The 288358-nt window shown below is 41.3% G+C and overlaps 12 protein-coding genes across 19 annotated transcripts; 7 read left to right on the top strand and 5 right to left on the bottom strand.

Annotated features, from left to right (window-relative positions):
- Positions 1-442: 442 nt before the first annotated feature.
- LOC311498039 (uncharacterized protein) lies at positions 443-2999 on the top strand. The gene is made up of 5 exons (XM_084558473.1): positions 443-481; positions 958-1010; positions 1140-1237; positions 1726-1942; positions 2234-2999. Exons 3-5 carry the CDS (start codon positions 1169-1171, stop codon positions 2356-2358), a joined length of 411 nt encoding a protein of 136 aa, XP_084414599.1. The 5' UTR covers positions 443-481; positions 958-1010; positions 1140-1168; the 3' UTR covers positions 2359-2999.
- Positions 3000-19962: 16963 nt separating this feature from the next.
- Positions 19963-41277, top strand: LOC311498676 (uncharacterized protein). 4 transcript variants are annotated; one of them, XM_084559368.1, is made up of 11 exons: positions 19963-30188; positions 30328-30475; positions 31438-31490; positions 32215-32312; positions 32801-33017; positions 33258-33344; positions 34719-34834; positions 35489-35600; positions 36343-36544; positions 37486-37812; positions 39797-41277. In XM_084559368.1, the coding sequence occupies exons 2-11, from the start codon at positions 30372-30374 to the stop codon at positions 39930-39932; spliced, it is 1452 nt and encodes a 483-aa protein (XP_084415494.1). In that variant the 5' UTR covers positions 19963-30188; positions 30328-30371; the 3' UTR covers positions 39933-41277. The 4 variants fall into 4 exon arrangements, with proteins under 4 accessions (XP_084415494.1, XP_084415495.1, XP_084415496.1 ...); XM_084559369.1 differs by having other exon boundaries at positions 19963-24317; positions 24491-30475; XM_084559370.1 differs by having other exon boundaries at positions 19963-21218; positions 21651-30475.
- Positions 41278-41950: 673 nt separating this feature from the next.
- On the top strand, positions 41951-46844 carry rps3 (ribosomal protein S3). The gene is made up of 7 exons (XM_084558320.1): positions 41951-42027; positions 42946-43076; positions 43860-43953; positions 44558-44652; positions 45444-45631; positions 45723-45926; positions 46767-46844. Exons 1-6 carry the CDS (start codon positions 41998-42000, stop codon positions 45920-45922), a joined length of 738 nt encoding a protein of 245 aa, XP_084414446.1. The 5' UTR covers positions 41951-41997; the 3' UTR covers positions 45923-45926; positions 46767-46844.
- Positions 46845-47625: 781 nt separating this feature from the next.
- kctd14 (potassium channel tetramerization domain containing 14) lies at positions 47626-52306 on the top strand. Its single transcript, XM_084559550.1, has 4 exons — positions 47626-47829; positions 49582-49806; positions 49900-50034; positions 51321-52306. The coding sequence occupies exons 1-4, from the start codon at positions 47776-47778 to the stop codon at positions 51630-51632; spliced, it is 726 nt and encodes a 241-aa protein (XP_084415676.1). The 5' UTR covers positions 47626-47775; the 3' UTR covers positions 51633-52306.
- A 2557-nt stretch (positions 52307-54863) lies between these two features.
- On the top strand, positions 54864-57979 carry LOC311498008 (uncharacterized protein). Its single transcript, XM_084558440.1, has 3 exons — positions 54864-55081; positions 56718-57186; positions 57347-57979. The coding sequence occupies exons 1-3, from the start codon at positions 55036-55038 to the stop codon at positions 57687-57689; spliced, it is 858 nt and encodes a 285-aa protein (XP_084414566.1). The 5' UTR covers positions 54864-55035; the 3' UTR covers positions 57690-57979.
- A 1098-nt stretch (positions 57980-59077) lies between these two features.
- ints4 (integrator complex subunit 4) lies at positions 59078-68262 on the top strand. 2 transcript variants are annotated; one of them, XM_084558321.1, is made up of 24 exons: positions 59078-59206; positions 60425-60619; positions 60812-60929; positions 61097-61203; positions 61305-61419; positions 61519-61604; positions 61706-61756; positions 61940-62028; positions 62376-62496; positions 62650-62721; positions 62823-62997; positions 63211-63416; positions 63502-63644; positions 64038-64153; positions 64356-64489; positions 64578-64744; positions 64846-64939; positions 65753-65833; positions 65939-66069; positions 66173-66232; positions 66456-66615; positions 66711-66854; positions 67690-67810; positions 67931-68262. In XM_084558321.1, exons 1-24 carry the CDS (start codon positions 59153-59155, stop codon positions 68122-68124), a joined length of 2934 nt encoding a protein of 977 aa, XP_084414447.1. In that variant the 5' UTR covers positions 59078-59152; the 3' UTR covers positions 68125-68262. The 2 variants fall into 2 exon arrangements, with proteins under 2 accessions (XP_084414447.1, XP_084414448.1); XM_084558322.1 differs by having other exon boundaries at positions 60815-60929.
- Positions 68263-68336: 74 nt separating this feature from the next.
- aamdc (adipogenesis associated, Mth938 domain containing) lies at positions 68337-70481 on the bottom strand. 2 transcript variants are annotated; one of them, XM_084558323.1, is made up of 4 exons: positions 70446-70481; positions 69803-69953; positions 69594-69689; positions 68337-69273 (listed from the first exon to the last, which is right to left on the bottom strand). In XM_084558323.1, the coding sequence occupies exons 2-4, from the start codon at positions 69932-69934 to the stop codon at positions 69133-69135; spliced, it is 369 nt and encodes a 122-aa protein (XP_084414449.1). In that variant the 5' UTR covers positions 69935-69953; positions 70446-70481; the 3' UTR covers positions 68337-69132. The 2 variants fall into 2 exon arrangements, with proteins under 2 accessions (XP_084414449.1, XP_084414450.1); XM_084558324.1 differs by having other exon boundaries at positions 69803-69950; positions 70446-70477.
- A 13203-nt stretch (positions 70482-83684) lies between these two features.
- On the bottom strand, positions 83685-99532 carry LOC311497775 (uncharacterized protein). Of its 2 annotated transcripts, none has more exons than XM_084558144.1 (10): positions 98812-99532; positions 94161-94331; positions 92847-92917; positions 92513-92607; positions 91739-91955; positions 91362-91477; positions 91003-91114; positions 89011-89212; positions 85921-86238; positions 83685-84795 (listed from the first exon to the last, which is right to left on the bottom strand). In XM_084558144.1, exons 2-10 carry the CDS (start codon positions 94265-94267, stop codon positions 84525-84527), a joined length of 1509 nt encoding a protein of 502 aa, XP_084414270.1. In that variant the 5' UTR covers positions 94268-94331; positions 98812-99532; the 3' UTR covers positions 83685-84524. The 2 variants fall into 2 exon arrangements, with proteins under 2 accessions (XP_084414270.1, XP_084414271.1); XM_084558145.1 differs by lacking the exon at positions 98812-99532 and adding an exon at positions 93324-93369 and having other exon boundaries at positions 94161-94567.
- Positions 99533-100509: 977 nt separating this feature from the next.
- On the bottom strand, positions 100510-113448 carry LOC311498840 (uncharacterized protein). 2 transcript variants are annotated; one of them, XM_084559606.1, is made up of 10 exons: positions 112652-113448; positions 108258-108422; positions 106819-106886; positions 106517-106611; positions 105876-106092; positions 105283-105398; positions 104917-105028; positions 103682-103871; positions 102909-103226; positions 100510-101851 (listed from the first exon to the last, which is right to left on the bottom strand). In XM_084559606.1, the coding sequence occupies exons 2-10, from the start codon at positions 108359-108361 to the stop codon at positions 101719-101721; spliced, it is 1353 nt and encodes a 450-aa protein (XP_084415732.1). In that variant the 5' UTR covers positions 108362-108422; positions 112652-113448; the 3' UTR covers positions 100510-101718. The 2 variants fall into 2 exon arrangements, with proteins under 2 accessions (XP_084415732.1, XP_084415731.1); XM_084559605.1 differs by having other exon boundaries at positions 103670-103871.
- Positions 113449-116289: 2841 nt separating this feature from the next.
- Positions 116290-118205, bottom strand: LOC311498130 (uncharacterized protein). Its single transcript, XM_084558571.1, has 2 exons — positions 117924-118205; positions 116290-117048 (listed from the first exon to the last, which is right to left on the bottom strand). Exons 1-2 carry the CDS (start codon positions 118157-118159, stop codon positions 116916-116918), a joined length of 369 nt encoding a protein of 122 aa, XP_084414697.1. The 5' UTR covers positions 118160-118205; the 3' UTR covers positions 116290-116915.
- A 103941-nt stretch (positions 118206-222146) lies between these two features.
- On the bottom strand, positions 222147-226259 carry LOC311498856 (mRNA decay activator protein ZFP36L1). The gene is made up of 2 exons (XM_084559621.1): positions 226188-226259; positions 222147-225604 (listed from the first exon to the last, which is right to left on the bottom strand). The coding sequence occupies exons 1-2, from the start codon at positions 226239-226241 to the stop codon at positions 224354-224356; spliced, it is 1305 nt and encodes a 434-aa protein (XP_084415747.1). The 5' UTR covers positions 226242-226259; the 3' UTR covers positions 222147-224353.
- A 20721-nt stretch (positions 226260-246980) lies between these two features.
- LOC311498358 (ras-related protein ORAB-1-like) lies at positions 246981-252091 on the top strand (the record flags this gene model as incomplete). Its single annotated transcript, XM_084558903.1, has 6 exons — positions 246981-246994; positions 249525-249597; positions 250279-250374; positions 250475-250570; positions 250652-250783; positions 251858-252091. The coding sequence occupies 6 exons, from the start codon at positions 246981-246983 to the stop codon at positions 252089-252091; spliced, it is 645 nt and encodes a 214-aa protein (XP_084415029.1).
- Positions 252092-288358: the final 36267 nt, after the last annotated feature.

Below are 288358 nucleotides of genomic sequence, written 5' to 3' on the forward strand. Positions count from 1 at the left end.
AGACGGAGTTTTCAATCAGATGAAGAAGTTGTGGTGCAAGGACGAAATTTTGATTTCAGAAGTGGGGGGGGGACACAAGTATTTTTAATAAAACTCTAATCTTTCAGTTCACTGTGTTTTCTAGTAGTTCTTCTAGGTTTCTATTGCTACTTTTAGCTAGATAGATAGATAGATAGATAGATAGAAAGATAGATAGTTTTTTTTATTAATCCCAAACTAGGAAATTTCTCTGTTGCAGCAGCAATGTACAGGAATTCAGCACCATACATAAATATAACAAAAAGCTAAAAGTCAACAATACAAAATAGAGAACTAAAAAAAAAGCTTGTGGGCGGGTCTAAACTAAAGGAAACAGGCTTCAGCTCGAGCGGCCGTTTTCCACTTGGTCCTAGTGCTTGACGCGTCTCTGTTTACTATAGTAACATTGTTTTTGGACGAAAAAAGGACGGAAAAAGTTCTGGAAAAAGTTCTCCTCTGAATGGTAACTGCATATCTCAGTGGATCAGTGCACCTTTTATTTTCAAGATTATTCATTTGGTTTCTGTTTCTTCAGGCTTTTTGTGACATGAGACATGAAAGTTCTTACGAAACGTTTTGCGGAATATTCCATGTGGTTTTCTTGTCTCTTCAGTTGGTGCTAGCTAACAGCCTCAGGTTTTACTGAACTAAACTGACCTCCTCCTTATTTAGTGAAGCCAGTCCAAGTGAGTTCAAGGTCCATGAAGACCTGACTCTGAACACCAGACTCCGGCAGAGAGACGCTTTTACAAAGGGTCCTCACATCCCCCCTGTGATTCCCACACCTGGGACACAGGAATCAACTTTGTCATTTTAATGAGTTGAGATTTAGTTGTAATTTCTCATTTTACCTTATCATTTTCATAACCAGAACAGTTCTGTGCATTTCAGTTTAAAATAACTTCATAATGAACTCATTCATTTGTTGTGGATTTATAGGTCTGAGACAGTACTACCAACCCCACAGCACCTGACCTTGTCCCAGAGAGAGAGTAAGTTAATACTTAATGAAAGCTGGTCCTTAATGAAGGTCTATCTAACTTCCTGTTTCAATATTTGACTTTGGAAATAAAAATGTTTTCTTAAATACTATGCTTCTATTTAAAATGTTTTCACTCTAGAAGTTCAATGGGGACAAGAGCCGCCTTTCATGCTGGTCAACAAGACAAAGACAAGGCTGATATCAGCTTATCTGGAGCATCGCACAGGAAAAAAGGAGGTCAGTGAAGAGAGCAAGGCACCAATATACAATAGCCAGGATTTACTCCTTGTTCTGTTATTTGAATGCAGCATGGCCTTCTGACTTTCCTTTTGTAGCGTGTCCCAGTAGCTATTAAATCCATCTCCATAAAATCCGGTGCAAACATTTCTGCTTCCTTCATGATGATGATGGAAAGTGCAGGTCAAAATTTGAGTTATCCTTTGTCGTGGTAAACAGCATGTTACCTCCGTTCAGTGACATGAAACTCCAGTAACCAACATTTTTCAGTTTAACATTTTACAGAAGCTCTTATCAGATTCTTTATAAGCCAGTTTTATAAGCCCTCATCTAGGAAGGCACAGGAGTCCATGTGTCTGAGGTTCACCAACACAACAGTCTTTTATTGAGGCATTGTAGTATATTTGTATAAATGGATAAATCCATAAATCGTTCCAATAAAACAACGTTAAACTACACTTACTTTTTCTTCCTTCTTATTGTTGCAGGTTCGTGTTATTGCAGTGGTGTTACGCAGGGAGGCAGTAGCCTATCGCTGCCTCTTCTGTTGTCAGGAGAAGCTGCACATCTCAGAAGGTGTTTGCAACATCAACGGCCATCACTTTTACTTTGACTACGGTCATGCAGACATCATGTGTCCCATACCGTCAGGCTGTGAGACACCGTCTCATATTGCTGTGGCATCTGCTGCACCTAAAACTAAAGGTATTGATGGGCATGTTTTAGGCTTTGCTAGGCTGTGGCAGTCTGTTGGTCAGCTGGGCTACCGCTTTACTCCAGGCTGAAATGTTTGGATTGATAGCAAACTATGAGGTTCAATCCAAATTATGTTTTTGAAGAAATTGTCTTAAAAACATTTGTTGACCTACTGTGAAGTATTAAGCTACATACATTACGTCCTTGTCTCCACTCATGAGGGTTTGTTCTAACCTTGATCTATTATCACCTCATCACCCTCATGTCATTTGACTGTCTGTATAAATTTGTGTTGTCCAGAGACCACTAACAGCAGTGCCAGATCAGGTAATGGTGGTCATGATGAACTACTGCAGCCAACTAAACCAGGATCTAGTGGAGAAAATGGTATGTATGTCTGCATGTGTGTTTTTTTGTCACCCTGAAAACAATAACCTCCTAAAGCCTAGCGGCAGTTGTTTACAGCTAGGTAGCTAAGCTAATTGTTAACCAAATAGTTTTGTGCTATTTTTGTGTCCTAAATAACACAAAGCCATCTGAGTTCTTGCTAAACTTCTTTTATTTTACAGCAGCTAATTAGTGATAAAGGACCAATTAGTGATAAACTATCACTCCCCCTGAGTTGCTCATACACAAAGCCAGCATGTTCAGATACAAATATGGAAAAGACACACAGATACGCATATTCACCAAAATTTACAAATATACAGACAACCTCACTGTCCTATTGAGTTAATGTGCTTGTTTAGGCTATAGTCAACATTCATTCACGGCAGAGAAGACGTTTTAATATCCGGCCTCACATGGGGCACCAATTCAGTACGTATTTGGGTTGTTCAGATTTGAGGGCACAATCTCAGTTTGCCTGGGATGGCTTAAAGGACTGTGTAAGACCAAAGTGCGGTTTATGCCTATGTGGGACACAGACGCTGTAACCTACATACGTAGCCAGTTGGACTAATTTTTGTTTCTACTTCCTGCTTCACTTTCAACGATTGCGACTGAAACTTTTGCAGAAATTTCGCCAAAGAAGTGTCATACAAATGTTTGTATCTCCAGACCTCCTCAGTTAACCTTTCCTCAATGTGTTCCGTCTTTATTGATCCAAAACAATTAATTAGAAAATTACAGAAGATGGAGAAGCAGCCAGAAATACTAAAGCGGAAATACACAGCTACCAAGCGGACCAATCACAACTCTTGCAGTCTGCAATGCCGAGACGCATAGTTCATTTCTGGGGAGGTGCACGTCAGCTACAGCTCTAGGGTCTGCGTAGGGTCTGGGCTGTAGCTACAATGTCAAATTGACACAGAAGCATAAACCGCACATTAATAATAGGTTATTAACAAGAGAATGAATGAGAGATTGTTCACTTGATTTGGTGATGGTCAAGAGTATATGACCATCGCTACGTCTATGTATGTGCTGGGTTTCTACATGTTGGATCCAAAGCTGTAGTTTAGTTCTAGCTTTCTTTACACAACCCTCCAACAAGGCGAGCTGGATCCATTGATCATCACTGTCACCTCAGGGTAGAGTAGTGCAGTAAATGCTGTAAATGATGGTGTGCTTTATGGGAGTGCCTGGTGTAAAGTTGGTAATCATTTCATCTTGTCAAAACCAAGCCCATTTTAAATGATTGTGAGGGGGGTAGTTCAGTGTTGTGCCGACATGTGAAAGACTTCCTTATCTCAGTGTACAGCTCAGTCAGATAGCCACTACATCATTACTACAAGTTCAAACTGGAACGAATGGTTCAAAGTTTGATAGTGTTGACATTACTCAAGCTGCTTTATGAACAGGTTGTCTTTAGTGAGTACATTCAACAAAACGTAATCACATTGTGCCTTTCTGTGACCTCTTAGATAAATGTAACAAACCGTTATTGGAGGTGAAGAACCAGAAGGCAGACAACAACTCATTTCCTTACAACTTCACCGTCTGCTTTTCCACTATGTTTGAATTCTCCAACATCCTGCAGGTAACAACTCATAGCCTTTAAAGGCCTTGCTCCATCATATCTTACAGCCATAATTGTACCATATCATCCTAAAAGATCACTTCAATCTCAAAGTGCAGGCTTACCTGGAATTTAAAAGAGTAGAATGGGAGGTAGAGCTTTCAGCTTCAGGCTACTCTCCTGTGGAACCAGGTCCCAATTTGGGTTTGGGAGGCAGACACCCTCTCTTTTAAGGTCAGGCTTAAGACTTTCCTTTTTGTTCAGGCTTATAGTTAGGGCTCGACTGAACCATCCCTTAGTTATGCTGCAATAGGCCTACACTCTAAGAAAAAACTCCGTAAAAAAACGGAAAAACTACTGGTAATTTTCTGCCAGTACATTGTCTGTCATTCTACGGACACCTTCCGTCAACCTGATAACGGACAATTCCGTGCCTTTTACGGACACTTCCGTCAACCTGATAACGGACAATTCCGTAGCTTTTACGGACACTTCCGTCAACCTGATAACGGACAATTCCGTACCTTTTACGGACACCTTCCGTCAACCTGATAGCGGACACTTCCGTCAATCCTTAAACGGATAATTCCGTAGCTTTACAGGTTATTTGCTGTACCCTTTACGGACGCTTCCGTCAACCTGATAACGGATAATTCCGTAGCCTTACAGGTTATTCGCTGTACCTTTTACAGACACTTCCGTCAACCTGATAACGGATAATTCCGTAGCTTTACAGGTTATTCGTTGTACCTTTTACAGACGCTTCTGTCAATGCTTAGACTGATAATTCCGTAGATTTACTGGTTATTCGCTGTACCTTTTATGGACGCTTCTGTCAATGCTTAGACTGATTATTCCGTAGATTTACTGGCTATTCGCTGTACCTTTTATGGATGCTTCCGTCAATGAATCTGATGCCACCACAATATGTACAAATTGAGCAATTTTTATTTTATTTTTCAAGTTATTCAAGTGCATTTGAGGTAACAAGTAATTCTAAAAACAACAAACAAGAGAGAAATGTCAAATTTTGTAAAGTGTTATGGTCACACAGGAACTTCAGCAATCTTGGTGGTATGTGTTGTTGCTTTGCTGCTTTTTTCTTCTCCGCCTTGGACCCTTGGCCAGGAACTATTCCCTGGAAAATTCTAAGGAAATGTAAAAGTATTTTAGTTACACATGCATTTAAATAAATTAAACTGTAATACAGAGTAACATGCAGACAAGGTTGAGATGGATAAATACTCTTATACTCCAGAACTTTGAACATTACGTGAACAAACTCAAATGTATCAAATAGAAATACATTGAAGAATTTTTAAAATTCCCCTCAAATGTACACAGAAGGCCTGATTAACAGATGAAGAAGCGAACAAAATTATAAGACTTCAATCTGTGGCTCCATCATACATGGCCTCTGTCAACATCAGAATCAAACCCACAACCCTAGAGTCAAGTGTCAATCACTATACAAGCAGAACTACTCAGAGTCGTTAGAGAGACAGTGTTTTCTGAGACGAGTGGACCAAGCAGGCCGACTGAGCCTCAGCTCTTCCTCCGCCGTCAGGAGGTGATGGGCCCTGAGCAGCTAACACTCCATGGGTTAAAGTGAAGGGGCTGAATCACAACACCGTGTTTCGGTCATGTCTTATCAGTAATACACTACAACATGACAGGAATAAGAACTGCTTTAACCGACAATGCTGTGAATATTGTATCATATATGATTATATTTTTATTCATCTCTGGTGATAAACAATAGAACAAATCCATGTAAAAAAAAAAAAAAAAAAAAAAAAAAAAAGAAAAAAGTTGGCTTCCAGCAGGAATTGAATATAGGCTACCGCTGGGAGAAATGCTGCAAGTGGTCATCTTGTCGTCCAGTAGTCATTTAATGGAATTTGGTCAGCTCAGGGCCACAATGGGGGACATTATGTGGTCACTGACAACTTCCTGATGGACAGCAATCTTGAAATGCCACCTTAAAATGTATATGAAAAATAAAATTAATTCAAGAAAACACAATATCGCATACTATTTGACAAGACGCTAAAAGTCTACCACAGTCTGACCATAGACAAGTTTTGGTAAGAACAAGTATAAAATACCTTGAAAAAGATGTTAAGTACATTTTTTCAGAATCAAAATTGTACATACATTAAGATATTTGAGCTTGCAAGGAATGCGCAAATTACACAAATTACAAACCTGTGATTTGGATGCACGGGGTACTTGGGAGTAGGGGTGGGAATCTCTTGGCACCTCACGATTCGATTCGATTCCGATTCAGAGGTCAACGATTCGATTCTAAAACGATTATCGATTAATCGATTATCGATTAATCGATTATTATTTTTTTAATGTACATTTCCATGCGTGACTTTAAATTTTGTGATATATATACACACACACACACACACACACACACACACACACATATTTTAGTTTGGTCAGATTCTTAAATATGAGTTTGCTACTCAGAATTTGCAAATCATTTCCTACTATTGTGTTGATCATTAGAGAAAGAAAAACAGATGAATTACCTTCTCTAATTTTTTTTAGAATTTACCTTACAAACGGTGAAAGTCTTGTCGATCTTTCCTCCATCCTCAAAAAATCCAAAATGCTGCCATACGTCAGCTTTTAAAGAAGCCGGTGCAAGTCTTATGGGTCTACCGCTCGCTGTTGCAGCCATTTTATCGCCGCATGTAAACAACTCGCACGTGTGTGCGCATGCGCGTATAGCAGGCCAGAGAGGAGAGTTTTCTTTTGAGCTCCGCAGCAGGCGCACAGAATATTGCAGCGGGCGAACTAATTAAAAATTTTAATTTTAAAATTCCGATTATGAACTTATTTGAATCGAGACAGAATCGTTCAGGATAGAATCGAAATAAATCGGAGAATCGATTTTTTTTCCCACCCCTACTTGGGAGGCTCGTCAACATCAGTCCTTCACTCTGACAGCATGAAATCAGTGCTGGCTCCATTCATTTCCCTCAAACTTTTCCTGCCAATATGGTGGCGTCAACAAAAAAAGTCACATGACGCCCAGAGCTCTATAGAGTGGGTTTCAAACCAGAGCCCCATCTGCGTGTCTCTGTACATGTGGATGTGATGAATAACAATACCAAGTTTAGCAGTAGAAGTAGTAGTAATAGTAATAATGGTACGCTGATTTTTAACTTAGAACAATTTACCAGCTAGAAAAAACATACAGTAGCCCATGTACTGTAAAGGGACATCAAAAGTGAATGGAAATTAATCTTTTTTTATATATATTCTGTGTGTGTGATTCCTCCACCACCTACAGTAAGATTCCTAAGTCTGTGAGAAACATTGTATCCAGATATTATCTTATCATTTTCTGGGGTTTAATTTACCTCATTTTGGTAGAAAAAGTAATCAGTGTTTTCCTTGAAGTATCTCACAATGCCAGAGGTCAGCTTTACTGTATTGTCACCGATCTTCATCCCTTTTGAGGCAAGGAAGTTTTGGATGTTTGTTCCTTTTCTGGAAACTTCCTCTGTCAGTTTTGTTTGGACCGAAAAGCCTAGGAGGGTAGATGTGTGCTCAAACAGGTGAACAGCTTCAAAAAGGAATGTCCACTCTTCCATTATGGTGTTTACACTGCTTCCTTTGTTGAGAATTTTAATGCTGGATGGCATATGTATTGGCCATCAGTTTTTGAATAGTTGATTCCTGAAAATAGTGAGACAACAGTTATCATCAAATGAATCAATTCATAATTTCCAAATAATATATATTTTTTTAAATATTTGATGTTAATAATTATCAATTTTGTGCTTCTCGATTCGTGGAAAAGTTAGCCATAGAATAATTGCCAAGATAATAACAGATGATTGCAGCCCAACCTGAAGATGATGGGTTTTGAAGGCACTTTTCAGTTCATCTTGTTTAGAGTGTTGTCCTGGTCCACCCTCAACAGGAGGCTGCTACTGCACACATTCATAACGATCAGAATTTCTGGACTTTTTACTCCAACTTTGTCTTGTCTTTGAGTCTAGGTGCATCCGTGGCACGTGGACTGCAAAACTATTAAATGAGGAAAACCTCCTCCCAGTCTTGGTGACCATGTGAAAAAATAAAAACATTGTTTACATGTCTGTGACACCTGCAGTGTTTCAGGACGTCGACAGAAGAGACACAGTTAACACCACAAATGTTACACACCAACATAACATTAACTCTTTTTATGCGGGGGAAGTATTGACACAGCGCTAGCTAGCGCTGCTAACGCTACTAATGCTAACGCTAGCGTCGCTAGCAGAGCGTTAGTAGCGCTGCTAACGCTTACGCTAGAGGTGCAATAACTCACGGACACTGCCGTCCCACCTGAGCTAAGGCAAATTTGATCATCAATTGATGTGTAACCCATAGACATGTCTATGGTGTAACCCTCCCTGAAGAGGAGCGCGGTGGCTACCAGTGTCCGTGTCCCACCTTCTCCTTACCCACAATGCAATGCGCAAACCCGAAAAACGGAAAAACACCTGTGATAATCAAATACGGAAAATTCATTGCTATTAATACAGTAGATTGGACCGTGTTTTTACGGACATTTCTTACAGTGTAGGCTGCTGGGTGACGATGCACTGAGCACATGTCCTCTACTCTCTTCTCTCTTGCACCGAGTTCCTGTCCTCTAATTTCTTGTCCCTGGCACTGAGCTCTTGTCCTCTACTCGCTTCTCTCTCGTACCAAGCTCCTGTCCTTTAGTTTCTTATCTAAGTTCTTCTCTGTTCCTACTCATGCAATTGTGTGCTACTACTGTACAGCATGTTAACTGCTGTGTGTCCCTCTCTCCATCTTCCCGTTAAAAGGGAGTTCTTCCTTGCCAACGTCGTCTTCGTGCTTGCTCTGGGGGTTTCCGGCCAGGTTTTGTAAAGCATCTTTACAATTTGCATTGTTATTGATGCTATATAAATAAAATAAAACTGAATTAAATTGAGCTGATGCTTCCATTTTGGTTTTATCTAAATGTTTGTATTTTTTACTGTAGCTGGTCCAGAGTTTGGAGATGCTGCAGTTACTGGGGGTGAACAGGGTTGTCATCTATAAGACCAACTGCAGCCCTGAAACGCAGCGCATACTGGACTACTACACACTCAAAGGTGGAGTTTTGTGATTTTTACATCCATGTGTCTATCTTCAGAGCCCAAGCAGTTGCAGTAGAGATATATAATCTATTCATCCATTTCAAAATGATCCCCCTCCACTCAGTGTTGTTTTTGGCAGCCATTTTAGATCTTAGTCTTTTGGACGAAAATGCTTATTAGTTTTAGTCACATTTTTGTCATTTCTATATGTGATGGTTTTAGTCTAGTTTTAGTCGACGAAAACGCAAAAAGCTTTTAGTCTAGTTTTAGTCAATTTTAGTTAAAAGAAAAAAAAGAAAGTATTTTCACCAGTAATTACAATAACAAAGGAATGGTTTTCGACGGACAAGTTTTCCACCCAACAGCAAATACTTTCTGATCTACTATAAGGATTATGCATTACACACAGATAAAATGGTAACAGTGGAATCGATGTTCATTGCTCCAAAAAAGCCAAGAACAAAAACATTCTTAGTTAGCTAGTTTTAGCCTGAAGTTAGCGCATTTTGCGCCAGGAGTTATTTATTTATTTATTTTTGTGATACTGTATTGAAATTAATGCAGAGAGACAATTATATATATATATATATATATGAGGGCATGTTGCAAATATAAAGTAAAAATAAATAAGATGAATGTTTGTCTTGCTGTTTGTTTTGGAGTTGCAAATGTTTTCGAGAAAAAAAATAAAGTGGCACGCGATCTACCCGCACTACCTTCGCGATCGCGATCGATGTAATGAGCACCCCTGCCATAGATCATCTCGTCGTTTCTGACCACCAAGGCCCTTGCCGCTAGCCTGGCTCCGCCTGCCTACGTACTTCCGCTCATTTGCATTCCCTACAGAAGTCAGAGAGTCTGGTATCCAGGCTACCTTGCCGCTGCCACTAAGGTCCATCATTTAGTGTGACTGTGACGGCAGGCGTGATGCCATGTGGTGGGCGTGACCAAACAAGGATAGGATGCAGCACCATTGCTGATACTTTTTAGCTTTTGACAGACAATAGGCAGAAATGTCATGCATTTTGAACGTCTGACAGACCACCCACTAACATTTTCGTCCAGTCTCGTCTCGTCAACGACAGCTTACACACGTCTAATCATGTTTTCGTCATCAAAGAGCCATGTTTAGCTCGTCACAGTCTCGTTATCGTCATGACAAAAAGGGGCGTCAACGAAATAATTACGTAATCGTCATCGTTGACGAGAACAACACTGCCTCCACTTGAGCGAGTGCGATCTGTCAAACGACCTTTTCCTTGCACTTACTTTGTTCCTCCCTCCAGATAGTTCAAGGGACCTGATTTCAGTATCACAAACATTGTCCAGAGATAAACTGTAGACAAATTGTGTAAATTAGGGAGTGTGGCTGCTCCCATCTTTTTACTATGATCTATAAAAATGTCAATGACTCCAGCAACACTTGTAGTACATGTGATAGCTTTATTATACTAAGTTATAAAGTTGTTTGGTGTACTACAAGTGTTCCTGGAGTATTGACCTTCTTATATTTCTGATCCTCCTCCACGCGCCTTGGTGGTAGAGGAAGTTGAGCCTGAAATACAAATTTTATAGTGATCTAACAGATCCACTAAAAAAAAAAAAAAAAACGTGTCACATTCTGTTGACACACTTTGACAAGTGATCGTTGCAAAACAAGTTAGAGAGGTGATTTTAATGTGAAGCAACTGTTTGAGGTCCTTACTGAGTGGATCAAATATAGCAACAGAAGGGGCTTTAAAAAGATCCTTTGATTTCCTCAAAATTATAGGATTGTTATTTGTAGAATATGGAATATATGTCCAACAACACAACAAAACCTGGCTGTGCTTCTAATGTCTCCCTCTCAGGACTAGTGGAGGTGATCCCTTGGCCTGTGACCAGATACTTCAATGTATCTCACAGCTGGCTTCCTCAACTCAGTCCAGGTGACATCCACTACTTTGGTCAGATTCCTGCTCTCAATGATTGCATCTACAGGTACATGTACCGGTCCAGATACGTGGCCCTGCACGACGTGGACGAGCTCATACTGCCCCAGTCGGTCAACAGGTAGCACCTTTCTTTATGATGCTAATGAACCATGAAAACACAAAATGTGTTTTAGAATTAGTACCTGTACCCGAGTGCAGGATGAGTTGTCAACATTTTAAATCATTTTTCCAGGAAATGACAAATAAAATACAATCAGAACAACATTTTTTGTCAATGTTGGGCAAGTTACTGGTGTGTAGGAGGCATACACAGATCAGCCACAACATTGTGACCACTGACAGGAGAAGTAAATAACATTTAAACCATCTTGTGACCGTTCAATGTTCTGCTGGGAAACTTCTGGACCTGGCATTCATTGGTGTGGATGTTACTTAGACATGTAGCACCCACCTAGACCAGACCAGGCACCCCCACCCCATAGCAATGACACTCCTTGATGGCAGCAGCCATCCCCAGCAGGATGCAGCCTGACACAGACACACACACAAAAACACTTTAGGAACAACTAAAAAAAAAACATGAAGAACAGCACAAGGTGTTGACCTGGCCTCCAAATTCACTAGATCCCAAACTGATCAAGTATCTGTGGGATGATCCACAGAGGCCCCTCCCCTCAAAGGCCCCCCCACTAACAACTGCCTTCTTCCACCTCAAGAACATTGCCCGACTCCGTCCATCACTCTCCTTCTCTGCTGCTGAAACCCTCATTCACGCCTTCATCACTTCCAGAATTGACTACTGCAACAGTATCCTCTATGGCACACCATCCAAAACTTTAAATAAACTTCAGTACATCCAAAATTCTGCTGCACGTCTGCTCACCCACACCCGCTCCCGTGATCACATCACTCCTGTCCTCCAGAAACTCCACTGGCTCCCAGTTCCACAGCGTATTCAGTTCAAAATCCTCCTCCTCACACACAAAGCCCTCCATAACCAGGCCCCCTCCTATCGAACTGACCTGCTCCATCGCCACAATCCATCCCGCAGCCTCCGTTCATGCGACGCAAACCTCCTTACTCCATCACTCAAGACCAAGCATCGAACCTGGGGCAACAGAGCCTTCTCTGCAGCTGCCCCCTCCCTCTGGAACTCTCTCCCCAAACACATCCGCGACTGTACCGACCTTCCTACCTTCAAATCTCTGACAAAAACACACCTTTTTAAAATTGCTTTTAATGTTTAGCTCAGTTTATTGTGTTTTTAATGTTATATTTCACATTGTTTTGCTGATTTGATGTAAAGTGTCTTTGAGTATCTTGAAAAGCGCTTTTAAATAAAATGTATTATTAACATTCTGTTACCAGACACCACAGGACACCCTCAGAAGGCCCATGTCCATCCTCTCATGAGTCACAACTGTTTTGGAGGCTTACACAATATTAGGAAGGTGGTCATAATGTTATGCCTGATCAGTGTTTAGTGTAAGATATATCTTAATTTGTAATAATGGATTAATTTAGGTTTACCTGTAAAGCCACAATAGTCGAGACCTTAATGAGACTTTAAAAACACATTATGTACTTTCAACTCATTTATACAGTATTAAAGTGTGTGGTAAAAGTTTTACTGGCAGTTTATTTCCAGCAGCTAAATGTAAGTGGTTGCAAAAACAATTAAAAGTGTTTCATGTTCATAATCCTTCTCTTAGCTGGTTGGAGCTGTTGCCACTGCTGGAGAAGACATACGGCGCAGACAAATGTTATCGCTTTGAGAATAACGTGTTCCCCAACACCGTCATGCGGGCTCCTCCACTGCCCCAAACTCTGCCCCAGCAGAGGCGATGGCAGAACGTGACAGGGGTGAACATCTTCTCTCACCTGTACCAACAGCCCGTCAAGAAAGGAATGAAGTACGGAAACGGCAAGATCATCGTCAACCCCCGAGTTGTGTTCTCAACAAGCGTCCACGAGATATTGAGCTTGCAGAACGGCTGCGCTTGGGTCGACAGGGACATAGCAAGAATGTACCACACCAGGTAAACTGACGTTTCTTATTCATATCATACAGCAGGTTTAAAAAGTCTGATTGTTGTGATGTAAGTAAATCCTAAGTGCATAAGTGTGCACTCTCCTGAACATGCAACTCAATATCCATACACATAATACCAGCTCCGTCAAACTGGGGCGTCTTCTGTGCACAGCCCTCTTCTCTTGGGATTCCTCCACAAATGTTTTAATAGGAGTCCTGTCCAAAATATTCATCTTCTTCTTGCTGAAGCCTTACTTTGCTTGATGTAAAGCGTTCTTCTGGAGTTGTTCTAGTGCAGAAAGGTCTGCAGAAGGTTCGGTTCCAAAACGTTCTGCTTCGTGGAGTTATTCAGGGATTCCCTAGACCTTCAGTAAAGCCCCGGTTCCACCTGAAGAAAGTCAGGCCCCACATCTGGAACCACAGTCCTTTGTTGTGGGCACAACGTGTGGTTTTGCAGTTGTGCTGTGTTGCTTTTGCATACCTTCAGTGTTCAGACCACATGCTTCTGGCAGAGCAGATACACCGATCAGGCATAACATTATGACCACCTTCCTAATATTGTGAAGGTCTCCCTTGTGGTGACTCATCAGAGAATGGACATGGGCCTTCTGAGGGTGTCCTGTGGTGTCTGGTAACAGAAAGTTGTTAGTGGGGGGGGGGCTTTGAGGGGAGGGGCCTCTGTGTTAGATTAGATTAGATTAGATTAAACTTTATTGTCATTACACATGTACAAGTACAGAGCAACGAAATGCAGTTTAGCATCTAACCAGAAGTACAGTAGGCAGTAAGAGCACATGGCATAAATATTATGGTATATAAGTGGTATGGTACAGGTTGTTTTTACAGCATATGGACAATATTTACAGATCAAACCTATGTACAGGTGAGACCATATATACAGGTGAATGAGCAAGATATACATAATGATTGAATGAGGTACTATGAACTTATTATACAGATGGATTTGTTCGTTAAATGTGAGTACACTATAAACAGGAATTATAGCATAACATAATTTACAAGATCCCACAGAATCTTGATCAGTTTGGGATCTAGTGAATTTGGAGGCCAGGTCAACACCTTGTGCTGTTCTTCATGTTTTTGGCTGCTGGGGATGGCTGCTGCCATCAAGGAGTGTCATTGCTATGGGGTGGGGGTGCCTGGTCTGGTCTAGGTGGGTGCTACATGTCTAAGTAACATCCACACCAATGAATGCCAGGTCCAGAAGTTTCCCAGCAGAACACTGAATTGTCACAAGATGGTCAATGTTATTTACTTCTCCTGTCAGTGGTCATAATGTTGTGGCTGATCTGTGTATGTGTTTTCACATATTTTAGTCTGGCTTGGTTTTATATTTAAACAGAAAGAGCCTGTGTTCTTCCCACTCTGTCACGATAGCCCAGACAGATATGTGTTAGTAACCAGTGTTTTCTCTTCATCATTCCAGAAGGACTCCTGTTCTTGATAATGTCACTATGGTGCAATATTTTCTCCACTCGTTCATGACCATCTTCACCGTCCTCCATAGTATATTTGATCTCTTGGAAATGTTTTTGTAGCCCTTACCTGACCGATACCTTCCAACAATGAACACAGCCACAAGCCAAAGAAAAAAGCTCTGCCAGATGCAGGAGAAGGGCTGCAAGCATCATGAAAGACCAAAGACTGTAGGAAAAAAAAAAGAAAATGGACAACATGTCTCCATTTCCTCCCATTAGTTAATGTGAGACTAGAATTCTGGGGATACAGGCGGCAGCATCCTGTGAGTTTGGAGTCGTACACTGCACAGTTTTCTTATGGTCATGTCGTCAAATTAAAATATTTTTATTAGAGATAGATAGACAGATAGATGTGTCCAGTAGCTTCATTACACAGAAACAGGAGGAATTAAAGTCTAAGATATGTAACTGTTCTCTGTTTCCCGTCTTTGCAGAACTCCTGAAACCAAGGTGACACCCGAGGAGCTCATTTATGACGGCAGACTGCTCAGCTACAGAGATCAACTGGTGCCGGCGGTCGATACCGTGCTGAGAGTCACTGAACTTCTACCAAAAGACAGCATGCATTGATCTATGTGTGTGAGGTTTTTATTGCCTCGTTCAGAATTCTTTATGTTCGTCCTCTTTTGTTGTTTGTTTCAAAATGTGAAAGCTTTGCTGGACTGAGAGTGACTCGTTTGAAGGAAACTGGTTTGTGAACTTTTGCCTTGCAGTGATGCATTTGTTCAAACACACACACCAGCGCCTGGAGGACTGGAGCAGTGTTGAGACTTAGTGGTGAAAGAACTCAAACTTCTTGACTCAGGGAGAGAAATCATTAAACTGGCTATTTATATCTAATCATTCAACATTATGCTACATTCATATTTCATCTGGAGATCACACTGAAAGAATCTCACTAACCTTTCCAAGTCTTTAGAGATACTTTTTAGCCTTTATTCATTAATTTTGCAGAGACGTGCTCGTTTATTTAAATCCAGTTAAACTGAATTAAACAGTGAAGTTTACAGTCCTGTAAAAGTACAGCCTTCTACACAACCTTCATCAGGTGCAAATCTTCTAACATTTTGATTCTTTTTAAGTTTAAAAAAACACCTTGATTAGTATGTTTGTTTGTTTGTTTGTGAGGAGAAACACAAGGTGGCGGTAAAGCACTTTAATACCAACGGGTCTGAGGAAAACTTTGCTGAAAATGATCAGATTTACATGAATTAAAGGTAAATGACAATCTACTGCACTCCATTGTTATGTATGTCAGGGATAAGGTTCTTAGAGGTGTCCATTAATTCACAATGAGCATGCACTGCAGACACCTTAAAGGACACACTCCCAGACTTCATTTCTCTTTATTAAGCTGGGTTTCATTTATTGTCTCAGGTTAATTATTTTTTAATGGTGTTCTATTTGCTTTAAAGAACTTCCTCTGTGACATTAAAATCAGCAGATGAGTTACTTCCTGCAGCTGAACTCAGACAAAACTAGTTTTACTCTTAGCTGGTTACCCCGGCAACAACATCAGTCCTATTGTGAGAAACCTGGGAGTCTGGTTTGACTCTAACTTAAGTTTTGAGTCCCACAACCATGGGCGTGGTAGTGGGGGGAAAGGGGACCTGACTACCCAGGGCCCGAGTAGGGAGAGGGCCCATGAAAATCCTGAATTTATTTTTGAATGAATTGGGCCCTCCAATTAATTGGTGTCATAATGTATTTCAAATATATTGATAACATCAGCTGAGAGAATGAACTTTGCCCTCTCAACATATTGGACATTCTGGGGGCTCCCTCTTGGAGACGCAAAATGGTTTAATCCGCCCATAGACAGCGGCCGGCGACAAGTAGGTCAGTGAGCCCAGATTGAATGACCTGGAGGCTAGCTGTCATCATGCCGCCCAAAAAACACAAATCGGGGTACCAGAAAAAGAAAGAGCGGAAAGACAAAGAAATAGGGCAGAATGAGGGGAAGCAACTGTTAACTGCTTTCTTTCCAAAAGCTGAATCGAGTTTACGTGTTATGTAACTGCATCCAATTAACGTTAACGTTGTCATAGTCCAGAGTCCGTGGGCATTTACTGGGCTGTAAATTACATCCTTACATCTCGTGTAAGGCTTTAGCAAGGCTTTATTTCTTTTTCTGCAAGCTGAAGAACATTTTTAGAGAAAAATTAAATAGTTTATTTGATTTGATTCTCTGTGTACAGTTGTTGGCTCCTGTTCAACAATAAATGTTTTTAAATCAAAATGTGTCATGGATCAAAACGTTAGTACACAAACCAGATGTAGCCTAATGTTTATAGATGTAGGCCAAATGCATCAACTCAGGTGGTGAATGAAAGAAGCAGTCATCAATATAATCTGATCTGATTTTAGCTTAAAACCCTATTTATGCTTGTTCATTTATAAATAAATGCCCCAAATTATTATTATTATTATTATTTTTGCTCATGCGCTTCGTGCACTGGCATGGATAGGGGCCCACTGACATTAAGAGTGTACAGGGCCCAGAATTTGGTGCTACGCCCCAGCCTACAACACTAACCTCGTTGAATCCTGTTTGAGGAATGTTTCCAAATCCTGGTTGATTTTATGTTTTAGAGACACAGAATCTATTCTGCATGCTTTTATTACGTCAAGCCTGTATTGACTGTCTGAACAATAAATTAGTTTTACAACTTTAGATGGTAAAACATTCATCTGCCAGGCTGGCTGTTTCCCATGGAATGATCCACCTGTGGAACTCAGGTCAGGTGACTCTGTCATCTCCTTTAATTAAAACATACTTTTACACTTGCAGTATCATGAAAAAAGACTTTATGTAGATATACAGACACAAAAAACAACAACTCGTGTGTGCAAGATGTATAATTAATTATTTAATCATTGGGGTACAATGAAAGAAAATGACAGGGATGTAATCATTAACATGTCTACCACTCTTTTCGTCAATGTTCATTAATTACTATGGTTAAAATGTCAACTGATTTCTTCTGACATGAATTACTGTTGCCCAAGAATAGCTGTAGCGTTAGCTTCACAGTCTAATAAATGTAGGAACAAACAAGCTTGAGTCAGTTTGTCAGAATTTCTTCTTATGTCCAAAAACAACTGAAATCCAATGCAAATGATGTTTTTATTACCTTCTATTGTCCCTTTGAGCCTAACTATGCACCAATCAGTGACTTACCTAATAGAATCTGATGCCTGTGCCTCCATCTAGTGGGGCAATGGTGGTACTACAGATAACAAACACGAGAGCTTTGCAAAAAGGATTTAAGGATTCAAGGATTCTTTATTGTCATTACAACACATTGGAAAGAAATTGGTTTCTCTGGTCCCGATTCAAGCCATAAGTAAAAAAAGTATAAATATAGAATATAGAAGTATCTTATCTAATTTGTACAAAAATTAAGTATAGCAGGTGTGTATAAATATTGGCAGTAAAAGTATCAACACTAAAAGTTAACTGCAATGAATGACCAGTGATATTCAGTCCTGTACTATTGAGGTAGTGTGCAAATGGAGTTAAAGTGAAATGGTGTTAAAATGGTGTCTTGGGGAGTTACATGTGTGAACGACAACCACATGGAGGAAATGTCAATATTCTTATGGATTGTATAATGTGCACAATGGTAGAATTTGATTGTTTACAGGTTAAATAAAATGCCCAAAGGTTGAATTGTGTGTACATGGCCTCCTGTAGCCAGATTCCCTTTCAAGAGGTAAAATCCCTATGAGGCACGTTCTGGGTTCTTTGGCTCTCCAAATGTCCAAATGGAGAGTGGGACTGGTTCTATTTTTACTAGAACCTTTGCAGAATATGTGTGCTTTGTGGTGTTTCTATAAACTCTTGGTCCAATTCTAGTCAAGGGGTTGCTGAATGAGTTCAGTGGCATCTCTGTGCATGATGTCATCTAATCTTAAAGATATAAAAACAGCATTAAATAGAATAGAAATATAAGGATGTAAAATGGTTTCTAATAAAACCTTGGTTTAGGAGGTTAAATGTTGTGTTTCCTCTTTCCAGTCAGGTCATCTTGGTCCTGTTCGTTGCAATGATTCCCTTCGTGATCTATGCCGCCCTTCAAAATGACAAGTCGACTAATACCTACGCTGACTGTTCAGGTGTTTTGTTCTCCTGTGTTCTCTTGTCATGTATTATCAGTGTATCAGTGTTTTTACATGCAATGAAACACAAGCAATGCCTCGCCTTCTTTTCTGTTCGGTGGCTTTAGGCCTGGAAATAAACTTGTCATGCTTGCTTGGGGATCTCAGGGATTAAACACATCTTTCTTTATGGCAGGTTTTTGTCAGCGTTTAGTAAAGATTGTGTATTTTCAATCATTTTAACTGATGTGGTAAAGATGTGTGTATTTTTTATGACCTTCTCTTTGTTATGAAGTGTTGGTGGGATCTCATGTCTGTGCAATGTGCACAAGGGAAACTGATGCATGTAAACTTTTCTAGTGTTGACGTTTGATGGTTGTGAATTATAACTCTTGGGTCGTACAGTCGTAAAAATAAATATAGCTGACGTTAGAGCTGAATCATGTCTTTATTATAAGTGGGCCAACGGTTTATGTATTTTACCGTCCAGTTGGACTCTTTGCGGGAGCAAGACGAAGCAGATATAAGAGTAAAATGGATGAATTTCATAAAGTAGAATGGGAGCTGTAGACAGAGATGAGAGGACTCTCCCTAACTGAGACCAGAAGATACCGGGGATATAATTTGAGAGGGAGGTAGGAGGAGGAAAAGTAAACCGGATGGGTGTGGTAGGGAAAGTCAGACAAAGACTAGGATATCGGGGACTTTACAGTTGACAATAGAAAGAAAGGTTTTTTTTTATTTATTTTTTTTATTTTTTTATTTAGAAAAACAAGCAAGGTGCTTACAAGACAAGGACAAAAACAGTGTAGAACATTGAACAAAATAAACTGTGCTAGTTGTACGTGTTGTGTTATGTGGGTGGGTGGGTGAAGAGAAAAAATAAATAAATAAAAAAAAACTAAAGAGAGAATAAATAAATAAATAAATAAATAAATAAGTAAATAAATAAATAAATTGCAATACTAGTAAACAAAGAGTGGAGAGGGTGACAAGAATTCAATGCTATCTGTTACATTATGTTTTGCTTAATTATAATAAGATGAATAATATCTTCCATGATAAGAATTATACAGAACCTTTATCTATTAAATAGAAAAAAATAAATAAATAAATAAAAAAAGGGGGAATAAATTAATTAATTAAATAGAAAGAAAGGTTTTAATCATCAAAGCACTGATTTCACTTTTGCTTTTACTTTTACTCTAGGTCTATTTTTATCCCACCTGGAAAAGTGCTTTTAAACCTAGACCAGACAATCTTTTATTTCTTCTGGGGGCAAAGCCGTGGCCTACTGGTTAGTGTCACGGGGTGACTGTGTGTGGGTGTGTGTGGGTCTGCCGACCTGTGGAGGTGATTACCTGATCACCTGCACGTGTGTAATTAGGCAGCACTAGGGGGAGGGTCGTGGGTGCTTTTTCTTCTTTTCATTCAGGAAGCAGAGACAGAGCGGGACGGAGCGGCTGAGCTGACGCGGGCAGGTGACACGGGGAGAATACGAGTACAGCCGTTGGTCGCCACGACGGGTGAGGAGCGAGTCTGCCGAGGAACACGGGAAACGGCCATAAGACGACGGGAGCCGCTGCGGTACAAGAGAGAGGACGCCGTCGATGCGCCGGACCGACCCAGTAGACGCACGGTGCGAGAGGGGGAAGCCGTGGGAGACAGTGGAAGGGTGGGGACGCGTTCCACCCTTCCTCCAGCTAAGTACCCTTCTCATTTCGCTATTTAAACATAAGGAACATCTCCAGCATCATTATCAGTCATTATAGGACAGACGTCAGTCGTTGGATGGGATTTTAGTTTGATTTGCCGTGCTATTAATTTCTTCCAAATTGTGTGGATTGTTTGTTTATTTTTTACTCGCCCTGTGTTGGCCTTTGTTTGATTACTTTTGATACTAATTGATTTTATCCCATCAACACTAACTTCTGCTTCCTAAAAGAAAAAGAACAGAATAACTGCCCACTAAACATTAGACGTCTGATTGACGTGCAGATCAGGTCTATATTGCGTCCGTCGGTCCATGACCAATTCTGAACGTCTACACGACGTGCAAACTAGGTCCGCTATTTCGACGTCTAACCATGACCCCATTTAGACCTCAATATGCCGTTCAACATTTGATCGTCAGACTAGATAACTTTTCTGGAGGTCATATGGACGTCTAAGACAGGTGCAGGAAATTGACGAATGTATTTTTTTTTTATTTAAGATAAATATCAAACTTCTTGTTATCAACATGATTAATCAATATGAATGATTAATCATTTATATTCATATTCATTGTTGATTGTTGATTTGCGATTAAAAAATATTTATTATTTATTTATTGTACATAATATTTTGTTATTTTACATTTTCTTATTTTTCCTACTGGTTTATTTAAGGGTCTGGACCGTAGTTTGTGCAACCAATCCGGTCTGGCTAAATTTAACTGAGTTCTGCGCCACAGTCATATCGGGTGAAATGTGTGCGAATTCGCGACTCTAACTGGCTGAGGCATTGTGTCATCACATACACCGTAAGAGTCACTCCGATTGGCCCAGGTGTTCCTCTTCTGTGGAAGCAATGGCCGAGTCTGCACCGTAGGCTACGACCTCTACTACAGCTGTTCTAAATCATCGTTCACTAAATTGCAGGTAAGTTCGGTCAACCCATACTGCCTAGTTAACTTTATGTTCATTTATAGTGTTTGCAGTTTTAGCTTTGTCGTATTAATCTAAACAGTTGTTGCTACAGTTAGCATTGCATCTTTTCCCATCAGCTCGTTAGCTTTTGAACACAACCACCGTGCTAACGTGCTACAGACGCTTTAACGTGAACAATTGTACACATTAAAGCGTTTATTAGACGTCGAAATGTTTGCAGGGAACACTGCAAACAACAGTTGCTCGGTCGCTATCATTATGAGAGTGATAGTAGTTATTCCTGTGTGAGACTTTGGCTGGCCGCCATTGTTGGGATAACTGTTCTTGTTGTTTTTTTCCGGCAATACAGACGCATTCTAAAAAAGCTGGCGGTGTTAACTGGCGTTTCGATCGCTAATCATTTGTCTTTTTCTACTTGTGCAGATGGAGTCATCCTGTTTGATAATCGGGCAACTGAGGACTTCATAAGGGCACTTTTTTTTTACTTTTATTATTATGTTATTGTTCTATTTGTATTATATTTGTAGGCTATTGTTACATTTTTATTCACAGACCGAAGGTAATTTTATTTATTGTATTTTACCACTTTTTCACAAATTGTACTGCATTTTATGCTGCCTAAGACTGACGTTTGCAATAAAGATTGGGGAAAAAACTGTCGGGATTGGATTGTAATTTATTGTAGACATGACTGTAGTCTAAAATGAGTTTAAGTTTAACGTAGAAACGACGTCTAGAAGACCACATTCGGACTACAACTGGCTCCTATACAGAGGTCCTGTGGACGTCGGTAACGGACGTTCACTCGACGTCGGGAAAAGACGTCGTCTGTTGTAACAGTCTGCACCTTCAGAGGACCAAACTTCGACGTGCAAAAACGACGTTGAAAAGACGTTATTTGAACGTGTCTTTGCGCAGTGGGTGAAGACTGATTAGGCTGAACATTCTGACGGTCACCTGGTGTTTTCTTCTGTCTCTCCTACAAAGTGATCTTCAGCCAATCGTGGATAGTGAGGCCTGCTGCCCAGGAGCTCGCCATGGCCGGAGTAAATCTACATTGTGGACTCTTTTTAAAAAAGGACTTTTATGAGTATATTCTTATTTTAAATTTGTAATAAAAGTGTATTTTTTTATAAAAAATCCCCCGTGGACTTTGTTGTTGTGGTAGTCGCTCCCCCGACAGAATATGGTTTTGCACCCTGCCCCGGTCGCGTCCACTCGGCGACATTAGCGCTTTGGGCTTGTGACCGGAGGGTTGCCAGTTCGAACCCCCGACCGGTAGAAAGCGGCTGAAGTGCCCTTGAGCAAGGCACCTAACCCCTCACTGCTCCGAGTGCCGCTGTAGCATGGCAGCTCACTGCTCCGGGTTAGTGTGTGCCTCACCTCACTGTGTGCTTTGTGTGTTCACTAATTCACGGATGGGATAAATGCAGAGACCAAATTCCTTGTATACACAAGTATACTTGGCCGAGAGACCTTAATCTTAATCTTAAATGGGAAGACCTGAGGAGAGACAAAAATGAAGAAACCAAAAGGAGGAGGGAAGGGAGTACCGGACCTACACCTGGTTTTAGGAAGCAGGTTTACAGCACTGCACATCAGCCACATCACGGACCCATCCAGAAATCCAAAGATGGCAGCCATGACAAAATTCTGGATGGGGTGCTACCTCAGAAAACCCAGACGTTTTTAAAGCAGATTTTAACCAACCATTGTGATATGATCTCTTTTGTGCAGGAACGGGAGCCAGTGGGTCCAGTGCGCAGGCTTGACCTCGGCAAGCCCTCCATGGTTTGGCACAATGTGAAGCATCCCGCTCTCCCAAATAGACTCCAGGACCTGTCATGTCATGGATAGTGGCACATGAGATCCTCACAGTTAGGTCCTTCAACACTGATGTTGAACGAGAAGGCCTGGCTCACAGTCTTCACTCTAATTCATCCCAAAAGTGTTCTGTCAGGACTCTGTGCAGGCCAGTCAAGTTCTTCGACACCAAACTCACTCATCCATGTCTTTATGGACCTTGCTTTGTCCACTGCTGCTCAGTCATACTGGAACAGGACGGGGCCATTCCCAAACTGTTCCCACAAAGTTGGGAGCGTGGAGTTGTCCATACTCTCTTGGTATGCTGAAGCATTCAGAGTTCCTTTCACTGGATCTAAGGGGCTAAGGGGCCAAGCCCAGCTCCTGAAAAACAACCCCACACCATAACCCCCCTCCACCAAACTTCACACTTGGCTCAATGCAGTCAGACAAGCACCGTTCTCCTGGCAACCACCAAACCCAGATTCATCCATCAGATTGTCAGATGGAGAAGCGTGATTCATCACTCCAGAGAACACGTCTCCACTGCTCTAGAGTCCAGTGGTGGCGTGCTTTACACCACTGCATCCGACGCTTTGCACTGCACTTGGTGATGTATGGCTTGGATGCAGCTGCTCGGCCATGGAAACCCATTCCATGAAGCTCTCTACACTGTTCTTGAGCTAATCTGAAGGCAACATGAAGTTTGGAGGTCTGTAGCCATTGACTCTGCAGAAAATTGGCGACCTTTGTGCACTGTGTCTCAGCATCCACTGACCCCACTCTGTAATTTTACGTGGACTGTCGTTCAATCACTTCCACTTTGTTGTAATACCACAGTTGTCAATGATTGTGTGTCTGCTCTTTTGTATCTTGTTTTTGCGTTTATTGTGCAGCAGTGAAGTGATCTGTTCGAACTATAAAGTTCAGTATTTAATAACTAGTTCAGATTCACATTTATCTTATATTATTAAACTCTCTACCTCCTTTAATGATATGCAATTAACACTTTCTTTATTTAATTCAGTTGACTGTTTCTGTGAAATAGTTTTACTGACCAGTATATAAAATCATCATTTTGACATGAATCCAACAAAATAGAAAGAGGCTTTAGAGAAATTATTTATAAAATGGTAACTCCAGATTGGAAATCCTTTAACATTTCTACTAATGTTCTCGTTTGTTGTTCTCTTTTATTCTTTTCTTCAGGAGTCCTGTTGCAGTTTTGTGTGCATCCTGTCAAATCACACAGAAAACAAGAGGACAACAGTCCAGCTTTTATGAAAGGTGTTGGTCTTGATATTTACTTAACACCAATAATATGCCTCTTATTCTGCGTTTGGTTCCACGCACAGCAAAAAAGTATCCAGACAGCAGTCAGTGTTCAGTTTAACAGACATCTCCTGCAGACTTGTAGATGTAGTTTGGGCTCTAACTTCATCAGACTTCCTCCTCTACAGTTTCACACACGACGCTCAGAAACACACATCTGCTGCTCAACCCACCCCTTGGCCAATGATCAGCGTCAGTTACGAGCAGACGCTCCCTGAGGTAAACTGTTAACCACAGGTACCTGAAGCCAAATTGGAATATTTCTGCTGGAGGAAGGTAAGTTACTGCGTTTGTTAAATCTGTAGCTGGTGTTGGTGCAGACAGGAGGCTGGAATGCTGAGGTAAATGAAGAAGTTTTTAAAAACTGAGGATAACACATTAGGATTCTTACAAAATATCTGTCTCCTAAGAAAACCATTTAATTTAATCTTCTAAATTTTGTTTTTACATTTATGAACCTGCTTACGGTTTTAAGGCAATCTGGAAACATTTTTAATGTGTTTTAAAACCATTTTGATCTGTCACTTCTTCACAGTCCAAAGAGGTAGCCTACTACTATAAGATGATCCTTCGATTATCCAACAGATTTGCACTTGCAGAATCTGGATTGTGGTGTGATAAAGGAGCTGCCATTTAAAATTTCTTTTGGCGACAGTCTTGTGAACCGCGTCAAGATTTCTCCTGTAATCAGGTTTCATTTCTGGACTCGTTGGGTTTCTTGAAGGCGTTTATTTCATCCAGGTCTTTGGTTCTAATAGACTGTCAGAGAGTTGGGGTTTAAATGTGAGCATCTGTTGGTGCTGATCACCTGAAACTCATGAGTCTAGAGTCTGATAAAAACCTGATCACCTGTAGCTGATCCTGTTTTCATCTGTTTTATTTGAACCTTCACACACAGTTAATTTATCTGAGTTTTTTTTACACAGTGCTCCGGGAAGTTACTTCACTTTAACTCAGTTTAAATTAATTCACTAATTTAACCAGTGTTGGGAGTAACGCGTTACAAAAGTAATATAATTACTGTATTGCTTTTTGCTGTAACGCGGTAATGTAAGGCATTCCAAAAAAAAATTGGGTAATATTTTACTCGGTACAAAGGTCAGTAACGCGCGTTACAATGCATTTTAACCCGAAATTAAGTGGTGTTTTGTTTTTATGCTGTCACCAATAACACCGCGAGGTCAGCAGAGGAGAAAAAATCAGCGCAAATTGTAAAACGTTTCTTCCTGTGTTTCGTTACTGGTAAAGACTACGGCTGAAGCAGGCTCGGCATTGGACGGTACATTTTCGAGATGGACATACTCTCATTATTTTCAGTTTGTTAGAGACAAAGATATGAGGAGCATAGTACCCACTAAACATTAGACGTCTGATTGACGTGCATCATGTCTATATTGCGTCCGTCGGTCCATGACCAATTCTGAACGTCTACACGACGTGCAAACTATGTCCGCTATTTCGACGTCTAACCATGACCCCATTTAGACGTCAATATACCGTTCAACATTTGATCGTCAGACTAGATAACTTTTCTGGAGGTCATATGGACGTCTAAGACAGGTGCAGGAAATTGACAAATGTATATATTTTTTTTTATTTAAGATAAATATCAAACTTGTTGTTATCAACATGATTAATCAATATGAATGATTAATAATTTATATTCATATTCATTGTTGATTGTTGATTTGAGATCAAATAAAATATTTATTATTTATTGTAGCCTACATGATATTTTGTTATTTTACATTTTCGTATTTTTCCTACTGGTTTATTTAAGGGTCTGTGGACCGTAGTTTGTGCAACCAATCCGGTCTGGATAAATTGAACGTAGAAACGACGTCTAAAAGACCACATTCGGACTACAACTGGCTCCTATACAGGTAGCTACTGTGGACGTCAGTAACGGACGTTCACTCGACGTCGGGAAAAGACGTCGCCTGGCGTCACAGTCTGCACCTTCAGAGGACCAAACTTCGACGTGCAAAAACGACGTTGAAAAGACGTTATTTGAACGTGTCTTTGCGCAGTGGGTAGTTAAGTGCGCTTTATGTGCTAAACCAAAAGATTTATCTACGTCGCGAAACAGCACAAATAATCCAACGAAACATTTAGAGCGGTGCCACGCTAACATTAAGTTAGTGAAAAGAAAGCAAACTGAGGACACAAAGCAGTTATAAGTCTGTTTTTAATTAAATTCTGGCTATGATTGTTCCTTGTATTCACTGTGTAGTCCAGGGTATACGCAGGTATACGGCGTATTCCTATTTTTTTTTCAGTCAGCATTGCGTATACCCACTTCTAAATCCCCCCTGATGCGGCTGGTACTGGCTGCCAGGGCCTTCACTGATTACACAGTTGATTGACAGGTCACTGCACGTCCTGCTGTAAAACATGCCCGCGATTGGAATGAATGGCATGTGAATGAGAAACGCAGCGTCTTCCAAGTATTTTGAGGTAAGGTGATTTCCAAACGAGTCATTGTTTTAAACTACTCACAATATGACTAAACATTTAGAGAAGAGATTTTGTTGCACTGTGCGAGTAGGCAAAAGTTATGAAAGGCTACGTTATGTTAAAGCTATGTAGCACTATATGGACATAATGTGGGGGGAAACCATGCCATTGTGGGTTAGTAAGTGTATAATCAACCCAGGTCATAAGGATTTAGACTGTAACGTTAGATGAAACTGTAATACATGCCCAGAGATTAAATCAATGTCCATGAAGCTTGTTTGTTATTGTAAAGGTCTAAAAGTATAACGTTAGCCAAGTTACTTCACCTGACTGACTAACCTACATAATCTAGTTTAATTTTATAGTGGCTGAGCTGGTAGTTGATTTTAAAGTAAGTTAAAGCACAAGAATGGAGATATTTTAAGATTCGACTTAACATAATACTGAGGTCTAACCAGGCTGTCTTATTTTGTGTAGGGACAGATAACAATGAAAAGGAAAGGGAAATATTCCAGACTTGTTTATAAAGAAGCACAAGTCAGACCGAGATCAGGCCCAGATCAGGTCCAGACTGACCCAGATCAGGCCCAGACAGACCCCAGCCATGAAACCAGCAGCCGGCAGCTCCCAACCAGGAGAAACCCAGTACTGGGTGGAGACAGTATGTCACTGTTGATGTGTTGTAAATGCATATATTTTTGTTAATTGTTAACATATTGTTTTGTTGAATGATTTAAAATAACATGTTCAAAACAAAGCATTCATCCAAAATATGATATTCAGTATAGTGATATTTATATATATCAACAAAGTATGCTAGAATAACGTTCAGCTATTGGAAACCAAATAGTTTGCTTCAATTTTATGACGGTACACTTTTGAGTTTATCTGATTGGTTTTGATGTGTGGAAGGGAATGATTTTTGTATATTATTTAAGGTGAAATATGAACAAGGATTCATTGTCAACTTCAGATTTTAAGTATTTTATTTACATAAATGTTGAAAAATCCCTGAAACATCATGTTTACCCTAATGTTGAACACGTTTTACGGTCATGCAGGCTCCTTGTGTTCCTACAAACTGCTCCTGATCAAGTCATGATAATTTTGTAATAGTGAGAAAATATTACTGACAGATTTTGGGTAAACTAAATAGAGTAGTCTTACATGTTTCTAAAACAGTGCATTTTTCTGCACTTCTTTAAAAAGGGTGTGACGGCCGACTGTTGCTGTAGGGCCTGTTCTGTGTTTTTCCTTCTTGTGTTGTTGCTTGTCTGTTTTCCGCAGGTACCTTAGTGGGCGAGTCTCAATTTGGGTAATGAGGATCACCTGGCCAGTCTCCCTGATCCTTTAAGATCTGGCAGTCACAGCCCTCACTTGCTCTTCCGCTCTGCCTCTCGACCTCGATCCCCCCAGCATCCCGTTTCTGTTCTGTTGGCTTCGGCCTAGTTACTGTGTTTTACAGACATACTGATACTCCCACTCAAACCACATTTCTTTCTTATGGTTTGGTTGTTGATTTAAATAAAGTGGTTAAATTTTACGCTTAATCTGTGTCTCTCCTTTTTTTGCCGTGGCTTACGAGCCAGGTCATGACAAAGGGCAAAATTGAGAGTATACCCACTTCTCCAGGGACCACTACACCACTGCTTGTATTGCATTACGAGCCATCACTGAGCCTATGGGCATGTCGAGCCCGTTTTTAGGGGTGCTCACCCCCCAAACTTTGTCCCAGCAGCCCTTGTTTTATTTTAAAAGGGTCTGTCTATGATAAGATGACAAAAAATAGCACAATCGAAGAAAGTATGTGGTTTAAAAATAATATTTTTAACCCCCCCAGTGGTATGATCCTCCTCTCTCGTTTACCCCTCCCTCCCCCACGCACGCAGCGTGCACACACCTTAGGTTTGGCTGACCACCTGAGGCGTGTGGCTCCTATAAGTTACCAAACGATCTATTTACTTTATCACTCAGCACCAACACATTACAGTCATTAGCAACAGCCCTAACTTTTACTGTTGTTATTGTTGAGTAGGAGTTTGCTAGTTGACGTTTTCTTCTCTCTCTGGTAGCTAATGCAGGGTGTCAATCAACCACTGTCCACAGTTTATATTAGCTTTTGGTTTGTGCATATGAGTTGATGTTAAAGCCAAGGTGTAAGACTAATACTGCCTATCTACAGAGGACATTTACAGCTTTTGCAATGATAACAAATGTAAAGGGGTGGGTTTGGTACCTTTCTCTTTCTCATTAAGGAAAATGTTGTCCATCAGTTATATGAAATCTTAAAAATAAAAACTTATTTAAAAAAAAAAAAAAAAAAAAATGTTTTCAGCGTTCTAATTACTTTACAAAGATTGGGGAATTAAAAAAAATGTGAATGGATAATATTTTTTTCCTGGTAGTCAGGAGGTTAGGCGAGGTTGCTTTTTTGACCTTAAGTTTGTTTTGCACTTATTGTTCCTACCTCATCTTATTTAAATGAGATTTCTTTTCTTTATTTTTTAAATCAAATGATAGCTTTGTGACACAGTAGTTTGACATTAAAGGACGATGTGTTCTCTCATTTATTGTTGTCTTTCCAGTCTTTGGTGGGGGGTGCTCAGCACCCCTAAAGCTCTGACCCTAGAATCTCCCCTGACTGCGCCTATTACATTCTTCTGTTGTTAGCCTTAAGCCTAGGAGCATAGTAAGATACATTTAGAATAAGTATAAGAATACTTTACAAACTGAGATATTAAAGGGTAGTTTCCGTTATATACAACATGAACCTTATTTGTGGCATAAAATACGATTGTTTACTCACCCATATAACTTTGGTGTCATTTGGAGCCGTTTGGACGAAATTTAGATCAGCGTATTTCCATATAGCGGGAGTGACTGTGGCACCGAAATGCAGCCTCTAAATAACGCATTATCTGCCACGAAATTCATTTCACCATTATTTTGTTATGATACGCTAGTGCTATTCCCCGTTGAGTCCAGCGTTACCTGTTATCATCATGGCTCCAAAAGAGTTGAAATCCTGATTATTATTATTATTTTTAATATTTTGCAGTTTTGATCAGTACTGCGGTTGATTAACAGATTTATGCAAAAAAAGTTGAAAAAAATATTTATCTGATTTTTTTTTTTACAGCAGTTAAAAGTTAGTGGCTGTTTTCAGGAACAAACGGTATAAAGGGGTAGTGTTTTTGAACAGTACACAAGGGTTAAATTGAGTTCAGTATCAAAAACTTGTCATGACTATTGGAGTTAATGAGAAGAAAAACACTGACATAACTTAATGTGGCTGGAATGTTTTACAGCACATGGCCTGGATGACTGAGACCTTCACAGTTGGTTGATCAGTTTTAGTGCTTCTGAAAGGTTGGGATGATGTTTCTCTGCATTTATTTCAGGCTACCTGTATTAGCAATACGTGGAGTACAGAGGACCAGCATCAGCTGGACTGAGTCTGGGGCAGCTTCCTGTAACAGTTCCTCCACCATGTCTGTGTGTTGTGTAGCTTAGAGAACCTGGATCAAGGAGCTCCGACGCCGTATATCAGTGATGGGCCACAACTCTACGAAGCCACCAACACTAGCAAAGCTCAAACGGTGGATGTGCATCAGTTTTGTTATCACCATCTCTCTCTTCCTGCTCTGGATCTTCTGGTGGGTGAATGTACTTGTCTGCACATAGGACAGTTGTTGCAGTATTCCACTAGTAGACTTCCCATTTGGATTTAATTACTGGGCATGTTTCAACCGATGCAGAGAAAGAAATTCCAGACTATCAGAGCCTTGTAAACAATCCCACAAGCCCACCCAAACATCTGACTGGCTTAACACATCTTCACTGTGGTAATTCAGTCCAATTCAATCCAAAATTCAGGCTAGCTTCCAGGCTCATTTTCCACTAAAAAACAGAATAAAAAGCGTCATGTTACCACCTCATTCAGAACAGAATTGCCCAATAAGACAAGAGATTTCAATCAGATGAAGAGGTTGTGGTGTAAACCTTTGATAATCTGATCTCCTGATAAACATGTAAACTCGTGATGTGCTGGTTTCTCTCTGGTTGGAATAAATCAGTGTTGTCTGGGGAAGGACTTGTTCTTCTTCCCACTTTGAGCATCTAAAAAAGTTCTCCTCTGAATGGTAACTGCATATCTCAGTGGATCAGTGCACCTTTTATTTTCAAGATTATTCATTTGGTTTCTGTTTCTTCAGGCTTTTTGTGACATGAGACATGAAAGTTCTTACGAAACGTTTTGCGGAATATTCCATGTGGTTTTCTTGTCTCTTCAGTTGGTGCTAGCTAACAGCCTCAGGTTTTACTGAACTAAACTGACCTCCTCCTTATTTAGTGAAGCCAGTCCAAGTGAGTTCAAGGTCCATGAAGACCTGACTCTGAACACCAGACTCCGGCAGAGAGACGCTTTCACAAAGGGTCCTCACATCCCCCCTGTGATTCCCATACCTGGGACACAGGAATCAACTTTGTCATTTTAATGAGTTGAGATTTAGTTGTAATTTCTCATTTTACCTTATCATTTTCATAACCAGAACAGTTCTGTGCATTTCAGTTTAAAATAACTTCAGAATGAACTCATTCATTTGTTGTGGATTTATAGGTCTGAGACAGTACTACCAACCCCAGAGCACCTGACCTTGTCCCAGAGAGAGAGTAAGTTAACAGTTAATGAAAGCTGGTCCTTAGAGAAGGTCTATCTAATTTCCTGTTTCAATTTTTGACTTTGGAAATAAAAATGTTTTCTTAAATACTATGCTCTTAAACTGCAGATTTATTATCTTCTTTTTATTACAGTACTAGTGCAGTACAATGTCCACAGGCATCACCTGATACTATATTTCATGGCTATGATTCAGCACTCAGAGCTCTTGTTTTAGGGTAATAATAGTTGGAGTGAAACAAAAGACAGAAAATGTTTACTGTCAACATGCAAAACCAAAGTCAGTCTGACATGTGTGCAGTAAAATAACACATTACTCTAAAATAGAGCCAGACAGGAATTATTCTCCCTCAAGACTTATCTTGCAAGGCAACTGGGGGAAAAAAAGAATCTGGACCCTTTTTGATTCTGTTATAGAATAAATGTCCTGATAATTTGTCAATTTGAAGCCAGATTCACAATGGAAATGGTTTTTGGGAGTTTGAAGTGGATTTTAGTAATTGGCTTAGACTTTTTATTCTTATCATTCAAACCTATAACCCAACAAACTGTGCATAGAAATATGCATAAATTGCACTTAGGGTTATAGATATTCTGCACATTATACTACACATTTTATGTTTGGTCCATTATTGTATTATATTTTCAACAGAAACTTTTCATTTCTGCACAGTAACGAGCAGTTATAAGCTTCTATTTAAAATTTTTTCACTCTAGAAGTTCAATGGGGACAAGAGCCGCCTTTCATGCTGGTCAACAAGACAAAGACAAGGCTGATATCAGCTTATCTGGAGCATCGCACAGGAAAAAAGGAGGTCAGTGAAGAGAGCAAGGCACCAATATACAATAGCCAGGATTTACTCCTTGTTCTGTTATTTGAATGCAGCATGGCCTTCTGACTTTCCTTTTGTAGCGTGTCCCAGTAGCTATTAAATCCATCTCCATAAAATCCGGTGCAAACATTTCTGCTTCCTTCATGATGATGATGGAAAGTGCAGGTCAAAATTTGAGTTATCCTTTGTCGTGGTAAACAGCATGTTACCTCCGTTCAGTGACATGAAACTCCAGTAACCAACATTTTTCAGTTTAACATTTTACAGAAGCTCTTATCAGATTCTTTATAAGCCAGTTTTATAAGCCCTCATCTAGGAAGGCACAGGAGTCCATGTGTCTGAGGTTCACCAACACAACAGTCTTTTATTGAGGCATTGTAGTATATTTGTATAAATGGATAAATCCATAAATCGTTCCAATAAAACAACGTTAAACTACACTTACTTTTTCTTCCTTCTTATTGTTGCAGGTTCGTGTTATTGCAGTGGTGTTACGCAGGGAGACAGTAGCCTATCGCTGCCTCTTCTGTTGTCAGGAGAAGCTGCACATCTCAGAAGGTGTTTGCAACATCAACGGCCATCACTTTTACTTTGACTACGGTCATGCAGACATCATGTGTCCCATACCGTCAGGCTGTGAGACACCGTCTCATATTGCTGTGGCATCTGCTGCACCTAAAACTAAAGGTATTGATGGGCATGTTTTAGGCTTTGCTAGGCTGCGGCAGCCTGTTGGTCAGCTAAGCTACCGCTTTACTCCAGGCTGAAATGTTTGGATTGATAGCAAACTATGAGGTTCAATCCAAATTATGTTTTTGAAGAAATTGTCTTAAAAACATTTGTTGAACAACTGTGAAGTATTAAACTACACACACTACGTCCGTGTCTCCACTCATCTGACTATCCACATAAATTTGTGTTGTCCAGAGACCACTAACAGCAGTGCCAGATCAGGTAATGGTGGTCATGATGAACTGCTGCAGCCAACTAAACCAGGATCTAGTGGAGAAAATGGTATGTATGTCTGTATGTGTGTTTTTGTCACCCTGAAAACAATAACCACCTAAAGCCTAGTGGCAGTTGTTTACAGCTAGGTAGCTAAGCTAGTGGTTAACACAAATTAACCAAATAGTTTTGTGCTATTTTTGTGTCCTAAATAACACAAAGTCATCTGAGTTCTTGCTAAACTTCTTTTATTTTACAGCAGCTAAGGACCAATTAGTGATAAACTATCACTCCCCCTGAGTTGCTCATACACAGAGCCAGCATGTTCATATTCACCAAGATTTGCAAACATAACGACAACCTCACTGTCCCATTGAGTTAATGTGCTTATAGTCAACATTCATTCACGGCAGAGAAGACGTTTTAATATCCGTCCTCACATGGGGCACCAATTCACCAATTCAATTCATGTCTTAAAGGACTGTGTAAGACCAAAGTGCGGTTTATGCCTCTGTGGGACACAGACGCCGTAACCTATGCACGTAGCCAGTTGGAATTTTTGTTTCTACTTCCTGCTTCACTTTCAACGATTGCGACTGAAACTTTTGCAGAAATTTCACCAAAGACGAGTCATACAAATGTTTGTATCTCCAAACCTCCTCAGTTAACCTTTCCTCAATGTGTTCCATCTTTATTGATCCAAAACAATTAATTAGAAAATTTCAGAAGACGGAGAAGCAGCCGGAAATACTAAAACGGAAATACACAGCTACCAAGCAGACCAATCACAACGCCACAGCGCGTAGTTACATTTCTGGGGAGGTGCACATCAGCTACAGCGCTTGGGTCTGCGTAGGGTCTGGGCTGTAGCTACGATGTCAGATTGACGCAGAAGCATAAACAACGCATTAATAATAGGTTATTTACAAGAGAATGAATGAGAGATTGTTCCCTTGATTTGGTGATGGTCAGGAGTATATGACCATCGCTACGTCTATGTTTGCACTGGGTTTCTACATGTTGGATCCAAAGCTGCAGTTTAGTTCTAGCTTTCTTTACACAACGCTCCAACAAGGCGAGCTGGATCTGTTGATCATCACTGTCACCTCAGGGTAGAGTAGTGCAGTAAATGCTGTAAATGATCGGAGTGCCTGGTGTAAAGTTGGTAATCATTTCATCTTGTCAAAACCAAGCCCATTTTAAATGATTGTGAGGGGGGTAGTTCTGATTTGATCAGTGTTGTGCCGACATGTGAAAAACTTCCTTATCTCAGTGTACAGCTCAGTCAGATAGCCACTACATCATTACTACAAGTTCAAACGGGAACGAATGGTTCAAAGTTTGATAGTGTTGACGTCACTCAAGCTGCTTTATGAACAGGTTGTCTTTAGTGAGTACATTCAACAAAACGTAATCACATTGTGCCTTTCTGTGACCTCTTAGATAAATGTAACAAACCGTTATTGGAGGTGAAGAACCAGAAGGCAGACAGCAACTCATTTCCTTACAACTTCACTGTCTGCTTTTCCACCATGTTTGAATTCTCCAACATCCTGCAGGTAACATCTCACAGCCTTTAAAGGCCTTGCTCCATCATATCTTACAGCCATAATTGTACCATATCATCCTAAAAGATCACTTCAATCTCAAAGTGCAGGCTTACCTAGAATTAAAAAAAGTAGAATGGGAGGTAGAGCTTTCAGCTTCAGGCTACTCTCCTGTGGAACCAGGTCCCAATTTGGGTTCGGGAGGCAGACACCCTCTCTTTTAAGGTCAGGCTTAAGACTTTCCTTTTTGTTCAGGCTTATAGTTAGGGCTGGACTGAACCATCCCTTAGTTATGCTGCAATAGGCCTAGGCAGCTGGGTGACGATGCACTGAGCACATGTCCTCTACTCTCTTCTCTCTTGCACCAAGCTCCTGTTCTTTAATTTCTTATCTAAGTTCTTCTCTATTTCTACTCATTCGATTGTGTGCTACTACTGTACAGCATGTTAACTGCTGTGTGTCCCTCTCTCCATCTTCCCGTTAAAAGGGAGTTCTTCCTTGCCAATGTCGTCTTTGTGCTTGCTCTGGGGGTTTCCGACCAGGTTTTGTAAAGCATCTTTACAATTTGCATTGTTATTGATGCTATATAAATAAAATAAAACTGAATTAAATTGAGCTAATGCTTCCATTTTGGTTCTATCTAAATGTTTGTATTTTTTACTGTAGCTGGTCCAGAGTTTGGAGATGCTGCAGTTGCTGGGGGTGAACAGAGTTGTCATCTATAAGACCAGCTGCAGCCCTGAAACGCAGCGCATACTGGACTACTACACACTCAAAGGTGGAGTTTTGTGATTTTTACATCCATGTGTCTATCTTCAGAGCCCAAGCAGTTGCGGTAGAGATATATAATCTATTCATCCATTTCAAAATGATCCCCCTCCACTTGAGCGAGTGCGATCTGCCAAACGACCTTTTCCTTGCACTTACTTTGTTCCTCCCTCCAGATAGTTCAAGGGACCTGATTTCAGTATCACAAACACTGTCCAGAGATAAACTGTAGACAAATTGTGTAAATTAGGGAGTGTGGCTGCTCCCATCTTTTTACTATGATCTATAAAAATGTCAGTGAGTCCAACAATACTTGTAGTACATGTGATAACTTTACTATACCAACTTTCTTCTAAAGTTATAAAGTTGTTTGGTATACTACAAGTGTTCCTGGAGTATTGACCTTCTTATATTTCTGATCCTCCTCCACGCACCTTGGTGGTAGAGGAAGTTGAGCCTGAAATAAAATTTTTAGATCCACTAAAAAAAAAAAAATAAAAAATTAAAATAACCATGTCACATTCTGTTGACACACTTTGACAAGCGATCATTGCAAAATAAGTTAAAGAGGTGATTTTAATGTGAAGCCACTGTTTGAGGTCCTGACTGAGTGGATCAAATATAGCACCAGAAGGGGCTTTAAAAAGATCCTTTGATTTCCTCAAAATTATAGGATTGTTATTTGTAGAATATGGAATACATGTCCCACAACACAACAAAACCTGGCTGTGCTTCTAATGTCTCTCTCTCAGGACTAGTGGAGGTGATCCCTTGGCCTGTGACCAGATACTTCAATGTATCTCACAGCTGGCTTCCTCAACTCAGTCCAGGTGACATCCACTACTTTGGTCAGATTCCTGCTCTCAATGACTGCATCTACAGGTACATGTACCGGTCCAGATACGTGGCCCTGCACGACGTGGACGAGCTCATACTGCCCCAGTCAGTCAACAGGTAGCACCTTTCTTTATGATGCTAATGAACCATGAAAACACAAAATGTGTTTTAGAATTAGTACCTGTACCCGAGTGCAGGATGAGTTGTCAACATTTTAAATCATTTTCCAGGAAATGACAAATAAAATACAATCAGAACAACATTTTTTGTCAATGTTGGGCTAGTTACTGGTGTGTAGGAGGCATACACAGATCAACCACAACATAATGACCACTGACATGAGAAGTAAATAACATCAACCATCTTGTGACAGTTCAGTGTTCTGCTGGGAAACTTCTGGACCTGGCATTCATTGGTGTGGATGTTACTTAGACATGTAGCACCCACCTAGACCAGACCAGGCACCCCCACCCCATAGCAATGACACTCCTTGATGGCAGCAGCCATCCCCAGCAGGATGCAGCCTGACACAGACACACACACGAAAACACTTTAGGAACAACTAAAAAAAAAAAAAAAAACACAAAACAGCACAAGGTGTTGACTTGGCCTCCAAATTCACTAGATCCCAAACTGATCAAGTGTCTGTGGGATGATCCACAGAGGCCCCTCCCCTCAAAGGCCCCCCCACTAACAACATCCTGTTACCAGACACCACAGGACACCCTCAGAAGGCCCATGTCCATTCTCTGATGAGTCACCACTGTTTTGGAGGCTTACACAATATTAGGAAGGTGGTCATAATGTTATGCCTGATCGGTGTTTAGTGTAAGATATATCTTAATTTGTAATAATGGATTAATTTAGGTTTACCTGTAAAGCCACAATAGTCGAGACCTTAATGAGACTTTAAAAACACATTATGTACTTTCAACTCATTTATACAGTATTAAAGTGTGTGATAAAAGTTTTACTGGCTGTTTATTTCCAGCAGCTAAATGTAAGTGGTTGCAAAAACAATTAAAAGTGTTTCATGTTCATAATCCTTCTCTTACAAGCTGGTTGGAGCTGTTGCCACTGCTGGAGAAGACATACCGCGCAGACAAGTGTTATCGCTTTGAGAATAACGTGTTCCCCAACACCGTCATGCGGGCTCCTCCACTGCCCCAAATCCTGCCCCAGCAGAGGCGATGGCAGAACGTGACGGGGGTGAACATCTTCTCTCACCTGTACCAACAGCCCGTCAAGAAAGGAATGAAGTACGGAAACGGCAAGATCATCGTCAACCCCCGAGTTGTGTTCTTAACAAGCGTCCACGAGATATTGAGCTTGCAGAACGGCTGCGCTTGGGTCGACAGGGACATAGCGAGAATGTACCACACCAGGTAGACTGACGCTGGAGTGTTTCTTATTCATATCATACAGCAGGTTTAAAAAGTCTGATTGTTGTGATGTAAGTAAATCCTAAGTGCATAAGTGTGCACTCTCCTGAACATGCAACTCAATATCCATACACATAATACCAGCTCCGTCAAACTGGGGCGTCTTCTGTGCACAGCCCTCTTCTCTTGGGATTCCTCCACAAATGTTTTAATAGGAGTCCTGTCCAAAATATTCATCTTCTTCTTGCTGAAGCCTTACTTTGCTTGATGTAAAGTGTTCTTCTGGAGTTGTTCTAGTGCAGAAAGGTCTGCAGAAGGTTCGGTTCCAAAACGTTCTGCTTCGTGGAGTTATTCAGGGATTCCCTAGACCTTCAGTAAAGCCCCGGTTCCAGCTGAAGAAAGTCAGGCCCCACATCCAGAACCACAGTCCTTTGTTGTGGGCACAACGTGTGGTTTTGCAGTTGTGCTGTGTTGCTTTTGCATACCTTCAGTGTTCAGACCACATGCTTCTGGCAGAGCAGATACACCGATCAGGCATAACATTATGACCACCTTCCTAATATTGTGAAGGTCTCCCTTGTGGTGACTCATCAGAGAATGGACATGGGCCTTCTGAGGGTGTCCTGTGGTGTCTGGTAACAGAAAGTTGTTAGTGGGGGGGGGCCTTTGAGGGGAGGGGCCTCTGTGTTAGATTAGATTAGATTAGATTAAACTTTATTGTCATTACACATGTACAAGTACAGAGCAACGAAATGCAGTTTAGCATCTAACCAGAAGTACAGTAGGCAGTAAGAGCACATGGCATAAATATTATGGTATATAAGTGGTATGGTACAGGTTGTTTTTACAGCATATGGACAATATTTACAGATCAAACCTATGTACAGGTGAGACCATATATACAGGTGAATGAGCAAGATATACATAATGATTGAATGAGGTACTATGAACTTATTATACAGATGGATTTGTTCGTTAAATGTGAGTACACTATAAACAGGAATTATAGCATAACATAATTTACAAGATCCCACAGAATCTTGATCAGTTTGGGATCTAGTGAATTTAGAGGCCAGGTCAACACCTTGTGCTGTTCTTCATGTTTTTTTTTAGTTGTTCCTAAAGTGTTTTTGTGTGTGTGTCTGTGTCAGGCTGCATCCTGCTGGGGATGGCTGCTGCCATCAAGGAGTGTCGTTGCTATGGGGTGGGGGTGCCTGGTCTGGTCTAGGTGGGTGCTACATGTCTAAGTAACATCCACACCAATGAATGCCAGGTCCAGAAGTTTCCCAGCAGAACACTGAACTGTCACAAGATGGTCAATGTTATTTACTTCTCCTGTCAGTGGTCATAATGTTGTGGCTGATCTGTGTATGTGTTTTCACATATTTTAGTCTGGCTTGGTTTTATATTTAAACAGAAAGAGCCTGTGTTCTTCCCACTCTGTCACGATAGCCCAGACAGATATGTGTTAGTAACCAGTGTTTTCTCTTCATCATTCCAGAAGGACTCCTGTTCTTGATAATGTCACTATGGTGCAATATTTTCTCCACTCGTTCATGACCATCTTCACCATCCTCAATAGTATATTTGATGTCTTGGAAATGTTTTTGTAGCCCTTACCTGACCGATACCTTCCAACAACGAACACAGCCACAAGCCAAAGAAAAAAGCTCTGCCAGATGCAGGAGAAGGGCTGCAAGCATCATGAAAGACCAAAGACTGTAGGGAAAAAAAAAGAAAATGGACAACATGTCTCCATTTCCTCCCATTAGTTAAAGTGAGACTAGAATTCTGGGGATACAGGCGGCAGCATCCTGTGAGTTTGGAGTCGTACACTGCACAGTTTTCTTATGGTCATGTCGTCAAATTAAAATATTTTTATTAGAGATAGATAGATAGATAGATGTGTCCAGTAGCTTCATCACACAGAAACAGGAGGAATTAAAGTCTAAGATATGGAACTGTTCTCTGTTTCCCGTCTTTGCAGAACTCCTGAAACCAAGGTGACACCCGAGGAGCTCATTTATGACGGCAGACTGCTCAGCTACAGAGATCAACTGGTGCCGGCGGTCGATACCGTGCTGAGAGTCACTGAACTTCTACCAAAAGACAGCATGCATTGATCTATGTGTGTGAGGTTTTTATTGCCTCGTTCAGAATTCTTTATGTTCGTCCTCTTTTGTTGTTTGTTTCAAAATGTGAAAGCTTTGCTGGACTGAGAGTGACTCGTTTGAAGGAAACTGGTTTGTGAACTTTTGCCTTGCAGTGATGCATTTGTTCAAACACACACACCAGCGCCTGGAGGACTGGAGCAGTGTTGAGACTTAGTGGTGAAAGAACTCAAACTTCTTGACTCAGGGAGAGAAATCATTAAACTGGCTATTTATATCTAATCATTCAACATTATGCTACATTCATATTTCATCTGGAGATCACACTGAAAGAATCTCACTAACCTTTCCAAGTCTTTAGAGATACTTTTTAGCCTTTATTCATTAATTTTGCAGAGACGTGCTCGTTTATTTAAATCCAGTTAAACTGAATTAAACAGTGAAGTTTACAGTCCTGTAAAAGTACAGCCTTCTACACAACCTTCATCAGGTGCAAATCTTCTAACATTTTGATTCTTTTTAAGTTTAAAAAAACACCTTGATTAGTATGTTTGTTTGTTTGTTTGTGAGGAGAAACACAAGGTGGCGGTAAAGCACTTTAATACCAACGGGTCTGAGGAAAACTTTGCTGAAAATGATCAGATTTACATGAATTAAAGGTAAATGACAATCTACTGCACTCCATTGTTATGTATGTCAGGGATAAGGTTCTTAGAGGTGTCCATTAATTCACAATGAGGAGGCCAGAAGTGTCCCCATGCACTGCAGACACCTCAAAGGACACTCAAACTTCATTTCTCTTTATTAAGCTGGGTTTCATTTATTCTCTCAGGTAAATTTTTTTATTTTTTAATGGTGTTCTATTTGCTTTAAAGAACTTCCTCCGTGACATTAAAATGAGCAGATGAGTTACTTCCTGCAGCTACAACAACATCAATCCTATTGTGAGAAACCTTGGAGTCTCGTTTGACTGGTTTTGAGTCCCACAACACTAACCTCATTGTTTGAGGAATGTTTCCAAATCTTGGCTCATGATATGTTTTAGAGACACAGAATCTATTCTATTATGTCGAGCCTGTTTTAACTGTCTGAACAATAAATCAGTTTTACAACTTTAGATGGAACAAAATTCATCTGCCAAGCTGGCCGTTTCCCGTGAGAGCCCCACAGCTGTGGAATGATCCACCTGTGGAACTCAGGTCAGCTGACTCTGTCATCTCCTTTAATTAAAACATACTTTTATTGGAGAGCCTTTCTTGGTCTTAACTGGGCTTTAATTGAGATTTGCACTAAATTTGTAATTATATATTTGTAAATGTCTATGTGTCTGGTAAACACTTTGTCATGTTGATTTGAAAGTTGTTGCTGAAATAAAGATTACTATTATTATTACTATAATTGTAACATTAGTGATTCTTACATTAAAGCTTTGCTCTAGAACCCAGTTGAATTTTACTTTTTTAAAATTAATTTTATTGAACTATTTAATGTGTGTTTCCACAAGCAGGATGTTTAAGCAAATATATTTAAAAAAGACTTTATGTCGATATACAGACACAAAATACAACAACTCGTGTACGCAATATGTATAATTAATTATTTAATCATTGGGGTACAATGAAAGAAAATGACAGGGATGTAATTATTAACATGTCTACCACTCTACCTAGGTTTTTTTCGTCAGTATTTATTAATTATTTTAGATCCTGGACAGGCAGTGGATAGTTTTGCCACGGGAGGGCAGTAAACACCCGTCAGTCAAGACGTGAAAGCGTGTTAATACTACTAATACACGATTAAAAATAAAATAAAATAAGTAATAATAATAATTTAACAATTAGCTTCCGATTATAATGAGTAATGTTGGCCGTTATAATCTGATATTTTTGTTTATCTAGTTGTTTTCTGTAAGTTCTACTGTAAAGAAACCATAGAAACCGAGCGTGTGACATTTAGTACAAAAAAACTACAAACCCCGGCGCGAACCCGAGCGTCACGTCACCGGAAGTCACCATTTTGCAATAAAAGCATTTCCGCGTCTTCTGCGGGTCCTTTCCTGTCTACGGCCTATTGGAAGATGGCGGTGCAAATCTCCAAGAAGAGGAAGGTTAGCGCAGTTTTATCGCCGTTTTGCTCACATAGACAGCGGGTTTCTGTAAAAATGGGGTCATATTAGTTGGGATATAAGCGTTTCGAGTTGGTCCCGGTGTCATTTCAGCCTATCCGCCTCAAGACCGGAGAGGATTAATCCAGATGCTGCCGGCGCCGCGTCCTCCTCATTTGGCTAGCTAACATGCCTCTTAGCACCGGGGCCGGAGAAGAGCCACACACCGGCACTAACCCTGTTCTCATTTTAAACTCTCCGGATCCACACACGGCAGTTTTTACCACACCGTAGCTAAAATGTCAACTAATTTCTTCTGACATTAGTTAATGTTGCCTAATGTAGAATAGCTGTGCCGTTAGCTTCACAGTCTAATAAACGCAGGAACAAGCTAACTCAGACAAGCTAACTCCATCTCCACTTCAGGCGACAAATGTGTTGAATTTTGGCTCAAACTAAAAAGTTAATTATAAAAAACAACCTACGAAGTCTGCAAATGTCTGTATTTGTGTATTTCAAGTGGTGTATTTGTATAATGGGAGTCTAAATTCACCCAGAAACGTGACATTATAGTTAACGTGTATAATCTACTACATGTTTAACTGATCTGAGTAAGCAGGTGCACGCATTTGATTTTAGGGTGTTGTAAATGCAGACTTAACTTAATATTAGGATCCACCTCAGTGCATCTGAATGTAGATGCATGTAAAATGTACATTAGTTCTGTCATTGCATTCAGTGGAGCATCCTTGACTTTCTAGCCTCAGTTCAAAATCCAAAATATTCTACAAAGACTTGTAGAGCGTTGTAGACTGCGTGATCAAATACGTACTGAAGTCCTTCACCTTCTAACGCATTCCTCCTGCGACTTTGTACATGTCCCGCTAAATTTGACCCTGTCCACTCTCTGTCTCTCTACAGTTCGTCTCAGACGGTATCTTCAAGGCCGAGCTGAACGAGTTCTTGACCCGTGAGCTCGCCGAGGATGGCTACTCCGGCGTGGAGGTGCGCGTGACTCCAACCAGGACTGAGATCATCATCCTGGCCACAAGGTGAATGCGCGCTCCGGGTCGTTCGTTCATTTGTTCAGCAAACCAAACTGAGATGGTTTAAATTTGTTTTGGAAGATGACGAGAGGTGTCAGGGTTTCAGCATCATTACCTAATTGCAGCTAGCTGTCAGTGGCCCCGTTGGGTCTTAGTTCTTGTCCCTTCAGTGAAGAAACGATGACGAGTCGGAACAGGTCTCAGTCTGGTTCTGACGGTTTCTGGTTCAGGTCCACGTTCTGTGGTTCTGCTCCAGTTCCTCAGAGCAGCGAGTACTTTTCGTTTGAAGACATCGAGGCATTTGTCTGAGAAGGGTTTAAAGGTTGCACACACACTAGCTTTTCCATTTTCACCCAAAACCCATTCATTCAACAAACTAAAGTGAGATGCATTTGTTTTGGAAGATGATGAGAGGCGTCGCTGTTTCAGTATCTTTACTTTGAACTTTTAAGTTTTAAGCGCAACCAGGTGTCATTGGACGAAACACTGTCCACACAGGAACAGATCAGGATGATGCAGTGTAGAGGACCAATGGGAGCGAGTTCATTTAACGTTTACCTGAATGAAAACATTGGTTCCTACCATCAAATGATAGAAAGCTTGGAGCGTCAGGTGAACAGAGATATGCAGTATATTCTTTTAAAAAATCTTAAGATCTAGCTCTGTCCATACTCGCGACGGGACGTCCACTGAATGTTTGAGCACAGCTGAAGCAGGATTAAGTTTTTGCCGTCTGAGGTTTTTGTCCAGGGCCGCGGTCTAACTTTAAACGTCTCTCTCTGTCCTTAGAACCCAGAATGTTCTGGGAGAGAAGGGCCGTCGCATCAGAGAGCTGACCGCTGTGGTCCAGAAGAGGTTTGGTTTCCCCGAGGGCAGCGTGGAGGTAAGGAAACCACAGAAGAAGAAATGGCGTTGTGCACATTTCAGAACACTGAACGAATGTTCCATCTTTACTTTAAATATCTGAAACTTTTGTACTTTTCCTTTTAAATCACTGGAACAGTCTGAACAATATAGTTGAAAGACTTGTCAATAAAATCGTGAATCTTTGTTTTTTAGTAAACCCCTTAAGATGCATTTTATTTTAATTTGCTCTGCCTCCCAACGACGCCAGACTAAACACGAGTCTGAATATTGTGACTGTGCAGAGGCCTCTTTAATAGAATAGATTATAACCCCTTCAGTGATGATTCGATGACGAGACGGAACAGGTCTCAGTCTGGTTCTGCTGGTAACTGGTTCAGGTCCACGTTCTGTGGTTCTGCTCCAGTTCCTCAGACCAGGGAGTCCTTTTCATGTGAAGACACAGAGGCATTTGTCTGAGAAGGGTTGAAGTATCGGGAGCTGTAGCAGAAAGCAGAGATCAATGTGCAGTCTAGGAACACACACACACACACACACACACACACACACACACACACACACACACCGATTTAACGTGTACGACATGAACCGTGTTTAACTGAACTGTCTCCTCTGTCCTTTAGCTCTATGCTGAGAAAGTTGCCACCCGTGGTCTGTGTGCCATCGCTCAGGCTGAGTCTCTGCGCTACAAGCTGCTGGGAGGTCTGGCTGTGCGTAGGTAAGTCATTTTATCCTGTTAACTGCTGCAGTAGTTTACCCCAAAGACCTTCCTGTTTCTTCTACTCCTCTCTTTCTTCCCTTCATTTTTTCCCCCTCATCTTTTAGACAACTACAACTCCAGATGATTCCTTCTTTTTTAGTCTTAATTATTAATGCTAGTTCCGTGTCCTCTCGGTAGAATATGCTAGAGTACTCAGTGAGATTGTGAGGGAGATCTTGAACTCTTGAGAGCATCATCAGGCCTGAGAGCTGATTAGATTTAAAAAAGTATGACGACAAAGGAGCTGCACAGAAACAAAGACGCATGAAAGGTGTGAAACTAGAAGGAAAAGATGGCGGAAATGCCACAGACCTGTGAAACCAGTGGCAACGTTGGTGTTAAGATCTTTCATAACATCCTTCAAGTAAAATTGTCGAGTCGGGAGATCAGTAGCTTTACCCAGCCGTAGTTCTTGTCCCTTCAGTGAAGAAACGATGACGAGTCGGAACAGGTCTCAGTCTGGTTCTGCTGGTTTCTGGTTCAGATCCACGTTCTGTGGTTCTGCTCCAGTTCCTCAGAGCAGCGAGTACTTTTCGTTTGAAGACATCGAGGCATTTGTCTGAGAAGGGTTGAAACACTGCAAACACCAGCTCCCTGATTAAAGTCATTTCAGTGGCTTGTTTATAACGTCACTACATTAAAAAGGAAATTTAAAGTTTAAGTGCTTTTTTAGGATTTTTAAGCTTCCATTTATTCCCTTGCATCTCATTTAAACTTTTCAATTTTCATGACACCGCTTTCTTTTCCAGGGCCTGTTACGGTGTTCTGAGGTTCATCATGGAGAGCGGCGCCAAGGGCTGCGAGGTGGTGGTGTCCGGTAAGCTGAGGGGTCAGAGGGCCAAGTCCATGAAGTTTGTGGACGGCCTGATGATCCACAGCGGAGACCCCGTCAACTACTACGTCGACACAGCAGTCCGCCACGTCCTGCTGAGGCAGGGTGAGTACGCACACACACACCGCTCTGCCTATTGGCGTGTTTAAATACGGTTTTATTTGGTGCTAATATTGATGGTGGCGTTTGTTCTCAGGTGTGCTGGGCATCAAGGTGAAGATCATGCTGCCCTGGGACCCCAGCGGTAAGATCGGCCCCAAGAAGCCCCTGCCCGACCACGTCAGCATCGTGGAGCCCAAGGAGGAGACGCTGCCCACCACACCCATGTCTGAGCAGAAGGGGGCCAAGCCAGAGGTGCCCGTCATGCCCCAGGGAGCACCTGTACCCACCGCATAAGAGGGTAAAGAAGACGTCTGTCATTGGATTTGACTGAACTCCCACCTATTTGTTTTTATGGTCTCATGCTTAGTTGATCTTGTGTTGATATAACATGAAATCTGTAGTTTTAGAGGAATGTTTAGATTTCCTGAAAACTAAATGTTCCTCTACAGCAGGACTGGGTTTTAAAAGTAAGAATCTTGATTGGCAAGCTCCGATACCTCGTTAGAAATCTCGCCGTGTTCTTGTACGACTGGTTTCACACGACAAATGAGATCACGATAAGATTAGTCTGCGAGATCCTGGATGTGACCGAAGCTCCAACTCTGAGAGCGTCGTCTGGACTGAAAGCTCGTAGGATTTAATATCTGGACAAAAGAAAGACGAGCAACTAGGGGAAAAAGATAGAAGAGATGCCACAAACATCTGGAACCAGTAACCACATTAGTTTTATGAAAATCATTTGTTTCTAAACTAATATCTCTAAATGAAGCAGGGGTCAGTAAAGATAATTATAGTCTCAGTTGTTGTCCCTTCAGTGAAGAAACGATGACGAGTCGGAACAGGTCTCAGTCTGGTTCTGACGGCTTCTGGTTCAGATCCACGTTCTGTGGTTCTGCTCCAGTTCCTCAGAGCGGCGAGTCCCTTTCGTTTGAAGACATCGAGGCATTTGTCTGAGAAGGGTTGAAGCTTTTTAGGCAGAATACTGAGATGGTGCTGTTTGCAAAAGAACCCAAACATGTTTGTCTCTCACCAGAAGCTTGAATATAAAGTTATTTAAATTCTGTTAAAACCAGTTTTGCTGATCAGAATTAAATTCATCTGAAGCTGGATTTTAACTCTTTTTGTTTGTCTTCTACAGGTTTTCAGCCGTTCCACCAGATGGATGCAAGACCCTTTTGATTTTTGTGTACAAAAACAATAAAATCTGGAAAATACACTTTGCATGTTGTGGTCACTTTGTTGTAAATACATCGACTTATCACACTTCAGCGCCACCTGCTGTCTCTTTTATACGAATGGAGAATTATCAGCCACATTTATGATAAGAATTGGTGAAATTTAATTTAATCCAGTTGTTTAAGTATCTTCTATCTTCTGTTTAATGTTCTCTACGTCTACACATGAGACCTGCACCTGAAATGTGCCGTTAGAATTTGGAGATATCTTCAGATTTAAATTTATTCAAATAAGAATATGTTTGAAACCACATAAATAAGAGATAATCCCCTCTGAAAGGCGGAAGTGTAAAGTCACGTGATATCTACTTTAGAGAAATAAAGTAAGATGTCTCACTCTGCTCTGTTTTTGACAACAGACGTGTAGAAAGTTTATTTTAGGAGTAAACCTGTTATAAACTATTTAATTTGTGATCAGTTCATTTACATTTTTATTTAAATCTAAAGTCAGTGTCATCTTATTTCCATAATCATAAGTATAAATGTAATAACATTTACAGGGTTCAGATCTAACAAACGAGAACAAGAAGAAAAAAGGTTTAATGTTAAATTCTTAACTTTATTGTATAAATGTAATGATCAATCATTTAATTAGTATTTAATTGGCATTTTGCTTGCAATTGATGGAGATAATCATATGCAATAAAATATAGAAGTACTAAATATTTCTTAACATATTTACTTTTTTTTTTAACATATTACATTTTTTGTATCTAAGGCTGTAATTTTTATTTAATTAATAGTTTCAGAACCATTTCCTGTAATCATAATCTATCATTATTTATTATTTAGAATTGTCGCCTCTGAGTGACTCATCTTCTCAGCACTAAATTAAAGCAGCATGTCCGGGTTAGGCCACGCCCCCTCGGCTCCTACCTGTCGACTCTCACCTGGATCAGCACTGAAGACGAGATGAGTCTGCCGGACTACAAAACGTCCCAAAAACATCTGTCATGCGCTCCCCCGGTAAGAAAAAAAAAACCACGTTTAGTTCAGTTTGATAGTTTGCAGATAAAACGAACACTTTTCCCAGAATGCTCCGCGGCAGACCGAGCAGGTGGATGGAAAAGACTAAACTTTTTGCACTGACTTGAATGAAGAGTCCATTTTCTCTGCAGGTATTTTCCGCGTCTGCAAGAGTTTGTGAGGTGGTTTTAAAAAGTGTCTGAAGGTAAAACTGACGCTAAGAGGCTTTTATGAACATTTACAGATGAAGGTGAACAGATTAAATCATTCTGGAGTTAAATATTCTTATTTATGTTTTCTTTTAGCTGCGTGTGTTTGAACAGTTGTTTCTTTGGCTCATGAAGGTTTTTACATCTGGTCAGTTTAAAAGATGAATTAAAAAAGCTCCTTACATGTCAATAACCAGAAAACAACACAGACCAAACTGTAGCATTAATATATTTACTTTTATATTGTTTATTTATTTAAATATAACTTGTATTTTTGCCCTAAATTTCCTCTTGGGGGTGATTTAAGTCTCAATATGAGAGATGATGAAGTAAAAGCAGCATCAAGGCAGAAAAAGACTTTACAGAAGTACTAAATATGTTTAAACATTTAAGGCATACTCTTTTTATGTGTATATTTTATTTATCTCAGACTGGACATTTTATTCAGTTGATTTAATTTTTTAAAAACAAAATGTTGTCAGGATCATCAATGCACATAAAAGTAGAATAAAATAAAATATTATAATTACAGGAAGTTGCTCTAATACAAAAACAGAACACAATAAAATGTTGGAGTTAAACTTAAGTAAAAAATAGAGTAAAATACTTTATAGAAATACTCAATATGTTTTATTTATTTTATTTAGTTGAATTACATTTTTCTATAATGTCATCAGGATCATCTTCTTATAAACTGAATAAAATATTATTAGATTTTAAGACAGGATCTTATTCTGACAGAAACATGAAAACAAAATAACCACAACATGTTTCTTATGTTTGTCTTTAATCTGTAAATATAATGATTAATTCCTTGATTTATATTAATTGGCTAAACTAATAGCCATGCATGAAGAGCTACTTTCAATATATTTATAGACAGTTGGTAGTTGAGGTTCAACCTATGGTTTGGGGCCCTCTGATGGTCCACAAGATAATTCTAAGGGGTCAGAGCAGACAGGAAAAGAAGTGCAACAAACTAAATCAATCTGATATATATATATGCAAAAAAAACACACAATAAATATTTACTTATAAACATGTGTTTTATATAAAGGAATAAAAAGTCAGAACCGTTAACCGTGTCCGTCTTTTAACCTTTAATCTCATTATTCATAATTTCCCACATGAACATGGTTCAGTCCTGATTAAAATGCTCAGCCAGCTGTTTCAGAGGTTTGACGCTGACTTTGTGACGGACACCAGAGCTATGAGGTCTTATCAACCTGAACAAATGGGCGTGAGGTGACTCATGCTACACAACGCCCTGCAGGTCACCTACCTGCTGTTTTATTTTCTCTCTTATTTAATCTACAGTCGTGACGAAATTAATTTAAATCTACTGTCATCATGCAGGTTGGCTGTCATTGTCACGCTAATTGGTTAAATCTAAAACTAGGAATTCTTTTTAAATACAACAGTAAATGTCAGTTATTCTTGTCCTCAGTAAATAAAATGTGGACGTTCTCATTCTTGTTGCTAAAAGAACCCTGAGCAGCTTTGTGTGAAACCCTGGAGCTGAGCGTTGCATCTCTTCCTGCAGCACTCCCCCATCGTGCAGCTGAATGTCGGGGGTCACCTGTTCAGCACCACTCTGAGCACGCTCAGGAAACACCCCGACTCCAAGCTGGCGGAGATGTTCAGCGGACAACCCAAGCTGCTCACGGACGCACAGGGACGCTGCTTCATCGACCGGGACGGCTCGCACTTTGGAGCCGTCCTGGACTTCCTGAGATCGGAGCAGATGCCCTCAAAGAACATCCAGGAGGTCTGAGTTAGCGTAAAGCAGCTTTAAAGGAGCCGTGCAGATGTTTCAGTGTAACCTGTGTGTGTGTGTGTGTGTGTGTGTGTGTGTGTGCAGGTTTATAAGGAAGCGGTTCACTACAGCATCAAACCTCTGGTCAAAAGTTTGGAGGACACCCCTCAGCTGTTTGGAGAGCTGGTGGGACGGCAGCCGTTCCTCTCCAGAGTCCCTCACTACAAGGAAAACATCGAGGTCAGCTGCACTCCCTCCACAAACCATGACCGTTTGAGTTTCTCTCTTTTCTGTTTGAGTAAAGTTTGATCAGCTTCAAACTCTCAGATTAGAACCCTGGTTCCACGGTTCTGGATTCTCAGTAGATATCTGTGCAGGTCTCCACAGGCTCCCAGTAGGTTTTAGAGCCTCCTGATTACTTTCAAAGCTCTTCCTGACCGAGCCCTGGCCTTTATTACGACCTGAAAACATACTTTTATTGGAGAGCATTGATTTTTCAGATTTTTGATTTGAGTTTTTTGGATATTGGAGTTTTAATTGATTTCTTTTTACTGTATTTTGTGGTTAGCACTGATGCCGAGTGGTTCCTTTCTGTGTGTAGTTTGCATGTTCTCCCTGTGTCTGCGTGGGTTCTCTCCAGGTACTCCAGCTTCCTCCCACCGTCCAAAGACATGCTGGTTAGGTTCACTGGTGATTCTAAATTGGCCGTAGGTGTGAGTGTGAATGGTTGTCTCTCCCCCTCCAAAACCCCGCGACCCTTCACAGGACAAGCGATTACAGATGAATGAATGAATGCATTTCGTGCATCGCAGATGGAAGATATGTTTTATGGTTTTATGGTCTCTGAGTGTGTTTATTAAGACACTGGACGGTGGTTTCTATGGAACTGTATCGCCTCCCAGAGAGCAGGAGGTCAAACAGTTGGCTGCTGTATTGTTTTTTGGCTCTTGAGAGGTTGCCGCGCTGTGTGGACGACTTGTTCCGGTGCTTTTAGAGCCCGTGTATCTCGCTGTGAGGCCGCGTGTTCACATTTTATCTACCAGCAGCTTACTACACAAGCTGTTTGTCTCCAGGACTCACAGGAAGTGCATGCGACAGCGGCTGAGGTGTTAATCGACCAGGGGTGCAGAGGGACGTGACATGTTCTGCTTGAACATGTCACGTCCCTCTGCACCTAGCCTACGGCCAGTTTAAGACCTAAGGGCGAACAGGTAGAGACAGAAGACAGAGAGACTGTTTGAAAAGATGAACGAAGCCTGAACACATGTGGACAGCAAGCGTAGGAGACGTGGAGACATGTTGGTCATCTCTGGAAATAAAACTTCTTCTTCTTCTTCTTCTGTTCTATTTCCAGCAGATTTGTTGCTCCACTTTAATTTTCTACAGTGATTGATTAGAAGTATCTGATCAGATAGTGTCCATGGAAACATAGACGGTGTTTCTACAGTGTAGTTCAGAGACAGACGGTATAATTTGACCCCTGTCCCATCGACTCCAGCTCAGACTCATGTCTTCTGTAACTCCAGGTGCTGATTCGCATCGCCAGAGCCGAGGCCATCGCCGCTCGCCACTCCAACATCCTGATCTGTGTTCTGCGGACGGAGGAGGACCTGGGTTTCTACGACAACGCCATCGACAGCCTGGAGGCGGACAAGGAGTCTGTGGTGACGTTCGGGCCCTGGAGCGCCGTGCCGTCGGTGAAAGACCTGCTGGACTGCGTGAAGATGGACATTGAGAGTCAGGGCTACAGGGTCAGCATCCATCCTCACCACACCGGGAAGAACTTCCTGTCCAGGAGCTACGACTACTTCTACAAACTCACCTTCACCTGGTGGTGACGGGCGCGGCTGCTTTGGTTCAGAACAAAACTAGGAACTGTTACGTTTCAGAAATAATGCTGGATTAAATGTTGGTTTTGCATCTTTAACCTCACCATTTAAAAAAAAAAAAAGAAAAGAAAGGATTTTAGGTTTGGGGGTCAGTAAAGCATCTGTATATAATAAATGTTAAAGATTAATGTTTTATTTCTTTAAACTTCCTGAAAGCAATGCTTCTTCTGATTCTTTTTAACTTTAATAAGAAACCAAATATCAGTTACAAAATCCTTTTTTTCTCTAAGAAATCTGAGTTTATTATATTATATAAATATATATTTTTTTTCACTGTCTTTTTCTTTTTCTTTTAGTTTTTACTTTTTAACGTCTCTACTGATTTGTTTGATCTATGGTTCAGTTCATTTTAAACTCAGAAATAGATAGATTAATTAAGTTTTTTAATCCCAAACTTGCAGCAGTGATGTACAGGCACTCAGCAAACCACACATAATCTATAAAGACAGAGAAATCTGGGTACACGATGAAATGAAATGAATTACATGTGTGTAAAATGTGCCGGTAACAATCAGTCCAGTGTTGTGGGTGAAGACTTCGAGTACGTTAATGTGTTACAGGAACAAAATGAGAATAAAACCAGAAGATGATGAAATAAATTTGAAATTTAATTTAAAACTAGAATAAATGTAATTAAATTAACAACTGCATAAGTAAATGAATAAATAAATCTTGGGGGAGTGATCAGAGATCTCACAATTTCTGCTCATTTGGTGCCCTTATTTTAACAAGTTTATTTAATTTTATGTAATCTGGCTGTTAATTTGTTTAAACATTTATGCCGGAGGCCAAAACACCAGGATCATTTTCCTTGCTATTAAACAACAAATACCTTCACTCTAACTTAAAATCAAAGTCATCATCCTTTTAATTCCCTTTTCCAATAATCCAGACTTTTAAGAAGACGTCTTTAGTCTCAGCCTCAGCTACAGAATATAAAACAGGCTGCTGAGAAACACAAGGTTGTGTGTTATATGTTGTACCACGGCGTGTGTGTGTGTGTGTGGGGGGGGGGGGGGGATTCAGTCTCAGAGGCAAATATTGTGTAAAACACTGAGCTATCTGTCGCCCATCTTCAGAGAAATAAAAAGGTCATGAAACGCCAGCGCTGAACAAGCATCCGGACAGAAAGCAGGGCCACGGCCCCAGAGTTCACCACAGAGCTGGGCAGAGCATCGAGCCGCTGCTTCATGTCAGGCCACATCCTGTGTCGACCTGCGAGTGTCATAAACAGCAATAACACTGTTGCTCTGTTATGTACAGTGAGTTGACACGCTGCAGCACAGACGTCACCGATTACACAAATCTGTGATGTGTTTGTTCAGATCTGTGAAGAGTTCACATCACTTTCATTTCTAGTGCGTCAGAAACAATAAAAAGTTACTTCACTGAAACCCGTCCTGAAACCCCCGGACCAAGCACGCAGGCGACGGTGGCAGGAAAAACTCCCTTTTAACAAGATGAAACCTTGAGAGGAACCTTAAGCTCGTGTGGAGGATCCATCAGCCTACGGCCAGTTTAAGACCTAAGGGCGAACAGGTAGAGACAGAAGACAGAGAGAAGAGATAAACATACATCTGACGTATGGATACAAGATGTAGCTGATGCCTGTCCAACAAAGGTTAAAAAAAGGCAATTGGACTTGTAGAGTTTTTTGAGAAGACGTTTCACCACTCATCCGAGTAGCTTCTTCAGTTCTAGGGGACTGATGGGAAGTCTGAGGTTTAAATAGGAACTCCTCCTGGAAAAACTTGCTTGTTACGCTAATAACCAGAAACTGGTGCAGCTAATTTCCATTAATGCCTGGGTACTTACCTGTTGTTGAGGGGGGACTGTGTCACCTTGACACCGGAGCCTCTGACGGACAAGAGTCGTTAGAGCTGCATTTTAACCTTTGTTGGATATACCATGACCTGGATGACTGAGAACCTTCACAGACGGGGGAGGGAAAGGGAGAAACACACATCTGTTAACATACTATACAGTAGTAGCACACAATCGCATGGATAGATAGATAGATAGATAGATAGATAGATAGATAGATAGATAGATAGACACTTTATTTAGAGAGGATGCTATGTATAAAATATATTTATAAAATGTACAAAGACGCATGCATTTCTACAGTATCTGGTAAATGTTTATTTGCTATTTTTAAGATTTTCCTGCAAAAATATTTTAAAATCTGCCGTGAGCGAGAGGTGAAGCGTGAGTGGAGCTGAGGCTAAAGACAACTAGCAACCCGCGAGGACAGGAGGACGCCCACCAAGCCTTGATGGAGTTTAAACAGAAGAATTCTCCCTGCGTGTTTGTCATGAACGAATAAATTAGCTGCAGAGGCTGTGAACTGCGCTTGTTTCTGCTGTAACGTTGGACATTTGAACACAGATTGTTTGTCTGTTGGGATTGACTCAGTTTAGGATTTATTCAGCAGGTGGGAGATGGAAACCTTTGTGTCAGGACACTGGCTGATATCTGTGCTTCCACGCAGCCTCACAAAACAGACGTTTTTTTGGAGGATGCTCTCTCTTGAATGTTTTAAAACTTCAGCAGAGCTGCCAGTTTGAGGATGAAAGTCATCTAGGCCAAATCAAGCACCTTTCACTTGTTCTGGGAAATGAAACGGGTAATATCTGCAGTACACTGTGACACAATCTCACTTCCTCGTGAAACCCCCCTGAAAGAGAAAAACTGCACACGGTTGCATTTCACACCTTGGACTGCATCACAATAAAAACCAAGATTGGTGAGTTGCAAAAAAATGATTTTGTTCAACCAAAAGCAGTGGGAAAGACTTAAAGCATTAGAAAATCATTTTATTAAAGACCAAAGTGCAGTTAGGAAATCCTTTTATTACATATGTCAGCATATCCTGCAGAATGAAATCAAAACTTTTCCACATAAATAAATCAAGTTAAATAAAGTTTATTGTTGAGCAGACATTGAATCAGATGATTTGATAACAGACAGTGATGGCTTCACTTAGAGCTTCCATGTGGCTGAAAGCTCTGCAGAAACCTATTGTTTTTTCTGTGGACAAGAATGAGCTTTAATGTGTAAAAAGTAAAACTTGTGCGCTGATGACAAAAGTATTTGCAGATGAATTCAGTGCTGTTGCATTAATCACCGTGTGCATCATCTAATAATGTAAACCCACTGTGCCACAGTCACTAGTTGGTGAATCCTTAATGAGTTTTGTTGAATATCTCCATCCCTGACGGCGCTAAAGCTGAAGGCTGACATGAACGTCCTGTGCTCTTCGATATAACACAGGAAATGAAAAAGGGTAGTTGGGTAGCGAGAGCAGCGGCAGAGACGCAAACAGAGCTGCGTCGGTGGTGCAATCACAAACATGAAGAGCACAAAAATCCTGCTGCTCAGCGGTCTGCTTCTGACGGGTACGGTCCATTCACTTCAGTTCGTTTTGGTTCTTTTTATTTGACCACAGTCTTGTAGGCATGTTCTCAGCTGTTCTGTTGTCAGATGTTATTCTACTGTGTCACTTCTGCAAATGTTATTTTCCTCATACCTTGATCTAGAGGCTTGAAAGAAGAATTCCAGAAAAGGAAAATACTCAATTGAACAGATTATTAAGATTAAAATGACTTGTTCTGCCTCAATATATATGTATATATATATATATACATATATATACAGCGTTTTTCTGTTGAAGCTTGTTAATTCATCATCTTATCTTTACACATCACAAATCAGTTCTAGTTTTCTCTAAACATTCTCTATATAAATATACAAATATAAATATATCAAATCATTCTGTGGAGGTCCTAACGTCTGAAACATGTGATGAGAGGCTCCAAGGAGGTTTAGCTTCAAGACTCAGAATCTAAATCTGAAATTTTTTTTATTTAGTTTGTTTTTCTACGGAAAAGTTCAACTGTACCTGAGACAAAAGAGGAAAACATGAAATATTTTAAAGTGAAGCAGCATTAAACAGCATTACTAGCTTACATATTTTTAGTTTTTCTCCATCTTCTTTTGTCGTGTTTAAGGTGAATCTTACTTAAATCTGTCGCCGCAAATGCATCAAACTACACGGCTGATTGTTGTCAAGAGCTTCAGGATGATTTTCTATTTGAAAAAGAAAAAGAGAGAAGTATCCTCTACTAACATGAACATGATCCAGTGTTTTTTATTTAAAAAAAACTGAAGCGACTCTTAAAGTGAGCCACTAAATTAGAGTTTCATCACACCGTACTGAAATAAACTAAAACCTAAACTCTCCACCTGTCAGCTCCTGTGGCTTGGACAAAGACGTGACTCAATCTTAATAATCTTTGACATCAAACCAGGAATACTTTTGATTATTTCCTCTTTAGGTTTCTAAAAAAGACACGAAACGTTTGAGTAAAGTTATGATATTTGATTGAACGACTCAAGCCACAAATGCTGCTTTGAATTAAAGTTATAAGTTAGTTTCTATTTGGACCAGTCACTTCTACATAATGACAACTCCAAATTTTTAGTTTGAGGTTTTAGAGCAAAGAAGAACAAGAGCATTATGATTTTTTTTTCATTTGAACAATTGAAATTTCTTAAGAAAAACAAATGAACGGGTCTGTGCGATGACTGAAACAGAATCCTATGAATGTATGCTCAGTAGATTAAATGATGACGGGGGGACAGGTATGCATGTGTGGATGCACGGGTTCATGTTCACACGACAAAAATACGTTGATCTGTCGTCAGAATGACTTAACTGTACGCTGCCTGTTCTGTGTGGAGAAACAGATGTTAAGTTTGTCACGTACCAAGCCTTTGAAAAGTTCAATAAAAACTTGAATTTGTCTGCTGTTTAGTTCCAGGTGTTGTGTTCTGTGTCGAACTTTTGCTAAAACAGTGGGCAAATTAGAAATGTCATTTACTTTTATTGAAAAACTGCACTTTAAATCTTATTTACGTCACTTTTTCACTTTGCAAATTCATGACGTGGGTCAGATTAAACCCTTGTGGCCCGTTTGTAGGCCCAACAGTTTCTGTGTTATTTATTTAAATTTGTTGAAATCTGTTTTCCAGGGGTGACGTGTGGAAAGGATTCAGCGTTTGTGTACAGCAGCCTTGGAGGTGAGGCGATCCTGCCGTGCACCAAACAGAATTCCTCAGGCTGCTCCTCCATCTCCTGGACCTTCTACAGAGGAGGCCGCTACATCCAGGCGGTCAACGGGGGGCAGGTGAACGTAGAGTCGGACAAATCCAGTCGTCTGTCCGTCACCTCCAACTGCTCCCTCAGCATCATGGAGCTCAAGGTCAGCGACGCTGGCTCCTACGTCTGCCTGGACAAAGAGGACCCCATCACTGATGTTTACCTCTCCCTCCTCGCCATCACTTCACATTCCACCATCACTGACCTGCAGCCCGGGGGAAACCTCATCCTGAGCTGCGTCCTGTTCACGTACTTTGATGCTGGGAGCTGCAGGTCGTACTCTAGTGGCTTCACCTTGCACTGGCTGACCGAGGATGGCGCCAAGCTGTTGAACAGCAGCAGGTACTCATAGGAACGAATAAAAACATTCTGCTTGCTCTGTGCTTTTTTCTGTTTTTTCTTTTGTGATTATATCTCTGACTATTTAAAACCAGCTAAACACAAAAACTAGAAAACACTAAAGCTGAATGATGAATGACAGCCGGTTGATGTTTCTCTGCAGAATCACGATGCTAGACACTCGCTGCAACATCACTGTGGTCATGACACTTCAGGAGGAAGACGACAACAGGAAGTGGACATGTCAGGTGGACTCAAACGAAAACAGCAGGGCCGCGTTTCTGGACATCAGATCTAAGTTTCTGTTCCAAAACACTCAAACTGCCCCGAGTCCAGAGCCTTCAGTCGCCACCATGACGTGTCCCGCCCAGCTGCCCATCAGCCGCATCGTGCTCTGTGCGGCTCTGCCGGTCATGGTGATCATTGTGGGACTCTTCACGTGGAGATTAGACCGCAGGAGGGCCAAGAAGTCTGCAGCTTCTATCGAGCTGGAGATAATGAAGTGACTGTTTGTCCCTGTCCCTGTTCCCGTGTTGGTTTGGGCTTTTAGTTCCGTGGTCCTGCTTTCAAACCCTCAACATCCTCATGGATTTACAGATGCTGTCGAAATATTACAGATGTCAGAGCCTCACATTTTGCTCATGAAGCTAACTAAGATGTGATTGGATGTGTGTGGACTGAATTGTGCACTGATGCTTTTCTTAAAAAATAAAAATCTTTCACAAATCTCCAAACAAACTTGAGAGACGAGTGAAATGAACCACAAAGTATTTTCTTTGTGGTTGCAAGAGTTTGGTCACAGGGTTTACCAGACAAAAAATGTTTTCAAGTGGTTTTGATTGAACATGGAAGTAGTTGTTACTGAGAAAGCTCAACGCAAAGACACACAAGAGGAAAGGAAAAAATAAAACGTGGATGGTAACATTGAACAACTTCTTCTCTTTTGTGCCTTATTTATATATAAAAAAAGATTATTAAGATGCCATCAGCATATTGTGCCAACTCAATTTTTCTTCTGTACTAACAATTACATATGCAGCAAACAGCAGCTGTTCCTCTAAGACGTAGCTACAAACATGAAATGGAAGTAAAATGAGTTGTAGAATTGCTCATGTTATCAGAGTGAACTAACTAAAACTGTAAATGATGACTCAAGGAAAATAAATCTCACTTTTCACTTTGACTCTGTAAAAATAACGGGTTAAAAGAAAAAGATTACCCGGAAATGTTGTGGGTTATGAATTGTCTGTTTTCTCTAAAGTGGTGTTTTTAATATTACCTGCAAAATCTATCTTTAAAGATAGCACGTTATTTAGTTCCTAATCATTCTCAAATTAACAAAGAATTTAATATGGACAGCTGAGAAAAATGGTCACTTAATAAGTAGACTCGTAGTTTTAAATGCTTAAAGCATTAATATATCGCCATGGACTTTGGGAACCTGTGGTAGAAATTTTTTAGACAAACGGAACTGTGGAAATATTAACGTTTTTTATGTACTTATTTTACTTTACTTGTACTTATTATTATTTTTTTAATTAATTAATTTAAATGTTTGTATTTAATATATATATATATATATATATATATATATAAAATAAAAAATTACTATAAAATATATGAACTTAAATATATTTTCTATGAATTTCTTTTTCTTTCTTTTTTCTTTCTCTTTCTTATGTATTTTTTAAGTATTTATGTATGTAAATATATAAACATATATATCATATTTTATTACATAAATTATCAAGATAAAGTACTTTTCTATTTGTAACATTTATAAAAAAAAAAAATGTAGTTTATGTCCATATAGTTTATAGTAATTTTACGTTTTCTTTAGTCGTAGTTTATAAAAGTTGTTTTACAAAACGCGTTTTCTTTTGCTACCCGTAGCTACGGAAAGCGTGTAGGGACAATTGTATGTAGGTGTTGCAGCTGAACTCTAAGCTAGCTGTCTCGTTCCCTGAACATGGCAGCACATTTGAAAAAGCGAGTTTATGAGGAGTTCTCCAGAGTTGTACAGGTGAGCACATGAAACTGTCTTTTCTCTGTCAGACAACTCATCATGAGCCAAGACGAAACTCTAGTTAGCTTGTTAGCTAATGCTAAGTGGCTAGCTAACGTAACAACAACGGCAGCAGCAGCAGCTAGCCGCTAGCAACTAGCTGCTCACTGTCACAACACAACGCAGATCTTTTCTGACCTCACGGTATACAGAATAAAAGTTAATATTTAATGGCAGTTAAAAATGTAGTTGTGTCCACATGTGACTAAAATGACCTGAACGTCTGAGAGATGACTAACTGACAGTGTTTATGTTAGCCGTTGTCATCGTTAGCTAACTCCGAGGTGGAAGAAAGTAACTGTTTGTGTTGACAAACTCACTTGCCAGTTTATTAGGTACACTAGTGAATGTATTCTGATATAACAGCCCTGCACTAAATCACCGTGAAAGTTCTGGTATTCAGCATTAGTTTCAAATAACTATAAATAAATAATAATAACAGAGAGAGCTGTAGATTAAAATGTGTTTTCATTGTGGAGCTTGTGGTTTGTGGCTGGTTCATTAATATTTATCATCTCCTCAGATCAGTCCAGTTTAACAGCAACACAAACTACATCAGAACTGAACATTAGAACAGTCATGAAGGAGGATTTAGTGCCCGACTGTCACATTAGAATGAATTCACTAGTGTACCTAATGTTTTGGCAAGTGAGTGTGCATCAAATCTAATTATGACTCTTTCCCAAGCTGCTACTGTCAGTGTGCCTCATTAATTTACCTTATTTGCATTTAACATTTGTTCTGACCTTTTCAGATTCTAGTAAAGACATCGCACAACAAAATATTTAAGATCCAAACATTTACGGAGAAGATTACGAGCTTGGGGTGCACTTTAGCAAGATGTTTATAGTTATATGCACAGTAAAAACAGTTTAGATGACTATTGAAATTCTTACTCTGCAAGTCTCCCTTCACTAAAATAATAAATAGAAATGAATAGACTAAAATAAAGAACACATGATCGTAGAGCGGTGATTATTTCCAGCAAACTTGTATGGATGTATAAATATGTTGCCTTTTATTCTCCCACAAAGTAATCCTGTGGCTGACGTCAAATAATGATTAGGATGGTGACTTTTAGTAAATAAGGAACCCCACGTCTATAATAGCTTCACATTTGCAGTGAGAGGACTGGGCCTGAACAGATTTCAGTCGACGCTGTTTGTGTCCCCACAGATTCCCCATGAGGAAGCTCCGGCCAGGAAGCTGCGTCTGTCCAAACCCAGCAAGTCTGCAGCTCTGCACATTGACCTCTGCAAGGCCACCAACTCCACGGATGCACTGCAGTACCTGCTGCAGTTTGCACGCAAGCCGGTGGAGGTGGAGAGTGTGGAGGGTGTGGTCAGGATCCTGCTGGAGCACTATTACAAGGTAAAGCAAGATGGGAATAAACCAGTACTTGGTTGAGAGGTTTTTAAATATAGGATCTCTGCAGAGAGTAAAGGAACACAGGCTTTATTTTATTTTCAGACCTCGTGTTCTGTGCACATTTGTTTCTATAAATTATATTAATTTGATCCTGATGTTATTGGTGATGATGATGATGATGTTGTCCTCTGACAGGAGACAGATAACTCAGTAAGGCTGAAGATTGCCTCTCTGCTGGGTCTGCTGTCCAAAACGCAGGGTTTCAGCCCCGACTGCATCGTTGACGACGCCATAAACACACTCAACAATGAGAGTAAGACACTCGCACACTGTCTGATTTATTTCACCACTTATTTATGCATATTAAATCTTTGGTTCTTAAATTATTTGTTTGCAATTGAGAAAATATTCTCTTTAAAATACTCTACTTTTATATCAAAGGCTCCGTGTTCATTTAATTCTGTTTTTCTGTGTCGACAGAGTCCCATCAGGTTCTGGCTCAGCTTCTGGACACGCTGCTGGTCATTGGTACCCAACTACCTGAGAGTCCCACAGCCCGGCTGAGGCTCGTAGAGGTGGCCTGCAAGGTGAGACATTAGTGATTATTCGATGAATACAAACTTAACAGGGCGTTCTGCACAAAACATCAAAACCCTTCACTGTTTCTTCTTCTCTTTCTGTGCTGTAGCACCTGTCTGATACGTCTTTCGGCGTGAGGAACAAATGTCTGCAGCTCCTGGGGTGTCTCGGCATGGTGGACGCTCCTCTGACAAAAGATAACGAGGGACTGGGCACATCATTAGGTCTGCAAAATAAATCTGTCCCGTAAAAACCATTCGAGGTTAATGATTGTTTCTTGAGTTGGTTTCATGTTGTTGTGTCATTTTTACATTTTGCTCCAGGAGGAGTGAGGGACGTCCAGAGTATCATCAGTGACTACTTTGGAGATCAGGACCCCAGAGTTCGCACTGCAGCCATCAAAGCCATGGTACGATACGGCAAAACGCCCCAGCAGAGAGAAATCCCTCCCTCCTCAGTCATACTTCAGTGATTTCACCTCATTCTATTCTACTGCTGTTTGTTTTCCAGCTGCAGCTGCATGAGAGAGGAATGAAGATCCACCAGATCATTTATGAGCAGGTACAAGTTTACTGTTAAAATAATAGACATCCTTGAATAAACTAAACTTCTTCAGAGGGGTCAACTTTCCTGCAAGACAGAAATCTGTGTGAAAGACTAATAATAACGACAATAACAGCAAAGCCTCTGCCTTGAGGAAAGTGCTGTTATGTTGTCATGATCGTGCATGTGTGTGTTTTTCAGGCCTGCAGGTTGCTGTCAGATGATTATGAGCAGGTCCGGTCTGCAGCGGTGCAGATGGTCTGGGTGCTCAGCCAGCTTTACCCAGAAAGGTGAGAAGACCGAGCCTGGAAGCCAGACCAGCTGTGATGGCTTTGATTGGCTGGAGGACTATTCATCTGTGTGCAGAGCTATATTTTTTTCTCTGAATTGGTTGAAACATACCACATAATGAAATCCACATGGGGTGTTACCAGACTCATACTTCAGTTTATCATGTATTGTTGTACTTCAGTATATTTTGATGAGAAGTATTTTTTTATCTGGTGAAATACACAACGTTAGTGATGGTGGTACTAATTATAACGTTAGTGTTCTAGCGCTAATTAGGTCACGTCGTTCAGTTTCATTCTAGCTGTTTACTAGCAGTTTGTAGACCTGACTCTCTCTGTCCTTTCAGCATCGTGCCCATCCCGTCATCCAACGAGGAGATCCGACTGGTCGACGATGCGTTTGGGAAGATCAGTCACATGGTCAGCGATGGCTCCTGGATGGTCCGGGTGCAAGCCGCAAAAACCCTGGTGAGGAAACTGGATCAGACAGATATAACTACACCGTGTTTAATCAAGAGTCCAGAAGCTTTCCTCCTCACCCAGTCTGAATAAAGCCACGGTGAACGTTGTCTGTCACTGTAACAGAATCATGAAAACCAGCTGAAAACTCTTTCCTCTCAGGGTTCGATGCTGCAGGTCAGTCCTCACTTCCTGGAGCAAACGTTGGATAAGAAGCTGATGTCTGATCTCAGAGTGAGTGAATTCAGTTTGTTCACAGGATATTAAAATAAGAACTTATTTTAATGTCGATGAGCGTAACTGCACTCACCTTATCTGCATGTTGTTTCTCTCAGAGGAAGCGGACAGCCCACGAACGGGCCAAGGAGCTCTTTGCTTCTGGAGAGTTCTCGTCTGGCAGGAAGTGGGCTGACGATGCCCCGAAGGAGAAACTGGACACCAACACTGTCAACCTCATCGCCTCAGGGGCCTGCGGTGCCTTTGTTCACGGCCTGGAGGATGAAATGTTTGGTATGGAGCCTACACAGCCTCAGGATACACCTTTGTTGTAATCAGTTAGGACGGCATCTATCATGAGACCACAGGACTTAGTTTTGATGCAAAATTTACTCTTTGAATTCTGTGTTTTAGTTTACAGCTTTAGAAACTCCTCCTTCCCCTCGCTTCTATTCGGGATGAACTTCTTCTCTGACCTTTGTCTTCTCCGTCTCAAATGTTTCTCAGAGGTCCGTATTGCGGCGGTGGAGGCTCTCTGCCAGCTGGCCCGCTCGTCTGCGAGCTTCGCCGAGAAGTGTCTGGACTTCCTGGTGGACATGTTCAACGACGAGATCGAGGAAGTGAGGCTGCAGTCCATCCACGTGCTGAGAGAAATCTCCACCCACATAACGCTCCGAGAGGACCAGCTGGACACCGTGCTGGCCGTGTTAGAGGTACACACAGCGGGCGAATAATCCGTCTGTAATCCCAAACGATCCCTGAAATGTGCACTGGTGAAGTCACCGTCTCTGTGTCCAGGACTCGTCTCGTGACATCAGAGAAGCTCTCCACGAGTTACTCTGCTACACCAACGTCTCCACTAAAGAGTGCATCCAGTTGGCTCTGCTGGACCTGCTGAAGAACCTCAACAAGTATCCCACCGACCGCAACTCTGTCTGGAAGTAAGACTCGGCTAAGATTGTCTGCTTGTCCCAATACTTTTTAATCAATGAGACCATCACATAATTAGTTTGAATCTGTCTAGAATCACAACATTTACTGGTGGACACTCTAGGAAGACTTGAAATAAAGGAAACTGGACTTGTAGAGCTTCTTGAAGATGTTTCATCCAAGTCTTCAGTTCTAAAGGCCTGGTGGAGAGTTGGAGTCCACCTGAAACTCACATGACTAATGTTTGTTAACGACCAGATGGTCACCTGTAGTTGGAGGAATCCGTTTTGGTCCTGTTTTCTCTCCCCAATAAACAAATAGTCATACAAACACTCAATTAATTGCTTTTAACTTTCTGTTAAAAGGCTTAAAGCCATAAATGAACTACTTTTATTTTCCTCCAGATGTCTGAAGTTTCTGGGCTCCCGCCACCCGACGCTGGTGTTGCCGCTGGTTCCTGAACTGCTCAGCACACATCCGTATTTTGACACGCCGGAGCCAGACATGGACGACCCAGCCTGTATCCTTCACATGTCATGTATTTTGATTTACAGTTGTAGATGTACACAAGGAAACTAGCATTTCCTTCTGCCATGTGTCACTATCTGGCTTTGTGGAACAAACATAATATAAATTAACAGCAGAGTGACCTCAAACACTGACGTGATTTTATTTATGTGCACAAAGCTTTTTTCTTTCTTGACTCCGGTTGCTGATCTCAGACATCGCCGTTCTGGTGCTGGTGTTCAACGCTGCCACGTCGTGTCCCACCATGCCGGCGCTGTTCTCCGACCACACCTTCAGACACTACGCCTACCTGAGGGACAGTCTGTCACACCTCGTACCGCCACTGAGAGTAAGAACTGAAATTAAAAAAACAAAGCCACAACAAGCTAAAATCCTCGTTCCACATTTCAGACCTAACTCTGTCCCTTCTGTTTTAGTTGCCGGGCAGAAAGCAGATTTACGGCCTGGACTCGGCGGACTCGGGCTGTGGTACGGGTTCTGTGGAATCGGCCCAGCTCTTCCTCCAGCAGAGTCTCAACAGAGTCAGCACCATCCAGAACCTGGAGGCGCCTGGAGCCCAGGACCTGCTGGACTTCACCATACGGTAAACGCTCATGATCAGAAGAAGCGGTGTTCTATGTTTCCATCACGTGTGATTTGAGACTTCCTGACTAGATGGTGAATTAACTTCTGTCTGTTTGTCAGAGACCTCCAGCGGCTTGGGGAGCTGCAGACGGAGCTCGCTGGAGCTGCTGATTTCTGTGCGACATACCTGCGCTGCCAGCTGCTGCTCATGAAGGTACGAGTGTGTGTGTGTGTGTGTGTGTGTGTGTGTGTGTGTGTTTTTAATTGTTGTTGCATCCATTTCTAAAATTAGTTGACTTTTTTATGTTTTTCTTTGCAAATTTTAAAAACGTTATAGTACAAATATTATTGATATTGTTCCTGATATTTCAATATGAATATTTACTTTATTAAAGCAACTTGTAATTACTTAATTTATACATTATCCGATTGTAAAATCATGTTAAAAAGTTGTGAATCTGCATGATGTCTTCCACAATTGCCATTTTATTTTTCCTTCTAATTAAGCAGATTATTTAAGATGTCTTCTAACTATAAATATGCCTTATTTCATTCCATATTAACAGAATTTGTAGATATTTGTGTGATTTTTGTAGAGATTCACTTGGTAATTATTGTCTTTTGCGATCCTCAGTTTTCACAGACACAATTAAATGACTATCATAACCTATATAATGTATATTTACCAAGTCAGAGAAGAAATACAGAGACACAAACATTTGTTTTTGAGTCAATCTTTGCCTCGGCAATGGCAAAAACAGTTTATTCCTACCACGGGACAAAATAAAAAGGTCATATAAAGGATCCTGTTTAGGAAAACATACAAGCAAACTAAAAGAAATGTTTGAAATGTTCCAAATAAATTGCCGTAATTGCAGTAAATTGTATAAATGGCCCATGTGTCAAATATAAAATAAGACAAGAGTCATTATTATAGTTAATATATTGTTTCTCAGGGTTGGGGAAGCAGAATAGTGGTGTCAGGTTTGAGGAGTTAAAGAGTTTTTTCTCCGTCTTGTTTCTTCAGGCTCTGCAGGAGAAGCTGTGGAGCATGGCGGTTCCTCTCTGCCTCAAACAAAACGTCACGGCCACAGCAGCCGCCCAGCAGGTCAGCGCACTCACTCACACACTCACACACACACTCACACACATTTTAAAGCCTTAAAACACCGGTGAGATTGTGTCAGGTGATGTTTGCATGTTGTGTCTATAGATCTTAGAGGAAACCTACAAGCTGGAGTTTCTGTACAGCGGTCTGGAGAGCAGACAGGTGGCCTCCATACATCACGTCCGCCTCCAGGCCAAAGCTCTGCAGCTCATCCTGACGGCTCGCACCAGACAAGGGTCAGTACGCTCACACACACACACACACACACACACGAGCACATCTGTATCCACCCAGCAACCACTCTGTACAGATGTTTCTGAGACCGTCATCTCTCCACAGGTTGGAGCCACTCATCAGCAGCTGTGAGAAGTTTTTGCAGGACATTGAGTCCTTTCAGAGGTAACATCTTTATTTCTTCTTAAACTATTCAGAATTGGTTTCTGTGTCTTCTCATGCCTTGCAAGGGACATTTATTTGTACTCGTAATGTTAAAAAAGGCTCAGCTTGTTCTGTCCTGTTCTTTTCTTTGTATGTGATTTAAAGACTAGTTTGCAGAGTGGACCTGTTTCAGAGTAAACTTAGACCAGGCTAACTGTCAACGTCTCTTTCTTGCTTCCCTCAGGTCGTTTCTGACCGAGCTGCCCCACCTCCAGGACGGTTTTGTGGATAAACTCTTGGAGCTGATGCCCCGCCTGTCGTCTTGTAAGCCAGTGGAGCTGGTGAAGATCCTCCAGACGACCCTCAGACAGAGCGGCCTGTTGCAGCTCAGACTGCCTGAACAGGTTCAGTGACAAAGTCCCTGCACAGATGCATCCTAGTGTGGATTCACACGGTTTGATGAAGCTTATTTTGTGTCCGTTTACCTTTCGGTTAACAGATCCATCGAGCCACCGCCACCATCATAGAGCCGACGGGGGAGTCCGACAACCCGCTGAGGTTCACGTCTGGCCTGGTGGTGGCGCTAGACATCGACGCCACACTGGAGCACGTTCAGGATCCTCAAAACACTGTTAAAGTCCAGGTCAGTTCCTCGTCTGACATTTAGTGCTGTGGGCTGCGGTCCAGTATAGACCATTAATGTTTTTTATTACTATTTTAAAGATAAGACTTTATTGATCCGTGTGGTGAAATTAAGGTGTTTTATTGCAATACAAACAATATAAATATAAATTTCAACCCCCCTGCGCTACAAACGTACGATTAAAAGAAATAATAAATAAAAAAGTGCAAACAAATTATGTTGTTTATTTAAATTACGTAAATAAATACATTTAAAATAATACAATAAAATAAAAATACTACCCTCCACATATAATTATTCAGCAGGCAGCGTTGAAAAGGAACTGAAATCATTTATAAAAGACAATGTTCAGGTAGGTCTGAACATCCCGGAGCCACAGAGATAGAAAGAGCTTTTTATGATTTCCAAAAAAATAGGATATGAGGTTGAGCAGCCAGAAGAGAAGTGAAGGATGATATGTCTGTGACTTATTAACGTGTGAAGGGTCCATTATTAGTTAAAAACCTAAGACCACAGACAAAATTACAGAAAAATCTTTCCAGATTCTCAACTGTTAGGATATAGAATCACTAGATATGTTTTTTAAAAATGAACTCTTTGTGTGTAATACTCTAAATTGTATGAGCTCCAGCCCAGAACATGGCGCGTTAGACTGTCAGAAACTTCCATTCCTAGCTCTTGTGTCCATTATATACACAGTCATATGTAACAGAAGAAGGAGAACCAGCTGATCTGATGAGGAACAGTTTGGAATTAGACCTGAAAACCCTGAGCTGTAGCACCAGCAGGTTGATGATGAAGTCCTCTAGCTCTAAAGTTAAACTGTTCTCTGCAGGTTCTGTATCCAGACGGCCAGAGTCACGTGATCCATCCTAAACCTGGAGACTTCAGGAAGCCTGGACCTCACAGACACCGACTCATCACACAAGTTTACCTGTCACACTGGGCATGGACAGGTCAGTGTAATAACCAACACTTTTACCCGTCCCAAAGCTAAAAAGATCAAATAGTGGACGCTGTATTTAGATCCTGAACGTCCCCTCATCCTCTCTGACCGTGTCTCCCCTTCCTCTCAGAGCCGTCTCAGATCGAGGTGCGCCTCCTGCTGGCCTACAGCTCCTCCTCCTCATCCTCCCCCTCCTCGGCTTCCAGGCTGGGATGGAGCGACAGCATGGACACCCTCCTGCCGCCAGAGGCCGCTGTCGAGGGAACGATTCAGTTCAGCAAACCTGTCAAAGTCTACATCATGCCCAAACCCGCCCGCCGCTGAAGAGGCTGGAACACAAGGACAGAGACTGGAACTCTTTTCAGCTTTCACATTCACAATAATAACTGTACAGAAAAAAGTGAAACCACGTATCTTCACATTAAAATGACAAACATAATTTATGTTGTAGGAAGCAGGAGAGATTTTTGTTACTTGTGGTACTTGTTTGGCTTTTTGTATTTTACAGTGGTTTGTTATAAAGACAACCACATGGAGATGATTCAATAAATTTATTTTGTGTAGCATCAAGCAGAAATACATTTTCACCTCATGAGAAGTAACTTACACTTGTTAGTTTTTATTAACGCCACCATAAGATCACAATACATTCCACAAAGTTGGCCTCTGAGGTCAACTGTATGTTTTTGCATCTTCAGTTTAAAATAACCTCATTAACTGTTAGAGCAGAGTTTGTGGATTTCATCTTTATCTGGAGTCAAATACACAAAGAGCTGCTCTCAGAATCAGAATAACAATGAACGGTGTTTAAAAGTTTTGCAGAAAATGAAAGCATGCTTCACCAGTGGGAGGAAACACCACCCTGAATATTTCTGATCCGCCTCTGACCAATACCACAATAAAAAACGTTGCTTAATGTTGGGGAACAGAGAGGGTCGTATTTTAGTCCTCCTATTTGGGGGTAAAACTATTTTTGAAGTTGCATGGGGAGCTGTGGACCTTGCATTGCTGCACACAGACAAAAATATTCCTCACATGTTTGCACATATAAACATGAGAAACAAAGCTGACTTATCCTCACAAGTATCCTCTTTTTTCCAGAAGAGTTGCTGCAGTGAACGTCCACCTAACACCTAAACGACTTCAGTGATTTGTAAACTTCCCAGAGCTCTAGAGCAGAATCTAGGCTGTAATAAATCTGTAAAGTGGATCAACATGCAGTTCAAACTGGACAACTGCCCACAAACCAAAGCTCTGCCCCCTCTCTATGTACGCTTGACAAAAGAAAACTGCCCCGACCACATTTGGCACAGCGAGGTACCGTCGACACCATCAACAGGTGGAGTGGAAGACTCCGCCCACCTTGGCGCCCTGGCCGGCCAGCTTGTTGTATTCAGCGACCGCCTTCTCCGTCTGGAGGACTCTGACGTCGACACCTTTCTGCTTCACAAAGTCCAGAGTGGAGGAGGGAACCTGAGAGAGAGGAATGACCAGAATTACCCCTACGTGATGGAAATCTCCTTCCAGCTGCTGCACACACCACTCAGGTCAAGTCAGATAACCGTGGAAGTGAACAACAAACCTCAGACTGCACTGCCATTAATAGAAGCAGTGGCTCTCACACAATGAGATAAGCTTACAGAGGTACAAAGGTCTGCCCCTGAGGCACAAACTACTGCTGGGACAGATGGGATACGTCATCAGAAATCCAACGTGTCCTACTATTTAACTTTTAAACTGATAAACTGATGACTTCCTTTTTCAATGAATATAGTGAACTTATCTTTTTATACCTGCAGAGCCTCACTCATGCCTCTGCCAATGACCAGCAGGTCTACTCCCTTCTGCAGCACCTCCTCCAGATCAGCGGGCTGTACTCCGGGGTAATGCTGGGGTGGGAAAAGCAAAAGAAGTCAGTCTAAACACTCAGCAGATCACCTGTTGTTCGATGCTCTCGGTTCCTGTTTCATGATTAATATATTCAGATTCTGGCTGCACTCACGTCGGTGCCGGTCTCTCTCCAGTCCCAGGCCCGGCTGCCTCCAGGCCAGACCTTACAGTCCTTGTAGCTGGAGCCACATCCCTTCACCTTCATGTGGCCCCAGGAGAGAGAGGCTATCTCTGGGGAGGACATGGCGACGTGAGGCTACCTGCTGTATGACAGGGAGGAGATGAGATGAGGAGTTTAAAGCTTGAAATTAAAAAAAAAAAAGTCTGCATTTCACTTTTGAGAATCTTTGAGATGTGTTGGAGAAGCAGAAGTCTGTGCAAGAGTATTTCTAAGGTAATGGAGAGGTCCTCTGGAAGTGTTTTGCATAGCACAAAATGTGCATTTAATTTCCACATGCACCGGAAACACATTTTATTAAATACGTTGTTCTGCAGCCAGTTCTGCAGTTATTTAATATCAGGGAGCTATTTTTGTTCTGGCAACACACGCACTGCCAACTAATAAACTGCGTATCAAACTTTGGACTCATGCATCGAGTTAGAAAGAATTAGAAAAAAAAAAGAGGCTACTTTAGGACTAAAATAATAAATAAACATCTCAGAGGTTTAGACGAAGCGTTAACTGTCAGAGCAGGTCCCGTTAAGACGTAATATTTCCACAGATTAACATAAAAACACGGACCATGTCTACTCACCGTCTAAACAAGCCCCCTGAAGTTCTTCTTCGTTTCTCTTTTAAAGGATGTCACCATCGGCGTCACTGCGCATGACCGCCACCTACTGGTTGAACCAAAGTACAACCTACTGGCAGTGTTGCCAACTCCTCAGTAAGGAAAGTAGCTATTGGCTGTCCTGAAAGTCGCTAGAAGTCGCTAAATTACGTCATCGGCTAATTTGCATAATTTGCCATTTGGCAATTCATTTATCATTCATCTTTGTTATTCATTTAACGTGAATAACAAAGAGTAAAAAAAATAAAAATAAATATGTTTAAAACTACAAATGAACATTCTTCTGTTGATTCTTGGTTGTTTTCTTTTTTTTATTTTTTATTTTGCCATTGAAATAGGCTACTGTGAGACTGACCGCCTGTGAGTGCTTTGGGACGGGGGAGGGGCTCACGGCAGCACCCGCTGCTTGTTGAGGACAGTAACTGAAAACCGATATGTGCTTTCACATCAGAGTCTCCAAGACACCAGAAAAGTCTCCAATAAAACCAGAAAAAGTCGCAAGATTTGTCGCTAGTCGCTTTTGACAAAAAAAAGTTGCCATGAGGATTCGAAAGTCGCTGGTTTAGCGAGAAAGTCGCCAAGTTGGCAACACTGCCTACAGGGCGGTTTATTCCCAGGTGTTTTATATATTCTTATTATGCATCAAATGTTGAATTTAAAATAATAATAATGATAAAAATAAATAAAAATTGGATTTTTTTTTTTTTCATTAAAGTCTTGAGCTTTAAATGACTGCTGGAGCAGATGTTTTTTTTTATTCGTGGGACAGAAGGATGCTGGGAAACCATGGCATCAGGGTAAGAAGAGAGGCAGATGAAGTGATGCACCCATCATGCCTAGTACCTACTGTACAAGCCTGTGGGGGCAGTGCTATGATCTAGGGTTGCTGCAGTTGCTCAGGTCTAGGTTTAGCAACATTATGTGTCCAAAAAATGAGGTCAGCTGACTACCTGAATATACTGAATGACCGGGTTATTCCATCAATGGATTTTTTCTTCCCTGATGTTCACGGGCATGTTCCAAGATGACAATGACAGGATTCATGGGGCTCAGATTGTGAAAGAGTGGTTCAGGGAGCATGAGACATCATTTTAACACATGGATTGGCCACCACAGAGTCCAGACCTTAACCCCATTGAGAATCTTTGGGATGTGCTGGAGAAGGCTTTGTGCAGTGGTCAGACTCTCCCATCATCAATACAAGATTTTGGTGAAAAATTTCCAACACTGGATGGAAATAAATCTGGAGACATTGGAGAAGATTATGGAAACAATGATACAGAGAATGTGTGCTGTAATCAAAGATAAAGCAGGTCCAACCAAATATTAGAGTGTGGGACCTTTTTTATTGGCCAGGCAGTGTATATTGACCATAAGTATGATGATGCCCTTTGAGGTGTCCTGTCCTCTCTGAGCATCATCCCTTACATCTGTGACAATGGAGTGCATTAGATTGTCATTTACATTTTAAAAAAAGCCTGATAATCTTAAAGCTAGTTATGTACCTGAGTTTCCCACAAGGTATTTCTGATATTTCTTCATGCGTTTCCCTGTTTGAAACATTAGAAGACCTGCTCCTTCAAAAGGTTGTGTACACATTCACAGAACTGTAAACCATGGACAAACATGTAGCTGAGACGAATAAATAAACACTTATCGATAATGTTATAACAGTTACAGAGTTTGAAGAAGAATTCCTTTCAGTTTGTTTTATAGAGACTTGCATGTTGTCCTTTGATAGAAGTTCAATGTCTCTCAGCACAGTATCAACAGCCGGCACAAGTTTGTCGATGAAGCTCAGCAGTCTGCCGTCATAAATCAGCTTGTCATGTGTCAGCTCACTTTGAACTCTGCAAAGACAGGAAGCAGAGAACAGTTATTCTACGTCTGCAGCCAGATGCCTGACCGCTAAGTTTAGGGCATAAAGTGCATAACCCTTATATTGTGTTAGAAAGCTGCCCACGTCTTTTGTGTTAGCGGATCAAAATTGAACCGTAGCTTAATCCAGCCCAAAATCATCAAAGAACACTGTTTGTCAACCATTTTTGTTTTTCACCTCATATCTAACTTGTTTTGCCTTCATATCCATGTAAGCATTGTATTAAATGTTATTTTTTGGCCAAATAGACCTTTTATCTTAGAATACACCACTCGTTTTTATTTGAAAAAAATATTTAAATTCACTTTTTATTTTTGTTATAGTGAAGACAATAGACAATTATTCCATCTGACTATCATAGATTAATATTAAAAACATACCACCAAAAATAAATTACATGTGGAGTTTTTTTACTTAATATTATTAACCACAGTGACATCTGCTGTGTTACGGGTCAAAACTGACCCGTACATATTTATGTTAGGATAGAGGTAAAAAAAAAAAAGTCTGTTTCACTAAACCAAACTTTATTTTGCTCATACTTGCAAATGCAAATATAGGCCCTGGTTTGTATATGTATGGCAAGTTTGTCATTTACACTGGGACCAGCTGGGACCAGTTTGTTGTTTCCAATCCAGCTGTTGCACAACACCCTTCTACCTTCAATGTTTGTCATCTCAAGAAAGATGTTCTCAACTTATGGTGGTATAAACAGCTCAAATGTTGTCTTGATGTCTTGAACATGTGACACAGCATATCTTGTAGGCCCTTCTTCATGATCATACTCAACGTCATCCTCATTCTCAGACACATCTTCCTCAATGTCACTTTGGTTTCGGTCTTCATCAGTTTGTGGAGTGGGGGATGAAATGTCATAATTTTTGTATTTGAAGACCTCTCTTTGAGCATTTTTGTCCCCAAAGATGCTCAAATCACATGTGAGAAAAGTTGTGTTGCCATGGGATTAGGTGCCCCAAGGGGAGACAGGTGTAGTGGAATGAGGAGGGGATGGGATGAGATGGGGGGATATGGTGGGGGGTATGGTAGGGTGGTGTGTGGTGGGGAGAGTGTAAATTGAGCCAAATTTGATCCACACAGCAACCCAAAACTTTTTACATGATGCATGGATGCGTGCAACTACCAATATTCTTGGCGGGTCATTTTTGACACGTAACAACACACGTAGAGACTTTTAGAATTTACTAAAATAGTGAAAAACTATTTTGTTGTGTTAAGATAGATGTTCCTGAGGATATCATGAAGTCTTGTTCCAATAAAAACAGGGAAACTGTACTTTTTACATATTTTAAATGTTAAACGGGTCAAATTTGACCCTAACACAATATAAGGGATAAAGTGCATACAAAAACAAGCTGAGCAGCTCTTTACAAACTAATGGTAGGCATCCAAACCCAAAAATTAAAAGGCATGCTTCAAAATAGCTCCTTTGTTAAAGCGAGAACTGGAATATTAGCGGTAAGAAAAATTTGAAACTAAAAGCCAAGTTTCTATCTTGGTCTAAACACCATATTATTATATTTTTTGTTGTTGCTGTCTTAACCTGTAACGTAAAGGACCTGACTCACAGTCTAAACACAAAACAGTGCAGCCACACATATGATCTGAATAAGAAACGTCAGTCTACCTGGTGTGATACATTCTCGCTATGTCCCTGTCGACCCATTCGCAGCCCTTCTGTGAGCTCAGTAGTCCGTGGACGGATGCTGAGAACACGGCTCGGGGGTTGACGATGATTTTGAAGTTGCTGTACTGAGTCTTTGCTTTGGGTTGTTGGTACAGGTGAGAGAAGATGTTCACCCCCCTCACATTCTTCCAGCGCTCCTGCAGGGACAGGGTTTGGTTCGATGGAGGTGCCCGCATGATCGGGAATTCGTTATTCTCAAACTTGTAACACTTGTCTGCACCGTATTTCTTCTCCAGCAGTGGCAACAGCTCCAACCAGCTTGTAAGAGAAGGATTTAAAAAAACACATTTTCATATTTAAAGCAGTGTATAAGCAAATGATAAAGCCTTCATTATGCACCATGACTCACTCTAAGTACGTTGAGTGTGTAATGGTGTGTTAGAGTTTGTAACTATTAAATGCTGTCTCATCTTGCACTCAGGGGCGTGTACTCATTTTGCGGCCAATCAAACTCATTCTGATATTTTTATGTCCCTCCCACTTCCTGCTCTCCCTGGGAGGTGCCTCTTCAGGGAACTGTAACTGACCACTCAGTGCACACTGGGCTTTTTGAGAGGCAGCTAAATAAACTGACACAAACCACACTATAACTTTGACTGCCAGATCTGAAGCATCACTCTGAGTCTGTACATCATACAATCACTTCACTGTAAAAACTCAAAAACTCATTGACATCATAAAGAAAGGTGCTACCTGTTGACTGACTGGGGCAGTATGAGCTCGTCCATGTCGTGCAGGGCCACGTATCTGGACCGGTACATGTACCTGTACACGCAGTCATTGAGAGCAGGAATCTGACCAAAGTAGTGGATGTCACCTGGACTGAGTTGAGGATTATGGCTGCGAGATACATTCAAATATCTGGACATAGACCAAGGGATCACCTCCATTAGTCCTGAGAGGGAGACATTAGAAGCACAGCAAAGTAGTGTTAGTCCTTGTTGCACTGTTAGTTTTGACTTTTGTGTTCTACAAATATAAATCTTAAAATTCAGATCAAATCCAACGTGTTAGGGTTAGGGTTATCATTGGGTGAGAGGCGGGGTACACCCTGGACTGGTCACCAGTCTATCCCATGGCTGTAGTTGCCAGTCCATCTCACTGATTACTGGTTTTCTTAAGGCTACACAGCTGTTCAGTCCCAATCCCTTGAGTTCCCTTCACATTGTACATGTGGAAATGTTCCTACTTTCACTATTAAACATAGCCCTGAGTTCTACTGGTGTTTTTCTTCCATTTGATTTCACCAAACGTTTAAGTGATCACTGATCACCATCAATCAGGATTTTTTTCTGACCACATTTCTTCCTGGAAGACAATGGTTCCCCACTATCCTTCCAGTTTTTAATAATGCGTTGGACAGTTCTTAACCCACTTTTAGTAGTTTCTACAATCTCCTTAGATGTTTTCTCTGCTTGATGCATGCCAATGATTTGACCCTTCTCAAACAGACTAACATCTTTTCCACGACCACAGGATGTGTCTTTAGACACGGTTGTTTCAAGAAATGAGAAGCTACTCATTGCATCAGTTGGGGTTAAATAACTTGTTGTCAGCTAAAAGATAATCACCCATGCAGTAATTATCCAATAAGAGGCTCCTACCTATTTGATTAGTTAAATCCAGGTGGAGACTTTTTTTTTGGCCAGACAGTGTATCTCCACTGCAACTTCTGAAGATAGACACATATATGTAAAAAACACCAAACTCCACCTTTGTGTGTGTAGTAGTCCAGTATGCGCTGCGTTTCAGAGCTGCAGTTGGTCTTATAGATGACAACTCTGTTCACCCCCAGTAACTGCAGCATCTCCAAACTCTGGACCAGCTACAGTAAAAAACACATTTAAACCGAAATGGAAGCGTCAGCATGCACGACAATTCTTGGTTTCTCCATTTTTAGAGTTACAAGAAACACTGGACGAAATATTGTCTGCTGGATATTAAAGCCAGAGAACATAAGGAGGCAGATGATTTTCTTTTAGTCCACCCAGTTATATCCTCTTGCATGTTTTTTTTCATTCTGTACATTATTTTGTTTGTTTGTCTTTTAGTGAAATAATGAAATGTGACGAGGCGTTTACCTGCAGCACATTGGTGAAATCAAACATGGTGGAGAAGCAGACAGTGAAGTTGTAAGGAAAAGAGTGGCCATCAACCTCCTGGTGCTTCACCTCCAAAAACACTCTGTGATGTTCATCTAAGAGGAAACAGGAAGTCACAAGTCTTTAAGTGTGCTTCACCTGAACCTGAGGGTTTGCTATCATCCAAATATAATATAATATAATATAATATAATATAATATAATATAATATAATATAATAATATAATATACAGGTCTTGGTATATCCAAAAACAAGCTGAGACAACTGAATTCATGCGTTTATTTGAAATAGCTTCTTGGATGAGCTTGTTTCAGCTCGTTTTTTTTTTTTTAGGAACTATAACATAGCATGGAATAAAACCTGCCACATGGAGCTCCTTCCATACCTTCATTATAGTCTGCCGCAGAAGTCACAGCAATCTGAAACGGTGTATCACAGAATAACGGGACAGGACACATGATGGATGCTGTCCCATAGGGGAAGCCAAAGTGATTGCTGTATACGTTGCGAACACCTTTATAGACGTGGAGCATCCCTTGACAACAGAAGAGGCAGCGATAGTCTACCTCCTCGCTCCGCTTCACCACCGCAATAACATTAACCTGCAACAAGAAGAAGGAGGAAGGTAGGTGTAGGCACCAGCTAGAATTGGTTTAGGGTTTGTTGCTATGGTCACATATAGGGATGTGGGTCACGTGGTGGTGCATTAGCCAGGTAGTACAATCAGCTGTTCACCTCGGGAAAGAATGACTGAACTGAAAGGGTTAGGGGGGAAGTCATACTTTTGCTGACTGCATGATCTCAGAAAACTGACGATGTTTTTTATGGATTATTGGAAAATTCACCACTTGTGTTTTCAACAGCAGTAAATATGCACAAACCAGTACTCGAGCAATCTTTTATTGAACAGCCAGCGCGTCCGGTGGGTAATGTTTTTCCCCTGCTTAGCCTCTCAGCGACTATAATGTTAGTTTGATAAGTCCCCTAACAGTAGGTCTGTAGTTGACTGTGTGAAAGATGCCAAACAAGATACATTTCCAGGAAGTTAATATACTTAGTTGGAGATGCTTATTAACAATAAGAGATAAAGCTAGCGGAAACTGACCACGGTCACATGGGCCTGAAGAATGTTGACTGCTTCTAGGGAATTGTCTGCGGGAATAATTACAGAGTTGATGCCTAATCTGGACATTAGTTTTAAAGTTTGTTTGTTCATAAACCAAAATATGAATGTGAATATGAATAACTAATAAACATAATACATATGAATAACATGAATGTGTATTAGATGCAGGTACTGAGAAGGAATTAACCTTTGGGAACCATGAATGTCTCCACCAAATTTGGTGCAAGTTCATCTGAAAGTGTAGGTCATAGGGGTTTGCCTTTGGTCTACATTATGATGCTGTAACAAAAAAGTAACAAAAAAGTCCCTTATATTAATTAGGGATGGCCCGATCCGATACTTAGGATCGGTATCGGCCCGATATTGGTCAAAATTTCAGGATCGGATATCGGAAAACATAACTATAGCCCGTCCGATCCGATACCTAAGCCCAAATGCTCAACTTAACTTTGCGCGACATGCCGTAAACAGAGAGCAGCTGCTGCAAGCGTGTGTAAACAGAACCTCGTGACAGTGAATTAGCCTAGCGCTCTGATCATGTCAGCTGTGTGGAGTGACTTTGCACGCAAGGAAAAGTAAAAAACAGCCGAATGCAACTTGTGCAACGCGAGTGTCTCAAGGGGTGGCAGCAGCACTGGACGCAAGTGTTTGTGACAGTTATTTAAAGTTAGCAGTCACTTAAAGCAGCTATATGTCCTATAGCAGGGTGCGCATTACGTTGATCGCGATCGACCGGTGCGGGTAGATCGCGTGCCATTGGAAAAAATTTAATGTTTTAGATGTTAGTCTGGCTTAACAATTAACTGTTGCACCTCCAAAACAAACAGCAAGACAAACGTTCATCTTTATTTATTTCTACTTTATATTTGCAACATACCCTCAGTTCAGCGGCACACATCCACAGCCACACACAACTTCAACCACAACTCAAGACTACCGTCTTTCTTAAAGAGACAGCGCTATTTTTCTAAATGTGCAGTGCACCAATTTTTCTTGATAAAAATAAAAACAAAGATGGATAGAGCTTTTAACACTGTAGCAACAATTAATATGACTTAGGATACACAGGTAGATCACTTTGACTTGGTCAATGTAAAAGCAGCTTGCAAGCCAAAAAAGTGTGGGCACCCCTGTCCTATAGTCTTCAATGGAACATTGAAACTAAGTCCATTCTATATCCAATTTGATATGAGTGTTTTACATACAGTTCAACCCCAGAGGTTACATGTGAAAGAAGAAACATTCAAGTTTGCAGTTTGCACTGATTTGAAGTTTAAATAAAGTGCTTATGGCTTGAGGCACATTGTGGGCTGTTTTATTTCTTCCCTTAGGGGAGCAGAATATTTGTTGCACATTTTGACCATGGTGTTTTTAGATGTCCATATTAAGCAAAGTACATCTATACAAACTATATGTATCATAAACAACTTAACAGAGGAGAAAAGAAGGTATCGGATTGATATCAGTATCGGCAGATACTCCAAATTGCAGTATCGGTATCGTTATCGGACATGAAAAAGTTGGAATCGAGCCATCCCTAATATTAATGCAGAAATGAAATCTGTTTATCTTGCAAAACCAGTCGACGTTTCCTCATTTTCACTGATGTCAAGTCAAAAATATTTCTACATGAAGTCCCTGTGATCCCTGTGGACACTGAACCCACGTGCATTAATGCCACCAAATGGAGAGAAACTGCTGCTTCCTTCACTGACCTCCTTTTCTTTCATGCGGCGCTCCAGATGAGCTGATATCAGCAGCGTCTTCGTCCCGGTGACCGGCACGAAAGACAACTCTTGATCCCGATGAACTGCATGAGTGAGAAATGGAGTCTAACTGCTCGACAAAAGCAGCACATTTCTCCACAGAGCTAAACATTTATACCCACATTTATGGTACAATGACTGTTTTTTGAGAATAAAAATTTCTTATCTGGCTGCATATTGATAATAAAGATCAAGGGGCACATGGTTGGAATTATTAACCCAAATCTCTTACCCGTTTGTCGTGGACAAAATCTGTAGGGCAATGGGACTGGAGGCTTGAAGATCTCTGGGCTAATCTTGAAGCTGCAGAGTCAAAGAAATAATTCAGGTGAAGTCATTTGTGTAGAGAAGAGTTTAAGAGAAAGAAGGAGGCTGATCATGAACCGACTGGTTACAACTCAAGTCTGGTTTTTCCTTTCCTTTGGTCAGGTTGTGAATAGATGGAATAAAAAAAGTTCCCCCAAAAATGTATATGTTTAATATTATATATGCATAATATAATATATTGTCGTTCTTGTGCAAACCTCACATACTGCTTTTAACTTTTTTGTCACAGTGGCGCCGATATAATACTGTACGCTGGAATGAAGAATCTTCACCTGGATCAGAAGAGTTCTGATCTTCATCCACGAACTGGACGAACTAAACACCTGCAAAAACTATTGGTCACATTAATGCTAGAACACACACACAAAAAAACAGCTGGCCGCAGAAGCAACAGGTGCAAACTCCAAACTATTCGTCTATGTTAACTTCAGCTATTATTTCCACACAGGAACGGCTGTAAATGATCTCCCCACAGGACCATTTCAGAGGACGAGCTTCAACACCATCAAAGCTTTACCAAATGGTGGTATGTGATGACGCTGAATTTATTTTCCCTTTGTAATGATGAACAAAACAAGTTTTTGCCAAAATATTAAAGAGTATTTTCAAAATTCAGATTAAAAAGAGTCGTCTACAGATCAGGGGATAGCTTTAGATCAGCACTATAGGGAGGTTTCTGCAAGATGTTCCTCAGAGTTTTCAAACATCTGTATCATGAACTATCATGCACCAACTGAAGGGACAAGAAGACCACCTCCCTGGTAATGCTGCAAAGAAAGTGTTGAGTTCGACAAGAAATTGTTGGCCAGAATAAAATCAATAGTGTGACCTGAGAGGTCGCTGCATTTCATGCTTCCTGTCAGAGACATTCAGAACACAATTAGTGTTTATCTTCAGCTGCAGAGTGCTGACAGAAAAGAAACACATTCTTTATTATCAGATCAAGTGTTTAACTTCTGAAGCAGATCTATAACATCACCCACCTGTTGGACCAGAGGAGGAGGATGGGGATGAAGATGACAGCAATGATCAACATCCATTTAAATCTCTTCAGCCTAGGCGTCAGCTGATGCTCGTCCTTCATCGTGGACATGCTCCATCCACCTGCTGCTGTTTTGGGTCAGATATTCTTCCTCTAACGTTTCTCTCTGCCACAGAACACACAGACATGGTGGGGGAAAAGTTACAGGAAGCTGCTTAAGACTCAAGGAGAATTAAACTGATTAAAATAAAAGCTTCAGCAAGATTTAAATGTGTTCTGGTTGTGCAGGGTTAGTTTCCAGCTAAACTCTTTGCTCTCTGTGTTTGTTGAGTGTTAACTATCAACCTAGGGTCATTTCCTTTCAGAAGCTGCAGTCACAGAAAGAAAAATAACCAACACACTGAACAGGATTACATTTCAAAAATAAAATGTAAAGCATACAAAAAATGACGATGACAGCATAAATGAAGCAGACGGCTTGATGTCGGTGCTGCAGACCTCCTTTCATTATGTCTCTCCATCTGCTTCAACCAGCCTCATCTATTTACTTTCAGCAGTGTGTTCCCCTCACTACTATCACTCTAAGACAAATATTATAAAATAATAATGGAGAACGGAGTAAAGTGTAGCTTTATCGCCTCACCCTTTGCTCTGTGGGAAGACAAGCTGTTTCTATTATGACTTCCTGTTAGATTCACATTAAATAGAAAACCTGACGTATAGCACATGAGTTAATCTTTACATCGAGTGTGTTTGCTGAAGGGAGATTAGAAACAGGAAGCAAGTGTTTAGGTCGGTATAGCTACTTCCTAATCTCTACCTGTAAATGAGCTTTACAACAAACTGACATTGACATACAGTGGATGGAAAAAGTCTCCACACTCCTGTTAAATGCCATCTTTCTGTCATGTAAAAAAATAAGACCAATATTTTAGGAGGAGGGTAGTAAAAATTAATGTAGTTGCATAAGTGTGCACACCATCTTATAGCTGGGGATGTGGCTGTGTTCAGAATTAATTCAGATAAATTCTGATTAATCCCAAATGAAGTGCAGCAGTTCTAGACTAGTAGACTTTTCAGAAGCATCAGAGGGATCTCACTGTTAAAAGGTATCAGTCAGGAGAGGGGTACCAAATAATTAGAAAGGCATTAGATTTATCATGGAACACAGTGAAGACAGTGGAGAAAATATGGCACAACAGTGGCAATACCAAGAACTGGACGGCCCTCCAAAATTGATGAAAAGATGACAAGAAAACTCAGGAAAGTTGCAGGAATTTATGGCAAGTCCTGACTGTGTTGATGTGACAACACTCTCCCGTATTCTTCATGTGTCTAGGCTATGGGGTAGGGAGGCAAGACAGAAGCATTTTCTTATAAAGAAAAACATCCAAGCTCTCCTATCAAAGCAATCCTCCTAAAATTATGTGGGAAAATGTGTTAAAACCAAGGTTGAACTTCTTGGCCATAACTCCAAAAGAGGTGCAAAAACATCACTGCACATCACCCAAAGAACACCATACCCGCAGTGAAGCATGGTGGTGGCAGCATCAGGCTTTGGGACTGTTTTTCTTCACCTGGAAGACTGAGTCAAGGTGGAGGGAATTATGAACAGTTCCAAATACCAGTCAGTGTTGGCACAAAACCTTCAGGCTTCTACTAGAAAGATGAAGATGAAGAGGAACTTCAACTTTCAGCACGACAACGACGTAAAGCATCGATGCAAATCAAACAACAGAATGGCTTCAATCCTACTGAAAATCTGTGGGGTGATCTGAAGAGGGCTGTGCACAGGAGATGACCTCACAATCTGAGAGATGTGGAGCGAAAGATGAGTCAAGTCAAGCTGTGCCATGTTGATAGACTCCCACCCAAAAAAAAATAAAAATCAAAAGGCGTTTCACCAAGGATTAATTTTAGTTTTTTTTTTTTACTACCCTCCTCCTAAAATATACATGTATTTTTTTTCCAGTTGAGTTGTACAGGTCACATTAGAGGTGGAAATAGTTCTGAAATGATTGATTTGGTCTTATTATTTTTTTTTTTACAGCACAAAAGCCTGGCATTAAACAGGGGTGAGTAGATGTTTTCTATCCACTGTATGTAGACACACTGGGAACACCGACATCAACGTTAACAACGCCTGCTGAAGACAAACCACATCAATGCTCCAGGATAAGTTCAGAGTAAATCCTACGAATAAGAGGCAGTTAAATTAGTGAACTGGTTTAAACTGAGTTAAAGTGAGGCTGGGGGTTGAGGAACTGTGCGGTGCTTTGTCTGACGGAAACCAGGCTGAACGACCACATGCCGGACCAAGCCTTCCAGACCGACGGCCAGCTTCTCTTCCGTGCGGACCGCAACCAGCTGTCGGACGCAGATTATGCGTCAACGTGAACAAAGGTTGATGCACGAACTGTACTGTGGTGAACAGCCACTGCTCCGTGACATGCCGGCCACACTATCTGCCTCGTGAGTTTACGGCGGTGTTCATTGTTTACATCCCGCCGGATGCTAATGCTAACGAAGAGCTAAAGGAGCTCCACAATGACATCAGCTCGCTCCAGAACAAGCACCCGGAAAACAAAAAAAGCCGCATACGGAGCCGTCCCCCACCCCCTCCATCATGCTGGTCCCTGCCTACCGTCCCCTGCTCAGACCAACACAGAGGACCATCACCGTGTGGCCCAGTGATGCTGTCCCTGTGCTGCAGGACTGTTTCCAGTGCACAGACTGGCAGATCTTCAGAGAGGCAGCTGTCTGTGAGGGAGAGGTGGATCTGGAGGACTACACATCTGCTGTCCTCGGCTACATCAACATGTGCGCAGAGGATGTCAGGACGGTGGCGTGCTACCTGAACCAGAAACCCTGGTCTCTGCTGAAAGCCAGGGATGCTGCGTTCAGGTCAGGTGACACACTGGCACTCAGGGCAGCTAGAAGACAGGAACTGCAGGAAGGAAGAGGACCAAGGCTGCATACGCCCAGAGGATCCAGGGACACTTCACGTCCAATGATCCACGGAATATGTGGAGGGGCGTAAAGTGCATCAGACTATAACACCAGAGATGCACAATGTCCCAGGGACCCCTCTCAGTAGATTCTACGCCCGCTTTGAGGATCCAGACACCTCCCTCAGCATCAGACTCACCCCACCACCGGGAGAAGAGCCCCTCAGTGTGACCCCAGCAGGAGTGAGGAGGTCCCACCAAGAGAAACACAAACAAAACCCACAATAAAATACATTCAATCTTTATGCGTCTGTGAGTTATTCATTTCATTTTATGAAATAACCACTCTTGGTAACCACACAGAATAATAACTGTTTTATTAAAAACAAAAATGTAACAACAGTTTCCAGTTCAGCTTCATGTCTCTGCTAGCTTGTGCACAAAGAGACGATAAAACATTATTTTGACTTATGCCATGGTCTGAATGAATACTCAGTACAGACTGGGTGCAGGAATACATTTCACTGTGCATTGTACCAGGTATAACTGTGCATGTGACGAATAAAATCTATCTATCTATCAGGATGTCAGTAGTCTGGAAGCTAGATCAAACTCCCTGCCCAAACATTAATCTGTTGGGGAAAGTTCCAGCAGTATCTGTTCAACTCAGCTCATGTGTTTAACTTCCTGTTGGTTCTAATCAGGAAACCTTTGTGGAGCTTTTATTTCATGCAACAAAAAAAGCAACAAAATACAAATGAACTATCCCAATTATATGTCATGAAAAACAACAGTGTCTGTTAAATCCAGTTTTTAATGTAAACAACAGAAAGCTGCCTGAAAAAAGAACTTGCATCTTCACAGATTCTCTCCAGACATTTTTAAAAACTAGTACTAGTGTTTTTTGTTTTTTTTTGCGACCTTTCATCCAAGTTGTTACCGCTAGGCTCAAAACTGGCAACAAAGAGGGAGGCCACACACACAAGGAACTGTTAAATTTGTTTATTTAATTCAAGCCAAATGATAATACTTAGAAAATTAGTATAATGTTGGAGGGTACAACAAACCAAACAAAAGGATCAGGATGGTGAGGATGCAGTAGGCCTGGCTGGGAGAGAGAGACACTGAGACACTAGTTATGTACCTGAGGTATTTCTGATATTTCTTCATGTGTTTCCCTGTTTGCAAACATTAGAAGACCTGCTCCTTCAAAAGGTTGTGTACACATTCACAGAACTGTAAACCATGGACAAACATGTAAGTGAGACGAATAAATAAACACTTATCGATAATGTTATAACAGTTACAGAGTTTGAAGAGGAATCCCTTTCACTTTGTTCTACAGAGACTTGCGTGTTGTCCTTTGGTAGAAGTTCAGTGTCTCTCAGCACAGTATCAACAGCCGGCACGAGTTTCTCAGTGAAGTTCAGCAGTCTGCCGTCATAAATCAGTTTGTCATGTATCGGCTCGCTTTGAACTCTGCAAAGACAGGAAGCAGAGAACAGTTATTCTACGTCTGCAGCCAGATGCCTGACTGCTAAGGACACGGGTTTAGGGCATAAAGTTCATAAAAAAACAAGCAGAGCTGCTCTTTACAAACTAATGGTAGGCATCCAACCCAAAAAATTAAAAGGCATGCTTCAAAATAGCTCTTTTGTCCGTTGCCATCATACACTTCCACAAACATGTGTTGTGAAGATCAGACTGAGACAAATCCCTGATTTATTTAAACTAAACCAGGAACTGAACCACACCTGAGTCTCAGTACATTGATGGAAACACTTCTGAACACATGGACTCTGATTGGACCTGGAAATTAACTTGGCATCATAGAGGTGCACCTCTCTGATATGTAATATTGGCTCATTTTCCTAAACAAATACACAAATATAATATTTCTGTTTCATGTGTTTGATTGGGTTCTCTTGGTCGATTTTCAGAACTTGTGTGAAAATCTGCTGATGTTTTAACTAATTTTTATGCAGAAATGTGGAAAATACTGCAACCACCTTTAAGCTGCACTGTACACTGATCAGGCATAACATTATGACCACCTTCCTAATATTGTGCAGGTCTCCCTTGTGGTGACTCATCAGAGAATGGACATGGGCCTTCTGAGGGTGTCCTGTGGTGTCTGGTAACAGAATGTTGTTAGTGGGGGGGCTTTTGAGGGGAGGGGCCTCTGTGGCTCATCCCACAGATACTTGATCAGTTTGGGATCTAGTGAATTTGGAGGCCAGGTCAACACCTTGTGCTGTTCTTCATGTTTTTTTTTTTAGTTGTTCCTAAAGGGTTTTTGTGTGTGTGTCTGTGTCAGGCTGCATCCTGCTGGGGATGGCTGCTGGGTGTTAGAGAAATCTGTATCTGTGTAGAGTATTAAATTAAACAAGTTAAAGCGAGAACTGAAATATTAGCGGTAAGAAAAATGTGTCTCTCTGTAAAACTAAAAGCTAAGTTTCTATCTTGGTCTAAACACCATATAATTATATTTTTTTGTTGTTGCTGTCTTAACCTGTAACGTGAAGGACCTGACTCACAGTCTAAACACAAAACAGTGCAGCCACACATGTGATCTGAATAAGAAACACTCCAGCGTCAGTCTACCTGGTGTGGTACAGTCTTGCTATGTTCCTGTCGATCCGAGCGCAGCCCTTCTGTGAGCTCAGTAGTCCGTGGACGGTCGGTAAGTACACAACTCGGGGGTTGACGATGATTTTGATGTTGATGTTCTGAGTCGCTACTTTGGGTTGTTGGTACAGGTAAGAGAAGATGTTCACTCCCCTCACATTCTTCCAGCGCTCCTGCAGGGACAGGGTTTGGGGCGGTGGAGGAGCCTGCACGATCGGGAATTCGTTATTCTCAAACTCGTAACACTTGTCTGCACCGTATTTCTTCTCCAGCAGTGGCAACAGCTCCAACCAGCTTGTAAGAGAAGGATTTAAAAAACACATTTTTCATATTTAAAGCAGTGTATAAGCAAATGATAAAGCCTTCATTATGCACCATGACTCACTCTAAGTACGTTGAGTGTGTAATGGTGTGTTAGAGTTTGTAACTATTAAATGCTGTCAACTCATCTTTCCCTCAGGGGCGTGTACTCATTTTGCGACCAATCAAACACATTCTGATATTTGAGCCAGAACTGCAAGTCATTCTGGGGGATGTAGGCAGAGGAAGGGCTGTAGCCTCTCGAGCTATCACGGCCCAGCTAAGCCAGGCTGGTGGCATCAACAACAACAACAAAAAAGAACGGTGTGGAGTGAAAGGAGAATATGAGTGTGACAGTGCGAGAGGAAATTGTAGATAAAAAAGGAAAGGTCACGTCACCAGTTTGGCAATACTTTGGTTATTTTAAGTCAGACAAGAGTCAGACCGATGTTGTCTGCAAAGCTGGTGGCAAGTGAGCATATTAATTGGCTCTTGTCTCTCTTGATTAGTGGTGTAACAGTTGGTAAAGTTTCGTTTCTCTGCCGGCCAAGTGAGTGGCTGCTGAGTCACGATTAAGCAAGTATAGTCGGTTAAGTTTCGTTTCTCTGCATATTGTGTGTAAGTGAGTGAGTGTCTGAGTGCCTTAGTTTGCTAGCGGTCAAGTCTGGCAGTACGTTAAGTTTCTCTGCCGAGTGAAATATAAGATGTTTGAATGGTGCCGTTTACGTGGTAGGACTCAACTGACTCGGTTAAATAGACTCTAGATTCCTGATTGTTGAGTTGTCTTTGATGGCCGGTTATACAGTCAGGTCCATAAATATCATAAATCATAAATCAAACTTTCACTTTTTAATACTTGGTTGCAAATCCTTTGCAATTACAGCCTGAAGTCTGGAACGCACAGACACCACCAGACGCTGGGTTTCATCCCTGGTGATGCTCTGCCAGGCCTCTACTGCAACTGTCTTCAGTTCCTGCTTGTTCTTGGGGCATTTTCCCTTCAGTTTTGTCTTCAGCAAGTGAAATGCATGCTCAATCGGATTCAGGTCAGGTGATTGACTTGGCCATTGCATAACATTCCACTTATTTGCCTTAAAAAACTCTTTGGTTGCTTTCGCAGTATGCTTCGGGTCATTGTCCATCTGCACTGTGAAGTGCCGTCCAATGAGTTCTGAAGCATTTGGCAGAATATGAGCAGATAATATTGGCCGAAACACTTCAGAATTCATCCTGCTGCTTTTGTCAGCAGTCACATCATCAATAAATACAAATGAACCAGTTCCATTGGCAGCCATACATGCCCACACCATGACACTACCACCACCATGCTTCACTGATGAGGTGGTATGCTTTGGATCATGAGCAGTTCCTTTCCTTCTCCATACTCTTCTCTTCCCATCACTCTGGTACAAGTTGATCTTTGTCTCATCTGTCCATAGGATGTTGTCCCAGAACTGTGAAGGCTTTTTTAGATGTTGTTTGGCAAACTCTAATCTGGCCATCCTGTTTTTGAGGCTCACCCGTGGTTTACATCTTGTGGTGAACCCTCTGTATTCACTCTGGTGAATTCTTTCTCTTGATTGTTGACTTTGACACACATACACCTACCTCCTGGAGAGTGTTCTTGATCTGGCCAACTGTTGTGAAGGGTGTTTTCTTCACCAGGGAAAGAATTCTTCGGTCATCCACCACAGTTGTTTTCCGTGGTCTTCCAGGTCTTTTGGTGTTACTGAGCTCACCGGTCCGTTCTTTCTTTTTAAGAATGTTCCAAACAGTTGATTTGGTCACACCTAATGTTTCTGCTATCTCTCTGATGGGTTTGTTTTGATTTTTCAGCCTAATGATGGCTTGCTTCACTAATAGTGATAGCTCTTTGGATCTCATATTGAGAGTTGACAGCAACAGATTCCAAATGCAAATAGCACACTTGAAATGAACTCTAGACCTTTTATCTACTGCTTGTAAATGGGATAATGAGGGAATAACACACACCTGGCCATGGAACAACTGAGCAGCCAATTGTCCCATTACTTTTGGTCCCTTAAAAAGTGGGAGGCACATATACTAACTGTTGTAATTCCTACACCGTTCACCTGATTTGGATGTAAATACCCTCAAATTAAATCTGAAAGTCTGGAGTTAAAGCACATCTTGTTCATTTTGTTTCTAATCCATTGTGGTGGTGAATAGAGCCAAAAACAATAGAACTGTATCGATGTCCCAATATTTATGGACCTGACTGTATGAGCTGAATCTTTTTTTCCACCGCTTCTGAATATTAATTAAAAATGAATGAAAATGCTTTTGAATATGTGATTTTTATCATTTAAAATAATTAAAGTGACGGGTTAAAATAGATTTTTATGACCCTGTCAGTCAAAATGACAATGAAAAAGTCTAGTGCAACCTCTGATCAAGATGTACATGGCAGCAATGACATAGGACAAAACATCAAAGCGATAGAAAGAAATAACGGATGCAGTGGCGTATCATTTAGCAAAGGACATGCTCCTGCTTAGCACAGTTGAGAAGTCTGGGCAGAATAGGTTAAAAAAAACGAAACGTTAAACGTTAAAAATTATCGATATTGACGGATATGAAACACTTATATCATGATACATCTTTCAGCCATATCACCCAGCCCTACACAAACCACATTATAACTTTGACTGCCAGATCTGAAGCATCACTCTGAGTCTGTACATCATACAACCACTTCACTGTAAAAACTCAAAAACTCATTAACATCATAAAGAAAGGTGCTACCTGTTGACCGACTGGGGCAGTATGAGCTCGTCCTCGTCGTGCAGGGCCACGTATCTGGACCGGTACATATACCTGTACACGCAGTCATTGAGAGCAGGAATCTGACCAAAGTAGTGGATGTCACCTGGACCGAGGTCAGGACGCCAGCTGCGAGACACATGCAAATATCTGGACATAGGCCAAGGGATCACTTCCACCAGTCCTGAGAGGGAGACATTAGAAGCACAGCAAAGTAGTGTTAGTCTTTGTTGCACTGTTAGTTTTGACTTTTGGGTTTTACAAATAAAAATGTTAAAATTCAAACTGACAGTCTATTCAAATTGACAATTCCCCAGTCTCCCCCTCTCCCCAGGTTAAGAGTCTGGGTGTCATCCTTGACACCACTCTTTCTTTCCATTCTCATATTAACAACATCACCCGTTCAGCCTATTTTCATCAGGATTTTATTCTGACCACATTTCTTCCTGGAAGACGATGGTTCTCCACTATCCTTCCAGTTTCTAATAATGTGTTGGACAGTTCTTAACCCAGTTTTAGTAGTTTCTACAATCTCCTTAGATGTTTTCTCTGCTTGATGCATGCCAATGATTTGACCCTTCTCAAACAGACTAACATCTTTTCCACGACCACAGGATGTGTCTCCGTCCATCCCTCTCACCTGAAAATACTGCCACGTCTAGGGTGACCAGATCCCAATTCGCCAGACGTGGGACAAAGACTACGTTTGTGTGGGACAATGTGGGACAATGTGAGATACCAATGCATCAAGGTAGTCTAAAAGAACTATGAGAAAAAAATAAACATTTCTATTCTGCCCCTTTGCTTATGGCATTACTTTGCAATCTGATTGATTCAGTAGGAAATAACAGCCTGCAAATAAAAACTTAACAAATATATTTTACAATATAAATATATATAAAAACTTGCTTAAATGCAAATTTCCCAAGTTCACAAGGTGAGCAACACGTTTTGTCTCGCATTGTCTGTGTCGTTTCACGTCGTATTCACCTCCGTGTGAAACGGAAAAATGACTCAAGCAAACTTCACAGCAAACTTTACCAGACTCGCCTTGCATTGGATAGATAGCTTCCCAGTCTTTATTATAGCTGCATTTCCTCTTCTTAGCCGGGTTGTGCTTCCCTCCATGTCTCGCGCTGCATGCCGTTCTGATCTGGTTCGCATTGTTTGTTGTTGGTGGGCGCGCCGTTAACCTGCGTCCGCGTCCCAGTTTGATTGACATGATCAAACAGCCCGCCCCGACCCCTGATGACAGCCCTCACTGCTTTCTCCAAACAGCTATTTGATAAATGCCAGATTGTAAAACATGCATTTCGAAACTGGAGTCTGACTGTCAATAACAATGCGGGACAACGTCTCAATTTGCGGGACGTGTGAAAAGTAATGAAAATGCGTGACTGTCCCGCACAAAGCGGGACATCTGGTCACCCTAGCCACGTCCCGTCTGGACTATTGCAACTCCCTTTTATTTGGTTTACCTGACAAATCCATCCATAAGCTACAACTGGTTCAAAACTACGCCGCACGAATCATCACTAGAACCCCCTCCATAAGTCACATAACACCGGTGCTGCAGCAACTCCACTGGCTTCCTGTCAAATTCCGTATCATCTACAAAGTCCTACTTCTCACCTTCAAGGCATTAAACAACCTCGCCCCTCACTACCTCACTAACCTGCTCCAAATAAACATTCCTGCCCGCACTCTTAGGTCATCCTCATCACAACAACTCACCATCCCACCTGCTCGCTTGACCACCATGGGGTTCAGAGCTTTCTCCCATTCAGCCCCCTGCCTGTGGAACGCCCTCCCGGAACACTTAAAAACTTCAGACTCAGTCACCACCTTCAAATCTCAGCTCAAAACTTATTTATTCAGACAGGCTGAATTGGGGTTAAATAACTTGTTGTCAGCTGTATCTCCACTGCAACTTCTGAAGATAGACACATATATGTAAAAAACACCAAACTCCACCTTTGTGTGTGTAGTAGTCCAGTATGCGCTGTGTTTCAGAGCTGCAGCTGGTCTTATAGATGACAACTCTGTTCACCCCCAGTAACTGCAGCATCTCCAAACTCTGGACCAGCTACAGTAAAACACATTTAGAGAAAACCTAAATGGAAGCGTCAGCATGCACGACAACTCTTGGTTTCTCCATTTTTTTAGTTACAACAAACACTGGAGGAAATATTGTCTGCTAGATATTAAAGCCAGAGAACATAAGGAGCCAGATGATTTTCTCTTATTCCACCCAGCAGTTTTTTTTTGTACGTTTTTTTTTTGTTTGTTTGCTTGTCTTTCAGTGAAATAATGAAATGTGACGAGGCGTTTACCTGCAGCACATTGGTGAAATCATACATGGTGGAGAAGCAGACAGTGAAGTCGTAAGGAAAAGAGTGGCCATCAACCTCCTGGTGATTCACCTCCAAAAACACTTTGTGATGTTCATCTAAGAGGAAACAGGAAGTCACAAGTCTCTAAGTGTGCTTCACCCAAACCTGAGGGTTTGCTATCCATCCAAATACTGCAGATATAATATAATCCACCATAATCCTTGGTATATCCAAAAAACAAGCTGAGACAACTGGATTTATACGTTTCTTTGATATAGCTTCTTGGATGAGCTTGTTTCAGCTCGTTTTTATATTTTTTTTTTAGGAACTATAACATAGCATGGAATAAAACCTGCCACATGGAGCTCCTTCCATACCTTTCTTATCGTCTGCAGCAGAGATCACAGCAATCTGAGACGGTGTCTCACAATGAAACGGGACAGGACACATGATGGATGCCGTCCCATAGGGGAAGCCAAAGTGATCGCTGTTTACGTTGCGGACACCTTTAGAGACGTTGAGGCTCCCTTGACAACAGAAGAGGCAGCGATAGTCTACCTCCTCGCTCCGCTTCACCACCGCAATAACACGAACCTGCAAGAAGAAGAAGGAGGAAAGTAATTACAGTAATTAAACATTGTTTTATTTGATTGATTTTCTGATTGATTTATGTTTTCATGTTCTGTAGTTGACTGTGTGAAAGATGCCAAACAAGGTACATTTCCAGGAAGTTAATATACTTAGTTGGAGATGCTTATTAACAACAAGAGATAAAGCTAGTGGAAACTGATAAGACCACGGTCACATGGGCCTGAAGAATGTTGACTACTTCTAGGGATTTGTCCGAAGAAATAATTACAGAGTTGATGCCTAATCTGGCTTTAAAGTTTGTTTTTTCATCAACCAAAATATGAAAGAATTCACCAAGAAGAGATCATGAATGTGTATTAGATGCAGGTACTGAGAAACAATTAACCTTTGGGAACCATGAATGTCTCTACCAAATTTGGTGCAAGTTCATTTTCAAGAACGTTTTCATTGATGTCAAGTCAAAAATATTTCTACATGAAATCCCTGTGATCCCTGTGGACACTGAACCCACGTGCATTATTGCCACCAAATGGAGAGAAACTGCAGCTTCCTTCACTGACCTCCTTTTGTTCTGTGCGGTGCTCCAGATGAGCCGATATCAGCAGCGTCTTCGTCCCGGTGACCCGCATGAAAGACGACTCTTGATCCCGATGAACTGCATGAGTGAGAAATGGAGTCTAACTGTTCAACAAAAGCAGCACATTTCTCCACAGAGCTAAACATTTATACCAACATTTACAGTACAATGATTGTTTTTGAGAATAAAAACTGCTTCTTATCTGGCTGCATATTGATAATAAAGATCAAGGGGCACATGGTTGGAATTATTAACCCAAAGTGTTTGATGTAAATACCAACTTCCTGTAGTTTTTAACATAACAAAATATCTCTTACCTGTTATTTTTTGACAAAATCTGTAGGGCGATGGGACTGGAGGCTTGAAGATCTCTGGGCTAATCTTGAACCTGCAGAGTCAAAGAAATGATTCAGGTGAAGTCATTTGTGTGGAGAAGAGTTCAAGAGAAAGAAGGAGGCTGATCATGAAACATTTTCTCTGGTTCTCTATTATTAAAGTGTGTTTTCTATTAAATAAACAAGAACAAGTTGTTAAAGACCTGAAGCTTCCATCCACATCAGCTGTTTGTCCCATTCACAGTTTCTGAGCAGTGAAGCTCAAAGACTGATTGATGCTTGGTAAGAATTTATTGAATTAAATATGATCATTTCTGTAAAGAAATAGCCATGAATTGAACTGAATATTATATATGCATAATATATTGTTGTTCTTGTGCAAACCTCACATACTGCTTTTAATTTTTTTGTCACAGTCGTGCCAATGTAATACTGTACGCTGGAATAAAGAATCTTCACCTGGATCAGAAGAGTTCTGATCTTCATCCACAAACTGGACAAACACCTGCAAAAATATCGGTCAGACAGATGCTAAAACAAACAGGCACACTAAAAAAATACAACAACAACAAAAAACAGCTGGCCCCAGAAGCAGCAGGTGCAAACTTCAGATCTTCGTCTACGTTAACTTCAACTATTACTTCCACACAAGAATGGCTGTAAATGATTAGCAACTTGTCAGATGTCAGGAACTGCTAGAGCTACCTAGATTAATAGGGCATGAATGCAAACACTTTAATCAACACAATGATTAACATGGATGGGTAACAGATAACACAATCTCCCCACAGGACCATTTCAGAGGACGAGCTTCAACACCATCAAAGGTTTACCAAATGGTGGTATGTGATGACGCTGAATTTATTTTCCCTTCGTAATAATGAAAAAAAAAAAGATTTTGCCATAATATTAAAGAGTATTTTCAAAATTCAGATTAAAAAGAGTCGTCTACAGATCAGGGGATAGCTTTAGATCAGCACTATAGGGAGGTTTCTGCAAGATGTTCCTCAGAGTTTTCAAACATCTGTATCATGAACTATCATGCACCAACTGAGGGGACAAGAAGACCACCTCCCTGGTAATGCTGCAAAGAAGGTGTTGAGTTCAACATTGTTGGCCAGAATAAAATCAATAGTGTGACCTGAGAGGTTGCTGCATTTCATGCTTCCTGTCAGAGACATTCAGAACACAATTAATGTTTATCTTCAGCTGCAGAGTGCTGACAGAAAAGAACCACATTCTTTATTATCAGATCAAGTGTTTAACTACTGTAGCAGATCTATTACATTCACCCACCTGTTGGACCAGAGGAAGATGAGATAGAGGACGAAGATGACAGTAATGATCCACATCCATTTAAATCTCTTTGGCGTAGGTGTCTGCTGATGCTTATCCTTCATCATGGGGGTGCTCCATCCGCCTGCTGCTGTTTTGGGTCAGATATTCTTCCTCTAACGTTTCTCTCTGCTACAGAACACACAGACATGGTGGAGGAAAAGTTACAGGAAGCTGCTTCAGACTCAAGGAGAATTAAACTGATTAAAATAAAAGCTTCAGCAAGATTTAAATGTGTTCTGGTTGTGCAGCGTTAGTTTCCAGCTAAACTCTTTGCTCTCTGTGTTTGTTGAGTGTTAACTATCAACCTAGGGTCGATTCCTTTCAGAAGCTGCAGTCACAGAAAGAAAAATAACCAACACACTGAACAGGATTACATTTCAAAAATAAAATTTAAAGCATACAAAAAAATGACGATGACAGCATAAATGAAGCAGACGGGTTGATGTCGGTGCTGCAGACCTCCTTTCATTATGTCTCTCCATCTGCTTCAACCAGCCTCATCTATTTACTTCCAAAAGTGTATTCACCTCACTGCTATCACTCTAAGACAAATATTAAAAAGAATGATGGAGACTGGAGTTGCCTAAGGAAACCAAACAATGAATTAATATCTCAGTTTGTAAAGTAAAGCTTTTCAGTCTCACCCTTTGCTCTGTGGGATGACAAGATGTTTCTATATATGACTTCCTGTTAGATTCACATTAAATAGAAAACCTGACGTATAGCACATCAGTCAATCTTTACATCGAGTCTGTTTGCTGAAGGGAGATTAGAAACAGGAACCAAGCGTTTAGGTCGGTACAGTTACTTCCTAATCTCTACCTGTAAATGAGCTTCACAACAAATTGACATTGACATACAGTGGATGGAAAAAGTCTCCACACTCCTGTTAAATGCCATCTTGCTGTGATGTAAAAAAATAAGACCAATATTTTAGGAGGAGGGTAGTAAAAATTAATGTAGTTGCATAAGTGTGCACACCATCTTATAGCTTGGGATGTGGCTGTGTTCAGAATTAATTCAGATAAATTCTGATTAACCCCAAATAAAGTGCAGCAGTTCTAGACTAGTAGACTTTTCAGAAGCATCAGAGGGATCTCGCTGTTAAAAGGTAAAAGTCAGGAGAGGGGTACCGAATAATTAGAAAGGCATTAGATTTATCATGGAACACAGTGAAGACAGTGGAGAAAATATGGCACAACAGTGGCAATACCAAGAACTGGCCGTCCCTGCAAAATTGATGAAAAGATGACAAGAAGACTCAGGTAAGATGCAGTAATTTATGGCAAGTCCTGACTGTGTTAATGTGACAACACTCTCCTGTATTCTTCATGTGTCTGGGCTATGGGGTAGAGAGGCAAGACAGAAGCATTTTCTTATCAAGAAAAACATCCAAGCTCTCCTATCCAAGCAATCCTCCTAAAATCATGTGGGAAAATGTGTTAAAACCAAGGTTGACCTTCTTGGCCATAACTCCAAAAGATACACTGCCTGGCCAAAAAACCCGTCTCCTCCTGGATTTAACTAAGCAAATAGGTAGGAGCCTCCTATTGGATAATTAGTGCATGGGTGATTATCTTTCAGCTGGCAAAATGTTATTTAACCCCAACTGATGCAATGAGTAGCTTCTCATTTCTTAAACAACCATGTCTAAAGACACATCCTGTGGTCGTGGAAAAGATGTTAGTCTGTTTGAGAAGGGTCAAATCATTGGCATGCATCAAGCAGAGAAAACATCTAAGGAGATTGTAGAAACTACTAAAATTGGGTTAAGGACTGTCCAACGCATTATTAAAAACTGGAAGGATAGTGGAGAAGCATCAGGGTAAGAAGAGAGGCAGATGAAGTGATGCACCCATCATGCCTAGTGTCTACTGTACAAGCCTGTGGGGGCAGTGCTATAATCTGGGGTTGCTGCAGTTGCTCAGGTCTAGGTTTAGCAACATTATGTGTCCAAAGAATGAGGTCAGCTGACTACCTGAATATACTGAATGACCAGGTTATTCCATCAATGGATCATATTCCAAGATGACAATGCCAGGATTCATGGGGCTCAGATTGTGAAAGAGTGGTTCAGTGAGCATGAGACATCATTTTAACACATGGATTGTCCACCACAGAGTCCAGACCTTAACCCCATTGAGAATCTTTGGGATGTGCTGGAGAAGGCTTTGTGCAGTGGTCAGACTCCCCCATCATCAATACAAGATCTTAGTGAAAAATGAATGAAACACTGGATGGAAATAAATCTGGTGACATTGGAGAAGATTGTAGAAACAATGATACAGAGAATGTGTGCTGTAATCAAAGTTAAAGGAGGTCGTACCAAATATTAGTGTGTGGGACCTCTTTTTTGGTGGTGACTTTTTTTTAGTCCAGGCAGTGTATATTTGGTGCAAAACCATCACTGCACATCACCCAAAGAACACCATACCCACAGTGAAGCATGGTGGTGGCAGCATCAGGCTTTGGGACTGTTTTTCTTCATCAGGAACTGGAGCCTGAGTCAAGGTGAAGGGGATTATGAACAGTTCCAAATACCAGTCAGTGTTGGCACAAAACCTTCAGGCTTCTACGAGAAAGATGGAGATGAAGAGGAACTTCAACTTTCAGCACGACAGCGACCTAAAGCATCGATCCAAATCAACAACAGAATGGCTTCACCAGAAGAAGTCTAAAGTTTTGGAGTAGCCCAGATGGACCTAGACCTGAATCCTACTGAAAATCTGTGGGGTGATCTTAAGAGGGCTGTGCACAGGAGACGCCTGAGACATCTGGAGCAAAAGCCATGTTGAAAGACTCCTACCCAAAAAAAATCAAAAGGTGTTTCAACAAAGGATTAGTTCAATGCAACCACATTATTTTATTTTTTATTTTTACTACCCTCCTCCTCCTAAAATATTTCATTTTTCTTTTTCAGTTGAGTTGTACAGGTCATAGGTCACATTAAAGGTGGAAAAAGTTCTGAAATGATTGATTTTGGTCTTATTTTTTTACATCACAAAAGCCTGGCATTGAACAAGGGTGAGTAGACGTTTTATATCCACTGTATGTAGACACACTGGGAACGCCGACATCAACATTAACAACACCTCCTGTAGAGAAACCACATCAATGCTCCACTCAGGATTAGTTCAGAGTAAATCCTACGAATAAGAGGCAGTTAAATTAGTGAATTGGTTTAAACTGAGTTAAAGTGAAGTAGTATCCCGGAGCATTGTGTAAAAACTCTCAGTTAAAATTCTGGTTTACTTTAAACTCTGAAACAGAAACAGAAATATGAGACAGGAAAGAGACTAAAAAGGACAGAGCCCCATGATGACTACGGGCAACGCCTTTTACATTATCACCAGAGTTAACGCTAGTTCATGCAAAGTGCTGAAGTGGGGGCTGTGAATGGAACAACAACAGGAAGTGTTTCTTCACATGAAAAGTGACACGTAGAAATAATATCCTTGAGGAAATGTAGAGGAATGAACTGTGTGTGAAGGTTCAAATAAAACAAAGCTGAAAACAGGATCAGCTACAGGTGAGTATCAGGTTTTTATCAGACTCTAGACTCATGAGTTTCAGGTGATCAACACCAACAGATGCTCACATTTAAACCCCAATTCCCTGACAGTCTATTAGAACCAAAGACCTGGATGAAATAAACGCCTTCAAGAAACCCAACCAGTCCAGAAATGAAACCTGATTACAGGAGAAATCTTCACATGGTTCACATCCTGTTTATTTTCTGTGTTCAGGGCTCATTTCTGTTTTTGGTGTTTTGTATTAAAACCAGCACAGACACCTAGAAAGAAGAACAGTGAAATGAAAGACAACCTTTCACCCAGATCATGTCTTAATCTAGTTCTGAGCACGTGGACGTGTGACAGCAAACCTGTTACACGTCATTACATTAGTTTCTAATAACGGATTCAACTGTGTGTGTTTTCTTTTTTTTTTTTTTTTATTGTGGCCGTAGTTTTTCACAACTGTACCTAATGTTTTGATGAGTGTATATTAATACGGAACTAGTACTTTCTCTTCTCACCATTTGGGGTTAATCTCACCATCTCACCATTACTGAAAAACATCTAAACTCAACCTGGAATAAATAATTTAATATAATTAAATCACTTATTTTCTATGTCTCTGTGGACAGGAGAATGTTTTAGAATGTTTTTGAGAATTTAATCTTATTTATAAGTGAAGAATTCAGCTCTAGTTCATACTAGCCTGTGTAAAAACAGTTATTATGAGTTTAGTTTGTAGAACTATTAAATTGTTGAAAGACCGCCAACATCAACTCACTTAGAACGCATTCACCTAATATTTTGTCAAGTGAGCGCATACTGGCGCCTTTTTCTTCGTCTCGTTATTTCTGAAACCAGCACCTGAAGATGATTTAATAAATTAAATTAAACCTCAGACGGTTTTCCGTCTGAGTTTGAGGGACAGGAGGAAAACTTCAGAGACACGTTTCAAAATGGATGCAGTCGTTCACAAACAATAATGTTCAGGTGGAAAAGGTCACATGTGGGAGATGGGGGGGTTCCTGGCTCTGTCCATATTGTTTTAGTCAACGTTTAACATAAACCTTTTTTAAATAGATTTAATTACTCACTCCTCTGCAGCCTGACGGGTCCTCACAACGCCTTTCACTGTTAAAGTCTTCACTGTTTGTAAACTCTTCTTCAGTCAAAGTCACTGACGAGTTTGTAGTTTCTAAATGTTCTGAGCCACAGGAAGTCGGAGGTACATAGTTCTTATCTGCGTCAGGGCTGTAACAGCTTTTCCTCCCAAGATAGTAATTTCAAGTTTTGCATTCAAATTGTCTTCAGACAACTGAGTTGCTTGAAGTCGCTGTAGTCTTCTTATCGATGCACTGACGTCCGCCGTGACACGTTGCCTGACACTGAGTGACGTGAAAAATAGTTGCTTTTAAAAGCCTCTTTCCTGCCGTTAAATATGTCTGTGAAGTCTCTCAGTCATTCAGTTCATGGTATATCCAAAAAAACAAAACAAAAAAAACAAAACAAAAAACAAGTTGAAAATTCCATTTCGACTCTCCACCAGCCTTTTACAATCGAACAAACTATTTAGATGAAACATCTTCAATAATCCATACGTGTCCTTTGTTTGATTGTTTTCTGGATTATTATTATTATTTTTTGTCTCTATTCTGAGATGAAGTCGACTTGCTATGCCTAAACAGTGATCCTTTTCTGGACATGTTTCGAGATGTATTGCATAATTTCCCGTTATAGGGTGTGACTTCCTCTTTGTGGCAGAGCAGTGAAGTCAGATCAACCAGGTCTGTGAAAACAAGACCAGAAAACGCGACTTTTTCCACGGAGCCCTCCTAGGAGAAAAAAAATAAGTAAACTGTGTGCACGGTTTTACAATCCATGGGGACGGATTTTAAACTGTGGGTACAGATAGTCAATTTGCATTCATGTGGGCAGATTAGTAAACTGCGCAGTTTTGCAAAACTGTAACCCCCCTCTCCGCCCCCACCTCTACCCCGAGCATCAGGAACTTTCACTTTCTCTTATATTTCTTCCCGTTATTCGCCCTCCTTGTCCCGGGCATTTTCCTAACCAGAAAAAAAAAACTGCTCTGCCTCTGATTGGCCAGTACTCGTTGTCATCTGGATCAGAGCCAATAGAAGCAGGATGCGGGTGGGGAAAAGATCTGCTGCAGGCAAGACAAACCTCTACGTTTAAATAACATATAGAAAATATCTGCTTGACAACTTATTATGGAGCTGGGGACAGGCCCACATAAACAATTACACTTTAGAAACAAGCCCAAAGCGACCGCGACCCACGACTACCAATAGACTTGGCAACACCGGCTCAGAGGGGTTAAAGCATCACTGTGACGACTTTTGAACCGTTAGCTCATCTCAGGCGAAGAAAATGATTCTGTGTCTGCATCCTTATTTAACAGAGAGAAATGGACTCTGTTTAAATAAAACCAGTAAAACCAACAGAGAAGAAACTACTGATGTGCTTTTGGCAGTTAAACTTAACTTTGGATTTAAGTGTAAATCTTTTTTATAATTAATAATATGAGATAAATTTGTTCTTAGAGCAAAGAACAAAGACACAAATCATTAATAACGAAGCTGGGCTGTCATTTTTCTTTTTATCCTGATACTTGCAGTGCTTCATGTTGACCTGCAGAGGGAGCTACACACACACACTCTTCATGTAAGATGCTTAGACTGAAAGTGAGTCCCTGAGTCTCTGCAAAATAACAGAAAGAAGCTTCAACTTCAGGCCAGGGAGATTTATTTAAAAGCTGTTGAGCTGCATTTGTCTTAGTGTACCTAATGAACTGGCCACAGGTGATTTGATTTACAGCTTTAAGCCCTCAGTGACTTCTGATGAGAGTTGGAATATTTGTGCGGGACAAGTGGATTTTGTCTCCCAAGATCGACAGGAACAGGAGGAAAGATTCCAGGAAATGCTTGTTCCAGAAAACTATATTAATGATGGAATAGCAATGGAAGAAGGTCACGTGGTTTGATGAGTCCAGATTTCCCCTGTTCCAGAGTGATGGGGGCATCAGGGTAAGAAGAGAGGCAGATGAAGTGATGCACCCATCATGCCCACTAGTGTCTACTGTACAAGCCTGTGGGGGCAGTGCTATGATCTGGGGTTGCTGCAGTTGCTCAGGTCTAGGTTCAGCAACATTATGTGTCCAAAGAATGAGGTCAGCTGACTACCTGAATATACTGATACACATGGATTGGCCACCACAGAGTCCAGACCTTAACCCCATTGAGAATCTTTGGGATGTGCTGGAGAAGGCTTTGTGCAGTGGTCAGACTCTCCCATCATCAATACAAGATCTTGGTGAAAAATGAATGCAACACTGGATGGAAATAAATCTGGTGACATTGGAGAAGATTATGGAAACAATGATACAGAGAATGAGTGCTGTAATCAAAGCTAAAGGAGGTCCAACCTTTTTTATTGGCCAGGCAGTGTACATTGACCACAGTATAAGTATGATGATGCCCTTTGAGGTGTCCTGTCCTCTCTGAGCATCATCCTTACATCTGTGACAATGGAGTGCATTAGATTGTCATTTACATTTAAAAAAAAAAAAACTGATAATCTTAAAGCTACTTATGTACCTGAGGTATTTCTGATATTTCTTCATGTGTTTCCCTGTTTGCAAACATTAGAAGACCTGCTCCTTCAAGAGGTTGTGTACACATTCACAGAACTGTAAACCATGGACAAACATGTAACTGAGACGAATAAATAAACACTTATCGATAATGTTATACAGTTACAGAGTTTGAAGAAAAATCCCTTTCAGTTTGTTCTACTTAAAAAGTTAACAGTAAACAAGTTTTGGTTATTTTAAAATGTGGAGGTTTTACAGGACTCAGTGTCACTTGTTCAGAGGAAGTGAAAGAATTTAAAGTTGTTTTAAGGTTAAATGGGAACAATAAATATATATATATATTATTCAAGTATGAGTACTTAGTTGTGTCTAAAACCATGAACCAAGGCTATTGCATGTTGTCCTTTGGTAGAAGTTCAGTGTCTCTCAGCACAGTATCAACAGCCGGCACGAGTTTCTCAGTGAAGTTCAGCAGTCTGCCGTCATAAATCAGTTTGTCATGTGTCGGCTCGCTTTGAACTCTGCAAAGACAGGAAGCAGAGAACAGTTATTCTACGTCTGCAGCCAGATGCCTGACTGCTAAGGACACGGGTTTAGGGCAAAGTGCATAAAAAATCAAGCTGAGCTGCTCTTTACAAACTAATGGTAGGCATCCAACCCAAAAAATTAAAAGGCATGCTTCAAAATAGCTCCTTTGTCCGTTGCCATCATCCACTTCCACAAACATGTTGTGAAGATCAGACTGAGACAAATCCCTGATTTATTTAAACTAAACCAGGCACTGAACCACACCTGAGTCTCAGTACACTGATCAGGCAAAACATTATGACCACCTTCCTAATATTGTGCAGGTCTCCCTTGTGGTGACTCATCAAAAATGGACATGGGCCTTCTGAGGGTGTCCTGTGGTGTCTGGAAACAGAATGTTGTCAATGGGGGGGACTTTGAGGGGAGGGGCCTCTGTGGATCATCCCACAGATACTTGATCAGTTTGGGATCTAGTGAATTTGGAGGCCAGGTCAACACCTTGTGCTGTTCTTCATGTTTTTTTTTTAGTTGTTCCTAAAGTGTTTTTGTGTGTGTGTCTGTGTCAGGCTGCATCCTGCTGGGGATGGCTGCTGCCATCAAGGAGTGTCATTGCTATGGGGTGGGGGTGCCTGGTCTGGTCTAGGTGGGTGCTACATGTCTAAGTAACATCCACACCAATGAATGCCAGGTCCAGAGGTTTCCCAGCAGAACACTGAACTGTCACAAGATGGTTGATGTTATTTACTTCTACTGTCAGTGGTTTTAATGTTGTGGCTGATCATTGTATGTCTTCCTGAGTGTGAGAGAAATCTTTATCTGTGTAGAGTATTAAAGTAAAAAAGTGAAAGCGAGAACTGGAATATTAGCAGTAAAAAAAATTTCTCTCTCCATAAAACTAAAAGCTAAGTTTCTATCTTGGTCTAAACACCATATAATTATATTTTTTGTTGTTGCTGTCTTAACCTGTAACGTGAAGGACCTGACTCACAGTCTAAACACAAAACAGTGCAGCCACACATATGAATAAGAAACACTCCAGCGTCAGTCTACCTGGTGTGGTACAGTCTCACTATGTTCCTGTCGACCCAAGCACAGCCCTTCTGTGATCTCACTAGTCCGTGGACGGTTGCTGAGAACACAGCTCGGGGGTTGACGATGATTTTGAAGTTGCTGTACTGAGTCTTTGCTTTGGGTTGTTGGTACAGGTGGGAGAAGATGTTCACCCCCCTCACATTCTTCCAGCGCTCCTGCAGGGACAGGGTTTGGGGCGGTGGAGGAGCCCGCATGATCGGAAATTCGTTATTCTCAAACTTGTAACACTTGTCTGCACCGTATTTCTTCTCCAGCAGTGGCAACAACTCCAACCAGCTTGTAAGAGAAGGATTTAAAAAAAAAAACACATTTTTCATATTTAAAGCAGTGTATCAGCAAATGATAAGGCCTTCATTATGCACCATGACTCACTCTAAGTACATTGAGTGTGTAATGGTGTGTTAGAGTTTGTAACTATTAAATGCTGTCAACTCATCTTGCACTCAGGGGCGTGTACTCATTTTGCAGCCAATCAAACTCATTCTGATATTTTTATGTCCCTCCCACTTCCTGCTCTCCCTGGGAGGTGCCTCTTCAGGGAATTGTAACTGACCAATCAGTGCGCACTGGGCTTTTTGAGAGGCAGCTAAATAAACTGACACAAACCACACTATAACTTTGACTGCCAGATCTGAAGCATCACTCTGAGTCTGTACATCATACCATCACTTCACTGTAAAAACTCAAAAACTCATTAACACCATAAAGAAAGGTGCTACCTGTTGACTGACTGGGGCAGTATGAGCTCGTCCATGTCGTGCAGGGCCACGTATCTGGACCGGTACATGTACCTGTACACGCAGTCATTGAGAGCAGGAATCTGACCAAAGTAGTGGATGTCACCTGGACCGAGTTGAGGATTGTGGCTGCGAGATACATTCAAATATCTGGACATAGACCAAGGGATCACCTCCACCAGTCCTGAGAGGGAGACATTAGAAGCACAGCAAAGTAGTGTTAGTCTTTGTTGCACTGTTAGTTTTGACTTTTGGGTTCTACAAATAAAAATCTTAAAATTCAGAGGAAATCCAGCGCGTTTTGATGCTATATGTTTGGTGCGCTGGTACGATCACTGGTGAAATATGGTTTGACTTTTATTGTAAAGCAGCCATACAAACTACTACTGGGTATTAGAGTTAGTGTGAATAGTCCTGAGATTAGCTCCCATGAACTCTGTAGAGGAAGGGAAAGGGTCATACATACTGCCTGGCCAAAACAAAGGCGCCACTTCCTTTAGCTTTGATTACAGCACACATTCTCTGTGGCATTCTTTCGAAAAGCCTATCCTGGCTGTCATTGGGTGAGAGGCGGGGTACACCAGTCTATCCCATGGCTGTAGTTGCCAGTCCATCTCACTGATTAGTGGTTTTCTTAAGGCTACACAGCTGTTCAGTCCCAATCCCTTGAGTTCCCTTCACATTGTACGTGTGGAAATGTTCTTACTTTCACTATTAAACATAGCCCTGAGTTCTACTGGTGTTTTTCTTCCATCTGATTTCACCAAATGTTTAAGTGATCACTGATCACCATCAATCAGGAGTTTTTTCCGACCACATTTCTTCCTGGAAGACGATGGTTCTCCACTATCCTTCCAGTTTTTAATAATGCGTTGGACAGTCCTTAACCCAGTTTTAGTAGTTTCTTCAATCTCCTGAGATGTTTTCTCTGCTTGATGCATGCCAATGATTTGACCCTTCTCAAACAGACTAACATCTTCTCCACGACCACAGGATGTGTCTTTAGACATGGTTGTTTAAGAAATGAGAAGCTACTTATTGCATCAGTTGGGCTTAAATAACTTGTTGTCAGCTGAAAGATAATCACCCATGCAGTAATTATCCAATAGGAGGCTCCTACCTGTTTGCTTAGTTAAATCCAGGTGGAGACTTTTTTTTTGGCCAGACAGTGTATCTCTACTGCAACTTCTGAAGATAGACACATATATGTAAAAAACACCAAACTCCACCTTTGTGTGTGTAGTAGTCCAGTATGCGCTGTGTTTCAGAGCTGCAGCTGGTCTTATAGATGACAACTCTGTTCACCCCCAGTAACTGCAGCATCTCCAAACTCTGGACCAGCTACAGTAAAACACACATTTAGAGAAAACCAAAATGGAAGCGTCAGCATGCACGACAACTCTTGGTTTCTCCATTTTTATAGTTACAAGAAACACTGGACGAAATATTGTCTGCTAGATATTAAAGCCAGAGAACATAAGGAGCCAGATGATTTTCTCTTAGTCCACCCAGTTTTATCATTTTGCATTTTTTCATTCTGTACATTTTGTTTGTTTGTCTTTTAGTGAAATAATGAAATGTGACGAGGCGTTTACCTGCAGCACGTTGGTGAAATCATACATGGTGGAGAAGCAGACAGTGAAGTTGTAAGGAAAAGAGTGGCCGTCAACCTTCTGGTGCTTCACTTCCAAAAACACTTTGTGATGTTCATCTAAGAGGAAACAGGAAGTCACAAGTCTGTAAGTGTGCTTCATCTGAACCTGAGGGTTTGCTATCCATCCAAATATATTCATTCATTCATCTTCTATACCCGCTTAGTCCTGTTAAGGGTCGTGGGGGTCTGCTGGAGCCTATCCCAGCTGTCATCGGGCGAGAGGCGGAGGGTACATCCTGGACAGGTCGGCAGTCCATCGCAGGGCCAACACAGAGACAGACAACCATGCACACTAACACTCACACCGACAGCCAATTTAGAATCCATCCAAATAATATAATATAATATAATATAATATAATATAATATAATATCCAGATCTTGGTATATCCAAAAAACAAGCTGAGACAACTGGATTTATACGTTTCTTTGATATAGCTTGGATGAGCTTGTTTCAGCTCGTTTTTATATTTTTTTTTTTAGGAACTATAACATAGCATGGAATAAAACCTGCCACATGGAGCTCCTTCCATACCTTCATTGTAGTCTGCAGCAGAGGTCACAGCAATCTGAAACGGTGTCTCACAGAATAACGGGACAGGACACATGATGGATGCCGTCCCATAGGCGAAGCCAAAGTGATCGCTGTTTACGTTGCAGACACCTTCAGAGACGTGGAGCCTCCCTTGACAACGGAGGAGGCAGCGATAGTCTACCTCCTCTTTCACCTTCACCACCGCAATAACACGAACCTGCAACAAGAAGAAGGAGGAAGGTAATTACAGTAATTAAACATTGTTTTATTTGATTGATTTTCTGATGGATTTATGTTTGCATGTTCTGTAGTTGACTGTGTGAAAGACGCCAAACATTTCCTGGAAAGGTACATTTACAGGAAGTTAATATACTTAGTTGGAGATGCTTATTAAAAACAAGAGATAAAGCTAGCGGAAACTGATAAGACCACGGTCACATGGGCCTGAAGAATGTTGACTACTTCTAGGGAATTGTCTGCGGGAATAATTACAGAGTTGATGCCTAATCTGGCCACTAGTTTTAAAGTTTGTTTTTCAGTCAAAAATATTTCTACATGAAGTCCCTGTGATCCCTGTGGACACTGAACCCACGTGCATTATTGCCACCAAATGGAGAGAAACTGCCGCTTCCTTCACTGACCTCCTTTCGTTCTGTGCGGCGCTCCAGATGAGCCGATATCAGCAGCGTCTTCGTCCCGGTGACCGGCACAAAAGGCGACTCTTGATCACGATGAACTGCATGAGTGAGAAATGGAGTCTAACTGCTCGACAAAAGCAGCACATTTCTCCACAGAGCTAAACATTTATACTGACATTTATGGTACAATGATTGTTTTTGAGAATACAAACTTCGTATTTGGCTGCATATTGATAATATTAACCCAAAGTGTTTGATGTAAATACCAACTTCCTGTAGTTTTTAACATACAAAAAATCTCTTACCTGTTTGTTGACCAAATCTGTAGGGCGATGGGACTGGAGGCTTGGAGCTCTCTGGGCTAATCTTGAACCTGCAGAGTCAAAGAAATGATTCAGATGAAGTCATTTGTGTAGAGAAGAGTTCAAGAGAAAGAAGGAGGCTGATCATGAAACATTTTCTCAGGTTCTCTATTATTAAAGTGAGTTTTCTATTAAATAAACAAGAACAAGTTGTTAAAGACCTGAAGCTTCCATCCACATCAGCTGTTTGTCCCATTCACAGTTTCTGAGCAGTGAAGCTCAAAGGCTGATTGATGCTTGGTAAGAATTTATTGAATTAAATATGATCATTTCTGTAAAGAAATAGCCACAACATTATGACCACTGACAGGAGAAGTAAATAACATTGACCATCTTGTGACATTTCAGTGTTCGGAACCTTCTTGCTGTGAGGCATCAGTGCTAACTACCATACCACTGTGCCGCCCCTAAAATTGAGGTGAATTGAACTGAATATTACATATGCATAATATATTGTTGTTCTTGTGCAAACCTCACATACTGTTTTTAATTTTTTTGTCACAGTGGTGCCAATGTAATACTGTACGCTGGAATAAAGAATCTTCACCTGGATCAGAAAAGCTCTGATCTTCATCCACAAACTGGATGAACTAAACACCTGCAAAAATATCGGTCGGACAGATGCTTCAACAAACAGGCACATTAAAAAAATAACAACAACAACAACAACAACAAAAAGCAGCTGGCCCCAGAAGCAGCAGGTGCAAACTCCAGATCTTCGTCTACGTTAACTTCAACTATTATTTCCACACAGGAACAGCTGTAAATGATTAGCAACTTGTCAGATGTCAGGAACTGCTAGAGCTACCTAGATTAATAGGGCACGAATGAAAACACTTTAATCAACACAATGATTAACACAATCTCCCCACAGGACCATTTCAGAGGACGAGCTTCAACACCATCAAAGGTTTACCAAATGGTGGTATGTGATGACGCTGAATTTATTTTCCCTTCGTAATGATGAAAAAAAAAATAAGGTTTTGCCAAAATATTAGTATTTTCAAAATTCAGGTTAAAAAGAGTCGTCTACAGATCAGGGGATAGCTTTAGATCAGCACTATAGGGAGGTTTCTGCAAGATGTTCCTCAGAGTTTTCAAACATCTGTATCATGAACTATCATGCACCAACTGAAGGGACAAGAAGACCACCTCCCTGGTAATGCTGCAAAGAAGGTGTTGAGGTCAACAAGAAATTGTTGGCCAGAATAAAATCAATAGTGTAACCTGAGAGGTTGCTGCATTTCATGCTTCCTGTCAGAGACATTCAGAACACAATTAGTGTTTATCTTCAGCTGCAGAGTGCTGACAGAAAAGAACCACATTCTTTATTATCAGATCAAGTGTTTAACTACTGAAGCAGATCTATTACATTCACCCACCTGTAGGACCAGAGGAGGAGGAGGAGGACCAAGATGACAGCAATGATCAACATCCATTTAAATCTCTTTGGCGTAGGTGTCAGCTGATGCTTATCCTTCATCATGGGGGTGCTCCATCCACCTGCTGCTGTTTGGGGTCAGATATGCTTCCTCTAACGTTTCTCTCTGCCACAGAACACACAGACATGGTGGGGGAAAAGTTAGTTAAAGGAAGCTGCTTCAGACTCAAGAAGAATTAAACTGATTAAAATAAAAAATTCAGCAAGATTTAAATGTGTTCTGGTTGTGCAGGGTTAGTTTCCAGCTGAACTCTTTGCTCTCTGTGTTTGTTGAGTGTTAACTATCAACCTAGGGTCGTTTCCTTTCAGAAGCTGCAGTCACAGAAATAAAAATAACCAACACACTGAACAGGATTACATTTCAAAAATAAAATTTAAAGCATACAAAAAATGACGATGACAGCATAAATGAAGCAGACGGCTTGATGTTGGTGCTGCAGACCTCCTTTCATTATGTCTCTCCATCTGCTTCAACCAGCATTATCTATTTACTTCCAACAGTGTATTCACCTCACTGCTATCACTCTAAGATGAATTAATATCTCAGTTTGAATAGTGAAGCTTTACAGTCTCAACCTTTGCTCTGTGAGATGACATGATGTTTCTATATATGACTTCCTGTTAGATTCACATTAAATAGAAAACCTGACGTATAGCACATCAGTTAATCTTTACATCGAGTGTGTTTGCTGAAGGGAGATTAGAAACAGGAAGCAAGTGTTTAGGTCGGTATAGCTACTTCCTAATCTCTACCTGTAAATGAGCTTTACAACAAACTGACATTGACATACAGTGGATGGAAAAAGTCTCCACACTCCTGTTAAATGCCATCTTTCTGTCATGTAAAAAAATAAGACCAATATTTTAGGAGGAGGGTAGTAAAAATAAAAAAATAAAATAATGTAGCTGCATAAGTGTGTACACCGTCTTATAGCTGGGGATGTGGCTGTGTTCAGAATTAATTCAGATGAATTCTGATTAACCCCAAATGAAGTGCAGCAGTTCTAGACTAGTAGACTTTTCAGAAGCATCACAGGGATCTCGCTGTTAAAAGGTATCAGTCAGGAGAGGGGTACCGAATAATTAGAAAGGCATTAGATTTATCATGGAACACAGTGAAGACAGTGGAGAAAATATGGCACAACAGTGGCAATACCAAGAACTGGACGTCCCTGCAAAATTGATGAAAAGATGACAAGAAGACTCAGGTAAGATGCAGTAATTTATGTCAAGTCCTGACTGTGTTGATGTGACAACACTCTCCTGTATTCTTCATGTGTCTGGGTTATGGGGTAGAGAGGCAAGACAGAAGCATTTTCTTATCAATCCAAGCTCTCCTATCCAAGCAATCCTCCTAAAATTATGAAAATGTGTTAAAACCAAGGTTGACCTTCTTGGCCATAACTCCAAAAGATACACTGCCTGGCCAAAAAAAAACGTCTCCTCCTGGATTTAACTAAGCAAATAGGTAGGAGCCTCCTGTTGGATAATTACTGCATGGGTGATTATCTTTCAGCTGGCAAAAAGTTATTTAACCCCAACTGATGCAATGAGTAGCTTCTCATTTCTTAAACAACCATGTCTAAAAGACACATCCTGTGGTCGTGGAAAAGATGTTAGTCTGTTTGAGAAGGGTCAAATCATTGGCATGCATCAAGCAGAGAAAACATCTAAGGAGATTGTAGTAACTACTAAAACTGGGTTAAGAACTGTCCAACGCATTATTAAAAACTGGAAGGATAGTGGAGAAGCATCAGGGTAAGAAGAGAGGCAGATGAAGTGATGCACCCATCATGCCTAGTGTCTACTGTACAAGCCTGTGGGGGCAGTGCTATGATTTCGGGTTGCTGCAGTTGCTCAGGTCTAGGTTCAGCAACATTATGTGTCCAAAGAATGAGGTCAGCTGATTACCTGAATATACTGAATGACCAGGTTATTCCATCAATGGATCATATTCCAAGATGACAATGCCAGGATTCATGGGGCTCAGATCGTGAAAGAGTGGTTCAGTGAGCATGAGACATCATTTTAACACATGGATTGTCCACCACAGAGTCCAGACCTTAACCCAATTGGGATGTGCTGGAGAAGGCTTTGTGCAGTGGTCAGACTCTCCCATCATCAAAACAAAGTCTTGGTGAAAAATGAATGCAACACTAGATGGAAATAAATCTGGTGACATTGGAGAAGATTGTAGAAACAATGATACAGAGAATGTGTGCTGTAATCAAAGTTAAAGGCGGTCCAAGGAAATATTAGTGTGTGGGACTTATTTTTTGGTGGCAACTTTTTGTTAGTCCAGGCAGTGTAAATTTGGTGCAAAACCATCACTGCACTTCACCCAAAGAACACCATACCCACAGTGAAGCATGGTGGTGGCAGCATCAGGCTTTGGGACTGTTTTTCTTCATCAGGAACTGGAGCCTGAGTCAAGGTGAAGGGGATTATGAACAGTTCCAAATACCAGTCAGTGTTGGCACAAAACCTTCAGGCTTCTACTAGAAAGATGGAGATGAAGAGGAACTTCAACTTTTAGCACGACAGCGACCTAAAGCATCGATCCAAATCAACAACAGAATGGCTACACCAGAAGAAGTTTAAGGTTTTGGAGTAGCCCAGATGGACCTAGACCTGAATCCTACTGAAAATCTGTGGGGTGATCTTAAGAGGGCTGTGCACAGGAGATGCCTGAGAGATCTGGAGCAAAAGCCATGTTGATAGACTGCTACCCAAAAAAAATCAAAAGGTGTTTCAACAAAGGATTAGTTCAATGCAACCACATTATTTTATTTTTTTTTATTTTTACTACCCTCCTCCTAAAATATTTCATTTTTCTTTTTCAGTTGAGTTGTACAGGTCATAGGTCACATTAAAGGTGGAAAAAGTTCTGAAATGATTGATTTTGGTCTTATTTTTTTGCATCACAAAAGCCTGGCATTAAACAGGGGTGAGTGGACGTTTTCTATCCACTGTATGTAGACACACTGGGAACGCCGACATCAACGTTAACAACACCTGCTGTAGGGAAACCACATCAATACTCCACTCAGGATAAGTTCAGAGTAAATCCTACGAATAAGAGGCAGATAAATTAGTGAATTGGTTTAAACTGAGTTAAAGTGAAGTAACGTCTTGGAGCATTGTGTAAAAACTCTCAGTTAAAATACTGGTTTATTTTAAACTCTGAACCAGGAACAGAAATATGAGACAGGAAAGAGACTAAGAAGTGCAGAGCCCCATGATGACTACGGGCAATGCCTTTTACATTATCACCAGAGTTAACGCAAGTTCATGCAAAGTGCTGAAGTGAGGGTTGTGAATGGAACAACAACAGGAAGTGTTTCTTCACATGAAAAGTGACACGTAGAAATAATATCCTTGAGGAAATGCAGAGGAATGAACTGTGTGTGAAGGTTCAAATAAAACAAAGCTGAAAACAGGATCAGCTACAGGTGAGTGTCAGGTTTTTATCAGACTCTAGACTCATGAGTTTCAGGTGATCAACACCAACAGATGCTCACATTTAAACCCCAACTCCCTGACAGTCTATTAGAACCAAAGACCTGGATGAAATAAACGCCTTCAAGAAACCCAACCAGTCCAGAAATGAAACCTGATTACAGGAGAAATCTTCACGTGGTTCACATCCTGTTTATTTTCTGTGTTCAGGGCTCATTTCTGTTTTTGGTGTTCTGTATTAAAACCAGCACAGACACCTAGAAAGAAGAACAGTGAAATGAAAGACAACCTTTCACCCAGATCATGTCTTAATCTAGTTCTGAGCATGTGGACGTGTGACAGCAAACCTGTTACACGTCGTTACATTAGTTTCTAATAACGGATTCAACTGTGCGTTTTTTTTTTTTTTTTTTATTATTGTGGCTGTAGTTTTTCACAACTGTACCTAATGTTTTGATGAGTGTATATTAATACGGAACTAGTACTAGTTCATATTTATTATCAGTTTAGTTTGTAGAACTATTAAATTGTTGAAAGACCGCCAACATCAACTCACTTAGAACGCATTCACCTAACATTTTGTCAAGTGAGCGCATACTGGCACCTTTTTCTTCGTCTCGTTATTTCTGAAACCAGCACCTGAAGATGATTTAATAAATTAAATTAAAGCTCAGACGGCCGTCCGTCTGAGTTTGAGGGACAGGAGGAAAACTTCAGAGACACGTTTCAAAATGGATGCAGTCGTTCACAAACAATAATGTTCAGGTGGAAAAGTTCACATGTGGGAGATGGGGGGGTTCCTGTTTCCTGGCTCTGACCATGTTGTTTTAGTCAACGTTTAACATAAACCTTTTTGAAATAGATTTAATTACTCACTCCTCTGCAGCCTGACGGGTCCTCACAACGCCTTTCACTGTTAAAGTCTTCACTGGTCGTAAACTCTTCTTCAGTCAAAGTCACAGACGAGTTTGTAGTTTCTAAATGTTCTGAGCCACAGGAAGTCGGAGGTACATAGTTCTTATCTGCGTCAGGGCTGTAACAGCTTTTCCTCCCAAGATAGTAGTTTCAAGTGTTGCATTCAAATTGTCCTTAGACAACTGAGTTCCTTGAAGTCGCTGTAGTCTTCTTATCGATGCACTGACGTCCGCCGTGACACGTTGCCTGACACTGTGAGTCGGGTGAAAAATAGTTGCTTTTAAAAGCCTCTTTCCTGCCGTTAAATATGTCTGTGAAGTCTCTCAGTCATTCAGTTCATGGTATATCCAACCCCCCCCAAAAAAACAAGTTGAAAATTCCATTTCGACTCTCCACCAGCCTTTTACAACTGAACAAACTATTTGGATGAAACATCTTCAATAATCCATACGTGTCCTTTGTTTGATTGTTTTCTGGATTATTATTATTATTTTTTGTCTCTATTCTGAGATGAAGTCGACTTGCTATGCCTAAACAGTGATCCTTTTCTGGACATGTTTCGAGATGTATTGCATAATTTCCCGTTATAGGGTGTGACTTCCTCTTTGTGGCAGAGCAGTGAAGTCAGATCAACCAGGTCTGTGAAAACAAGCCCAGAACACGCGACTTTTTTTCCACGGAGCCCTCCCAGGAGAAAAAAACAAATAAACTGAGTGCAGGGTTTTACAATCCGTGGGGACGGATTTTAAACTGTGGGTACAGATAGTCAATTCGCATTCATGTGGGCAGATTAGTAAACTGCGCAGTTTTGCAAAACTGTAACCCCCCTCCCCGCCCCCACCTCTAAACCCGAGCATCAGGAACTTTCACTTTCTCTTATATTTCTTCCCGTTATTCGCCCTCCTTGTCCCGGGCATTTTCCTAACCAGAAAAAATAAAACTGCTCTGCCTCTGATTGGCCAGTAGGCTACTCGATGGATCAGAGCCAATAGAAGCAGGATGCGGGTGGGGAAAAACTCTGCTGCAGGCAAGACAAACCTCTACGTTTAAATAACATATAGAAAATATCTGCTTGACAACTTATTATGGAGCTGGGGACAGGCCCACATAAACAATTACACTTCAGAAACAAGCCCAAAGCGACCGCGACCCACGACTACCAATAGACTTGGCAACACCGGCTCAGAGGGGTTAAAGCATTACTGTGACGACTTTTGAACCGTTAGCTCATCTCAGGCGAAGAAAATGATTCTGTGTCTGCATCCTTATTTAACAGAGAGAAATGGACTCTGCTTAAATAAAACCAGTAAAACCAACAGAAAAGAAACCAGTGATGTGCTTTTGGCAGTTAAACTTAACTTTAGATTTAAGTGTAAATCTTTTTTATAATTAATAATATGAGATAAATTTGTTCTTAGAGCAAAGAACAAAGACAAATCATTAATAAAGAAGCTGGGCTGTCATTTTTCTTTTTATCCTGATGCTTGCAGTGCTTCATGTTGACCTGCAGAGGGAGCTACACACACACTCTTCATGTAAGATGCTTAGAGTGAAAGTGAGTCCCTGAGTCTCTGCAAAATAACAGAAAGGAGCTTCAACTTCAGGCCAGGGAGATTTATTCAAAAGCTGTTGAGCTGCGTTTGTCTTAGTGTACCTAATAAACTGGCCACAGGTGATTTGATTTACAGCTTTAAGCCCTCAGTGACTTCTGATGAGAGTTGGAATATTTGTGCGGGACAAGTGGATTTTGTCTCCCAAGATCGACAGGAACAGGAGGAAAGATTCCAGGAAACTAAACCTACTGAACAAGTGTTAGTCACAGAGGTGAGCTCTGTTCATGACTGTATGAGCACTAGAGGATGCTCCAACTTCAACTGTTCTGTGATGAAAGTCGACTGGACACAGACTAGTCTCTGATGACGTCAGTAGAAGTAATAAAACTATATTCTTGACCTGAATCCATCTGCTGAGAACAAACAGCTCATGTGCTGCAGACTGTGAGCTGCAGATATGTATAGCCTGTATAAAAACAGGCAGCACCTCAGCACCATCAGTAGCATTTAATAGTACTCCACATCGTGTTGTTAGACGGGATAGGGTAGCAGCTAATAACTTGACATTGCAGTAGTACTTTAGTTGTATTTCAGGACTGACATGTCAAGGTAGTATGGGCTTCATAGAAATGAGAAGCTACAGATGTTCCTAATAAAAAACCCAACTCTCCCAGCAGTCAGTTAAAGCTCAAGACCTGGATGGAAAAAACAACAACTTTGTTTAGTAGAAAAATCTAATTTATATTTTATTTTTGTCATTATTTTAAACTCAACATTTCATGCATAATCAGAATATACACCACCTCGTCAAAAAAAAAAGTCTCCACCAGGATTTAACTAATCAAATAGGTAGGAGCCTCCTATTGGATAATTACTGCATGGGTGATTATCTTTCAGCTGACAACAAGTTATTTAACCCCAACTGATGCAATGAGTAGCTTCTCATTTCTTCAACAACCATGTCTAAAGACACATCCTGTGGTCGTGGAAAAGATGTTAGTCTGTTTGAGAAGGGTCAAATCATTGGCATGCATCAAGCAGATGTTACGTCCGGCCTAGTTGAACCGAATGCAACAAGAAAAGGAAGGATGCTCCCCTCTTTCCCCACTCCCAAGGATGAATATGGCCACAAAGCTACAGTCCAACAAAAGATCATTTATTGAAAACAATGGTAGCATTTAGCTTCAGGGTGAGCATGGCCCAAAACAACAAACAAAACAATCTGACCCAAAACTAACTTACCTAGCCAAAAAACAAAGAAAACAAATTACAGGTTTCTAACCTGACTCCCTATAAAATAAACAGGAGAAAAAGGAGATAAACAAAAAGAGCTACTCACCCCTACTACTACCTGGACTGCTAAAGTAAAGTCTCATCAAACATTACAAATGCAACATGACACAACGTAGTACAACCGAGCCTGGTGCAGTTGGGAGTAGGGTGAAGAGAAGTGGGCGAATGGCTTATAGCAGCTCCATCCGTCCATTCATCCATTCAGCAGCCGGAGAGAAACCAATGGTGGTAGCACCACCCTCAGGCAAGAAGGAACAGCACCTGGAGAAAGAATCTTTAAGAGTGGTAACACCAACACCCTCAGGCAGAGAGGAACAACAGCACAGAACAACACATCACGACCAAAAGAAATACTAAATTATGACCCTGGGTCATAACAAAGAGAAATCATCTAAGGAGATTGTAGAAACTACTAAAACTGGGTTAAGAACTGTCCAACGCATTATTAAAAACTGGAAGGATAGTGGAGAACCATCAGGGTAAGAAGAGAGGCAGATGAAGTGATGCACCCATCATGCCTAGTGTCTACTGTACAAGCCTGTGGGGGCAGTGCTATGATCTGGGGTTGCTGCAGTTGCTCAGGTCTAGGTTCAGCAACATTATGTGTCCAAAGAATGAGGTCAGCTTACTACCTGAATATACTGATACACATGGATTGGCCACCTCAGAGTCCAGACCTTAACCCCATTGAGAATCTTTGGGATGTGCTGGAGAAGGCTTTGTGCAGTGGTCAGACTCTCCCATCATCAATACAAGATCTTGGTGAAAAATGAATGAAACACTGGATGGAAATAAATCTGGTGACATTGGAGAAGATTATTGAAACAATGATACAGAGAATGAATGCTGTAATCAAAGCTAAAGGAGGTCCAACCTTTTTTATTGGCCAGGCAGTGTACATTGACCACAGTATAAGTATGATGATGCCCTTTGAGGTGTCCTGTCCTCTCTGAGCATCATCCCTTACATCTGTGACAATGGAGTGCATTAGATTGTCATTTACATTAAAAAAAGCCTGATAATCTTGAGAGTTTGAAGAAGAATCCCTTTCACTTTGTTCTACAGAGACTTGGATTATTTTGCATTTCTATTTTTGCAGTGAGAGACTCCAGATGCTGATGTTTTTTCTGAACAAATGCTGAACTTTAACCACAGAAGGCAAAAAAATCTCCAACCTCTTCCTCCTCATTACTTAAAAAGTTAACAGTCAATAAGTTTTGGTTATTTTAAAATGTGGAGGTTTTACAGGACTCAGTGTCACTTGTTCAGAGGAAGTGAAATAATTTAAAGTCATTTTAAGGTTAAATGGGAACAATAAAAAAAAAATATATATTATTCAAGTATGAGTACTTAGTTGTGTCTAAAACCATGAACCAAGGCTATTGCATGTTGTCCTTTGGTAGAAGTTCAGTGTCTCTCAGCACAGTATCAACAGCCGGCACGAGTTTCTCAGTGAAGTTCAGCAGTCTGCCGTCATAAATCAGTTTGTCATGTGTCGGCTCGCTTTGAACTCTGCAAAGACAGGAAGCAGAGAACAGTTATTCTACGTCTGCAGCCAGATGCCTGACCGCTAAGAACACGTGTTTAGGGCATAAAGTGCATAAAAAAACAAGCTGAGCTGCTCTTTACAAACTAATGGTAGGCATCCAAACCCAAAAATTAAAAGGCATGCTTCAAAATAGCTCCTTTGTCCGTTGCCGTCATCCGCTTTGAGGGGAGGGGCCTCTGTGGATCATCCCACAGATACTTGATCAGTTTGGGATTTGGAGGCCAGGTCAACACCTTGTGCTGTTCTTCATGTTTTTTTTTTAGTTGTTCCTAAAGTGTTTTTGTGTGTGTGTCTGTGTCAGGCTGCATCCTGCTGGGGATGGCTGCTGCCATCAAGGAGTGTCATTGCTATGGGGTGGGGGTGCCTGGTCTGGTCTAGGTGGGTGCTACATGTCTAAGTAACATCCACACCAATGAATGCCAGGTCCAGAAGTTTCCCAGCAGAACATTGAACTGTCACAAGATGGTCAATGTTATTTACTTCTCCTGGTGGTGGTGGTGGTCATAATGTTGTGGCTGATCATTGTATGTCTTCCTGAGTGTGAGAGAAATCTGTATCTGTGTAGAGTATTTCAATTTGATTGCATATTCATGAGAAAACAGCATATTAGGAGAGAAAAAAGAGAAAAAAGCGAGAACTGAAATATTAGTGGTAAGAAAAATTTGTCCCTCCGTAAAACTAAAAGCTAAGTTTCTATCTTGGTCTAAACACCATATAATTATATTTTTTGTTGTTGCTGTCTTATCCTGTAACGTGAAGGACCTGACTCACAGTCTGAACACAAAACAGTGCAGCCACACATATGATCTGAATAAGAAACACTCCAGCGTCAGTCTACCTGGTGTGGTACATTCTCGCTATGTTCCTGTCGACCCAAGCGCAGCCCTTCTGTGAGCTCAGTAGTCCGTGGACGGTCGCTGAGAACACAGCTCGGGGGTTGACGATGATCTTGAAGTTACTGTACTGAGTCTTTGCTTTGGGTTGTTGGTACAGGTGGGAGAAGATGTTCACCCCCCTCACATTCTTCCAGCGCTCCTGCAGGGACAGGGTTTGGGGCGGTGGAGGAGCCCGCATGATCGGAAATTCGTTATTCTCAAACTTGTAACACTTGTCTGCACCGTATTTCTTCTCCAGCAGTGGCAACAGCTCCAACCAGCTTGTAAGAGAAGGATTTAAAAAAAAACATTTTTTTTTCATATTTAAAGCAGTGTATCAGCAAATGATAAAGCCTTCATTATGCACCATGACTCACTCTAAGTACGTTGAGTGTGTAATGGTGTGTTAGAGTTTGTAACTATTAAATGCTGTCAACTCATCTTGCACTCAGGGGTGTGTACTCATTTTGCAGCCAATCAGAGTCATTCTGATATTTTTATGTCCCTCCCACTTCCTTCTCTCCCTGGGAGGTGCCTCTTCAGGGAATTGTAACTGACCAATCAGTGCACACTGGGCTTTTTGAGAGGCAGCTAAATAAACTGACACAAACCACACCATAACTTTGACTGCCAGATCTGAAGCATCACTCTGAGTCTGTACATCATACAATCACTTCACTGTAAAAACTCAAAAACTCATTAACATCATAAAGAAAGGTGCTACCTGTTGACTGACTGGGGCAGTATGAGCTCGTCCATGTCGTGCAGGGCCACGTATCTGGACCGGTACATGTACCTGTACACGCAGTCATTGAGAGCAGGAATCTGACCAAAGTAGTGGATGTCACCTGGACTGAGTTCAGGAATATGGCTGCGAGACACATTCAAATATCTGGACATAGACCAAGGGATCACCTCCACCAGTCCTGAGAGGGAGACATTAGAAGCACAGCAAGGTAGTGTTAGTCTTTGTTGCACTGTTAGTTTTGACTTTTGGGTTCTACAAATAAAAATCTTAAAATTCAGAGGAAATCCAACGTGTTAGGGTTAGGGTTAGGGTTATCATTGGGTGAGAGGCGGGGTACACCCTGGACTGGTCACCAGTCTATTCCATGGCTGTAGTTGCCAGTCCACCTCACTGATTAGTGGTTTTCTTAAGGCTACACAGCTGTTCAGTTCCAATCCCTTGAGTTCCCTTCACATTGTATGTGTGGAAATGTTCTTACTTTCAACATATTAGGAGAGAAAAAATGCTTTAAACATAGCCCTGAGTTCTACTGGTGTTTGTCTTCCATTTGATTTCACCAAACGTTTAAGTGATCACTGATCACCATCAATCAGGATTTTATTCTGACCACATTTCTTCCTGGAAGACGATGGTTCTCCACTATCCTTCCAGTTTTTAATAATGCGTTGGACAGTTCTTAACCCAGTTTTAGTAGTTTCTACAATCTCCTTAGATGTTTTCTCTGCTTGATGCATACCAATGATTTGACCCTTCTCAAACAGACTAACATCTTTTCCATGACCACAGGATGTGTCTTCAGACATGGTTGTTTAAGAAATGAGAAGCTACTCATTGCATCAGTTGGGGTTAAATAACTTGTTGTCAGCTGAAAGATAATCACCCATGCAGTAATTATCCAATAGGAGGCTCCTGCCTACAGTCAGGTCCATAAATATTGGGACATCGATACAATTCTAATCTTTTTGGCTCTATACACCACAATGGATTTGAAATGAAACGAACAAGATGTGCTTTAACTGCAGACTTTCAGCTTTAATTTGAGGGTATTTACATCCACATCAGGTCAACAGTGTAGGAATTACAACAGTTTGTATATGTGCCTCCCACTTTTTAAGGGACCAAAAGTAATGGGACACATTAACAATCATAATGATAATCACAATAAATTTTAATACTTGGTTCCTTTGCAGTCAATTACAGCCTGAAGTCTGGAACGCACAGACATCGCCAGACGCTGGGTTTCATCTCTGGTGATGCTCTGCCAGGCCTCGACTGCAACTGTCTTCAGTTCCTGCTTGTTCTTGGGGCATTTTCCCTTCAGTTTTGTCTTCAGCAAGTGAAATGCATGCTCAATCGGATTCAGGTCAGGTGATTGACTTGGCCATTGCATAACATTCCACTTTTTTGCCTTAAAAAACTCTTTGGTTGCTTTCACAGTATGCTTCAGGTCATTGTCCATCTGCACTGTGAAGTGCCGTCCAATGAGTTCTGAAGCATCTGGCAGAATATGAGCAGATAATATTGCCCGAAACACTTCAGAATTCCTCCTGCTGCTTTTGTCAGCAGTCACATCATCAATAAATACAAATGAACCAGTTCCATTGGCAGCCATACATGCCCACGCCATGACACTACCACCACCATGCTTCACTGATGAGGTGGTATGCTTTGGATCATGAGCAGTTCCTTTCCTTCTCCATACTCTTCTCTTCCCATCACTCTGGTACAAGTTGATCTTTGTCTCATCTGTCCACAGGATGTTGTTCCAGAACTGTGAAGGCTTTTTTAGATGTTGTTTGGCAAACTCTAATCTGGCCTTCCTGTTTTTGAGGCTCACCAATGGTTTACATCTTGTGGTGAACCCTCTGTATTCACTCTGGTGAATTATTCTCTTGATTGTTGACTTTGACACACATACACCTACCTCCTGGAGAGTGTTCTTGATCTGGCCAACTGTTGTGAAGGGTGTTTTCTTCACCAGGGAAAGAATTCTTAAGTCATCCACCACAGTTGTTTTCCGTGGTCTTCCAGGTCTTTTGGTGTTGCTGGGCTCACCAGTCCTTTCTTTTTAAGAATGTTCCAAACAGTTGATTTGGCCACACCTAATGTTTTTGCTATCTCTCTGATGGGTTTGCTTTGATTTTTCAGCCTAATGATGGCTTGCTTCACTGATGGTGACAGCTCTTTGGATCTCATATTGAGAGTTGGCAGCAACAGATTCCAAAGCACACTTGAAATGAACTCGAGACCTTTTATCTGCTCCTTGTAAGTGGGATAATGAGGGAATAACACACACCTGGCCATGTAACAGCTGAGCAGCCAATTGTCCCATTACATTTGGTCCCTTAAAAAGTGGGAGGCACATATACAAACTGTTGTAATTCCTACACCGTTTACCTGATTTGGATGTAAATACCCTCAAATTAAAGCTGAAAGTCTGGAGTTAAAGCACATCTTGTTCGTTTTATTTCAAATCCACTGTGGTGCTGTATAGAGCCAAAAAGATTAGAATTGTATCGATGTCCCAATATTTAAGCACCTGACTGTATTTGCTTAGTTAAATCCAGGTGGAGAACTTTTGTTTGGCAAGGCAGTGTATTTCTACTGCAACTTCTGAAGATAGACACATATATGTAAAAAAAACACCAAACTCCACCTTTGTGTGTGTAGTAGTCCAGTATGCGTTGTGTTTCAGGGCTGCAGTTGGTCTTATAGATGACAACTCTGTTCACCCCCAGTAACTGCAGCATCTCCAAACTCTGGACCAGCTACAGTAAAAAACACATTTAGAGGAAACCAAAATGGAAGCGTCAGCATGCACGACAACTCTTGGTTTCTCCATTTTTATAGTTACAAGAAACACAGGAGGAAATATTGTCTGCTAGATATTAAAGCCAGAGAACACAAGGAGCCAGATGATTTTCTCTTAGTCCACCCAGTTATATACTTTTGCATTTTTTTTTCATTCTGCACGTTTTTTTTTTTGTTTCTTTGTCTTTTAGTGAAATAATGAAATGTGACGAGGCGTTTACCTGCAGCACGTTGGTGAAATCAAACATGGTGGAAAGGCAGACAGTGAAGTTGTAAGGAAAAGAGTGACCGTCATTCTTCTGGTGCTTCACCTCCAAAAACACTTTGTGATGTTCATCTAAGAGGAAACAGGAAGTCACAAGTCTTTAAGTGTGCTTCATCTGAACCTGAGGGCTTGCTATCCATTCAAATATAATATAATATAATATAATACAATATAATACAATATAATATAATATAATATAATATAATATAATATAATATAATATAATATCCAGGTCTTGGTATATCCAAAAAACAAGCTGAGACAACTGGATGTATACGTTTCTTTGAAATAGCTTCTTGGATGAGCTTTTTTCAGTTGGTTTTTATATATTTTTTAGGATCTATAACATAGCATGGAATAAAACCTGCCACAAGGAGCTCCTTCCATACCTTCATTGTAGTCTGTAGCAGAGGTCACAGCAATCCCAAACGGTGTCTCACAGAATAACGGGACAGGACACATGATGGATGCCGTCCCATAGGCGAAGCCAAAGTGATCTCTGTTTATGTTGCAGACACCTTTATAGATGTGGAGCCTCCCTTGACAACAGAAGAGGCAGCGATAGTCTACCTCCTCGCTCCGTTTCACCACCGCAATAACATTAACCTGCAACAAGAAGAAGGAGGAAGGTAATTACAGTAATGCAACGACGTTGCAGGATCCCTATTGATTTTGTTGTGATTTTTCTTCTTCTTCTTCGCCTTCGGTTTCTTCTTTTCCCCTAAAATGTGTCTGCTCAGGACAAACTGCAAAGGCCAAAGGCATCAAACCTGGTAACTTGGTCGAAGTCCTAGCATGTCACTTTGCCATGGTGTCAATACACATGCCTACAGCTAGGTGGCGCTAAAATAAGCCTCACATTGCCTCTGATTCCTTACATAGCACTGGTTCTAATGGACTAGGCCACGCCCATTTCCGCCTGCCATTTTTTTTTTCTGCCTTTTTGAAAAAAATGCACCTCAGAGCAAAATCAGCTCCTCCTAGCCGGTTCATCCAATTCTCACCAAACTTGGCATGTATCATTTATGGACAAAGATAATGAAAAATTCTCTAAAGAACTTTAGCAGGGTTATTGATTACAAAGTTAATCGCTAATTCATTTTTATGGCATGGCACAGTATAACTCCAAACCTAATATTTTGTGAAGTATATACCCAAACTTAATCAAACTTCATGGCATTGATAATAATATGATTCTGTACAAGCAGCCCAATATTTGTGACCCTTGGTCTCTAGGGGGCGCTACAAAAGCAACAATTCAATATCTCAAAAACTGCAATAGCTAACTTCAGGAAATTTGGCATACACAATCTGTAAAATATTGTGTAGATGCCCATCAAGTTGCGTGACATTATGTCTACAGGGGGCCACGGAATATACTTCGTTGGAGATGCTTATTAATAACAAGAGATAAAGCTAGCGGAAACCATAAATGAAGTTCATCTGATGGTTCCTGAGTTACTTCTGATAGCAATAATTTATGATTGAATGATGCTATGACAACAATATCCCTTATATTTGTGCACAAACGAAATGTGTTTATCTTGCAAAACCACAGTAGATGTTTCAAAAATATTTCCACATGTGTGACATACTGTGATCCCTGTGGACACTGAACCCACGTGCATTATTGCCACCAAATGGAGAGAAACTGCCGCTTCCTTCACTGACCTCCTTCTGTTCTGTGCGGCGCTCCAGATGAGCTGATATCAGCAGCGTCTTCGTCCCGGTGACCGGCACGAAAGGCGACTCTTGATCCCGATGAACTGCATGAGTGAGAAATGGAGTTGACAAAAGCAGCACATTTCTCCACAGAGCTAAACATTTATACTGACATTTACGGTACAATGATTGTTTTTGAGAATAAAAACTTCTTCTTATCTGGCTGCATATTGATAATAAAGATCAAGGGGCACATGGTTGGAATTATTAACCCAAAGTGTTTGATGTAAATACCAACTTCCTGTTGTTTTTAACATACAAAAAATCTCTTACCTGTTTGTGCTCGTGGACAAAATCTGTAGGGCGATGGGACTGGAGGCTTGAAGATCTCTGGGCTAATCTTGAACCTGCAGAGTCAAAGAAATGATTCAGGTGAAGTCATTTGTGTGGAGAAGAATTCAAAAGAAAGAAGGAGGCTGATCATGAAACATTTTCTCCGGTTCTCTATTATTAAAGTGTGTTTTCTATTAAATAAACAAGAACAAGTTGTTAAAGACCTGAAGCTTCCATCCACATCAGCTGTTTGTCTCATTCACAGTTTCTGAGCAGTGAAGCTCAAAGGCTGATTGATGCTTGGTAAGAATTTATTGAATTAAATATGATCATTTCTGTAAAGAAATAGCCACAACATTATGACCACTGACAGGAGAAGTCAATAACATTGACCATCTTGTGACAAGTCAGTGTTCTGCAGGGAAACTTCTGGACCTGGCATTCATTGGTGTGGATGTTACTTAGACATGTAGCACCCACCTAGACTAGACCAGGCAAACCTCACATACTGCTTGTAACTTTTTTGTCACAGTGGCGCAGATATAATACAGTATGCTGGAATAAATCTTCATCCATGAACTGTAACTAAACACCTGCAAAAATATTGGTCACATTGATGCTAAAACACACAGGTGTAAACTCCAGATCTTCATCTACGTTAACGTCAACTATTATTTCCACACAGGAACGGCTGTAAATGATCTCCCCACAGGACCATTTTAGAAGACGAGCTTCAACACCATCAAAGGTTTACCAAATGGTGGTATGTGATGATGCTGAATTTATTTTCCCTTCGTAATGATGAAAAAAATATGTATATATATTTTGCCAAAATATTAAAGAGTATTTTGAAAATTCAGATTAAAAAGAGTCGTCTACAGATCAGGGGATAGTTTTAGATCAGCACTATAGGGAGGTTTATGCAAGATGTTCCTCAGAGTTTTTAAACATCTGTATCATGAACTATCATGCACCAACTGAAGGGACAAGAAGACCACCTCCCTGGTAATGCTGCAAAGAAGGTGTTGAGTTCAACAGGAAATTGTTGGCCAGAATAAAATGAATAGTGTGACCTCAGAGGTCGCTGCATTTCATGCTTCCTGTCAGAGACATTCAGAACACAATTAGTGTTTATCTTCAGCTGCAGAGTGCTGACAGAAAAGAAACATATTCTTTATTATCAGATCAAGTGTTTGACTACTGAAGCAGATCTATTACATTCACCCACCAGTAGGACCAGAGGAAGAGGAGATAGAGGACCAAGATGACAGTAATGATCCACATCTGTTTAAATCTCTTCAGCCCAGGAGTCAGCTGATGCTTGTCCTTCATCGTGGACATGCTCTGTCCAACTGCTGCTGTTTTTGGTCAGATATTCTTCCTCTAACGTTTCTCTCTGCTACAGAACACACAGACATGGTGGAGGAAAAGTTACAGGAAGCTGCTTCAGACTCAAGAAGAACTAAACTGATTAAAAGCAAGATTTAAATGTGTTCTGGTTGTGCAGCGTTAGTTTCCAGCTAAACTCTCTGCTCTCTGTGTTTGTTGAGTGTTAACTATCAACCTAGGGTCGTTTCCTTTCAGAAGCTGCAGTCTCAGAAAGAAAAATAACCAACACACTGAACAGGATTACATTTCAAAAATAAAATGTAAAGCATTCAAAAAATGACGATGACAGCATAAATGCAGCGGCTTGATGTTGGTGCTGCAGACCTCCTTTCATTATGTTTCTCTATCTGCTTCAACCAGTCTCATCTATTTACTTTCAACAGTGTATTCACCTCACTGCTATCACTCTAAGACAAATATTAAAAATAATAATGGAGATTAGAGTCACATCAGGAGACCAAACAATGAATTAATATCTCAGTTTGTATGGTGAAGCTTTACAGTCTCAACCTTTGCTCTGTGGGATGACAAGATGTTTCTATACATGACTTCCTGTTAGATTCACATTAAATAGAAAACCTGACGTCTAGCACATCAGTTAATCTTTACATCGAGTCTGTTTGCTGAAGGGAGATTAGAAACAGGAAGCAAGTGTTTAGGTCGGTATAGTTACTTCCTAATCTCTACCTGTAAATGAGCTTTACAACAAACTGACATTGACATACAGTGGATGGAAAAAGTCTCCACACTCCTGTTAAATGCCATCTTTCTGTCATGTAAAAAAATAAGACCAATATTTTAGGAGGAGGGTAGTAAAAATAAAAAAATAAAATAATGTATTTGCATAAGTGTGTACACCATCTTATAGCTGGGGATGTGGCTGTGTTCAGAATTAATTCAGATGAATTCTGATTAACCCCAAATAAAGTGCAGCAGTTCTAGACTAGTAGACTTTTCAGAAGCATCAGAGGGATCTCGCTGTTAGAAGGTATCAGTCAGGAGAGGGGTACCGAATAATTAGAAAGGCATTAGATTTATCATGGAACACAGTGAAGACAGTGGAGAAAATATAGCACAACAGTGGCAATACCAAGAACTGGACGTCCCTGGAAAATTGATGAAAAGATGACAAGAAAACTCAGGAAAGCTGCAGGAGTTTAAGGCAAGTCCTGACTGTGTTGTACATGTTTTTGCCCCATTGACTCCCATTATAACCACATTATTTGAATGCACAGACAAAACACTAAATAACAATGCATTTTACAATCCTGGTGATTTCCCCTGTTCAGAAGGGCTCAATTTGTCAAGGTTTACTGTTGACCACTAAATTGCGCCATTTAGGCCTGTTGTATAAAAAGCTTAGTTTCTGTATTTGATATATGGAGTTTATGAGCATATTATTATTATTACTATTATTAACAGGGTTAAAATAGAGGTTATGTGACTTCAGAAGTGTGAGCTTAAATTATGTGTGTGACCTTGGTGCACTGACCTTGATATAGCCAAAAAAAAAACAAAAAAAAAAACATGCACCCCAGTTCTAACCCTCCAGGAACCAGGGAAAGCTCCCCGGCTGCCTCGCCAGAGCCAGAGCCAGAGCCAGCAGCAGTGGTCAACAGTAAAACTGCCAAACTTGAGCCCTTCTGAACAGGGGAAATCATCAGGATTGTAAAATGCATTATTACTGTCGTGTCTTTGCATTCAAAAAATTGGGTTATAATAGGAGTCAGTGGGGCAATAACAGCCACTAACAGCATGTGAGGGAGTTTTAATGAAAATCTGATGCTGCTCAAAAACTAAATATGCATAAAAGTCAGTGATGTTACTAATCTTTGACATATCCAAGACTGTGATAACAGGTAAAAAAATCTCCTGTCTCTGATCATTTTTTATATTGAAAATATGTCATTTTGTGTTTTCCCCCTCCCAAAATCAGTCACTTCATCTTTTAAATTGGCACTTAAAGGGTTAACCCCTTGACGCCCATTGTCACAAATTCACAACACACCGCTTCCACTCAAACTGCAGCCAAGATAAAGTATGTATTCCTCCAATGCCGGTTTGTGCACATTCAATACATACATAGGAACCTTCTGCAAGCACTAGCTTCTCGTAAATTATAACAGTTGGTGTTATAGTGTATAATGTGTAATTTGAAATTGTAATGTATTTATACATATCAGTTTTGAAATTTCAATAAATGTTTTATCATTTTTACCATTCATGTCTAATTTGCATCATACGTAAAATTATATCTACACTATGTACTATAGACAAAATAGCAATCTCCACTTAATTTAGCATCAGCTTGAGAGCAAAAACACAAATAAGTAATTTCTTTATATAATTGAAAAATCAATTCAGGCATCAAGGGGTTAAAATCTTGATAGTTTTGATCAGTACTGAGGTTGATTAACAGAGAGATTTGGAGCGAAAGAAGAGTCAAGTCAAGCTGTGCCATGTTGATAGATTCCTACAACCCCGCAAAAATCAAAAGGTGTTTCAACAAAGGATCAGTTTAATGCAACCACATTTTTACTACCCTCCTCCTCCTAAAATATTTCTTTTTTTTTTTCCAATTGAGTTGTACAGGTCATAGGTCACATTAGAGGTTTACATCACAAAAGCCTGGCATTAAACAGGGGTGAGTAGACATTTTCTATCCACTGTATGTAGACACGCTGGGAACACAGACATCAACGTTAACAACACCTGCTGTAGGGAAACCACATCAATACTCCACTCAGGATAAGTTCAGAGTAAATCCTACGAATAAGAGGCAGATAAATTAGTGAATTGGTTTAAACTGAGTTAAAGTGAAGTAGTATCCCGGAGCATTGTGTAAAAACTGTCAGTTAAAATTCTGGTTTACTTTAAACTCTGAAACAGGAACAGAAATATGAGACAGGAAAGAGACTAAGAAGGACAGAGCCCCATGATGACTACAGGCAACGCCTTTTACATTATCACCAGAGTTAACGCTAGTTGAAGTGGGGGTTGTGAATGCAACAACCACAGGAAGTGTCTTTACATGAAAAGTGACACGTAGACACAATATCCTTGAGTAAATGCAGAGGAATGAGCTGTCTGTGAAGGTTCAAATAAAACAAAGCTGAAAACAGGATCAGCTACAGGTGAGTATCAGGTTTTTATCAGACTCTAGACTCATGAGTTTCAGGTGATCAACACCAACAGATGCTCACATTTAAACCCCAACTCCCTGACAGTCTATTAGAACCAAAGACCTGGATGAAATAAACGCCTTCAAGAAACCCAACGAGTCCAGAAATGAAACCTGATTACAGGAGAAATCTTCACGTGGTTCACATCCCGTTTATTTTCTGTGTTCAGGGCTCATTTCTATTTTTGGTGTTTTGTATTAAAACCAGCACAGATACCTGGAAAGAGATCGTCTGACTGCTGACCTGTTTCATATGGATCCACTGTCTGTCCACAGTGCAGTGTATTAGTTGTTGTGATTGCTTTCCAGGCACCAGGGTGAATAAAAACCAACCGTGATCAGATTAAGAAGAACATTGAAATGAAAGACAACCTTTCACCTCGGTCACGTCTTAATCTAGTTCTGAGCACGTGGACAGGTTTGCTGTCACATGTCATTACATTAGTTTCTAATAACGGATTCAACTGTGTTTTTTATTGTGGAGGCCGTAGTTTTTCACTACCGTACCTAATGTTTTGACGAGTGTATATTAATATGGAACTGGTACTTTCTCTTCATCTCACCATTATTGAAAAACATGTAAACACAACCTGCAATAAATAATTTAATATAATTAAATCTCTTTTTTTTCTATGTCTCTGTGGAAGGCAGAGGGGACATATGCACTCACTTGCCAGTTCATTAGGTACAGTCCAACAGAGGTTTTTATAATACCCATATTTTAAGTTTGTGAATGTAAGGTTTAATTTTGCTGTAAAAATGTAGTATTAAATTAGCTACTTCCTGTTAGAGTCTTAGTTTGTATTAGGAATTGGGAATTGAAATAAAATTAATACAATTACACTTGCCAGTTTATTAGGTACACTACTGAAAACAGCCTTGCACTTAATCTTGTCTCCATGGAGGTTCTGGTGTTCAGCATTAGTTTCAGATAACTGAGAGGGCTGTAGATTCAAATGTATTTTCATTGTGGAGGCTTTGGTTTGTAGCTTGTTCATAAATATGTATCATCTCCTCAAATCAATCCAGTTTAACAGCAACACAAACTACATCCTCCAAAAATTATCACCCACCATTGAATCACCACCTTTCTGACGCTGTTTCTACATCAACTGAACATTAGAGCAGTCATGAAGGAGGACTTATATTAGAATGCATTCACTGGTGTACCTAATGTTTTGGCCAGTGAGTGTAGCTTAATTGCAACAATTCTGGACAATGATATTATGTTTTTAATTAAGCATTTGATCTATAAAACACCATAAAACGTTGAAAAACACCATCACAACGTCCTGGAATTTAATAACGTGTATTTTTTGAGAATATTTTCTGTTTACTTAAATAATTAGTTTGATCAGTCGATTTGCTGCTCTCATTCATACGAATATTTATTATTAGTTTGATTTGTAGAACTATTAAATTGTAGCTTGTTCCAAAATATGTATCACCTCCTCAGATTTATTTAGATTAGAATGCATTCACTGGTGTACCTAATGTTTTGGCAAGTGAGCGCATACTGGCGCCTTTTTCTCCGTCCCGTTATTTCTGAAACCAACATCTGAACCCGATTTAATAACTCAAATGAAATTATTTATTACATATTCCAGCCTCCTGTCTGCACCAACACCAGCTACAGGTTTAACAGACGCAGTGACTTACCTTCCTCCAGCAGCATGTCGTTAAAATGTGAGGAGGGAATGTTCCTGTTCAGTTGGTTGAATAATTTCCAGGAATTTAGTTTCAGGTACCTCTGGTTCACAGTTTATCTCAGAGCCTGTCTGCTCGTAACTGACGCTGATCACTGACCAAGGCGTGGGTTGAGCAGCAGATTGCTGAGCGTCATGTGTGAAACTGAAGAGGAGGAAGTCTGAATAATAAGTCCAAAATATACGTTCAAGCCTGCAGGATACACTTGGCTGTGCTTGGAACCAAATGCAGAATAAGAGGAAGACGTGCACACTGTAAAATCAAATTAGTTGACCTTACTTAAAAAAAGTATGCAAACTCGTTGCCTCAAAAAAATTAAGCAAAGTAATCTTAAGATTAGTGAGTTAGAAAAGCTTGTTTATTTTGAGTGTGCAGTACTAAATTGAGTAGTACAACTAAAAAGAAAAAATTAAGTTCATGTAACTTAATAGCCATGCTTACTGTTAACTTAATTTTTTCATTTTGTGTGGACTGCTTGATATAAATTTAACCCCACTTAGAATTACTAAATACCTACAACTTACTACTCACTCATTTTTATAAAGTTCACTTAAATTAAACAAATCAATTTCCTTGAAAGGGTCCTTGTCCTTCTTCTCTCTCTCCCATTTCTTATCTATTTTAGCTGTTATATCTAATAAATCAAAAACACCACATATACTTAAAAAAACACTCACTGGTTGATTCAGCTGTATTACAACATTTATTAAAAAAATAAGAATTGCATCATTGAGAGATCTAGGCTGAAGATTAAACATTTTATTACTCATGTAATAACCTTACAATAAGGTATTCATTATTCATTACATTCATTGCATTTCTGATCAAAACTGAAAGTACAACAAATCCTTTTGTGTCCCAAAGCGAGCATCAGTCCAAGGTTTAAACCAACCAATCCAAATGCAAAGCATATGTAAGCCCAAGTAACAGACAAACTGCCTGAGGCAAGTTTTTAATACGATCCATGGTAATACCTCCCTCCAGAATGATGGCAGTGGAGATGGGCTGGAGGTCCACTGAACTTGGACCCTCGTGAGGACTATCTTGACTGACACCTGTCAGCACACCAACAGTGATGCATTCTAGGGCCTCGTCTCTTGCTGTATCCTACAAAGACACACACATTCTTCAGCATGGCAATTTGTACTCTTCTAAAATATTAATTTTTAGTGTTGAAAGCATTTGATAGAGAATATGATTTTAAATGTGTGTTCACACTGAAGTGCTGTAATATAGCCAACAAAATAAATTTGGTATAGTTTAAACTAAAGCTATGGTCCACAAGGTCCATATGTTCTTGAACAGTGACACTGACTTTTCAACCTAGACTCCTGCTCCTTAGATTTAAAATGTATTAATGTGTACAATGTTTATGTGGCAAATTTCATTTTTATTTACTGGCTGTTTAAATACCTCTTACATTAGCTGTGGAGGAAATGCTATACAAAGTACATCAATCACTGTACAAAATGTATATTGTATATTGTGCAGATAGAATTACATCTTCTATGTCAGCACAGATACAGTTCTATATTAATGCAGACCAAACTTTTTTTATGAGCAAGTACTTACAGAGCATGTCTTGAAAAATTCACTGGAGTCATCACCAAGTAAAATGGGAATGCCTTTGAGGACAACAGAGCGAAGTACTGTCACGTCTGGTGTCTAATAGTACAGAGAGAGAAAAGACCAGTTAACAGAGTAATTTGCACAAGCACAAGTCAGACAGGAAATAGAATAGGTTGGTCTGGATCATCTCATTTAGAATTTGATTGATGAACTATCATATAGATCAAAAGCAAAATTAACCTACTTACCATCCAGCTCATGTGCTGCATCAGCTCACTGAGTTTCTGGCCAACAGTTGTTTTGAAAAGTTCGATGAAACGCGGGCGTACTGGTCCAGAGGCTCAAAGAAGTCTCCCTCAAGATTCTTACTGGCGATTCTATTAAACTCAGCAAACACCTGAAAAAGTAAAGAGAGGGGTGGGTAGGGATGGAGAGATGGCAGAGGTGTTAACATTCCAACAATGTACATCTACACAGTGGTAGTCCATGTCTTTGACAAGCACATACTGTTATTGTTGGTAGCTAAAGTTAGCTAAGTTAGCATCGTTCCTAACTTAATAGCCTAGCTTAAAATAAAATGACACATCCAGACTTGTTCTGATGTTCTGCCACGTTAATGACCTCCTGTTCATGGAAACTCACAAACCGCCGGGATCAGTCTCTCATCTTAAGTCAGTACTCGACAAATAAATAAAAAAATCAACTCAGGCAGCGGGTGTGCGGGTGCACTTGACGAGCACGCCCGCGACCGTTATGCTAAAGTTTCTCCTCAACTTTAACGTGACAAAAGTCTCCAATGTTACCTATTTTCAATAACAAGCAACTCGTGGGTTGAAAAAAAATAAAGTACTGACCAAGTTTCATTATGTCACATTATAAGTTAAGCTAGCGTTAACCGACATTACTACACTCATCATTACTAGCTAGCACGAAAAATATGGCGCTTACAGAAACAAAACGGTCTAAACAAAGGTAGACTATTACTCACCAAATGAGTGTGCCAAGCACAAGAATGCTGAAAATAATTATCACGAGTGCCGTTGCAGCAATTAGGTCCAGCTCCACCGCGTCCGTTGCGGCGGGCATGTTGTTGACATGTATCGTCAAGTGCAGAGAGGACGGGTCTGCGCATGCCCACAAGTCGAAAAAAGTTTTCAAATCCATAGAAAAAAAGCACAATTATCAAAAACGTACTTTTTCTAAGTGAACCCAGCTCAAGTAGACTGAGCTGATGAGATTTTTCAACCACAAATTACACGTAACTTACTAAAAGCGAGTGTTAATAGCAATTTGATAAAAGCTGATTTAAGTCAATTTACTATTTTTAATTAAATACCATGTTTGCATTTACAGTGCAGTGTTGCAGCAGCATGCAGCTCAAAGGGCAGTGCACACAAGCTATGAAAAGGATAAACATCAAATAAATTCAAACCGACTAAAATAAAAAACAGGAATACAAGAGAAAAAAAGAAAAGGAAGTGCAGATATTCACTTTATTATTTATTATTATTATTTTTAAAGCTGATGTGTTGCTTCAATCTGGAGTTACTATCTTATAACTCATGTCTCTAAACCCTCTTTCCATTATAATGGATTTGTGTCACAATGATAACGTGTCCCAAACAGCAACAGATTTTCTGAAATAACTCTTGTGCAGCAGTTATCAGTGGAAATGATCACTGATTATAGCTAAATATGGACTTTACCATGGTCAAGTCTGCTTCTCCTGTTTTTATTTGTATTTATTTTTATTTCATTTATATTTCACAGTTAAAAATACCCAGAGTAGCTGCCTCCTCTCTTGTCTCCACCTCTGCTTCTGTGTGAACCTGTTTGACTGAGAGAGAGTCAGCAAGCCCCATCACTTCCTCACAACGCCTTTCACTGTTAAAGTCTCCGCTGGGTGTAAACTGTGAAAGCCACAGACGAGTTTGTGCTTCCTGAATGTCACAGGATGTGCACCAGTTCTTGTGTGCACCAGGGCTGTAACAGCTTTTCCTCCCAACCTAGTCATTTCAAGCTTTGCGATCAAATTGTCCTTAGACAACTGAGTTCCTTGAAGTCGCTGTAGTCTTCTTGTCGATGACACGCTGCAAAACATCCTGACACCATGAGCCAGGTGTTAGAGAACTGACCTCAGACTGCTGCACGTCACTCTCTGTGAACACAAAAGCACGCAAAGTAACATCCCATCCTCTTCTTCAGTGTCTTATGAACTCAATACACACCAATCAGCCACAACATTATGACCACTGACAGGAGAAGTGAATAACATTGACCATCTTGTGACAATTCACTGTTCTGCTGGAAAACTTCTGGACCTGGCATTCATTGGTGTGGATCAGGGATGGGCAACTTAAATGATGGAGGGGGCCACAATTCTTCATCGACACTACCTGAGGCCCACATAGGACAGCACACTTAACCAGATATGATAAAACTGCCATTTTAAATATGTTTGTGTGTGTGTATAATTAGATTATATATATATATATATATATATATATATATATATATGTCTGTGTCTTTGAAGCAAACAAAAAATAACCACTTACTGTGATTTTTTATTTATTTTTTAATTAATTTGTGCATTTTTACACTAAGAAAGAGTTGAACATTTTCCCTGTATACCCACTCTACCTCACCACTATCAGCAGTGGGCACTGGTAAAAAGCTGCTTTTGTTTGTGTACTTTTGACTTGAGGTCTGCTACGATAGCAGCCCTTGCAGCTTCAGTATACTTCTCGTATTTAGCTTTGTGTAACGTGTTGTAGCGGCAACTTAGATTGGAATCCTTCATGGCAAATAGCGTCTCTAAGCAGCATAGGTTTGCCTTTACATTTTGTGATCAAGTTTTTTTTTCCCAATCAAGTTTTCTCTTTGGGACAAGAATAGACTGGGCAAACTGATCAAGAGGGCCAGCTCCATCCTGGGCTGTCCTCTGGATTCAGTGGAGCAGGTGGGGGAGAGGAGGATGTTGGCTAAACTGTCCAACATCAGGAACAATCCCTCTCACCCCCTGTATGAGACAGTAGGGACTTTGGGAAGGTCTTTCAGCCAAAGACTGCTGCACCCACAGTGCAAGAAGGAATGCTTCCGGAGGTCTTTGTCCCCTCAGCAGTCCGACTCTTCAACATCAGCATTTCCTAACTCTTCTGCTGCTGAGCTGCTGAGCTTCATTTCAGGACTTATGCACAGTGTACAGTATATATAACCATCAGTTACTAGTCACTAGTTGCAATACATGGTAATTCAACTCCTACTGGAGTTTTGTTGTTTTCATTCATGATATTCATGAATGTCAACATATATATATATATATATATATATATATAACCTCCTTAACACTTTAACTCCTCAATCCACACAAATTGGTTGTTTCAACTCAGACTAGACACTGTGAATCTCTTTGATGCAATATGTAAATATTTTTTGTACATAACATATTTGTCTGCCGTATGCTATTCTATTGTTTTTTTTGTATCTTCTGCATCTTGCACTGTTGTTTCCTGCCGCTGTAACGCCCTAATTTCCCCACGGGGATGAATAAAGTCTTATCCTACCTTATCTTTCCTTCGCTCTTAGCCATGACGTCTCTTCTTCTCTGGTAGAAAAGACACTGGTGCATTGGAGGCGCCATCTAGTGGCCAACTGTGTCATACAGTTTTATAATTTTCAAAAATTAATCTAAGGGCCACGGTCCGCAGGCCACCAGTTGCCCATCCCTGGTGTGGATGTTACTTAGACATGTAGCACCCACCTAAACTGTTTTGGAGACCTACACAATATTAGCAAGGTGGTCATAATGTTATGCCTGATCGGTGTGTGCTGAACAGTGTTTAGAAACAGTCCCTGAACTGGAAAGTCAGAAAGTGGAAACCTCCTTCTTTTAGGGCAGTTTTAAAGATGTGTTACCTGAACAAACGTGATGCATGACTACTGACACTTTAAATTCATTTTTTAATTAAATATTAATAAACATTTCATTTCAGATATCTTATTGGATTCAGTATATTAAAATTAATATAATAAAAGACCTCAAGCATAGCTCATTTGGTGGTTTGATAAATCATTTACCGGGAAGTGGCCCAATTTAGGTGACTTCACTTTAAATAATCTGGATTATTTTTCTGTCTCTTTCTGCTCCAACTAAGAATGCAGCTGCTTTTAAAGGCCTCTTTACTGCAGTTAAATATGTCTGTGAAGGTTCTCAGTCATTCAGTTCATGGTACATCCAAAACAAACAAGCTGAAAATCCCATTTCACAACCGAAGAATCGGCTTGGATGAAACATCTTCAATAATCAAGTTTCAGCTTGTTCTCTGGATTTTGTTTGCCTCTATTCTGAGATGAAGTCAACTTGTTATCACGCCTAGGCAGTTATCTTCTTCTGGACATGTCTCTTTGTGGCACAGATGCGTTAAAGCAAAGACACCGTTGATGTCGTATCAGAGTTTGAAACAAGCATTACTGTGACGACGTTTCAACCGTGAGCTCATCTCCGGCGAAGCCTCCTTTAATGGACTTGAATAATTAAAGTGATTCTGTGTCTGCATCCTTATTTAAAAACACAGAAATTCATTCATTCATCTTCTGTACCCGCTTATTCCTGTTAAGGGTCACAGGGGTCTGCTGGAGCCTATCCCAGCTGTCATCAGGCGAGAGGCGGGGGTACATCCTGGACAGGTCGCCAGTCTATCGCAGGGCCAACACAGAGAGACAGACAACCATTCACACTCACATGCACACCAACAGCCAATTTAGAATCACCAATGAACCTAACCAGCATGTCTTTGGACGGTGGGAGGAAGCTGGAGTACCTGGAGAGAACCCACGCAGACACAGGGAGAACATGCAGACTCCACACAGAAAGGAACCAGTCGGCCCATGGATTAGAACCCAGAACCTTCTGGCTGGGAGGCATCAGTGCTAACTAGGGATGCACCGATCCGACTTTTTCAGTCCCGATACCGATACCGATGCCTGGGCTTTGTATATCTGTCGATACCCGATACCGATCCGATACCGATGAATTAATATAATAAACTGCACACCTTCCACCTTATACCTTCCTTCCACCATGTAGAAGAATCTAAAGGCACCAGACTTTCCTAACTAAGACAAAATAACATAGATGTAATGTATTGAATACTTATTTATTTGTTATTTGAACAATTGTGCATCCAAATTGAAAATAAAATGTAATCAAACTTCTTAAAATAAATTTAAATAAATAAAATGTAGTAGTAGAAACAAAACAGTAATCAAAACAAGTTACCAAACACTGTAAACATGTAAAACATATATTAAGTGCAAAGTACTGCAGGAATTCAAAATACAAAAGCAGCTGAACCTGAGAATATAACCCGTGAAATGCCTCCACACACCCGACTCTTTCGCTCGCTCCATGTTAAACGCTCCAGCTCGTTCTTCTTCTTCTTCTTCTGTTTAATGGCGGATCATATCTTTACGACATACCGCCACCTACTGGACTACTACAGGATCTCCAACTCGTTCCACCATGCTGCTAACGAATGACGAAGGATTTGCTGCGACGGAGGAAAAAAAGAAAAGAAAAGAAAAGAAAACTGGATCGGCCCGTGGATCGGTTATTTTTACCGATACCCGATCCAGCTATTTTTTCCAATATCGGGGCCGATACCCGATACCAATATCGGATCGGTGCATCCCTAGTGCTAACCACCTCGCCACTGTGCCGCAAAACAGAGAAATGGACTCTGTAAATAAAAGCAGTAAAACCAGCAGTGAAGAAACCAGTGAAACGTCCATTTGCTGCAAAAAGGACAAAGCCAGAGTGTGTGCACCGGGACAGAGGACACAAGTTTTTATATAAAAAAAAGTTTGTATTTATATTATATTAGAAAATATTCAACCAAAAGTAATTATTAACTAAACGACACACATTTAAATGTGTCAGTAAAATTATTTCACAGACAACAAAATTAAAAAAGCACCTGAAAGACGACTTTTCTTGGGCAGAAATATGTTGATGTGCTTTTGGCAGTTAAACTTAACTTTGGATTTAAGTGTAAATCTTTTTTATAATTAATAATATGAGATAAATTTCTTCTTAGAGCAAAGAACAAAGACACAAATCATTAATAAAGAAGCTGGGCTGTCATTTTTCATTTTATCCCGATACTTGCAGTGCTTCACGTTGACCTGAAGAGGGAGCTACACACACACTCTTCATGTAAGATGCTTAGAGTGAAAGTGAGTCCCTGAGTCTCTGCAAAATAACAGAAAGGAGCTTCAACTTCAGGCCAGGGAGATTTATTTAAAAGCTGTTGAGCTGCATTTGTCTTAGTGTACCTAATAAACTGGCCACAGGTGATTTGATTTACAGCTTTAAGCCCTCAGTGACTTCTGATGAGAGTTGGAATATTTGTGCGGGACAAGTGGATTTTGTCTCCCAAGATCGACAGGAACAGGAGGAAAGATTCCAGGAAACTAAACCTACTGAACAAGTGTTAGTCACAGATGTGAGCTCTGTTCATGACTGTATGAGCACTAGAGGATGCTCCAACTTCAACTGTTCTGTGACGAAAGCCGACTGGACACAGACTAGTCTCTGATGACGTCAGTAGAAAGTAATAAAACTATATTCTTGACCTGAATCCATCTGCTGAGAACAGACAACTCATGTGCTACATACTGTGAGCTGCAGATATGTATAGCCTGTATAAAAACAGGCAGCACCTCAGCACCATCAGTAGCATTTAATAGTACTCCACATCATGTTGTTAGATGGGATAGTGTAGCAGCTAAAGGTCTAATAACTTTATCAAACAGTTGATGTGCAGCTCTGCTAGCATTAGCATTAGCCGTTTCAGATGCATTGCAGTAATACTTTAGTTGTATTTCAGGACTGACATGTCAAGGTAGTATGGGCTTCATAGAAATGAGAAGCTACAGATGTTCCTAATAAAAAACCCAACTCTCCCAGCAGTCAGTTAAAGCTCAAGACCTGGATAAAAAAAAAAAAAAAAAAAAAACTTTGGTAGTATTAAAGGAGCTTAGTCTATTACTGAAGCTACTGAGATATTTGACCCGGGAATAACCTGGTTGACGCGCCGTTCGCTCTCGTTCACGTTTGCCTTACGGTTCGTTGCGTTGAAATTAAAAGGGGTCCACACGATGTACTTTACATGCACAGTACTTTTATTCCAGACTCCAGCATTCGTGTTAGCGCCACAGCGGTCAAAAACCTTTTGCCCTTCCGGGTCAAAACACCTGACAACAACAGTGACACTGCTTCCTATATACACCTGAGCCCCTAGGTGACAGCACAGCGACACCCAACATACACAGAGTGAACTACACTTTGAACCCATAACCATAATAACATTTGGCTCCTATACACCGGCCCCTAATTGTTAATGGCAGACCGATATAACAATTCAAAATACAACAACAAAGGAGCAAAAATGTTATGATAAACAAAGTTACAGTACAGTATAGACAAATCTATATTCCATGTACCAGACAGAGTTTTGTCACTGGCCTTTCAATAATGTTGGCCTTTGTCTGCAACCTCACAGAACGCACAAGCCCATGTTTGTCTGGAAAAACCTCCAGAATCTTGCCGAGTGGCCAGGAACCACGTGGAGCTGAAGAATCCATTATCACCACAACATCTCCAGGTGTCAAACTCCTTTTCTTCTCATTCCACTTTTGCCTCTCTTGGAGCAAGGGCAAGTACTCCCGCATCCATCTCTTCCAGAAAAGATCTTACAGATACTGTACTTGTCTCCAGCGCCTTTTCACGTACAGGTCATGCGGTTCAAACACTCCAGGTGGCAAAGCTGGTTTACCCTTCAAGAGAAGAAGATGGTTCGGCGTGAGAGGTTCCAGGTCATTGGCATCATCTGAAAGATTTGTGATTGGACGATCATTCAAAATGGCCTCCACTTCACAGAACACTGTATGAAGTCCATCATCATCCAGCTTCTGTTGATGTAGAACAGAACTGAGAACTCTTCTCACCAGGCGGATCATCCTTTCCCACACACCACCATGGTGTGAGCCTGCTGGTGGATTAAAGCTCCAATGAATTCCAACCTGTGAGAGAACTCCTTGAATCTTGTCCTGATTCAAAGCAGTAAGAGCCTCCTTCAGTTCTCTGTTAGCCCCAATGAAGTTTGTGCCATTGTCCGATGTTAGGCGTGCCACCTGTCCTCTTCTGCTGATAAAACGCCGCAAAGCATTGATGCATGCGTCTGTGTCCAGTGAAACAGCAACCTCCAGGTGCACCGCCCTGCTTGCCATACAAGTGAATATAACCCCATATCGCTTACAGGTTGACCTTCCTCTCTTCACTTCAACTGGTCCAAAATAATCCACTCCTGTGTTGCTAAATGGTGGTAGATCAGGAAGGATTCTCGCCTTTGGCAGATCCGCCATTTTTTGTTCCACAGCCCTTCCATTGTAGCGCCTACAAAAGGTGCATTCTCCAATGATCTTCCTGACAGCTGAATTGGCATTTGTAATCCAGAATCTCTTCCTCACCTTGGACAGTGTATGAGTCCGCCCACCATGGCCCAGATTCTGGTGTACATGTCTGAGAATGAGCATAGAAATGTGCTGAATCTTTGGAAAGAATGAGTGGATGCTTGGCTTCCTCGGGCATTGCTCCTCTACTCAGTCTCCCTCCGACCCTCAAGAGCCCATCCTCCAAAACCGGATCCAGCCTGTATATGGGACTTCGTCGGCTCACTGTCACTCTCCCAGATGACAATGCAGAAATCTCCTCACCAAACCTCTGTCGTTGACAATAGTGAATTATGGCGACCTCTGCTCCCAACAAATCATCCAGTGTTAGAGCGCCACTACTGGATGTGACCCTTTGTCCTTCAGCCTGCCTTGAACTGTCCTGACTGCTTGTCTCCTGATAATTAGCCACAGAAGCATCCAATAGCCTTTTACAGCGACTCTGAGCTAACAACGTGGCTTTTAACCTGAGGATCCAGGCGACTGCTCTCTTGAGCCTCTTTCAGTCAGAAAAGTAGGCAATTAGCTGGTCAGTAGGACTAGAGATGTTGCACACACTGATGGTGTTAACTGTTGCCTCCTTTCTTACCTCTTGGTCATCAGAGGCCACTGAGCCGTCCATCATAGTTTTAGGCCAATCCTCCTCATGCTTCCAAAGAAATATGGGACCTTCCAGCCACCTGTCCTTGTTCAGAAAATCAGACACTTTCATTCCCCTCGATGCATCATCTGCTGGATTTTCTTTGGAACTGACATGCCTCCACTGTGAAGGTTCAGATGCTTCTCTGATGGTCGAGATTCTGTTGGCCACAAACGTATGAAAGCGTCTGTCCTCATTGTTGAGATATTTCAACACTGAAGTGCTGTCTGTCCAAAAGACTGAATCATCCACCTGGAAGTCCAACTCTGCCTTCAGCAATGAGTCCACTCTGATGGCAAGGACAGCTGCTGTCAACTCTAGTCGAGGAATAGTTATAGCCTTCAGTGGTGTCACCCTGGCTTTACCAAGCAGAAAAGTAACCTGGACATCATTCTCCTCATTTAACATCCGGATGTATGTCGCAGTTCCATATCCACTTTCACTGGCATCGGCAAAGTGATGTAGTTGGGCATGTTTGACCTCTCCAAACTCCACTGGCTTGATGCACCTTTTCACCTGGAATGCAGCCAGCTGATCCAAGTCCTCCAACCACCTTCTCCATCGGGGTAAGATGTCCCTTGGTAGATCCTCATCCCATCCACAGCCTCTCCTACAGAGCTCTTGCTGCATCATCTTGGCAAGCAAGGTGACTGGTGCCAGAAAACCCAACGGGTCATACACTGAGCTGGTAACCGACTGCATGCCACGTCTGGTGAGAGACTGTTTCATCTCCATCTTGAACCTGAAAGAGTCAGTCTCCACACACCATTGTAGACCCAGAGCCCTTTCCACTGGAAGTTTATCTCGGTCCAGATCCAACTCCTTTAGGTACTTGGCCCTTTGATCTTCTGTGATGGCTTGCAATACAACACGGCTATTGCTGATCCATTTTTCCAAGATGAAGCTCCCTTTCTGACACAGAGCACTGAGATCCTTTATCATTTGGATCGCTTCTCCTTCAGTGGCTGAGCTCTTCAAACAGTCATCTACATAGAAATTCTGCTTGACAGATTGAACCACCTCATCCAAAAACTCAGACTGGTTATCATCCGCAGTTTTCCTCAGTGCAAAGCTCGCACAACTAGGAGATGACACAGCGCCAAACAGGTGTACAGTCATCCGATATTCCATGAAATCCTGAGTTATGTCCCCATCTGGCCACCAAAGAAAGCGAAGAAAATCTCCGTCTTCCTCAGCGACTTTCACTTGATGGAACATAGCTTGAATGTCACCCATGAATGCCACTGGTTCCTTTCTAAACCGAAGAAGAACTCCAAGCAGTGAGCTGGTTAGGTTAGGACCCTGCAACAGTTCGCTGTTCAAGGATGAACCTTGAAATGTGGCTCCACAGTCAAACACCACACGGAGGGATCCTTTCCTCGGATGGTAGACACCATGGTGAGGGATGTACCATACCTTTCCCTTTTCACAATGCAACTGTTGCTGAGGCACCTGCTCTGCATAGTTCTTACTAATAAGCGTGTTCATATACCCAGCATACTCTTGGTGCAAGTGTTTGTTGTTCAGAAACCTTTTCCTCAAACCCAGGATCCTTTGCTTAGCCACTGCCAAGTTATTAGGCAGACAAACTTCCTTGTTCTTATAGGGCAATTTCAAACAATACCTTCCCTCCTGAAGTACTGCTGAGTGCTCCATAATTTCCAGAAACTTACGGTCTTCTCTGGACATTTCCTTCCCCTTTGTGGTCTTCTCATTGAACTCATGGTTGTACTGCTGGGCCAGCATTTCTTCGAGCTTACACACAGAGATCCTGTTCACCATAGCCAAGGGCAGCTCCGCCTCCGAAGCACCACTGTTTCCATTCAGTGGACCATTAACAACCCATCCCAGCACTGTCTTGATAGCATACGGGCCATTCCCGCAACTGTTAATGACCTCCCAAGGCTCTAATATCTTGGGAGCGTTGGTTCCAATCAACAGGTCGACATTTGCTTTTATGTTTGGGATGTTCACCTTGGACAAATATGGCCATTTTGCCAGCTCTTCAGGTGTTACCATGTCATCAACAGTGACTGGCATTTTCATCTGTGTGAGAACCTCTGGGAGAATATGAAAGTCAGTACTGTGCAGATCAGATACCTCCAAACCAGTCAGTGAGTAGGCTGGAACAACTCTTTTTTGCCCCATTGTGCCCAACAAGAAGTTGATTTTTCTCCCTGTGACATTCAATCTCTGCATTAAATGTTCCGAGCAGAATGTGGCTGAACTTCCCGAGTCCAAAAAGGCATAGGTTTCTATAATGTGATTTCCCTTTGCACTTTTAACCTTCACAGGAAGGATGGATAACACACACCGGTCCTTACCGGCCCCTGTATGTCCACATGTTTTGAGTGAAGTTAGCTGATTAGATGCTTCCAACGGTTCCAGAGCTGGTTGCCTTTTAATATGAAGCACAGTGGGATGGGTTTGACTACATACCTTACATGTCAAGCGCCTCTCACACTCACGACTCATGTGTCCCACGCATAAACATGCAAAACAAACCCCCTTTCCCCTCAGAAACTGAATCTTGTCCTTGTGCTTCTTTCCCTTGAACTGTTTGCACTCCTCCAAAGAGTGGCTACGAGCACAGCAAAGACATCCAGCTTTCTCAGTCTTCCCTGGATCTGACGTTGGCTCTTTAACTCCCTCAAGCACTTCCATAGACATTACTGTGGTGGCCACGACATTTCCCCTTATGCTATTTCTGGGTTGTGGCTTAAACCCAGTGCCAGCCTTTATCCCAGCAACACCAGATGGCTCATGTATTTCACCAAAAAGAGGGTCAGAAAGAATACTGACACGACGCTCGATAAACATGACCAAATCAATGAAGCAAGCTGGTTGATTAGTTGACTCCATTATGTCATGAGCTATGGTCCTCCATTGCTCCCTCATTTTGAATGGCAACCTGGATATAATGGTTCTCATATTTACTGGCATATCCAGTTCCTGCATGTACTGAAGCTCCTCCATTACATTGCAGCATCCCCTCAAGAACAAGGCATAGGCTTGAAGTGCTTTCACATCCTCAGATTTTATTGTCTGCCAAGCCAGAGCTTTCCTCATATAAGCACTTGCGATTTTGTACTGATTTCCAAAATGTTTCTGGAGAAGATCCTTTGCCACTGCGTAGCCACGCTCAGGAGCCATATGCTGGCAGCTACGCACCAATTCACGTGGCTGTCCTCTAGTAAACTGTTCTAAATAGTACTGACAATCCGCTTGTCCTGCCTTTTCCTCTACTCCTTGCTCAAAGGCTTTGATGAATGCCATGTATTGGAGAGGGTCTCCTTCAAATATGGGAATATCTCCTGGTGGTAGTGACATCAAATGCTGTTGCTGCACCAGAGATGCTGTTATTTCATTTTGCCTGTGCATGATGGTAATTATGTCTCCAGACGGGCTTTGACTGGTTTGTTGCTGGTATGTAGTTTGAGCAGTTGTTGTTTGGTGTTGAAAATGTTGTGATGTTCCCAATATATTTTCCTGTTGCTGCTCATTATAGCTGCACTGATGCCTTGAAGCAGCTTTAACCCATTGCTCAGTTTCCTTTGGTCGCACATCCTTTGCTAGGGTTCTGTTAGGTGGTAATGACCATTTTGTTGAATCATTTTTCTGTGTTGTTTTCCACACTTCAGGATGGTACTCCTTTGCCATAGGATTTAATACATTGACAGATTCCCATTTCCTTTTCTCCTTTTCCAAATAGGAATTCATGCCATTGCTGGGTCCTTGAGAAGAACTTTTTCGATCTGAAGACTGTAATACTGCCAACCTAGCAGTGGATGCAGCTATTTCAGCTTCCAGATCAAGCTGCTCCCTTTTCCTCCTCAGCTGCTGTTCCTGCTCCTCCAAAGCATGCCTTTCCTTTAAAGCTGCAGCACGAGCAACAAGTGCTGCTTTTTCTGCCTCAGCCTTTATGGCTGCAGAGGATGTGGTACTTGACTTAGCACTGCTATGGCTCCTATGGCTTGAGCGTTTGCTAACATTTGAAACACTGTCATGAGGATTAATGTCATCCGCAACATTACCCTTTTCATTTGTATTACCTTCCTCACATGAAACCCACATTTTTGCATTAGCAACACACTCATTAATAGACAACATTTTTGCTTTGAACCATATATCGTGTTTTTCTTTTTCATCACATGGCAAAAAACCCAACAGACAGTTATGCATATTTTTTACTTCATCACAAACTTCAATCAATTCTCCAAGAGCATTCAGTACCTGTGTTTTATCATTCTCTAACATTAAACCTTGTATTGATTTCCTTATATTGGCTGCTTTATTGAACTTGGCTTTTCTGCCAGCTTGCAACCTGTCCAGTTCATTGGCAAGCGCTTTTTCAGTGAGTTTAACCACGCGTTGTTGAGTTTGTATTAGGGATGCACCGATCCGATATTGGTATCGGGTATCGGCCCCGATATTGGAAAAAATAGCTGGATCGGGTATCGGTAAAATTAACCGATCCACGGGCCGATCCAGTTTTCTTTTCTTTTTTTCCTCCGTCGCAGCAAATCCTTCGTCATTCGTGAACCCATAACCATAATAACATTTGGCTCCTATAAGTAGAAAAATCTAATTTATATTTTATTTTTGTCATTATTTTAAACTCAACATTTCATGCATAATCAGAATATACACTGCCTGGCCAAAAAAAAGTCTCCACCTGGATTTAACTAATCAAATAGGTAGGAGCCTCCTATTGGATAATTACTGCATGGGTGATTATCTTTCAGCTGACAACAAGTTATTTAACCCCAACTGATGCAATGAGTTGCTTCTCATTTCTTAAACAACCATGTCTAAAGACACATCCTGTGGTCGTGGAAAAGATGTTAGTCTGTTTGAGAAGGGTCAAATCATTGGCATGCATCAAGCAGATGTTACGTCCGGCCTAGTTGAACCGAATGCAACAAGAAAAGGAAGGATGCTCCCCTCTTTCCCCACTCCCAAGGATGAATATGGCCACAAAGCTACAGTCCAACAAAAGATCATTTATTGAAAACAATGGTAGCATTTAGCTTCAGGGTGAGCATGGCCCAAAACAAACAAAACAATCTGACCCAAAACTAACTTACCTAGCCAAAAAACAAAGAAAACAAATTACAGGTTTCTAACCTGACTCCCTATAAAATAAACAGGAGAAAAAGGAGATAAACAAAGAGAGCGGCTCACCCCTACTACTACCTGGACTGCTAAAGTAAAGTCTCATCAAACATTACAAATGCAACATGACACAACGTAGTACAACCAAGCCTGGTGCAGTTGGGAGTAGGGTGAAGAGAAGTGGGCGAATGGCTCAAGCGGCGGCCATTTATAGCAGCTCCATCCATCTATTCATCCATTCGGCAGCCGGCACCTGGAGAGACACCAATGGTGGTAGCACCACCCTCAGGCAAGAAGGAACAGCACCTGGAGAAAGAATCTTTAAGAGTGGTAACACCAACACCCTCAGGCAGAGAGGAACAACAGCACAGAACAACACATCACGACCAAAAGAAATACTAAATTATGACCCTGGGTCATAACAAAGAGAAATCATCTAAGGAGATTGTAGAAACTACTAAAACTGGGTTAAGAACTGTCCAACGCATTATTAAAAACTGGAAGGATAGTGGAGAACCATCAAGGTAAGAAGAGAGGCAGATGAAGTGATGCACCCATCATGCCTAGTGTCTACTGTACAAGCCTGTGGGGGCAGTGCTATGATCTGGGGTTGCTGCAGTTGCTCAGGTCTAGGTTCAGCAACATTATGTGTCCAAAGAATGAGGTCAGCTTACTACCTGAATATACTGATACACATGGATTGGCCACCTCAGAGTCCAGACCTTAACCCCATTGAGAATCTTTGGGATGTGCTGGAGAAGGCTTTGTGCAGTGGTCAGACTCTCCCATCATCAATACAAGATCTTGGTGAAAAATGAATGAAACACTGGATGGAAATAAATCTGGTGACATTGGAGAAGATTATAGAAACAATGATACAGAGAATGAATGCTGTAATCAAAGTTAAAGGAGGTCCAACCTTTTTTATTGGCCAGGCAGTGTACATTGACCACAGTATAAGTATGATGATGCCCTTTGAGGTGTCCTGTCCTCTCTGAGCATCATCCCTTACATCTGTGACAATGGAGTGCATTAGATTGTCATTTACATTAAAAAAAGCCTGATAATCTTAAAGCTACTTATGTACCTGAGGTATTTCCGATGTTTCTTCAAGTGTTTCCCTGTTTGCAAAGATTAGAAGACCTGCTCCTTCAAAAGGTTGTGTGCACATTCACAGAACTGTAAACCATGGACAAACATGTAACTGAGACGAATAAATAAACACTTATCGATAATGCTATAACAGTTACAGAGTTTGAAGAATAATCCCGTACACTTTAGTTCAACAGAGACTTGGATTATTTTGCATTTCTATTTTTGCAGTGAGAGACTCCAGATGCTGATGTTTTTTCTGATCAAATGCTGAACTTTAACCACAGAAGGCAATAAAAATCTCCAACCTCTTCCTCCTCATTACTTAAAAAGTTAACAGTAAACAAGTTTGGTTATATTAAAATGTGGAGGTTTTACAGGACTCAGTGTCACTTGTTCAGAGGAAGTGAAAGAATTTAAAGTCGTTTTAAGGTTAAATGGGAACAATAAAAAAAAAATATATATTATTCAAGTATGAGTACTTAGTTGTGTCTAAAACCATGAACCAAGACTATTGCATGTTGTCCTTTGGTAGAAGTTCAGTGTCTCTCAGCACAGTATCAACAGCCGGCACGATTTTGTCGATGAAGCTCAGCAGTCTGCCGTCATAAATCAGTTTGTTAGGTGTCAGCTCGCTTTGAGTCAGAGCTCTGCAAAGACAGGAAGCAGAGAACAGTTATTCTACGTCTGCAGCCAGATGCCTGACCGCTAAGAACACGTGTTAAGGGCATAAAGTGCATAAAAAAACAAGCTGAGCTGCTCTTTACAAACTAGATGTAACCCATGTTAAAATATGACATGAATAAGAATAAATAGTTTAAAAACTGCATAAATAAGTTTGAAAGTTAAGTGATTGATTTAATGTAAGTTAATTCATCAGTTAATTAAAAAAGTTAATACAGCAATAATTTCATGTTTAAGATTAAAAAGTATGCTGACAGAAATTCAAGTCGCTGCCCCTTTAAGGGACAGGTGGCGCTAGACGCAGCACCTCAGTGACGCTGCAGCAGAGACTTGTGGGAGAGAGCAGAGGAAAAATCGGAGAGAACGAGCGGTGGAAAATAAGCAGAGAAAGGATTGAAAAAAGTTGATATTGCAGTTGAAAAACATAACTTACCTGGTCGGGAACTGACGGGGATTTTATGAGAACTAAGCCACACCGGTTTTGGTGAGTTTTGTGTTGTTTTCTCGCATTTTTGCCGTGTTGTACTTCTTTTTTCCTAGCGGAGAGCTAACGCTAAAAACGTAGCTGTTTACAAGTAAATGCTTCATCATAAACGGTTTACCAGTTAATATTTTGGGTTTATGAAGACTGTGAATGTTATAGAAGTGAATGTATGATGTGTAAATGAAAGATGTGTGCAGTAGTTTGTGTGGGAGACGGAGCCGTGACTTAAAAGAGGCCGCTCCGCCACCATTTTTGAGGTGAAAAAGCACCGTAGCAGTAATGTTACAACTCAGAGACTGAAACATTTATTTGTGCAATTTGCGGATTTAAAAAAGAGATTTATTGTGCTTATGACCTGTTACACAGGTCAGGTTTTTTGCTTGGTTTGAAGCTCGGTCGGAGCGAGGATTGGTCTGCAGTGTGCGGGCGTGCACCTGCACAGACGGGATTTAAGATGGCGAGCCAGACCCAGATCTTCAACTCATCTTCTCCATCGCATCAGTGAGGAAATCTGCTGCGTATGGTGACTCGCTGCCAGAGTGGTAGGAGTATCAGGAACTGGTTTTGAACTGAACACTGATTGAATTATTTTCTCTGGACTGAATCGAAATGAAACTTTTCAACTGAACTGGATAATTGAACTCACATTTGGACTTGAACTTGAAATTAAGGTGTTATACTTTTCTTTTCATACTGAGTTCATATTTGAATGTGATTTGAAATGATTGTGGTCCACTTCGATATAATTGTGTAATTGAAGGTATTATCTTACCTGTAAAAGAAAGGAAAAGAGTTAACTCAGGAAGAAAATAGGAATTCTAAAATAGGTGCAACCTAGGAAAAAAGAAACTGGTCTAACTTAACTTAGATTAGATTAGACTAAAATAACTTAGGTGAACTAAAGAACAAAAAAAAGAGTGAAATACCTTTTCATTTACGATACTTACCTCAATGCTAAGACCCTGCAGGGTATTTTCGTTTTGTGTATTGTGTTTTATATCTGTGTTTTGCATTCAGTAAATTGCCGGCCTTTTGTATTTAAAGAAACGGTCTCTGGTGTAATTATTTTTGCTCCCCACTCCTTAGAACCTAGAACTGGTCCAGCAGTGCAGTAAGTGGTGTGATACCGGTGCTACAAAATGGTAGGCATCCAAACCCAAAGATTAAAAGGCATGCTTCAAAATAGCTCCTTTGTCCGTTGGCATCATACACTTCCACAAACATGTGTTGTGAAGATCAGACTGAGACAAATCCCTGATTTATTTAAACTAAACCAGGAACTGAACCACACCTGAGTCTCATTACATTGATGGAAACACTTCTGAACACATGGACTCTGATTGGACCTGGAAATTAACTTGGAATCACAGAGGTGCACCTCTCTGATATGTAATATTGGCTCATTTTCCAAAACAAATACACAAATATAATATTTCTGTTTCATGTGTTTGATTGGGCTCTCTTTGTCGATTTTCAGAACTTGTGTGAAAATCTGCTGATGTTTTAACTAATTTTTATGCAGAAATGTGGAAAATACTGCAACCACCTTTAAGCTGCACTGTACACTGATCAGGCATAACATTATGACCACCTTCCTATTGTGTAGGTCTCCCTTGTGGTGACTCATCAGAGAATGGACATGGGCCTTCTGAGGGTGTCCTGTGGTGTCTGGTAACAGAATGTTGTTAGTGGGGGGGCCTTTGAGGGGAGGGGCCTCTGTGGATCATCCCACAGATTCTTGATCAGTTTGGGATCGAGTGAATTTGGAGGCCAGGTCAACACCTTGTGCTGTTCTTCATGTTTTTTTTTTAGTTGTTCCTAAAGTGTTTTTGTGTGCGTGTCTGTGTCAGGCTGCATCCTGCTGGGGATGGCTGCTGCCATCAAGGAGTGTCATTGCTATGGGGTGGGGGTGCCTGGTCTGGTCTAGGTGGGTGCTACATGTCTAAGTAACATCCACACCAATGAATGCCAGGTCCAGAAGTTTCCCAGCAGAACATTGAACTGTCACAAGATGGTCAATGTTATTTACTTCTCCTGTCATTGGTCATAATGTTGTGGCTGATCATTGTATGTCTTGCTGAGTGTGAGAGAAATCTGTATCTGTGTAGAGTATTTCAATTTGATTGCATATTCATGAGAAAACAGCATATTAGGAGAGAAAAAAGAGAAAAAAGCGAGAACTGAAATATTAGTGGCAAGAAAAATGTGTCTCTCCATAAAACTAAAAGCTAAGTTTCTATCTTGGTCTAAACACCATATAATTATATTTGTTGTTGTTGCTGTCTGTGAGGGAGCTGTACTCACTCCCTCACTTGTCAGGTCAGCCCTTTCTTTTTGCATATTTACTTTTATTTAGTATGTCTTTATTTGGTTGATATTGGTTGGCTAGATATGGAGATGTTTGGTGCATTGACTTGGTTGCTGTATTTTCTCCAGGGTTTGTTGTATTGGTATTGGTGTTGGTGTTTTTTCTTGACCATTTTCTCTTTTGGAGGTGTTCCGGTCGAGGTGCTGTTCAGGAAGTGCACTTGAACGCCACACAGACACCAGGTGCCTTCAATACAGACCGGACCATCTAGGATTAAGAGGGGGAGAAACTGGGGTTGCTCTCTTTTGTATTTTCTTTGTTAAGTCCAATATTAATTTAAGATTAAAATATTTGTTTTGAAGTTAATGTATTTTAAAAGGGTTTAATTTAAAAACTAGTTTACAGTTGTAGTTTCTAGGTTGGTTGTTTTCATTTTTACCTTTGTTCTTTTTTTAAAATGGTTTAGTCTACACTTAAGAGGGGGGTTTAAGTTAGCCGGGGTTTTTCTTGGGGGGGTGGGCCTGGAACTGGATGGCTTCTGCTGCCAGGTTATATTTTTTTTGTATTTGTTTGTTAATAAAGTGTTCAGAGCTCTGAGTTCGGTGGCTTGGTCATCATTTTGGAACACTTTATGCTTCTTCTGAAGGCTCCTTTCATTCTGGTGGGGGGGGTGAAAATATCAATCCCCAACATTTGGTGTCAGAAGTGGGATGAGACGCTGCAGTTCTGGAGAAGTGGAGTGAACCATAATGGGGCCTAAGCCAAGAATCCTGCGATCTGTTGACCCTCATCAAGAGGAAAGGCAAGAGTGTGGAGCTGTGGGAGGACAATCTCCATTGGAGGAGCACCAGGAAGGCCCACCAGTTACTGGAGATGGGGAAGCTCTCACTTCCATGCTTCAGCAGTGCCTCCAGTTCCAGAGGGATCTCACAACCAGGTGGGAAAAAGATTCCTTGAGGCAGGAGCAGAGATGGCGCCAAATGCAAATACAGATGAATAATCTCAGAGATGAAATAGAGGGACGCCCAGAACAAGCAGGTCTCCTAGCTCAGCCACCACCAGTGCCTGGAGATGTGAGGGAGGCACCTATTCCTCAGCCACCTGCCCATAGAGAAAATGCAGAACGGTTTTGGTCTCAGTCAGCTATTCCACGACTGGAGGAAGGAGATGACATAGAACAGTATCTCGCCACATTTGAGAGGTTGGCAGCAGCCTACCAATGGCCAGAGCAAGACTGGGCTGTGAGGCTGGTTCCCTACCTGACTGGAAAGGCTCGAAGTGCCTACGTGGCCATGGCAGCGGAGGACACCTTTGAGTACCAGAAGGTAAAAGAAGCAATTCTGGCTAAATTTGAAATTAATGAAGATGTTTATCAGCAGAGATTTAGAGATCCAGACATACAGCCAGGGGAAACTCCCCGTGAACTATACACTCGCCTGTCTGGACTCTATCAGAAGTGGGTGCAGCCTCAAGCCAAGAGTAAGGCACAAATTGCAGAAGTTTTTATTCTTGAGCAGTTTTACAGATGTCTTTCTCCTGAGATCAGAGTTTGGGTGCGGGAGCATGCACCAGCGTCTGCACGGACAGCAGCCCAGCTGGTTGAGACCTTCCTCAGTGCCAGAGGTGGTCCAAAGAACTACCGCTATGAAGCAATGCCGCGGAATCCAGCACCACAAGGCAAGTTTGTCGGCTCTGGTAGAGGTGGTGGTTCTGCAGTCCCTAGAGAAGTGGGTAGATCTTTAAATCAGCTAGAAAATAAAAGTTCTAATCCTGCTAAAGCTACACCTACCTGTTATTATTGTGGCCAGGAAGGACATATTAAACCCGAGTGTCCAGTTAGGAAAGCCAAACAGGTTTATTTTTGCACAGTACCCAGGCCAGAGGCTAGGCTGAGTCAGTCTGAGGGGAAGCGGCAGTTAGCTCCAGTGAAAGTAAATGGGAAACCAGCAATAGCATTGCTAGATACTGGAAGTGTTCAAACTCTGATTCATCCATCTGTCCTTCGGGAGGGTTACCAACTTGAGGGGCAAGGCCTGTCTATTACTTGTGTCCATGGGGACAAACATGGGTATCCAACCACAGAGGTTTATCTGGAGGTTGAGGGCCAGACTTACCTAGTGTTAGCAGGGGTGGTTAATCATTTGGCCTATCCGGTCATTTTGGGCCACGATATCCCTACCCTTTTGGATTTAGTCCAGTCACACAAGCCAGTTAATGTGGTTACAAGGGCACAAAGGTTGCAGTTATCACAGCCGGCAGGAGAAGTGTCAGTGCAGGAGGAAGCAGTAGCCGGGGTACAGCAGGGAGAACACGGTCAAGCACCAGTTCAGGCAGATACTAATCCTTTGATGGATATGCCTTATGCTAATGCAGAAGTTCCCACTAGTAATGCTGAGAGGGTGAGGAAATCTAGACGGCAGAGAAGGCAGAATAAAATGCAAGGCACAGCAGACATAGTAGCAGGTTCATTGTTGGATATAGAGCAGGCAGATGCACCAAGTTCAGGAGGTACATTTCAGCAGCTACAGCAGCAGGACAGCTCTCTTCAGGACATGTTTAAGCAGTCAGTGACTTTACAGGGGCAGGACTTGGAGGTTCTAGATGGAGTCAATTATGTTCTAAAGGGTGGGTTGCTGTACCACAGAGCTGGGGATTCTAGCTTGTTGCAGCTTGTAGTGCCACGGGATTTAAGGAAGAAAGTCTTGGAGCTAGGACATAGCATACCCTGGGCGGGGCACCTGGGCTCTAAAAAAACATTTGATCGAGTTGCTAGTCGGTTTTATTGGCCATGTTTGCAAAGGGAAGTGCAGAATTACTGTCAGTCATGCCCAGAATGTCAGCTGTCAGGAGATAAAGGGGTCTCAAAATTTCCATTACAGCCGTTACCCATTATTGATGTCCCTTTTAGCCGTATTGCCATGGATCTTGTGGGTCCTTTAGAAAGAACACAGGCAGGACACAAATACATCCTAGTGGTCTGTGATTATGCAACAAGGTACCCCGAGGTATTCCCACTAAGGGATACCTCAGCTAGACAGATAGCTTATGCTCTCCTACAGCTAGTTTCAAGAATGGGTATACCTTCAGAAATTTTGACAGATCGGGGCGCAAACTTTTTGTCCAACACCCTTAGGCAGGTGTACAATTTGCTAGGGATTAAAAGCATTAGGACCACTCCCTACCATCCGCAAACTGATGGCCTGGTTGAGAGGTTCAACCGCACTTTAAAGACCATGCTGAAGAAGTTTGTTTCTGCAAATGGCAAAGACTGGGACAAATGGCTACCTTACCTGATGTTTGCTTACCGTGAAGTCCCACAGGCAGCTACAGGATTCTCTCCTTTTGAGCTGGTGTTTGGTCGGCAGGTCCGCGGTCCATTGGATGTCCTCAGAGAGAACTGGGAAGGCTCACAAGGGAAGCCAGAGAGTGTCCTGTCTTTTGTATTACAGATGAAGGAGAAAATGCAGCAGACGGTTAAGCTGGTCCGGAGAAATCTTGAAAAGGCACAGCGTAACCAACAAGCCTGGTATGATCAATCAGCCAAAGAAAGATCTTTTGATCCTGGTCAAAAAGTTCTCCTCCTTCTTCCTACTACAGAGAACAAGCTGTTGGGTAAATGGCAAGGTCCATATACCGTTACCAAAAAGATGGGGGCCACTACTTACGAGATCGAGATGCCAGAGAGAAGAAACCCCAAGCAAACATTCCACATTAATTTGTTAAAGGCTTGGAAATCCCGGGAAACTTCGGCAGAGCCACAGATGTTTGTGCGAGCAGTGGAAGAAGAGGATGATGCTGTTGGTGAGTTTCTCCCAGAGGTGCAATCTAGTGTCTGTCTGGATCTCTCTCATTTGTCTGTAGAACTGCAGGGGGAGCTTCTTGCCATCATTCCCCCTGAACTTTTTGAAGAAAAACCAGGGAGCACAGATCTGGTCAGACATGACATTAAGTTGAAAGATTTCACACCAGCGCGGCAGCGAATGTACAGAATCCCCGAAAGACTGGTTCCAGTGCTGATGGAGGAGGTTCAGGTGATGATTGACCTAGGAGTCATTGAACCCTCAACAAGTGAATGGAGCAGTCCTGTGGTTCTGGTGGTCAAAAAGGACGGTAGTATTCGATTCTGCATCGACTTACGTAAGGTGAATGCCCAGTCGCTGTTTGATGCATATCCTATGCCCAGACTTGAAGATCTCATCGAGAAGGTGGGCAAGGCACAATACATCAGCACTCTGGATTTGTGCAAAGGTTACTGGCAGGTGCCCCTCACCGAAGCTGCCAAACCTCTGACAGCATTCAGAACACCCCAGGGCCTCTGGCAGTTCACCAAAATGCCTTTTGGATTGCAGGGTGCACCAGCAACTTTTCAGAGGCTGATGGACAAAGTCTTGGCAGGAACAGCATCCTTTGCTGCTGCCTACCTTGATGATATCGTGATCTACAGCAACTCATGGTCAGAACATCTGGTGCATCTGCAGGAGGTTCTGCAAAGGATAAAGAAGGCTGGTCTAACCATCAACCCCAAAAAGTGCTCTTTAGCCAAAAATGAAACCAGTTACCTCGGCTACATTCTTGGAGGTGGTGTTATTCGGCCACAAAAGCACAAGCTGGAGGCTATCGAAGCCCGAGAGCGGCCAACAACGAAAACCCAGCTTAAGTCTTTCCTGGGCTTAGTGGGCTGGTACAGGAGGTTTATCCCAGACTTTTCCACTCGAGCTGCCCCCTTAACTGACCTCACACGCAAGTCCCAAGGAAAATTTGTTTGGGGTGAGGAGCAGGAGAAAGCATTCCTGGATCTGAAGGGTGCCCTTTGCAGCGAACCGGTGCTTCAGAGTCCAGACTTCGACCTGCCATTCACAGTGCAAACGGATGCCTCAGGACGGAGAATTGGAGCGGTCCTACTGCAAGGGCAGGGGGAGGAACGGAAGCCAGTGGCCTACATAAGCAGGAAGTTGTTTCCCAGAGAGATGCGCTATTCTGCTGTGGAGATGGAATGTCTTGCAGTCAAATGGGCTGTGGACTGTTTCAAGTATTATCTGCTGGGAAGAGAGTTCAGCCTTGAAACTGACCACAGAGCTCTAAAGTGGTTGGAATCCATGAAAGACACCAACTCTCGCATCACCCGATGGTTCCTGTCACTGCAGCCTTATCGTTTCCAGATCCACTACAGGCCAGGGAAGCAGAATGCAGTAGCAGACTACCTGTCTCGCTGATGGCGAGCCTTTCAGAGGGGGGTAGAAATGTGAGGGAGCTGTACTCACTCCCTCACTTGTCAGGTCAGCCCTTTCTTTTTGCATATTTACTTTTATTTAGTATGTCTTTATTTGGTTGATATTGGTTGGCTAGATATGGAGATGTTTGGTGCATTGACTTGGTTGCTGTATTTTCTCCAGGGTTTGTTGTATTGGTATTGGTGTTGGTGTTTTTTCTTGACCATTTTCTCTTTTGGAGGTGTTCCGGTCGAGGTGCTGTTCAGGAAGTGCACTTGAACGCCACACAGACACCAGGTGCCTTCAATACAGACCGGACCATCTAGGATTAAGAGGGGGAGAAACTGGGGTTGCTCTCTTTTGTATTTTCTTTGTTAAGTCCAATATTAATTTAAGATTAAAATATTTGTTTTGAAGTTAATGTATTTTAAAAGGGTTTAATTTAAAAACTAGTTTACAGTTGTAGTTTCTAGGTTGGTTGTTTTCATTTTTACCTTTGTTCTTTTTTTAAAATGGTTTAGTCTACACTTAAGAGGGGGGTTTAAGTTAGCCGGGGTTTTTCTTGGGGGGGTGGGCCTGGAACTGGATGGCTTCTGCTGCCAGGTTATATTTTTTTGTATTTGTTTGTTAATAAAGTGTTCAGAGCTCTGAGTTCGGTGGCTTGGTCATCATTTTGGAACACTTTATGCTTCTTCTGAAGGCTCCTCTCATTCTGGTGGGGGGGGGTGAAAATATCAATCCCCAACACTGTCTTAACCTGTAACATGAAGGACCTGACTCACAGTCTAAACACAAAACAGTGCAGCCACACATATGATCTGAATAAGAAACACTCCAGTATCAGTCTACCTGGTGTGGTACATTCTCGCTATGTTCCTGTCGACCCAAGCGCAGCCCTTCTGTGAGCTCAGTAGTCCGTGGACGGTCGCTGAGAACACAGCTCTGGGGTTGACGATGATCTTGAAGTTACTGTACTGAGTCTTTGCTTTGGGTTGTTGGTACAGGTAAGAGAAGATGTTCACCCCCCTCACATTCTTCCAGCGCTCCTGCAGGGACAGGGTTTGGGGCGGTGGAGGAGCCCGCATGATCGGGAATTCGTTATTCTCAAACTTGTAACACTTGTCTGCACCGTATTTCTTCTCCAGCAGTGGCAACAGCTCCAACCAGCTTGTAAGAGAAGGATTTAAAAAAAACACATTTTTCATATTTAAAGCAGTGTATCAGCAAATGATAAAGCCTTCATTATGCACCATGACTCACTCTAAGTACGTTAAGTGTGTAATGGTTTGTTAGAGTTTGTAACTATTAAATGCTGTCAACTCATCTTGCACTCAGGGGCGTGTACTCATTTTGCAGCCAATCAAAGTCATTCTGATATTTTTATGTCCCTCCCACTTCCTGCCCTCCCTGGGATGTGCCTCTTCAGGGAATTGTAACTGACCTATCAGTGCACACTGGGCTTTTTGAGAGGCAGCTAAATAAACTGACACAAACCACACTATAACTTTGACTGCCAGATCTGAAGCATCACTCTGAGTCTGTACATCATACAATCACTTCACTGTAAAAACTCAAAAACTCATTAACATCATAAAGAAAGGTGCTACCTGTTGACCGACTGGGGCAGTATGAGCTCGTCCATGTCGTGCAGGGCCACGTATCTGGACCGGTACATGTACCTGTACACGCAGTCATTGAGAGCAGGAATCTGACCAAAGTAGTGGATGTCACCTGGACTGAGTTCAGGAATATGGCTGCGAGACACATTCAAATATCTGGACATAGACCAAGGGATCACCTCCACCAGTCCTGAGAGGGAGACATTAGAAGCACAGCAAGGTAGTGTTAGTCTTTGTTGCACTGTTACTTTTGACTTTTGTGTTCTACAAATAAAAATCTTAAAGTTCAGAGGAAATCCAACGTGTTAGGGTTAGGGTTATCATTGGGTGAGAGGCGGGGTACACCCTGGACTGGTCACCAGTCTAGCCCATGGCTGTAGTTACCAGTCCACCTCACTGATTAGTGGTTTTCTTAAGGCTACACAGCTGTTCAGTCCCAATCCCTTGAGTTCCCTTCACATTGTACGTGTGGAAATGTTCTTACTTTCACTATTAAACATAGCCCTGAGTTCTACTGGTGTTTTTCTTCCATTTGATTTCACCAAACGTTTAAGTGATCACTGATCACCATCAATCAGGAGTTTTTTTCTGAACCACATTTCTTCCTGGAAGACGATGGTTCTCCACTATTCTTACAGTTTTTAATAATGCGTTGGACAGTTCTTAACCCAGTTTTAGTAGTTTCTTCAATCTCATTAGATGTTTTCTCTGCTTGATGCATGCCAATGATTTGACCCTTCTCAAACAGACTAACATCTTTTCCATGACCACAGGATGTGTCTTTAGACATGGTTGTTGAAGAAATAAGAAGCTACTCATTGCATCAGTTGGGGTTCAATAACTTGTTGTCAGCTGAAAGATAATCACCCATGCAGTAATTATCCAATAGGAGGCTCCTACCTATTTGCTTAGTTAAATCCGGGTGGAGACCTTTTTTTTGGCCAGGCAGTGTATCTCTACTGCAACTTCTGAAGATAGACACATATATGTAAAAAACACCAAACTCCACCTTTGTGTGTGTAGTAGTCCAGTATGCGTTGTGTTTCAGGGCTGCAGTTGGTCTTATAGATGACAACTCTGTTCACCCCCAGTAACTGCAGCATCTCCAAAGTCTGGACCAGCTACAGTAAAAAACACATTTAAACCAAAATGGAAGCGTCAGCATGCACGACAACTCTTGGTTTCTCCATTTTTTAGTTACAAGAAACACTGGAGGAAATATTGTCTGCTAGATATTAAAGCCAGAGAACATAAGGAGCCAGATGATTTCCTCTTAGTCCACCCAGTTATATCCTTTTGCATTTTTTTTCGTTTCGCATGTTTTTTTGTTTGTTTGTCTTTCAGTGAAATAATGAAATGTGACGAGGTGTTTACCTGCAGCACGTTGGTGAAATCAAACATGGTGGAGATGCAGACAGTGAAGTCGTAAGGAAAAGAGTGGCCGTCAACCTTCTGGTGCTTCACCTCCAAAAACACTTTGTGATGTTCATCTAAGAGGAAACAGGAAGTCACAAGTCTTTAAGTGTGCTTCACCTGAACCTGAGGGTTTGCTATCCGTCCAAATATAATATAATATAATATAATATAATATACAGGTCTTGGTATATCCAAAAACAAGCTGAGACAACCGGATGTATAGGTTTCTTTGAAATAGCTTCTTGGATGAGCTTGTTTCAGCTCGTTTTTATATATTTTTTTGAGGACCTATAACATAGCATGGAATAAAACCTGCCACATGGAGCTCCTTCCATACCTTCATTATAGTCTGTAGCAGAGGTCACAGCAATCCCAAACGGTGTCTCACAGAATAACGGGACAGGACACATGATGGATGCTGTCCCATAGGCGAAGCCAAAGTGATCTCTGTTTATGTTGCGAACACCTTTATAGATGTGGAGCCTCCCTTGACAACAGAAGAGGCAGCGATAGTCTACCTCCTCGCTCCGCTTCACCACCGCAATAACATTAACCTGCAACAAGAAGAAGGAGGAAGGTAATTACAGTAATACAACGACGTTGCAGGATCCCTATTGATTTTGTTGCGATTTTTCTTCTTCTTCGCCTTCGGTTTCTTCTTTTCCCCTAAAATGTGTCTGCTCAGGACAAACTGCAAAGGCCAAAGGCATCAAACCTGGTAACTTGGTCGAAGTCCTAGCATGTCACTTTGCCAAGGTGTCAATACACATGCCTACAGCTAGGTGGCGCTATAATAAGCCAGTTTACATTTTGCCTCATATCTCAAGAACCGTGTGCCTCTGACACACTGGTTCTAATGGACCAGGCCACTCCCATTTCCGCCTGCCAAGCACCACAACTTTTGTGACCCTTGGTCTCTAGGGGGCGCTACAAAAGCATTATTTCAATATCTCAAAAACTGCAATAGCTACCTTCATGAAATTTGGCATACACAATCTGTAACGTATTATGTAGAAGCCCATCAAGTTGGTGACATTGCGTCTACAGGGGGCACTACAGGTGACACGGAAACATTTCATATGACTTTAAGGCCTATAACTTTTGAAGTATTCATACAATACTTATGAAACTTAGCAACCGTTATTTTTATATGCTTGCGTACAATCATGGCAAGTATCGTGAAATTCGGCCTGTAGGGGGCGCTACGACGACTACATGTTTATATCTCACAAACCACCACTGTAAACTGCTTGAAATTTGACAATAATAATCTGTGGATGACTCCTTACAAGCCCACCAAGTTTGGTGCAATACGGTCTATAGGGGGCGCTACTGGTGACTTATGCCTCTGCATCCTGCTCGGGCACGAGTTCGCCACGGCATGGACTCCTTTATGATCGCTTGCAAACATCTAGATAAACATTGTTTTATTTGATCGATTTTCTGATTGAGTTGTTTGCATGTTCTGTCGTTGACTGTATGAAAGATGCCAAACAGGAAGTATACTTAGTTGGAGATGCTTATTAACAACAAGAGATAAAGCTAGCAGAAACCATAAATGTCTCCACCAAATATGGTGAAAGTTCATCTGATGGTTCTTGAGTTATGTCAAATAGCAATAACTTATGATTGCATGATGCTATAACAAAAATATCCCTTATATTTGTCCACAAATGAAACGTGTTTATCTCGCAAAACCACAGTGGACGTTTCAAAAATATTTCTACATGAAGTCCCTGTGATCCCTGTGGACACTGAACCCACGTGCATTATTGCCACTGTGGCACTGGGTGTTTGAATGGACAGGAAAATATTGCCCCCCCCCCCCCCCCCCCCTTTAAAATTTATATTGAGTTAAAGCTAAAGTCTGAAAACCAGGAAAAATGGCTTCTACTACTCTATTAGAATATGTTTCAAATGAGTGTTTTAAGTCAGTTATGTCACCCTGTAGAACAGAGGTTTGTCAACAGAGGGCGCTCTAAGTCTCACATCAGCAGCTGACGCTACCACGAAGAAGTAGTCAGTACGTGCTATGTGGATCTCAGTGTTTACGCTACGGAGAGCGCTCATAATTCTGACACTGCTGTTTAATTTTTTTCTACAGGTAAGCTGACTGTAATTAACTCATTAATAACAGGTAACAGTACAATGTTTGTATAGCGGGAAAAGGAAATATAAAGCTGTTGAACGTTTTCGTGATTAAACAGGTGTCAAGGTTGCCGCACATACGCTGCGTGAGTAAGATGGTGGGCGACGCTAGAAATACGTTCGGTCAAAGCTAATAACTGTCTTTAAGAAAGTAGCATGAGGGAGATAAGTTGCCAGGGATGTTTCGATGAGGCATAAGGGTCAAAACACACTGTGGAAGAAAGCGTGAAATGAGTAAATAGGTTAGCATTATGAAATAGCTGAGTGTAGCTAGCTAATCTAACCAGTGTATGTACTATTACGGCCATGTAAAATCCATTAAGCTAATGTCATTGCCATGCTACGCTATTCTCTCAGGCATGTGTATTTAAGTATGCCATGATGCACTAATGTTAAGTTTGGATTCAAGCTCTGAGTCATTAAATTAGTGTCTCTATGGGAATTCAGTGAAATACAGATGACATATGTTGTGGGTTAAAAACAGGTTAAATAAGGTAAGTGAGTTCATAAGTATATTTCATGGAGATTTAAAAATGAGTTCAAAACATTGATTGCAAAGAGTAATAATGAGTTCATATAATTGTTTTCATGATTGTTAAAAAGACAGTAAAAGAGTAGTTTGATGCTTTAAAGGAAATTGTTGCCATATTTGATGTTTCTTGCCATATTGACCTTTAAGTGGTGTGACAGTGATTAAGCACTTAACATGGGCTATTAGAGAATGAATTCTGAAGAAAGAGAATTGGATAGAATATGAAGAGTAACATTTGATTTCAGTGTAAATGAGTTGATGCCTGTATTTCAAGGTATTTGTTTGGATCATTGTTCTTGATTTCTCAGTAGCTAACGCCAGTAAAGCATGAAGAAGTAGTCAGTACGTGCTATGTGGATCTCAGTGTTTACGCTACGGAGAGCGCTCATAATTCTGACACTGCTGTTTAATGTTTTTCTACAGAAAATAAATATGTGCACAAGAGTGAACATCGCCTCATTTCTAAAGGTGTAACACCACCAAATGGAGAGAAACTGCCGCTTCCTTCACTGACCTCCTTCTGTTCTGTGCGGTGCTCCAGATGAGCTGATATCAGCAGCGTCTTCGTCCCGGTGACCGGCACGAAAGACGACTCTTGATCCCGATGAACTGCATGAGTGAGAAATGGAGTCTAACTGCTCAACAAAAGCAGCACATTTCTCCACAGAGCTAAACATTTATATCGACATTTACAGTACAATGATCTTCTTATCTGGCTGCATATTGATAATAAAGATCAAGGGGCACATGGTTGGAATTATTAACCTAAAGTGTTTGATGTAAATACCAACTTCCTGTTGTTTTTAACATACAAAAAATCTCTCACCTGTTTGTCCTCGTGGACAAAATCTGTAGGGCGATGGGACTGGAGGCTTGAAGATCTCTGGACTAATCTTGAACCTGCAGAGTCAAAGAAGTGATTCAGGTGAAGTCATTTGTGTAGAGAAGAGTTCAAGAGAAAGAAGGAGGCTGATCATGAAACATTTTCTCTGGTTCTCTATTATTAAAGTGAGTTTTCTATTAAATAAACAAGAACAAGTTGTTAAAGACCTGAAGCTTCCATCCACATCAGCTGTTTGTCCCATTCACAGTTTCTGAGCAGTGAAGCTCAAAGACTGATTGATGCTTGGTAAGAATTTATTGGATTAAATATGATCATTTCTGTAAAGAAATAGCCACAACATTATGACCACTTACAGGAGAAGTCAATAACATTTAAACCATCTTGTGACAGTTCAGTGTTCTGCTGGGAAACTTCTGGACCTGGCATTCATTGGTGTGGATGTTACTTAGACATGTAGCACCCACCTAGACCAGACCAGGCACCCCCACCCCATAGCAATGACACTCCTTGATGGCAGCAGCCATCCCCAGCAGGATGCACGAACACAATGGTTCCCAACCTTTTTTGGGTTTGTGACAAAGTGGGTGAGAACCACACCATTTGTCCCATTTAACGTTTATTCATAATCATGTTTATTTAATATTTGTTTGCCAAATTCCACCTTTTTCTGTAATGTGCCTACACTTACTATCCCGGGTTTGTTTGTGTTTGCATTATATTTGGTTACAAATCATACTCCAACATTTCCATATAAAATCAGACTCGGACAAGTATTAATTTAAAACTAGTTTATTTCAAATGTGCATTATTTAAGTTAATTGTTGATTTATTTACCATACCCACCATGTGTTCCAGAGACAAAAGGAGGGAAGTTTGGATTTCGTCCTGCTTTTAAGGTCTCTGTGACCTCATCACCGAGGACCACAGACAGAACCATCAATGGGGGTGTTTAGAAATGAGGTTATAGATTATTTGTTCTTTTAATATTGGGTAGAGATGGTAAAGAGTAAAAAGTGTTAATTTACACCTAGGAAAGACGTTCCGTCAAATTGCCTGATGGCAGTTCTAAATTATTGCGCTGGCTCAAACGCTAGATGGTAACCATGGCAACGGAGACTCAACGTTACCCTGCAAACATTTCGACGTCTAATAAACGTTGAAACGACGTCTAAACGTACACGTCGCCAGGAGGTCTAAAAGTAATGCTGAAATGCAAATTGAAACGACGTCGCGTTGCAACCTCGACGTCTTTTTAACGGTCGTAAACAACGTCTCCACAACGTCACGTTGTAACACAGATGTCTTCTAAACGCGCATTATTCACCTTCTAAAAATGATCCAGTGTAAATATTCTGACATATATATATATTTTTACAGCTGTATGTGTCGAGTTTTAGATGTTGTTTCTGCAGTGAAGTTAAAAAGAGGTTGACAAATGCAGGTAGAGAAGATGTTGACGTTGCGATCTGACGTCTTTTCAACCTGCATTTCAGCATTACTTTTAAAGCCCCTGGCTGCGTCTAGGTCTCGACGTCGTTTTAACGTTTGTTCAACGTCGAAATGTTATCTGTTCAAACTGACTGATTAACTGTAAAAACAATTAGTGTTTACATATAAAACATACATTTAATGAATAATAAATATTAAAAATATTTTTTGCTATAAATTAACACATTTATATAAATACAATGTATTAACAGAACCTACCTTTGGGGGGAAATTATAAGCTTGACAACACAAAAGTGCAATTTCTTTAAAGTTTTATTACACAAACATAATCAGAACACAAAAAACTAATGAGACCAACATGATTCTTACACATACAGCTCTGGAAAAAGTTAAGAGACCACTTCAAAATGATCAGTTCATCTGGTTTTACTATTCATAGCTATGTGTTTGAGTAGAATGAACACTTTTGTTTCATTCTATAACCTACTGACAAAATTTCTCCCAAATTGGAAATAAAAATATTGTCATTTAGAACATGTATTTGTAGAAAATGGCAACAGGTCAAAATGACAAAACAATTCTGGTGTTTTCAGACGTTGTATAATGCAAAGAAAACAGGTTCATATTCATTTTAGAACACAACACTACTTTTCAAACTTAGGAGTTTAGAAATCAACATTGGTGGAATAATCCCAATTTGTAATGGCAGCAGTGGTCTCTTTATTTTTAGCTGTATGTGCAATAAACATAAAAAAAATGAGACCAAAACTGTTAACACCTTGTAAACACCAACACAGTTGAAAAACACTTTGTAGGCGATCACGATCTCCTCTGGACCCCTCTCCCTCCTATCAATGGCTCCTTCACCTGGAGTGGAGATCCTCACTCTGTCGTGTGAAGCTGGAAAAACATTTGAAGTATATTACTTAACAATTCTTAAACACATCTTGGGAAATTATACACCGTTTTACCATCTAATTCAACTACGTACATACTACATACATCACATGAATGTTAAGTCATGAAACAGACATATATTGCTTTTTGGTTATATTTACATAGGCCAAAAAGTCCCAGATAATGATAAAATAAAAACATTACCTGATTTTAAATAGAAGAAGCATTGTTGATTAACAAAGCAGACAATTAGGCATTGCATTGGGAGTCAAATTTTTATATTCACAAAAATTCCATCAGTGGGGAAAGTCTTGGCCTCAGCCAGTAAATTCTTGGAGTTCCCATCTGTGACTTGGCGTCCCGACAGAATCCACTGAATGTTAACATTTTAACAGCTAATCGATAGATTAGGCTACCATTGTATTTTTATGAAGATAAATTAACATTTTCAAATTATCTTGGGGAAAAAAATGCATTTTCTGGACACCTCCATGTCAGCTCGTCTGTATAAGTGCTTCACTGATTTATGTCTGGATTTCTAAACTCCAATAGTCCAAAAATATCAGAATATTAGACAGAAAGCACACTGAAGAGCCCTGTTTATGTTAGCAGAGTGAGTAGCTAGCTTGAAATCCACTCGACAGTTAAACACATAACGCACGGTCGGTCAATGCCACTTTTTAAAACACAGAAAGTTGCATATGAACCTACAGTCTATGATATGAACACATATAAACCGTCTCTAATGTTTTATGTCAATGAACTTACCGAAAAAACTGTTCGGTACGTGCCGTGCTTGCTTCTCTGCAGTCGTGTTCCGCTGCCAGGTTTGAAGTAGAAGGTCCCGCCCTTTTCGCCTCTGATTGGCTAGAAGGGCTCTCACCCGATTGGTTGTATAATTTAATTTTTTCATCTAGTTGGTTTGTGGTCGAGGTGCAACCTAGACCTACATTTATTTTTTTCATCGAGTTGGTTTGTGGTCGAAGCGCGACCTAGACCTATTTTAAACTCGTTTCACGCTAGAGGTCGCCCCTTAGACCTACCGTCAACCCCCAGGTTGATGAAAAGTTTGCAGGGCTATTGCATTTGCTCTGTTAACTAGCAACTGTCACTTTATGGGAGCAACAGCAACAAAACAATTGCCTTGAAGGATTGATAAAGTATTCTGATTCTGATTCATTCTTATTATCAGATCAAGTGTTTAACTACTGAAGCAGATCTATTACATTCACCCACCAGTAGGACCAGAGGAGGAGGAGGAGGACCAAGATGACAGCAATGATCCACATCTGTTTAAATCTCTTCAGCCTAGGCATCACAGTCTGATGCTCGTCCTTCATCGTGGACATGCTCCGTCCACCTGCTGCTGTTTTAGGTCAGATATTCTTCCTCTAACGTTTCTCTCTGCTACAGAACACACAGACATGGTGGAGGAAAAGTTACAGGAAGCTGCTTCAGACTCAGGGAGAATTAAACTGATTAAAATAAAAGCTTCAGCAAGATTTAAATGTGTTCTGGTTGTGCAGCGTTAGTTTCCAGCTAAACTCTCTGCTCTCTGTGTTTGTTGAGTGTTAACTATCAACCTAGGGTCGTTTCCTTTCAGAAGCTGCAGTCACAGAAATAAAAATGCAGACGGCTTGATGTTGGTGCTGCAGACCTCCTTTCATTATGTCTCGCCATCTGCTTCAACCAGCCTCATCTATTTACTTCCAACAGTGTATTCCCCTCACTGCTACCACTCTAAGACAAATATTAAAAATAATAATGGAGATTAGAGTCACATCAGGAGACCAAACAATTAATTAATATCTCAGTTTGTAAAGTAAAGCTTTACAGTCTCAACCTTTGCTCTGTGGGATGACAAGATGTTTCTATATATGACTTCCTGTTAGATTCACATTAAATAGAAAACCTGACGTATAGCACATCAGTTAATCTTTACATCGAGTCTGTTTGCTGAAGGGAGATTAGAAACACAAAGCAAGTGTTTAGGTCGGTATAGCTACTTCCTAACCTCTACCTGTAAATGAGCTTTACAACAAACTGACATTGACATACAGTGGATGGAAAAAGTCTCCACACTCCTGTTAAATGCCATCTTTCTGTCATGTAAAAAAATAAGACCAATATTTTAGGAGGAGGGTAGTAAAAATAAATGTTGTTGCATAAGTGTACACACCATCTTATAGCTGGGGATGTGGCTGTGTTCAGAATTGATTCAGATGAATTCTGATTAACCCCAAATAAAGTGCAGCAGTTCTAGACTAGTAGACTTTTGTATGTATGTTAACGACATCAACGTTAACAACACCTGCTGTAGAGAAACCACATCAACGCTCCACTCAGGATAAGTTCAGAGTAAATCCTACAAATAAGACGCAGTTAAATTAGTGAATTGATTTAAACTGACTCAAGGTGATTTAACAACATTGTGTAAAAACTGTCCTGGTTTAAAGTAAAATCCTGGTTTACTATAAACTCTTTAAACACGAGACAAACAGGAACAGAAATATGAGACAGGAAAGAGACTAAGAAGGACAGAGAGACAGGATGATTCGCTGCGGTTGAAGTGGGGGTTGTGAATGCAAGAACCACAGGAAGTGTTTCTTCACATGAAAAGTGATACGTAGAAACAATATCCTTGAGGAAATGTAGAGGAATGAATTGTGTGTGAAGGTTCAAATAAAACAAAGCTGAAACAGGATCAGCTACAAGTGAGTATCAGGATTTTATCAGACTCTAGACTCATGAGTTTCAGGTGATCAACACCAACAGATGCTCACATTTAAACCCCAATTCCCTGACAGTCTATTAGAACCAAAGACCTGGATGAAATAAACGCCTTCAAGAAACCCAACCAGTCCAGAAATGAAACCTGATTACAGGAGACAGACAGACACTTGGAAAGAAGAACAGTTTGTTTTTTCTGTGTCTCTGTGGAAGGCAGAGGGGACATATGCATTAACTTGCCAGTTCATTAGGTACAGTCCAACAGAGGATTTTATAATATAATCCCATATTTTAGCTAATTACACAATAAGTTTGTGAATTTAAGGTTGAATTTTTATGTAAAAATGTAGTATTTACTATTACTATTACTTTACTAGTACTATACTAGTTCCTTCCTGTTAGAGTCTTAGTTTGTATTAGGAATTGAGAATTGAAATAAAATTAATACAATTACACATGCCAGTTTATTAGGTACACTACTGAAAACAGCCTTGCACTTAATCTTGTCTCCATGGAGGTTCTGGTGTTCAGCATTAGTTTCAAATAACTGAGAGGGCTGTAGATTCAAATGTATTTTCATTGTGGAGGCTTTGGTTTGTAGCTTGTTCATAAATATGTATCATCTCCTCAAATCAATCCAGTTTAACAGCAGCACAAACTACATCCTCCAAAAATGATCACCCACCAATGAATCATCACCTTTCTGACGCTGTTTCTACATCCACTGAACATTAGAGCAGTCATGAAGGAGGATTTAGATTAGAATGCATTCACTGGTGTACCTAATGTTTTGGCAAGTGAGCGCATACTGGCGCCTTTTTCTTCATCTCGTTATTTCTGAAACCAACATCTAAACCTGATTTAATAAATCAAATGAAATCATTTATTACATATTCCAGCCTCCTGTCTGCACCAACACCAGCTACAGGTTTAACAGACGCAGTAACTTACCTTCCTCCAGCAGCATGTCTTGAAATGTGTGGAGAAAATGTTCCTGTTCAGCTGGTTGAATCATTTGAATCATTTCCAGGAGTTTAGTTTAAGTCAAGTCCGCTCATTATTAGCGACTTTGGGCATGTTTTCTGTAACGTCGCTTACAAACATTAGCAGTCGACTCAGCAGAATGCCGACCGTCGTGTGTGAAACTGAAGAGGAGGAAGTCTGATGGAGGACAGTTATATATCTTCAAGCCTGCAGGATACGTTTGGCTGTGCTTGGAATCAAACGCAGAATAAGGAAGTCGTGCAGTGTTGCAGCAGCATGCAGCAGTGAACACAAAGCCATGAAAAGGGTAAACATTAAATAAATTCAAACCGACTCCTGAATAAAATAAGAAACAGGAGTACAAGAGAAAAAAAAGATTTTATTATTTATTATTGTTTTTAAAGCTGATGTGTTGCTTCAATCTGGAGTTACTATCTTATAACTCATGTCTCTAAACCCTCTTTCCATTATAATGGATTTGTGTCACAATGATACCGTGTCCCAAACAGCAACAGATTTTCTGGAATAACTCTTGTGCAGCAGTTATCAGTGGAAATGATCACTGATTATAGCTAAATATGGACTTTACCACGTCAAGTCTGCTTGTCCTGTTTGTTTTTTTTTTATTTTTATTTTTTTATTTCATTTATATATAACAATTAAAAATACCCAGAGTAGCTGCTCTCTCGTCTACACTGCTTTCAAAGAGGAAAGGTTGTGCATCAGGAGCCGTGACGTATACGATCTACTCACACAGGTCTGCACAGAGCTCTTTGCACTTCATGGCTCAGCGTGGTTTGTTGAACCTTGCTTCCTCAGGTGTCTCCGTTTCTAGTCTATGTCCAGTCTGTTCAGTGTGTCACAGGTGAAGGATGTCAATCAGCATGTCTGAACGCATCAGGAGGCACAGCAAGGAAACCAGTGAAACGTCCATTTGCTGCAAAAAGGACAAAGTCAGAGTGTGTGCACCGGGACAGAGAACACAAGTTTTTATATTAAAAAAGTTTATATTTATATTAGATTAGGAAATATTCAACCAAAAGTAATTATTAACTAAACGACACACATTTAAATGTGTCAGTAAAATTATTTCACAGACAACAAAATTAAAAAAGCACCTGAAAGATGACTTTTCTTGGGCAGAAATATGTTGATGTGCTTTTGGCAGTTAAACTTAACTTTGGATTTAAGTGTAAATCTTTTAGACTTTTTTTTATAATTAATAATGAGATAAATTTGTTCTTAGAGCAAAGAACAAAGACAAAAATCATTACTAAAGAAGCTGGGCTGTCATTTTTCATTTTATCCTGATACTTGCAGTGCTTCATGTTGACCTGCAGAGGGAGCTACACACACTCTTCATGTAAGATGCTTAGCGTGAAAGTGAGTCATTGAGTCTCTGCAAAATAACAGAAAGGAGCTTCAACTTCAGGCCAGGGAGATTTATTCAAAAGCTGTTGAGCTGCATTTGTCTTAGTGTACCTAATAAACTGGCCACAGGTGATTTGATTTACAGCTTTAAGCCCTCAGTGACTTCTGATGAGAGTTGGAATATTTGTGCGGGACAAGTGGATTTTGTCTCCCAAGATCGACAGGAACAGGAGGAAAGATTCCAGGAAACTAAACCTACTGAACAAGTGTTAGTCACAGATGTGAGCTCTGTTCATGACTGTATGAGCACTAGAGGATGCTCCAACTTCAACTGTTCTGTGATGAAAGTCGACTGGACACAGACTAGTCTCTGATGACGTCAGTAGAAGTAATAAAACTATATTCTTCACCCGAATACATATACTGAGAACAGACAGATCATGTGACATGTCCAAAGAATGAGGTCAGCTGACTACCTGAATATACTGATACACATGGATTGGCCACCACAGAGTCCAGACCTTAACCCCATTGAGAATCTTTGGGATGTGCTGGAGAAGGCTTTGTGCAGTGGTCAGACTCTCCCATCATCAATACAAGATCTTGGTGAAAAATGAATGAAACACTGAATGGAAATAAATCTGGTGACATTGGAGAAGATTACTGAAACAATGATACAGAGAATGAGTGCTGTAATCAAAGTTAAAGGAGGTCCAACCTTTTTTATTGGCCAGGCAGTGTACATTGACCACAGTATAAGTATGATGATGCCCTTTGAGGTGTCCTGTCCTCTCTGAGCATCATCCTTACATCTGTGACAATGGAGTGCATTAGATTGTCATTTACAATTAAAAAAAGCCTGATAATCTTAAAGCTACTTATGTACCTGAGGTAGTTCTGATATTTCTTCATGTGTTTCCCTGTTTGCAAACATTAGAAGACCTGCTCCTTCAAAAGGTTGTGTACACATTCACAGAACTGTAAACCATGGACAAACATGTAACTGAGAAGAATAAATAAACACTTATCGATAATGTTATAACAGTTACAGAGTTTGAAGAAGAATCCCTTTCAGTTTGTTTGACAGAGACTTGGATTATTTTGCGTTTCTATTTTTCTGATCAAATGCTGAACTTTAACCACAGAAGACAATGAAAATCTCCAACCTCTTCCTCCTCATTACTTAAAAAGTTAACAGTAAACAAGTTTGGTTATTTTAAAATGTGGAGGTTTTACAGGACTCAGTGTCACTTGTTCAGAGGAAGTGAAAGAATTTAAAGTTGTTTTAAGGTTAAATGGGAACAATAAAAAATATATATATATTATTCAAGTATGAGTACTTAGTTGTCAAGTCAAGTCAAGTCACGTTTATTTATATAGCACACTTAAACGCAATGTAATTGACCCAAGGTGCTCACAGAAATAAAATATATACAGTAATAAAAACAAAAATATAAATGACAAAAAATAAAATAAATGAAAATACAAAATAATAATAATCATAATAATAATAAAAATAATAAACAGATTATGATTGTAGATAAAAGAACATATGGTTGCTGAAACTACTACTACTAGAGAAAGATGTACAGTAAAGTTAAAGATGCCAGTTAATATAATACTGAAAAGAAATAGAAATAAGATAAATAAACAAACAAGGGGAGAAATTAATGGACATTATAGGCCAAAGAAAATAGATGGGTCTTTAAATTTGATTTAAAACTAGTGATGGTGGGACAGGACTTAATTTCTATAGGGAGATTATTCCAGAGTCTAGGGGCAGCAACAGAAAAAGCCCTATCACCTTTAGTTTTTAGGATTGCATTTGGGACTGAGAGAAGATGTTGTGAGGAAGACCTCAGTGGCCTAGAAGGACAGTAGGGACTTAAAAGGTCACAGATATACTGTGGTGCCATTCCATTTAGGGCTTTGAAAACAAAAAGTAAAACTTTAAAATGAATTCTGTATTTGACAGGTAACCAGTGGAGTTGGGCCTGCACAGGACTTATGTGCATATGTTTCTTTGTTCCAGTAAGAAGCCTTGCTGCTGCATTTTGAACTAATTGAAGTCTAGCAAGGGTAGATTGGTTCAGACCTAAATACAGAGAGTTACAATAGTCCAGCCTAGATGTAACAAAAGCATGGATTACAGTTTCTAAATCAGTATATGACAGCCAGGGCTTTAATTTAGCTATTGTTCTTAGTTGAAAAAAGCTTCCCTTAACCACACTACTGACTTGCTTATTGAAATTCAAAGAGGAATCTAGGAAAACACCTAGATTTCTGACCTCACTGTGGCAATTTACAGCCAGTGGCCCAAGTGCATTTCTTATCTTAGGAACAGAGCTGTGTGGACCAAAAATAATTATCTCTGTTTTCTTTTCATTTAATTGTAAGAAATTTGCAGCCATCCAACTCTTTATGTCATTAAGGCAGTTAAACAGGCTTTCCAAAGTGCCAGAACTTTCAGCTGCTAATGGCAGGTAAAATTGAGTGTCATCAGCATAGCAGTGATATTGAATGTTATGTTTGTTAAAGATGGAGCCAAGAGGCAGCATATATAGGGAGAATAGCAACGGGCCTAAAATGGAACCCTGAGGGACACCACATTTGATAGGAGCAATGGACGAAGAGCAATTACCTAATCTAACAGAGAATGTTCTATCCTTCAGATAAGATGTGAACCAATTCAACACCACCCCTTGCAGACCAACTTCAACCTCCAGACGTTTTAAAAGGATGCTATGGTCAATGGTGTCAAAAGCGGCACTAAGGTCAAGAAGTGCTAAAAGGGCACAAGAGCCATTATCTACTTAGCAAAGAATATCATTTTGCACCTTAAGTAGAACAGATTCAGTGCTATGAAGTTTTCTAAAACCTGACTGAAATTTATCTAGGATACTGAAAGCATTCAAATAAGAGGTGACCTGAGAGAGAACAACTTTTTCCAGGATCTTTGAAACAAAAGGTAATTTGGAAATAGGCCTATAGTTTTTCAGGTCACTGTAATCAAGACTGGGCTTCTTTAGTGGAGGTTGGACAATTGCATGCTTAAAACTAGAGGGGACCACTGCAGTAGATAGGGAGCTATTGATAATAGCCAAAACAACAGGGCAAATGATGTTAAAGACTTCCTTAAACAGGTGTGAAGGTAAAACATCTGAGTGGCAAGAGGAGGATTTCATATGAGAGACCACTTCAAATAGCTGGGAGGGTGACACAGGTTGCCACTGCTGAAGGCAGCTGGGTGAGAGTTTTATAACTGAGGGATCAGAATTTAGGGAAGGAATTTGAGATTTAATGTTATTAATCTTATCAATGAAGAAATTGAGAAACTTCTCACAGTTTTCAGTGGTGGGAGAGATAATGGAAACAGCAGCAGGAGGATTTAAAATAGAGTTGATGGTACTAAACAATATTTTTGGTCTGTGAGCATTATTGGCAATCAATTTAGAGTAATACTCTGTTCTAGCTGACTTAACAGAGTTTTGGTACACCTTTAAAGAATCTCTAAAAATATCATAAGAGACATGGAGTTTGTCTTTTTTCCATTTTCGCTCATTTCTCCTACACACTTGTCTAAGAGAATGGGTAGAATCATTAAACCAGGGAGTGGAGTTGGTTTTAGATCGTTTTAGTTTTAAAGGGGCAACACAGTCTAGAGTAGCGGAACAGGAAGTGTTGAAGAGATTAACTAATTCTTCTGTATCAAAAGCAGGTGGACAGGGCATCATTGATAGCAGGTGATTGAGTGAGCATAAAGGTGTTAGAGAAATTTAAAGATGTGGTTGAATTTATGGCTCGGACAAAGGAGTGGGACTTGGGGGGAGAGACAGGGGAACAAAACATAGAACATTCAAACAAAATCATAGAGTGGTCAGAGATACCAATATCAACAATTTCTAAGTTAGACACAGAGAAACCAGAGGAAAGTACAAGGTCTAGAGTGTGGCCTTTCTGATGTGTTGGTGCCATCACTGATTGAGTGAGGTCAAAAGAGTCCACTATGCATAAAAACCCAGACAGCACGGTCGTCGGCAACTGGAGGGCACCAGCGGCAAAGTGTCGGCAGGTTTTTTTTTCCCTGCACGCTTGTCAGTTTAGGTCGGTAAACCATCGGCGTGATGAGTCTATGCCGCTCCAACATGCATGCGCACTCCGTAGATCGGCAGAGGAACCGTGAGGAACCCTTTTGCCGATCCCGCTTTTTTTTCCCCTTTCTTTTTTTTTTCCTTCCGAAAGTGCTGTTGGCTGGCTATCACAACCGTTGGTCCACATCCAGCGACAAGTCGGCTGTAAGGAAGGTATGTTGAGCTTGTGTAAAATCCGTATGCCACAATTTATATGATGATATATGATATGCTATGATATTTGGTAGAATGCATAGACTAATCCGGTTTCCCTGCAAACATTTCGACGTCTAATAAACGTTGAAACAACGTCTAAACGTACACGTCCAGGGTTTCCGCGGAGTCTTAAAAAGTCTTAAATTTGATAATGCCAATTTAAGGCCTTAAAAAGTCTTAAATACGAGCATATTTTGCATCGTAGGTCTTAAATTACATTTCGTCAAGTCTTAAATCCTTACGTGCATTTACCGCTTCATTCGCATTTCGTTCAATGCGTCGGTGTCATTCACTGTTAGTTCCGTGTGTTCTGTGTAGTTCTTTATTAAATATAACTATTAGCAGTACGCCAAAATTAAACTACAAATGAGACCAGGAAGTGGAATCCGGTGTTCAGCCCGGTTTGTGATGTGTTGCTGCACCGGGTAGGTCCGGTCGTACAGCGCAGGCCAAGCGGGGAGATTTTATCGTCACATAACGTTTGTTAGCGTTATGGATTTTTGCCTACTTTTGGATTCGAGACTTCTTCTGTCACATGAACCTCGTTGTCAACTTGGGAAATTTCCGAAATGTAAGTTTAATGATTGCTGGCTTTGTAACGTGAAGTTGGAGAGAAGCTTAGCCTCGTTTGCCAGTAGTATGCTTCAACATGAAGTAACAGGCAGGAGACGAAGTGGAGGGATTTACGCACAATACATTTATTAAACAGAACCATATAAATCATATAACACGGCATATTACAAACTATAATAGCAGATAATAAAACGTTCGTGGCTTGTAGCTTTCACCTGCGTCCACATTACGGAGATTGAGGAAGTAAAAAACAAAGGAGACGGATTCAAGAGTAACACCTGCTGAACTAAGCGATGAAAACAAATGAGGCGCCGCCGTGTGGCGTAAACTGGTACTACTCCATGTAAAGCTCGGCTGTTACAGCCCTAACCCTAACCCTAACAGTGAAATGATTTCGTTGTTTGGCTCAACTATGTGCTGAACGGTCCTTATAAGGAAATCACCACTGGCTCTATTAATTTTTCCTCAGAGGTTTCCTGCCAGTATGGTGGTGTCAACCAAAAAAAAGTCACGTGACACCCGGAGTTCTATAGTGGTCTACAGCGATGTGTTTCAAAGCTGTTTAATTCCATTGAAATATTACAAAACTATGCATGGCACATGAGATGCAGGAGGATGTTAAATCACGTCAAGAGGATAGTTGATAGTTGAATTTGTACTTCGAGTAGGTCTTAAATGTAACCCATAATGGTCTTAAAAAGGTCTTAAAAAGTCTTAAATTTCACTTGATCAAACCTGCAGAAACCCTGACGTCGCCAGGAGGTCTAAAAGTAATGCTGAAATGCACATTGAAACGACGTCGCGTTGCAACCTCGACGTCTTTTTAACGGTCATAAACAACGTCTCCACAACGTCCCGTTGTAACACAGATGTTTTCTAAACGCGCATTATTCACATTCTAAAAACGATCCAGTAAATATTCTGATATATATTTACAGCTGTATGTGTCGAGTTTTAGATGTAGTTTCTGCAGTGGAGTTAAAAAGAGGTTGACAAATGCAGGTAGAGAAGATGTTGACGTTGCGATCTGACGTCTTTTCAACCTTCATTTCAGCATTACTTTTAAAGCCCCTGGCTGCGTCTAGGTCTCGACGTCGTTTTAACGTTTGTTCAACGTCGAAATGTTATCTGTTCAAACTGACTGATTAACTGTAAAAACAATTAGTGTTTACATATAGATAATACATTTAATGAATAATAAATGATATTAAAAATATTTTTTGCTATAAATAAACACATTTATATAAATACATTGTAACAGAACCTACCTTTGGGGGGAAATTATAAGTTTGACAACACAAAAGTGCAATTTCTTTAAAGTTTTATTACACAAACAATCAGAACACTTGAAAAACTAAAAAATAATGAGACCAACATGATTCTTACACATACAGCTCTGGAAAAAGTTAAGAGACCACTTCAAAATGATCAGTTCCTCTGGTTTTACTATTCATAGCTATGTGTTTGAGTAGAATGAACACTTTTGTTTCATTCTATAACCTACTGACAAAATTTCTCCCAAATTGGAAATAAAAATATTGTCATTTAGAACATGTATTTGCAGAAAATGGCAACAGGTCAAAATGACAAAACAATTCTGGTGTTTTCAGACGTTGTATAATGCAAAGAAAACAGGTTCATATTCATTTTAGAACACAACACTACTTTTCAAACTTAGGAGGAGTTTAGAAATCAACATTAGTGGAATAATCCCAATTTAATCGCAGCAGTGGTCTCTTTATTTTTAGCTGTATGTGCAATAAACATAAAAACACCAACACAGTTGAAAAACACTTTGTAGGCGATCACGATCTCCTCTGGACCCCTCTCCCTCCTATCAATGGCTCCTTCACCTGGAGTGGAGATCCTCACTCTGTCATGTGAAGCTGGATAAACATTTGAAGTATATTACTTAACAATTCTTAAACACATCTTGGAAAATTGTACACCGTTTTACCATCTAATTCACCTACGTACATACTACATACATCACATGAATGTTAAGTCATGAAACAGACATAAATTGCTTTTTGGTTATATTTACATAGGCCAAAAAGTCCCAGATAATGATAAAATAAAAACATTACATGATTTTAAATAGAAGAAGCATTGTTGATTAACAAAGCAGACAATTAGGCATTGCATTGGGAGTCAAATTTTTATATTCACAATCCACTGAATATTAACATTTTAACAGCTAATCAATAGATTAGGCTACTATTGTTTTTTTTTTTTTGTTTGTTTTTTAATGAAGATAAATTAACATTTTCAAATTATCTTGGGGAAAAAATGCATTTTCTGGACACCTCCATGTCAGCTCGTCTGTATAAGTGCTTCACTGATTTATGTCTGGATTTCTAAACTCCAATAGTCCAAAAATATCAGAATATTAGCCAGAAAGCACACTGAAGAGCCCTGTTTATGTTAGCAGAGTGAGTAGCTAGCTTGAAATCCACTCGACAGTTAAACACATAACGCACGGTCGGTCAATGCCACTTTTTAAAACACAGAAAGCTGCATATGAACCTACAGTCTATGATATGAACACATATAAACCGTCTCTAATGTTTTATGTCAATGAACTTACCGAAAAAAATGTTGCTCCGTGCTGTGCTGGCTTCTCTGCAGTCGTGTTCCGCTGCCAGGTTTGAAGTAGGTTGTATACATTTATTTTTTTCATCTAGTTGGTTTGTGGTCGAGGCGCAACCTAGACCTATTTTAAACTCGTTTCACGGTAGAGGTCGCCCCTTAGACCTGCCGTCAACCCCCAGGTTGATGAAATGTTTGCAGGGTTAGGATAACTTTTTGGAGATAGTAACGTTAAGGTTAACGTTAACGGTTAGCGTTACACAAGATGTTTCTCAAGCTATCTGGTTATGTTAGCTGCTAACTTACATACTGCATATGGCTAACTTACGTAAGTAAACTCATTGTAGAAGTGTTTTTAATCAGATATTGTATTCTATGACGTCTGTTGTGGTTAGAAAATGCTTTAACGGAATGTGTTTTCAGCAAACGTTAGCTAGCGTTAACGTTAGCATTATTAGCTTGCCACTTCGCTGGCCATAGCAGGGAGAGTCATGCTAGCAGAGGTGAAGTTCGGCACTTCTTTTGAATCTGAGGGACCAGTGGTTACTTTGGCATTTACGTTCAATTTAAACTTGTCAGGTTCAACCAGCCTAAGACATACAAAGTCTTATACACAAAGTTAATGCCTGGTTCAATTAACCTGAAACATTCAGAACACCACAAAGAAGAAGAGAAAGACAAGAGGGTTAGATTTCTTACTCGCGAGGAGAACGGACAGAGACACGCTGTTACAATCTCATGCCGTTCTAAAGCGTGTTCAGCCGTCTCCTCTCTTTTTATTTCCTTAGGGTGGTCCCTAGTTACAGAAGAAGAGTTGCAGCACTACAGGAAAGGGGGGACACACAGCTGCAACTTCTCAGTCTATATGTCTAGTATCTTTGTCTGCACACGTTGCTCTATCCTTGACCTCGGAACGGCTCGTTCCGTCTCCATCAGCTCTGTGGTCAGGGCTCAGCTCCTCTCCCGCACATCTGACTCCTTGATGATTCCTCAGCCGTTGCACCGTCTTACTTTTGCTTTCCTGAGGAAACAACTCTTACACAAACAAGCTGCTCACACACACATACTAAAATAGGTCAGTGATAGTATTTAAGTAATAGAGTGAATATGGGATAACTTATATACGTTTATTCCAACAAAACTAAAGCAGAACTTCAAGCATAACTCTCGCCAAAATGCATCCTAGGGTGTTTTTGTGAATGCACCTGAATCAAACTTTCGTTTAAAAGCATAATTACGTCCGAAGCGCAACTTTTAAGCTTGTCCGAGTTGTCGTTTTCGGGTGAGATGGCCTTTTGAAGGGTGATGCTAGGGGGAACTACTATTTTGATACATGATCGTGTCAAAATGGTTATTTTTAAAACACTAAGAAGGCTCGACACAACTTGAAACTTTGATCGAAGTATCATCAGTGTCTCTACACATGAACCCGAGCATTGAGAACATTGTTCGTGTACACATAGTTTACTAAAAAGAAAGGGTTTGGACAACTCACTCCTTGACTGGCAAGATGGCGGCGAGCAGAAAAACCAAGTGAGTTGTTCACAACCTCTCTTTTAGTAAACTCTGTGTACACAGTGTTCTCAATGCTCGAGTTTATGTGTAGAGACACTGATGATACCTCGATCAAGGTTTCATGTTGTGTCCAGCCTTCTTAGTATTTTTAAAATAGCATGCTCCTAGCATTCCCATTCAAAAGTCCATTTCACCTGAAAACAACAACGGAAGCTTAAAAGTGGCGCTTCGGACATAATTATGCTTTTAAACTAAAGTTTGACTCGGTACATTCACAAAAACTTCTTCTACATTCACATTGCACAGTAGTCTAGATCACAACCTGGTCTAATACATATTTGTCATATTATGTATTGATTGCAGGGTCCTCAAATTGTCTATAAACTAATGCTCCCTACATGATTATCTGTTCCACAGGCAATGTTCAGTCCCACTCATGTTCCAGATCCTGTCCAGTTTACAGCTCCAACACAGGTACACAGTAAAACCTTGACCAGCATCACCCTAATATGTAATCTATAATTTGGTTCTTAGCTGAAGTTCACTTTGGTTTCAGTCATGTGAAGTTTGTCATCAGGAACACAATATATGAGCAGATGGATCTAACTAGCTTACTACTCAAACATTACCTTACAATCCACTGCTTCATCAATCCCTTATTTAATCAAAATGTATATCCCTGTTTGTTCCCTACATTTACTATGTGTGTCTGTTTCACAGCAATGTACAGTTATTCCCAACAGCTATTGTTTTTTACTGGATGTATTGTACACCTCAGCTGTGCTGTTGCCGTTTTTGTTGCTGTGCTGCTCAATAATGGAATAATAACCATAATTTAGGTCAAAACTGAAATCACAATTATTTAGCCTAAACCAGGGGTTCTCAACATTTTCTATCCCATAGCCCACCTAGACATACTTGTAACAGAACAGGGCCCGGTAAATAGCCTATTGTTAACATACTGTATGTGAATGTTAGCCTCTGCATGTCTCTAATTAATGATAACTCTAAAGATCAAACAGATGTGGCCAAGATATGACATTTTCATGATATGTCTGTTGTAGGACTGAAACGATTGCTCGACTGACTATCTTGGAGGGAGTTTCTTCCCGTGAGGATGGACACTGGGTTACAGCGGCCCTCACAACCCCACACCACCACCCCACCCCTTTCAAGTGTACATATTGTATGTAGTTCTCTGCAAACCTATGGTGGCATCATGCCTTCAGTGTGTCTTGAACAACCACACATAAAAGGTTGCACATATTATATTGGTATTTTATCGTATTTGACTGTAGATTTATGAGTGAAGTTACCAACACAATAGATTGGCTGTAACACACTCACCCATTTTAGAATCACATTCCCTCTCTCTGTCTCTCTCTCTCACTTTCTCACAAACACATACAGACACAGGGAGAGAATGTTAACTTGTGTATTTATTATTTTGTCAGAATGCACCAGAATGCTTCGTTTGTATGTGAAAATCACAAAAAATTCACCAGCCGCCACTGATCATGAGTTATAGTAATACTAACCCACTCTATTTCTCTCTTTCTTCTCTTAACCTCAAGGATGTTTTGACATTGATTTAGTTAAGTCACTCTCAGAAATGTGTCAAACATTTCGACGTCTAATAAAGGTTAAAACGACGTCCAAACGTACACGTCGCCAGGAGGTCTAAAAGTAATGCTGAAATGCAAATTGAAACGACGTCGCGTCGCAACCTCGACGTCTTTTTAACGGTCGTAAACAACGTCTCCACAACGTCACGTTGTAACACAGATATCTTCTAAACGCGCATTATTCACCTTCTAGATCCAGTGTAAATATTCTGATATATATATTTTTACAGCTGTATGTGTCGAGTTTTAGATGATGTTTCTACAGTGAAGTGGAGTTAAAAAGAGGTTGACAAATGCAGGTAGAGAAGATGTTGACGTTGCGATCTGACGTCTTTTCAACCTGCATTTCAGCATTACTTTTAAAGCCCCTGGCTGCGTCTAGGTCTCGACGTCGTTTTAACGTTTGTTCAACGTCGAAATGTTATCTGTTCAAATTGACTGACTAACTGTAAAAACAATTAGTGTTTACATATAGATAATACATTTAATGAATAATAAATGATATTAAAAATAGTTTTTGCTATAAATTAACACATTCATATAAATACAGTGTATTAACAGAACCTACCTTTGGGGGGAAATTATAAGTTTGACAACACAAAAGTGCAATTTCTTTAAAGTTTTATTACACAAACATAATCAGAACACTTTTGAAAAACTAAAAAAATAATAAAATAATGAGACCAACATGATTCTTACACATACAGCTCTGGAAAAAGTTAAGAGACCACTTCAAAATGATCAGTTCATCTGGTTTTACTATTCATAGCTATGTGTTTGAGTAAAATGAACACTTTTGTTTCATTCTATAACCTACTGACAAAATTTCTCCCAAATTGGAAATAAAAATATTGTCATTTAGAACATGTATTTGTAGAAAATGGCAACAGGTCAAAATGACAAAACAATTCTGGTGTTTTCAGACGCTGTATAATGCAAAGAAAACAGGTTCATATTCATTTTAGAACACAACACTACTTGTAAATTTAGGAGGAGTTTAGACATCAACATTGGTGGAATAATCCCAATTTAATCGCAGCAGTGGTCTCTTTATTTTTAGCTGTATGTGCAATAAACATAAAAACACCAACACAGTTGAAAAACACTTTGTAGGCGATCACAATCTCCTCTGGACCCCTCTCCCTCCTATCAGTGGCTTCTTCACCTGGAGTGGAGATCCTCACTCTGTCGTGTGAAGCTGGAAAAACATTTGAAGTATATTACTTAACAATTCTTAAACACATCTTGGGAAATTGTACACTGTTTTACCATCTAATTCACCTACGTACATACTACATACATCACATGAATGTTAAGTCATGAAACAGACTTGCTTTTTGGTTATATTTACATAGGCCAAAAAGTCCCAGATAATGATAAAATAAAAACATTACATGATTTTAAATAGAAGAAGCATTGTTGATTAACAAAGCAGACAATTAGGCATTGCATTGGGAGTCAAATTTTTATGTTCACAATCCACTGAATATTAACATTTTAACAGCTAATCAACAGATTAGGCTACTATTGTTTTTTTATTTTTTTTTATTTTTTTTAATGAAGATAAATTAACATTTTCAAATTATCTTGGGGAAAAAAATGCATTTTCTGGACACCTCCATGTCAGCTGGTCTGTATAAGTGCTTCACTGATTTATGTCTGGATTTCTAAACTCCAATAGTCCAAAAATATCAGAATATTAGACAGAAAGCACACTGAAGAGCCCTGTTTATGTTAGCCGAGTGAGTAGCTGGCTTGAAATCCACTCGACAGTTAAACACATAACGCACGGTCGGTCAATGCCACTTTTTAAAACACAGAAAGTTGCAATATGAACCTACAGTCTATGATAATGAACACATATAAACCGTCTCTAATGTTTTATGTCAATGAACTTACCGAAAAAACTGTTCGGTACGTGCCGTGCTTGCTTCTCTGCAGTCGTGTTCCGCTGCCAGGTTTGAAGTAGAAGGTCCCGCCCTTTTCGCCTCTGATTGGCTAGAAGGGCTCTCACCCGATTGGTTGTATAATTTAATTTTTTCATCTAGTTGGTTTGTGGTCGAGGTGCAACCTAGACCTACATTTATTTTTTTTCATCAAGTTGGTTTGTGGTCGAAGCGCGACCTAGACCTATTTTAAACTCGTTTCACGCTAGAGGTCGCCCCTTAGACCTGCCGTCAACCCCCAGGTTGATGAAATGTTTGCAGGGAGGAAATCCCCACTGCCTGACAAACACTGCGAACCTCAGCGCAGACGCTGGCTTTACAGGAGCAAAATCGCAAGAGTTCAGCGGCAGTGTACCGTAAGACCTTCATGTCCAACACAAAACAAGCCTAGCCTAGCTAGCACAAAGCCTCAATCTCCCAGCTGGACAGTCAACCGACTAGAAACCCAGCGCAGACAGGATGGAAAGGGAGAGAGACACTAGCAGGCAGTAAGTTCTTCCACTGTCTGTTAGGCTAGTGAGTAGCTTCAACAGTGTAGACCAGTCAGATCTCTCGATGATGGCAATCGGCATTTGACAAAAACAGCTGATCACCAGGCAGCGCAGATGGAACGCAGAGGCAGACTTCAAGTGAAAAAACTCAGTAAAAGTATGGAAAAACGAAATAAACAATTGAAATAAAAGGCTATATATAACTGTGCAGATAAACTAAACGAAAGTACAAGAAATTATGGAAGAATAATCAGGAATAAAATAGTAAATATATATATATAAATAATCCGAACAAAAACACGTCAGACGGAGCGGCTTGAGCAGCCAGCCTAAAACCATGTACCGAGACTATTGCATGTTGTCCTTTGGTAGAAGTTCAGTGTCTCTCAGCACAGTATCAACAGCCGGCACAAGTTTGTCGATGAAGTTCAGCAGTCTGCCGTCATAAATCAGTTCGTCATGTGTCAGCTCGCTTTGAACTCTGCAAAGACAGGAAGCAGAGAACAGTTATTCTACGTCTGCAGCCAGATGCCTGACCGCTAAGGACACGTGTTTAGGGCATAAAGTGCATAAAAAAACAAGCTGAGCTGCTCTTTACAAACTAATGGTAGGCATCCAAACCCAAAAATTAAAAGGCATGCTTCAAAATAGCTCCTTTGTCCGTTGCCATCATACACTTCCACAAACATGTGTTGTGAAGATCAGACTGAGACAAATCCCTGATTTATTTAAACTAAACCAGGAACTGAACCACACCTGAGTCTCATTACATTGATGGAAACACTTCTGAACACATGGACTCTGATTGGACCAGGAAATTAACTTGGAATCCGAGAGGTGCACCTCTCTGATATGTAATATTGGTTCACTTTGTTTGAATGGGTTCTCTTTGTCTATTTTCAGGACTTGTGTGAAAAGATTTGAGGGGAGGGGCCTCTGTGGATCATCCCACAGATTCTTGATCAGTTTGGGATCTAGTGAATTTGGAGGCCAGGTCAACACCTTGTGCTGTTCTTCATGTTTTTTTTTTTAGTCGTTCCTAAAGTGTTTTTGTGTGTGTGTCTGTGTCAGGCTGCATCCTGCTGGGGATGGCTGCTGCCATCAAAGAGTGTCATTGCTGTGGGGTGGGGGTGCCTGGTCTGGTCGAGGTGGGTGCTACATGTCTAAGTAACATCCACACCAATGAATGCCAGGTCCAGAAGTTTCCCAGCAGAACATTGAACTGTCACAAGATGGTTTAAATGTTATTCACTCCTCCTGTCAGTGGTCATAATGTTGTGGCTTCTCATTGTATGTCTTCTCGAGTGTGAGAGAAATCTGTATCTGTGTAGAGTATTAAAGTAAAAAAGTGAAAGCGAAAACTGGAATATTAGCGGTTAGAAAAATTTGAAACTAAAAGCCAAGTTTCTATCTTGGTCTAAACACCATATTATTATATTTGTTGTTGTTGCTGTCTTAACCTGTAACGTGAAGGACCTGACTCACAGTCTAAACACAAAACAGTGCAGCCACACATATGATCTGAATAAGAAACACTCCAGCATCAGTCTACCTGGTGTGGTACATTCTCGCTATGTTCCTGTCGACCCAAGCGCAGCCCTTCTGTGAGCTCAGTAGTCCGTGGACGGTCGCTGAGAACACAGCTCGGGGGTTGACGATGATTTTGAAGTTGCTGTACTGAGTCTTTGCTTTGGGTTGTTGGTACAGGTAAGAGAAGATGTTCACCCCCCTCACATTCTTCCAGCGCTCCTGCAGGGACAGGGTTTGGGGCGGTGGAGGAGCCCGCATGATCGGGAATTCGTTATTCTCAAACTTGTAACACTTGTCTGCACCGTATTTCTTCTCCAGCAGTGGCAACAGCTCCAACCAGCTTGTAAGAGAAGGATTTAAAAAAAAACATTTTTCATATTTAAAGCAGTGTATCAGCAAATGATAAAGCCTTCATTATGCACCATGACTCACTCTAAGTACGTTGAGTGTGTAATGGTGTGTTAGAGCAGGGGTGCCCACACTTTTTTGGCTTGCGAGCTACTTTTACAATGACCAAGTCAAAGTGATCTACCTGTATATATATATATATATATATATATATATATATATATATTGTGTATATATATATATATATATTGTGTATATATATATATATATATATATATATATGAACTGAGGGTATGTTGCAAATATAAAGTAAAAATAAATAAAGATGAACGTTTGTATTGCTGTTTGTTTTGGAGGTGCAACAGATAAATGTTTTAGACTAACATCTGAAAAGAAGTTTTTCAATGGAACGCGATCTACCGGTCGATCGCGATCACTGAAGCATCACTCTGAGTCTGTACATCATACCATCACTTCACTGTAAAAACTCAAAAACTCATCGACCTCATAAAGAACGGTGCTACCTGTTGACCGACTGGGGCAGTATGAGCTCGTCCATGTCGTGCAGGGCCACGTATCTGGACCGGTACATGTACCTGTACACGCAGTCATTGAGAGCAGGAATCTGACCAAAGTAGTGGATGTCACCTGGACTGAGTTCAGGATTATGGCTGCGAGACACATTCAAATATCTGGACATAGACCAAGGGATCACCTCCACCAGTCCTGAGAGGGAGATATTAGAAGCACAGCAAAGTAGTGTTAGTCTTTGTTGCACTGTTAGTTTTGATTTTTGTGTTCTACAAATAAAAATCTTAAAATTCAGAGGAAATCCAACGTGTTAGGGTTAGGGTTATCATTGGGTGAGAGGCGGGGTACACCCTGGACTGGTCACCAGTCTATCCCATGGCTGTAGTTGCCAGTCCACCTCACTGATTAGTGGTTTTCTTAAGGCTACACAGCTGTTCAGTCCCAATCCCTTGAGTTCCCTTCACATTGTACGTGTGGAAATGTTCTTACTTTCACTATTAAACATAGCCCTGAGTTCTACTGGTGTTTTTCTTCCATTTAATTCCACCAAACGTTTAAGTGATCACTGATCACCATCAATCAGGATTTTATTCCAACCATATTTCTTCCAGTTTTTAATAATGCGTTGGACAGTTCTTAACCCAGTTTTGGTAGTTTCTACAATCTCCTTAGATGTTTTCTCTGCTTGATGCATGCCAATGATTTGACCCTTCTCAAACAGACTAACATCTTTTCCACGACCACAGGATGTGTCTTTAGACATGGTTGTTTAAGAAATGAGAAGCTACTCATTGCATCAGTTGGGGTTAAATAACTTGTTGTCAGCTGAAAGATAATCACCCATGCAGTAATTATCCAATAGGAGGCTCCTACCTATTTGCTTAGTTAAAAAAAAAACAACTCCACCTTTGTGTGTGTAGTAGTCCAGTATGCGCTGTGTTTCAGGGCTGCAGTTGGTCTTATAGATGACAACTCTGTTCACCCCCAGTAACTGCAGCATCTCCAAACTCTGGACCAGCTACAGTAAAAAACACATTTAAACCAAAATGGAAGCGTCAGCATGCACGACAACTCTTGGTTTCTCCATTTTTATAGTTACAAGAAACACTGGACGAAATATTGTCTGCTAGATATTAAAGCCAGAGAACACAAGGGGCCAGATGATTTCCTCTTAGTCCACCCAGTTATATCCTTTTGCAGTTTTTTTCATTCTGTACGTTTTTTTTTTTGTTTGTTTGTCTTTTAGTGAAATAATGAAATGTGACGAGGCGTTTACCTGCAGCACGTTGGTGAAATCAAACATGGTGGAGAGGCAGACAGTGAAGTTGTAAGGAAAAGAGTGGCCGTCATTCTTCTGGTGGTTCACCTCCAAAAAGACTTTGTGATGTTCATCTAAGAGGAAACAGGAAGTCACAAGTCTTTAATTCTTTCATCCAAATATAATATAATATAATATAATATAATATAATATAATATAATATACAGGTCTTGGTATATCCAAAAAACAAGCTGAGACAACTGGATTTATACGTTTCTTTGAAATAGCTTCTTGGATGAGCTTGTTTCAGCTCGTTTTTATATATATTTTTTTAGGACCTATATATAACATAGCATGAAATAAAACCTGCCACATGGAGCTCCTTCCATACCTTCATTATAGTCTGCAGCAGAGGTCACAGCAATCCCAAACGGTGTCTCACAGTGTAACGGGACAGGACACATGATGGATGCCGTCCCATAGGCGAAGCCAAAGTGATCTCTGTTTATGTTGCAGACACCTTTATAGATGTGGAGCCTCCCTTGACAACAGAAGAGGCAGCGATAGTCTACCTCCTCGCTCCGCTTCAGCACCGCAATAACATTAACCTGCAACAAGAAGAAGGAGGAAGGTAATTACAGTAATACAACGACGTTGCAGGATCCCTATTGATTTTGCGATTTTTCTTCTTCTTCTTCGCCTTCGGTTTCTTCTTTTCCCCTAAAATGTGTCTGCTCAGGACAAACTGCAAAGGCCAAAGGCATCAAACCTGGTAACTTGGTCGAAGTCCTAGCATGTCACTTTGCCAAGGTGTCAATACATATGCCTACAGCTAGGTGGCGCTACAATAAGCCAATTTACATTTTGCCTCATATCTCGAGAATTGTGTGCCTCTGATTCCTCGCAAAGCCTCGGTTCTAATGGACTAGGCCATACCCATTTCCACCTGCCATTTTTTTCCACCTTTTTGAAAAAAATACGCCTCAAAGCAAAATCAGCTCCTCCTAGCCGGTTCATGCAATTCTCACCAAAGTTGGCATGTATCATTTATGGACAAAGATAATGAAAAGTTCTCTAAAGAACTTTAGCAGGGTTATTGATTACGAAGTTAATGGCTACTTCATTTTTACGGCATGGCACAGTATAACTCCAAACCTAATATATAAGTATATACCCAAACTTAATCAAACTTCATGTCATTGATAATAACATGATTTTGTACAAACACCACAACTTTTGTGACCCTTGGTCTCTAGGGGGCGCTACAAAAGCAACATTTCAATTTCTCAAAAACTGCAATAGCTACCTTCATGACATTTTGCATACACAATCTGTAACATATTGTGTAGACGCCCATCAAGTTGCGTGACATTACGTCTACAGGGGGCGCTACAGGTGACACAGAAACATTTCATATGACTTTAAGACCTATAACTTTTGAAGTATTCACACAATCCTTCCGTTATTATTATATGCTTGCGTACAATCATGCCAAGTTTCGTGAAATTTGGCCTGTAGGGGGCGCTACAACCACTACATGTTTATATCTCACAAACCACCACTGTAAACTGCTTGAAATTTGACAATAATAATCTGTGGATGACTCCTTACAAGCCCACCAAGTTTTGTGCAATACGGTCTATAGGGGGCGCTACTGGTGACTTATGCCTCTGCATCCTGCTCGGGCACGAGTTCACCACGGCATGGACTCCTTTATGATCGCTTGCAAACATCTAGATAAACATTGTTTTATTTGATCGATTTTCTGATTGAGTTATGTTTGCATGTTCTGTCGTTGACTGTGTGAAAGATGCCAAACAGGAAGTTAATATACTTAGTTGGAGATGCTTATTAACAACAAGAGATAAAGCTAGCGGAAACCATAAATGTCTCCACCAAATTTGGTGAAAGTTCATCTGATGGTTCTTGAGTTATTTCTAATAGCAATAACTTATGATTGCATGATGCTATAACAACAATATCCCTTATATTTGTGCACAAATGAAATGTGTTTATCTCGCAAAACCACAGTAGATGTTTCAAAAATATTTCTACATGAAGTCCCTGTGATCCCTGTGGACACTGAACCCACGTGCATTATTGCCACCAGATGGAGAGAAACTGCCGCTTCCTTCACTGACCTCCTTTTGTTCTGTGCGATGCTCCAGATGAGCCGATATCAGCAGCGTCTTCGTCCCGGTGACCGGCACAAAAGGCGACTCTTGATCCCGATGAACTGCATGAGTGAGAAATGGAGTCTAACTGCTCGACAAAAGCAGCACATTTCTCCACAGAGCTAAACATTCATACTGACATTTACGGTACAATGATCTTCTTATCTGGCTGCATATTGATAATAAAGATCAAGGGGCACATGGTTGGAATTATTAACCCAAAGCGTTTGATGTAAATACCAACTTCCTGTTGTTTTTAACATACAAAAAATCTCTCACCTGTTTGTCCTCTTGGACAAAATCTGTAGGGCGATGGGACTGGAGGCTTGAAGATCTCTGGACTAATCTTGAACCTGCAGAGTCAAAGAAATGATTCAGATGAAGTCATTTGTGTGGAGAAGAGTTTAAGAGAAAGAAGGAGGCTGATCATGAAACATTTTCTCTGGTTCTCTATTATTAAAGTGAGTTTTCTATTAAATAAACAAGAACAAGTTGTTAAAGACCTGAAGCTTCCATCCACATCAGCTGTTTGTCCCATTCACAGTTTCGGAGCAGTGAAGCTCAAAGGCCGATTGATGCTTGGTAAGAATTTATTGAATTAAATATGATCATTTCTGTAAAGAAATAGCCACAACATTATGACCACTGATAGGGGAAGTGAATAACACTGACCATCTTGTGACAGTTCAGTGTTCTGCTGGGAAACTTCTGGACCTGGCATTCATTGGTGTGGATGTTACTCAGACATGTAGCACCGACCTAGACCAGACCAGGCACCCCCACCCCATAGCAATGACACTCCTTGATGGCAGCAGCCATCCCCAGCAGGAACACACAGGTCAGGTGAGGTCACAGGCCAGATTGTATATAGAAGGAATAAAAAATGTACCCCAAAAAATTAACATGTTTAATATTATAAACGATAATATAATATATTGTTGTTCTTGTGCAAACCTCACATACTGCTTTTAACTTTTCTGTCACAGTAGCGCTGATATAATACCGTACGCTGGAATGAAGAATCTTCACCTGGATCAGAAGAGTTCTGATCCAGTTCTGATACGTTAACGTCAACTATTATTTCCACACAGGAATGGCTGTAAATGATCTCCCCACAGGACCATTTCTGGTTTACCAAATGGGAAAGAAACAGGAGGAGATATGTGATGACGCTGAATTTATTTTCCCTCCATAATGATGAAAAAAAAAAAAGTTACTGCCAAAATATTAAAGAGTATTTTCAAAATTCAGATTAAAAAGAGTCGTCTACAGATCAGGGGATAGCTTTAGATCAGCACTATAGGGAGGTTTCTGCAAGATGTTCCTCAGAGTTTTCAAACATCTGTATCATGAACTATCATGCACCAACTGAAGGGACAAGAAGACCACCTCCCTGGTAATGCTGCAAAGAAGGTGTTGAGGTCAACAAGAAATTGTTGGCCAGAATAAAATCAATAGTGTGACCTGAGAGGTTGCTGCATTTCATGCTTCCTGTCAGAGACATTCAGAACACAATTAGTGTTTATCTTCAGCTGCAGAGTGCTGACAGAAAAGAAACACATTCTTTATTATCAGATCAAGTGTTTAACTACTGAAGCAGATCTATTACATTCACCCACCTGTTGGACCAGAGGAGGAGAATGGGGACGAAAATGACAGCAATGATCCACATCTGTTTAAATCTCTTCAGCCTGGGCGTCAGCTGATGCTTGTGCTTCATCATGAACATGCTCCGTCCACCTGCTGCTGTTTTAGGTCAGATATGGTGGAGGAAAAGTTACAGGAAGCTGCTTCAGACTCAAGGAGAATTAAACTGATTAAAATAAAAGCTTCAGCACGATTTAAATGTGTTCTGGTTGTGCAGCGTTAGTTTCCAGCTAAACTCTCTGCTCTCTGTGTTTGTTGAGTGTTAACTATCAACCTAGGGTCGTTTCCTTTCAGAAGCTGCAGTCACAGAAATAAAAATAACCAACACACTGAACAGGATTACATTTCAAAAATAAAAATTAAAGCATTCAAAAACATGACGATGACAGCATAAATGAAGCAGACGGCTTGATGTTGGTGCTGCAGACCTCCTTTCATTATGTCTCTCCATCTGCTTCAACCAGCCTCATCTATTTACTTTCAGCAGTGTGTTTCCCTCACTGCTATCACTCTAAGACAAATATTAAATGTAATAATGGAGACTGGAGTTGCCTAAGGAGACCAAACAATGAATTAATATCTCAGTTTGTATGGTGAAGCTTTTCAGTCTCAACCTTTGCTCTGTGGGAAGACAAGCTGTTTCTATACATGACTTCCTGTTAGATTCACATTAAATAGAAAACCTGACGTATAGCACATCAGTTAATCTTTACACCGAGTCTGTTTGCTGAAGGGAGATTATAAACACAAAGCAAGTGTTGAGTTCGGTACAGTTACTTCCTAATCTCTACCTGTAAATGAGCTTTACAACAAACTGACACTGACATACAGTGGATGGAAAAAGTCTCCACACTCCTGTTAAATGCCATCTTTCTGTCATGTAAAAAAATAAGACCAATATTTTAGGAGGAGGGTAGTAAAAATAAAAAAATAAAATTAATGTAGTTGCATAAGTGTGTACACCGTCTTATAGCTGGGGATGTGGCTGTGTTCAGAATTAATTCAGATGAATTCTGATTAACCCCAAATGAAGTGCAGCAGTTCTAGACTAGTAGACTTTTGTATGTAGGGAAATCTTCACGTGGTTCACATCCTGTTTATTTTCTGTGTTCAGGGCTCATTTCTATTTTTGGTGTTTTGTATTAAAACCAGCACAGACACTTGGAAAGAAGAACAGTTTTTTTTTTCCTATGTCTCTGTGGAAGGCAGAGGGGACATATGCACTCACTTGCCAGTTCATTAGGTACAGTCCAACAGAGGTTTTTATAATATAATCCCATATTTTAGCTAATTACACAATAAGTTTGTGAATTTAAGGTTTCATTTTTATGTAAAAATGTAGTATTTACTATTACTATTACTTTACTATTGCTATACTAGCTACTTCCTGCTAGAATCTTAGTTTGTATTAGGAATGGGAATTAAAATAAAATGCATTATTATATTCACTGTGGCATTGTTTTAATTATATATTAATTACACTTGCCAGTTTATTAGGTACACTACTGAAAACAGCCTTTCACTTAATCTTGTCTCCATGGAGGTTCTGGTGTTCAGCATTAGTTTCAGATAACTGAGAGGGCTGTAGATTCAAATGTATTTTCATTGTGGAGGCTTTGGTTTGTACCTTGTTCATAAATATGTATCATCTCCTCAAATCAATCCAGTTTAACAGCAGCACAAACTACATCCTCCAAAAATGATCACCCACCAATGAATCATCACCTTTCTGACGCTGTTTCTACATCCACTGAACATTAGAGCAGTCATGAAGGAGGATTTAGATTAGAATGCATTCACTGGTGTACCTAATGTTTTGGCAAGTGAGCGCATACTGGCGCCTTTTTCTTCATCTCGTTATTTCTGAAACCAACATCTGAACCTGATTTAATAAATCAAATGAAATTATTTATTACATATTCCAGCCTCCTGTCTGCACCAACACCAGCTACAGGTTTAACAGACGCAGTGACTTACCTTCCTCCAGCAGCATGTCGTTAAAGTGTGAGGAGGAAATGTTCCAGTTCAGCTGGTTGAATAACTACCCGTATTCCTAAAGATTCTTAGCGCTAAGAGTTGCTCCTAGTGGCCAAATTCTAAGAAAATTCTTAGAATCATGACGTTTTCCTCTCAAAGTTAGGAGTAGCTCCTAGTAAAGATAAAAGCTATTCCTAAAGAATCTTAGCTCTTAAGAGTGCTCCTAAGGTGAGATCTGCTAAGAGCAGGGAGGAGGACTTTTAGGAGGCTTAGGAATTTCTTAAGCAGAGGAGAAAATGGCTGAAAGAAGAGACAGGAGAGATATTCTCCAAACACAGAATGACAATCAAGCTTGTTACAATCGCAATACAGTGGTCCATCGTTAATCGCGGGAGTTACGTTCTAAAAATAGGCGAAATCCGCGAAGTAGTCAGCTTTATTTTTTACAATGATTATAAATGTTTTAAGGTTGCAAAACTCCTCACTACACACTTTATACACTTTTCTCAATAACTTGCAAACATACCGCACTTCAGTCACACTGCCAGCGATCAAAGATACTGTATTTGCAACAATTCTGTAGACACCGTACGGAGGAGATTGATTGACAATGGTCTACAGTCCCTTAGCCAATCAGGACGCAGAAGACGACACGCAGCCTCTCCCTTAGCCAATCAGGACGCAGAAATCAATGCGCTGTTAAAAAAAAATAAAATAAAAAAATAAAAATAAAAAAAGCATGCAAAATTGCACTAAAAAAATCCGCGAGGCCGCGAAAGGTGAACCGCGTTATAGAACTGTATCACTGGAAATGAAAGTCAACACAACACTGAGGTATTTAGCAACAGGAAAAATGCAACAATGCAGCTGTGATGACTTGGAGCCAAACCTACTCTAAACAAAATTTTATTCTCATTGACCAGTTGATCCAGAAGCAAACACTGTTCCTCTGTCCAGTTGGGTTTCCTACTTCATTTCTTCTCCACTGCTGTTCGGTTTTTGGAAAATTTGAACACCAACCAACACTGCTTCTTCTAGGCCGGTTAGCAATCACAGAAACTGATGAAAGCTGAGCCATTTTACTCTTGTTAATACCAAATAGGTGAAGTGCAAAATGTTACCAGCGTGGTAAATGAATGAAAGCAAATAAATAGAACTATCAGAGAACTCTTAGAAAATTCTTAGAGAACTCTTAGCAAGGAATGGACAGAAACTCTTATCTTAGTGAGGAGGTGTGGTTGACCCCGTTGCTAGGTATGAGTCATCATTTCAAGAGGTGTGATTGGTTGATCCTAAAAGCTAGATAAAAATACACTTTTGGTGATAATTGGCCTAGAATGGACGTCAAATTAATAGACTTAATAACAGAATCTAATCTCTATGAAGACTGTATAATTATAAATAATACTTTACATAAAAATAAATAAATAGTACGCTATACTTTAAAAAGTATCCTATAAAATGTGTGATTAAACTCAGGCCACTACCACAGTATTCACATGCTGATAGTTCTATTTATTTGCTTTCATTCATTTACCATGCTGGTAACATTTTGCACTTCACCTATTTGGTATTAACAAGAGTAAAATGGCTCAGCTTTCATCAATTTCTGTGATTGCTAACCGGCCTAGAAGAAGCAGTGTTGGTTGGTGTTCAAATCTTCCAAAAACCGAACAGCAGTGGAGAAGAAATGAAGTAGGAAACCCAACTGAAGAGGAACAGTGTTTGCTTCTGGATCAACTGGTCAATGAGAATAAAAGTGTTTAGAGTAGATTTGGCTCCAAGTCATCACTGCTGCATTGTTGCATTTTTGCATTTTTCCTGTTGCTAAATACCTCAGTGTTGTGATGACTTTCATTTCCAGTGATACAGTTGTCCCTCTCTATAACGCGGTTCACCTTTCGCGGCCTCGCGGATTTTTTTAGTGCAATTTTGCATGTTTTTTTTATTTTTATTTTTTTATTTTATTTTTTTTTAACAGCGCATTGATTTCTGCGTCCTGATTGGCTAAGGGAGAGGCTGCGTGTCGTCTTCTGCGTCCTGATTGGCTAAGGGACTGTAGACCATTGTCAATCAATCTCCTCCGTACGGTGTCTACAGAATTGTTGCAAATGTACATATACAGTATCTTTGATCGCTGGCAGTGTGACTGAAGTGCGGTATGTTTTTGAGAGTTATTGAGAAAAGTGTATAAAGTGTGTAGTGAGGAGTTTTGCAACCTGAAAACATTTATAATCATTGTAAAAAATAAAGCTGACTACTTCGCGGATTTCGCCTATTTTTAGAACGTAACTCCCGCGATTAACGATGGACCACTGTATTGCGATTGTAACAAGCTTGATTGTCATTCAGTGTTTGGAGAATATCTCTCCTGTCTCTTCTTTCAGCCATTTTCTCCTCTGCTTAAGAAATTCCTAAGGCTCCTAAAAGTCCTCCTCCCTGCTCTTAGCAGATCTCACCTTAGGAGCACTCTTAAGAGCTAAGATTCTTTAGGAATAGCTTTTATCTTTACTAGGAACTACTCCTAACTTTAGGAGGGACACGTCATGATTCTAAGAATTTTCTTAGAATTTGGCCACTAGGAGCAACTCTTAGCGCTAAGAATCTTTAGGAATACGGGCCCAGGAGTTTAGTTTATGGTTTTAGGGATCTGTGTTGCCAAGTCCGGTTATGATAAGCGACTTTGGGCTTGTTTTTCTCTAAAGTCGCTTACAAATATTGGTAGTCGCGGCGGGGTTGGCTTGTTTCTAAAGTGTAATTGTTTATTTGGGCTTGTTCTCAGCTCCATAATAAGTTGTCAAGCAGATATTTTCTATATGTTATTTAAACGTAGAGGTTTGTCTTGCTTGGCAACGGGCACTGGCCAATCAGAGGCAGAGCAGGGCAATCTGTTTTTTTTTTTTTTTTTTTATTTCTGAGTCAGAGTAACGTTTAAATGAAAATACGCGTGAATGATGGTGGACTTTAGACGTGTTTTCGAGGAACTCACTGATTGCAAAACCGTGCACACAGTTTTATTTTTATTTTTTTCTCCCTCAAACTGACGCTGATCACTGACCAAGACGTGGGTGTCGGACCGACACAAGTTTTTATATTAAAAAAGTTTATATTTATATTAGATTAGGAAATATTCAACCAAAAGTAATTATTTACTAAACGACACACATTTAAATGTGTCAGTAAAATTATTTCACAGACAACAAAATTAAAAAAGCACCTGAAAGACGACTTTTCTTGGGCAGAAATATGTTGATGTGCTTTTGGCAGTTAAACTTAACTTTAGATTTAAGTGTAAATCTTTTTTATAATTAATAATATGAGATAAATTTGTTCTTAGAGCAAAGAACAAAGACAAATCATTAATAAAGAAGCTGGGCTGTCATTTTTAATTTTATCCTGATACTTGCAGTGCTTCATGTTGACCTGCAGAGGGAGCTACACACACACTCTTCATGTAAGATGCTTAGCGTGAAAGTGAGTCATTGAGTCTCTGCAAAATAACAGAAAGGAGCTTCAACTTCAGGCCAGGGAGATTTATTTAAAAGCTGTTGAGCTGCATTTGTCTTAGTGTACCTAATAAACTGGCCACAGGTGATTTGATTTACAGCTTTAAGCCCTCAGTGACTTCTGATGAGAGTTGGAATATTTGTGCGGGACAAGTGGATTTTGTCTCCCAAGATCGACAGGAACAGGAGGAAAGATTCCAGGAAACTAAACCTACTGAACAAGTGTTAGTCACAGATGTGAGCTCTGTTCATGACTGTATGAGCACTAGAGGATGCTCCAACTTCAACTGTTCTGTGATGAAAGTCGACTGGACACAGACTAGTCTCTGATGACGTCAGTAGAAGTAATAAAACTATATTCTTGACCTGAATCCATCTGCTGAGAACAAACAGCCTATGTGACGTGTCCAAAGAATGAGGTCAGCTTACTACCTGAATATACTGATACACATGGATTGGCCACCACAGAGTCCAGACCTTAACCCCATTGAGAATCTTTGGGATGTGCTGGAGAAGGCTTTGTGCAGTGGTCAGACTCTCCCATCATCAATACAAGATCTTGGTGAAAAATGAATGCAACACTGGATGGAAATAAATCTGGTGACATTGGAGAAGATTACTGAAACAATGATACAGAGAATGAGTGCTGTAATCAAAGTTAAAGGAGGTCCAACCTTTTTTATTGGCCAGGCAGTGCATATTGACCACAGTATAAGTATGATGATGCCCTTTGAGGTGTCCTGTCCTCTCTGAGCATCATCCTTACATCTGTGACAATGGAGTGCATTAGATTGTCATTTACATTTAAAAAAAAAAACTGATAATCTTAAAGCTACTTATGTACCTGAGGTATTTCTGATATTTCTTCATGTGTTTCCCTGTTTGCAAACATTAGAAGACCTGCTCCTTCAAAAGGTTGTGTACACATTCACAGAACTGTAAACCATGGACAAACATGTAACTGAGACGAATAAATAAACACTTATCGATAATGTTATACAGTTACAGAGTTTGAAGAAGAATCACGTACACTTTGTTCTACAGAGACTTGGATTATTTTGCGTTTCTATTTTTCTGATCAAATTTTGAACTTTAACCACAGAAGGCAAAAAAAATCTCCAACCTCTTCCTCCTCATTACTTAAAAAGTTAACAGTAAACAAGTTCTGGTTATTTTTAAAATGTGGAGGTTTTACAGGACTCAGTGTCACTTGTTCAGAGGAAGTGAAAGAATTTAAAGTTGTTTTAAGGTTAAATGGGAACAATAAAAATACATATATTATTCAAGTATGAGTACTTAGTTGTGTCTAAAACCATGAACCAAGACTATTGCATGTTGTCCTTTGGTAGAAGTTCAGTGTCTCTCAGCACAGTATCAACAGCCGGCACGATTTTGTCGATGAAGCTCAGCAGTCTGCCGTCATAAATCAGTTCGTCATGTGTCGGCTCGCTTTGAGTCAGAGCTCTGCAAAGACAGGAAGCAGAGAACAGTTATTCTACGTCTGCAGCCAGATGCCTGATCGCTAAGGACACGTGTTTAGGGCAAAGTGCATAAAAAATCAAGCTGAGCTGCTCTTTACAAACTAATGGTAGGCATCCAAACCCAAAAATTAAAAGGCATGCTTCAAAATAGCTCCTTTGTCCGTTGCCATCATACACTTCCACAAACATGTGTTGTGAAGATCAGACTGAGACAAATCCCTGATTTATTTAAACTAAACCAGGAACTGAACCACACCTGAGTCTCATTACATTGATGGAAACACTTCTGAACACATGGACTCTGATTGGACCAGGAAATTAACTTGGAATCACAGAGATGCACCTCTCTGATATGTAATATTGGCTCATTTTCCTAAACAAATACACAAGTATAATATTTCTGTTTCATGTGTTTGATTGGGTTCTCTGTCGATTTTCAGAACTTGTGTGAAAATCTGCTGATGTTTTAACTAATTTTTATGCAGAGATGTGGAAAATACTGCAACCACATTTAAGCTGCACTGTACACTGATCAGGCATAACATTATGACCACCTTCCTAATATTGTGTAGGTCTCCCTTGTGGTGACTCATCAGAGAATGGACATGGGCCTTCTGAGGGTGTCCTGTGGTGTCTGGCAACAGAATGTTGTTAGTGGGGGGGCCTTTGAGGGGAGGGGCCTCTGTGGATCATCCCACAGATACTTGATCAGTTTGGGATCGAGTGAATTTGGAGGCCAGGTCAACACCTTGTGCTGTTCTTCATGTTTTTTTTTTAGTTGTTACTAAAGTGTTTTTGTGTGTGTGTCTGTGTCAGGCTGCATCCTGCTGGGGATGGCTGCTGCCATCAAGGAGTGTCATTGCTATGGAGTGGGGGGGGTGTCTGGTCTGGTCTAGGTGGGTGCTACATGTCTAAGTAACATCCACACCAATGAATGCCAGGTCCAGAAGTTTCCCAGCAGAACATTGAACTGTCACAAGATGGTTGATGTTATGTACTCCTCCTGTCAGTGGTCATAATGTTGTGGCTGATCATTGTATGTCTTCCTGAGTGTGAGAGAAATCTGTCTGTGTGTAGAGTATTTCAATTTGATTGCATATTCATGAGAAAACAGCATATTAGGAGAGAAAAAAGAGAAAAAAGCGAAAACTGAAATATTAGTGGTAAGAAAAATGTGTCTCTCCATAAAACTAAAAGCTAAGTTTCTATCTTGGTCTAAACATATAATATAATTATATTTGTTGTTGTTGCTGTCTTAACCTGTAACGTGAAGGACCTGACTCACAGTCTAAACACAAAACAGTGCAGCCACACATATGATCTGAATAAGAAACACTCCAGCATCAGTCTACCTGGTGTGATACATTCTCGCTATGTTCCTGTCGACCCAAGCACAGCCCTTCTGTGAGCTCACTAGTCCGTGGACGGTTGCTGAGAACACAGCTCGGGGGTTGATGATGATTTTGACATTGCTGTAGTGAGTCTTTGCTTTGGGTTGTTGGTACAGGTGGGAGAAGATGTTCACCCCCCTCACATTCTTCCAGCGCTCCTGCAGGGGCAGGGTTTGTTTCAGTGGAGGAGCCCGCATGATCGGGAATTCGTTATTCTCAAACTTGTAACACTTGTCTGCACCGTATTTCTTCTCCAGCAGTGGCAACAGCTCCAACCAGCTTGTAAGAGAAGGATTTAAAAAAAAAAAAAAAACATTTTCTCATGTTTAAAGCAGTGTATAAGCACTGGCTTGCGAGCAAGTCAAAGTGATCTACTCATATATCTATATATATATATATATAGATATATATAGTTACATTAATTGTCATATTAATTGTTGCTACAGTGTTAAAAGCTCTATCCATCTTTGTTTTTATTTTTATCAAGAAAAATTGGTGCACTGCACCTTTAGAAAAAATAGCGCTGTCTCTGTAAGAAAGACGGGAGTCTTGAGTTGTTGTTGAAGTTGTGTGTGGCTGTGGATGTGTGCCGCTGAACTGAGGGTATGTTTCAAATATAAAGTAAAAATAAATAAAGATGAACGTTTCTCTTGCTGTTTGTTTTGGAGTTGCAACAGATAAATGTTTCAGACTAACATCTAAAAAATTTTTTTCAATGGAACGCGATCTACCGGTGGATCGCGATCGACGTAATGAGCACCCCTGTGTGAGAGTTTGTAACTATTAAATGCTGTCAACTCATCTTGCACTCAGGGGCGTGTACTCATTTTGCAGCCAATCAAAGTCATTCTGATATTTTTATGTCCCTCCCACTTCCTGCTCTTCCTGGGAGGTGCCTCTTCAGGGAATTGTAACTGACCAATCAGTGCGCACTGGGCTTTTTGAGAGGCAGCTAAATAAACTGACACAAACCACACTATAACTTTGACTGCCAGATCTGAAGCATCACTCTGAGTCTGTACATCATACCATCACTTCACTGTAAAAACTCAAAAACTCATTAACACCATAAAGGAAGGTGCTACCTGTTGACCGACTGGGGCAGTATGAGCTCGTCCATGTCGTGCAGGGCCACGTATCTGGACCGGTACATGTACCTGTACACGCAGTCATTGAGAGCAGGAATCTGACCAAAGTAGTGGATGTCACCTGGACTGAGTTCAGGAATATGGCTGCGAGACACATTCAAATATCTGGACATAGACCAAGGGATCACCTCCACCAGTCCTGAGAGGGAGACATTAGAAGCACAGCAAAGTAGTGTTAGTCTTTGTTGCACTGTTAGTTTTGACTTTTGGGTTCTACAAATAAAAATCTTAAAATTCAGAGGAAATCCAACGTGTTAGGGTTAGGGTTATCATTGGGTGAGAGGCGGGGTACACCCTGGACTGGTCACCAGTCTATCCCATGGCTGTAGTTGCCAGTCCACCTCACTGATTAGTGGTTTTCTTAAGGCTACACAGCTGTTCAGTCCCAATCCCTTGAGTTCCCTTCACATTGTACGTGTGGAAATGTTCTTACTTTCACTATTAAACATAGCCCTGAGTTCTGCTGGTGTTTTTCTTCCATTTGATTTCACCAAACGTTTAAGTGATCACTGATCACCATCAATCAGGATTTTTTCCGACCACATTTCTTCCTGGAAGACAATGGTTCTACGCTATCCTTCCAGTTTTTAATAATGCGTTGGACAGTTCTTAACCCAGTTTTAGCAGTTTCTATAATCTCCTTAGATGTTTTCTCTGCTTGATACATGCCAATGATTTGACCCTTCTCAAACAGACTAACATCTTTTCCACGACCACAGGATGTGTCTTTAGACATGGTTGTTTAAGAAATGAGAAGCTACTCATTGCATCAGTTGGGGTTAAATAACTTGTCAGCTGAAAGATAATCACCCATGCAGTAATTATCCAATAGGAGGCTCCGACCTGTTTGATTAGTTAAAAAAACACCAAACTCCACCTTTGTGTGTGTAGTAGTCCAGTATGCGTTGTGTTTCAGGGCTGCAGTTGGTCTTATAGATGACAACTCTGTTCACCCCCAGTAACTGCAGCATCTCCAAACTCTGGACCAGCTACAGTAAAAAACACATTTAAACCAAAATGGAAGCGTCAGCATGCACGACAACTCTTGGTTTCTCCATTTTTTTAGTTACAAGAAACACTGGACGAAATATTGTCTGCTAGATACAGTATTAAAGCCAGAGAACATAAGGAGCCAGATGATTTTCTTTTAGTCCACCCAGTTATATCCTTTTGCATTTTTTCATTCTGTACATTTTTGTTTGTCTTTTAGTGAAATAATGAAATGTGACGAGGCGTTTACCTGCAGCACGTTGGTGAAATCAAACATGGTGGAGAGGCAGACAGTGAAGTCGTAAGGAAAAGAGTGGCCGTCAACCTCCTGGTGCTTCACCTCCAAAAACATTCTGTGATGTTCATCTAAGAGGAAACAGGAAGTCACAAGTCTTTAAGTGTGCTTCATCTGAACCTGAGGGTTTGCTATCCATCTAAATATAATATCATATAATATAATATCCAGGTTTTGGTATATCCAAAAACAAGCTGGGACAACTGGATTTATACGTTTCTTTGAAATAGCTTCTTGGATGAGCTTGTTTCAGTTGGTTTTTATATATTTTTTAGGACCTATAACATAGATTGGAATAAAACCTGCCACATGGAGCTCCTTCCATACCTTCATTATAGTCTGCAGCAGAGGTCACAGCAATCTGAAACGGTGTATCACAGAATAACGGGACAGGACACATGATGGATGCCGTCCCATAGGCGAAGCCAAAGTGATCTCTGTTTATGTTGCAGACACCTTTATAGATGTGGAGCCTCCCTTGACAACAGAAGAGGCAGCGATAGTCTACCTCCTCGCTCCGCTTCACCACCGCAATAACATTAACCTGCAACAAGAAGAAGGAGGAAGGTAATTACAGTAATGCAACGACGTTGCAGGATCCCTATTGATTTTGTTGCGATTTTTCTTCTTCTTCTTCGCCTTCGGTTTCTTCTTTTCCCCTAAAATGTGTCTGCTCAGGACAAACTGCAAAGGCCAAAGGCATCAAACCTGGTAACTTGGTAGAAGTCCTAGCATGTCACTTTGCCAAGGTGTCAATACATATGCCTACACCTAGGTGGCGCTACATTAAGCCAATTTACATTTTGCCTACAACTGTGGTGAAGGTCCTCTTCATCACTTGACTAAGAACATAGCTGATTACACAACAGCACTCAATTTAACCAAATGGCATGTAATGAACAAGCAGACACAAAGCTGAAAGTTTAAATGTATTTTATTGTGTGTTTTCTTGCTGGGGCCTCTCAGCTGCTACTGTGAAGAGAAATGCATAGTAAGGCTTGTGTAGTGTTCAAGGGAATAATTGTATGTTAGCAAATCTGGTGGAATGTTTCTTACCTTTGCTGTCTCCTCAGGTGTTCAGCCTAAAAGAGGCCGCCGGAGGTCTGAACACCTTCTTAAAGGTCCCGGGACAGACCATTGTGATAATTGGAGAGGGGGGGGACAGCAAATGCTTGCCAACTGTAAGGGTCTGTTATGGTGAATGTTAGTTGAGTAAGAGGCTTTGAGATGTGTACTCGTAGAGGTATTTGGGGGAAATATATATTTGTTTACTTGTGTTATTTTACCCAATATTGTATGGGGGATCTGGGGAGGGGCTCACCTGCTCAGTGGTAGGGCTCGAGTCATAATTAATGGAAGCCTATAAAAGGGAGCCCGTGCACACAGACAGGGGGTGTGTGTATGATTGGCAGGGCTGTGACCCAGACCTCAGGCCACAGAAGGGGCTTAATTTTCTTTTGTAATGTTTTCTTTTTAAGTCTTTTTGTTTTGTCATGCATTCTTTTGGGTGAAATAAACGTTTGGTTGGTTTGCACCTCATCTCGGACTCGAGTTTTCCTGTTTTCATCCAACCGCTACCGGGCCATCCTAACAATTGGTGTCAATAAGCTGGGGCCTACTCCGCAGGAACGAGCTGAGGATGACAAGAGACAAAGAGAGGAAAAAGCAGGAACAACAAGAAAAGCCTGATGAAGGGGCAAGTGTGCCAGCTGATCAGGGAGCTATGGCAGCCGTCAAACCAGGGGAGCAGCTAGAGGAGCTGGCAGATATGGTAAAGTCCCTCATTCGGTCACAAGCAGCCAGGGACCAAGTGATGGAAAAAGATGTTTCCCGTCAAGAACAGCGTTGGAAGAGCATGCAGCACCAATTTCAGCAAATACAGATACAGGTCAATGAAATGCGAGAAGACTACAGGCGTGAGCTGGAAGGAGAGCAACCTGTTACAGCTGAGGCCTTTGACCCACAGGAAGGGACAAGTCGGACAAACAATTCTGTCACCTCTCAGAGGGAAACGACATGGCATAGAGAACCGAAGCTGCTCCCCCTATCTCCAGAGGATGACATTGAACATTTTTTGACAACGTTTGAAAGAATGGCTCAAGTTTGTCGGTGGCCAAAAGATGAGTGGGCTCTTCGTCTCATCCCTCTGCTCACAGGAAAGGCACGTAGTGCTTATGTGTTGATGGACATTGCAGACTCTGAAGATTATGACAAGGTGAAGGCAGCAATCCTGCAGAAGTATGAAATCACCGTTGAAACATATCGAAGAAGATTTCGAGCCTGTGATATTCTTCCTGGGGAGACTCCGCGAGAGTTGTATGTGCGCCTGAAAGATATGTTTGCCAAGTGGGTTAAACCTGAGAAGTCCACGGTAAAAGAAATATCAGAGACAATGATTCTGGAACAATTTCTAAGGATGGTGCACCCAGAGCTTGAAGTATGGCTTCGTGAACATGACCCTCAAACAGCCGAGAAAGCTGCTCAACTGGCCGAGATCTTCATGGCAGCAAGAAGAGGAACTAGGCACAGCAGCTTTGGCCGAGACGCCATCTATGGACAAAGAAGTAAGTCCGCTGGGGGTGAACGGGGCTCTGGTCAGGATCAGAGAAGAGGTTTCTCCAGTAGTAGGCACTCCACATCTACTAATAACAATAAGTCAAACTCTACTAAACACTCTCCCTTTAGATCATCCAACCAAGATATAAGGTGTTATTTGTGTAATGGCTTAGGGCACACTCAGTACTCCTGTCCACTTGCAAATCGGACAAAGCCATCCCTTTTGTGTACAGTCCCCAGACCAACTAACCAACACATAACCCAAGAGGGAGCTCGTACGGCTCCAGTGCTAGTTAATGGGCAGCGTGCTACAGCATTATTAGACACAGGTGGATTTCAGTCAGTAGTGCTTGCTAGTCTGGTGCCTAGAGAAAAGTGGAGTGAGGACAAGACCTGTATAGGCTGTATTCATGGAGATGAGCATGTGTACCCAACAGCTGAAGTATACCTAACAGTGGGAGGCCAATCTTTTCTTATGTCAGTAGCTTTAGCTACAAAGTTACCGTATGCAGTCATTTTGGGTAATGATGTCCCCATTTTACTGGATCTAGTGCAGCAAGCAGATAATGTAAAACCTAAAACATTACATTCAGTAGAAACTGAGGTTCAGGTTCTAGGTCATGAAGGCAAGGGGGCTACATTAACAGAAGCTGAAGGGGTTCTGGCTGCATCCGAGGCTAAATTATGTAATATGGTGACCACTAGGGCTCAGAGTGCAGGGGAGGTTCTCGGGGAGCTGCCATTCTTTGATCAAGACTTAGAAACGGGTCCAGTCAAACCTCCAAAGTCTAAAGCTCAGAGAAGGAGAGAAAAATGTAGAGGGTCAATCAGGAAAAGGACAGAAGAGCTCTCAAAGCCAAGCCAACCGGTAGACATAGATCTTCCACCAGATGTAGGTAAACTACAGAGGGAGGATCCAACTTTAAGTCAGTGGTTTGAGAAAGTGACAGAGATTGAAGGTGTCAAGCAGGGCAGCTCAGGTTGTTTAGAAGATGCTACCTATGTGGTGAAAGGGGGAATTCTTTACCAGTGCAAGGGAAATGTTGAGGCCTTAGCAGTACCACAGCAATTTAGAGAGAAAGTGATGTATCTAGGACACTCAGTTCCCTGGGCTGGACACATGGCCTTTCAGAAAACTTTGTGTAGGGTAGCTAGCCGGTTTGTGTGGCCAGGAATGTATAGCCAGATTTCCCAGTTCTGTAGTTCATGTGAAGAATGTCAGCTGACTTCAGGAAGGAAAGTTGTCAGGGCGCAGCTACAGCCTTTGCCAATTATTGAAACACCTTTTGAGAGAATAGGCATGGATGTAGTGGGCCCCTTAGAGAGGAGTTCTGCAGGCCATCGGTACATCTTGGTAATTTGTGATTATGCAACCCGCTATCCTGAAGCCTTTCCTTTGAGGGCAGTAAAGGCTAGAAATGTGGCTAACTGTCTAGTACAGCTCTTTTCCAGAGTAGGAATCCCTCGGGAGGTCCTAACAGATTGTGGGACAAACTTTATGTCCAAACTGTTGCAACAAGTCTATCAGTTATTAGGAGTGAAGGGAATTAAGACCACCCCTTATCACCCCCAAACGGACGGACTTGTTGAAAGATACAACCAGACATTGAAAAACATGCTGCGTAAGTTTGTTTCCCATACAGGAGCGGACTGGGACCAGTGGCTTCCCTACTTGTTGTTTGCCTATAGAGAGGTGCCACAGGCTTCAACAGGTTTCTCACCATTTGAGCTACTGTATGGACGCCAGATCAGGGGGCCGTTGGACCTACTGAAAGACTACTGGGAAAATCCAGAATCAACAGGAGAGAATGTGGTCGCATATGTCGTCAAGATGAGACAGAGGTTGGAGGAAATGACTGCACTTGCCCAGGAGTCCATGAGGACAGCACAACAGACCCAAAAGAGATGGTATGACCAGAAAGCTAGAGAGAGGGTCCTGGAACCAGGCCAGCAGGTATTGTTGTTGCTTCCAACTTCTGACAGCAAGCTGCTGACTAAATGGCATGGACCTTATGAGATCACCAGACGGGTCGGTAAGGTCACGTATGAACTTTTCATGCCAGATAGAGTTAAGAAACATCAGAAATTCCATGTTAACTTGTTGAAGGAGTTCCAGGTTCGCCAGGAGCCCATCCACCATCAGCTGTTGGTGCGTGCAGTCAAGGATGAGGAGGTGACGGAGAAGTTTTTTCCTGGAACTGAGGATGTGGATGACACAGTTGACCTTTCTCATTTATCAGCCTCAAAGCAGGAGGATGTTGCAACCCTTCTGGACCCGCAGCTTTTCAAGGAAGTGCCAGGTTTCACAGACTTGGTCCAGCACAAAATCCGTCTCAAGGGGGATGCTCCAGTGCGTCAGAAGAGCTACAGGATTCCGGAGCGGTTGGTGACAGTACTGAGAAAAGAAATCAAGCTGATGTTGGAACTGGGGATAATTGAAGTATCCTGCAGTGAATGGTGCAGTCCTGTTGTGTTAGTGCCGAAGAAAGATGGCTCACTGAGGTTTTGCATTGACTTTCGATATCTGAATGCTGTGTCTCTATTTGATCCATATCCTATGCCCAGGATTGATGACCTTTTGGAGAAAGTTGGACGGGCAAAGTACATCACCACCTTGGATTTGTGTAAAGGCTACTGGCAGGTAGCACTGGCACCGGAAGCTCGAGAGCTGACTGCTTTCAAGACACCATTTGGTATGTACCAATTTAGAGTGATGCCATTCGGGCTGCAGGGGGCACCAGCCACCTTTCAGAGACTAATGGATCATGTGTTGAGAGATGTGTCTGAGTTTTCGGCTGCATATTTGGATGATGTGGTCATTTTCAGCCAGACCTGGGAAGAGCACATGGCCCACTTGCAGCAGGTGTTGCAGTGCATCAGAGCTGCTGGACTGACCATCAACCCCAATAAGTGTGCTGTTGCCCAGAGGGAAGTGGAATACCTGGGCTATGTGATTGGGTTTGGCAAGATCAGGCCTCAAGTGGGAAAGGTGGAAGCCATCCACTCATTTCCTGTTCCCACCACCAAACGGAAGGTAAAGAGCTTCCTGGGCCTGGTTGGGTGGTACAGGAAGTTCATTCCCCACTTTGCAGAGCGCTCAGCGGTGTTAAACAACCTCCTCAAAGGATCAGCACCCTGTAAGGTAAAATGGACTGAGGAGTGTGACACTGTATTCAGAGAGCTTAAAGACGCCATCTGCACCTTGTCAGTTCTGCACTGCCCAGACTTTGACAAACCTTTCACCCTGCAAACGGATGCATCTGGAGTGGGCCTTGGAGCAGTGTTGTTGCAGGACGTGAATGCAGAAATGAAGCCTGTTGTGTTTTTGAGCCGCAGGTTGCTGGATAGAGAAACCAGATACTCTACAGTGGAGAAAGAGTGTTTGGCAATGAAGTGGGCCGTTGAAGCACTCCGATACTACCTGCTAGGTCGGCACTTCTACCTGGAAACGGATCACAGAGCTCTACAGTGGCTGCATCGGATGCAGGATGCTAACACACGGATTGCTGGATGGTACCTTGCCCTGCAGCCCTACAGTTTCACAGTCCGCTACAGGTCAGGGAAGGTCAACACTGTGGCTGACTTTTTGTCTCGGATCCCTGAAACCTGAGATAATAGGGCCTCTTGGAGAGGGGGGAGGAAATGTGGTGAAGGTCCTCTTCATCACTTGACTAAGAACATAGCTGATTACACAACAGCACTCAATTTAACCAAATGGCATGTAATGAACAAGCAGACGCAAAGCTGAAAGTTTAAATGTATTTTATTGTGTGTTTTCTTGCTGGGGCCTCTCAGCTGCTACTGTGAAGAGAAATGCATAGTAAGGCTTGTGTAGTGTTCAAGGGAATAATTGTATGTTAGCAAATCTGGTGGAATGTTTCTTACCTTTGCTGTCTCCTCAGGTGTTCAGCCTAAAAGAGGCCGCCGGAGGTCTGAACACTTTCTTAAAGGTCCCGGGACAGACCATTGTGATAATTGGAGAGGGGGGGACAGCAAATGCTTGCCAACTGTAAGGGTCTGTTATGGTGAATGTTAGTTGAGTAAGAGGCTTTGAGATGTGTACTCGTAGAGGTATTTGGGGGAAATATATATTTGTTTACTTGTGTTATTTTACCCAATATTGTATGGGGGATCTGGGGAGGGGCTCACCTGCTCAGTGGTAGGGCTCGAGTCATAATTAATGGCAGCCTATAAAAGGGAGCCCGTGCACACAGACAGGGGGTGTGTGTATGATTGGCAGGGCTGTGACCCAGACCTCAGTCCACAGAAGGGGCTTAATTTTCTTTTGTAATGTTTTCTTTTTAAGTCTTTTTGTTTTGTCGTGCATTCTTTTGGGTGAAATAAACGTTTGGTTGGTTTGCACCTCATCTCGGACTCGAGTTTTCCTGTTTTCATCCAACCGCTACCGGGCCATCCTAACACTAACTTCATGAAATTTGGCATACACAATCTGTAACATATTGTATAGAAGCAAGTTGTGTGACATTACGTCTACAGGGGGTGCTACAGGTGACACAGAAACATTTCATTTGACTTTAAGGCCTATAACTTTTGAAGTGTTCACCCAATCCTCATGAAACTTAGCAACCGTTATTATAATATGCTTGCGTACAATCATGTTTCATGAAATTCGGGCTGTAGGGGGCGCTACAACAACTACATGTTTGTATCTCACAAACCACCACAGTAAACTGCTTGAAATTTGACAGTAATAATCTGTGGATGACTCCTTACAAGCCCACCAAGTTTTGTGCAATACCGTCTGTAGGGGGCGCTACTGGTGACTCATGCCTCTGCGTCCCGCTCGGGGACGACTTCGCCACGGCATGGACCCCTTTATGATCGCTTGCGATCATCTAGTTAAACTAGGCCTGGGTGATAAAACGATAACGATATATATCGCGATAGACCCGTGATCGATATCAATAGAAAATACGTTTGATAGAATGTTATATAATTTCACTTGAACTCCCTTAGAGAAAAATAGGAAGAAAACCCCAGGCCAGAACTGCAAGTCATTCTGGGGGATGTAGGCAGAGGAAGGGCTTTAGCCTCTCGACCTATCACGGCCCAGCTAAGCCAAGTTGGTGGCATTAACAACAACAACAACAAAAAAGAATGGTGTGGAGTGCAAGGAGAATATGAATGTGACAGCGCGAGAGGAAATTGTAGATAAAAAAGGAAAGGTCACGTCACAAGTTTGGCAATATTTTGGTTATTTTAAGTCAGATAAGAGTCAGACCGATGTTGTCTGCAAACTTGGTGGCGAGTGAGCATATTAACTGGCTCTTGTCTCTTGATTAGTAGTGTAAGAGTCGGTTAAGAGTCGGTTAAGTTTTGTTTATCTGCCGGCCAAGTGAGTGGCTGCTGACTCTCGGTTAAGCAGGGATCCACGAGCAGCGGTTATGAATCGGTTAAGTTTCGTTTCTCTGTGTATTGTGTGTAAGTGAGTGAGTGTCTGAGTGCCTGAGTTTGCTAGATGTAAGATGTTTGAATGGTGCCGTTTATTGATTATATATCAATCAAACGTGGTAGGACTCAACTGACTCGGTTAAATAGACTCTAGATTCATGATTCTAGAGTCGTCTTTGATGGCCGGTTATATGAACCGAATCTTTTTTTCCACTGCTACTGAATATTAATTAAAAATGAATGAATATTAAATGCTATTGAAAATGTCATTGTTATAATTTTTTTAAAATTAAAGAGACGGGTAAAAATGGGTTATGACAGGATTTTTATGACCCTGTCAGTCAAAATGACAGACAACGAAAAAGTCTAGCACAACCTCTGATCAAGGTACACGGCAGCAGTGCCATACGACAAAACATCAAAGCGATAGAAAGAAATAACAGATGCAGTTCAGCACCGTTGGGAAGTCTGGGTAGAAAAGGTTAAAAAAACAAATCAATAATTATCGATATCGACTGATATGAAACACTTATATCATGATACATTTTTCAGCCATATCGCCCAGCCCTAAGTTAAACATTGTTTTATTTGATCGATTTTCTGATGGATTTATGTTTGCATGTTCTGTAGTTGACTGTGTGAAAGATGCCAAACAAGGTACATTTCCAGGAAGTTAATATACTTAGTTGGAGATGCTTATTAAAAACAAGAGATAAAGCTAGCAGAAACTGGTAAGACCACGGTCACATGGGCCTGAAGAATGTTGACTACTTCTAGGGATTTGTCTGCGGGAATAATTACAGAGTTGATGCCTAATCTGGCTTTAAAGTTTGTTTTTTCATCAACCAAAATATGAAAGAATTCACCAAGAAGAGATCATGAATGTGTATTCGATGCAGGTACTGAGAAACAATTAACCTTTGAGAACCATGAATGTCTCCACCAAATTTGGTGAAAGTTCATCTGATAGTTCTTGAGTTATTTCAGTGTAGGCCAACCCCTTTGGCTTACACTGAAAAAAACAACAACAACTTATGATTGCATGATGCTATAACAACAATATCCCTTATATTTGTGCACAAATGAAATGTGTTTATCTTGCAAAATCACAGCAGACGTTTCAAAAATATTTCTACATGAAGTCCCTGTGATCCCTGTGGACACTGAACCCACGTGCATTATTGCCACCAAATGGAGAGAAACTGCCGCTTCCTTCACTGACCTCCTTTTGTTCTGTGCGATGCTCCAGATGAGCCGATATCAGCAGCGTCTTCGTCCCGGTGACCGGCACAAAAGGCGACTCTTGATCCCGATGTACTGCATGAGTGAGAAATGGAGTCTAACTGCTCAACAAAAGCAGCACATTTCTCCACAGTGCTAAACATTTATACCAACATTTACAGTACAATGATTGTTTTTGAGAATAAAAACTTCTTCTTATCTGGCTGCATATTGATAATAAAGATCAAGGGGCACATGGTTGGAATTATTAACCCAAAGTGTTTGATGTAAATACCAACTTCCTGTTGTTTTTAAAATACAAAAAATCTCTCACCTGTTTGTCCTCGTGGACAAACTCTGTCGGGCGATGGGACTGGAGGCTTGAAGATCTCTGGGCTAATCTTGAACCTGCAGAGTCAAAGAAATGATTCAGGTGAAGTCATTTGTGTGGAGAAGAGTTTAAGAGAAAGAAGGAGGCTGATCATGAAACATTTTCTCTGGTTCTCTATTATTAAAGTGAGTTTTCTATTAAATAAACAAGAACAAATTGTTAAAGACCTGAAGCTTCCATCCACATCAGCTGTTTGTCCCATTCACAGTTTCGGAGCAGTGAAGCTCAAAGGCTGATTGATGCTTGGTAAGAATTTATTGAATTAAATATGATCATTTCTGTAAAGAAATAGCCACAACATTATGACCACTGACAGGAGATGTGAATAACATTGACCATCTTGTGACAGTTCAATGTTCTGCTGGGAAACTTCTGGACCTGGCATTCATTGGTGTGGATGTTACTTAGACATGTAGCACCCACCTAGACCAGACCAGGCACCCCCACCCCATAGCAATGACACTCCTTGATGGCAGCAGCCATCCCCAGCAGGATGCATTAACACAAAGGTCAGGTCAGGTCACAGGCCAGATTGTATATAGAAGGAATAAAAAATGTTTAATATTATATATGCATAATATAATATAATGTTGTTCTGTCACAGCAGCGCCGATATAATACTGTACGATGGAATGAAGAATCTTCACCTGGATCAGAAGAGTTCTGATCTTCATCCATGAACTGGATGAAATAAACACCTGCAAAAATATTGGTCGGACTGATGCTGAAACACATACTAAAAAACAAAAAAAACAAAAACCCAGCTGGCAATTAGTGTTTCTCTTCAGCTGCAGAGTGCTGACAGAAAAGAAACACATTCTTTATTATCAGATCAAGTGTTTAACTACTGAAGCAGATCTATTACATTCACCCACCTGTTGGACCAGAGGAGGAGGAGGAGGAGGACCAAGATGACAGCAATGATCCACATCTGTTTAAATCTCTTCAGCCTAGGCGTCAGCTGATGCTCGTCCTTCATCGTGGACATGCTCCGTCCACCTGCTGTTGTTTTAGGTCAGATATTCTTCCTCTAACGTTTCTCTCTGCTACAGAACACACAGACATGGTGGAGGAAAAGTTACAGGAAGCTGCTTCAGACTCAAGGAGAATTAAACTGATTAAAATAAAAGCTTCAGCAAGTTTTAAATGTGTTCTGGTTGTGCAGCGTTAGTTTCCAGCTAAACTCTCTGCTCTCTGTGTTTGTTGAGTGTTAACTATCAACCTTGGGTCGTTTCCTTTCAGAAGCTGCAGTCACAGAAATAAAAATAACCAACGCACTGAACGGGATTACATTTCAAAAATAAAATTTAAAGCATACAAAAAATGACGATGACAGCATAAATGAAGCAGACGGGTTGATGTTGGTGCTGCAGACCTCCTTTCATTATGTCTCTCCATCTGCTTCAACCAGCCTCATCTATTTACTTCCAACAGTGTATTCACCTCACTACTATCACTCTAAGACAAATATTAAATGTAATAATGGAGACTGGAGTTGCCGAAGGAGACCAAACAATGAATTAATATCTCAGTTTGTAAAGTAAAGCTTTACAGTCTCAACCTTTGCTCTGTGGGAAGACAAGCTGTTTCTATACATGACTTCCTGTTAGATTCACATTAAATAGAAAACCTGACGTATAGCACATCAGTTAATCTTTACACCGAGTCTGTTTGCTGAAGGGAGATTAGAAACACAAAGCAAGTGTTTAGGTCGGTATAGTTACTTCCTAATCTCTACCTGTAAATGAGCTTTACAACAAACTGACATTGACATACAGTGGATGGAAAAAGTCTCCACACTCCTGTTAAATGCCATCTTTCTGTCATGTAAAAAATAAGACCAATATTTTAGCAGGAGGGTAGTAAAAATAAAAAAATAAAATTAATGTAGTTGCATAAGTGTGTACACCGTCTTATAGGTGCGGATGTGGCTGTGTTCAGAATTAATTCAGATGAATTCTGATTAACCCCAAATAAAGTGCAGCAGTTCTAGACTAGTAGACTTTTGTATGTAGGGAAAGCCGGCATCAACGTTAATAACACCTGCTGAAACCACATCAACGCTCCACTCAGGATAAGTTCAGAGTAAATCCTACGAATAAGAGGCAGATAAATTAGTGAATTGATTTAAACTGAGTTAAAGTGATTTAACACGTAGGTTCGTTTGACACATAGAAACAATGTCCTTGAGTAAATGCAGAGGTTCTGGTGTTCAGCATTAGTTTCAAATAACTGAGAGGGCTGTAGATTCAAATGTATTTTCATTGTGGAGGCTTTGGTTTGTACCTTGTTCATAAATATGTATCATCTCCTCAAATCAATCCAGTTTAACAGCAGCACAAACTACATCCTCCAAAAATGATCACCCACCAATGAATCATCACCTTTCTGACGCTGTTTCTACATCCACTGAACATTAGAGCAGTCATGAAGGAGGATTTATATTAGAATGCATTCACTGGTGTACCTAATGTTTTGGCAAGTGAGTGTAGCTTAATTGCAACAATTCTGGACAATGATATTATGTTTTTAATTAAGCATTTGATCTATAAAACACCATAAAACGTTGACAAACACCATCACAACGTCCTGGAGTCAAAGTTTACATTTTTTGAGAATGTTTTATGTTTTTGAGAATTTAATCTTATTTATAAGTGACTTAAAAAAAGAGTCTGATCAATCAATCATTCAATCAATGGATTTGCTGCTCTAGTTCATACTAGCCTGTATAAAAACAGCTCATATTTATTATAAGTTTAGTTTGTAGAACTATTAAATTGTAGCTCTCTCCAAAATCAGAATCAGAATCAGCTTTTATGTGCACATACAGGGAATTTGACTCCGGTAGCTTTGCTCTCTTGTACATAACACACGAACTTAAATAAGTGAAAGAAAATAATAAAAAAAAAAGATAAAATAAACTAAATCTCAATCTATACACATAAAATATATAATAAGAGCAGATATTTACACCAAACCATTTGTACAGTGACTATATACAATGGTGCAGTTATTGTTTATTGTTCATGTGGATGGTCTCACACTCTGTGACTGCTCATTACATATTCCAGCCTCCTGTCTGCACCAACACCAGCTACAGGTTTAACAGACGCAGTGACTTACCTTCCTCCAGCAGCATGTCTTGAAATGTGTGGAGAAAATGTTCCTGTTCAGCAGGTTGAATCATTTCCAGGAGTTTAGTTTATGGTTTCAGGTAGTCTGTGTTGCCAAGTCCGCTAAGTATAAGCGACTTTGGGCTAGTTTTCTCTAAAGTCGCTTACAAATATTGGTATAGTCGCGGGGGGGGGGGGGGGGGGGGGGGGGGGCTTGTTTCTAAAGTGTAATTGTTTATTTGGGCCTGTCCCCAGCTCCATAATAAGTTGTCAAGCAGATATTTTCAATATGTTATTTAAACGTAGAGGTTTGTCTTGCCTGGCAACGGGTAGCTACTGGCCAATCAGAGGCAGAGCAGGGCAATCTGTTTTTTTTTTTTTTTTTTCTGGTTAGTTAAATGTCAGTGAGTGACGTTAAAATACGAGAGAATGATGGTGGACTTTAGACGTGTATTTGAGGAACCCGCTGATTGTGAAACCACGTGTGTGTGTGTGTGTGTGTGATAACGTGTCCCAAACAGCAACAGATTTTCTGAAATAACTCTTGTGCAGCAGTTATCAGTGGAAATGATCACTGATTATAGCTAAATATGGACTTTACCACGGTCAAGTCTGCTTGTCTTGTTCTTTTTTTTTTTTTTTTTAATTCATTGTGGAGGGGGCGTGGTGCATCAGCTGCAGGACAGAGGTGTGGAGAGGGCTCAGGAGAGCAGCGCCAGGTGAGAGTGATTGGCACACCTGCATCCTGTTCGACTAATCACTCTCTCCTTTTAACACAGTAGCGTGTTGGACCCTGGGAGGAAGTGAGGAAAGAACCCACAGTGGCATCAGAGCACGCCACATTGGGTTCTTTCAACAGATACTCACTCGGACAGCGATGACTTTTACTTTCTTCACAACCCTCTGCACACATTTCTATGTCGTTCGCAGGTGTCCTCTCAGGTAGTGATGGGCAATCGAGGCTTTGTTGAAGCCTCGACACGTGATTCAAAAAAAGGTTCATTACTCGAAGCTTCAGTGACACAGTGCTCTATTAGGACATCTAGTGGACAATAAAATGTAGTGCAATGGAGACGTGTCATACTGGTTCATGCTTGTATGGGATTTGATTTGCCATGCACATTCCTATTCGACTACATTACATGGATATGTGGTTTAAAGTTTATTATAAGAAAATTATATACATATAACAATAAAATAAATAATAAAGAACAAATGGGAATCGAACCCTTGTTTCGCTAACGAAAGACCGGTGATTTCACAGTGTACCACGAACCTCATCAGTGATGCGCCGTTGTCGGTGGACCATTTTGATTACGTCACTGCTACACTCTATGAACCTTTGCTAATTTACACTAATGATTATGTTTCAGCGCTTACATCAGCTACTTTCATTTGCTCTTGGTATCATGGTTTAGTAGTGTTAGACAATATTTGTAGTGAATGCAACAGTGTCAAACCAAATCTCTCTTGACTCAGTCATTATTTGCTTCGAAGAGTCATCTCATCTCTCCCGAAGAGCCGAGACAACCAAACCAGTGACAGGGTTTCTGAATGAAGCAGTGAAATGGTTCATACGTCACAAAACACGTGATTTGTCCGAACCAAAACTATACACGCACTTCTGACTATATATCTATATCTTATCTGTATCTCTCTCCCTCTATCTTATCTATATATAACGCTATTTAGAACTATCTATGTAACTATGTCTATCTATAAATCTAGTGTTGTCTAACTGTAACTATTTTATCTATTTCAATCTGAATCTTACGATCTATCTCCACAAAATACGCAACTAACTCCAACTACAGCAACAAACCAACCTATTATGCAAAGAAACGTTCAAATGAGTATCACTAAATAGGGATAGGATATCCGAGATATCCCTGAACACACTCGATCCCACCAGGTGATTCACATGACAAACCGAACCCCTCAGGTGATTCGTTTGCCGCTGAAGCATTCGAAGCACTTGAACTGCTTCGAACGTCACTCAAGTGCTTCAAACGTCACTAGTCACGTGACCGAACCACGCCTCGGCACAGTGGTTCGATACAATTGCTTCATGAGCTACGGCGCATGTGTCGGAGCCTCGGGTGTCAGAGGACCATCACTACTCTCAGGTTCTCTCGCTGCCGACATCCGTGTGTGCGTGTGTCCCTTTGTTGTGACTGCACTTCCTCATTGGTCCAACATGCTACTGTGTTAAAAGGAGAGAGTGATTAGTCGAACAGGATGCAGGTGTGCCAATCACTCTCACCTCTCCTGCAGCTGATGCACCACGCCCCCTCCCCATTCACGTATTTCACAGTTAAAAATACCCAGAGTAGCTGCTCTCTCGTCTACACTGCTTTCAAAGAGGAGAAAGGTTGTGCATCAGGAGCCGTGACGTATACGATCTACTCACACAGGTCTGCACAGAGCTCTTTGCACTTCATGGCTCAGCGTGGTTTGTTGAACCTTGCTTCCTCAGGTGTCTCCGTTTCTAGTCTATGTCCAGTCTGTTCAGTGTGTCACAGGTGAAGGATGTCAATCAGCATGTCTGAACGCATTAGGAGGCACAGCAAGGAAACCAGTGAAACGTCCATTTGCTGCAAAAAGGACAAAGCCAGAGTGTGTGCACCGGGACAGAGGACACAAGTTTTTATATTAAAAAAGTTTATATTTATATTAGATTAGGAAATATTCAACCAAAAGTAATTATTTACTAAACGACACACATTTAAATGTGTCAGTAAAATTATTTCACAGACAACAAAATTAAAAAAGCACCTGAAAGACGACTTTTCTTGGGCAGAAATATGTTGATGTGCTTTTGGCAGTTAAACTTAACTTTAGATTTAAGTGTAAATCTTTTTTATAATTAATAATATGAGATAAATTTGTTCTTAGAGCAAAGAACAAAGACAAATCATTAATAAAGAAGCTGGGCTGTCATTTTTTTTTTTTTTATCCTGATGCTTGCAGTGCTTCATGTTGACCTGCAGAGGGAGCTACACACACACTCTTCATGTAAGATGCTTAGCGTGAAAGTGAGTCATTGAGTCTCTGCAAAATAACAGAAAGAAGCTTCAACTTCAGGCCAGGGAGATTTATTCAAAAGCTGTTGAGCTGCGTTTGTCTTAGTGTACCTAATAAACTGGCCACAGGTGATTTGATTTACAGCTTTAAGCCCTCAGTGACTTCTGATGAGAGTTGGAATATTTGTGTGGGACAAGTGGATTTTGTCTCCCAAGATCGACAGGAACAGGAGGAAAGATTCCAGGAAACTAAACCTACTGTACAAGTGTTAGTCACAGATGTGAGCTCTGTTCATGACTGTATGAGCACTAGAGGATGCTCCAACTTCAACTGTTCTGTGACGAAAGTCGACTGGACACAGACTAGTCTCTGATGACATCAGTAGAAAGTAATAAAACTATATTCTTGACCTGAATCCATCTGCTGAGAACAGACAGCTCATGTGCTACATACTGTGAGCTGCAGATATGTATAGCCTGTATAAAAACAGGCAGCACCTCAGCACCATCAGTAGCATTTAATAGTACTCCACAGCGTGTTGTTAGATGGGATAGGGTAGCAGCTAAAGGTCTAATAACTTTATCAAACAGTTGATGTGCAGCCTCCTTCTCTCTGTTACCACAGAACGTTTGGTGAAGTTGTTAATCCAGAGGATGTGGACTGTTCCTCTGCTAGCGTTAGCCTTTTCAGATGGACTCTGTGGTTTCCAATCCATGTGTGAAAATGATGTCTCATGCTCCCTGAACCACTCTTTCACAATCTGAGCCCCATGAATCCTGGCATTGTCATCTTGGAATATGATCCATTGATGGAATAACCTGGTCATTCAGTATATTCAGGTAGTCAGCTGACCTCATTCTTTGGACACATAATGTTGCTGAACCTAGACCTGAGCAACTGCAGCAACCCCAGATCATAGCACTGCCCCCACAGGCTTGTACAGTAGACACTAGGCATGATGGGTGCATCACTTCATCTGCCTCTCTTCTTACCCTGATGCCCCCATCACTGTGGAACAGGGTAAATCTGGACTCATCAGACCACATGACCTTCTTCCATTGCTCCAGAGTCCAATCTTTATGCTCCCTAGCAAATTGAAGCCTTTTTTTCCAGTTAGCCTCACTGATTAGTGGTTTTCTTAAGGCTACACAGCTGTTCAGTCCCAATCCCTTGAGTTCCCTTCACATTGTACGTGTGGAAGTGTTCTTACTTTCAGTATTAAACATAGCCCTGAGTTCTACTGTTGTTTTTCTTCCATTTGATTTCACCAAACGTTTAAGTGATCGCCGATCACAATCAATCAGGATTCTTTTCCGACCACATTTCTTCCTGGAAGATGATGGTTCTCCACTATCCTTCCAGTTTTTAATAATGCGTTGGACAGTTCTTAACCCAGTTTTAGTAGTTTCTATAATCTCCTTAGATGTTTTCTCTGCTTGATGCATGCCAATGATTTGACCCTTCTCAAACAGACCAACATCTTTTCCACGACCACAAGATGTGTCTTTAGACATGGTTGTTTAAGAAATGAGAAGCTACTCATTGCATCAGTTGGGATTAAATAACTTGTTTCCAGCTGAAAGATAATCACCCATGCAGTAATTATCCAATAGGAGGCTCCTACCTATTTGCTTAGTTAAATCCAGGTGGAGACTTTTTTTTTTTTTGGCATGGCAGTGTATCTTGATGTGGGAACAATAACTGACTTAGCGTGCAGATTGGAGATTTACTCACGCGTGCGTCCACAACACACTCAACCAGCACAGATTCCTTCCACCAGTGTCATTATCCACAATGCCCACTAGAGGTCTGTATACTCCTATCAATACACTCTCAGTCCATTACAACATGATCACTGACTAGTCAACAAACTGAGTAGCTGACTGTGTTCTTGTGTTCCCCTTGTGTTCTTGTGACTGCTCTGGTTGTCGTGAGGAGAGTGTCAGAAGCAGCGGTGTTGCTTTACTGCTGCTCTGCTGCAGGACAACGGGGCTGAAGGTGTCGCAGTGGAGACGGAAGTACAATCACCAACACAACACAACCAGTGACAGCACACGGTTGACTCAAAAGGCCAGAAGGCATCAGTAACACAAACCAACAGGAAGAGCAGCGGATCAATTTCACCGCCTGAGCTCCAGCCTCGCTCTGGGCTCTGAGAACAAACAACACGCTCAGCACAGCACTGACTTCAGCAAGAGAAGGCCCAGACCGACACCAGGCCGACACCAAGCACCTCTGGGAGCAGAGGTAGACAGTGGCACAGCCTCACGATGCCTGTGTCTGGACCAAGAACTAGCTCTGGAACACACCACAAAGACTACAGCTGGCACATACATTCACTCACCAGTTTATTAGGTACTGCTATGGCCCCTGCCATTTCTGTCTGAGTTCCCAGGTGAGGCTCATTGCCACGAGGACTGATTGATTGGGGGGATTCCATTTAAACATTGTGCTATCGTCACTCTGGGGCAACTGGAAGCTCTCCTGCAGTTTGCCCAACTGTGAATCTGTGCTTGTTGTTCTTTTGAATCACTTCCGAAAGACTTATTCTGTGAAAATCTTGTTAATTAAGTGCTTGGTTTTGTTTGCCTAAGACCTGGACTTTGCATTTATACATCTTTTGGTTCACTCTGGCTCTAGTTTCTGTTTGTATAGACACATTTAGGTTTGGGTTGTTGTTTATTGGTGTTTTTTGAGTTTGGTTAAGGAGGTAGGGTTTTCTTTTGAGATTCTATTGGAAGACTTGGTCTGTATGTTTAGTTTTGATTTGTTTCACTAATTTCTTTGATTTATTCAACGCCCCCTTGCCCAGCCTTAGTGCTGCGATTTCTGTTGTCTTAATCGCTTCACAATAATAATTAACCTTAACTAAAAACACAGTTCCACCTGGTTTTAATGTTGCTTCCCTCGCCTCGACCAGAGCTGGGTCGTGACAGGTACACAAGTAAAAACAGCACTAAATCTTGTCCCCATGAAGGTTCTAGTGTTCAGCATTAGTTTCAAATAACTGAGAGGGCTGTTGTGTTTTCATTGTGGAGCTTATGGTTTATAGCTTGTTCATAAATATGTATCATCTCCTCAGATCAATCCAGTTTAACAGCGACACAAACTACATCCTCCAAAAATGATCATCCAGCATTGAATCACCACCTTTCTGACGCTGTTTCTACATCAACTGAACATTAGAGCAGTCATGAAGGGAGAAATAGTGCAGATCTGTTATGTTAGAATGCATTCACTAGTGTACCTAATGAACTGGCATGTCAGTTTGGCTTAATTGCGGCAAATCTGGGCAATGAAATCATGTTTTTCATTCACCATTCTGTCCATAAAAACCATCACAACACCCTGAAGTCAAAGTTAATATCTTAACTATTTGTATTTAACCTTATTTATAAGTTTGACTAATCAATCAGTTGATTTGCTGCATCTCCTCGCACACACACGATTCTTTTTCCGTTCCAGAAGTTCCTGCAAAGAGTTTAATGCAAACGTTGGAAGGAGGAAAAAGAGGAGCACAAGAAAAATGGATGGTGAAGGAGGAGGAGGAGACAGTAGAAGGATGAAGGGAAGGAGAAGGAGAAGATGGAGGAAGATGAAGGTGAGGCCAAACAGTGGGGGCAATAGACGAGGAGGAGTAAAAGAAAAAGAAGAAAACGAGGTGAAGATGAAGGCGGAGGAAGATGAGGAGATGTTTCCCCCCAACTTTCTCTCCAACCCTAAATGTCTAGAATGTGTAGAAGAAGACGATCAGTGTTGCTGTCCACATGGATTCCATCTTGGTTCATCTTTTCAAACACTAGACTGAAGCATCAGATCAAGTGTTTCTGTGGTTGTTAGGAGATCAGCTGCTCCTACTGATCAGATTGTTAGTGTGATTCTAGTTCTCGTGTAACTGAGCTTGATGCTTTCATCTGATGAAAGTTTGTTTTATCCACTCACACACACACACCTCCTTAAAACTTCAACCCATCCCGCTCCCTCCTGAGCGTCCCGTTGACCGTCGATTCTTCTTTCTCTCTCTAAGCCCGCAAAATAAAACCCTTCCCTGCTGCTGAATTCTCCCAAATCACTTTATCCACCCATCCCTCTCTCTCTCTCTCTCCATCTCTTTCCCCTCCACACACACAGGGAAGCCTCCCCTCACCCTCTCTCCCAGGCTGATTCCAGTCCATTCCCATTGAGCAGCATTAGCATACAGATGTTAGGCTGAAAAGGGAAAGCGGGGAAACACAAAGGGACTGCATGACCAGGAGGGGAGGGGAGGGGTCGAGGGGCTGCACAGGGATGGCCCTTGGCCTTTTTAAAGTCTTGCAGATACACACACATTCATGCACACACACACACACACACACACACACACACAGGGCATGGGTACTGAATGGTAAGTAGCCATGGGGGTTGTGTGAGTCTGCTCCTACATCACTCCACTGTTACTCATTCACCAGAGGGAAATCCTCAGCCGGCCCACAGCTGAATGCCAACACACACACACACACACACACACACACTTTTTACAATATTAATTATTGGTAAATTCACATATACGATGGAATAAAAAGGAAGAGAATCAGAATATTTTACTGATCCTCCAAGGAAATTGTTTTGTGGCAGTTGCTCCAATAAAAAACTGTGATACACAAAGAACTGACTATTAACTGAGGATGGTCTGAGATGTTAAGAGTGAGAATCCTTAAATACGTTGTCCCTGTATCCTACAAGAACATTTAAAAGAGAAAAAACAGATTAAAACTTTTAAACAAATCACATCTCACAGGAAAATGTAGAATTATATTCATCTGACATCTGCAGTCATTTTACATTCAGCTCTTTAAATGCAGTGAAAGAAATTTCCTTGTAGAATTTAAAGTCTGATACAACCAACACACACACACCCACACCCACACACACACATAGAGAGAGGGGAGGATCTCAACTTCTGCTCCACTTTGTGTGAATAGATGGAAATCAGTCACAAGTATCTCAGTGTCCCATTGTGTGCCGGGGAGTCTTTGTTCGAGCATCTGTTGCCCAAACATTCTCCTCAGTGTCGCTGGCTCTAAATTGGTCTGCTCAGACGAGTTGCAACAAAACTCGCTCCCCTTCCCACACAACAAACGCACAGCCACATAAACACACACACAGAGGGGAGGTAAAGGGAGGGGAGGAGAGGGAAGGGCTAGGGGGATTTCCTAAACGTAAGTAAGAGAAAGAGTTAATCTTTGAACCTTTTGTGTGTCAGCGAGACACAGATGATGGCGAGGGACCAAGAGGCAGCGTTTTTTAAAGTGATGTTCGTGGGAACCCTCCTCAGAAATGATTTTACGCTGAAAAACTGAAAAAAAATAATGTGGAAAAAATGATTTATTCCAGTTAAATGAGACCAAAGTGAAATCACCCACTAATATTCACTCATCCCCTCATGTTCCACAAGGAGTTCTGACATCTCAGAGCTAAGGGAAGTGTTTTTATGGTGAAGAGTGCAAATAGAGAAGATATGAGGTTATAATGGAGCATGGGTTCATGGATGTGAGGATGATGTGGAGCTACATCCGTTTATGTTGGAGTATGTTGGAGACGTCGCTGTTTTGCTCATGCTTCGATCACAAAAGATGAACACATCAGTGTTTCTGGACACAATAATGTTGTGAGATTCAAGACCGATCTTTTTTCAACGACTTTTATTTTGAAATAAAGGTGGACATACTGTATATATTAAGATAAAGAGCTAGGATATCAACATAACCCATGGAATGTAAACAATAGATGCACTTAAATTATGTGAAACAAGAAAAAACAACACAATATCAAACAACTCAATATAGGTTTCGCTTTGAAAAAAAAAACGAAATAAATAAGACTTTAAATTAACAAAAGTTAAGAAAAAAAAAACAGCTTGCTGTCAAGTGGACAGCAGCAGGAAGCGTCTCTGGACTCCTCGGGGCAGGCTGAGTGGACTTCATGACAAAAAACTAAAAAACAACAACATTTCATTCTGAACTGATTTCGCCTGCCTTTCAGAGAGTTAGCCAGCTAGCTAGCTAGCGTGCAACAGAGGCCGACCTGCAAACACATTGTCATCGAACTCTGAGAGAGAAAATCAACTATAAAAACAAAGGCCTCCTGCTTCAAATCTGTGTCTCGATCACACGGTGAGACGGTTGCACACATAGAAACATCCACACACTAAGACCACGGCGGCGCAGGAGGCTTCTTTCCCTCTAGCTCCACCTCTCATGGTCATCATATATCCACATGTTGACCCAGAGGTCATGAACGTGTGGAGCACTACTCTCTCACCACTGCTTTGCTTTGTATTTAGATAATCAGTGGTGTTGTTAAAAGGTTTATTACAGTCAAGATGTGTGAGGCTTCTCGGAGAGGAGAGCAGACTCGCCAGGCGCTCGCACCATCAACGCTCGAAGACCAACCCTTGGGGACGCGAGAGCCCAGCGAGTCCTGATTTTCCGCCAGGCCTATTAGCCAATAAGGCAACATAAATGTAGAATGCCAAAATGTTTCTCTCTTTCTCCTCCTCGATAACCTCCCCTCTCCGGAAAAGCCGTCTTAAAGCTACTGGATATCATGAACAGAGCAGGTGGAGCACGTGAATGCATAAGTAAAGCATCATTTCTTGGGCATTGTTAAAAAATGCACAACACAATCACAAAGCAACCTCTGATAAATCATAAATCAAGCAATAAATAAAAGAAAAGTGTTAAGCTATAATAACTATAACACTGTACATTAGCTGTTATGGCTAAGGCTAAGGGTTAACAGTACTAGTGGGTTAGGAGAACTCTAACAACAACTTTGGTAGCTAGTGAGCGTCAGTGGGTTGCCTACACTTGTGCTATTTTTCTTTTTGCTGCTAAGGCAGTTTAGCTGAATCCCTGTCAGGCGATAAAGCGGCTGACAGATACAATCAAGTGGCCACAGCCATACAACCAATCGACGAATCAATCGGTGGCGGCGTACAGTTATTTAACCCTCCTGCTCGCCAGCAAGAGGGCCGGTGGTTTCATACAGTCGGAGAGCCCAAAATATGACAGAGGAAGTGCTGCAGGCGTTGAAACTGTTTTTCAAGAGTGAAATAAGAAATAAAAAGATGTGAAATGACAACTTTGCAGCACGTCAGTCATATGCAGGGCAAACAGCACTAACATCAAAAATATCCTTCTTAAATCAGGGTACAGGAAATTCTCACACAGAACTTCCCAGCGAGCAGGAGCTGCATGTGGATGAATGCTGAGCTGAGTCAAGTACCCTCCAAGAGTTCTCTAAAAGGAAAACGGGTATACAACAGTATACAGCAGTAACAATGGCATGAAAGGAAAAAAAAAAGCAAATATCAATAAAACAAAAGTCAGCTAAAACTGGACAAACACTGAGCAGCGCTACAACTGCTAGGATGAAATGCAATATGCACAAAGATAGTTTACTCGGCTGGATTCAGAAAGGAACCGAAAACCTAACGTTTTAATCCTTGTGTCCCGTTCTGATACTGAAGTTTATCTAGACGCTTTACTGTGTGGAGATTTACTGGTCACATAAGAGTTAAAACAATTAAAGCATCTATCCCTGGTTAAATTCAGCCCTGCAGTAAAAACCCTTCCCTACTCGTCTGAGACAGACAGGCGGCTGAAGATGGGCAGGCGTCGGCCCTCGATGCTGGGCGACTCTGCGCCGCTGGAGGAAGAGCTCAGGGAGCAGGAGGACGTGTAGCCCTCCTCTGAGAGGGAGTCGGCCGAGGAGCAGCGCTGGAGGCCGGGGCGGCCGCTCAGAGACGCTGGTAGCTGCTGGGGGAGGTGGAACGGGAGGTTTTTGGGGGTGAACGTTGAGGCCGGACACCTGGTGGTGACGGAATCTGTCACTGCGTAGAAACGAAGAGGTGACTCGCCGCCCTCGCCTGCAAGGTCGCTGATGCCAGAGAAAGGGTAGGGACAATGCTTCAGTGCACCCGGTTCAGGAAAGAGGGGGGAGAGGAGCTCAGGGCTGCCTGTGGAGGATGGAGGAGGGGAGACGGAGGAGGCCCGGGTGAAGAGGAGGGAGGAAGGCTGAGACTGCTCGACCGGTTGGAAAGTCTGTGGAGAGGAGGAGAAGCCTGCAAAGCTGAAGCTGTGGCGCAGCAGAGGAGGCCTCGGCTTCTGCTTCTGTGGCAGTGCCGCGGTGTTGAGCTCGTCGGCGTTGTGAATGAAGTGGCAGCGGGCGCCGTACGGGCAGAAGCCGATTGTGTGGAAAGTGCGGCACGGCTCCGTTTTGTACTTGGGGTGCCTGCTGAGGCCGCGCAGCTCGTCCAGGCCGTGAGCAAACTGGCACTTGGCGCCGTACTTGCAGGCCCCGCTTTCCTCGTAGGTGCGGCAGAGTTCGGTCTTGTAGCGGGTGGAGATGTGGGGCGGCGGGGCCAGGGCTGGGGCTCTGGAGGCCGGGGAGGAAGCGGTGGAGGAGAGGGACACATTGCTGAGGCAGAGGCCCGGCGGGGGGAGCAGCACCGACGGGGTCACGTTGGCCGTTTTGTCGTCTCTTCCTCCCAAGCTGCTGACGTTGCCCTCGATCATGCTGACAGAGCGGTCGACTCTGAAGGGAATGTGGCTGAGTGAGGAGCGGGGAAGCTGACTGTCTCTGCTCCACTGCAGGCTGGGGGACATATTCAGCCCCCAGCCGGGCAACTCAGTCACTTCAGAGCTGCTGCTGCTGCTGGTGCTGCTGGTGCTGCTGTTGAACTTGGAGTTGGGGAGGGTCACGGGGCAGAGGGAATGGCGTCGCTGGAAGCCGAGGACTCTTTGACTGTGCTGCTGCTGCTGCTGCTGCCGTTGCTGCTGGGAGCCGATAGCTGAGCCATCTGTCGCCTCCAGGCCGCGGAAATTCTGTCGCACAAAAGAAGAGGGGAGAAGAATAGATGTGAGCTTTCTGCATTCCTGGAGCACTGGAGCGAGACCAGCAGGGCCAAGTCAGGCTGAAAGGAGATTTTAGAGCTGCAGCTGAACGGCCACATCAGACTGAAGAGATACGCTAGTAAATTGCAGTGTAACACCAACATCATCCATTCATTTAATAAGAACTAAATCCCTTAGTTTATGAAAGGAATTGACTAAACATTATTTTTTACACATTAAAAAGACAATTAACTTGAGTAACTGTTCTAAGCAGGTTTTTAACAAATCTCATCACAATAAACTTTATATTCTTCATTGCACAGTAATTCTTAAACAAAAACAGGTTGCAAAATAAAAATTTGCAATGCATTGAAGATAGAAAACTTTACTCCACTCTAGATTTTCTCCAAAAAACACTTAAATCCCTTGATGAATTTGCAAATCAACTCAGTTTGTGTCACTTTTTATCACTCCACCATTTCACCAACAAGAAGAAATCATATTAATACTCCCGAGCGAGACAGCTGAAGCATGAGAAATCTCTCTAACTAAGTTTTAAATTATTATTTCTCACCTTGCAGAACTCCTCATCCAGTTCCAGGAAAGGTGTCAGAAAGTCGGAGGGCATGATTCGCTCCGAGCGTCCTCGCAGAGCTGAAGGAGCTGGATGTCTGATCCCACAGTGGAGGAAGGCTGGGGGAGGACAAAAGTTTCTGGGCTCCGAAGAGAGAAGTCGGAGAGGCTGTGGAGAGGTTTGTCGTGGAGAGGTTCTTTTTTTTTTTTTTTGTTCCAGGAAGGGGAGAGAAAGATGAAGCCAGTGAAGGACACAGAGAGTTGGGAGAGAGAGCAACGTGTCCCCGGGAGGAAAGTTTCCCGACCATCTGCTGGAATCTGCTTAAATAGTTGGGGAAACCCACCCATACGCCCCACACCCACCCACCCCCCTCTGCCTGTTTGCTTCAGGGGGCAGGACAGGGAGTGAGTGTGTGTTAATGTGCGTTAATGTGTGTGTGTGTGTTGGGGGGTTGGGGTCCTGCATTGTAATGGTGTGCTGGGGGGCAGGGTGGGCGCAGAAAGAAGAGGAGGGAGCTGAATGAAGCTACTTTTCTACCCATTCATTACCAAATCCTTAAAGGAGCATTCTTCTTCTCTTAACAGGCCGTCCTCTCACTTTGTTTTGGAGCGCCGCAGCTAAGGAGTTAATGGCATGTGCTGCAAACACCAAACGCATTTATTGTCATTAAAGTAGTTAAAGTCCTGGTTGAAAATATTTAAAAATGTGTTTGCATTCAAGCCAGGCTGAAGCAGCTGGTTGTGTAGAAGAACCTGGTTTACTTTTAATCCATGACTGGAGATTAAAAGCTGGATTTTATTACAGAAATCTGACATTACAGATAACTTTAAAGACTTTAAACTGTTGAGACTTCATCATGAGGTGTTATTTTGCATTAAACTATGTTTTCTAAGTGTAGTCTGATGGAAAACTTTTCATGTTTCTGCAGTAAAGTGGTTTAAACATCAGCAGTAAAGTCAGTACACAGTTTTGAACAGATTTTGAGAATCTCTTGCAGCTACGTTAATAACAAACACTTAGAAACTTTGTATGGATGCGTCTCAGATTCTTGTCGTCTCTAAATGAACTGAGATTTGATGGTTTTCTAAATGCTCCAGACCTTTTTCTTCTTTGTATTCATACTAAAAACAACACAACACACCATCAGTGGCGTAACAGTGACTTTGTCTTGTTTAGCAGTTTGTGCATCTTCCCTGTGTCTGTGTCTCCTCCTAAAGTCTGAAGTTATGTCGTCTGGAGCTCCAGTATGCCCACAGGTGTAAAGTGTGAATGTGATAGACTGAGCCACACCCAGGTTTAGTTCTTCAAAGACCAGTCATGGATGCCTTGAAGGCAGAGGGGACATAATTCACTGAACTGAAGACAGGGCAAGAAAAGAAGAAATGATGAGACCTGTTACTGTCACTGGACTTGTTGTTTTTACGAGCCAGACATGATGCGCTGTGTCAGTTAGACTTTATAATCGTGGCCCTGCGTTTATGAGAGATAAGAAGCCGTCCTGACGTGTGGATCGGCGGAGATCCAGCCACTCCTTCAGCAGTGATGTGTTCGCCGTCGCGCTGCCTCATTTCAAAGCTTGTTGTTGTGTTGAAATGCAAATGCGGGTGATTACTGCGCCTCAAAGCTAGCAAGATGGAAAAATACCAACACGTGACCACTGGTGAAAAATAAACCTCTCACAACATCAGTGCAGCCGGTTGGAGTGGGACGACATGAATATATCACATGATAAAACACAAACGTTGGCGTTTAACTTCTGGATCAGTTTTTATTCTGTCTGCCATGTTTTATGTGTTCCTGAAAAGCCAAAACCCAGTTTAGCTCTGGTATTCACAGAACCACAGAGGTGAACATTATCTCTATTAATGGGTCTCTAGATCCTAAGCAGGTTATACTATCAATCTACTCATCTGCTGCTTTTCTGGGGTCCTGACCTGTGCTGCCACAGACTCAGCCCCGTTGATGCATTTCAGCAGCAAATTGTTGGATTCAATGTGCCATAAATCAGTCTTTGCTTTGTCCCAGATGTTTACATTAATTAAATAATGTGGCACCGTGCAGCAGTGGTACCGACAACGGCATCTAATACAGAATTCAAATTACAGCAGGAAGTTTGTTTTTTAACTTTATCCACATAGATGTTTGAACGTGTCGCTTATTGTCCAACACTCTTGCTCGTTGAACCCAGATTTTGAACAGTACTGTTGTGTCTCTATGTGGACACTGAAGGGACAGCATTAATGTCGTTGATGAGTCTAGGAGCTTCGTGCAGAATGGGAAAGCTGCATTTTATAATTTTTTTTTTTTGCCGTTTCAGGGACTCATGTAGTGACACTAAAACAATACAATAAATAATCCAACTTGGGTCCAAGTCATTCTTTAATCATGTTTCTCTGCATACTTTAACTCCTGCTGACTTTGAGTAGACGGTGTGTAGGAGGCAGAGGGAGGGAGAATTTGCATCGCAGACCAACCACCGGTGAAGGGAAGATGCATGTGTTTGAGTTGCAGGCAGGCCAGACTCCAGCGTACATGCTGTAGCTCTGCACCCTGATAGTCTCCATTAAACTACTGATGCTCTGTAAAGGTGACGTGGAGAAAGAGACGAGGGGGTGGTGCATCATTAGAAATCATAAAAGGGCACATTTTCATACAGTCACTATGGCTGCACTCATGCAAAAGGCCCACGGACAGTTGATCAACTGCACATAAAAGTAGGTTAATGAGTGAGTGAACAGAGAGTGAAACGAGCAGATAGACAGAGATGCTTTATTTGTTCCGTGGGAAATTCTGTATCCAGTAGCAAGAAATAAAAGTATAAGGAGAAGTGTGACTGATTCCACCTGCTTAAGGCTTGTTTAAAGTTCTACGCTGGTGTGAGCCATTTATACTGTGCTCTGTAACAACGCCACCCAAATGCTAGTAGGTGCTGTGTCTTTTGTGTATTTGCCAGTCGGGTTAATTTTTGTTTCTACTTCCAGCTTCAGTTTCAACAATGGTGTCTGAAACTTCTGCCGAAATTTCGTCAAACACCTCCTCAGTTTACCTTTCCTCGATGTGTTCCATCTTTAACGAGCTAAAACAATCAATTCAAAAACGGCGGAGACACAACTGACGAGCGCGCAAGTATAAATGGCTGGCACCGGCGTCGGCTACCTGTGTAGGTTATGGCGTCTAGTCCCGCAGTTCTTTAAATGAGCCTTATGGCGTAAAACTGCCTAGTGGGCATCAGTGCATTGAGGGTAATTATAACAGAGAAGACCCAAGAATAAGTTTGGTTAATTGTAGTCTGACAAGGTTTGGTTTATTTGAGGATGAAAGTGTTGAGTGACAGTTCTTCATAAAAAACTCACAGCAGACATGTCTTATCACAACGCCTCGCCGATACAGTTACTGTGGTGTGTGTGTGTGTGTGTGTTCAAGGTTAAAACTGTAATCCCGTGTGGTTTCCTCCCTGTGGTCTGTTGGTTTGGTAACACACTGACTGTCGTTATGTATTCCTCTTTTCTCAGCTTCTCTTTCTTTCTCCTCTACACACACACACACACTCATGACCTTATCGTTCTCGTGTTCGCCCCGATCGATCAGGCAGAAGAATCAGTTGCCTCTCTGTGCTGTTGTGGTTCCGAGTGACACAGCAACTGAATCTGTTCTTACGTAACAGCGTAACTGTCTGTGGGCGTGCTTGTGTTTGTGCTCGGGCGGCTCAGTGAGTATGTAGGCGTTTTGTTTTTCTGCAAAGCCCAGCGCGTTGGTGGGATGCAGAGCCACTAGGGTGGTTAAACTGATAACGCACAACGTGGGCACGGAGATCAATATCTTCTGCTACAATAATTGAACAAAGAAAGTATGATTCAGGCGGCTCTGACTCCTAACATGTGCTGTCAGACCACTTCAGGAGGGGAGATCATGTTTCCGTTTAAAAACTGTGCACATGTTCAGTAAATCAGTGAGATGTTGATCGTGTTGCGTGGAGTTGCATGCATAAAAATATCCACTAATGGCTACAAAGCTCCTCTCTCAGCTCTGCACAGTTGGACGCTCATTTCATCAGAGCGTCTCAGTTACAAATAGTGGTCGACACAAAACTCCCCCCTCCCCATATGACGATGGAGAGGTATGTTAGGAGGGAATTTCCGATTGCATCCGACTGTGCAACATGCGTTTTAAAAAGCCCAGAACTCCCGTTCAGCTGTGCTGCTGAGACTGGGTACTACGCTAGATTGATCTATTACAAATCTATTAAAACAACTCTTTGATAAGATTATTCAAACGGCCTCAGAGGAACTTCATGCCAGTTTAAAATGTACAAATAAAGTTCTAAAATCAAGCCATGTCTGAGCGGAGAAATGCTAAACGAGGTACAAAATATGACCTGGGTTCTGTTGCAAAACTTTGTTTCCAGGATGTTGATTCTCTGACACCAATCTGCAGTTTGTTTTTTGGCAAAAAGTATTGATGCATGGTGAAATGATGAAAATCCTGAAAGCATTTAGTTTTGGTGCAGTGTTAATGTAGTGATGAACGAGTGTGTGCCCCTACAGACGACAAAAAAGACAAGAAACTGCAGTTTTGTTGTGTTACTTTGCAAAGAAAGGACGGTTGCTTCTGGTTTTGTTGTGCTGGTATCACAAATGGTTCAAATGACATATAGTTGGATTAAGAGTAAGTTTAAACACCTTCAACGCTGGCTGCTAAATCTCACTCGCCTTTGTCCGTTGGCAGTGGTTTGGGTGGAGACGAGGGAGGTGCCAGTTTACAGAGGCTGGTACGACATGCTAACACAGAGCTGGGCTGTTAAGTTTTATGGCTGCCAACAGAAGCAAACATGGGAAGTAACATCTGTCAGTCAACACGGAGGACACCCTGACAGGCTGCTCACGTGTTGTTGAAGGGTCGGTTTGTGGAAGCGGTCTGATTATAAATTAATATCTTTCAGTCATGCAAATACACATTTCGACAGTTTTCTTCCGGTGTGTAGAACAGAACGGGCAAGAAATGAAATATTAAGTCAGTTACACCAGAATCTAGATTCAAATATGCCCATGCAGACTTCACATGGACACACACACACACACACACACACACACACATACACAGCATGGTTATCAGCCCCCTGTCTGAGCCTGTCTTGGCCTCTTTGTTGAGGCCAGCATGACAAGAGCTCCATTGTCCTGAAGCTTCTCCATATGTCCCCGTATATACACCACAGTGAAGCCTCATGGACAATACCAGCACACAGGCTCGGATCTAACTGTCCTCTGTGGCTTAATCGAAGGGGCCTCACGTGGCCGAGCTGCAGTCAACTTCATTTGGTGAAATTATTTCCAACTGAGCTGCAGCAGAACACTCAAAAAACAAAAAAATACAACAAAGGTTCTTTAATATGAGGGCGCTGCAGGTTTATGTTTTGTAATATTCACCAACGACCACTGTTACTGCGAAGAACGAGCCAGTTGAAGGCATGAATCAGACCTTTTATCGTAAAACTGGACAAGCATTGCACCATAGTTGGGGAATTTATCCCTCAGGGGCCTGGATTTTTCTTCAAAGCATGACATCACTGGTTCATGCATCAGAATTTTGAGCATCGTCGTGGCTTTTGTTGGCTGCAGATAGTTGTCGTTTTATGCCTGATGTCCGCTGCAGCTACGCAAGCAGTGAGCTCTTTGAACAGAACCTTTAACCGCTGTGAGGACGTCTCTTTAGATGTGACCTTGTTGTTGTTCCACGTGAAGCCGATGGCCTGTTTACTTCCTAATTAGAAACAATTAATGCTTCTAAAATTCATCCTCACCTCCTCCCTGCACGTCTATTGTCATGGATGTCGGCTCTTTCAGGTCATTTCCATTTCAGGGTGGATCTGAATGGTCGTCAAGTGACCTGTTTGCAAGGCCACGGTCCATCGTTGGAGCCTGCTGAGTGTGTTTGCTGTGGTCCAGCATTGCTTCAGGCTCTGTTTTTTTATATCTTCCATCCATTCTTACTTTATTTAATTTCTTTTTAAAAGAATACAGATGTGAAACGTCTACCAACATGTTTCCTCATCTGTTGCACACTATAGCTACATGCTACAAAACGAGCTACATTCAAAAGCCTTTCATAGGTTTGTAATTCATCAACACATTAAACTAATGGTCTGTTTCACCAATGAGTTGACTTGTTCATTGGTTGCAGACTAAGTGCTTGTCTGACTGATCTGAAATCATCTCCCACTGCACCGTGATACATTGGAATTTGCGGGAAACCACGATATGACACGTCCACTTCATGCAGGTATGCAGAGCTGAGAAGGTATCGGACATAAGTTTTGAGTGGCCACACTATAGCTACATGATGGACAAAGACACTGCTCTCCAAGAAGAACATTTCGAAACATCATGTGGACAAGACAGAAGACTACTGGGACAATGTTTAGTGGACAGATGAGACCAAAGTAGAATAGTTTGGTTTAAATGAGATGAAACAACACTGCATCATTCCAGCATCAGAACCTCATCCCTCCATCAAACATGGGGGTGCTAATGTCCTGGTTTGGGCCTGTTCTGCTGCATCTGGACCAGGACGGCTTGTCCTCATTGATGGACCAATGAATTCTGAATTCTACCAGTGAACTCTAAAAGAAAATGTCAGGACATCTGTCCATGAGCTGAATGTGAAGAGAAACTGGGTCATGCAGCAAGACAACGAGAACCAAGAACACAAGTGGTTCTACAAAAGAACGGTTAAAGAAGAACAAGATGAATGTTTAGGAACGGCAAAGTCAAGAACAGAAATGTTGTGTTTGAAAAAGTGATAAATCAACATCTTGTTCTTATAAACTTCCTGATGTATACTACATACTTTTTAACTTAACAACTATCATGGTGCAGATTTGTGACTTGTTGTTCCAATGCTCAGGCAATGTTTAAATCAAGTTTAACTTTTGTTAACATGCTTATCAGAAAGTATAAACTGTCTGTCTGTTGGTGCCAATAAAGCACACAGGAACTCTCTGTGCTTTTTAACGGGTGATTTATTGGCCCTTATCTAAGGTGCCAGGAAACATTTCCAGTCCTGATAGGAGTGAAACTATTTGAAACGTCTGATTAAAGTGAGAAGTTATAGAGATTAATGGGTGGTGCAGTTGAGAAATGAACATGTTGCTGAGGCTGAGAGATGAACGGTGACCTCAGGCTGTGGGTGACTGTTGCAGAGATGTGGATAAATCAAAGTGCAGGGACAAACGGCGGCGTCAGAGCGAGCTGCTGAAGGAGGATATTTCACTTTGTCTTTGGCCTCGTTCCATCCACCGAGACGGCTTCCTCACTTCTAAAGTCGTACGTTCAGCATTTGGGTGAAAGTTTCTCGGTTTTATTTTTCAAAAGACATCCTGTTACATTCTACTACACGACTTAAAACTCGTTCTTTCTGGATTTATCTACTGATTCAAGATCTCTATTACTGTTAAACTATAACCAGTCTCTGCAGTATTTATTAATCTAGAAGAAAAGATAAATCTGTCAAACTTTTACTTTGCATCATGAAGACACAAACAGCCTCTGGTTTTATGCCCAACAACAGCAGCGATAAACCACGTGTTGAACACGTCCTAAGAACTCTGCGAGTCAGCTCCAGTGTGGGAAATAATCTTTTTATTATTGTCACAGGATAAATAGGATTCTGCAGATTCTCTGTCCGCCTGTTTTTTAAGGCGATTCCCCGGCGGTGTGATAAAATAATGTATGGATTATGTTCCCAGGGATTTGATGAAAGGAAGTCTTTATTACCCAGATGCCCTGAGGGATTGCTGGTCACTCTGCAGTTGCATCACAGGGAGCAGCTGGCACCAAATGGCTTCTATGTGTGAGTGTGTGCGTGTGTGTGTGTGTGTGACGCGTTGCCAGATTCCAGGAAACAGGAAACTGACTGGCGGGAAAATTACAGCAACGGGGGGTCCAGTCTTTTGTCAAAACATAATCCAGTGGACGCTCTTAACACTCTGTCCACCCCCCACTTCCCCCCACCCCACCCCACCACACACACACACACACACACACACTCAGAGTCTTTTTTCTTCGGAGGTGATATTCTTCCAGGAAGCAGGACCAGCTGCTGCTTCCCTCCTCAAGAGCGAGTCGAGGGGGAAGTTGAGGATTCCTTATTGGGGGGGAAAGAAAGAGAGAGTCGGATGAAAGGGAGCTGCGATGCATGTGGGTGCAAGGTGGGGGTCAAGTGCAGTCGGTCAGTTGAAAGTATTTAAGCAGCCGTACTGCCCGGTGGTGGATCAGGGAAACGGCTACCAAACTGACGACCCGTTCAGTTCAATTATATTTATATAGCATCAGCAACAATAGAAATTGTCTTAAGACACTTTTACAGAACCCGGCCTGAAACCCCTAGAGCAAGCACTGAGGCAATGGTGGCAACAAAAACTCAGAAAGAATAACAGAAAGAAGCCTTGAGCACATCTTCTTGAGGCCACTTAGTTAGAGAGGAGAGGAGGATGACCAAGATAAATCATACATCTGACTAAAGCTTGCATGTAGGATCTAATCATGATGCAGCTGATGCAGGCTGCATGAGAGATTAATAAATAGATTGACAGGGCAATCGAGACAACGCCCTCACCTCTATGTTCTTGCAAATACTTTTGTGATCGATCATAATTCTGAGGGGGAGATTGGATTTAAGGAAATCAGGAAATAATGTAACTGAAAGTGGAACATGTTCAGTTTGTATCTAGGCTACATGTAGGAAACAGTGTTTAGTTATTATAGACACGTCATCTGTTCTGTCCATGAGGGACAGCAGTTTGTCCCTCACTGAGACAAACATCTCCAACTCACTGCCAATAACGTGTCCAGCCTTTCAGATCAATTTGTGGATCCTACTTGTGTCCTTTTTTCTGATGCTGCTCCCCCAACAAACCACAGCAAAGTACAGACTGGTAGAAAGTCTCCAGCAACTCGCTGCAGACATTAAAAGACCTGATCTTCCTCAGGAAGTAGAGTCTACTCAGGCCCTTCTTGTCCACAGCATCACTGTCGTCCCTCCAGTCCAGTCTGCTGTTCATGTGGACTCCACTACTTCCACCTCCAGGCCCGGCCGTTGCTGACCCTGACGTCTTTGCTGGCCGCTTGTGGAGATGAAGCAGTTGAGCTGTTTGCGATTCACTTCCCATGTTCAACGGCGTTGTCAGTTCTTTCAGAAGTGGTAGGATGCATGAAGACTATTTCTGAAAAGGCGCTAAAACAGTCTTCTGATCAGTGAGGACGTAGCCTATGCTGCATCAGAGCGTCAGTGTGAAACGCACAAATGTTTACGGCACCAATTGCTGCTGCAGCTTTAACGGCATCAGCAAATGTATGTACCACATGTAGGACACTATGCTAGGGATGATGTGCAGACACTCAAATGTTTGCTACAAATGTGTGTGAGGACAAATGCCTCGCTCACACACACACACACACACACACACACACACACTCACACACGCACACAAGCCAAACTGTCAACTGTCACAACTGGTGGATGGGCTAGGGTTAGGTTTAGGTGTGTTTGTGGGACAGACTGGACCTTGTTCGCTGCAGACAACCCCAGTCTTCTGTTACAGTGTGAACTGACACACACATATAAGCACACACACACACACTAGGTCTGGGTGTGAGTCTGAGAGGTGTTGTTTGGCGCTAAATGAGACCAGTCTCCTCTGCAGCTGCTGCCATGTTGTTTTAAGGGGGGCTGCCGTACATGTGCACCTCAGCTGTTAGTGGCTAGAGCTCTTTTGTTTTTGAATTACATCATATAGTCGGGAACAGACAGACAGAAGAGGGAATCTGATCTTTCAGGGAGATTGTTAATGAAATATCAGGTCAGCGTGAACATTAATATACCTGTGAACACGACAAAGAAAAACCTCAACTTTCAGTTTTCTGGTTGGAATCCAAAGACAGAATTCATGAAATGAGTCACAGTCGTGCAGTTATCAGATATAAAATCAAGTGGTGTGTCAGCAAACTGTAAAAAAAAGCTGTCAAACACATGCACCTGTGTCACACGCATGCAGCACAGTTTGTTCACTCGCTCTGGTTTGAATTACAATCAAGCATCCTGTGAATGCGACGCTGTTTAGAGGCAGATTGGAAGCTGGAAGTCCCCGCTGTTGGACTTTCCCTCCAGCAGGAGAGAGGACACTTAATTTGATTTGATGCAATTGGCTGCGAAACATAATAATAAAGGCCATTTTATACATTTAGAGTATAAAATGGGATTTTAAGAGGCCTTCAAAGATTTTACACCCTTCAGAATTTTCTGCATTTCTGCATAAAAATAACTTAAAGAGAACCCAAACAAACAAATGAAACAGAAATATTATATTTGTGTATTTGTTTGTTCATTGCTGCTGTGACCTCCTTGTAACTAAATGTTTCTGGTAACTGCTGATGAGTCGTCTACAGCAGCTTGGAGGAATTTTAGCCCATTCCTCAGAACAGAACCACTTCAGTTCTGAGATGTTGGTGGGTTTCCTCACATCAACTGCTTGCTTCAGGTCCTTCCACAACATTTCTATTGGATTAAGGTCAGGACTTTGACTTGGCAGTTCCTAAACATTCATCTTGTTCTTCTTTAACCGTTCTTTTGTAGAACCACTTGTGTTCTTGGTTCTCGTTGTCTTGCTGCATGACCCAGTTTCTCTTCACATTCAGCTCATGGACAGATGTCCTGACATTTTCTTTTAGAGTTCACTGGTAGAATTCAGAATTCATTGGTCCATCAATGATGACAAGCCGTCCTGGTCCAGATGCAGCAGAACAGGCCCAAACCAGGACATTAGCACCCCCATGTTTGATGGAGGGATGAGGTTCTGATGCTGGGATGATGCAGTGTTGTTTCATCTCACAACCAAACTATTCTACTTTGGTCTCATCTGTCCACTAAACAGTCTTCTGTCTTGTCCACATGATGTTTCGAAATGTTCTTTTTGGAGAGCAGTGTCTTTGTTTTGAGTCATTTTTATGTGGAAATGTATAAAAAATGCTGAAGGGTGCTAAAAGCTTTAAGTTGCATTGTACCGTTTATTTGAGCCTAAGGGTAACAACATGTACTGTGCATGGGTTATGGTCCATACCATGTTTGGCCCAGGAGCTACAAATGAATATAAAAGCAGATCAAGTTCCTATAAATGATCCTTGTGAAATTCCTGAGAAGAAAAAGTTCTTTGACTCAACACATGACACATGACACATTAAAACATCAAACTTATTAAGAGCTTTTACGAGATCAGAGCAGCTTACTGAAACTCAACTCCAGCTCTGACCTTCATTTTACTGGACTTGCGCTGGTATTGCAGGAATGCAGGCTGTGAATCTGTCTAACATGAAGTCAGAAAGGGCAAAAGTCTTCTCTTTTATATTTCTAAACATTGTCTCATTGTCCACTCAGTCTTGCATTCAGCTGCTGTGATGGTATTCAAAGCTGAACAATGTCTTCTGTGGCTTTAAAGAGTAGCTGCAACCGGCCAAAAATATGCTAACTGCAGAGAGCTACACAGTCTCCAAGTCGTGAAAATGTCAGATTTTCAAATGGTGGCTTTCACAAGAAATTTAATTCTAACTTATGCTCGTCTCTAAAACATTTAGACACAATCATCTGAAGCCACACGCCTGAGAAATAAGTCTATTTATGGATGCAACCATCCAGCCATATCTAACGGAGTCATTAACATGACAAGCATTAATTCCCTTTGGAATTCATGTCCTCTTTTCATACAATACAAATGCAGAGAGTTAATGCGTCAGTCCGCTGAACTGTACCATTTCCATTGCTATTGTTCCAGGTTTGTTTTCCACACTGGGCCTCCGTCGACCCCATTGATCTAAAACAACGAGTTTTACTGTGGTTTATTGTTTCTGAGAACGGCTCTCAGCATGTTTACTAAAAAGAACATGTTATATGTGTTTACATGCATTGTAGTTACTAGTTTACCCTAAATACAGGTTTACATAGAGGTCAGTAATCTAATATGGCAGCATTCGTTCAGCCTCTTCCTTTATAATATAGAGCATAATTTACATTCACAAGTCAAGTTTCCTAGTTTAGTGCAAAGTTTGAATACACTTCCAAGAAGATGTGAACTGATATATGTTTCTACTGGTATTTAAATGTTGGAGTGTATAAGCACTGCAAGAGTAGAATTCATAGGACACAAACACAAAAAACTGCAATATTTTTACATTTATTTTGTTTTCAGATTTCCTTCATTTTTTCATCTGTGGTTTTAAAAGGCAAAGTGTAAAAGAGTTCAAGCTAAATGTTTTTGGGTAAGTTGTTGCGTGGACCAGTTCTAGTTTCAGAGGAGATGGTGGGAGTTTGGCCATCAAGTCTAGTTTTAGGGGAAGGCTTACGACCACGTTCTCTGTGAAACCATGCTCCATCCGGTGCTTGTGTAACCAAAGTGAGAGCTGTGTTCGTATTCTTGGCACCATGTTGATTTTCCCCGACGTCCTTGTTTTGTTTGTGATATTCATGGACAGGGGCTCAAGGTGCAGCTGGGGTGAGGAGGATGTCTGGTATGAGAACCTCAAAACCCCTCTCTACTTTTTGCAGACGTACTCGTCTTGTTCACGAGTGAAAATAGATCGAGAGCCGTACTGAAAGGATTGGGGCGCTGATGGATGACCACGATTTACCTTTTTGCCTGTGGTTGCCAACTTTGGATAAGCAAATGCAAATGAGTGGATGAATGGTGTTTGTTAACAGCTCTCTAAAGACCAGTGATGACCAACTGATAAAGAAGGCCCGCTCCATCCTGGGTTGTCCTCTGGACTCAGTGGTTTAGGACTGTTGGGATCTCAGAGACTGTTGCACCCATAGTGGAAAAAGAAGGAGCTCTTCCATTGGTCCAGCATCTCATAGCACTGCTGCTGAGTCTCCTCCACAACTAAAGGATCACAGACAATATATGACTGGACGTTATGTCCCAGTAATTCAGGAAATGTACTTGTTATTACAATAATTTAGGTTTTTCTCAAGTGCATTACAGATATTCCTTCTCACTGTGTCATTTCTGTGCAACATATGTTTTCTTAAGGGCAACACTCCTATTAGAGATTATTCATGCCTCCACTACTTCAACCTTTTTCCATTTAACACTACTTATTTAACTTTAACTGTAGTTTGTTTCCTAAGCTTGGTGCGGCCACTGTAAATGTTTTCATATCCTTAATAAATCTATTCTTCTACTCCTACCCTATTCTATTTTTTAACTACCTACATTTTGCACCGTCTTTGCACCAACTAAATTTCCCACTGAGGACCAGTAACGTCTTCTATCTTATCTTATGATTTGTTTATTGAACTCAAACACAGCTCAGGTCAGAACCAGTCGTCTCTTTCCGCATCAACGACGACGACCTCGCCAAAGTAACTCTTCTGTGAGATGGGACCTATCTGTCGATGTGGGTGTAATACTTTAATCCAGAGCAACAACATCATGTGACGGCAGAGGAAACACAAACACAGCCCCCTTCTCTCCTGCTCTGGTGCAAACACACGGTGTAAAGAGTACGACGCACAAGCAAACAGTGCATTTATGTGTGTGTGAGCGTATCTGCAGGTACACGTGTCTCCTGTCAACAGGTCCGCAGACCAAACACACGGTGACATAATTACTACCGGAAGAGAAGCAGGGTCGACAGAGGTGTGTGTGTCGAGGTGGGGGGTGGTCTGGTAGACGTACAAACCTTAGTGGCAGACATTAAAACAAACACACACACCACCTTGCACACTGTGTCCTTATGCTCTGTGTGAATGTGTTTTCAAGTCTCCGTTGACATGAACCAGTGGAGCTAACCGAGGCGTGTGTGTGTGTGTGTGTGTGAGGCCGCGGCGTTGATAAGACAACGAGCCGCTCTGACCACATCCATTGCCTCCCATTGATAATCCAAGCAGTTAACGAGACACTACGGGTGTCGCAGGGCTTACTCTGCATGTGTGTGCGGTTAGCTGTGTGGTAACGTTTGAGCGACGAGGGGTTAACGAACACAGCTGCCGTCAGTTAGAAAGTACAGCCGGAACTGTGGATGTGGTTTACTGTTGACTGTATCTGTGTGTGTGTACGTGTTCCTGTACGTAAGAGCATGCCACACAATACAGAATCTAGATATCGACTTTATGCATCTGGGTGGTATTTCAAAAATATGTGAGACTCACGTCTGCAGTGGGAGAATAATAATATATTTTAGGATTTTTTGTCTACATCTGGGACAATCTTTCTCTTAATATAGTATGGAAGTGTAGTTTGTTATGATCATCTTACCTGTGACTCTATAACAAGTGCAATAACTCTGTTTTATGTTCAATATCTGTGTAGTTACACACATATATTTATATATTAATACCCACTTTATGCCAACTACACAGCTGTCTTTATTCTTGCTGTTTGGTTTATTTAGCTTCATTGATCTTTATTAGACTGATTATTCATCCTCTTGGGTTTTTATTGTGCTGTGACTGCACCGTAGTACTTCATGTTTTGGGATGACAATAAAAATGCTATAACCTTGAAATAGTATATTTTTAATGTCTGTTTAGGGCTGCTTCTCAGATATTTCACCTAACCCAACCTGCAGCATGAAAATAGTCCATGCGCTTCTCTCATCAGTTTAGTAAAATATATACTCCTACATTGCTCCTTTGCCAGCGGCGCGACATCCAACTGGTCCAAAATGCATTTCCTCGTCCATGCCTCTCAGTGTCTGAACAAACACAGTAAAGTAACTTTCCTAGGTGTCCTTTACTTTTGCATTGAACTACTCAGTTTCTGTTTCAACACCTCCAGATGCCGCTCAAAATCTGCTGCTTAATTGTATTGGAAACTATATTTTACTAAGAATGCAGAGGAAGACAGAGAATATGTTTATTGTGCATCGGTTGACTTCATTTGCTGCAGTGAAGAGAACAGGAAGCGGTCGAGCAGAGACAGCTCGAGGCTGCAGCTGCATTAGTCTGTTAGTAAGAGTAAACCGGCTGGACCGTCCAGAAACCGAGCTGCTGAGCAGAGACTGGTGGTCTGTTCACCTCCAACACATCCAACCAACAGAAACAGATTAATTCTGCCTCCATGAAATTTAATGTTGTTGTGGGATGCTCTGTGTGCTACAAGCTAGAGTTAGACTCAAGAACTGGTTTATTATTTAGATGGCTTCTTGTTTATCAGATGTAGTTTGATTTTTCAAGGGTTTGACAAGCCCGCTTTTACAAGCTGGGCAGGTTGCTCTTGTGCAATGCATTCTGGTTCATGTAGGCAGTAAAATAACGGCTGTTAGAGCAGGCCTGTTAGAATTTAGAAAACTCACTTTCTCTATCAATATACAGGATATTATGTCTGTTGCAGTATTGGGGTTTCTGCAGCCTTCTTTTTTCTCCAACAAACATAACTCTCAACCTTTACCAGGCCAGGTTGTACGACTCTAACCAGTAATTCATGAACAAAAATATGCATCATGCACTGAAACGTTACTGCTGAGTAGAAAGTAAAACACAAATTGAAAAGTGTTTGGCGCTGAGCATCAGATCGTCACGATCACGTTCAACATAGAAAAACAAGGCGCCATCCAACAAGGCGAGGGTGCTTTTATCCAGTAGCCTTAAAGGTGCACCTCACTATTTGAAAAACAGCAACAGACGAAGTGGTGGATTTTCCCTTTAATGACTTGAGTTATCTCAACAAACTCCACCAGCTTCACAAACATGGAGGGGAAAGCAGTCAGACACAGCTGCAGGTGAACAGAAGCCTTTAATTAACAGAGAATCTAGATCAATGTGTGTGGGTGTGTGTGTGTGTGTTCAGTGTGTATTTAATCTTTCTTACAGTAGCAGGGGAGAGCTATCTTTTTATAGGTGTCATGTCGCTTCCTGTTTTTTAAGTGTGTGTGTGTGTAAGAGAAATAGATATGGAAACTGACAGAAAGGAACTGTCTGTTATGTAAAACACACACACACACCCACACACCCACGCACACACACACGGTTCTCAAATACCTCTAGGTATTATGGACAGCTGGGCGGTTGGCGGGAAAGCTGAGGACCAGCTGTCACTGGGGAGACAGAGAAAGAGAGAGAGAGAGGGAGAGAGAGGGTGGTAGAGTGAGGGAGGGGTTACATACATACATACAGGGGCACATAAAGAGGTGGAAAGAGAGGAAGAGTGATAAAGGATAAGCATCTACAGACAGAAACGAAAACGTACAAACACAAAGGAGAGGAAATGACAAAAGATACGAGAGGAAATAAAGCAGGACTGAAAAGAAGCAGCTCTTCCTCCTTTCACATTCTTCACAAGACGATGCAGAACGTTTCTCTCTAACGTGACTAAAGTTTCCCATCAGTGATAAACACATGGCTGTAGACATTTATTTAGAAATGCTGAGGTCCAAAAAAATTAATTTGTTAGTTAAGGGACACTCGGGTCAAATTGTTGCTTCATAAACCATTAACATATATCGTCTTTGTCTCAGTTTCAAACAATAAAGATAACACCGATCAGGAATAACATTATGACCACCTTCCTAATATTGTGTAGGTCTCCTTTGTGGTGACTCATCAGAATGGACATGGGCCTTCTGAGGGTGTCCTGTGTTGTTAGAGGGGGGGCCTTTGAGGGGAGGGGCCTCTGTGGATCATCCCACAGATACGTGATCAGTTTGGGATCTAGTGGATTTGGAGGCCAGGTCAACACCTTGTGCTGTTCTTCTAAAGTGTTTTTGTGTGTGTGTCTGTGTCAGGCTGCATCCTGCTGGGGATGGCTGCTGCCATCAAGGAGTGTCATTGCTATGGGGTGGGGGTGCCTGGTCTGGTCTAGGTGGGTGCTACATGTCTAAGTAACATCCACACCAATGAATGCCAGGTCCAGAAGTTTCCCAGCAGAATATTGAACTGTCACAAGATGGTTGATGTTATTTACTTCCCCTGTCAGTGGTCATAATGTTGTGGCTGATCGGCGTATGTATGAAATAAAAGAGAGATCCACGTAGCTCCAAACATCAGTACTTCAGACAAACACCAAGGTCATGACCATCACTGAACACAGTGCCCATGGTTGATGGAAGACAGTGAAACTGTTGAAGCTGCAGCAGCAGAGTTCACAGAGACAAGGGCTGCAGTTCATGCAGAGAACTGGACATTCCACTCTGGGAACTTCTGTCCGGGGAAAGTCCTGAATAATGAAAAGAAACTCTGCTGAGGAAATGAAAATGAATTTGTTTTCAACAATGCAGAATGTTTCGTTTGTTTATGGAGAGGAACGAGCAAGGATGTGCACGACCTCGAACACAACTGACCAAATGTCTAATGACTTAGTGGACCGAACATCAACATACAGAATGAATCGAACTGCAGTTCCTAAAATGATCCCACTTGGGTTAGTTTTGTTCAATTTCTATGATAGTATACTATCCACATGAGATCTGGGATGCAAATGCATCCTCAAAGCGTCCTGGGTCGGTTCACACCTGAACTTTAAGCTAGTCACTTGCAACCGGATTCCCCAGGACAGATGTTAATGCAAGCGGGCTCAGAGGGCTCAGAAGAAACTAGAATCATTTCAGTTTTTAAGCTGAATATCAAGGTTGTAGCTGATCTAGTTCAGCCGTGAAAACGATTAAAACATGTGTGATCTGGTTTTATCGACCCAGATGATGTGGAGGTTTATATGGGACCTGTTTTCCTGTTTGGTAATTAAAGCTTGACTCCAATGAGAGCGTAATGACAAGCTACAGAGCGTCTTTTTAGTGTTTAAATATTTTATCCTCCTCCTTCCTTTAGTGTTCAGTTGGAAAGAGAGTCGTCTCTCCCTTCAATTAAACCACAAGATAATGTCAGATCCATGTTATCTGCTGCTCTTGTATCTCAGATGATGAACGGATTTAATACTTGGATAAAACTTAAAAAGAGGACGTAATTTATTTATGAAAATGTCTGTGAGAAATTAAGTTCATACTTCTCATTTATTTTTCATATCATACTTTATGGAACATGTATCACTCCTCACTTTATATCCACTGGTGACTTATTTCCAGTCAAACGTGTGATGCATATTCACAGAAGGACGAGCTGCAGGAATGTAGTCAGAATGGACATTTGGGTTCTTTGACACATGTTTTAGGTTAGAAAAAGATGACGTGTTTTCAGTTTATTGAGATTTTTTGCTGTCAACCAAATACTCTTAGTGCTAAAACACAACCTTGTGTAATGTTTGGTGCAAAATGGGAGAAGAACCTGCAGTCAAGGTAATCCCAACAGAGTTTAACAAAAGTAATCCAGAAATCCATAAAAAAAAAAAAAAGAGAGAGAGAGAGAGAACCACCAAGGGAAGACAATGAACAACGAGAAACTGCAACGGAACATCTGGAGAATAAAAAAGACAAACTGAAAAAGAAAGAAAGAAAGGTGAAATAGACTTATATATATATATATATATATATACACATAGAAATGTAGTTGTTTTTGGATCTAAACCATGACCTGGATGACTGAGAACCCTCACAGACATATGTGCTTTAGTTAGGTTTTTGCAAACTGGCAACCTTTTCTCACTGTGTCAATCAAAAACAACATTTGCCGTTATAACTTAGTCATATATATAAAAATATTCAGCTTCCTCCGTCTCTCTCCCTCCTTCCTTCCTTCTCTCTCTCTCTGGCGACAATAAAGCCTTCATTCAACGTTTAGTTTCAATGAGGTTAATTATCTGTCGCCTAATTGGCCTCAGGGCCGTCCCTGCGCTGTCACACACACACACACACACCCACACACACACATGCACACTGAGAAAAGAGCAAAGTGACTCCACATAAATCTTCAACTAACAGCGACAACAGGCGGACGCAAACACAAAGAGAAACACACACAAACATGCACAGGGTTTTATTTTCAGCCTGGTTTCCTTCTTAGCACAGTTTCTATTTTTAAACACATTTTACTTTCAAGTCTTAATTTTAATTTCGTGTGAAGTTTACGTTTTTTTAAATTTAAATTCATTTTCTTTTGATTTTTTGGGAAACCCCCTTTTAGTTTTAGCCAGATTTATTTTAGCTCCCAAACAACGGTTTATTTTCAGCCTTAATCTTGAATGCACGGCCCTGCACGCGCAACACCGCATGTTTTCATAGGCACACTCTGACACACACAGGCCAACAAACAAACACACACTGCTCTCATGCAGGAGCCAGGGATCGTGGTAAAATAAGGGTGAATAGTGAAAAGCACCTATTTATCCCCGCTCCCTCAGGTCTCCTGGGACGCGCACTGATAGGAACAATGACCGGTTTAACTCCATCCACTGACCTGCGCACACACACACACACACACACACACACACACACACACACACGCATTCTGTTTCAAACACACACACATCTGCTGCTGAACACATACACAAACATGCAAACTTAAAGAAGCACCGTGTAACTTAATTTAAATCTTTAAATCTCAACTAAGCTGTGCAAAACTACGAGCTCTCACACTGTTTTAGGAGGAAATCTAAAAATGAACCGTGAACAAAATGATCATGTTTGATATTTGAGCCTCTTGTGGTCTCCATGATCACGACGGAGGTTAACGTTGTCCAGTCTGCACCATTGTCCTCCTGGCTGCATGGTCTTCACACTTCACAATATCAACACCTCTCCTCTGTGTGCAACTTGGTTCAGTTTAATTTCATTTAAAAGGTCAGATTCTTTATTTCTTTCACCCTTCAGAGACAATTCACTTCCACTGATTAGCGTCCAGTATGAAGAAAACAAACTCAGAATCACAACAAGGTCCCACGCTGAACACTTTTTTTTTGCGTCCTTCTGTCCTCCTTTTCTCACGTTCCCACCCTTCCCCTTGCTTTCTAACCCTCCTCTCTTTGTTAATTTCTTTCTCTCTTTTATTTCTCCCCTTCTCCATTCCCCTTCCCCCAGTTTTCCCACCTCCGTGCTCCATCGGGAGCACCACAAAGCCTGCTGCTGCTGCTGCCGCTACTACTGCTGCCCAGGCAACCACCGCGCCACCGCCTCTGCCCCGGCAACAGGCCGTCGTCAGGGCTGCCGACCCCTGACCCCGGCACAGCTGCTCAGCCATCACGTGTCCCACAATCCCCTGCTCTCTGCTCGCTCCCGTGACCAGGAGGAGGGTCACACACGTGAACGAAATAGAAAAAAGTTCCAAAATGAAACTTTCACTAAGTAGAATATATGAATAAATGTGTTATACGGCATCTGAGTGTCTCTTTAAGGGGCGGCTGACATGTTGTAGTTTCAGGAGAACCACCTCCTGCTTCTTTTTTTCCGTTGGTTGGAGTTTCAGAGCTGCAGTAGGTCCAGAGAGCTGTCTCCCATCATTCTGACAATGTGAGTCAAAATCAGAGGACCACAGAAACAACAGCAGTGACAGTTTTCAACACAAAGGCATCAGGGAAATGAAAACAGTGCAGCAGTTTGATGCTTTAAAAGAGAGAGAGGCTGTGTTCAGTAAAGCAGTGTGTGTGTGTCTGTGTCTGTGTCTCAGTTCCAGGTGCTGTCCTCGCTGTAACCTGAGCCGGTCCTTATTAATAAATCATGCATCCGAACCAGTCAGCTCATCATTCAGCTCTCCAGGCAGGTAGCTCCGGTTCATTCTGCCGGCTGCCCTCTGAAGGACGGATCGCCACAACGGTGCACGCTATCATAGAGCCACAGATTATCCGTCCGTTTTTAAGTTCAGGATTCAATTAAGTTCAGGATTCAATTTTAGGATTTTGTTGTGTCACCTGGAGAGACATCACCGACCATGAATCCTGAATAGTAAGTAGATGTTTCTGTTTGCATGTTGTTTTATTAACGTAGACACCGACATCTGCTCTGTAAGAGTGCTGACGTCTAACACTCTCCCGGTCGACTCTTGTTTGCTTTGCTTGAAACCTCAGACAGTTTGAGGTAAACTGCAGTAGGACTGCTCAGCCCCCTGTGGCTGATGGGTATTGTAGTCCTTAGAGTGGCCACACAAATGAGAGCAAGAAACTTCAGATGCTTTTTATTGTTTGCAGAAGTCAACTAACTAACATTATCCTTTATTTTGTAAAGGATAATGATTTGTTAACTTACAGGATCCCAGAGTCATTCATCTAAGCTCCAATTTGGATGGATGGATGGATGGATGGATGGATATCTTTATTGTCACTATAACAAGTACAGTCGTATCCTATTTTTTGAGAAATGCATGCGTCCATTCATCAGCCTCCCATCAGCAGACAGACTCTGAGTCACTAGTTAGTGTTACCGACACATTGGTCTCCCCCAAAAAACCCCCACAGACTCCCACACCTTCTCCACCCATGACAGCGCCACTGCTCAGTTTCTCTCGTCGTGTCGGCTTGAAAGCAACTGAATTTACAGCTTCAAATTCAAATTCCCCCGTTTTTAAATGAGCGTGTTGTCAGCGTGGTTCAGAAATGCTTCACTTTCTTCAGTAGCCAACGGAACAAACCACCTCTACGATGTAAACAATCACTCCAAAATGGAGCCTAGCTAGCTAGCTTTACAAAACACCCTCATCATATCTGTGATTTTAGTCAATTTGTTGTTTCTAACCCCATTATTACTCATTTTTAAATCTGATAAAAATGTTTTATTACTTTTAAATGCCCAGATAATGTCATTATTTTTAAAATTTGTAAAAAAAAAAAGTCAGGATTTTGTTGGTAAACTGTTGCCAGGTGCCTACAATGCAGAATAAAGAAAAATCCCATAATATATAAAGTTTTTTAACCTAAAACTTAACAAATCCAGTGTTTGATTAGTAAAATATACAGCCCAGTGTTGTCTATAATAACAATGAAATGATTTGTATTACATGGCCTGTGTTGAACACATAGAGATCACTTTCATATTCACATACAGTTGTGGCAACAAATTAATTTTACATAAACTTATCCCATTATAACTGGTTTAAATCAAATGTTCAACGTTATTGTCATTCAAACATTGTCACCAAGGTTTAGCAGCAAGAATAGATATCAAATAAATACCATGATAAGAGCCCATAATAATTATTAAATAAATATTATTAAAGTAGAAACACACAGTTAAAAAACAACCAGAGTGCTAAAGGGCAGACTTAATGGAGTTTAAAAATGTAAAGTTAATTAACTCTGGATAACACTTCCATAGTTCTTCCTAAATATACAATTTTTCTAAGAGGCCTGTACAGAGACACATGTCCATGGAAGAGGAAGGAGGCAAACTGGATGGACTTAGTGAAAATGTCCCATTTCCATTTTCACAATTAAACTGTAAAACTGTGGATTTAACATGACTGATTTTTAGTAAAACTGAGATGAAGTAATTGTTTTAACACTGTTCAAGAGTGTTAATAGAGTTTACACTAACAGTACCAAAACATGTGAGATCCATTTTCTACTTCATGTCCTGCTTTGTGCGTCTTTAATGCTTGAAAAGTCATTTACTGTTTTTACACCTGAAGCTTATGATGAAATAAATAATCTTACACCACAGTATCAAACGGTAATTTCAGTGTTAGACGTCGTAGACTGTCTCTTTGACATAAACCTGAACCTTAAACATGTGTCAGAAAGCAACGCTCTTCTTTTATTATAGATGAAACTAAAACACAAAACAGGCGCGTGGGTCGACATGAATGTGAGAAAAGAACATTTTATATGAGAGGGAGAATCTATTTATGTCTCAAGGAAAACCAGATATCCTGTATGTCGACTGCATTTCGCACGTGTGCTCGTGGTTACAAGTGAGCCACCGTCTGTGTCTGTTAAATGAAATTATCACAAATATTGGAAGGAGGTAGGGTCCAAACGCACTACATGCACACGAGGAACTAAGGATTGGATGAAATAATGATGTTTAAAAGGAGCAGCAGAGTGTAGGAGGACAAGCCAACTAAAAATCCAAAAAAACAAAAGATGACAAAACTCAGAAAACAAGGAACCATGGAGAGATGAACAGAAACAAACTGATGCAGGAGAAAGAGGAAAGCTAGGACTATATATACACACTGAGGTTAACGAGGCACAGGTGAGAACACTGAGGGAGGATGACACAAGGAGAAACAAATCATATAATCAATGGAGGGAAAACACAGACAAAGCAGGACAGGAAACACCAGAATAAAATAGCAAACAGAAAAGATATTCAGATGACACAAATCTGCATCTGCATTGGGCGTCTGTGTGGCCTTTAAGACTTAAATATAAAAAATGTTTCCAGTAAATCTAACAGAAATTCAGCACAGCTTCACATTACTGTTTACTTTTACTTTAGTGATGCAACTTTAATGCATGTGTGTTTGTGTCCTCTCCAGCGACTACCTGTTCAAGCTTCTTCTTATAGGTGACTCTGGAGTTGGGAAGTCTTGTCTGCTGCTGCGCTTCGCGGTAGGTCTGGAAAAAACCTACTGGCTCATGAACTAGGGATGTCCCGATCAGTGTCAGGGCAAATCTGGACTTTTTTTAAAACGATTCTGTCGGTATCAGGCTTCAGCCACACCTGATCTTTTGTAGTTTTTATTTTGGTGAGGTGGTAGTAGGAGACTTGATTCAACAGCTCCAATAAAATCATCTAAACAGAATCCATGGAGTCCACTCAGTCAAAGGCTGCACCCAAACAACAACAACAAACACTGAACGTTTAAAAGAAGAGAAAAGTTTCCTGGAGACAGCGTCAAGGAGAAACATCTTCCAGAGAGGGTTAGGGAGTTTATGCACCAGAACATTTCTGGAGTAGAGAACACAAGGTACCAGCTACCCTCTCCACACTACATTAACTTTGACAGAAAGATTTATTGGACTGAATCCAGTCCACTCTAGGAGAAGACAAGGAAGACAAGGACAGACTTTAGGAAGCTACAGGAGACCAACTCTAGGAGAAGACAAGGAAGACAAGGACAGACTCTAGGAAGCTACAGGGGAGGAACTTTAGGACATTTAACATCAGAGAGGGACTCAATATTAAAAGATTGGGTTAAGATCCTGCTGAAATAAAATACTTGATCGGGACATCCCTATCATAAACGCACACTCGCTTTCAGTTTTTTGACACTATGCTGCCGGCTGCAGGACGACACCTACACGGAGAGCTACATCTCCACCATTGGAGTTGACTTCAAGATCAGGACCATCGACATGGACGGGAAGACGGTGAAGCTGCAGATTGTAAGAGTGGTGTTCTCAAAGATTGGTCTGAAAATATGGTGCAGGACTGACTGATGTGTGTGTGTGTGTGTGTGTGTGTGTGTGTGTGTGAACCCCTCAGTGGGACACCGCAGGTCAAGAGAGGTTTCGAACCATCACCTCCAGCTACTACAGAGGAGCTCACGGTATCATCATTGTGTATGACGTCACTGAGCAGGTCAGTGTGTGTCAGTGTGTTTTTTTTGTCATTATAAATGTGTTGAACATTAACTTCAGTCCCCCTCCCCTTCTCCTTTAGGAGTCCTTTAACAACGTGAAGCAGTGGCTGGATGAGATCGACCGTTACGCCTGTGAAAACGTCTCCAGGCTGCTGGTGGGAAACAAGTGTGATCTTGTTAGTAAGAAAGTGGTGGATGCTGCTACTGCTCAGGTAACGAGCCGCTTGACTGTGGTGCCTTCAAACACTAGTCAGCAGCTCCAGGTCTGCAGGAGTGTTGATTATATAGACCATAAAACTAAATGGAAAAGGTCAGAGACATAGGCAAGATTTAAACTGTAGATATAAACCATAGACTGTATATAAATATGGACAAGACGTCTCCACCTCCTCTCATTGGCCAAACTGACAAACTGATACGGGCGGCGGCATCTTGCAACTTTGGAGCCAGAGTCTGATCAGTACGGTCTGAGGGTGGAGCCATGTGGAGCCGGGATCACTTGCATTTTCCTTTTATTAATACTACGCTCTGCTCTACCTCCACTAGTTAGAAAGAAATGTTGGATTATACACTGGACTTGTTTTTTAAATTGAGCTTTATGGAGCGGTTGGCATGGCAACTGGTAGCCGCCATTATGTCACATCCTGTTTCTATACCGTCAAGCAAGAAAATGAAATCTAATATTAACTTTTCTTTGTCATTTAATAATAAAAAATATTAAATAATAAAATAGAGGTTACCTTTTGTTTTGGGTTTTAAAAAATCTTTTTTTAATTCTAATAATCTGAATGTTACCTCAAAGCCTCATCATTTCTTCCTAATCTATAAAGTGAAGCTAAAACATGTGAGAAACTTGCGCCGCCATCTTGAATTCTGTTCCGGTGAGCTGTTCATATATTTACGGTCTGAAGGAATATAATAAGTGGACCAGGAACAGCTTCTCTTAGCATGATTTCAAAAATGTCTTCAGATGAATTAATCTACAGTCTAGAGATTTTATATCCATACATTAAATTATAATCCACTAGTGTAGTCTTAAAATACCCCGCACAATATAAAACACCAGCTAAGATATTCCAGTTACATGCTTACATGTCAACTCATCAATAATTTAAGAGTCTGAGTGGATTAATTTTCACAATGAGCACTGAGCTCACTTTTAACGCATGAGTATGTTTACTAATTTACTCCTAAATAGAATTTTGAATGCAGAGTTCTTTAACTAAAATGTTGGTTCTGATCATTTTGATTTAATGTTTGTGATTTTTGTTCCCGTCCCGCTCCAGGAGCTGGCCTCGTCTCTGAAGATCCCCTTCCTGGAGACGAGCGCCAAGAGCTCTGATAACGTGGAGAGGGCTTTCCTCACCATGGCCTCAGAGATCCACAAGCGCCTGGCCAGCGAGGGAGGGGGCATGCAGGGTGAGTCGACAGAAGCCAGGGCCCAGAGCGCCAAGATCAACAGCGCCCCTCTGTGGCTGGGAGGGGAAAAACAGACGCAGGAGGCCAGTAACTGCTGCTGAGGAGGAGGAGGAGGAGGAGGAGGAGGAACCTGACTGCAATGAGTTTACTGTTCAAAAACAGAGACGTGTCATTTTTAACACATCAGGTTTCAGGACTTTTTGATTCTGTGTTCTGGACACATGTATTGTCATATTTTTTGACATATTTGACATATATGAGAAACAGGTTTTTAGCTTGACTGAAATATATTTTTGAGCTTTGTATTTTGGAATGAAATATATATATAAATATATTTCTGCTTTGTTCAAGAGCAGAAATATAAAAAAGGGTTAATAATGCAGCCAAATGAACAACCAGGGCAGGGAACAGTTTTAGAAATATACAGAGGACCAGGAAAGTAAATAAAATCTAAAAAGTGAAGAAGAATAAAAGCATACTATATTATGAATAAATCTGGTACCCACACAGTATTGAAAGAGTTGTATTTAAAACGGTAATTTGAGCAGACTGAGTTTCTGTTATTGATGACTTTACAGCGTGTCTGAAAGGTCATTTAAAGTATTTACCAGTTTTGTTGTGTTTTGCTTGTTGTTTACTTATGTCAATAAAGATATATTTCATTTCTGTTTAGTCCAATTGTATTTATATAATAAAAACAAATCCAGAGAAACACAAAGATGACAACGGAAAGGAAAAACTCCCCGAACCCAGCTCATATGAAGAGACCTGTCTGACTTGAACCCGAGGTTAGGGTTACAAATGTTCAGTGTGTTCATAAAGGTATATTATTAACAACATATTAAGAACACTGAACTGTCACAAGATGGTCAATGTTATTCACTTCTCCTGTCAGTGGTCATAATGTTGTGGCTGATCTGTGTATATCTGGGAACTTTCTCATCTGTCACTTATAAGGTCTGATTAAACTAGTTAAAGTTTGAGGAAGTTCAACTTCATGTCTTAAAGAAATCCACTGAACATCCATAATAGATCAGACTGTCGGTTTAAAGAGTCAGATACTGTCATGGTTTCAAGTGTGTGATTCAGAGTTCTTGGGCTGTAAGTAATACTGGGGTCTGAATGTCAGAAAATCTCAGCCTCTGCTGCTGCTGCTTTGACTGGTCATCCATTTTTAATCTGTCTCTCCCGAGTCCCAACTTTATGGAGATGTCATGGAATACTAAATCACAGCAGAGCCTCCTTATATGTGATCATAAAATGGATCATAAATCCACCTGTTAACAAGTGTGGAGTCCCTCTCTGGTGCTCTGGGTTCAACTGCAAACTCTAGTTTATGTGTGCTGTCACTGCACCATCATCCAGACATGTTAATACAGCGCAGCATGAATCAAGGTGAGAGGAAATGACAACGCAGAAACCATCTCATCTGTGTTAATTGAGAGTTTGCTGTCAGAAGAAGCACAACATCTATCTGAAGAGGATTTATATTATATCTGGTGTTCAGAATTATTCAGGCATCCAGTATTTAACAGCATGCAGGATTGAAATCACCATCCAGGCTCCGCAATTATGACAAATGACTGGACATCCTCGTGAGATCTTATCATGACAAACATCCCCGTTGGGAAGTGATTTCTCCTAACTGCCTGACAAAACTGAACCTGTTCTATTAGGGCTATTCTTCACACCAATCAATATCGTCGCAGTGGTGTGAGTGCAGGAGTCTCATGGTGTCACGGTGATTCAGTGCAGATGGATTCCTGCGTAATTGGCTGGACGATACTTCAGCTTCCAGGACCTTTCTGTGTTTACTGAATGAGGCTGAACATGATTTATGGGATTGACAGTGACGTGACCTTTTGCAAATTAGAATCTATCCAAACATGTTATGGTTTAAAAATGCAGAACATATTACCTCGTATATCACATTTGATGCATATAGAAATTTGAGGCCTCTGCACCAGCCCCCTGGTGGATTTATCCATGCTCTGCAGTCAGTTTTGGCTTTTGGCAGCCATCTCCGAAATGGATTCACTTTTCGTTGTCTTTGCACGGAAATCTAATCATTTATAAGGTATTACACATATTTATATCTGCTTTTTTGAAGCAACCCTCAATTATTGAATACATTATTGTAAATTTGTGTTTAAAAGTTGTAGATTAAATGTGGTTTTGGTCTGCTCCCTGATGCACATTGCACCAGACTCTTCACGCTGCTCCTGCGGGAGGAGGATTATTTAATGTCAGACTTCATAGAGTTGACATGTTTTAATTGTGTGAGCTTCATGTGTTTGGAAGAGGTTGGTTGAATCTGACTTATATATTTTTGCTAATTAAATATTTACACTGTGAGTGTTAAAAGCTTAAAACAACCCTCATTAATAACTTGTAGAACCTTTTGCACAAAATAATTATTGGCAGCTTCTTCCACTCACGGCGTTTCCGATGTCTGACTGCAGCGATGGAGCTGATGATGCCAAAAACTAAAAATCCTCCGAGAACCAAACAGACGAATACAAAGTAAAGCCAGCTCCTCCCTCTCCTGCCAAAAAACAAAATAAAAATTAAATGTATGAGACAATGAACGCTCCAGTCGCTGCCTGAGGAGTTTAAGAAACACTTCATTAACAGTGTTGTTGCAACCAAATATGTCGGCAGTTATTTCCTGTGCAGCCTCTGAGAGGAAAGAAGCCAGACAGGATGCTGGAGGATGAGCTGCTGTCGGCTTCCCTTCCACTAGATGCCAGTCTTGCTCTGTTTTCTCTTTCCCTTCAGAGACAATCTGCCTGCGTCACACTCATTCATATATTTTGATCTCTTATTTTTTCCTCTTCTGCCTTTTCTTTCATCCTCGTGTATTTTACTCCCACTTGTCCAACCTCAGCCTACCTCATGTTTCCCCTCCTTCCCTCTCCTGCCACTTCCCCCCTTCATCTGATTTTCTTCTTATCTCCCATTCTCCCTGTTCTTCTCCCTCTCAACCTCACCCATCCACGTGTCTCTCATCCTCTATATATCCTTGTCCCACATGTGTTTTTCTTTGTATTTCCTGAACCTCTGAGTTTGCTAAGACGTGCGCTGATGTCACCTGTTCATCTGATACTATCCTGCCTCACAGGTGGGTGCTACGAATGAGTGTGGCTCTAACATACCAGGAGGAAAATGCACAAGTAAGAAAAACACGTGCTGCTTAAGTATTTGCAACCCTCAGAATTTTCTGCATTTCTGCATAAAAGTGCCTCAAAGCAGCAGATTTCCACACAAGTCCTGAAAGTAGACGGAGAGAACCCAATCAAACACATGAACATAAATATTACACATGTGCATGTGTCTTGTCTCCAGTATCTGCTGTGACCTCCTTGTAACTAAATGTTTCTGGTAACTGCTGATCAGTGGTCTACAGCAGCTTGGAGGAATTTTAGTCCATTCCTCAGAACAGAACCACTTCAGTTCTGAGATGTTGGTGGGTTTCCTCACATCAACTGCTTGCTTCAGGTCCTTCCACAACATATTAAGGTCAGGACTTTGACTTGGCAGTTCCTAAACATTCATCTTGTTCTTCTTTAACCGTTCTTTTGCAGAACCACTTGTGTTCTTGGGCTCGTTGTCTTGCTGCATGACCCAGTTTCTCTTCAGATTAATTGTCTGATGCATGATAGTTGGACAATGGACCTCTTGTAGTATTATGCATCTTTCTTTTGGAGTGATCTTTGTTGGTGGACCACTCCTGTGGAGGGGAAGAGTCGTCTTCAATCTGTCTGACTGTGGATTATTTGTGGGTTCCAAACTCTTTAGAGATGGTTCTGGAACCTTTTCCAGCCTGATGAGCAACAACAACTCTTTCTCTGAGCTCCTCAGAAAGCTCCTTTGTCCACAAACATGTGTTGTGAAGATCAGACTGAGACAAATCCCTGATTTATTTAAACTAAACCAGGAACCCAACCACACCTGAGTCTCATTACATTGATGGAAACACTTCTGAACACATGGACTCTGATTGGACCTGGAAATTAACTTGGAATCCTAGAGGTGCACCTCACTGATATGTAATATTGGTTCATTTACCTAAATTAACAAATGTAAAGTGTAAAGTATAATATTTCAGTTTCATGTGTTTGATTGAGTTCTCTTTTCAACTTCCGGGATGCTGCTGATGTTTTGAGTAATTTTTTCTGATGAACAACAACACTACAACATTCAAAAATGACCTAGAAGATGCAGCAGCCATGGAGCAGGACACAAAATCACTCACTTGCATGTTAATGAGTGACATTTAATAACATCTGTCATTTGCACGGAGTTTTGCACAGTCATCAATACATTTGTGACAGGTTTAAGAGTAAAACTTGAGCTTGCTGCTGCCTACACAGCAGGCTACTGTTGAGTGAGTGTGTGCTATATTGATCCAAAGAAAGAGAAAGAGTTCACATATACGAGAAAGTTTTGGTGCAGAGTCCATGAACACTGTGACTGAAGCTGGAAGACGTCTCGGGGGAGTCCAGGGCGAATTTTGGAAGAGATGAAAGAGAAGGTCTGAACACAAGCATGGTAAAGAAGGAGGCAGGAGAACAGAGCAGAGGCTCGACTAGAGAAAAAAAGGCATGACTGAGGTGTTGCAGTAAACTTCCAACAGCAGCTTGACTTCAGGGTAACACTGTATTGGATAAAGCCCGAAGGCACAAAGGCCCTGGGTCTGGGATCAGCTTCAAAATCAAGAATCTGCAGGAGGAGGACGTTCTTTACCCACAGGAGGAACGACAAAACTATGTATGCACCTTTCACTTGTGTACTGAAAAACAACAACTCACTCTGACATAAACAGCACACAACAGTCATTTGCAAACACAGAGTTATACAACACTGCCCCCTAGTGGCCTTTATTAGTGTTAGAACAACTGCAGGCTCAGCAGACAATAAAGACAGGATCAAAGAAAGCTTTATTTTAGTCTCCAGCCAAATCAGCACCAGTGGTCACTTATGAGCCACATTAAACACAGCTGATCTCACCTCTATCAGTCAACATTCATTCAATCTCAGCGGACGGCCGCTGCTTCCATTTTCACTCCGGCAGCAATTCTTGGCTTTGTGTTATCTTAAGAAATGACTCCAGTGAGTTCCATGCAGTCTGTACACAGACTTAAATGTGGTAAAGAGAGAGAGAGAGCGAGAGAGCAGAAATCAGAGCAGATCCGCAGATACCCCGAGTCCAGCTATTTTCATCAGCACTGGGGAGGGAAACGGCTGGGACGGAGCATCCCTCCGAGCCAGGATAAGGTTCAGTAAGCGGTTAGTGGAGACAAACAGGTCGAAAAACAAAAATGAGCTGAAGCAGCAGCAGCAGGAGGAAAACAAAGGCAAGCGTTACCGAGGGCTTATCTAATGAGGTTGGTAATGAGTGTGCACACATGAAGACTCCTTGACTCCGCAGGCTGTGAGTGGACCTATCACTTGCCCATTTGAGTTTATGTCTGTATCTGTCTCTGAGGTACATAATGCACTAATGAAACTGGATACAAGTAAAGCAGCAGGACCTGATCAAATTGAACCATTTTTCCTAAAGTTGGCCGCAGATTTTATTGCTGAGCCTCTCTCACATATTTTTAACCTGAGTCTTACCAGCAAAATCATCCCTAAAATCTGGAAGTCGGCCTTTGTTATCCCCCTGTTAAAAGGGGGTGAACCCACACATGTAAACAACTACAGACCAATCTCCAAATTGTGTATATTAGCCAAATTGTTCGAGAGGATCATCAGTGACCAGCTAAAAGAATTTTTAGAATCAAATAATATTTTATCTCCACTACAATCTGGTTTCAGAAAACAGCACAGCACTATTACAGCTGCGCTAAAGGTCCTAAATGATTTAATTGAGGCAATGGACAGCAAAAAATATTGTGTCGCTCTGTTTATTGATTTGTCAAAAGCATTCGACACGGTAGACCACAACCTGTTGATTCAAGCCCTATATCGTATTGGTTTATCTAAACATGCAGCTGCCTGGTTTGCCGACTACTTATCAAGTAGAACACAATGTGTTCAGGCGGCTGGATCTACCTCCTCTTTTCTGGACATTACCAAAGGGGTGCCCCAAGGGTCAGTGCTGGGACCCATTTTATTCTCAATTTATATAAACAATCTCTGTAACAACTTATCAAATTCAATGTATCATCTTTATGCAGACGACACCATTATTTATTGCTGTTCAACCTCTCTCACTCAGGCTTTTGAGTTTTTACAAGTTGCTTTTAGTGTTATCCAGACTCGTTTAGATGATCTTAAACTGGTTTTAAACACAGATAAAACCAAGCTCATGATTTTCTCTCAGGCAAAGGTGCTACCACAGAACATTACAAATATTTTAACAACCAAAGGAAAACCTATAGAACTGGTCTCGAACTACAAGTATCTGGGCTTTACCCTAGATCAGGAGCTCTCATTTAAAGCCCATATTAACAAGCTGGTCACTAAACTTCGGGTGAAACTTGGGTTCTTTTTTAGAAATAGAACCTGCTTCTCTCTCAGGGTCAGAAAGAAAATTGTGACAGCAACCTTCTTGCCCATTCTTGACTATGGGGACGTGCTCTACTTGAATGTGTCATCCAAATGTCTCCAGTCTTTGGACACCGTTTTTCATTCGGCACTGAGATTCGTCACAGGGTGTAGACGCCTCACCCACCATTGTGAATTGTACTTGAAATCGAACTTGCCTTCTCTGAGTGCACGCAGATATGCACATTGGCTGACTTTAATTTATAAGGCTCTCTTAGGCATGATACCTTCCTATTTGTGTGTTTTATTGCAGAAAACAAGCAGTTCTTATGCCTTGCGTTCCTGTTCAACCCTTGTTTTAACTGCTCCCCGGGTAAGGACCGAATTTGGGAAAAGAGCATTCAGCTTTGCCGCCCCTTTGGCATGGAATACTCTACAGACTGAGCTAAAACTCTCTAAACTGATTTCACTTGGAGCCTTCCGCTCTATCCTGAAAGACAGGCAGCAGAAATTCATTGAACAGTGCCTGTGTTTCAAATCTTGATTTGTTTGTTGTGCTACTGCTCCCACGTCTCTGACTGGGACTGCTGTTGCATCTCTAGGATTGCATGTTTTGTTCTGTCTGTTGCTCTTTGTGGTCTGTGTTGACATGTGCTGCTGTTGTGCCTCGTGCTGCTGACCTTTTTGGCCAGGTCACCCTTGTGAAAGAGATCTTGATCTCAATGGGCTTTTATCTGGTTAAATAAAGGTTAAATAAAAAAAATAAAATAAAAGATCATCAGGAAACTGGACTGTGGAGAGGAACGTCAGCAAATGTTGGTGCATGGATAAACAGAACTGTTCTGTCCTGCAGAATGTTAAACTTATTCTGATTTGGTGATATTAGTTTGAGGGAGCATGACGTGGCGATTCAGGCCTGGTGCTCATGGTGCTCCAGGCCCTGGAGATCACTCGGCTCCAAGTTAATTAATCTTCATAGAAATAAAAATAAAACGTTACAGCCGCAATAAAAATGTTTAGAGCCATAGTTAAGGACGTGGCAGCTTTGGATGTCCTCGCAGGTTGCTCACGCTCCACCTCCATGACCAGCTTTACATTAGCTGGTAGTTAGGTGGAGTCAGGCGCTGCCAAGATGGTGGTGACCGGAGACACAACTCTGAGCTTCAAAACCAGGAAACAAACGGATGACTTCCATCTTCATGTGCACAGCTAGAAGGAAAAACAGAGGATTTTAGGTGAAAATTTGACATTCTTACTTCATATATGGATTAAATGATGAACTTAAATGCGCTGACAAACTGCTGCACCACTCAAGCATTTACACGAACAGTGCACAACACACAGCAAAAAATGACCACTGCAAAATGATCAGTTTCTCTGATATTACTGTTTATAGGTATGTGTTTGAATAAAATGATCACCTTTGATTTATTGCATAAACCACTGACAACATTTCTTCCAAATTCCAAATAAAAATCTTCTCATTTCGATCATTTATTTGCAGAAAATGACAAATGGTCAGAAATCAATATTTGGCTTGATAACCCTGATTATTAATCACAGCTTTACCCTCCAACAGTCTTTCACATTGCTGTTAGGTGACTTTATGCCACTCCTGGTGCAAAAATCGAAGTGGCTCATTTTCGTTTGATGGCTTGTGACCATCCATCTTCCTCTCGATCTCATTCCAGAGGTTTTTTAATGTGGTTCAGGTCTGGAGATTGAGCTGGTGGTCCTTCATCCACACCTTCATTGACCTGGCTGTGTGGCATGGAGCATAGTCCTGCTGGACGTACTAATCCTCAGAGTTGGGGAACACCCCCAGATCATCCTCAATCAATCCTTTCACAGTGGGCACGGGACACTGAAGCTTGTAGGCCTCTCCAGGCCTCAGTCTAACAATTAGAAGACCAGGTGTTGGGCAAAGTTGAGAAGATGAGCTTAGTCCAGTCCTCCATGGTCATTTGCAGACTTCAGCATGGCTCTTCTTTGCTTCTCACTGATGAAGCTTGACATGACTTTAGTCCTGCCCCTCGGAGCCTGTTTTGAACCGTTCTCACTGTGCACTTTACCTCAGCTGCCACTTGCTGACTTGCAAGATTTGGTTCCGTTGATCACCTGATCAGAACCTCATAAAATAGAATGGAGTGTATTTGGGTTGGAACTGAACAGACACTTGAATGGAATACATGTAAAGATGCTGATTTCAGAATAATTTGCAGTGGTTTCTTAATTTTTCCCAGACCTGTGTACCGTGTGCATTCTGAGTTCTTGACTGTGTTGTGGATGGACAATATCTATCCAGCAATGTGCACCGCTTATTTTTGGTGTTTTGGCAATAATTTCTGACAATTGTAATAATGCAATCACAAAACAATGTCAAATTTGAGATGTGAAATGCTTCATCACTACAAGAGAGACCAATGGAGAAGGAGAATAAACCATGAATGCGCAATCAGAAGAAAAATATGCAAAAATCTTAACCACTTTAATGCAAAAAGTAAAGTTATACTGCTTGTAACCGAGGAAAGCGTATAGAACAGTGTTCTGAATACATAGCTGATTTCCTCCGCTCTCTGCAAAGTCTTCCCTGCAAGCTTACTATATCTGGAACATATGGGAAACATTCCAGTATCTTTAGGCCCAGAAGTCAGTTCTGGGAGCATTAGTGGTCGTGCAGGATGAACAGAAAAGTGCTTTAGTGGCAGGTTTTTCAGTACGAGCGGTTGGATATTACTTTTCCTTCTGGAGGCTCACAGCGGTGGAGATAACGAGGCTGATTGATGCTCGTGTTGAAGGGTCAGCATATCTTTCATCGTGGGGCCCATTTCAGTGCCCGGGAAAACTGTGGAGCGCAGAGGATGAGACAGAGCCCAGATTGTTTTAGTTCATAAGTGTATCGCTCTAATTCGGAGCTTTACAGGAAGCCTGCGGGAGATGTTAATGGAGAAGGAGAGTCATTTTACTGAGAGTGGTGCTGTAGTTTTATATACGTACATAAACAGAGACAGCGCTGCAGGTAACCGTGAGACATATGGACACTCCTCCTCCTCCTGTTCTCTTTAAAGGTCATCACGTCTCAGCGGCAGCAGATGGTGCTTCTCTGGCCTCTCAGTTCTGACCCAGTTGGACCAAAGCCTCATCTGGTAGATTGTTACACCTGTCGAGGTGTGACATAAAGCCTCCGCAGCTGTACTGATTAAAGCTGCAGCCGTGTAGGATTTTATCTGGCCACGTTTCACGGGCCAAGATAAAAGGCAGACGAAGCCGGAAGAGGCTGTGAGCGGCGTGAAGGAGCTCATGCAACTGGCCGGCTATGGGTTGTAAATTCTACATCTTCCTACCAAACTTTGTCATTAATCTCTGCTACTAGCTCCGCTCCCTCTCTGCTGATTGTATTATTTCACCAGCAGCTACATTATCAGAGATGTGAGGTCAGTCCCATCCTTCAGCGTAACCGGCTGGGTGATGGAGAGCCTCGTGTGTCGCAGTTAAATCATCGAGGTGAGGGAGACCCCGCTGTACCTGTTCAGAGCAGCTGATAACCAGAGGTCGTGACTTGATTATTAAAAACAAATGCTAGGCTGCTAGGAGTTCTCCATGAGGACGAGATGTCACAGGATGAGTCAGATATCAGTCTGAAAATAGCTACTGGTTTAAATGTCCGTATTAAACACGATTATGAAGTAAAAAGGGGAAACACATTAACTGCAGTTTACTGATGTTGAATATTTTCTCACACTAATAATATTAAACCATAAAAGGTTCAGGACTGTCAGGCTCCACATATTGTTTCCATTTAAATAATCAGATTTTCTCTCTCTACAGGGCTCTGGTCACCATCTGCACTGTTTGCCCTTCCCTCTGACTCCATTTGCTTTTTTTTTTTTTGACATGGTACATGATCCATCACTTCAGACTGTCACAAACATTATGTTCCTTTCTGTGTGTCTGCTTTAAATGAAACAAAGGCCTCCATCACAAACCAGCACCAACGTTAGTGGGGGGGCCTTTGAGGGGAGGGGCCTCTGTGGATCATCCCACAGATACTTGATCAGTTTGGGATCTAGTGAATTTGGAGGCCAGGTCAACACCTTGTGCTGTTCTTCATGTTTTGTTTTTTTAGTTGTTCCTAAAGTGTTTTTGTGTGTGTGTCTGTGTCAGGCTGCATCCTGCTGGGGATGGCTGCTGCCATCAAGGAGTGTCATTGCTATGGGGTGGGGGTGCCTGGTCTGGTCTAGGTGGGTGCTACATGTCTAAGTAACATCCACACCAATGAATGCCAGGTCCAGAAGTTTCCCAGCGGAACACTGAACTGTCACAAGATGGTCGATGTTATTCACTTCTCCTGTCAGTGGTCATAATGTTGTGGCTGATCGGTGTACACATGCATTATATAAACAAACTAACAATAAAAAAATTTGAGTTTTTCATCAGAGAACTGAACATCTGAAATTCAATTTCAGTTTCTACAAAATGATCTTAGAGTTCTTAATTAAATTTGATTAAATCCACGTCCAGATTTTCATTCATTCATCTGCAACTGCTTGTCCTCTGGAGGGTTGCTGGGGGTGGAGCCTATCCCAGCCGTCATCAGGTGAGAGGTGGGGTACACCCTGGACAGACAGACAACCAATTTAGAATCACCGATGAACCTAACCAGCATGTCTTTGGACGATGGGAGGAAGCTGGAGAACCTGGAGAGAACCCACGCAGACACAGGGAGAACATGCAAACTCCACACAGAAAGGAACCAGTCGGCCCATGGATTAGAACCCAGAACCTTCTTGCTGTGAGGCATCAGTGCTAACCACCAAACCACTGTGCTGCCCCGCATCCAGATTTTACAAATGTAAAAAAAAAAAGAAGGAATAAATAAATTCCCTGAGGATTAAACTCTGACATGGCTCCTGGTTGATACATCCTGTTTAAAGCTGAGTCTTATTTAAGGTGGGTGTTCTCTCTGGGTGATGTATTTGTTGCTGCCAGTCCCAGTAATGGTAGTGAGTGATGACACCACTCTATCTCTCTTTTAAACCCTTTCTACTTTTTCTTCTTCTGAATCTTTCATGTTAAGTGCCTTTTTGTCTGTCACACATGTGCGTATAGTACGTTCACGATGTTAATGCGACTGCTTAAGTACAGCAAGCTTTCAAGTGTTCCTAAAATGCACCAACCACATCTCCCCCATCTCCCCCCCTGTCTCTCAGCCTTTGCCCCCCCTCGTCATTTTGATAAAACCTCTTTCTCTGTCTTCTTGAACTGATAAATGTGTTTTTATGCATTCTGAAGGCCTGATAAACGTCTCTTATGTGAATCTGTGATAAAACCTCCACTTTTAACTCTCTCATTCAACAGAAGTACTGATACCTCTTCTTCTCTCATCTTTGAAATGATGATAAGCAGCGTTTCTCTCTCTCTCTCCTCTTAAACACTGATTAAAAAAAACACTCTCTTTCTTCTCTTTTCAGACAGAAAGGAGACAAATAACTTTTTCTCTTGAGTTTTTTTTTTCACCTGTTGGCTTGACTCATTTACTGCCCATGTTATAATAAGTCACTGTCTGTTTTTTTTTTATCCTCCTGCAGCCTCCATTCGTTTCTTATTGTCGTCACCTTCCTTTCTCAGCCCCTCAGACCCGACACGGTGCAGAATACAAAGCAAGAAGGGGAGACAGAAGAATATATTTTTTAGTCCATCATATCTGCCATTAACAAGTCATGCATACGCCGATCAGGCATAACATTATGACCTAATATTGTGCAGGTCTCCCTTGTGGTGACTCGTCAGAGAATGAATGCCAGGTCCAAAAGTTTCCCAGCAGAACATAGAACTGTCACAAGATGGTTTAAATGTTATTCACTTCTCCCGTCAGTGGTCATAATGTTGTGGCTGATCGGTGTATAATCTGTTTGCGAGTGTCTGAGAAGGTTGACTTGTCACTGAACAAACAAGCTAGAAGCAGCAGCTTGTTGTAAAGTCGATACCTGTGAAATTGAGTCATCGTTTCACTGCAGGTGTTTTATCTCCACCGACGTAGAGAGAAACCAAATGACTTCATGATGTGTGTACAACACACACACACACAAACACACACGCACACACACAGGCGCACACAGACCTACAGGGCATTCTGTAAAACAGGAAAATGTAATTTATTTTCAGATGAAAAGAACAGTCTTCATGAAGAAGTTGTTTGTTCTGAAAGACACAAACATCAATGGGAGTGTGTTCCAAATCTAAAGCTTGAGCCGTCCAAGTCGCATCAAGAGGGGATCTTGTCTTTTTAGGACAAACTCTGATCTTTTTTTAATGATAATCAGTTGATTTGTGTAAATGCTGAAGCATCAAAGTAGTGACAGCCTGATTTCTTGGCGTAGCGTTCTCCAGACTCTCAGGGCCGTGGGTCTTAAGAGTCTTCGCCAGTCATCTCCACCAGGACAACTTTTCATTTTCTCCATCACTCGCACAGGGAGGCTGTCACACCCCTATTTGTCCCACTGTAAACAAAGACAGGTAGGAACCAAAGTTACTAAGGGGCTCATAGATAAATACTAGATAAAGACACAGAAGCTGATCAGGAAATAGTTATATAAGAAACTTAATCCTGCAAAGTCCTAAATTAATATTATACAACTTAATATGCAACAAAAATCACTATGTTAAAACTAAAATAGTCCAAACTAATTCCTCATTTAATCCGTCAAGATGCATTTTTTTTTTTTTGCATCTGTTCTCAAGGTGTTTCAAATGCATCTCAGTTTGCTTTCCAAACATAAGCACAGAAATATGAGATTAAAACACCAGAAATCAATCATTTATATTTACATGTTGGGAGGAAGTTTCAGTCAGATCCTCTAACGTCTTACTTTAGGATGGTAAATAATCGTTTTAGTCGTAGAAACGTGTGGGAACCCAAGAGCTGGAATTCACAGCACAAACCTAATTCTAGTTTTGGTTCCTGTTGCCCAAGAGGTTCCTGCCATGACTGGGCTGCATTTCCAAATGTCACTGGTAAACACTGATTACAGCTTTCCAGAAAAGATAATAGAAGCCATTTTTACTCAGTTAATCCCTTAAGGAGTACAGCAGAAGACATCCAGACTTGTAGTTGTGAACTAATCCAGCATTTTATGCATCTGGCCCGAAGGTGAAATGAGGTGACAGAAATAAGAGCAGTGAGAATAAATGAGAGAGAGAGAGAGAGAGAGGAGGAACGCTGACATGCATTTAGGAGAGAGAGAGGAAGACCTCAATCTGTAACCAGACACCATAAACCACAGTCTGAGCTCAACTCTCCTTTCCCTCACGTATAATTGGCTTGTAAAAACCAAACAGGGGTCTGGAGGTCACTCGGAAAAACTTCCATTATCATGAAAGCAGATGTAGCCTCTGCTAACATTTCAAACTGGTATTCAAGACATCAGAGAGAACGAGAGCGAGCGAGTGAGCCTCGTTCTCTCTGAAGGATAACCGCTATCTGTTTCTGTGTGTTGTAGTCGTTTGGGGTGCAGAGCTGCTGGATGCATTATGCAAGAGGCGGGCGATGAACCCTCAGAAGAGGGCGGCTGAGGAGCGCGCATATTACACAGAACGTCTTCTCTTGTCTGAGCCACTGCAGGGGTTTTACTTCTGTCTCTTTCTTTTTTTGTTTATAGTTGAAAACATCTGAAAAATCACACCCACTTCACCCGGCGGAGAATCAGTCCGGTGCTCATCCGTGCAGCCACAACTCCTCCACTCATGTCCCAAAATACTCGCCTCAATCACAACAACTCATCCAGAAAGCTGTCTTGTCTTCCACCTCCCCGGATCCTCCCGGTGTCACCCGACTCCCCTCGACTCCCCTCTCCTGGCAGGACTGGACTGCCTCTAACGCCGGTCACGGTTCAGTCCCACATGTCACGGATGCTCTGCAGCAACACCAGAACATTTCAAGTTTATTTATAAAGCGTGTTTCACATGAATGCTTTCCAAAATAATCACAGAAATATGCAATTAAACACCAGGAATCAAACATTTATATTTACATCTAGGTAATACGTTGGAAGGAAGTTGCAGTCAGATCCTCCTCCTCAGCTTTGGAATGGCAAATAATCTTTTTAACCGAAGATCAGAAATTCACAGCAGAAACCTGATTCTACTTTTGGTTGTTCAAGAAGTTCCTGCTATGACAAGGCTGGATTTATGAAAGTCGTTGGTAAAATATAAAGCCTGGAAGGTGATGTAGGACAGCGCGTGATGGAGGGAAACGCTGATTATAGCCTTGCAGAAACAAAGTGTGACACACAGTTAACACATCTTGCACACCAAGTTACACAAAGCATGAGAACTCCTCTACTTCCTGTGTAAGAACCCGTTATTGTTGTAAATCAAAAGGTTTATAGTTGTTTTCAATGGCTGCACTTGAAGGTAGAGGGAAGAGTTGGTCCACAGACATTGAGCCGCACTTGGATTTACACGTCAGAGTAAAGCTGACCGGTCACGCTGTGAATTGAAAGAACTTCTAATAAAACATAATATCTGGTTATTGCAGTGGTTATTGTTAGTGCTGCCTGATCATCCAACGATCCATGTACTTCGGTATTTCAAGTTTGGTTTTAGACTCTAAAATAAAAAGTAAATACATTTTTAGTAAATTATTTTTTTTTTTTGATAATATTCAGATGTAAGTTTAGACTTTCTGACACAAGGTATCTGGTCATCTGAATTTCTCTCTGAATCTGGAGAAGAACCAGGTTTATTTAGAGCTGAACACAGAGAGACCTGGACCAGTGGTCACCATGGAGACTACCTCCTGGACCAGAGAGGCCTGGACCAGTGGTCACCATGGAGACTACCTCCTGGACCAGAGAGACCTGGACCAGTGGTCACCATGGAGACTACTTCCTGGACCAGAGAGACCTGGACCAGTGGTCACCATGGAGACTACTTCCTGGACCAGAGAGGCCTGGACCAGTGGTCACCATGGAGACTACTTCCTACTTCATTCAAGGAAAATATTCAGCTGTTTTTTGGTTTTTGACCTCAGAAGAAAGAATATTAAGTCTATTAATTTTCTCTTTTTCACTTTAGACAACAGAATAAAAGAACTTTATTCTATTGTTTTCCGGTTTTCATTTCTGGTTTTAAAAGCAAACCAGAAAACGCACCAACCAATGCAACAAAAACTAGAAACAACCAAAGGTCTAAAAACATGAATCCAATAAAAGGCTGAAGAGATACGTTGATTCTTCAATATCTGACCACCTAAATATTTTAGTAGTAGTAAGAGTATATGAGTAGTGATATATGAACATATAATATTTTAGTGTTGAGTCTTTAGGGTGACTTTGTTTGAAGGTAGAATGAGCCGTGATATTTTTAGCTAAACTGACAGCAACATGACAAACGTAGAAGAAAGAGGTGAGATGACTGACAGAGACTTTAAAAACATTTAATAATCCTTAAAGAAACCCACTGCCACCTGTCGCTTCTTTTTACCTTCATTCTGACGCTTTCTCTCACTCGTCTCTTTCTTTTTCACAAGTTCACCGACAGGTTAGACTCTGAACCCTCCACACCTCTCTGCTGCTTATTGGAGATTATCTGATGCAACGTATTTAGACTTCACAGGATCAGAGGTTTATTTTTGATTCGCCGGTTTCATCCATCGCAACTAATCCTGGACTCACAGTGCAGGAGTTTCAGGCCGGTTCATCCCCCGAGTCACTCCTCTCGACAACCTGTGGAGAAATCAGCTCTCTCTGAACCAAGGTTCAACACAGATTATCTGGTTTACAGAGCTTCATCAGGCCGGACCAATTAACAAAAAACATGTCTGATATTTAAGATGTGAAAGCTGGATGATTAACAGAACAATAACACCAAAGAAACCCAAACTATTTTGCTGTGAACAGCTTTATTTCTGCAGAACATTTTAACATGGAGGTCTCTCTGTTGAAGGCAGCCTCTAGTGGACATTAGAGGAACTGCTGTACTTGGTTTGCATTTAAAATAAATACAATAAAAAATACATTAACGTAAATATATCCATTAAAGATCATGTTTGTTTCTCTGCAGTTTGTCGTCTGTTTAACTTTATGTTGCCTTCCCTCCTTCTTCTCGTGTCTGTCATGTCAGCAGTCGAGATCAGCTAATGAGGTATTCTCTGTCTCTCTCTCTCATATGTGTGATGGATTTAGGGAGAAAGCATCTCTTCTTCCAGCCAAGCTAACTTCTTCCATTCATCTCTGTCTGGCCGCTGCCCAAATTAATGATGCAGGACGTGTCCTAACGAGGTGCTGTAATGAGCTGACCTGACGATGAGGCATCCCTCCGGTCTGACGGCCTCCACTCTGCTGCTCCACTGCTCTCACGTCATTTTTTATTTTTTTTTGTTTTTTGATAAAAGGCCGTCCATCCGACCTCTCGTCTCTCTGTGGGCAGGACCGGGCGACTGTCTGATGACTGTGCACTTCACTGAGCAGGACAGCGATGTTCCAGCTTCTCCGTGCTCTGACCTTAGCGTGCGTGGGACTGAACGGACATCGGCTTAAGTGGATGAATCTGAGTCATGAGCCCCTGAGCTTAAACACATTTGATTAAAAACTTCCATCAATTTAAATGTGTAGTTTATGTTTCACTGTTGCTTGGGTATGTTGGATGTATTTGTACTGAATTATAGTTATTTATTTCACAAATTCATTCACTTTTATGTCACTCAGAAGCTTTTTATTAACACGAACTTAATTTTTGTTTATTTATTGCAAACTAATCATGAAAATTCTCCTGTTTCAAGCTCGTTTATTGTTAACCAGCCTTAATATCCAATATGAAATGACAAGGGCAAACTGTCTTATTACATTCCTCTTCTTCTTCTTCTTGGGACTGAACCAATGAGACAGCCCCGTCCATGCCACCTGATCCCAATCCCTCCACGAAGCTCAGGGATTTCCATCATCTGTTATTTGTGTCTCTGATAAATGAGCCTCATTTCACCCACATCCAATTCAATTAACCCAAGGCTAAGTGGCCTCGCTTTGACCAGTTTGCTCCGCTGGGACGCTTTGGCAGTGAACTGATTTCAATGACATATGGCTACTGAATCATGGAGTTGTGGGTAGTCACTGAAAACACATACGGCAGCATCGGTTGAACATGTTTATTTGACAATCTTCTATTAGAAGATGCTTTAATCACTCTGTTATTGTCCATGTGCACTAGTGCTCTGAGTCAATTGAGACGTACGAGTAAAATAGTTCTGGTGTGAGCGGATTTGTTTCTGATGAATGATTCAAAAATGAGCGAAAACCATCGACAGAGAAGAATAATCTGTGACTCGGAGTTAATGAAGCCATTTACAGCACATATGCTTGGTCGATAACAGCCTTACAGTGAGCCGGAGAGAGCCAGCGTGACATATGGCTTCAAATAGCTAGCTAGCTGGTTAGCCAACGAGGTTGTACTGCGGCAGATGGTTTGGTTAAAACACAGCAGCCCTGCGGCTCGTTGGCGAAAGGAAAAGCTTTTTGATTCCTCTGCTGCTCTGTGGATTTACCGCTAATATCATCTGCTGAGTTTGTCTCTCCTTCTGTACTTTGTGATTCCTTTATAGCATAAAACATGCATCGTTAGAAATAAAGTTTGTTTTTTATTTTTTGTAGCTGCAGACACGACCTCCATCAACCAGACGGTCAGGTTGTAAGCAGGCCTGCAGCCTTGGCAGATTAGTTCCTACACTATAGGAAAGTAAAACCGACAGTTTAATAATAATTCTGCAGAACATAGGAACAAGGCAAAGTAGAACAATATCTTCTGTGATGTAGTTCTGTAGTATTTTACCAGCGGACTTGAGGATTAATACCCAAAAATGAAATTATGCTAAACAGTTAAATGTATAGAAAGATGAATGAATGCTCCTTGACATCAATCATATGTTTCCTGAAGTTTTGAAGCTCAGTGCTGCAGTCTCATACTGTTTCCATCTTGGCAGCGCTTGATTCCCTTTGACTCTCAGCTGAAGCTAAACACAGCTAGCGACCCGTAAGGTCCTTGACCTGTCCCTCAGAAGCAGCTACACCCTTAACCCTTTATAGGGCACTCATTGAAATACTTGGAAATTCTAAATTTCAACCCTAGAGTGTTATTGTAGGGCATAAGAAGTAATTTTTATGTTTTAGAACATTTTTCAAAACTTTTCATTTCCATGTAGAAAATCAAAATGAATGAATTTACCATATATTGTTGTCCTTAAATGGTAAACAAATGTAAACATGTATTTTAGACCATTACCCTGACCCTATTTCTGACTTCACAGAGAGCTTGAATGACTCTCCAGCGACGGATATGTTGCAGGTCTCCACGTACAGGTGTCATAATACCAGGCAGTAAACATGTTTATTTCTGCTGTAAAGCTGAACATTTTAACTGGAGGTCTATGGGATTAACTGGCTTTTGGAGCCTCTAGTGGACAATAAAGGAACTGCAGTTTTTGGCTCTTCCCTCTTGAGTTAGTTTTGGAGAATGGAGCTTGGAATAAACCTTATTTTACTTTGTTTATTTTCCCAATGATGATCCCAAAGATGACACTACAGATATTTTTCTTTGCTGTTAACGTGTGTGTTTGATGTCCACATGATCATTCCTGTCTAAATAAGACATTCATGTCCAGGTTCCTTCTCCTATAGACCGTATTTCCATGTAACTATTTGTTCTTTAAGGTTTGTTGTAGCAGTCAGTTGGACGGCCTCACCTCACCCTCAGTTTTGACACCTCTGGCTGTAACACACTGTGTCCAAAGCTAAGTTAGTTGATCCACTCGCGCCACATGTGGAGCTTTCTTTTCTTTTCTCCTCTCATGAAAACGTTTCAGACTTGACAGAGATTTTTTTATTTTTTTTATTTTTTTGCCAGGCACAGAAGCATTTATACAACAGCAGCTCATCCATTTTTCATCACGCTGTTTGAGATGTCATGTCCCGTGGACCATGCACGCACACAAGTGAGTGTGAGCACGGTTTACATTGTATGAAAACATGATCAAGAGTCAAGTCACAAAATGGCAAGAGCTACATTTAATTTAAGCAACCCTCATTAAACATAGATTATTGTTTGTCAGCACACATCATGCCACACACAGGAAGAGTCAGGGCATGCACGGTAGTTGAAATGGTCTGCATGATTTTTGTGGAAGTGTCTCGGCTCATTCAACAGAATCATCACTTACAGTGGCACTTAAAGGTTTTTTGCATATCAGAATTTTCCACATTTCTGCATGAAAGTGACTGAAAACATCAACAGATATTCACACAAGCCCTGAGAATAGACAGAGAGAATCCAGTCAAACAAATTAAACAGAAAATTCATCAATGTGTTCATTTGTGGTGACTGTAACAGCAATAACATCAACTAAATGTTTCTGGTAACTGCTGACCAGGGGTCTACAGCAGCTTGGAGGAATTTTAGCCCATTCCTCAGAACAGAACCACTTCAGTTCTGAGATGTTGGTGGGTTTCCTCACATCAACTGCTTGCTTCAGGTCCTTCCACAACATTTCTATTGGATTAAGGTCAGGACTTTGACTTGGCCGTTCCTAAACATTCATCTTGTTCTTCTTTAACCGTTCTTTTGTAGAACCACTTGTGTTCTTGGGCTCGTTGTCTTGCTGCATGACCCAGTTTCTCTTCACATTCAGCTCATGGACAGATGTCCATTCCAAAACATTAATTTTATTCTTCTTTAACTGTTTCTTTATAGAACAGATGGCTCTTATTTGGCCTAGAAATTAACCTGTAATCCTAGAAGTGCACTTGCTTTTCTAACTTTGCAATATTTGGACAGACATTTCAAATCAATATCCTTCGTTTAAACGATTATGTGAAAAAACTGTTGTCACCTGTGTTGTGCTTAATGTACATGTTTAATTAGTAATTACTACAGAAATGTCCTGATTGGCTGAGAGCCTTCTTGTCTGAATGATTTCTTTGTAACTCTACACATTCAGGACGCTGTGATGTGCTGATAATGAGCGCCGTAAATAAAGCTAAGAAGACGTGAACATGAGGTTTTGAGGAGTTCATTAACCGGATGGGGATCACTTTATATTAAGAACATAAAATGACTCAAATGTCACCGCATGCGTCTGTGAGCGTTGCCTGAACGATGCAACTTTTGCTGGGGAGCAGTTTGTGTGTGTCGGTGCCGTGATTAGACGTGGATTAGCCTGTCTCATCTGACAGGAAGTTGTCTGCCTGTGCGAAGCAATCTGTTTCATCCTTTATTTACTTCAGGGTTTTTTTTTCTTCCTTTTAGTCTCGTCAGGAAATAATCCCTCAAAACAACGTCAAACTGTCACATTCTCGTCTTCTAATTAAAGAAGAGCTCAGTTTAATGTAATTATAAGTGGCACAGAGTGTAAAATGACTGAGGGGTAGATGCTGTCTGTAGGAAGCAGGAAATGTAAATGGATTTTTTACAGCGGCAGCACATTAGACGATTCTATTAGCAGGTATAAATGTACGAAACGTGTATATATTTGCCTTCCACTATAGAGTGTGTAATGGACATCACTGCTGTGTGTCTTTACATTACTAAATATTATACTTGTGTATTTATTTATTCAAGAAAATTAATCATCCGTACATATCTGTGAGTTGTAAAACAAAGTGAACTCCTTCCAGTATCCTTTCCAGTATCTGCTGTGACTCCTTGTAACTAAATGTTTCTGGTAACTGCTGATCAGTGGTCTACAGAAGCTTGGAGGAATTTTAGCCCATTCCTCAGAACAGAATCCCCGTTTGTAGGTTTTATCCTCCTCTGCCTTTTCTTAAAATAGCTCCAAAGATGTTCAGGGTTCTTTATTTCTTGCCTAGTTCAGTCTGAAGATGCTGTGTTAGGAATGGATGGTTGGAGTGTAAGCAGGAACACCTCCTCAAGACACCTTTCATTCATCCATGGAAGTTTCAGCTTGTTCCTAAGCAGAAATATTTATTCTCTTTACATCGTCTGCATTTACAGAGGTGCTAAACTCAAAACTGAATCTGCATCACAAATGGACAAAGAAGAAACTTAAGCGTCCCCATGAATCTTTAGAAATGTATCCAGATCGATTAATACTGTGACCCGCCAACATCATTTCGTTGTTGGGTCCCAGCAGTTGGAGGGTCAGGGTCAGCCTGCCTCAGCAACTAAATGTTTCTGGTAACTGCTGACCAGTGGTCTACAGCAGCTTGGAGGAATTTTAGCCCGTTCCTCAGAACAGAACCACTTCAGTTCTGAGATGTTGGTGGGTTTCCTCACATCAACTGCTTGCTTCAGGTCCTTCCACAACATTTCTATTGGATTAAGGTCAGAACTTTGACTTGGCCGTTCCTAAACATTCATCTTGTTCTTCTTTAACCGTTCTTCTGTAGAACCACTTGTGTTCTTGGGCTTGTTGTCTTGCTGCATGACCTAGTTTCTCTTCACATTCAGCTCATGGACAGATGTCCTGACATTTTCTTTTAGAGTTCACTGGTAGAATTCAGAATTCATTGGTCCATCAATGATGACAAGCCGTCCTGGTCCAGATGCAGCAGAACAGGCCCAAACCAGGACATTGGGACCCCATGTTTGTGTTTATCTATTTGCAACTATAGAGTGTTTAATGGAGAGCAGTGCTGTATGTCTTTGTCTTTTTACAGCCCGTTAGGTATCATATAGCAGCAGCTACTGTCAATCACACAAATTGTTTTCCGTGTGTGACACAAACCTTTGTCAATTAGCTGAATCCTCCTGACGTTCATATGTGCCGTTGTCTGAAAATGCCGTGAATAAATGCTCAGAACATCTGGAGGACATCCAACAGTAAACATTTCTATTATGCAAATACCCACCGGAGCACATTAAATTCATTTTTAATGAATGTGTAAATAGGATATGTAAACAGTTCCATATTTCATGCCATGCCATTTTATTATTATTGAAGCCTCTGTGCAGATCATTTTAAGACGCAAAGGTTTTTGCAGAGAGGTTGTCTCATGACACATATCTCTGCAGGATTAGTTAAAGGTGCATGAAGACGTCTTCCACACACACGAGGGTTCAGCACATGTGACATTCACATGACAGAGAGTTCAACTCAGTTTAAATTACTTTCCCTTTCAGCCTCATTGTCACTTTGTAAATCTCATTACATTTAGCTGGTGTTCATCATCCAGCTGGATGGCTTAAAACAAGCCAGCAGGCTCTTTATTTCTTCTGCGGTACTGCTGCAGCAGCTCTGTCTCCCGTCCTATTTCCGCTCCTTCATTGTAGGTTTTCTATCACAGTGGTTGTTATTTTTTATTTTTTTGTGTTGGACCGCTCTTTGCTCTCCAGCTGGCTTCACCGTGCAAATGGTTTCTCCTGCTCGCTTTTCTACGTGAAGCTTCACTTCTTCTCCTCCAATACCGGGAAGAATTAACCAGTCACTGGCTCCAAGAACCAACCTCAGTAACAGCAGGAGCAAGTCACACTTTGTGTCCAAACAATCCAGCACCAGCTTCAAAGTGGTTAACGTTATGTTTCCATCACAGATGAGAACACAAATATAATCAGCACACCCACGTGTTTTTGGAAAAGATTTTAAACTGAGTGGTTGCTGCTTTATATTATTCCACTCTGCAATGTTTGAGTCAGCAAGTAGTTTAGAACAATAGAAGTTATTATGATAGGCAACTGCAGGAATATTCAGCATCCCAGCCTGGTATCGTCTGACTGCATAACATCAGTTAGATGTCACACCAAATTTCAAATCCTATATTCTACCTGCGTCCTTAGCTCTAGCCACCTAACATGCTGTTAGATGGCGTAAAATAACATGCAATGACACATGAAAGGCTTAAAATGTGCAAAAATGCGCCTGATACATACCCAGATCATTCAGTTTTATTAGAATCTGTACAGAAAATGAACCAATTAATGAGTCTGTGAAGAAACAGACTACATCAGTTTGACTCTGTGACCTCTGAGACCCCGGTTGTTGTGTCTCTGCACAGAATAAACAAAAGTGTTCAAGGTTAACAAGCAGGTCAGGAGAATGTTTCCTCCTCTGTGTGTGTTTGTTTGCAGGTTAAAGACATGTGTGACCCACAACTGAATTCTTCTCCAGCTCTTAGTTTGACAACACAGCGACTCTGTTTACTGACCAACCTGGACATGCTCGTAGGTGAGGAGTTTAAGAGGGACAGAAACATGGAGGTAGAAAAACAAGATGAACCAAGATGGAATCAATGTGGACAGAGACGATGGAGACGAGGAGACATCTTGGTCGTCTTCTAAGACTCTACACATTCAGGACTGAAGACAAAGTTAAGAAATTATCTTTTTTCAGCAGATCTGTCAACAAAGTTAAGTGACATCACTGATCAGCCACAACATTATGACCACTGACAGGAGAAGTGAATAACATTGACCATCTTGTGACAGTTCAATGTTCTGCTGGGAAACTTCTGGACCTGGCATTCATTGGTGTGGATGTTACTTAGACATGTAGCACCCACCTAGACCAGACCAGGCACCCCCCCCATAGCAATGACACTCCTTGATGGCAGCAGCCATCCCCAGCAGGATGCAGCCTGACACAGACACACACACAAAAACACTTTAGGAACAACTAAAAAAAAACATGAAGAACAGCACAAGGTGTTGACCTGGCCTCCAAATTCACTAGATCCCAAACTGATCAAGTATCTGTGGGATGATCCACAGAGGCCCCTCCCCTCAAAGGTCCCCCCACTAACGTTGGTGCTGGTTTGTGATGGAGGCCTTTGTTTCATTTAAAGCAGACACACAGAAAGGAACACTAACAACATCCTGTTGATCAGACACCACAGGACACCCTCAGAAAGCCCATGTCCATTCTCTGATGAGTCACCACAAGGGAGACCTGCACAATATTAGGTCATAATGATATGGCTGATCAGTGTATCATCTTATCATTAGCCAGTTTCGGCACAGTCAGTAGAAAAGATCACCTTGTCCCGATCAGGTTCCTTTTTGGAACCAGTTCTGAGCTGGAACCTCCAACAAAGCATCAAGTGACACAAGACCAAGGTTCCTGTGCAGTTTACAAGACACACACATAGTGAGCCATAGGAATGACGCACAGCCTTACTTAACATTTAGAGGCTATGTTTGAGGGAGTAAATGTGTCTCAGTGTGTCGATTAGTTAATAAATGTTTTCTCCTGAATGAGAAAGCAAAAACAAGGAACTATAACAAGGAGCGTTTCTATGCCTGTGCATGTGTGTTAGATTACAGCCTTCTAGTCTGTCCCTCTGAGAGTCTGTGTCGTAAAGTTTTGTCGTTTGTGTTTGGGTTCTATTTATGTGCAGTGTGTGGTGTAAACATCTCATTGGACATTAAAATGCAGCCCTCCAGCAACAGTTTAAATCAGCTGTAATTTCAGCATCTCAGACAGAAACCTGCTGATCACGGCTCCTCCTGCTGTGTGGTTTCAGCACCACGGACAGCGACGCCAGAGTCTCTCAGCTGCTCCTTCGTTTTTTTTTAAAATTTCTTTTATTATTATTTTACCTGTTGAAATAAACTTTACACCCCTGCATCCCTGTTATTACACAACCACGTACTTCACTTCACTTAAAGGAAACATTTTCTAAAGCTGTATTTTAGCCTTTTGAGTTCGACTGTGGGTGATTCTTGCTCAGGTTTGCATGAAACATCCAGACAATCAGGAAAACATAGACCACATGTGGATTCTTGCAGCTGCAGACACAGATAATCACTGTGTTTAGGATGTCTGTGTTTACTTTAAGTCGCACTTAGTGTCCAAAACATTCTGCCGCTCTGAGGTTTATGTTCAGGTTTTGGGAGGCTTTTACTGCTCGGCTGGGTACGCGTTGTTTTCCCATTCCTCTAAATGAGTGATTTGTAGTGAGTTATCCATATCAGGGGGTCAGGGGAGCTGTTTCTGTTTTTTTGCTTCACATTATGAGTGAACAACTTCAGTCTAATCTGTAATTTAAATCACTGAAACAATGGATTCCCTGTCCTTTTAGTTTAACCTTCAACTATGACAACTATCTTTTAGTGTTTAAATTAATATTAGATAAGGTTTGATTGGGGTTGAAAATAGAGAAAGATGAAAATAGAGAAAGTGAGAAAGAGAGTAACTCCAGTGGTCTAAAACAAGACCTTGTGAAGATGAGAACACACACAAGATTATTCCTGGAGGATTATGGTTTATTTTAGATGGTGTGTGAGTGTGTGTTTACAGCTCTTCCTGTTGCATGTTCTCTCCCTCAGTAGGTTTGTTAGCTCATCCAGATGTGCTAATTTTGTTAAAAATAAATCTAATGACATGAATACAAGGTTGAGAGTAGAGGGGAAGGTTTTGTTTTCTAGTTTTATTCAGTCTCAGGTAAATATCAGTAACATTAATGAAAATAGACGCAAAGCTGCTTAATAAAACTGGACAAACAGTCCTGTGAAACCGTGGCTGCTGAAACCACTGCCTTGACTTTTCGTGTGTGTGCTTTGGGCTGAAGAAGCTCGAAAGAAGAGGAAAAGTGAATTAGCAGCTGGGTGAGGGATTGATTTGGGCTTCAATAAAGTTAATTGGGAGGAAAAGTATTTGATGTGGAGGGTGAAATGTCAAATTACAGATGCAAATGTAAAAGTGTATTTCTGAACGCAGGAAAGCAGTCTTTATTCTTCTGAACCTGTTGGATTTAAAACACTTTCGACTGTACCAGTGACAACGTATTTTTATTCACCAGTACCAACATTTGAAACAATCCTCTTCTTCTGTTCTCCGTGTTAAGGAAGCACAGCTTGTTGTCATTACGGAGCCAGATGTTAATTGCAGATTTGACAGGAGGTTAATTCCTGTCGCCACCACCCAGACCTCCTCCACTCTGTCACAAATATTCTGTCACGCGGCATAAAAGACTCTGGGTTTAACTCTGGGCCATTTCTTTCCTGGAGATTCTTAGCTGTGATCTTCTGCCTCGCTGCGAAATATGACAAAAAAAGTTTTTAGTGTGAGATGTTTAAGCGTTCTGGGATTTTACAAGTCTGCAGAGACCTTGACCTCCACTTGGACACGTCCAGGTTTGACCTGAAACGTGTTGAACCACATCATCTTGGGACAGTGCAGCCTCTCTACTGAATGAACGGAGATACAGTTTGAATATTTTCATTTCACTCCTGGTAAGAAAAATGGTTTTCTTGAGACAATTTGTATTTTTGTTGACGCTATAAAACTAAAACTAAATTTAATGTTATATTAACTACCTAAAATGACAGAAACCATCCTTGAAAAAAATTATTTGACGTGTATTTTCGTGTTTTAGTTTGGCCCAAGTCCCGCCCACTAACATGGAGGGGGTGGAGCTTATGACCTATATTGCAGCCAGACACCAGGGGGAGCTCTACTTGCTCGTCCATCTTTATACTGTCTATGTCTCAGCTTCATTCAACACTTTTATGAGGATCTGGAACACCCACGAGTTCTGGTGGTGTGACTGAATGGGAGTAAAACCCTGCAGCTGAGTTTGAAAGGCTTACAGCAGCACACTGATGCCCAGAGAGTCAGAACAACAAGTGGGTTTCATGCAAGAGTGTATCATGTCTAATACTGAATAAACTCACCGGCCAAAAATAGACCTTTATGGACGAGCTGCAGATGAAATCATCATTATATCGACATCATTGCTTGGAGCCAAACAGGCGGCCCCCCATCAGATTTGTCGGTTTCATTTTCTGCTCAGCTGTGACGAGTTCACGTCTGACTCATCACGATAAAACCAGACCCTTTATTGGTGCTCCTCTATTTTTATTCCCAGAGACACAGTCGGCGTGAAAGCGAGGGGTTGGCGGGATAAAGCGAGGTGAAGGTGAGATTTTTCTGACTGAAAAGGAGAGAGGAAATTAATTAAAAGACAGACGGGTGGAGGGAAGAGGAGGAGAGGAGGAGAGGAGGGGAGGGGGAGAGGAGGAGAGGAGGAGGAGAGGAGGGGAGGGTGGAGGAGGAGAAGGGTGCTAATGAAGACAGGGAGGAGAAAAATAATTTTCTAATTAGCACTCCTTCAGGTGGATCCCAGTGGAGTTCTGCCTCCAGTCATCCTCAAGCTTCTCTCCATCCTTCTTTCCATTTATCCCTCCTTCTCTTTGCTTTTCACATCATACAACACTTTTCTTAAACCACTCCATCTCCTTCAACCTTTACTCTTTAACCCTCTTGTCCTTCATTTGCTTTTGCCCATGCTCTTCATTCCTCTATCTCTTCATTTTCACTCCTCACAGATTCTCTCTCTCCTCTTTCCCCCTTTTCTCTCTTTTTTCCTTCCGTCACTCCCTACCTTGTCCTTTTATATCACATGTCTTTGCCCCCTGCTTCTTCCTCTCTCCCGTCCTTTCTTTGATTTCTATTATTCTTCCCTGCAGGCCACCTCTTTCTTTCTCTCTTCTACTCCATGCTCTATCACACTCTCTCTCTCTTTCTTTCTCCTCCAGGAGATGACAGGCTGGAGCAGGCTGTTATTAATCCAGCCCGTTCTCCCTGGGGTTCGTACAAGCAGACTGACAGGAGGAGTCTCCGGGAGAACGCAAACACTCTCAGCGCCGACTCACCGGGGAGGAGAGGGAGCCGAGCGGCGGAGGAAGAGAAAGGAAAGGTGGAGACACGATTAAGATGAAGTGATAATGTGACACGAGGGAGAAGGAGCTAAAAGAGGGATTAGAAAACAGGAACACAGCTGATCAGTGAGACAGACAAAAGAAAAAACAAGGCAGGTTAGGACATGGAGGATGGACAGTTCTCCTTGAAGGAGAACACTGGAGGAGAGCTTTACTGAGTCAACTAATGATCACACATGATCAATACCAATCTGAAAAACCTGCCTACCCCAGCTGTGATTGGACCAGAGGCAGGGTCCACCCCGGACAGGTCTCCAGTCTATCACAGGGCTAACACAGACAGACACTCCACACAGAAAGGAACCAGTCGGCCGATGGATTAGAACCCAGAATCTTCTCGCTGTGAGGCATCAGGTCTAACCACCACACCACTGTGCCGCCCCAATGCGGACAACTCGAAGGAAAGAACCCAGACGCAAGACTCAAGAGTTCAGGCTCTAATACAGGACTTTAATGAAAACTAAACTCGAGCGGCGTTCCAAATCTACAAAAAGATGAGGAGGAGCTGGCTGGCAAAAAGTCTGGAGCGTGGGCTGCACCTGGAGCTAACAAAGAAAAGCAGGTTATTCAGATTGTGCATGACGGAAACAGGCTAAATGACAATAGCTGGTTCTGGTGTTACTACCATGGGGGTAAACTGAAGAACTGCTGATGAACGGGAGAGTGGAAAGTCCTTGAGTAGGGTTCAGCTTGACTGGAGGATGAGAAGCAGGTGAGATGGCAGCCCAACCCCAGCATAACGACCAGCAACAGCTTAATTCCACACACCTGAAGCAAAAAGAGAAACAGTCAAACAAACACAAAAGCAAACTGCCTCTTAAACACAACTGTTGCCCCCCTCATCCATGGGAGCATTAGAGTTCACATTTGATGTCATTTTGTTTGGGAAATCTAATGCATTCCTACTTTACTGTAAAGTGGCTGCACTGATGTTAACCTTGCACAACTTTACACAAAACCTTTGATCACTAATTGCAGATGTGAACTTCTGGTCATGAAGCAGAACGAGTCCATTTCACTCGCAAACTACAGATAAATTATTAAGTTCTAAATGTGCACAAAGGAAGATTCAAACGTAGGAGCCTTGAAACGAGAGTCTTAATCTGCTCTCTGCAGTTCTCCTGTGTACAGTACAAGGACCTGAGTCAGTCATGCAGTTTATTTCTCACACGACGTAAACACAGACCTCTGCCAGAGCTACATATTAAACAGAGTCAGCTCAGTGGAAGGCTTTTAAATCCAGACCCGTCTTTACCTCGTCTGAATAAAATGTTTTTACGAGTCGTACCACACAGTTTGAAGCGTCTCCAGCTGACAGGAGCGAAGCGTGGCGAATGTGGCTTACAGGTCCTTGTTCTGCTCTGACACCTGAATAAAGACATCTCAGCTCTGGATGGAAAATAAAACCCACCTTGTTTGTTTCTATGTTTTATTTATTTTTTTACATACATACAAATTCAATTTCGATCTCTCTCTTTCTGGAAAGCATTCAGATGAACATAGTGACGTGTAAGATCAGCTGACTCATGTTTCAGACTCTGCAGTGAATCATCGATGTTCTTCATTTCATTTGCGTCCCTCAGACATTTTTAAAGCTCTTGATTTTCTCAGGTTTTTACTCTCAGGATCTTCATTACACCATTTTTCTTTTTTAATCTTGACCTTTTATCTTTTCATGCGGTTTGAGATCTGAACTTAAATGACAAAAACAGAGACTTGGCTTTGACTGTTGAAGCTTAAATCTCCAAAGATCTGACTTGACTAGAGTCGCAAGCTTTGACCAGAAAACTTTAAATCATGAATATTCAGTTACAGTATGTCTAGTATATTTATAATTGATTTTACCTGTATGAATGTGAGACAGTTCCTTCTGTGAATGTGTTTAGTTTTAATTTTTCGCTGCATTCAGGAACACCTTTATTGCTGGTGAAGAACAACAGAATTGAGGACAAAGTTAAATCGACGGGAAGTCTGCAGAAATCTTAGTAATCGTCTCTTTTGGAGCTTTTTTCCCTCTTCATGAGAGAAAAGAAAAAAGTTCCTCTTCTCCCCCAGGGCTCCTCTACTACTGACACAAACAAAAGGAAAGATACAGGACAGGTTAATGGGGTTCAGGTGTGGCTTGTTGTTATCGGGCTCCTACTGTCCTGACGGATGTAGAGGTCTTTGGTGTTAAAGAAGAAACAATATGAACAGAAAGAAAGGGCCAAGAGAAAACAGACACAACACAGCTTTATAGATGAGTCAGAGTCCATATTTATCCGTCAGAGCAGCCGTGTGTCACTCGTAGCTGAAAATAAGCGCCACGTCATCCTCTGCATTCACTTAAAAGGTGAAATTTTCTCCTAAACTCTTTTTAAAAAAGCCAAGTGAGCCGAGCCTCGAGGAGGTTTTCTTTCTACTGTAAATGTGGCTCATTTTTTGAATTCAAACTTTGCTGTCGAGAGCCATTTTCATGTCCTCGCATTATTCCAGTCTGACGACGTTTAACAAGCTTCTTTAACTTCTTAGAGGTGCAAATGAGGAGGAGATCCCGAAGAGACACACAGTGCGAGGAAGGAGGAAAAAGAAACACTTTGAATCAAATTCATTATCAAATATCACCTGAAGGCAGCGGAACCTGCAAACACACAGATTCATACTGTAAATAGAAAAGTCTGAGCTCACTCGTCTGTCTGTTCTCTTCTTTATCTTTAATAACAGAAGTTTGTCTTCAGTGGGGTTGAGGTCAGCTGTCTGTGGAGGAACGTCCACGACAGTCAGCACTCCTCAGCCCTCATTTACTTCTTTGAGGTGTGTTTGGGCTCGTTCTCCAACTGCAGAATGAATCCTTTGCTACAAAGATGAAACCTGAGGGTGGAGCATGTCTCTGAAGAACGGAGAGCTTCTTGTCTTTGGTCAGATTAGAGTCATTTACTGCAGGTGTCCAGCTCCAGACTCTCCCAGCAGCATGTCTGTGAAAGTTCTCAGTCATCCAGGTCAGAGTATGTCCAAAAAAACAAGATAAAACAAGGACATCTGGACTTGCAAGGCGTGAAAAATCGAATGACTGGTCATGATTTGAGGAATCTGTTATGACATTGTGAATGCAAGGTACTCTAACGTCACATTAATGTCCAGAGAATCCAGAGTTGAGGTGTGAACAAGGGTCAAAATGAAGACTGTATATCTCAGTCCACCTCCTCTGTTCAGATTTAACATAGATGTCTTCTTTCTTTACTCCTCTTTTAAACCATCCATCTTCTCCGTCTAAAATGTTGTCCTTGAAGGAGTGTCCTTTGTCCTTCAGATGTAGATGCATCTTGTTCTCCTTACATACACCCTCCTGTTACTGCCATTAATCTCTAGCTGAGCTTCCATCATCTCCATCATCCACTGTGAAACGCTGCTCTATCTGAGTCCAGCCCAAGTGTTTGTCCTCGTTTCCCTCCTGAGAAATGCTTTAGAGACGCTACTTGTCCCCTGAGACTCTACTAGACTTGCGACCTGTGATGAAGCAGTTTTTCTGTCAGTGAAAGTCTAAGCTCTACTTCCTGCCCTCTCACAAACCTTCCCTTTTACTGATGCCAGTGTCATCTGAACTCGTACATGGAGCTCAAAGAAATCTGAGTTTTTATCAGATCATTAACAGAAATCTGATTAGTTTGATTTATGACCTGGAAATAGATCCCAATCTAATTTATTTTTTATTTTTACATTGGTCGGAAACTTCCTAAATGTGATGTCTCTGTCGTTAGGCGTCGTAAAATTCAAGAATTGAATTATCTTAAAACCAGAGAAAAGGCCTGGAAAGAAACAAATCCCATGTGAAAAATAACCTGAAACCCATCTCGCCTTTAAAAGGGGCCTTTAAACTGAAAAACGAGAAGCACTGACGTCACCTGGTGGAATAAAGACAGGAGGGAAAGGAAACAGAAAGAGACGAATAAAAGCTCAAAAAGAGATAATGCAGCTGGGGACCATGTAGGTGGAAAGGAAATGTTCATTCGTGTTGTGTTCGGTGCAGAGCAGAAGCAGATCAGCAGAGGAATAGAAGCGCTCCATGAAATGAAAGTTTTCCTTCCAAACAGGAGGCTTTTTAAAAACCAGGACACCTTTACACGTTTTCAGTCTTTTGTTTAATCCCCATTTGTTGGTTTTATCCTCCTCTGCCTTTTTCTTTAAAAAGCTCCAATGATGTTCACATTTCTTTATTCCTTTCCCAGTTCAGTCTGAGGATGCTGTGTTAGGAATGAATGGAGTGGGTGGAGGGTCAGGATTAGCCTGCCTATCAGTAACTAAATGTTTCTGGTAACTGCTGATCAGTGGTCTACAGCAGCTTGGAGGAATTTTAGCCCATTCCTCAGAACAGAACCACTTCAGTTCTGAGATGTTGGTGGGTTTCCTCACATCAACTGCTTGCTTCAGGTCCTTCCACAACATTTCTATTGGATTAAGGTCAGGACTTTGACTTGGCCGTTCCTAAACATTCATCTTGTTCTTCTTTAATCGTTCTTCTATAGAACCACTTGTGTTCTTGGGCTCGTTGTCTTGCTGCGTGACCCAGTTTCTCTTCGCATTCAGTTCATGGACATTTGGAGTTGCACCGAATTCACTGCTGTGCCATGACACTTTAAGCAGGAAGTCGACTAGTCACTGATCACGTGACAACAACAACATGGACGCCTCCTAGATGACAGGTGAGGAGCCCAGTGGGTCATTGGTTCATCAAGTGTGTGGAAATACTTCACTAAAGATGAAGCCCATACTATTGTGACATGTAAGTCCTGAAAAACAACTAAAGTACTACTGCAATGCATTGAAAAGGCTAACGCAAACGCTAGCAGAGGAACTGTCAGTCAGTTAACAACCAAACATCCTATGGTAACAGAGAGAAGGAGGCTGCACATCAACTATTTGATAAAGTTATTAGACCTTTAGCTGTTATACATGAAAAAGTCTTTGGAGACATACCGCATATTTTTTTATATCAGGCTACACTATCCTATCTAACAACACGCTGTGAAGTGCTATTAAACTCTATTGACGGTGCATATTAATATAGGCTAAATATATCTGCAGCGCACAGTATTGATAAGCTCATGTGTTTATGTTCAGTTCTGTTGTGTTCTATTAGTTGACATTGTTGCTGTGGTTGTAGAGCGTGTTTTTTTGTCCTCGATGTCAGTGAATGCACCATGTAAGAGATGGAAGGTAAGGTAGAGCTGAGAGTCTGCAAAGAGAGAGAGAGAGCCACATATTAGAATGTCATCACTGGTCCATCAGTGATGACAAGCCACCCATCTTTCTTTCTTTATACATGGTCAGATGATCAGAAGTGGAGACGTCTTCAAAACTTTTACACTCTTTGAAAAAGTTTCTGACTTGCCAACGTTAGCGTTGGATTTGGAGCATGAGAGAGCTGTCAGGTTCTGCAGAGAGAAGAGGGACACCTGCTGAGAAGAGCTACAGGGTGTGTGTGTGTGTGTGTGTGTTTGCTGCAGACACACACGAACGCAGACACACACTGATGAACGTACACACACGCATGACACATAATCTGACATGCCTGAAGTTGCGCTAAGTGTTAGCCATCAACGCTGCAGATCCCAGACCTGTCTCTTTCTAACTTTATCTCTCCACGTCTTCTTCACTGCTAATTAATCTTTGTCCTTTCAAACGTGTGCAGCAGCGTTGATTCTTCCGGTTCTTCCCGTGTGAGGAAACTGATTATCATTAGCGTATTAGCGTGCAATCAGCTCAGGTCTGTTCCTCTGATGTTGCAGGGATGTGTCTGAGGACGAAACCTCTGGGTGCTTTCTGCGGACCGAGCAGAAATCTCTGACAGGTGCAGGATGCGGGAGAGAAGAAAGTAACGACGATGATATAAAGCAATTAAAGCAAATGTGTCTTTTCATCCACACGTTTCTGCTCACGATGAAACTGTCAAGGATCAGCACTGAAACTGAAAGAGACTCATTAAGAGAGGAGAGAGAAGACAAAAAGATGAAAGAGAAACCAAATCAACACGTATTCAGGCCCAGAGGAAGCTTTAACTCTCTGGAACTACCACAACTAATATCCCAGCGCTGGATCACCACAGAGTTTCGAGGCTTTAGAAACAAACTGTTTGCGGCCTTCAGACACATTCGCGAAGAAATGCCTCATGACAGTAAAGATCTCTGGCTCTGGCGTTAAGTTAGTGGTTCTTGTGCATAAATAAAGCGGCTGTCATGCTGCGTCGATTAGTACACGCTGCTTTGATGTGAACTGCCTCCTGCATCTCTTGCCTCTCCTCTGCATCGTGGATAGCATCCTGTTTTGCTTTGTAAATAACCCCCGTGGCGAAACGCTGAATAAATCTGACGGATCATGAAGTGAAAAGTCACAAGTGTGCAGTCAATGCGACAACAAGCCATCAGCAGAGTTCATATTCAGACAGGGGTAATAAACCTCCAGCTGTGGCCTGACTGACAGCGCAGCCTGCAGCGTCGTGGCTTTCATATCAGAGCTCCTCCATTAGCTGGCTCGCTGTTTGTGTCACTGCAGCTTCTCCAGCTCCCTAAACCTTAAAATCCCTATGTCCCCCCCCCCCCCCCCCCCCCGGTCCCAGAGCTCAGCCTGGAGGTTAGAGCATATCACTTGGAGGAGATCCTGTCTGCCTGTGTGTCATTATTAATGGCTTCCAGTGCTCTGGAGGAAACATGCCGGACCATCTTCCCAGTTTCCCCTCGAACCTGCCTCTCGTCCGCCAGGCTGTCCGTGAGTTGTTGGAACTCTCCAGGTAATCATCCTGCCTCATTCACTCAGCTTCAAAACTAACCCTGTGACCTGTGATTTTGCCGGTCAACTTTTTCCTCCAGCTCTACTTTGCTTTGTTTAGTTTTTATTGACCTTCGTTAGATTTAATATTTATCCCGTTGTTTTTCTACCGTGCTTAGTTTCATTCCCTTCCTTGTACCGCGTTAAAAAACCTTGAAAATCTGTCCCTGACTTCAGAGAACGCCTGCAACTAGAGGTGTGTGGTTTAAAAGGTGAAGCCAGTTAGGAGTCTGTGCGGGTGGAACGAACGAAGGATCCAGGGACTACATACTAGTACAAGGTTTCTAGGTTTAATCTGACTGCCCGATATGTTTGCTGCCATTGCTTTGGATCTCCTCAAACATATCTGCAGAGAGAGCATTTGACGCCACCAGAGCTTTGACAATGGATTGAAGAAAAACTGAATCAGAAGACCATTTTAGATTTCTGTTTTCTGTATTTGAAACAAGATGATAGTTTGTCTTGTTCTTCTCATATTTCCGAACTACCTCACATGATTCCCTGTTAACTTGAAGTCTGCAGATTCATTTTCAAAGTTCAGACTCTACAGAGGAAAGAGAAGAACATTTTGGGAGAAAGGAAAGGGCAGATTGGGAAAGAAAGACAGATACGGTAGGAGAAAACAGAGACCTGACGCTGAAAGGCTGCTTTATGCTTTACCTCATTACTAGTTTTGAAACACAGCAGTTTTTAAGTGCACTCAGGATTCACAGACATCACTAAATGTAAAACCGAAGTGTTAAGAATCAAGGACGGACAAAGATAGAAATTAGTCAAAGCTGCAAAGAAACCAGGAGAGAGGGAGCTGATGAGGATATGGAGAAGGAAAATAACATCAAAATTCAGTTTATTAAAAAGGTTTTCTGGGTTTGATCTGAGGCTCCTGCAGGCTCATAATTCTGACAAGGACGAGGATTTTCATGCTCCTCTGACGTCTGCATATTTACCCTTAAAAACATCTGCTAAAGTGATTTTACGTTATTTTAATAACCACGGCTGAGACTTGAATTAGTTTGGAGATCAATGCAAACTAATTCTAACTGGAAGGATAATTTATTTCTACATCCGCATCGGAAAGACCGACAGAACTTTCTTTCATAAAGGTAATTGAAAAAACATTTGCTGCTCTACTGGTTTTAATTGCGCTGACCTTCACGGGCTGGACCCGAATGTTTAAATGTCGAAAACACATGAAGTGTGAGATAGATCGCGCCTCCGAGCACAGAGAGCTCAGGTGAAAGTGACGCACTGGATCAGTTTAGACTCACACAGAACACAAACAGTTAATGGTTTTCATCATCTCATCTGAACCACATTAAAGGTTTTATTCTCAATTTAGGCTCAGCTGCAGCTTCATATATATGTTTTAGTGCAGACTTTGTAAAATTTCACCAGCTATTAGTCAGACTTTTGAA

The sequence above is a fragment of the Chelon labrosus genome (genome assembly GCF_963514085.1).
Source record: "Chelon labrosus genome assembly, chromosome: 13".
Taxonomy (NCBI): domain Eukaryota; kingdom Metazoa; phylum Chordata; class Actinopteri; order Mugiliformes; family Mugilidae; genus Chelon; species Chelon labrosus.

Bases quoted from the DNA above. Each gene is read 5' to 3' on its own strand.
- LOC311498039 (XM_084558473.1), top strand. From the start codon at position 1,169: ATGCTGGTCAACAAGACAAAGACAAGGCTGATATCAGCTTATCTGGAG. The intron at 1,238-1,725 runs GTCAGTGAAGAG...TTATTGTTGCAG, and splicing joins ATCGCACAGGAAAAAAGGAG to GTTCGTGTTATTGCAGTGGT. The intron at 1,943-2,233 runs GTATTGATGGGC...TGTGTTGTCCAG, and splicing joins TGCTGCACCTAAAACTAAAG to AGACCACTAACAGCAGTGCC.
- LOC311498676 (XM_084559368.1), top strand. From the start codon at position 30,372: ATGGGCCACAACTCTACGAAGCCACCAACACTAGCAAAGCTCAAACGG. The intron at 30,476-31,437 runs GTGGGTGAATGT...GTGGATTTATAG, and splicing joins TTCCTGCTCTGGATCTTCTG to GTCTGAGACAGTACTACCAA. The intron at 35,601-36,342 runs GTGGAGTTTTGT...TCTCTCTCTCAG, and splicing joins GGACTACTACACACTCAAAG to GACTAGTGGAGGTGATCCCT.
- rps3 (XM_084558320.1), top strand. From the start codon at position 41,998: ATGGCGGTGCAAATCTCCAAGAAGAGGAAG. The intron at 43,077-43,859 runs GTGAATGCGCGC...CTCTGTCCTTAG, and splicing joins ATCATCATCCTGGCCACAAG to AACCCAGAATGTTCTGGGAG. The intron at 45,632-45,722 runs GTGAGTACGCAC...GTTTGTTCTCAG, and splicing joins CCACGTCCTGCTGAGGCAGG to GTGTGCTGGGCATCAAGGTG.
- kctd14 (XM_084559550.1), top strand. From the start codon at position 47,776: ATGAGTCTGCCGGACTACAAAACGTCCCAAAAACATCTGTCATGCGCT. The intron at 47,830-49,581 runs GTAAGAAAAAAA...CTCTTCCTGCAG, and splicing joins ATCTGTCATGCGCTCCCCCG to CACTCCCCCATCGTGCAGCT. The intron at 50,035-51,320 runs GTCAGCTGCACT...CTGTAACTCCAG, and splicing joins ACTACAAGGAAAACATCGAG to GTGCTGATTCGCATCGCCAG.
- LOC311498008 (XM_084558440.1), top strand. From the start codon at position 55,036: ATGAAGAGCACAAAAATCCTGCTGCTCAGCGGTCTGCTTCTGACGG. The intron at 55,082-56,717 runs GTACGGTCCATT...TCTGTTTTCCAG, and splicing joins CAGCGGTCTGCTTCTGACGG to GGGTGACGTGTGGAAAGGAT. The intron at 57,187-57,346 runs GTACTCATAGGA...GTTTCTCTGCAG, and splicing joins AAGCTGTTGAACAGCAGCAG to AATCACGATGCTAGACACTC.
- ints4 (XM_084558321.1), top strand. From the start codon at position 59,153: ATGGCAGCACATTTGAAAAAGCGAGTTTATGAGGAGTTCTCCAGAGTT. The intron at 60,930-61,096 runs GTAAGACACTCG...CTGTGTCGACAG, and splicing joins AAACACACTCAACAATGAGA to AGTCCCATCAGGTTCTGGCT. The intron at 64,940-65,752 runs GTACGAGTGTGT...TTGTTTCTTCAG, and splicing joins GCCAGCTGCTGCTCATGAAG to GCTCTGCAGGAGAAGCTGTG.
- aamdc (XM_084558323.1), bottom strand. From the start codon at position 69,934: ATGTCCTCCCCAGAGATAGCCTCTCTCTCCTGGGGCCACATGAAGGTG. The intron at 69,690-69,802 runs GTGAGTGCAGCC...TTCCCACCCCAG, and splicing joins GGAGAGAGACCGGCACCGAC to CATTACCCCGGAGTACAGCC. The intron at 69,274-69,593 runs GTATAAAAAGAT...CCTCTCTCTCAG, and splicing joins GCATGAGTGAGGCTCTGCAG to GTTCCCTCCTCCACTCTGGA.
- LOC311497775 (XM_084558144.1), bottom strand. From the start codon at position 94,267: ATGATGAAGGATAAGCATCAGCAGACACCTACGCCAAAGAGATTTAAA. The intron at 91,115-91,361 runs GTAAACGCCTCG...GTTTTACTGTAG, and splicing joins ATTTCACCAATGTGCTGCAG to CTGGTCCAGAGTTTGGAGAT. The intron at 89,213-91,002 runs GTGGAGTTTGGT...TCTCCCTCTCAG, and splicing joins GGACTACTACACACACAAAG to GACTGGTGGAAGTGATCCCT.
- LOC311498840 (XM_084559605.1), bottom strand. From the start codon at position 108,361: ATGATGAAGGATAAGCATCAGCTGACACCTACGCCAAAGAGATTTAAA. The intron at 106,093-106,516 runs GTCAGTGAAGGA...TTCTTGTTGCAG, and splicing joins GCCGCACAGAACGAAAGGAG to GTTCGTGTTATTGCGGTGGT. The intron at 105,029-105,282 runs GTAAACGCCTCG...GTTTTACTGTAG, and splicing joins ATTTCACCAACGTGCTGCAG to CTGGTCCAGAGTTTGGAGAT.
- LOC311498130 (XM_084558571.1), bottom strand. From the start codon at position 118,159: ATGCGGGCTCCTCCACCGCCCCAAACCCTGTCCCTGCAGGAGCGCTGG. The intron at 117,049-117,923 runs GTAGACTGACGC...CTGTCTTTGCAG, and splicing joins GCGAGAATGTACCACACCAG to AGTTCAAAGCGAGCCGACAC.
- LOC311498856 (XM_084559621.1), bottom strand. From the start codon at position 226,241: ATGCCCTCCGACTTTCTGACACCTTTCCTGGAACTGGATGAGGAGTTC. The intron at 225,605-226,187 runs GTGAGAAATAAT...TTTGTGCGACAG, and splicing joins TGGATGAGGAGTTCTGCAAG to AATTTCCGCGGCCTGGAGGC.